We start from the raw sequence: 253185 nt of genomic DNA on the forward strand, positions 1-253185 counted from the left end.
ATGGTAACAGAGGCGGTGGCTGGGAGAGATGACCTAGCGGCAAGTGGGGTAGCTGCTGCCACCTGGGCATATGCCCTGGGGGCCAGGAGAGGGGCACCTGCAGAGCTGATGGAGGGAGCAACAGGGAGGGATGCCATGGCTGGTGGCAGGGCCTCGGTAGAGGGGGCAGTCCCTGCCATGGAGGGCCTAGCCTTTTTGGCGGGGACCTTACCCTTCTTTTTTCCTTGGCCTTTCCCACCGGCTCCCCCAAAATCGGAGGGGGCAAGGGACATGGCAACAGTGGAGTTCACCCCTGTTGTCCGCCGCTGCCCCAGTGGGGGCGGTAGCAGGTGGTTTGGCAGTGGTGGTCGAGGTGGAAGCCACAGGGGATGATGGCAGGGGGGTAAATGGAGAAGGGGCAGTGGGGACTGCCCGAGGGGTCCCACCCGCATTGTCCCCTACCATAATGAGCAGGGAGGGAGGAGAGACACCGGGGGGAGGAGGAGAAATGGGGAATAGGTCAACCACTCCTCCCCACTAGGCTGCAGGCAGGGGAGGAGGGTGCTGGAAGGGGGGGCTGGTTGGGGCAGCCTGTGAAGGCAAGGACTGGGTGTGGGGTGGGAGGATGTTCTGTCAGTGACTCAGGCTGGGATTCCGGCTCCTCTAGTTGCACTAGGGGATGGGGGTTATAATAGCATGAGGGGGGTGCAGTGATACAGGGCCAACTAAAACAGGAGGGGCACAAGCACATGGGATGGGGGCATGGGCACACAGAGCGAGGGGCTAATCAGGGCAGGAGGGACTGCGGGGGGGAGGGGAACAACCAGGCTGGAGGTAGGACAGGGAGATCAAGGGGCCAGCTTCAGAGGCTGGGGCAGGGCAGGCAAACAAACTGCAGAGGGAAAAGGGCGGGGCAGCCGAACTAAATGAAGCTGTTGAGTGGCTGGGGCAAAGTGTGGGGGAGAAGCAAAGGGCTGCATGGGAAGAGGGAGAGACTGCTGCAGGGAAGGGGGGGTGTCAGTTCAAGGTGGGGGAGCATATGTACCCACATGCACTTGCAAAAAACGTCAATGGTTGCTGGCTGCTGCTTCAGGCCCAAATGGTGGAAACAGGGCATGGCAAGCCAAGCAAGCAGCTGAGTCCTTGAGGCAGGAGCTGAGGCAGATGGTAAGTGTCCACCTGCCAAATGCCCAAGATGGGGAGAGGGATAGCTCAGTGGTTTGAGCATTGGCCTGCTAAACCCATGGTTATGAGTTCAATCCTTGAGGGGGCCACTTATGGATCTGGGGCAAAAATCAGTACTTGGTCCTGCTAGTGAAGGCAGGGGGCTGGAATTGATTACCTTTCAGGGTCCTTTCCAGCTCTATGAGGATAGGTATATATCACTGGGAGTGGTGGAGGGGGCAGCGATGGTTGTGGTGGGGGACATAGATGGACCAGGGGGCAGACTCCACACCACACCCCCTGTGTCCCCACAAACACAATCAAGACCTCCACCACTAGAGCACAGTTCAAAAGTTACTCAGTCCTTAAGGCCCCCTCCACAGTGGTCTGCATAGGCTCTGCGTGCTCCTCCAGCAGCAGATGGTCCCCTTCTTCCTCCTCCTTGAGGCTTTAGCAGCTCCAGTAGGCAGTCCGGTGACCAGGCAGGAAGGACCTCTCTCAGGTGGTGGTGGTGGTGATGTCCACAGCGGCAGTAGCAACGGCTGGGATCCCTCACTCCCCTCCTCTGGGGAGTTGGCCAGCAGCCCCCTCCCCTCCAAGGGGCTGCAGCAGGAACAGCAACAACCAAGGACGGGGGGGTGGTCCAGCAGCCAGGTAGCAGAGAAAGGGGGGTTGTCTGGCCCAGCCAGGGGAGTAGCTGGAGCAGCAACAGCGAGAGCCCAGGGTCTACCAGCAGCAGCAGCAGCCTCCTGCCTCCCTCCAAGCCAGAGGGCTATAGGAGAGTTGTCGAGGGCAGATCTATTGGCCACTGGAGAAGCAGGTGTCTGTTGCCTGACTGACCAGAGCAGGGGTGGCTACTGTGAACACCTGACTCTAATTAAGGCCCCTCTGATACTATAAAAGGGTTCACTCCGGTCAGGCAGAGGAGAAGAACTGCAGCTGAAGGGCTGGGCAATGAAGACACCCTCAAGCCACTGGAAAGGGAGCCTTAAGGTAAGGGTGAAGAAGGCATTAAGAGAGAGAAGCGGGAGAGCTGTGGGGAAATGTAGCAATTCTCACCATGAAAGGTCGGCTGCCAACAGCTGCTGCCATTAGGGTCCCTAGCCGGAACCTAGAGTAGAGGGTGGGCCTAGGTTCCCCCCAATCCGCCACTACAGAAACACCTCCTGGGAGGGGAAGACAGAAGGCTAAACTGGAATAAACCCGTAGGGATAACAGAGACTGTGGGAGTTCTCTCACCAACCTCCTTGCTGGCTTCTGATGAAAAGGGCTCAGTAGATTGTAACCCTGGCCCTATAGAGAGAAGGGCTATGTGGAGCATCGCAGTGAGACTCTGAGGCTAGCATAAACCGCCTGGACGTGCGGGACCCACGGGGACAAGGTTGGAGCTCTGCCATAACTGGTTTCAAGAGTGGGATTGTGATTGTTCACAGCCTGGTGGAACAAAGAGGTTTAAAAAAAAAGTGCACTGGGGTTTTGGGTTTTTGTTTGTACCACAATGGAGGAGGTAGTGAGAGTGCTGGTGCAAGCCCAGCAGGAGGCAACCTGGGCTCAGGCGATGGTGCAACAGGAGTCCATGAAGCTACAGCATGAAACCAACCAATTATTAATGGGCCAGGTGACCCAAGATTGAGCCCTCCTGCGGGAGGTAGTGGACCAGCTGAAAATCCTCACCACCCAGGCCCGGAGGTCCGATGGGACACGAACCCTGAGGGCCACCGGTTTGTCTGCCAAAGATGATGGCAGAGGATGACGTAGAGACATATCTCCTCTCATTCGAAAGGACTGCTCAGCGTGAGGTGTGGCCCTAAGAGCAGTGGGCCAGCATTCTCGCCCTTTTTTTGTGTGGAGAGGCCCAGAAGGCCTACTTTGATCTGCCCACTGAGGACACTGCTGACTATTCCCAGCTGAGGGCAGAGATCCTAGCACGATCAGGGGTGACGGCAGCAGTATGGGCTGAGAGGTTCCAGGAGTGGATATACCAGGAGACCAAACCTCTGAGGTCCCAACAATTCGACCTCATACTCCTCGCTTGGAAGTGGTTATGGCCTGAGGCATACAGCCCGGAGGAGATTTTGGAGACTTGTGGTCATGGACCATTACATGCGGGGACTGCTGCCAGATCTCTGCAAATGGGTAGGCCAGAACGATCCGTCCACCTACTACAAAATTATCACACTGATGAAAAGACAGATGACAGCCAGGGAATTCACCCAAGGAAGGCCCTTATGAAGCAAGCACTCAACCCCAACCCTGGAGGGTCGGGCGGCCAAACCCCCAGAGAATCCTAGGTGGAAGAAGAGGGGAGCTGAAAACCTGCCAGGAACCCAGAAGGAAGGAAAAGGCCTGAGTTGGGGGGACTCTGGGACTAAACCCCCTAATCCACGTGATAGGGGAGTGACTAGAAGCAATTATAGGTGTTACGGGTGCGGGGAGTTGGGGCACATAGTGGCCCAGTGCCCCAATGGCATAGAGCCCATGCAGTATAACCTGGGGGACGGGGCAGACCCATGCGGCCTACTCAATCTTGTAGGGGTTGCAGTCACCCCACATAAATATACAAGGCAGGTAAAGTTGGATGGGGTAGAAACCATGGCACTCGTAAACTGCCAAGGAGAGCAGCAAAATACGGACGCTGGTCTTCAGAAAAGCAGATTTTGACTCCCTCACGGAACTAATGGACAGGATCCCCTGGGAGAATAACATGAGGGGGAAAGGAGTCAAGGATCACTGGCTGTATTTTAAAGAATCCTTATTGAGGTTACAGGAACAAACCATCCTGATGTGTAGAAAGAATAGTAAATATGGCAGGCGTCCAGCTTGGCTTAACAGTTAAATCCTCGCTGATCTTAAACACAAAAAAGAAGCTTACAAGATGTGGAAGATTGGACAAATGACCAGGGAGGAGCATAAAAATACCGCTCAGGCAATTGCAAAAATATTGCAGGAGTGAAATCAGGAAGGCCAAATAACACTTGGAGTTGCAGCTAGCAAGAGATGTTAAGAGTAATAAGAAGGGTTTCTTCAGCTATGTTAACCACAAGAAAAAGGTCAGGGAAAGTGTGGGCCCCTTACTGAATGAAGGAGGCAACCTAGTGACAGAGGATGTGGAGAAAGCTAATGTACTCAATGCTTTTTTTGCCTCTTTCTTCATGAACAAGGTCATCTCCCAGACTATTGCACTGGGCAGCACAGCATGGGGAGGAGGTGACCAGCCCTCTGTGGAGAAAGAAATGGTTCAGGACTATTTAGAAAAGCTGGACAAGCACAAGTGGGGCCGGATGCGCTGCATCTGAGGATGCTAAAGGAGTTAGTGGATGTGATTGCAAAGCGATTGGCCATTATCTTTGAAAACTCATGGCGATCAGGGAAGGTCCCGGATGACTGGAAAAAGGCTAATGTAGTGCCCATCTTCAAAAAAGGGAAGAAGGAGGATCCGGAGAACTACAGGCCAGTCAGCCTCACCTCAGTCCCTGGAAAAATCATGGAGCAGGTCCTCAAGGAATCAATTCTGAAGCACTTAAAGGAGAGGAAAGTGATCAGGAACAGTCAGCATGGATTCACCAAGGGCAAATCATGCCTGACTAACCTAATTGCCTTCTATGATGAGATAACTAACTAGCTCTGTGGATGAAGGGAAAGCAGTGGACATGTTATTCCTTGGCGTTTAGTAAAGCTTTTGATACTGTCTCCCACAGTATTCTTGCCAGCAAGTTAAAGAAGTATGGGCTGGATGAATGGACTATAAGGCAAATAGAAAGCTGGCTAGATCGTCGGGCTCAACAGGTAGTGATCAATGGCTCCATGTCTAGCTGGCAGCTGGTATCAAGCGGAGTGCCCCAAGGGTCGGTCCTGGGGTTGGTTTTGTTCAATATCTTCATTAATGATCTGGAGGATGGCGTGGACTGCACTCTCAGCAAGTTTGCAGATGACACTAAACTGGGAGGAGTGGTAGATACACTAGAGGGTAGGGATAGGATACAGAGGGATCTAGACAAATTAGAAGATTGGGCCAAAAGAAATCGGATGAGGTTCAACAAGGACAAGTGCAGAGTCCTGCACTTAGGATGGAAGAATCCCATGCACTGATACAGACTATGGACCGAATGGCTAGGCAGCAGTTCTGCAGAAAATGACCTAGGGGTTACAGTGGACAAGAAGCTGGATATGAGTCAACAGTGTGCCCTTCTTGTCAAGAAAGCTAAAGGTATTTTAGGCTGTGTAAGTAGGGGCATTGCCAGCAGACCGAGGGACGTGATCATTCCCCTCTATTTGGCATTGGTGAGGCCTCATCTGGAGTACTGTGTCCAGTTTTGGGCCCCACGCTACAAGAAGGATGTGAAAAAATTGGAAGGCAGTGGAGGGCAACAAAAATGATTAGGGGGCTGGAGCACATGATTTATGAGGAGAGGCTGAGGGAACTGGGATTATTTAGTCTGCAGAAGAGAAGAATGAGGGGGGATTTGATAGCTGCTTTCAACTACCTGAAAAGGGGTGCCAAAGAGGATGGATCTAGATCAGGGGTAGGCAACCTATGGCGCGTGCGCCAAAGGCGGCACGCGAGCTGATTTTCAGTGGCACTCACACACCTGGGTCCTGGCCACCGGTCCGGGGGCTCTGCATTTTAATTTAATTTTAAATTAAGCTTCTTAAACATTTTTAAAACCTTATTTACTTTACATACAACAATAGTTTAGTTATATATTACAGACTTGTAGTAAGAGACCTTCTAAAAATGTTAAAACGTATTACTGGCATGCGAAACCTTAAATCAGAGTGAATAAATGAAGACTCGGCACACCACTTCTGAAAGGTTGCTGACCCCTGATCTAGACTGTTCTCAGTGATACCAGATGACAGAACAAGAAGTAATGGTCTCAAGTTGCAGTGGGGGAGGTTTAGGTTGGATATTAGGAAAAACTTTTTCACTCGGAGGGTGGTGAAGCACTGGAATGGGTTACCTAGGGAGGCGGTGGAATCTCCTTCCTTAGAGATTTTTAAGGTCAGGCTTGACAAAGCCCTGGCTGGGATGATTTAATTGTGGATTGGTCCTGCTTTGAGCAGGGGGTTGGACTAGATGACCTCCTGAGGTCCCTTCCAACCCTGATATTCTATGATTCTATCACCCTAATTTCGGGTAAATTAGTGAAGCATAGCCAGTTAATGCAGGCTAAGTGTACAGGGGTAACCTGTGTCAATGGGACTGTTAGTTACTACCCCATCATACCAGTGAAAACTGAAATTCAGGGAAATGTCACCAGGGTGAAATCAGGGGTAGAAGTTTAACAATGTACCAGATTAATCTGTAGATGTTAATTCCCTTTCATGTCCTAATTTCTTAATTATTCATGTGACTGTGTGCAGGTTAACCTTAAGCTTAAAGATGTAAGATACTTCTGGAAACTAATATTATCTACATTGTCTTCAGCTTAAGTATCTATGTTATAATGGAGGGCTGGCTAATTGCCTTATGTGAATGTGTGTAGCTAGTTTAACTGTATATGCATAGGAAATAGGCTTTAAAGCAATCGTCCACAGGTGATCTTCACTATCTATTCTTCCTTGGGAAAGGCCCTGCTGTGACCATTTCTATGAGGAAGCTTGTCAGCCTACTAAAAGAGCTATAAAATAGAAGCCTCAGGATTGATCCTGCCATCTCTAGTCTGCTTAAACCTTGAACAGGGAAAGTATAAGTCATAAGACAAATATTTGTTTGGAATAACCTGGAAAATGCATGGAAAGACTCTAACAGACTTTACATCTAAACTGCCTTTGGATTCTGACCTGTTGGAATGATTCCAGAGAGACTTTTACAAGCCAGCAGTTACTGTTTATTCCATCACTGCTGTGATCCTGAACAAGGAAAGTCACTTCTGTGTATATATATTGATCTTTTAATCATTTGTAACTCTCTTCTTTCTTTTATTATTAAACCTTTACTTTTAGTTACTAAAGGATTGTCATCAACATGATTACTGGGCAAGATCTGAGGCTCATATTGACCTGGGGATAAGTGTTTGGTCCTTTGGGATTGGTAAACCTCATGTATGGTAAATCAGGTTTTCAGTAACCCCTCACTATAGTAGACTTGACTGTCTGGATAGGAGCCAAGGGCTGGATTGCCTAAAGGGGACTGTGTTTGGCTTCTTGTTAATCAGTGTGTGTGGTATTACACAAGCTGTTTTTTCACTGGCTTGGTGAATCTAATTATAGAATAAACCACCAGTTTTGAGGATCATAGAATAGAATATCAGGGTTGGAAGGGACCTCAGGAGGTCATCTAGTTCAAGCCCCTGCTCAAAGCAGGACCAATTCCCAGACAGATTTTTGCTCCAGATCCCTAAACAGCCCCCTCAAGGATTCAGCTCACAATCCTGGGGTTAGCAGGCCAATGCTCAAACCACTGAGCTATCCCTCAGTCAATAGGACTGTCTGCCCTATTTCTTGGAGTCTACCATGAGTGTGATGACTCAGTGTGGCCCATCAAGGAACCACAGTCACAAGGTATTATAAGAATGTATTTAGCGTTTAGATTGTATGAAATGCTTGTAAGGCTGCATGTATCTCACTTGTAATATTGGTATTCTGTGCTATAAGAAGATATGTAAGTTTTGCTTTATAACCTTGAAAATGTTTGCTCTGAACTTGTGAACTCAGGCATGGAAATTGTCCCTCCCCTGCCCATCCAGAAGGACTATCAAAATCAGATGGACCCATCAAGGAACATCACAATACAAAGGATTAGTTAATGGTACTATCGCACCTTGGACATGCGGTGTGCAAGGAAGCTCATCCTGTGGACTTGGAAGCTGAATAAGGAAATAAAACAAAGTCACAAGGAAAATGTTCCATGTCTCATCCCTGTTTGACTCTCACAGGACCAGAGCCACCAAACTGAAGCCAGAGATCCCCAGGGGTTACCTCTTGGGTCTGCCCTGAAAGACACTTTGAATTGACACATTACTACAACAAGGACTCCTCTTTTTTTTTTTTTTTTTTTTTTTTTTTTTACTACAACTCTGTCACTTTTAGGAGTTAGATGGCAACTCATGTGTGTTTTCTTGCTTTAACCTGTAAATAGCTCTCATTTCTTTTTCCTAGTTAATAAACCTTTAGATAGTTTATTACAGAATTGGCTACAGGTGTTGTATCTGGTGTAAGATCTAGGATACCAATAATCTGGGTAAGTTACTCCTGGGGGAATTCTGCACCACTGTGCACACACAGAATTCATGTCGGTTGCAGATTTTTTTTTTTTTTTTTTTTTTTTATCTGCAGAACATACATTCTGCCCACAAAGTGCTACAGTTCTGCCTTTCACCCACCAGCCGGCTGCGTTCATTATAGCAGCCTACCAGTGGAGCCAGATTAGAAGGCACAGTGGGGCACACAGGGCTGGGGGGGGGTTACAGACTTGAGTTCAGAAGGGCTAGTGGGGGGACAGATGGGTGTGGGCTCAGGAGCTAGTGGGGTGCATTGGAAGGGGGCTCTGGGCCACATGGGGATGATGGGGGACCTCCAGGGCCACATGTGGATAGGGGGTTAGGGAGGCTCCAGGACCACATGGAGAGGGGGGGTTCCATGGCTATATGGGGATGGGGGGGTGCAGACACACACGGAAACGGGCAGATGTCCCTGACTGAATGGGAGAGGCTCAGGGTTAGCCAGGTCTGCATGGGGGAGGCTCCTCAACTCCCTAACAATCCACCCCAAAAGAAAGTGTTCTATACTACTCCCACCCACACCCAACAACCCTCCAGGTTCATTCCCAGGCTTCCTCCCTTTCTCTCAGTTCCTCCATTACCCCTGACTCCCCCAAGCCTTTGCACTGCTTCTGAGGGGTGCAGAACTACGTTTCTGTATTGTAGTTTAATATAGAACCTGTTTAATTCATTTAATATTCCCAATAAGAAATCTATTTGTCAAAAATAATTCCTGATTTTTTTTTTGTCTGTATTGTTAGACATACTTGCTGACAGATATTTTGAAATAAATTATCAAAAAAATTGAAACTGGCTTGTTTTATATTGTGTTATTTTGACAAATAAAATATACAGAATTTTAAAATATTGTGCACAGAATTTTTTGGCACAGAATTCCCCCAAGGGTAGGTAAGTGGCTGACTGGCCTCTTGGGACTGGAAGCAACCTGAATATTGTGGGATTTTGAGGGTGTGTGTGCAAGTGACCATTTTATCACTAAATCCAATTTGTCTGGGTAGAAGGGACTGTCTGTGACTCCATGACTGTTATAGTGATCTAGGAGTTCACATGGTAGTGATCCAGGACAGGGGTTCTCAATCTTTTCCTTCCGGAGGCCTCCCTCAACATGCTATAAAAACTCCACAGCCCACCTGTGCCACAACAAATGTTTTTCTGCATATGAAATCCAGGCCGGTATTAGGGGGTAGCAAGCAGGGCAATTCTTTCTGCACATCAGGATGGTTTGTTCCTGCGCTCTCACTAAGGGTTCTTTAAACTACAGCCAGCTCTCCTGGACTCCTTTCCCGCTCATATTAGCCTCCCACGGGATCCTGCCCATCAGTTCCCTGAGGGAGTCAGTCTGCTTTTCTGAAGTCCAGGGTCCATATTCTGCTGCTCTCCTTTCTTCCTTTTGTCAGGGTCCTGAACTCAACTATCTCATGGTCACTGCTGCCCAGGTTGCCACCCATTTCTACTTCCTCTACCAATTCTTCCCTGTTTGTGAGCAGCAGGTCAAGAGGAGCATGTCCCCTAGTTGGTTCCCCCAGCATTTGCACCAGGAAGTTGTCCCCAACACACTCCAAAAACATTCCCAGCTTCGAGCAAACAGAGGCTAGGGACATGATCCCTGCCCATCCTGCCTAATAGCCATTGATGAACCTATCCTCCATGAACTTGTCTAGTTCTTTTTTGAACCCTGTTATAGTCTTGGTCTTCACAACATCCTCTGGCAAGGAATTCCACAGGTTGACTTTGCATTGTGTGGAAAAAAAAATCCTTTTGTTTGTTTTAAACCTGCTGCCTATTAATTTCCTTTGATGACCTCTAGTTCTTGTGTTATGAGGAGTAAATAACACTTCCTTATTTACTCCCTCCACACTAGTCATGATTTTATAGACCTCTTTCAAATCCCCCCTTAGTCGTCTCTTTTTCCAAGCTGAAAAGTCCCAGTCTTATTAATCTCTCCTCATATGGAAGCCATTTCATACCCCTAATAATTTTGTTGCCCTTTTCTGCACCTTTTCCAATTCAAATATATCTTTTTTGAGATGGGGTGACCACATCTGCACTCAGTATTCAAGATGTGGGCGTACCATAGCTTTATATAGCGGCAATGTAATATTTTCTGTCTTATTATCTATCCCTTTCTTAATGATTCCAAATATTCTGTTTGCATTTTTGACTGCCGCTGTACATTGAGTAGATGTTTTCAGGGAACTATACACAATGACTCCAAGATCTCTGGGTGCTAACAGCTAATTTAGACCCCATCATTTTATATGTACAGTAGGGATTATGTTTTCCAATGTGCATTACTTTGCATTTATCAACACTGAATTTCATCTGCCATTTTGTTGCCCAGTCACCCCATTTTTGAGATCCTTTTGTAGCTCTCTACAGTTTGCTCTGGACTTAACTATCTTGAGTAATTTTGCCACCTGACTGTTTACCACTTTTTCCAGATCATTTATGAATATGTTGAATAGGACTTATCCCAGTACAGACTCCTGGGGACACAACAATTTACATCTCTCCTTTCTGAAACCTGACCCTTTGTTTCCTATCTTTTAGCCAGTTACCGTTCCATGAGAGGACCTTCCCTCTTATTCCATGACAGCTTACTTTGCTTAAGAGCCTTTGGTGAGGGACCTTGTCAAAGGCTTTCTGAAAATCTAAGTACACTATATTCACTGGATCTCCCTTGTCCACATGCCTGTTGACCCCATCCAAGAATTCTAGTAGATTGGTGAGGCATGATTTACCTTTACTAAAACCATGTTGACTCTTCCCCAACAAATTATGTTCACCTCTGTGTCTGAGAACTTTGTTCTTTACTATAGTTTCAACCAGTTTTCCTGGTACTGATGTAAGGTTTACCAGCCTGTAATTTTCAGGATCATCTCTGGAGCCCTTTTTAAAAATTGGCATCACATTAGCTATCCTCAAGTCACTTGGTACAGAATTCTGATTTAAATGTTAGGTTACAAACCACAGTTAGTAGTTCTGCAATTTCACATTTGAGTTCCTTCAGAACTCTTGGGTGAATACCATCTGGTCCTGGTGACTATTACTCTTTAGTTTATCAATTTGTTCCAAAACCTCCTCTAATGACACCTCAATCTGGGACAGTTCCTCAGATTTGTCATTTAAAAAGAATGGCTCAGGTTTGGGAATCTCCCTCACATCCTTAGTCGTGAAGACAGATGCAAAGAATTTATTTAGTTTCTCCACAATGGTCTTATCATCCTTGAATGCTCCTTTAGCTTCTTGATCATCCAGTGGCCCCACTGGTTGTTTAGCTGGGTTCCTGCTTCTGATGTACTTATTTTTTTTTTTTTTTGTTATTACTTTCTGAGTCTTTGGCTAGCTGGTCTTCAAATTCTTTTTTGGCCTTCCTAATTATATTTTTACACTTCAGTTGCCAGAGTTTATGCTCCTTTCTATTTTCCTCACTAGGATTTAACTTCCACTATTTAAAGGATGCCTTTTAGTCTCTCACTGCTTTTTTTACTTTATTGTACAACATTGGCACTGGCACTTTTTTGCTTCTCTTGTTCCTGTGCAAACAAACACATGGTCTGAACAGGCCATTTTCAGACATGACCTCTCCATTGAAGTTGATTTCTTCAGCATTTATAATGGATTTGACACTACTCCAATCCTGTGTTTATCCCACTTGTTAAAAAGACCGATATTGTTAATGAATATCTGATATTTTTTCTGCCACTAGCTCAAAAAAGATGTGATCCAGCTCCCATAGAAATCAATGGGAGTTTCACCATTTCCTTCAGTAGGAACAGGAGCAGACCCAGTTGGGGGAGACGGTTGGGAGATGTACAGTTAATCTCCACGCCAGATTCCAACATTGAAAAGGAGAGTGATGAGATAAGAACAGATATAGCCGGGGGGATGGGATTGGACATAAGAAGGAGAGGGGGGATGAACAGTAAGGGGTCCGTAACAAATTGCATAACTAATGGGAGACAGGCTAAACGGCATACATTAAGATGTTTATACACCAATGCGAGAAGCCTAGGTAACAAAATGGAGGAATTGGAACTCCTGGTCCGAGAAATGAAACCGGATATCGTAGGAATAACTGAAACGTGGTGGAACGGTAGCCATGATTGGAGTACAGGTATGGAAGGGTATGTGCTGTTTAGGAAGGACCGGAACAAAGGTAAAGGTGGGGGGGTGGCATTGTATGTCAATAATGAGGTAAGCTGTAAAGAAATAATAACTGATGGAATGGATAAGACGGAGTCCGTCTGGGTGATAATCACACTGGGTAAAAGAACTACTAGAGCCTCCCCTGGGATAGTGCTTGGGGTGTGCTATAGACCGCCGGGATCTACCCAGGATATGGACAAAGAACTATTTAATGTGTTTAGGGAAGTAAATACTAATAGGAACTGTGTAATTATGGGGGACTTTAACTTCCCAGATATAGATTGGGGAACAAATGCTAGTAGCAATAATAGAGCTCAGATGTTCCTAGATGTGCTTGCTGATCAATTCCTTCATCAAGTAGTAGCTGAACCGACGAGGGGGGAGGCCATTTTGGATTTGGTTTTGGTGAGTAGTGAGGACCTCGTTGAGGAAATGGTTGTAGGGGACAACCTTGGCTCGAGTGATCATGAGCTAATTCGGTTTAAACTAAATGGAAGGATTAACAGAATTAAATTGAAGACTAGGGTTTACAATTTTTAAAAGGCTAATTTTAATAAATTAAGAGGACTGGTAAGGGAAGTGGATTGGACTAACATATTTATGGATCTAAAGGCAGATGATGCCTGGGATTATTTTAAGTTAAAGTTGCAGGAGCTGTCAGAGGCCTGTATCCCGAGAAAGGGAAAACGGTTAGTAAGCAAGAGATTTAGACCGAGCTGGATGAGTGACCGTCTCAAAGGGGCAATTAAGAAAAAACAGAAAGCGTACAAAGAGTGGAAGAGGGGAGGGATCAGTAAGGAAACTTACCTTATTGAGGTCAGAGCATGTAGAGATGGAGTGAGAAAGGCCAAAAGCCGTGTAGAGTTGGACCTTGCGAGGGGAATTAAAACCAATAGTAAGAGGTTTTATAGCCATATAAATAGGAAGAAAACAAAGAAAGAAGAAGTGGGACCGCTGAAGACTATAGCTGGAGTGGAGATTAAGGATAATCTAGGCATGGCACAATATCTAAATGAATATTTTGCATCGGTCTTCAATGAGGCCAATGAAGGGCTTAGGAATATTGGCAGCGTGACAGAGGGGGATACAGGAGGGGGGATTACCATATCCGAGGTAGAAACCAAACTTGAACACCTTAACGGGACTAAGTCGGGCGGACCGGATAATCTTCATCCAAGAATATTGAAGGAACTGGCGCGAGAAATAGCAGGCCCCTTAGCGAGAATTTTTAATGAATCTTTAAACTCGGGGGTGGTACCATTGGACTGGAGAATAGCTAATGTGGTTCCTATTTTCAAGAAAGGGAAAAAAAGTGACCCGGGTAACTACAGGCCTGTCAGTTTAACATCTGTAGTGTGCAAGGTCCTGGAGAAAATTTTGAAGGAGAAAGTAGTTAAGGACCTTGAGGTCAATGGCAATTGCGACAAATTACAACATGGTTTTACCAAAGGCAGATCGTGCCAAACCAGTCTGATCTCCTTCTTTGAGAAAGTAACAGACTTATTAGATAAGGGAAATGCAGTGGACCTAATATACCTCGATTTCAGTAAAGCGTTTGATACGGTACCGCACGAGCAATTCTTGGTTAAATTGGAAAAGATGGGGATCGATATGAAAATCCAGAGGTGGATAAGGAACTGGTTAATGGGGAGACTGCAGCGGGTCATACTGAAAGGTGAACTGTCAGGTTGGAGGGAGGTCACCAGTGGAGTTCCTCAAGGTTCGGTTTTGGGTCCGATTTTATTTAATCTATTTATTACTGACCTCGGAACCAATTGTAGGAGTGGGCTGACAAAGTTTGCGGATGACACAAAGTTGGGAGGTATTGCCAATTCGGAGGAGGATCGGGATATTCTGTAGGGAGACTTGAATGACCTTGTAAATTGGAGTAACAGAAATAGGATGAAATTTAATAGTGAAAAGTGTAAGGTGATGCATTTAGGGATGACTAACAAGAATTTTAGTTACAAGCTGGGGGCGCATCGGTTGGAAGTAACAGAGGAGGAGAAAGACCTCGGAGTCCTGGTAGACCGCAGGATGACTATGAGTCGACAATGTGATGTGGCAGTGAAAAAAGCCAATGCGGTCTTGGGATGCATTAGGCGAGGTATATCTAGTAGGGATAAGGAGGTGCTGCTTCCGTTGTACAAGGCACTGGTGAGACCTCATTTGGAGTACTGTGTGCAGTTCTGGTCTCCCATGTTTAAAAAAGATGAACTCAAACTGGAACGGGTACAGAGAAGGGCCACTAGGATGATCAGAGGAACGGAAAACTGTCGTATGAAAGGAGACTCGAGGAGCTCGGTTTGTTTAGCCTAACCAAAAGAAGGCTGAGGGGGGATATGCTTGCTCTCTTTAAATATATCAGAGGGATAAATACCAGGGAGGGAGAGGAATTATTTCAGCTCAGTACTAATGTGGACACGAGAACGAATGGATATAAACTGGCCGTGGGGAAGTTTAGGCTTGAAATTAGACGAAGGTTTCTAACCGTCAGAGGGGTGAAATATTGGAACAGCCTTCCGAGGGAAACGGTGGGGGCGAAGGACCTGTCTGGCTTTAAGATTAAGCTAGATAAGTTTATGGAGGGAATGGTTTAATGGGATAACGTGATTTTAGTCAAATAAACAGCGTGCCATCGCTGGTAAATAGTATCAATGGCCAATGAGGGTCTGGCTGGAGAATCTTGCCTACATGCTCGGGGTTCTACTGATCGCCATATTTGGGGTCGGGAAGGAATTTTCCTCCAGGGTAGATTGGCAGAGGCCCTGGAGGTTTTTCGCCTTCCTCCGCAGCATGGGGCAGGGGTCGCTAGCTGGAGGATTCTCTGCTACTTGAAGTCTCTAAACCACAGGATTTGGGGACTTCAACAGCAGAGTCAAGGGAAAGGGGTTGGGACGGCTTTGTGGCCTGCATCATGCGGGAGGTCAGACTAGATGATCATAATGGTCCCTTCTGACCTTAAAGTCTATGAGTCTATGACCTATTCTCTATTAATTCTTTTGATGGGCTGTCAAACTTTTTTTTTTTTTTTTTGAGAGGGAGGACCATATTTTAACAGCAAGACTCTCCTGGACGACATGAGACCATCTTCATGATCACGTGGATTTCCTCCTCATTCACTCACATCCCTTTGGCAACTAAAGCAGTTGCTGACATGAAAAAGTAACATTATGGAAGTATTTAATGCCATTTTTAGACTTCTAAATATGAGGAGAGCCATTATCAAACGACCAGCTGGCTCTCTGAGGACCACAAGTGGTCCCAGAACAACAGTTTAAAAGCTTGTATTGTGATACTTAGAACAGTTCTGTCTAAAAAAACATGTATTTTATTTTTAATTTAGAGATGTTTGCATGAAACCTTGATGGACTGCAGAGTTTCGAAAGCTGTGCTAAGAACTCTGTAGATCCATGTCATTTTCTGCTATGTAGAATTTAGGGAAAAGTTAATCTCTGGCTCCATTTAAAATCAAGTCTGGCTATGGCGCTTTCTCTGGGTGCCCAGGACTGTGAGTCATCTTGTTCTCCCCTGCTTCCAGCAAGAGGAAGATTTGCTTGTGCTTAACTGGGTTTGTCAGCCCCCTGACAATACCAGCCTATTACCTACCCAAACAGTTTCCTCAGGTTTCTGCCAGCCCTACTTTGCCTTGCAGGTTAACAATAGGTGCACCTCAATCCCTGAACCCCCTTGCAGTGTTCCCCTGGAGTGTACAGCCCCTTTGAAAATATTTCAGGCTTGATCCCCTGACCCCAAAAAAGTGATAGCAAATTACTGTACATATAGGGTTACCATATTTCAAGATACCAAATAGAGGACACTGCATGGGGGAGAAGAAGGGTGGGGGTACAGCAACCACAACTCTCTGGCCACCAGCAGCAGTTCAGAAGTAAGGGTGGCAATACTATACCATGCCACCCTTTGGACCAAAAACAAGGTCATGTATATATGGTAACCCCATGTTAGGGTTAACTATTTATGTGCTGCAATGAAATGCAAAGGATCTAAAGGTTATCACAATATTTTTTATCTCACAACCCTCCTACAATAGTCCTGTGACCCACATTTGAGTCAGGATCCCAAGTTTGAGAAAGGCTGCACTAGACATTCACAGACGAGACCTAGTAAGCTGTTCCCAAAAGAACAGTGCACACACCAGCTTGTTTGGCTCAACTGAGAATCAGCTCCAATATAACATCACAGCCCTGAGATATAGAGTGAAAACAATCATAAGTTTATTATCAAAAGCTAAGATTTAAGAGATAGATAATAAAGATAATGATGGAAACGGAAATGGTTTTATATATATATATATATATATATAACCCTTCTGCTCCCTGAGTTGGCAGCAACAAGGGCTGGGTTCAGTATCTAGGGGTTCCATTTCGATAACGCAATGCAAAACCGGCTCGAGCCCCTACCCAGTGACCTGGGACAATTACATACCACCCCCCCGGGCGCCTCTAGGAGGCAATACTTCTCCTCTCGCAAGCATGGAGTCTGAGTGTAGCAAAAGCCTTTTAATAAAGGAGGGAAACAATGCGGCATCATGTTGGGGAAACACCACAAACAGGATTCATAATACAAACCATGAGCAAAAGACCCACCTCCAAGTAAGTTTGGCAGTGTCCTTTTCCCCTCAGGGTCTTAAGTCCAATCACCCCAAAGTCCAACAACACAAAAGTCTCTGTCCCTGGTCAGTGCCGCCCCAGAGTTCAAAAGTTTATCTGCAGACTTTTACCCTCCCAGCCTGGGTGGAAATGGGGGGGGGGGCACACAGGGTGTTAAGGGGCACCTTACATGGTCCGAGGCCGACTGCCCCACCTCTCCATGGAGTTCTGTTGCAGCCTTCACCACGAATGGCTCCGCTCTACCAGCTGCACCGCGCCGCTCCGCTCCTCCAGCCATCCCATGAACCGCTCACGCTGTCCCCGCAAACTGCTCCGCTCTGCTCTGCTTGCTGTTCCATGGGCCGCTCCAACCGTCCCACAAACTGCTTGGCTCTGCCAGCCGCTCCACTCCACCAGCCATCCCATGAACCGCTCCAGCTGCCCCCGCAAATGGCTCAGTTCCGCTCTGCTCACTGTTTCATGGGCTGCTCCAATCATCCTGCAAACTGCTCCATTCTGCCAGCTGCTTAGCAATATTTCTTCAGGCTCCCCCACGAGTTAACACAGCACTCAGTGATCGCAGCTCAGCAAATTTAGCTCTTTTAATGATTTCAGCTTGTAGTAGGGGAGTCCCAGTGCTGGTGCACCATTGCCCCAAAGTGAATTCAGCTCAGCAACCTCTAGCTAAACTTCTAATGGTAGCAAAATTAGCTTTGCTATTCAACAGGGGAGAGAGGAAGTAATGCAATTGGTATGCCAGGCCCTGAAAGGGGACCCAGACCATCAGGTACACATACCTATCCCCAACCTCTCTCAATTCACTGGGTTTTGGAACCCATGTCCCTTGTCTAGCAAGTGCTACTTAGGTGATGGTGAGACCCTCTGTCATAAAACAGTTTCGTTGTCCTTGATTCACATAATCAGGATAATAACACTTTATTCCTCCTGCCCCAATAACAGAGAAATTGGGGATCCCACAGCTGCCAAAGTGACCATTTTGGGCTGCTGTGTGCTCATGCTAGGCGGGGTGGGTGTGTCTATGCAAACAAGATCAGCCCCTAAAGTTCTTTTCCACACTCACCATAATTCACGAGATGTCAGGGTAGAGCTCATCCTGACTCCGCTTACATCTATAAAAAAATTATAATATGTTTCCTAGAATCTAAACTGAAACTTTAGCAGGCTAAAAGCCTTGTCTGAAGTAGTTTATCACACCTAAAACAATTTCCCAGTATCTCTAACCAACATGCCTGGGATCCCCCTTTAGTGAATGCAAAAGGCACTGTCCTTTCTGCTTTCTCAGTGGAGGATCTGCATTCATCACGTCACACTCCCTGTCAGTACTCAGTCCGGGCTGGGGAAGCCAATGATTCAACCAGTTGACCAAATTCGGTTATGGATCCTGGCCATGTGCCACCTGAGGCACATTGAGTATACGCCAAGTAGAAGTGAAGAATAAAAAGGTGTCCTTTTGCCTTCTTCCTATAACCCCAAAGCCCATTGTTTTGTCCCCAGGGTCAGAGTGACTCCCCCTACCCCCGATTTATTCCCTGGTGTACTGGCTCCAAGTTGCCTTCACATCCTCACAACAGGCTTCCATTGTGTTTGCTTATAATGCTTATTTTTACATGTGTACCAAGGCAGACATCCTTTGTATGGCCAAAAATACCTGCTTGTCAACCCTGCTTTGGTTCAGACTATACAACATATTGTCCAGTATATATACACATCTCCTTAAATATCATCCAGACATGTGCGGTACCTTCCCACACAGGTGCCGCAGCCACGCGGCGGAATACTGGGGACGTAGTGGCTCCACTTCTTCCCCTCCCTGCCTTCCACGCTACCAGATGTTTTTCTTTATTATGGTTCATGCAGGTTCTGGGGCAGCTGAGTAGCAGATAGCCTCCTCAGCCACCCCTGAACCTGCATGGAACATATACAAGCTCAAATTTCAGTCACGTAGGCTTTCTCAGCTATGGCAGGGAAGCAAAGGGAAGCCACGCGGGGGCAGGGACGATGACGACCATGTGTGCATTTTTTTTCAGGGGGTTGCCCCCAGCTGCCCAGCTTGAAGGCTGCATCTCTGGCTCCACTGACTCTGCAGCTGAACGCAGCCTCCTGGGTCCTAGTGCCAGTGGTGCTCCCCTTCTATGTGCTGGGAGCCTTCCTATTTTCTATCAAAGGGGTAGCCATCGAAGTGGGTATTCACCCACGAAAGCTCATGCTTCAATACATCTGTTAGTCTATAAGGTGCCATAGGACTCTTTGCTGCTTTTCCTATTTTCTGTGGAACAGTGAGTGCCTGCGGTGGGGCTTGGTAAGGGGGTGGGGGGAGGAGGCAGAGGAAGGAATGGGGTAGAATAGGGCAGGGGAGGGGAATGTGGGAGTGAGTGAAGAGGGATGGAAAAGAAAAGGTGATGGGGGAAGCGGGAGCCCAGCATGCGGTGTTCCCTTGGCAGCAGCTGGGGCTCCCCCATTAAGCAGGCCCTTCGAACCCTCATCCTGACAAGCCCTACCCCCCACACACCCAGAACCTCACCCCACTGAGCCCCAACAAGCTGCACCTGGACACCCCCCCACCAAGCCCCATCTCCCCACACCCAGACCCAGACCCCCCTGCTGAGCCCATCCACCATCAACTGGATCCCCTGCAGAGTCCAATTGCCCCTGCACCCAGAACCCCCTAACATGCACCTGTGCATCCAGATCTCCCACTGAGCTGCCCACACCCAGATTGACCCAAACAGAAATCTCTCATCCCACACCTGGATCCCCCCCCACTAAGCCCCTCCACACTTGGATCCTGCTGGGCTGAACTTGCTCAGCCACACCTGGTTTGGCTGGCACAGAGAGGCAGGGCCCCAGGGTGTTTCTGGGGCAGGCCCAGCCCCTGCACTGTGTCAGGGTCAGGTGCAGCCTCATTGCCGAGTTCCTGTACTGGGGGAGGTGGGGGCTTCAGTGATCTCCCACCTCAATGCAGCCAGTGGCCTGTGCTCCCCACTGCTAGAAATGTGAAGATCTGGGGGTTTGTTAATGGCCCCTCTGTCACAGACTTCCAGTGTGACATTGGACCCATCATTTAAGGTTTGAACTCAAGGGGAGTCTTTCCATTGATTTAAAAAGACAGCGGATAGAGGACTTAATTAGCCCATGCCTCAGTTTCTCCAGCCGAAAAACATGGATAATAATAATACTTACCTGCCTCACAGGAGTTTGTGTAAATTCATTGGTTTTGGGTAGGTGTTTTGAGGTCATTAGATGGAAAGTGCTCAGAAGTGCAATTTTGCCAAGTAGTTTTTACAATTCCAAAACCTTTATGCTTCGTTCATGCAGTAGGCACTCCTCCTGGATCACAGGAGAATTTCAATTTGGGACTTTATCAGACAACTCCATCACTATGTGATGCTGTAGCAACTTGCCAGAAGGGGGGGAACAGGGCCCCACCGGACCTGCCCCCATCATCACATTTCAAAGTAGGAGGTGGGAGGGCTAGACAAAGATGCAGGTAGGCCAGCCAGCCTTATGCTATGTGTGCAGTCAGTCAGTGTGCTTCAGGGAGGGCTGGATCACTTGTGTCAGCAGGCACCCTATGCTGTCCTGTTCTCTGGGCCAGTGCCAGCTCAGTGGGACTGGGCAGCTGAGGCTGAGCAATAAATGGCCAGGAGGAATGGATCTCCCTCCATCTGAGCCAGAGCCCTTTAGAGCATTCCTACAGGTAAGCAATGGGCCAGGGATAATTAGGTTTTTTTACTTGTTCAAATTCTGTGATGGGCAGGGGGAGCACTCATCTGGGAGCAAGGCGACAAAGAGCTTGAGCAGCGGGAGCCTGGGGGGAGAGGGGTATGGAGGGAAAGAAGGGAAGGCAGAGGGAGGAGGCACGTAGTGGCAGGGAGGAGAGGAGGCATTGTGGACCTACGTGAAAGCATTTGCCAAGAATGTTTTCATTAATCAAGAATGAAAGTCAGAGGTTTGAAGACGATCAGACACTGTCGTAGTTCCGACCATAAACAATGCCAGCTAGCGATCCAGCGGCATCATTCCCATGACCCGCTGGGCAGCTTATTTTCATGGTGGAAGGCAACGAAAATGATTAAGGGGCTGGGGCAAATGACTTATGAGGAGAGGCTGAGGGAACTGGGCTTATTTAGTTTGCAGAAGAGAAGAGTTAGGGGGGATTTGATAGCAGCCTTCAACTACCTAAAGGGGGGATTCCAAAGAGGATGGAGCTAGGCTGTTCTCAGTGGTGGCAGATGACAGAACAAGGAGCAATGGTCTCAAGTTGCATTGGGGGAAGTCTAGGTTGGATATTAGGAAAAACTATTTTATTAGGAGGGTGGTGAAGCACTGGAATGGGTTATCTAGGGAAGTGGTGGAATCTCCATCCTTAGAGGTTTTTAAGGCCCGGCTTGACAAAGCCCTGGCTGGGATGATTTAGTTGGTGTTGGTCCTGCTTTGAACTGGGGGTTGGACTAGATGACCTCCTGAGGTCTCTTCCACCTCTAATCTTCTATGATTCTATGATTCATTGGTAGGATAAGACCCAACTCTTTTCAGTGGATGGGAGATTACATTTGCCTGGTGGCCAGTTTCTCATGAGAATGGGACTGGGGATTTGGTTCCTTCACCCCTGGGGATATAGGGTCTGCTGGTCAGGTACAGATACATGGCACCACCATGCTGCCTCAGTGGGACTTTTTGCCTTATTGATTCTGTGAGTTGAGTGGGTATTATTGTTGTTAAAGTAGCAGCCAGCCTTTATTTTATTGCCAGGATTCATCTCCAGCAGCAGCAGCCGTTCCTCTTGGCAGTTCTTATTCATTGCCTGGGGTGCTTATTGCTGTTGAAACAATAAACATAGGAGGCGCTCAAACTTGTTTGTGTGAAGGAGTGAAAAAGAGGTGGCAGCTTTTGCAGTCTGATTCCAGCTATTTTCTTCCTGTCAGGGTGCAAATGCCAGCTGATGATGAGGCCTGACACCTTTTTATATTGTGTGAAAAAAGGACAGAGATTTCTCAATTAGCTTTAACTGCTGCTTGCCATTATATGTTCCCCAGGATCAATGAGAGGGGGTCTGGGCACTTGAAAAGGCCATTTTGCAGCCTGCCTGCATGTCAGGGTATATCAAAAAACCCGTAACTGACATTTTTTATTCCCAAGTTTAGTGCTTTTAATTAGGTACCTTCTGCATGTCCAGTCTTCACAAACACCATCTGGCACACAGTGGAAAACATGCTCCATATTCTTTAGAAAGAAATTGCAGAAAAGTGGAGGGTTTTTTTCAAATATCATTTGCTTGGGTTCAGGGATTTGACTGGAAGGGAATGTGCACGCAGTGAGCAGGGAGGGGGAGTGAACAGGACGGGGAGGGAGACAGTGGAGAGGGGGCGAGGCCTGGGTGGAGCAAGGGGCGGGACCGGGGCGGACCAGGGCTGGAGTATGGGCGGGCCACAGGCAGAAGAAGCGGGCTGGGGAGCTACTGCCTCCCCACGTGGAAGCTTCACCCACCTTCCATGTCCAGACATACCTCACAATGTTTATGAATATTAGTATGATATAAAGTATCAGGGGGTAGCCGTGTTAGTCTGTATCTACAGAAACAACAAAGAGTCTGGTGGCACCTTAAAGACTAACAGATTTATTTGGGCATAAGCTTTCGTGAGTAAAAACCTCACTTTTTTTATTAGATACCTCACTTGACCCTCTTTGGATAAATACTATGAAAGCAATGTGTTGGGTGTAGTGAGTTTGTCAGGCCTCTCAGGAGCTACTGTTACAGAACAATGAACTTCTTGCCAGTTGGCACTGAGGGTGTGACCAGGGTCCCAGTGGGGGCCAGCCAAGGTCACTCAATTAGGGTAAACTGCAAAGAATGGGGCAGACAAACTCCAAAGCTGGTGGATAATTCAATACTTAAATTTATCAAGCCAGCATAAAACAGCTTCTTTATTACCTCACATGTTGCCCAAAAACCAACAACACAGTTCCCTTAAAGCAACCCAGCCTCAGGCCTTCATCCAGTTACCCAAATCAAATATGATGAAGATTTCTGAAAATCATATTTCATCATATAAAAGAAAAGGTTCTACCAATCCCAAAGGATCGGACACTGAAGGACATAAATTCACACCGTGTAAAGGTCAAAGCATAGGGGTTTATTACACACAGCGCTGGCGGAGTGTCACCTGGCTTATTAGGCTCGGAGACATTGTCAATTAATTGATTACAATGGAATATATAGATTTTTCATGGGCGGGGGAAAGTGACAGGGTAGACAGTTCCACGCTCGGAGATAGGTTTTGCAGCAAGACAAGATAGCACAATAGTCAATGGTTAAAAGATTACACAATGTCTCCGCCCATGGTCTTAAGTTTAGCAAGTTAACATTTAATTAATACTTTGATAAAATGTCATTAGTATAAAATATATATGTTGAATTTTGATTTGGGGTCCATAGGAACGGAGCAACTCCTTTGATTGTCCGACAGGTACATGTCTAGGGGATAAAGCAAAGAAACAGTGAAAGCATATGGAAATAGAGATTGTCTCCTTTATGTCTTAAGGCAGGGCATCGGTCCCTTGGAAGGGAGGTGGAAGGATGCCATATTATTATAGTGACATGTGCTAATATTTCATAAACTCAAGGTTGCATTTGTGGGAAGACTGTTTTTCCTTCAGGAGAAACACAATAGGAACAGGGATCCTTTGTTCAATTTGAAACATTGGATGAAACATAATTATTCAGTTATTGCTTTAACATTTGGCATTTCTACTGACCAAGCATATCTTAGCAAAGGCAATGTCATTTTGCTTATTTTGCTTTTTCTTAGCTAATCACTATTAGCTAGGCCTCTGGTCTCTTAACCAGACTCTGGACTTCGGATCTGAGAAAGAGCTGGCAAATCCATATACCAGGTTGTTATATAACATGCACATGGATTTTAACCCTTCAGACACATTACCTCCCAGGTTATTAAATATTCCTGATCACCAGTGCCAACACTACTCCTGTCTCCTCCACCTGTGCCTGTATACAGACAACCTAACCATGGATGCCTCTACCCAGATCCTGGTGTGGATTTGCAGGGACTGTGGCCTGCATTTCCCACTCTCAGAAAGCCAGGCTGGGGGAACCATCTAGTGTGAGAGGTGCCTGCTGGTAGAATCTCTTAGGAAACAGGTGGGAGAGCTACAGGAGGAGGTGGCTAGGCTGAGGAGCATCCATACACATGAGGAATTCATTGACAGTATTCATATGGAGACTTCCAAGGCTGAGTTCGCTATCCAGCTAGAGAGGACTGCTGTCATGCCACCAGGAGAGGAGGATAAGACTCTGGTACAGGGAGTACACTGGCAGCTGGTTACTTCTGGGAGAAGGCAGTGCTCCACTCCTACTCCCAACCCACCCACCATGGTGATGGAGAACCGATATGCTGCCCTGGCAATGAGTGATGAGGAATCACCCCCAAAGGTTGAAGAGGAGAAGCGATGTACCCCCAAGGCTGGGAGGATCACAGCCACCATTCTCAGGAGGAAATGTAGGGTAGTGGTAGTTGGAGACTCTCTTCTGAGGGGGATGGAGGCATCCATCTGTCACCCTGACATGGCATCCCAGGAGATATGCTGCCTCCCCGGGGCCCGTATCCGAGAGGTTATGGAGGGATTGTCGAGGATCATCCAGCCCTCTGACTACTACCCCATGCTACTCATCCACGTGGGCACTAATGATACTGCGAGGTATGACCCTCAGCAGATCAGAAGTGACTACAGGCCTCTGGGAGTGAGGGTGAGGGAGTTGGGAGCGCAAGTGGTGTTCTCTTCAGTCCTTCCAGTCAAGGGTAGGGGCCTCGGCAGAGACAGATGCATCCTGGACATGAATGCCTGGCTACAAGGATGGTGTTGCCAAGGGGGTTTGGCTTCCTTGACCATGGGATGCTGTTACAGGAAGAAGGATTGCTAAAGAGAGATGGGGTCCACCTATCGAGGAAGGGGAAGAGCATATTTGGCTACAGACTGGCTAACCTAGTGAGGAGGACTTTAAACTAGGTTCAATGGGGGCAAGTGACCAAAGCCCACAGGTAAGTCAAAAACATGGAGACCTGGGAGAAAGGTTGGAATCTGGGGGGAGCATGGCTGTTATAGCAGAAATAAGGGAGAGACAAGACAGAACTGGATGGAGGGGGAATCAAATCAGTATCTTAGATGTCTTGCGACACGTTCAGGCCAGATGGCTACAGGAGAGTGATCGTATTGGGATCCTCACTGCTAAAGGATCTCCCCCATAAAAGGACGTGGCAGCAGCGGAGGTCACCCCGTCGCCCGCCGCTGCCAATGCCGCAGTGGTGGCAGGTGGTTTAGCAGCGGAGGTTGAGGAAGAGGCCAAGGGGACAGGCGGGGGAGGGGTGGCGGGGCCTACTTGGGGGGGCTCGCCCGCCGTGTTCCCCTCCATATTGAGCAGGGAGGGAGGGGAAAACACACTGGAGAAAAAAAGGGGGGGGCGGCTAAAGGAAAGGCAGGTCAACCACTCCTCCTCGCTAGGCTGCAGGCAGGGGAGGAGGGCACTGAAACGCAGGGAGATGTGGGAGTATCAAGGGCTTAGGGAGGACAGTCACCGACACCGGCTCCTCTAGTTACACTAGGGGAGGGAAGGTCACAATAACAGAAGGGGGTGCAGTGATTAACCAAAATGTGATGGGGGGCACAAGCGCACGGGAGGGGGCATGGGCATACGAGGGGAGAGGTCAATCAGGGCAAGGGGGGCGCAAGGGAGCAACGAGGCTGGGAATGGGGCAGAGGAACCAAGGGGCTAACCGCAGGGCTGGGGTGAGACAACGAAACCAAACTACAAAGGGAAAGGGGCGGGGCAGGCAAAAGGGGAAGGGGTCAGTCCGGGGGGGGGGGGGAGGTGCACCCACAAGCGCTTGCGAAAAGTCAATGTGCAGGCCGCCTGCCCGCCACTGCAGGCCCAAACGCTGTCAGTAAGGCGTGGCAGGCCAGGAAAGCAGCAGAGGCCCAGAGGTAGGAGCGGAGGCAGATGGGAAATGGGCTGTGGGGTTGGTGGTGGAGGGGGCAACTGTGGTGGTGGGGGTTGGGGGGGGGGGGAACACAGATGGACCAGGGGGCAGGCTCCACGCCACACCCCCTGTGTCCCCACGAACACAGTCTAGACCCCCACCACTAGAGCACAGTTCGAAAATTACTCAGTCCAAAACAGCCCCCTCCACAGTGGTCTCCAGAGTCTCATGCGCTCCCCCAGCAGCCGATGGACCATGCAGTCCTCTTCCTCCACCTCCAGGCTCTAGCAGCTCTCCAGGACACGCACAGCACCGGCGGCAGCAGCAGTAGTAGCTCCGGCAACCCTGGCAGCCAGGCAGGAAGGACCCCCACAGGTGGTAGTGCTGATGGTGAAGGTGGGGGTCTTAGCTTCTCCCTCCAAAGATGGTGGGGAGGGGGGGCTGGCCGGCAAGGCCCCCCCACCCCTGACTCAGCAGCAGTGGTAGCAGCAACAGCAGCAGCAGTCTAGGGAGGGAGCTCTAGTCAGCAGCAGCAGCAGCCCAGGGAATAAGGGAGAGCTCCAACTAGCAGGGCAGGTGGAGAGAAGAAGGAGAAGGGAGAGCTCTAGCTAGGAGGGCAGCCACAGAGGACCCTGAGCACGCTCTGTACATATTGGGTTCCGGGAAGTGGGCGGGCGCAAGCCCGCCCACTGCTAAAGGATCCCCCCCCAGCCTAAGGGGAGGATCCACAGGGCCTGGAACTCAAATAATTACGGGGGACAACTAATGTAAAAACAGGGACAGGAGTGTGGTCAAAGGGTCAAAAGAAGAGAACCAGACGGGGACACCGAGCGGGGACCCGGACAGCGCCCACTGCTCCTCAAAGGCGTCAAGGGAGCCAGTGGACGCCACCCAGAGGAACTCTGCCCGGATACGTGAACGGCCAGAGGATCGGAAACAGGCCCCACAGTCACAGGAACCTCCATCGGCCAACCTCCTCTCCCTGGTTTTATAGATGGCCTGTTTAGCCAGTGCCAAGAGGAAGTTGACCAGGAGGTCCCGCGACTTTGTGGGGCCATGGATAGGGAGTGCATAAATGAAAAGGTGAGGGGAAAAGTGTAACCAAAAACATAACATAATATCGGTGAGGAGCCGGTGTAGGGGCTGCAACCTGGCACACTCTAAGTAAACGTGAGCCAGGGTCTCCCTCACGCCGCAGAAAGGACAGGTGTCCGGGACAGGGGTAAACCGCACCAAGTACACGCCCGTGCTCACAGCCCCATGAAGGAGCTGCCAGCTGATGTCCCCGGCGGGCCTCGGGACCAGAGTGGAATAGAGGCTGGCCCACCGGGGCTTCTCACCCTCGACAGGTGGCAGGAGGTCCCGCCACTTTGTATCGGGGCGGGACACGAGGGTGAGGAAGTGAAGAGTGTGGAGCACAAGCGTGTATAGATGTTTCCTTGGTGCGGTCAGGAAACGAACCGGCTGCAAGTCGTGCAGCCGGCTCACGGAGAAGGGGCGGGGGGGGCCGGTTGGGTCCACGGGGCAAGGGTTCGATGAAAAGGTCCGGAGGGCCAGGGGTGGAGGGTGGGTGGGGCGTGCCCTCGTGCAGGATCCGGTCGAGGCAAACCCGAGCAGCGGGCGGCAAAGCGGCCCTCACCTCCTGAAGTATGCGCTGGGGAGTACAAGGCCTGGAGAGCCCCATGCGCCGAGCGAGCGTCAGGGGATCCAGCCAGTCTCCCCGGTCGTAGTCCAGGAGGTCTCCGACTCTAGTGACTTCTGCCAGGACCAACCTCTGGCGCACCGCGGGGGACTCCGCCACCTGCACACGGAGCTGGGGATTGTGTAGCAGGGGCTCCGCGAGGAGATCTGCCCCCTCGGTGGCCGTCACGGACCTGGTCGCTGAGAACAGTTTCCAGGTCCGGAGGAGGTCCTGGTAGAATACCGGCAGCCCGGAGAGGTCTCGCGGAAGACCTCTCGGATCGAGATAAAAGAGCTGCCGGTCGTATCGGAGCCCTCGGAAGCGGCGCAGGAAGGCGTGCGCCAATACGCTCCACGCCGGATTACCTGCACCATAAAGGAGCCTCTGCAGGGCCTGGAGGCGGAAGACATGGACCTGAGTGTGGAGGCACTTCAGGCCCTGCCCTCCCTCCTCCAGGGGCAGATGGAGGACCCCTGCAGAGACCCAGTGCAGTCCTGGCCAAAAGAACTCCAGAATCACCCTCCGGAGGTCGGCCAGGAAGCCCGGGGCCGGGACCAGGGTGTTGAGACGGTACCAGAGCATGGACAGGACTAGTTGATTGAGTACCAGTGCCCTCCCGCGAAGGGAGAGGCACCGGAGTAGTCCTGTCCATTTCCGGAGCCGCTCCGTCACTCTGCCCTGTAAACCTTGCCAGTTCTCCGGCGGAGACGGATGCGTGGCAGAAAGGTAAACGCCGAGATAGAGCAGCGGACCTGCGCTCCACCGGATGGCCTGAAGTGCGGGTGGGAGGGAGCTCGCCTGCCACCCGGCCCCTACCACCAGGCCAGAGCTCTTGACCCAGTTGACCCGGGCGGAGGAGGCCGCCGAGTACACCGTCTGGCAAGCCTCCACCCGTGCCAAGTCGCCCGGGTCCTGGACCACGAGGAGCACATCGTTGGCATACGCCGACAGGACCATCCGCAGCTCCGGTTCCCGAAGCACCAACCCCGTCAACCTCTTGCAGAGGAGACAGAGGAAGGGCTCGATCGCCAGAGCGTACAGCTTGCCCGAGAGGGGGCACCCCTGCCGCACTCCCCGCCCGAAGCTGACCGGCTCGGTCAGGGTCCAGTTGAGCCTGACCAGACACTCTGCGGAGGCGTACAGCACCTGGAGAAAACCCACAAACTGGGGTCCGAAGCCTAACGCCTGCAGAGTGCCCAGGAGATACCCATGGTCCACCCTGTCGAATGCCTTCTCCTGATCCAGGGACAGGAGGGCGAACGACAGACCATCCCTACACCCAAGTTCCAGAAGATCCCGGACCAGGTAGAGGTTATCAAAGATGCTACGGCCCGGGACGGTGTAGGTCTGGTCTGGGTGGATCACATCCTCCAGCACGGACCCCAGCCGCAGCGAGATGGCCTTGGCTACGATTTTGTAGTCCGTGCTGAGGAGCGAGACGGGACGCCAATTCCGTAAGTCGCGGAGGTCCCCCTTCTTCGGCAATAAGGTGAGCACGGCTCGCCTGCACGAAAGAGGGAGGACCCCGCTCCGCAAGGCCTCGGCCCAGACGGTGACTAGGTCTGGGCCGAGGACGTCCCAGAACACGTGGTAGAACTCCACGGTCAGCCCGTCCATGCCCGGAGATTTATTGGTGGGCATGCGGCGGAGGGCTTCAGAGAACTCGGCCAGAGAGAGAGGCGACTCCAGCCGGTCCCGGTCGCCCGCGCTGACCGTTGGGAGTCCGTCCCAGAGCACTCTGCAAGCGGTAGGGTCGGTCGGATCCGGGGAGAAAAGGTGTGCGTAGAAGGCCCTGGCCCTCTGGCACATCTCCACCGGATCCGTAAGGGGGGTGCCGTCCTCCGCTAGAAGGCAGGTGACGTGCTTCTTGGCCCCCCTCCTTTTCTCCAGGGCATAGAAGAAGCGGGAGCCGCGATCCATCTCCGGAAGGAGGCGGATGCGGGATCGAACAAAAGCACCCCGGGCCCGATGATCGTCGAGGGCCCGGAGCTCCTCCCACTTCTCCCGGCACGCTCCGCAAAGGGATGGATCCTCAGGGCTGGCGGCCAGACACCTCACTAGCTCCAAGACCTCCCGTTCCAACTGCTCTATCGCCGCATCCCTCCGTCGGCTGGCGCCCCGGGTGTAATCACGGCAGAAGAGCCGGGCGCGCACCTTTCCTAGGTCCCACCATCGCCGCGCCGAGGGAAAGGCACGCCGCTGCCCTCGCCAGACCAGCCAAAAGTCCCGGAAGGACGCCACGAAGCCCACATCCTCCAACAAGCTATTGTTAAAGTGCCAATAGGCCGGCCCCGGCCTCTCCCCACAGAGAGAGGCCATCACGGTGACTAAATGGTGATCGGAAAAGGGGGCCGGCTGCACGTCGGAGGAGTGGGCCCATGAGAGATGGAGACGTGACAAGTAAATGCGGTCCAACCGGGAGTGGCACGACCGATGGGCTTCCACCCGGACGTAGGTGAACGTGGAGACGTCGTCCGGGTGGTGGTCGCGCCAGACGTCCACCAGGGAATGACGTTCTACAATCTCCCGGAGGACGTCCGCGGCGGCCGGGCACTGCTCGGTCCCCGAGCGGTTCCGCTCCTCGAGGGTAGCGTTGAAGTCCCCGCCCAGGACCAGGCACTCACAAGGATCCAAGGCGGATGCCTGCTGATAGAAAGGCAGCCGCTCCGGGCCCGATGTTGGGGCATAGACGTTGACAAGATTGACCACAAGCCCCTCCATACGGACCCGGAGGTGCAGCAGGCGGCCCGGCACAACCTCGGCAACCCCCAGCACCTCGGGCCGTAGGTCGGGAGAGAACAGGGTAGCCACTCCAGCCGTACGAGCTGTGAGATGGCTAAAATAGACCCTGTCTCCCCACTCCAGCCGCCAGCTGTCTTCGGCGGCCGGATCCGTGTGGGTCTCCTGCAGGAAACCACAGAGTACCCCTCTTCCTGAAGGAAGGAGAGCACCTGGAACCTGCGGAGACCCACCCTACAGCCCCGGGTGTTCAATGTCGCAAAAGAGATAGGTGGCATGAGGAGGGCTGGGGGGGATCCTCACTGGCAGGGACGCTCGCGGCCCCCATTGGGCCGCGCAGCAAACCGTGACCCACCCCGAAGGTGAGCAAGGAGTCACGGAAGCTGCGGACCCGCTGGTAAGCTGCAGCACCCTGCTTCCCGGTCCTTTTACCCTCCCCCATGAGGGCCCTCGCGGCCCGGAGGATCTGGTGGAAATCCCCCCATCGCTGGAGAGCGAGCGGCACCTTATTGCGGGAGCCACGCACATCTTCTAAAAACTCCCGCAGCTCTTCTCACAGCATATGGGGGGGTGGGGTCACTGGCTGCAGATCATCCCCCGTTGGGGCCCCTGGCTCGGCCCCGTGGCCCACTGAGACGGGCAGGCAAGGGGCGGACCCTCGACGTGGCGCCCGATGGACCAGCGCCACACGGTCCGCCTCAGACCCCGGCTTAATGGGGGGCGGCGGCGGAGGGAGAAGAGCAGCCCCTAGTGGGTCGGGACTGGGGAACACAAAGGCCGCTCCCTGGGGGTCACCCTCTGGGAAAGAGAAAGACATCCCCAGAGGCGGCAATGGCATCGTGGGAGGTGGAGGGGACAGGGCTGGGGTCAGGAGTAGGGGTAGGGCCGGGGGCAGGAGTAGGGTCGGGAAGAGGGACAGAGGCGGGATCCTGGGCCCCAGGAGCTGGACAGCTGGAAGGTAGCTCCTCTCGGTCGGGCCCAGGGGTCTGAGGGTTAGGGAGGGGGTCCCCAGGGATGCCGGGCTCAGGCTCTACGGCAGATGGAACAGCCACGGCAGCAGGTGGTGAACAATCTGCAATGGGGCCCCCACTCGGGAAGGAACTCGGTTGCCCCACACCAACAAGGGATACCCCTGGTAACTCGAGTCCCGGCTGCGAGGCACCGGCCGTCGCCTGAAGAGGCTCGGCGGCCGTCAGCGATGTGTCACCCGCAGCCGGGCAGGGCAAGGAGTCCAGGGGTTCCTCGAAGGCAGGAGCAGCGGTCAGGGGAACAGGAGACGCAGAAGGGGGGGTTGAGGTGAGAGCGGCTAGATCAAGGCCCGCTGGCAGAGGGTCGTCCTCCCCCTGGGTGATCGGGGTCAGACCCAGGGCCTCGATCTCCTCATAGATAGAGGGCAGCTCACCTCCCACCACCCCGGGATCATCCCCGCTAACACCCGAGGCGACGCTTGCCTCGAGCATCGCAGAGGGTACAGGTGGTAAGGGGGTAGGAGGGGCCGCAACGTGGGCCTCCGCGAGGAAGGACCGCGGAGAATGGATGGCGGCATCCTCCGGTGCTGCCACAGCTTCCCCAACCGGCAACGGTAGATGTAATGCACCCGCGGGCAAAGCGGAAGGCTCAGCAGCGGAGCCCCCCCTTCCTGGTTTTCCGGGGGGCCTCCGCACCGGATGGCAGGAGTGGAGTTCGAGCCTTCCGCTTGCTCCGCTTTCCCTGTACTAGGGTCCAGCCCTCCATGGCATCGTCTGCGGGCTGGGTGACAGGGATTGGGTCGGGGGGCAGAGATGACTGCTTGAGGACCTGAGGAGGTAACAATGGGGTAGTAGGAGGGGGGGCAGAATCCCCCTGGGGAGGGCTCTCTCTCGCGCCCGGCAATACCCCCACCACACCCTCCTCTACAGGCCCCGCCACAGTGCACATAGCAGAGACGGGGCTCTCTCGCTCATCTGGGCATGGTGGGGGAGATACCCCTTGAGCCCGAGCGGGAGCAGTGGTGGTCCGAGAAGGAGGAGGGGCGGCTCCGGGTACCGGGCAACTAGGAGCGCCAGCAATGGTGGGGCTGGCACTCTGGCGGGGCTCGGGGGTCCCAGACGCTCCTCCGTGCCGGGCCAAGGGGCAGTCCCTCCGGACGTGCCCTATCGCCCGGCAGAGGTAGCACCGGGCCTCCCCCGTAGAATAGTACACCCGGCAATGGGTCCCCCGATAGGGGACCAAGAAAGACCCCTCAAGCGCCTCTCCAGCACGTGCCGCCGGCAGCAGTTGGAGCTGCACGTGCCGTCGGAACGAGAGGACGTGACGGAGGGCGGGGTCCTTGCAGCCTAGCGAGAGAGGGCAAACGATGGAAATAGGTTTCCCCAGGGTGGAAAGGGCGGGCAGCAGGGCGACATTGGGAAGGTAAGGAGGAACAGAGGTAAGGACCACACGGACACCCAGGTCTTCTAGCGGCTCCAGGGGGACGAATACGCCCCCCACCGCCAGGCCTTTCTCCACCGCCTCTTGGACGGCGGCCTCCGAGGCAAGGAAAAAGACAACCTTGCCATACATTTTGGAGGCTGCCACGATGGCCGCGGGCCCCACCACCCTCGCCAACGCCCGCACGTAGGTCTCCACGTGCGGCGAGGCGGGCACCTGGAGGCAACGGATGCCATGCCTCCTAGTCAAGGTGGGGAAGGGGCCCAGGCCACTATAGTTGGAAGCGGAGGCGGTGGATGGGCGAGATGGCATACCGGTGGCCGCTGCCACCTGGGCATACGCCCTAGGGGCTGGGGGAGGGGCACCCGCAGAGCTGGTGGAGGGAGCAGCGGGAAGGATTGTTGCGGCCGGTGGCAGGGCCGCAGCAGTGGAGGCAGCCCCTGCCATGGAGGGCCCAGTCTTTTTAGCGGGGCCCTTTCCCTTTTTCTTGCCCTGGCCTTTCCTGCCGGCTGGGGCAGCTCCCCCATAATTGGAGGGAGCTAGGGACGTGGCAGCAGCGGAGGTCACCCGTCGCCTGCCGCTGCCAATGCCGCAGTGGTGGCAGGTGGCTAGGCAGCGGAAGTTGAGGTAGAGGCTAAGGGGACAGGCGGGGGAGGGGTGGCGGGGCCTACTTGGGGGGGCTCGCCCGCCGTGTTCCCCTCCATATTAAGCAGGGAGGGAGGGAAAAACACACTGGAGAAAAAAAAGGGGGGGGGGCGGCTAAAGGAAAGGCAGGTCAACCACTCCTCCTCGCTAGGCTGCAGGCAGGGGAGGAGGGCACCGAAACGCAGGGAGATGCGGGAGTATCAAGGGCTGAGGGGGGACAGTCACCGACACCGGCTCCTCTAGCTACACTAAGGGAGGGAAGGTCACAATAACAGAAGGGGGTGCAGTGAATAACCAAAATGTGATGGGGGGCACAAGCGCACGGGAGGGGGCACAAGCGCACGGGAGGGGGCATGGGCACACGAGGGGAAAGGTCAATCAGGGCAAGGGGGGCGCAAGGGAGCAACGAGGCTGGGAATGGGGCAGAGGAACCAAAGGGCTAACCGCAGGGCTGGGGTGGGACAACGAAACCAAACTACAGAGGGAAAGGGGCGGGGCAGGCAAACAAACTGAAGCTGGGGAAGGGCAAAAGGCTACAGAGGGCAAAGGGGGTAGGCAGCAAAGGGCAAAGCTGGGGGGCCTGTTGCAAAAGGGGAAGGGGTCAGTCCAAGGGGGGGGTAGGTGCGCCCACGAGCGCTTGCGAAAAGTCAATGTGCAGGCCGCCTGCCCGCCGCTGCAGGCCCAAACGCTGTCAGTAGGGCGTGGCAGGCCAGGAAAGCAGCAGAGTCCCAGAGGCAGGAGCGGAGGCAGATGGAAAATGGGCTGTGGGGTTGGTGGTGGAGGGGGCAACGGTGGTGGGGGGGGTTTGGGAGGGGACACACACAGATGGACCGGGGGCAGGCTCCACGCCACACCCCCTGTGTCCCCACAAACACAGTCTAGACCCCCACCACTAGAGCACAGTTTGAAAATTACTCAGTCCAAAACAGCCCCCTCCACAGTGGTCTCCAGAGTCTCATGGGCTCCCCCAGCAGCAGATGGACCGCGCAGTCCTCTTCCTCCACCTCCAGGCTCCAGCAGCTCCCCAGGACACGCACAGCACCGGTGGCAGCAGCAGTAGTAGCTCCGGCAACCCTGGCAGCCAGGCAGGAAGGACCCCCACAGGTGGTAGTGCTGATGGTGAAAGTGGGGGTCTTAGCTTCTCCCTCCAAAGATGGTGGGGAGGGGGGACTGGCCGGCAAGGCCCCCCCACCCCTGACTCAGGAGCAGTGGTAGCAGCAGCAACAGCAGTCTAGGGAGGGAGCTCTAGCCAGCAGCTGCAGCAGCCCAGGGAGTAAGGGAGAGCTCCAACTAGCAAGGCAGGTGGAGAGGAGAAGGAGAAGGAGGGAGAGCTCCAGCCAAGAGAGCAGCTACAGAGGATACTGAGCACGCTCTGTAGAGGGGTGGACACCCGCTCCTGCCCTGAGGGGTTGGAAAAGCCCTGCAGATAGCTGGGGCTGGGCAAGGTAAAACCCTGGCTGACTGGGGGAAGTGGCTGCAGCTGGGCCACACCCTAATCAGAGCCCAGATGGCCAGTGTAAAGAGGCTGGGAGCCAGGAGCTCAATAGTCTCTCTCTGCACTCAAAGAGAGAAGGGCCTGGCTGCAGCAAGCTAGACACAGGGTACCTGAGTGGAGCAGGGCTGGGGAAAGGCTGAGGAGCTGGGGAGCTCCAGCCTAGATAGCCCCAGGATGTGGCCTAGTAGGAGGCCAAGGGGTACTGGGGGTTGCAGAGGGCAGCCCATGGGTAGGCCAAGGCAGCAGGTCCAAACCCAACCTTACCTGTGATGAGTAGCCTATACTGCAGTCTGCCACAGGGAGCGGGGGCTAGTTGGAGACTGGCAGTGGCCTTATTCTGAGGTGAGGTAGGGATAGTGGGTGGGGGTTCCCCGGGGAGGGGAGACCCTAGTACTGAGGGGTGTACTGCCAGGGGGCAGCACCCCAGATACAAGGGCACCGGGATCCAGGAGGGACACAGGGGGCCAGAGGACAGGTGGATCACTGGCCTGCAGGGGGTGCTCCAGGACACTGGAAGAGCTAATTCCCAGAAGAGACCAGCAGGAGGCGCTGCAGGGATGAGTCCGCTCCTCTACAATCCCCAATTAGTTAAGGCTGAAAGGGAGGAGGGAAAGGAACAGGTTCATTTGAAAATTCAATTTGGCCTAGAGATAAAGAGAAAACTGCTCTGTGTTCAAGGTCAAGAATCAACACAGTCTGCCTTGCTCTGCATGCCAGGCACCAAAAAACCCAGCTGGCTGTTAAAAATATAAACAGAGGCAAAACAAAGGCAACACAAGTTACAGGACTGAGATTACATTTGCAAAGGTTGGCCTCCCAGTGAGACCCAACAGTCTGTCTTTGCGACCCTGGAGCTGGTGTGGTTTGGGGACGCTGAAGAAACCACAGGCAGCTGGGCTGGACTGGAATACTGAGCAAAGGTCTCTGAAAGGGATGCCCCAAGAGACCCCAGGGCGAAAAACCCAAGAGTGGAAGCAAGTTGGAGATTTTTTGCAGCATTCCTCTGCACAACCTGTGCACAGGATAACCTCCCATCCACCTTTCTCTCTGTCTCTCCTACCCCCGGGCCTGGCCAGCCCGGGCAGTGTGTTTGTGAGTATGATTGTGGGGGGGGAGAAATTGCAGGTGGGTCTATCCCCGGTCGTAGCAGGACCGCTATAAGAGGAGTTGGGGAAAAGGGAAGAGATGTGTACCTGACAGCTAGAGAAAATTGAACAGTGAAAATGACAATTGGTCGTGCGTTCTGTCCAGGTGGTAAGCCTCGTGGGGGAGGACTCAGGTAGCCTTGTGAGTGAGAATGTTTAAGAACAGGACCACGAGGGGTGGGGGTTAGTTGAGAAGGCCACCCTCCTTGCTAAATTGGTAGTGGAACAAAGCCTGTGCCCGTGGAAAGGGATGGTGCAGCAAGGAAAAAAGGATCGGGCCCAGACAAGCAGGCAGGCAGAGAAGAAGAAAAAACGGAAAGCTGGTTGGAAGCCCTGAGGGGCATGGTGGCAGGACTAAGGGAAAGCAGTAAGTATAGGCATGGGGAATTTAAACCTCTGGAACAATAATTTGAATGGCAAAATCTGAGTTGATTGGGGTGTCGTTTTGGGAAAATAAGCAAGTGATTTAAGGGAAAAAAAGTAAGAAGTTAACTCTGTAGTTGCTGGAGGGAATTATCAGTTGGATTTTGTAAAAACGCTAAAAGAAAAAGAATTCTTGGTTTCTTTGCAGCCATTCTGAAGGAAAAATGGGCCCTTTTCCAAAGAAATGTCTGTAAATAAATCCAGGCAAGAGACTATTTAATTAAAATCATTTGGCTATGAACATTTTAGTTGGATTAGAAAAAACATGTGGGGTGTCTATTGGAATTTAATCACGCAAATTGTATGAAAGAAATGTCAAGGAAAAGAACATGTGTAGTGTATATTGTAAAAGGGGTGAGGAAAATGCAAATATGCACTGCTATGTAATAAAAATCTTATTAGGCTCCAAGGGGCTACAATAGGTGGTGTTTTCCCTTTTGGATTACTGTGTGTTTTTTGAAACAGGAGTTAAAGGTAACAGGCAATCAGAATTCTGGTAAAAGTTAATTGTGTCCCTTTTAAGTGAAAGTTTTAACCTGTGAATGGCTCTGGATCTAAAAGCACGCCAGGAAGCATCTGTGTGCTAATGCAAATTACCCAATTGATAAAGTAGAAGCCACTGAAACCTGGCCTGCCTATGAAACAAACACAGAAAAAATGGGGGTAATTCCTCTGTTTTGCTTGCAATCAGCAAGGGTATTTGAATAAGAAAGAAATATTTTAAACGACTGATTGCCCCATAAGGGGTAGAAATATGTTTTTGTCCTTTAGAAAATTAGAGAAAGCTAATGCCAGCTAAAGAGCAATCCAACATACCATGCATTTACTGGCACAATAGAAATTGTGTTCTGTGTTCTATGTCCTTGTGGTGTTTTGTCTTGTGACTAGAATTGTTGTGTTTAATTTTCTACAAGACATCCTAGTTCAAAACCAAATGGAAGAGTTAGAGCTAAATGCAGATACACCTCTACCTCGATATAACGCAACCCGGTATAACACAAATTCGGATATAACGCGGTAAAGCAGTGCTCAGGGTGGGGTGGGGGCTGCCCACTCTGGCGGATCAAAGCAAGTTCGATATAACATGGTTTCACCTATAATGCAGTAAGATTTTTTTGGCTCCGGAGGACAGCGTTATATAGGGGTAGAGGTATACTTGTTTTATCCAACTTAGTATCCAAACCACTTTGTATTCCATGAGGAATACTAAAGTTTTAATATACATGACAGAGGCTGCGCCAAAAGCTGAGAAATGTTCTTGGAGTGCTGCTGGGTGCACTTTACACCCTGATCACCTTTGGCGCTCCCCGGACGGCCGCCTGGTTGCGCCTCAGGTGTTCTTGCCCTATTTGCTCGTGTGCACCACTGGATGGCACTTGTGAGCAAAGGGGGATGATTGATGCAGTTAACGAGATTGGTATGCACCTAATTTTAATTTGCCTGGTAGTTGGTGTTTTCCATCTCTGTAGTCTTAGATTTATTGTTTTCCTTCCTGCTGGCCTTGCTATTTTGCAGGTATGTGCAGCTGGATTTCTTTCAAGCACATTCAAACCCCCGTCTTTCTCGGCTGCCAGCCAAGTCTCGGCTATGAGCAGTGTCCTTGGGCGGGAGCCAGCATTTTATCTTTGAACTGAGTTTGCTAGTTGCAGTGTTCAATTCATTCGTTCTCTGCTCCTTTCTTCTTCTTCTCTTCCCCCCTCGGCCTCTCGTACCTGCAAAGGAAACTTCCACTTTCCACTCACACACCTTTGACCCTCCCCAAAATGCTTTGCGATGCTTGTAATAGTGTTGGCCATGTGTAGTGCCTTTCCTGGAGACTCACTGAGGGAAGAGGGTCAGCAATATAATATATAATATTGGAATAATACTGCCAGCAACATAATAGTGGAAAAGCAGTTAAAGCTAGAAAAGCAGCACACCCCTTGGGGACCTTTTGTAAATATTCAGATTGATTTTATTCAACTGTCTAAATGTTGCAATTATGAGTATGTGTTAATATTAGTTGATGTTTTTTAAGTTGGGTTGAAGCCTTCCCCTGCAGAAGGGCAGACGCCAAGTCTATTGTGAACATTTTGCTTAAGGATTTCATTCCAAGCTTTGGCATACCTGTGAGTATCAACAGTGATCATGGTACTCATTTTTACTGGACAGATTGTAAAGGAGTTATGTGCAGCCTTGCAGATCCAACACAACCTCCACTGTCCCCAGTCTGCCGGGACAGTGAAACATCTGAATGGGATTCTGAAAAAAAAACTGGCCAAGATTTGTGCAGAAACAAACTTAAAATGGCCAAATGCCCTGCCATTAGCATTGATGAATATGAGGGCCACTCCTAATCGAAAGACTGGACTTAGCCCACATGAGATCCTGACAGGGCTCCCGATGCAACTACCGGCTGTGCCCCCACTGGCCCTTGCCCAGATGGACATTCATTTGATGGATGATACAATGCTTAATTACTGCCAGGCCCTAATGAAATGTGTCAGGTCTTTTTATACACAGGTGAAAGAAGCACCTGGATCCTGCCAAGGATCCGGAGCAACCCTGCCATTCGCTGGAACCAGGAGACTGGGTCTACATAAAGGTCCATCAACGAAAGACCGCTCTGACCCCATGCTGGAAAGGCCCTTACCAAGTCCTGTTAACTAAAATACCACTGTGAAGTGCCAAGGATTGACTGCCTGGACCCATGCTTCTTACTGCAAAAAGGCCCCTCCACCTTGAGATGACCCTCCAACTGCAGATCAGCCTGTCCCTCCTTCTGGTACTTCTTTTCCTCCTTCTGGACAGGAGGAGAAAAGGACAAGGTGAAGTGCTGGTAACCTCTCCCTTGTCCACTAACAGAACCACCATACATTCACCATCTGCTGGAGGAACCCAGTTATTACAGGGTGATGTGCTGGTAACCTATCCCCTGTATGATGCTGAACTACAACTGTTCCAGAAAGAAGAAGAAGGTATGTTCGTTCCGCTGAAACCGCCAAAGTCCAGGGATTCTTGACTACAAAAGACATTAAGAATTGGCCCTGGTGGAAGAGATGGCGTATCGTATCCTGGCAGGGAGGAACTTGTGGGAACTGCGCTTAGGACTGTGGTATTGAGTGGTGGTTTGGGTTTATTCCGGGGACTGGGCTCTGTGCTTTTGGACAAGTACCTTCAGCACGTATAGCCCTCCCTAATTGGCTTTTAGATGACACATACTAAAGGCGCCTTGCTGCCACAACCACTGCCTCCACCATTATACTCCCTACCACTACCATTACCACCCCTGTAACACATCCTAATACAGACAATACCGTATACTCTGATGAAACCCAATGACCAAGGCCTTTACACCTTAGTTATCCCTATGGGATGGTGCCAATAGTGCAGCAGCAATTTGGAATATTTACAAAGGCCAACAACATGATGAGAAATTAGAGCAACTGGAAAAGGCTGCTGGTCTTATTATTGGAGCACAGTTAACCCAGGTACAGGCTGGAGTTGGTGAATTATGTTATTTCTGCCCTTAGTTCAATGACCCAGAAGCTATTGACAGAGATGGTATTGAATATCACTGAGGCAGGAAAGGAATTGCAGTGGGATCTGGCATGTTCAGAAATTCAGGATTTTCTGAATGACCATCTCATGGCCATTCGGAGTGACCTTGAACATCAGGCTTGGCCCACTGCCCTTACTAGTGCTTCAGGAATGCCATCTGATCTGTGGCCATGGAGACATATTTGGAGATTTTCAGGGTGGAAGTGCAGATGCTCACAGTGCTCTTTCCAAGCATATGGGCCGCTTGAAGGGGTGTGGGCTCCCACATACCAAATCCTGCCAGGTCCATGCGGAGGATGCATGTGGGAGTGGATAATTCACTGTGATATTTGGGAAATTAAACTACCTGGTATGCCTAACCGATTTATAGTCAGTGCCCCTGGAATAACACCCGACATTTGGTTGGGGATAGGGAGTCAATGGACACGTTGGCCGTTAGAACCCCCACAGCTTCAGTGTATACGTAAACTGAAGCCCAGAGAAGTTGTCACTGTTTTTGACAATGTCTGTTGGGAAGGTATGGGACAAGGAACTAACCTGACAGGACACCTGCTTTTCCAAACGAATAACAGCTGTGTGTATGTTAAGGCCAGCACTTTGCAGGACATATTATTGCCTGCAGCAGTGTGAGATTAAAATATATCATTTATTTATTATCCTTTAATTGGACTGTCTGATCGATTCCAAAATTTGCTTTTACTCCTACCAGAGGTCCAGAAAATCTCTGAATTACAAGGGCAAATTCATATGCTCCAAAATATATATCAAATTGAAAAGTATGCCTTTTATGCAGCCTATAGAGTGTCTACTTCATGTACTAATTATGATGTATTGTGTTTTGTGACTAAGGCTATACAACAACCCCATAATATTATTACAATGGGAATGTTAATGCTTTTAGTATTGTTGTTTAGTTTAGGATTTTGTTGTTGTAAAGGATGTAATTAATACCTTTCATGTTCATACTAACCATTGTCATTGCATCCAACCAAAACCCATGAGGCTCAACCATTTGATCTAGAATCAGAAATACAAGGTTTGATGAACATGGAGGTTTAAGACTAATTGTGCTGGAAGCACAAAAGGGGGAAGTGTGGACATCTTAGTCTTCCAGGAAGAGCAAGAGTCAGGCTAACTCTTCTATTTAATAACACGAGACTTTAATGCAGGGCCTGGGTGAGTAGAGGAAAAAATGGTGAAAGGTTATTTTGACCTTGTGTTAGATAAGAATGGAATGCAGACTAGCAGAAAATTGCTGAGAAAAGTAAGATATCAGGAAGGAATATGTATAAACAAAATGTAGCTGTATGTAACAAAAGTTATAAATGTTTGCCCTAATTGTTTATCTGGCGGAGACCTGCCTAGCGAGGGGAATCCCTGCCCGTGAGTACTCTCCCGTGCAATTGAAATTGCTCATAATAAAGCTGCCTCTGGCTTGTTGCTTCAAACTGAGAGTGAGGACATTTGTTTTCTTCCACAAACCTTACCAGATTTCATTTGGCCCAATCCTCCAATTTGTCTAGGTCACTCTGGACCCTATCCCTACCCTCCAGCATATCTACCTCTCCCCCCAGCTTAGTGTCATCTGCAAACTTGCTGAGGGTGCAATCCATCCCATCATCCAGATCATTAAAGAAGATTTGAACAAAACCAGCCCCAGGACCGACTCCTGGGGCACTCCACTTGATACCAGCTGCCAAGTAAACATTGACCCATTGATCACTACCTGTTAAGCCCGGCTTTCTATCCACCTTCTAAGTCCATTCATCCAATCCTTACTTTTTTAACTTGCTGGCAAGAATACAGTGGGAGATGTATCAAAAGCTTTGCTAAAGTCAAGATATATTGCATCCACCGCTTTCCCCATATCCACAGAGCCAGTTATCTCATCATAGAAGGCACTCAGGTTGGTCAAGCATGACTTGCCCTTGGTGAATCCATGTTGACTGTTCCTAATCACCTTTCTCTTCTCCAAATGCTTCAAAATGGATTCCTTGAGGACCTGCTCCATGATTTTTTCCAGGGACTGAGGTGAGGCTGACCGGTCTGTAGTTCTCTTGATTCTTTCTTCCTTTTTTTTTTTTTAAAGATGGGCACTATATTTGCCTTTTTCCAATCATCTGGGACCTCCCCCAATTGTAGGGTCACCAGATGTCCCAATTTTTATAGGGACAGTCCTGATTTTTGGGTCTTTTTCTTATATAGATGTAAGCAGAGTCAGGATAAGCTCTACCCTGACATCTGGTGGTGAATTATGGCGAGTGTGGAAAAGAACTCCAGGGACTGATTTTGTTTGCATAGGCACACCCACTCGCCTGGCATGAAACCAACTGAAAGTGGTTACTTTGGCTGGTGTGGGATCCCCAGTTTCTCTATTATTGGGGCAGGAAGAATAAAGTTTTGTTACCCTGATTCTGTGAATCAAGGCCAGTGGAACTGTTGTATGACAGAAGGACTGAGTGAGTCCTTCACCACTACCTAAGTAGCACTTGCTTGACAAGGGGCATGGGTTACAAAACCCAGTGAATTGAGAAAGGATGGGGACAGGTATTTATACCTGATGGTATGGGCCCTCTTTGAGGGTTTGAAACACCAATTGTACTATCTCCTCTCTCCACTGTTGAATGTCAGAGCTAACTTTGATTCCATTAGGAGTCTAGTTACAGACTGCTGAGCTGAATTGACTTTGGGCCAATGGTGCACTAGCACTGGGGCTCCCCTACTATGAGCTGAAATTGCTAAGAGCTGAAATCACAAAAGAGCTAAAGTTATTAAGAGCTGAGATCACTGAGATCACTGAGACTGTGTTAACTAGTGGGGGAGCCTGAAGCTATATTGCTAAGCGGCTGGCGGAGCAGCTAGCAGAGTGGAGCCTCATGGGGACGGTTGGAGCGGAGCTGAGCGAGGGCGGAGCGGCTGGAGAAGCAGTGAGCAGAGCAGAGCCTTGTGGGAGCGGCCCAAGGAACAGCTGAAGTGGAGCAGAGCAGAGCTGAGCGGCTCACAGGTCGGTGAGCAGAGCGGCGCAGCTGCCAGAGCAGTTCGTGGACAGCGGGAGCGGCTCACGGGACAGCTGGTGGAGTGGAGTGGAGCGGCTCGTGGAGAAGGCTGCGGCGGAACCCCACGGAGAGACAGCCAGTCGGCCTCGGATCACGTAAGGTGCCCCTTAACACCCTGCGTGCCTCCCCCCCCCTGCTTGAACTCTGGGGCTGCACTGACCAGGGACAGAGACTTTGGGGGGTTGTTGGACTTTTGGGACTTTGGTGATTCTTAGGTTGCTGGTTTCAAGAACCAAAGGGAAAGGACACAGCCCAATTTGCTGGGGTGGGTTTTTTGCTCATGAAGCCTGTTTGTGGTGTTTTTCCAATTTAATGCTGATGTCGTTTACCTAATGTTATTAAACATTTTCTTTTACACTCAGACTCCGTGCTTGCGAGAGGGGAAGTATTGCCTCCTAGAGGCGCCCAGGGGGTGGTGTGTAATTGTCCCAGGTCACTGGGTGGGGGCTCGAGCTGGTTTTGCATTGCGTTATTGAAACGGAACCCCTAGATACAGAACCCGGCCCTTGTTGCTGCCAACTTAGATGGGCAGAAGGGTTACATAGGTTCCTATTACCCCCCCCACGTCCCAATTTTTCACACTTGCTGTCTGGTCACCCTACCCAATCACCAGGTTTCAAAGATAATGGCCAGTGGCTCTGCAATCACATCAGCCAACTCCTTCAGCACCCTCAGATGCATCAGATCTGGACCCATGGACTTGTGCATATCCAGCTTTTCTAAATAGTCCTTAACCTGCTCTTTCACCATAGAGGGCTGCTCACCTCCTCCCATACTGTGCTGCCCAGTGCAGCAGTCTGGGAGCTGACCTTGTCTGTGGAGACCAAGACAAAAAAAGCATGCAATACTTCAGCCTTTCCACATCTGTCACTAAGTTGCCTTCCCCCATTCAGTAAGGGTCCCACACTTTCCCTTTCACCTTCTTGTTGTTAACATACCTGTAGCAACCCTTCTTGTTACCCTTCATATCCCTTGCTAGCTGCAACTCCAATTGTGCTTTGACCTTCCTGATTACAGCCCTGCATGCTCAAGCAATATTTTTATACTCCTCCCTAGTCATCTGTCCAAGCTTCCTTTTTGTGTTTAAGCTCATCGAAGATTTCTCTTTTAAGCCAAGCTGGTCGCCTGCCATATTTACTATTCTTCCTGCACTTTGGGATATTTTGTTCCTGCGCCCTCAATAAGGCTTCTTTAAAATACAGCCAGTTCTCCTGGACTCCTTTCCCCCTCATATTAGCCTCCCAGGGGATCCTGCCCATCAGTTCCCTGAGGGAGTCAAAGTCTGCTTTTCTGAAGTCCAGGGTCCATATTCTGCTGCTCTCCTTTCTTCCTTTTGTCAGGATCCTGAACTTGACCATGTCATGATAACTGCTGCCCAGGTTTCCACCCACTTCTACTTCCCCTACCAATTCTTCCCTGTTTTTGAGCAGCAGGTCAAGAGGAGCACGGCCCATAGTTGGTTCCTCCAGCAGTTGCACCAGGAAGTTGTCCCCAACACTCTCCAAAACTTCCTGGATTGTCTGTGCACTGCTGTATTGCTCTCCCAGCAGATGTCAGGGTGACTGGAGTCCCCCATGAGAACCAGGGCCTGTGATCTGGAAATTTCTGTTAGTTGTCCGAAGAAAGCCTCGTCTACCTCATCCTCCTGGTCTGGTGGTCTACAGCAGATTCCTGCCCACGACATCACCCTTGTTGCTCTCACCTCTAAACTTAATCCAAAGACTCTCAACAGGCTTTTCTCCAGTTTCATACTGGAGCTCTGAGCAATCATACTGCTCTCTTACATACAGTGTAACATCTCCACCTTTTCTCTCTTGCCTGTCTTTCCTAAACAGTTTTTGTACCCATCCATGACAGTGCTCCAGTCATGTGAGTTACCCCACCAAGTCTCTGTTGTTCCAATCATATTATAGTTCCTTGACTGTGCCAGGACTTCCAATTCTTCCTGCTTGTTTCCCAAGCTTCTTGCATTCGTGTACAGGCACCTAAGATAACTAGCCGATTGCCCTACTTTCTCAGTATGAATCAGGAGGCCATCCCTGTTGCATCCTCCTTCTTGTGTTTCCTCCTGGTATCCCACCTGCCCACTTACCTCTGGGCTTAGGTCACCATCCCCCGGCGAACCTAGTTTAAAGCCCTCCTCACTAGGTTAGCAAGCCTGCCTGCAAAGATGCTCTTCCCTCTCTTAGTTAGGTGGATCCCATCTCTTCCTAGCAATTCTTCTTCCTGGAACAACATCCTATGGTCAAGGAATCCAAAGCCCTCTCTCCGACACCACCTGCATAACCATGCATTTACCTCCACAATTCGATGATCCCTACCTGGGCCTTTTCCTTCAACAGGGAGGATGGATGAGAACTCCTTCTGATCCCTTCTCTCAGATGATTCTTCCAAACCACTCTCCGCCGTAGTACTTGTGCAGAGATCCTGAAAACGGTTTCTTACCTCTATCTGCATTGGGTTCTCCCCTTTCTTCTTTTGGAGGTCACATGCTGCCAATTTTCTTCCCCTTTTGCACTGCCCTCTCTGAGTCTTCAACATGCTGTGCCTGCAGTACAAAACGCTGACTTCTATCCAGAAAGTCTTCATTTTCTCTGATGCAATGCAGGGTTGATACTTGGGTCTCTAGTCCTTTAACCTTCTCCTCCAATATGGCGACCAGCTTGCACTTCGTACAGATGAAGTTGCTTCTATCTGGGGAGAAAGACAAACATGGCACATTCTGTGCAGGTCCCAACAGCTGATTGCTCACTATCCATAATATCTTCCTTCCAAGAGCCTCTGCATATGTTGTATTTTCTGCTCACAGAAGCCTGAAAGGCAAAAAGCAACTCTGTGGGAACTCCCCCCAAGCAAACTCCCTCTGTTCGCCACTCACTCTGTTTGCCACTGGCTGCCTTTTTATAAGGCTGCTGGCTCGAAGCAGTTGGCCTGGCTCAAAGCCTTCCCTCCAAACAACCACTCAAGGCCCACCTGGAACAAAGCACTCCCAATTCACACTTTTCAAACAACCACATGGTCAAACAGTCCCTGCAATAGCTCCAGTCAAACAAATTGTCACAGCAGACAGACACTCGGATATTCACCAGCTCACAACACAGCCCCCCCAATGCAGCACTCACCATAGCTCCTCTCAGAGCTCTGTTTGCCTGTCTTCTGTTCGCCACTCACTCAGTTTGCAACTGGCTGCTTTTTGGCTCCCCAGGGTGCAGTCTGGTAGCCATTGGAACCACTGTGCCCCCTAATAATTCAGCTGGGTTGGCCTCTCTCACACTGCTCTGCTGATGATGCCAGCCAGCTTCTCCAGGCCCTGTTATCACCCAATACAACAGCAGGTGGCACCACACACACAAAAGAGTCACCTGAGTGCTTTACCTAAACCATTCATGGACAAACATCAGGCACGAGCCAATTTCCCAGCCCCCAAGCGTTGCACCCCTACTGGAGTATAAACCCAGAATTAGACCATCTTGCACTGCACAGGGGTCTGTTTGGTGCAAACTCATTACATTTAGTTCGCTTCCCCCTTGATGTGGGGAAGATATGCAACAAGCCTGAGTTAACCAAGCTGAGATTTTCCCAAACACTACTTTCAAAAACACACTGGTTAAGATAAAACAAGTTTATTAACTACAGAATGATCGATTTTAAGTAATTATAAGTGATAGCAAACAGATCAAAGCAGATTACCCAGCAAATAAACAAAAATGCAAACTAAGACTAATATACTAGATAGATGGGATATGAATTAGCAATCTTTCATCCTGACTTATGATACAAGCAGGCTTGCAGATTCTTGAGGCACAGGCTGCCTTTGCTGGGTTCCCCTTCCCCATTCCAAATTCTTAGTCTTCCAGAGGTTCTTCCGGGTATTAAATTGTGGGGGAGTGAAGACAAATCATGATGTCACTCCCCATCTTCTATAGGTGTGCCGGGTTGGACCCCCCCCCTTCTGGGATGACACCTGATGTACTGGGATTCCATTGAGCCTGCCTGCTCCCCTAGCCTGCGCTCCCTCTCTCTGTTTTGCTGAATTAGGCTATCCGGCCTCTGGCAGCACACACATACAGGTAGGGATGCATCAGCTGTAGAATCACACAGAGTCACAGTATTACTCTAAATTCTTTATTTTTAAGGCAGAACTCTTTAACTCCTTATTGCACAGTGTAGTGAGTCGGTGTGGCTCCCCTCCTGCCCAGAAGAGGGAGCCCCCGTGCAGGCACCGGAGTGGGTGGAGCCAGCGCCGCCTGTTCCCGCCCCCCGGAAGTCAAGGGGTGGGACAGGAAGTATAAAGGCTGGCCGCCAGAGCTCAGTCAGCAGCCAGCCACCACAGGGAGCAGACGTGTGGCCGGGAGACCTCCGAGGCCCGACGCCAGGGCCCTAACTGGCCAGAGCTACCCCGGGCCCGCTACGAGGAGGAGCCGCCGGAGCCCGTCCGCTCCCGTTGCTGGGAGGAACCCTGGGAACCCCCCCACACAAACCCTGAAGGCGAGATCGCACCAGAACCCCTCCGCCCCTGCTGTTACCCGGAGGAGCCGCCAGAGTGCAACTGGCCGGATTTCCCGACGGAGCTGCCGGACCTGCCACCAAGCCCTGGCCAAGAGGAGCCCATGCAGCTGGACTGGCCCGAGCCTGGTGCGACGAACGAGGTAGGCCCTGAGGGGGAACCTGGAAGTAGCCCGGGGATAGCCGACCCTGGTCAGGCTGCAGACGAATGTGAGCCAATGTCAGTGTGTTGCGGTCTGGATACCCCACTGACCAGCAGCGGCAGTAACCGCTGCTAGGGCCCCGGGCTGGAACGCAGTGGAGTGGGTGGGCCTGCGTTCCCCCCTGCCACCCCTGCTCACGGGTGGCAGGCTTCCCCCTCACCCAATGCTCTGCTGTAGGAGCCTAGGCGTACCTTGACTGTTTCCTTGCTCAGCCCCTGCAACCAAGGGCCTGAGCTATCCCTGTGTGTGCCCCGCCCTGATCCAGGGCCTGGGCTCCTTACCTGTTTGCTTGCTCCGCCCCTGCACCAGAGGGCCGGAGCCTGGAACTAACTGCTGTCGGCTCAGTCCCTGCACCAGAGGGCCTGAGCCCTGAGCTAGCTGTCGGCTTTGCTCCGCCCCTGCACCAGAGGGCTGGAGCTTCTGGACTAACGGACTGCTTGTTCCCACAGTAGTGAGTCGGTGTGGCTCCCCTCCTGCCCGGAAGGGTCGAGCCCCGGCAAGGACCTATTACACACAGTTACAGGACATTACCAAATATTCTATGAGAGAGGGACCTCGCTAAAGGAGCTTAGTCTGAAAAAGGAAGAGTCCATTTTCTTAGGTCTGTGCCTTGGTTTCCCCACTCTGCAGCAACTACTCAACAAGTACCACGTGATTAGGGTCACATGCTGCCCACATTCTCCACCAATTAGTTACCAGATTTGCCTGCTACTTTGGGGTATGTTCATTTATTAGGGTTACTCTTCTGGGGGAGGGTTTTTTTCTGTAATTCTATCAATGTACTCCTTGTATCACTTATGTTCTTATACGGAGCTCTACTTCTCCCTTCTGCATGTTCCCTACCAATGGAGCTATACTCGAGGACCTACGTTCCCCAGGGCTGGGTTCTTCCAGCCCTAGAATCAGACGAACACACACACACATATTAACAGAGCATGTCTGAAAGGACCAGGTTAATCAGCACTCCCAAGCTGACCCCTTATATGTCCCTGGACTCAATAGGCTGGGTCGAGCAGCACTTCCAAGCTGCCACCCTCATATGCCCCAGGTTCAGCACGTCCCTATCCCCACTTTCACATTACAATTGTTCTGGTAGTAACCCACAGGATTTTTAGGTGCTGCAGGGATCTTTCGCTCTGCAGCAACGCACCTCATACCTAAGCTAATGAGGAAGTATACTGTCAAGTATACTGCTGCCTAGTTGGATGACGTGGTGATATACAGCCGCTGCTGGAAGGACCACCTGAACCACGTGGCAGCTGTCCTGAGGACCCTAAGGGGGGAAGGTTTCACCGTGAACTCCAAGAAGTGCTGGATTGGGTGGCAAAAGACAACCTATCTCGGTTACACCTTGGGGCAAAGCACGTTACACCCCCTAATCAGGAAGGTGCAAGGTCTCCAAAACCACCTGACCCTGATCACTAAGAAGCAGGACCGACAGTTCCTGAGGCTGGTGGGATACTACCGGTACTTCGTATCTGACTTTGCCACCATTGCTGCCCCCTTAACTGGCCTGTTCACCAAAGACCAGCCACAGAGCATCCGGTGGTCCCCCGACTGTGAGAAGGCATTCCCCACATTGAAAGACCACCTCTGCCAAGAACCGGTGTGATATAGCCAGGCACAGATGACTATATCTACATCATTTTCCAAACAGATGCCTCAGCAGTGGGCCAGAGTTCTGTTCTCTCCCAAGACGTCAATGGGGAGGAACACCCAGTCCTCTTTATTAGCCAGAAGCTATTCCCGAGATAACAAAACTACTTGGTAATTGAAAAAGATGCCCTAGCCATTAGGTGGGCAGTAGAGGCCCTTCAATATTACCTCCTCAGTAAGCCCTTTGTAGTGGTAACCAACCACACACCCCTGAAATGGCTCCAACAAACGAAGCACATCAATGCCTGGCCGATGCAATGGTATCTGGCCTTACAGCCATTCGCCTTCACCGTACAACATCAAGCCGGTAAGGAGCATGCCAACGTGGACGCATTGTCATGACTGGGGGAAGGAGACCTGACCAGTCCCAGAGACCGGGAGCTGTGCTTGAGGGGCTGTAGCAAAGGGGTGTGACGTCCCTCAGAACCAGACAGTGAGTGACAGCCAGACACCACCTGGTGGGCTGAACCAGGAAAACCTCGGCCGCCACTGGAAGCAGAAGGGCGGGACGGGAATAGGAAGTATAAGGCAGCCGTGCAGCTCAGGTGAGCAGGAGCCGCAGAGGGAGCCAGACACCCCCAGCCCGCTGCTGGAGCCAGATCACAGAAGACTTCTGCTGTCCTAAGGACACATTCAAGATACCAGAACTGCCAGACACTCCCAATGCTAAGGAGCTGCTGGGATTACCACTGGCAGTGTACCCCTGAGAGATGACGGACAACCCCAGGGTTCAGCTACAGCCTGAGGGGAGGGGAGGAAGTGGCCTGGGGGGAACCGACTACTGTCTGGCTACGTTGCTGGCTGACTCTAGGTCAGTGTGTTGCGACTGGATCCCCACTGACCCAGTGGCAGACCACTCTGCCAGTGTTAGGGCCCTGGGCTAGGACGTAGTAGAGTCAGGTGGGCCCATTTCCCCCTGGGGTGGCAGCCTCCCTACCAGAAGACTTGGTCTAGTCTACCATCCAATGAACTAGGACCGTAGACTGTTTGCTTGGTGCTCACCCCTTGCCTGAGCCCTAGACTGTTTGCTTAGTGCTCAACCCCTACCAGAGCCCTAGATCATTGGCTTGGGGCTCAGCTCCGGCGTAAGCCCTAGACTCTTTGTGTGGTGCTGCACCCTGGCTGAGGGCCTGGGCCTCTGAACTATTTTCATCCACACTGCCTGAAGGTTAAAGCCCCTGAGCCCCTGAACTATTCATGGCTCTACTCTGCCTACAGGGTTGGAGCCAGAGACTGCTAACTTCTCCCTTGCTTAGACTGTTTTAGGAGTGTGTCAACAAAGGGGCATGGCCTCCCTCAGAGACTGACAGCAAGGGACAGCCATATCCGCCTATGCTCCTACACTATACTTGGTCCTGCCTCAATGCAGGGGGATAGTCTACATCAGCGGTCTCCAACCTTTTTACGCCCAAGATCACTTTTTGAATTAAGGGCAATTCAGGATCTGCCCCTTCCCTGAGGCCCTGCCCCTTCCCCAAAGCTCTCCACTGATCACTCCACCCCCCCCCCGTCACTCGTTCTCCCCCACCCTCACTCACTTTCACCGGGCTGGGGCAGGGGGCTGGGGTTCAGGAGGGGGTACGGGCTCTGGGCTGGGGCCAAGGGGTTTGCAGTGTGGGAGGAGGCTCTGGGCTGAGCCTGGGGCAGGGGGTTGGGGTGCAGGAGGAGGTAAGGGGTGCAAGCTCTGGCATGGTGTTTGGGTGCAGGAGGGGGCTCCCGGCTGGGACAGAGTATTGGGGTGCAGGCTTTGGGAAGGGCATCAGGGCTGGGGCGGGGGGGTTGGGTGCACAAGGGGTTTGGGGTGCTGGCTCTGGGAGGGGGCTTAGGGCTGTGGGTTGGGGTGTGGCCTCCTGCTGGGTGGCACTTACCATGGGCAGTTCCCAGTCGGTGGTGAGCAAGGCTAAGGCAGGCTCCCTGCCTGCTCTGTCCCCACACCACTCCTTGAAGGGGCCAACACACCTCTGCAGCCCCTGGGAGGGGAACAGGGGGCATGTGGCTCTGCGTGCTGCGCCTCTCTGCAAGCACCACCCTCAAAGCTCCCATTGGCCACAGTTCCCAGCCAATGGGAGTTGCGGGGTCAGTGCTTGAAGGCAGGAGCAGCGCACAGAGACCCCTGTCCTCCCCCCCCACCCAGGGCCGTGGGGCCATGCTGGCTGCTTCTGGGAGCAGCATGGGGCCGTGAAAGGCAGGGGGCCTGCCTTACTGGCAGACCTGCTACACCGCCAGAGATTGCGATCGACTGGGAGAGTCCCCAGGATTGACCAGTCGATCACAATCGATGGGTTGGTGACCACTGGTCTACATGACCTCTCAATGTCCCTTCCAGTCCTACATTTCTATGATTCTCTGATAATATTTAACATCTTCCTCTAGGTTTGAAGAAATGCAAACTCTACATGGGGATGAATGTGAAAGCCACACAGAAGCTCCATCTGGTATCTCATATAAGAGAGACTGAAGAGAACATATCACACAAGTGCCCATAGGCTTGCTATAGGATTCCAGAACCACTTTGTACTCATCTGAAAACTCTTTACAAGCTAGGAGGCAGGGCCAACCCTAGGCATACACAGAATATGCAGCTGCGTAGGGCACCATGAAATTTGGGGCACCAAATTGCCCCAAATTTCATGGTGCCCTAGGCAGCTGGGCTGCACCCACTGCAAGGGGCCGGGCTGTCCCTAGGGGCTGTGAGGCCCAGGACAACTTCCTCCGCCTCGCCTCTTAGTGTTCCCCCCTGCTCCGCACCCGGCCTGCCCCCATTCTACCTCTTCCCCCCCAAGCCTCTTCCCCCAGCAATGGACCCCGCAATGGACCCAGAAGGATTAGCAGGGGGCCTATGCCGGCAGTAGGGGTCGGGCCCGACCCCACACTCACTGTCAACAGTGGGAAGTGGAGCAACCTGGCCCCAGCCTGCTCTACTCCACCAGCTCCCAGCTGCAACACTCTGCTTCCCGTTGCCAGTGAGTGCGGGGGGTGGTCCTTCCCTCTCCCCCAAGCAACACAGTTGAGGCCGGGGTGGGGAAAGCAGAGCAGGCTGGGGCCAGATTGCTCCACTTCCCGCTACCGGAGAGTGCGGGGGGAGGTCTTTTCCCCAACCCCTCCCTCCCCAAGTGATATGGCTGGGGCGGGGGGAGCGGAGCGGGCTGGGGTTGGGTCACTCTGCTTCCTGCTGCTGGTGCCAGGCCCCCTGCTAATCCCCTGGACCCAATGTGGGGCCCCCCCCCAAAAGCATCCCCCCACAGCTCCTGCCTCTGCAGTTCTGCAATCCTTGAGCATGAGCACCCGCCCCCACCCATGGGAGGGGGAAGCAGGTACTCTGGCTGCGTAGGGCACCATAATTTATAGGGATGGGGCTGCTAGGAGGGCTCAACTTTTTTGAAAACTACTGAACTCTCCTATGAGTCTCCAGGATCGGTATGCTTTATGGAGACATTGCTGTTGATGTAACCTGTAACCTGAGATGATACTCTAGGCTAGGGAACCATGGATGAGGTATTCTTGGTTGAAGGCCTTGGCTGTGAAACTCCTCCCCCACTCCCAAAGATCAGGAGAGTCCATCTGTCTACCTTCAGGGCACAATACAGGACCCAGCTATATGCACAAACCTGTCTTCCATGATGAATGGCCATTGCCATTTCTCATGGAATTAATAATAATCCCCCCCCAAATCTTAAATAATATCACTTGAAGAACATAAAGGTGGATTCTGGGTGTAATTTATGTAAAATATGATTTTCTTAAAAATCTTGGTATCTAGTTACTACCGTGAGGGCATATTAGAAATGCACAGCTAGTGCTTCTACCAGGATTAGCTATCACATGGATTTCTAACTGGAAATTTTCTGGATTTCTAGAAGTTCATATTATAGAGCAATGGTTTTCAAGCTTTTTTCTGGTGACCCAGTTGAAGCAAATTGTTGATGCCCACGACCCAACGGAGCTGGGGATGAGGGGTTTGAGGTGTGGAAGGGGCTCAGGGGGGCTGGGACAGAGGGTTGAGATGCAGGGTGAGGGCTGCAGGGTGGGGCCGGGAATGAGGGATTCAGGGTGTGGGAGGGGGCCCTTGCAGGGTGTTGGGGTGCGGGGGGGGGCATCAGGGCTCTGGGCTGGGAGTGCAGGCTTTGGCCCAGGGATGAGGGGTTTGGGGTGCAGGAAGGGGCTCTGGGTTTGGGGGGGGGCTCAGGGTTGGGGCAGGGGATTGGGGCATGGGGTTGGGGCACGGGCTTACCTCAGGCGGCTCCTGGTCGGAGGCGCAGTGGGGGTGCTAAGGCAGGTTTCCTGCCTGTCCTGGCACCACAGACCATACTGAGCCCCAGAAGCAGGTCCAGCTCCTAGGCGGAAGCACACAAGCAGCTCCGTGCGGCTCTTGCCCACAGGCACCGCCCCCTTCAGTGCAGAGACAGTGCTCGGGGTGGGGGCAGCACATGGAGCCCCGTGCCCCCCCCCCGCCTAGGAGCCAGACCTGCTCAGAACAGGTAGGGACTAGCCTGCCTTAGCCGGGCAGCGCTGTCAATGGGACCTTTAATGACCCAGTTGGCGGTGCTGACCAAAGCCGTCATGACCCTGTGCCTTACATTCCATGACCCAGTACTGGTTCACGACCTGCAGTTTGAAAACTGTTGTTATAGAGCGCAGTTCCTCTGGCTCTGGCTCTTTCGTGCCTTGGCATGTGTTCAAACTCTCCACATTTACCTATAACATGTTGAGTACCCATAGCAGGATCACTGCTCCCCACATGGACGCGCTGCTCCATCCTGTGCCTGTTTGCTCACCTCAGATCATGTAAGAGCAGAGGAATATCTGGCCACTAAACATGTCAAATAATAGTAAAGTGGTCTTGTTGGTGGTTACAGCATGACAAATCTGTTATCTATGGGGATTTGGCAAAACATGGTCCTCAAATTAACCCTTTCCTTTGCTGAAGATCCCAATTTAATGATTAAGTCCTATTGTATGCATCTGTGAACTGCCTGTTTATGTCTTGAACATTAGTGTTGCTAATTGCGGCTATTACACTCCATTGTTATTTCACCCAATTAGCTCAAGAAATTCCTGTTCTTAAAGTGACTTGGCCTTCCCAGGGTTTGCTATTGTGCAAACACATGCAACATGCACTAGTGAAAGCTGCTGTTATTTGTAGTAAGGTAGTCAGTAATCTATGTGCTTAATACCTTTTAATGATAATTTTCATTACTCAGATATAATGCATTCCAACTCCTATATATTTCATCACATCACAATAAAGATTTTTTAAATCCCTTATCAGTTTTATGCTTTTAATTGAAAGATGTATTTAATTATTTATTTATTTGCTGAGCATAAAAGACAATGGGATGGATAGGGCCAAATTACTCTTTTGGACACAAGATGCTAATTGTCTAAAGACAACAGATCATTCAAGAGCAAGGGAGACTGAGTAGCAGATGCATGAATATACAAAAGTGCCTACTGTTAAGGCCACAGCTTTAAGTGTTTAAATTCAAACCACATTCCCATGTGAGATTTAAATTTATAGAAAGAACATACACAAAAGAGTTTTAGTGTTTTATGTAAATTTCATCTGACTTCTCAGGATATTCACGATCACAGCATATTTGAGCCCAGGGAAGGAGCAACTTGTTTTCCCCACTATGTGAGGCTAAATGTTAAAGTTTTTGTTTGTTTGTTTTGCTTGTTGTTGTTTTTTTGTTTTTGTACTCTGCAATAGTAAATAGAGGAGCCTATCATATCTAGGCTCTGGTTTTAAGATTGTGAGCTTAATTCTTGGCTTGCAATTCTATTTTTGTTTCAGAGTAACAGCCGTGTTAGTCTGTATCTGCAAAAAGAAGAACAGGAGTACTTGTGGCACCTTAGAGACTAACAAATTTATTAGAGCATAAGCTTTCGTGGACTACAGCCCACTTCTTCGGATGCATATAGAATGGAACATATATTGAGGAGATATATATATACACATACAGAGAGCATAAACAGGTGGGAGTTGTCTTACCAACTCTGAGAGGCCAATTAATTAGGAGAAAAAAAAACTTTTGAAGTGATAATCAAGCTAGCCCAGTACAGACAGTTTGATAATAAGTGTGAGAGTACTTACAAGGGGAGATAGAGTCAATGTTTGTAATGGCTCAGCCATTCCCAGTCCTTATTCAAACCGGAGTTGATTGTGTCTAGTTTGCATATCAATTCTAGCTCAGCAGTCTCCCTTTGGAGTCTGTTTTTGAAGTTTTTCTGTTGTAATATAGCCACCTACAAGATCTCTATCAAGCATTCTTAAAACTACAATACCCACCTGCTGAAGTGAAAAAACAGATTGACAGAGCCAGACGAGTACCCAGAAGTCACCTCCTACAAGACAGGCCCAACAAAGAAAATAACAGAACACCACTAGCTGTCACCTTCAGCCCCCAACTAAAACCTCTCCAGCGCATCGTCAGAGATCTACAACCTATCCTGAAAGATGATCCTTTACTCTCACAGATCTTGGGAGACAGACCTGTCCTCGCTTACAGACAACCCCCCAACCTAAAGCAAATACTCACCAGCAACCACACATCACTGAACAAAACCACTAACCCAGGAACCTATCCTTGTAACAAACCCCGATGCCAACTCTGTCCACATATCTATTCAAGTGACATCATCATAGGACCTAATCACATCAGCCATACCATCAGGGGCTCGTTCACCTGCACATCTACCAATGTGATATATGCCATCATGTGCCAGCAATGCCCCTCTGCCATGTACATTGGCCAAACCGGACAGTCTCTACGCAAAAGAATTAATGGACACAAATCTGACATCAGGAATCAAAATACTCAAAAACCAGTGGGAGAACACTTTAACCTGTCTGGTCATTCAGTGACAGACCTGCGGGTGGCTATATTACAACAGAAAAACTTCAAAAACAGACTCCAAAGGGAGACTGCTGAGCTAGAATTGATATGCAAACTAGACACAATCAACTCCGGTTTGAATAAGGACTGGGAATGGCTGAGCCATTACAAACATTGACTCTGTCTCCCCTTGTAAGTACTCTCACACTTATTATCAAACTGTCTGTACTGGGCTAGCTTGATTATCACTTCAAAAGTTTTTTTCTCTTAATTAATTGGCCTCTCAGAGTTGGTAAGACAACTCCCACCTGTTTATGCTCTCTGTATGTGTATATATATATCTCCTCAATATATGTTCCATTCTATATGCATCCGAAGAAGTGGGCTGTAGTCCACGAAAGCTTATGCTCTAATAAATTTGTTAGTCTCTAAGGTGCCACAAGTACTCCTGTTCTTCTATTTTTGTTGGATCCTTGCCTCGAACTGATCTTAAATGTGGGGAGGAAGAGGAGGAACCAAGCTAAAAATAAAGTGAAACTAAATGCTGTTTATCGCTATCGCGTAGATAACACTTTCCTAGATGCCTTAGCTGTAGCTTACTTTCAGACAGACATGACTAGCATTCTTTGATTTCACAGGCAAAAATTATAATTTGCATCTTATACTGTGTTCATAATACTCTGATTTGCTTCTAACTGTACTGCTCAAGACAGTCACAACATCAGCAATAGAAATGGGCTCCATTTTCCAATACATAACAGACAAAGAACAGCATTTCACAGCACAGGTGTAAGATGCAGATCAAATTACTCCTTTGAGCTACTAAATGTTACTGGATGGGTGCCCACTGCTGACATGACATCGCAGAATTATATAACTACTGTGATATCAGATGCTGTGTAGCATATATATAGTCTAAGTATGCTAGTCACATCTGTCTGCAAATAAGCTACAGCTAAGGCATCTAGGAAAGTGTTATCTACTTCATATCTATATCTATAGGTTATATAGGTATAGATATATATCCATTATGTTTATCTATCTATCTATATACATATACATATATATATGTTAAAGGTATAAAAACAACAAGGAGTCTGGTGGCACCTTAAAGACTAACAGATTTATTTGGGCATAAGCTTTTGTGGGTAAAAACCTCACTTCTTCAGATGCATAGAGTGAAAGTTACAGATGCAGGCATTATAGACTGACACATGGAGAGAAGGGAGTTACTTCGCAAGTGGAGAACCAGTGTTGACAGGGCCAATTCAATCAGGGTGGATGTAGTCCAGTCCCAATAATAGATGAGGAGGTGTCAATTCCAGGAGAGGAAAAGCTGCTTCTGTAATGAGCCAGCCACTCCCAGTCCCTATTCAAGCTCAGATTAATGGTGTTAAATTTGCAAATGAATTTTAGTTCTGCTGTTTCTCTTTGAAGTCTGTTTCTGAAGTTGTTTTGTTCAATGATAGTGACTTTTAAATCTGTAATAGAATGACCAGGGAGATTGAAGTGTTCACTTACTGGCTTTTGTATGTTACCATTCCTGATGTCCGATTTGTGTCCATTTATTCTTTTGCGGAGGGACTGTCCCGTTTGGCTAATGTACATGGCAGAGGGGCACTGCTGGCACATGATGGCATATATAACATTCGTAGATGTGCAGGTGAATGAGCCCGTGATGGTGTGGCTGATGTGGTTGGGTCCTCTGATGGTGTCACCAGAGTAGATATGGGAATAGAGTAGGCAACGAGGTTTGCTACAGGGATTGGTTCCTGGGTTGGTGTTTCTGTGGTGTGGTGTGTAGTTGCTGGTGAGTATTTGCTTCAGGTTGGGGGGTTGTCTGTAAGCGAGGACTGGCCTGCCTCCCAAGGTCTGTGAGAGTGAGGGATCATTTTCCAGGATAGGTTGTAGATCGTGGATAATGCGCTGGAGAGGTTTTAGCTGGGGGCTGTATGTGATGGCCAGTGGTGTTCTATTATTGACCTTGTTGGGCCTGTCCTGTAGTAGGTGACTTCTGGGTACCCGTCTTGCTCTGTCAATCTGTTTCCTCACTTCCCCAGGTGGGTATTTGTAGTTTTAAGAATGCTTGATAAAGATCTTGTAGGTGTTTTGTCTCTGTCTGAGGGGTTGGAGCAAATTCGGTTGTATCTTAGGGCTTGGCTGTAGACAATGGATCGTGTGATGTGTCTTGGATGGAAGCTGGAGGCATGTAGGTACATATAGCGGTCAGTAGGTTTCCGGTATAGGGTGGTATTTATGTGACCATCACTTATTTGCACTGTAATGTCCAGGAAGTGGATCTCTTTTGTGGACTGGTCCAGGCTGAGGTTGATGGTGGGGTGGAAATTGTTGAAGTCCAGGTGGAATTCTTCAAGGGCCTCCTTTCCATGGGTTCATATGATGAAGATGTCAATGTAGCGCAAGTAGAGGAGGGGCACTAGGGGACGAGAGCTGAGGAAGCGTTGTTCTAAGTCAGCCATAAAAATGTTGGCATACTGTGGGGCCTTGCGGGTACCCATAGCAGTGCCACTGACTTGAAGGTATAAGTTGTCCCCAAATATGAAGTGGTTGTGGGTGAGGACAAAGTCACAAAGCTCAGCCACCAGGCATGCTGTGGCCTCATCAGGGATACTGTTCCTGACAGCTTGTTGTCCATCCTCATGTGGAATATTGGCGTAAAGTGCTTCTACATCCATGGTGGCCAGGACGTTGTTTTCAGGAAGAACACCAATGCATTGTAGTTTCCTCAGGAAGTTGGTGGTGTCTCGAAGATAGCTGGGAGTGCTGGTAGCGTAGGGTCTGAGGAAAGAGTCAAAATAACCAGATAATCCTGCTGTAAGAGTGCCAATGCCTGAGATGATGGGGCGTCCAGGGTTTCCGGGTTTATGGATTTTGGGTAGCAGATAGAATACCCCTGGTCAGGGTTCTGGGGGTGTGTCCATGTAGATTTGTTCCCGTACTGTAGCCGGGAATTTCTTGAGCAGATGGTATAGTTTCTTTTGGTATTCCTCAGTGGGATCAGTGGGTAGTGGCCTGTAGAATGTGGTCTTGGAGAGTTGCCTGGCAGCCTCCTGTTCATAATCCAACCTGTTCATTATGACTACAGCACATCCTTTGTCAGCCCCTTTGATGATAATGTCAGAGCTGTTTCTGAGGCTGTGGATGGCATTGCGTTGTATGTGCATGTATATATTGTGATAGACCCAGGACAGTTGGGTACAACAAAGTAGTAGAAGGCAGATATACTGGCCACTGGATTAGCAGTTTTTGTTCCCTGACTGACCAGAGCAGGGGCTGCTCTAGACTAATGAGAACACCTGACTCCAATTAACCTGCAAAGAGTCAGGTGAGGCTATTAAGGTAATGTGAACACCTGACTCTAGTTAAGGCCCTTTTGATACTACAAAAGGGCTCACTCCAGTCAGGCTGGGGAGAGCCAAGGAGCCAGAGGAGAGGAAGTGCAGCTGAAGGGCTGGTTAATGAAGACACCCTCAAACCATCAGTAAAGGAGCCCTAAAGTAAGGGTGAAGAAGGGAGAAGCAGGAGAGCTGTGGGGAAGTCGCCCAGGGAAATGTAGCAACTCTGGCAGTGAAAGGTTGGCTGCCAACAGCTGCTACCATTAGGGCCGGGCCGGAACCCAGAGTAGAGGGTGGGCCCGGGTTCCCCCCAACCTGCCACTACAGAAACACCTCCTGGGAAGGGAAGACAGGCCCCTGTCAGGACAGGAGGCTAAACTGTTCTGAAATAAGCCTTAGAGATAACAGAGACTGTGGGAGTTTTCTCAGCAACCTCCTTGCTGGCTTATGATGAAAAGAGCTCAGTAGACTGTAACCCCGGCCCTAGAGAGAAAAGGGCTACGTGGAGGGTTGCAGTGAGCCACTGAGGCTAGCATATACCGCCTAGAAGTGCGGGACCCACGGGGACAAGGTCAGAGCTCTGCCACAACTGGTGTTGGGGTGGGATCATGATTGTTCACAGCGTGGCGAAACAAAGAGGTTTTTTATTAAAAACAAAACAAAACAAAACCAAAAAAAAGTGCACTGGGGTTTTTGGTTCAGGGTTTTTGTTTGTACCACAATGGAGGAGGTGGTGAGAGCGTTGGTGCAAGCCACAGTGGCCCAGCAGGGGGCAACCCGGGCTCAGGCAATGGCACAACAGGAGTCCATGAGGTTACAGCAGGAAACCAACCAATTATTACTGAGCCAGGTGACCCAAGATCAAGACCTCCTGTGCGAGTTTGTGGACCAGCTGAAGATCCTCACCACCCAGGCCCGGGGATCCGATGGGACGCGAACCCTGAGGGCCACCGGTTGTCTGCAGCAGAGGATGATGTAGAGGCGTATTTCCTCTCATTTGAAAGGCCTGCTCAGCATGAGGCATGGCCCCAGGAGCAGTGGACCAGCATTCTCGCCCCTTTTTTGTGTGGAGAGGCCCAGGCGGCCTACTTTGATCTTCCCACCGAGGATGCTGCTGACTATTCCTGGCTGAGGGCAGAGATCCTAGCACGATCAGGGGTGACAGCAGTGGTACGGGCCCAGAGATTCCAGGATTGGAAATACAGGGAGAAGAAACCTCTGAGGTCCCAACTATTCAACCTCATACACTTCGCTCGGAAGTAGTTACGGCCCAAGGCATGCAGCCAGAGGAGATTTTAGAGACCTTGGTCATGGACCATTACATGCAGGGACTGTCGCCAGATCTCCGCAAATGGGTATGCCGGAATGATCCGTCCACCTACGATGAAATGATCCCATTGGTGGAAAGACGTCTGACAGCCAGGGAATTAACCCAACTACCCAAGGAAGGCCCCTCACGAATCAAACACTCGACCCCCGACCATGGAGGGTCGGGCGGCCAAACCCCCGGGAAGTCCTAGGTGGAAGAAGAGGGAGGCCGAAAACCAGTTGGGAACCCAGAAGGAAGGGGAAGGCCTGAATGGGGGGAACCCTGGGACTGAACCCCCTAACCCATGTGATAGGGGAGTGACTTGTAGCAATTATAGGTGTTATAGGTGCGGGGAGTTGAGGCACATAGCTGCCCAGTGCCCCAATGTCATAGAGCCAATGCAGTGTAACCTGGGGGATGGGGCAGACCCATGCAGCCTACTCAATCTTGTAGGGGTCGCAGTCACCCCTCATAAATATACAAGGCAGGTAAAGGTGAATGGGGTTGAAACCATGGCACTCGTAGACTCAGGGAGTGCTATCACCCTAATTTTGGGTAAATTAGTGAAGCGCAGCCAGTTAATGCAGGCTAACCGTATGGGGGTAACCTGTGTCCATGGGACTGTTAGTTACTACCCCATCATACCAGTGAAAATTGAAATTCAGGGAAATGTCACCAGGGTGAAAGCAGGGGTAGTCCCAAACCTCCCACACCCCGTGCTCATAGGTAGAGATATCCCCGGGTTTGGAAACTTGCTCCCACTGGAGGGACTGGAGGAAGGGGAGCTCCCCAGACTTCAGGAGGCTTCCGCGGCGGAATGTCACCTCCCATATTTTGTGGAAATGTCTCAGGAACTATTCCCTGTCCCGGGGAAAGGCAGGGAGACCAAAAGAGAAAGAAGGGTGGCAAAGGCTTTGGGTACCTGAATCCTGATACAAGGACAGAGGGCCGCCTGTGTAGGCAGACATACACGAGCAACTGAAAGGGAGGGCCCCGAGATGGAGGAGGGGTCAGAGACCAGTTCCAACCCCAACCTCACAGAGCCGGCCGAGAAGGCAGAGACAGATCCCTCAGAGTTTGGGCTGATAAGCCCCGGGAGAGAGACTTTTGGACGACCCGAGGTATGATAACGCCAGGAAGGAGGTGGCTGAGATAGATGGGGTACCTATAGAATGAAAGGCCTGGGGGCCAGGGCTTTATTTTGTGATCAAGATGAACCTCCTATACCAGGTCGTGCAAATGCAGGAGCAAGAGGAGCTCCTAGTACCCCAGAAACACCAGAAGGCAATATTAAGCCTCGCTCACAGTCACCTTTTTGGAGGGCACCTGGGAGTGGAGAAAACCCAGGCGCGAATCTTACACAGGTTCTTCTGGCCGGGGGTACATGAAGATGTCCGGCGGTACTGTGCCTCCTGCCCTGAATGTCAACTGCACAGCCCTCATCCACATCTAAGAGCTCCTTTGGTACCCCTGCCAATTATCGAAGTTCCGTTCGAGCGGATTGCTATGGATCTTGTGGGGCCGTTAGAGAAAAGGACCCAAGGCCACCAGTATGTGCTTGCCATCCTAGACTATGCAACCAGGTACCCAGAAGTTGTCCCCTTATGAAACACAGCCTCCAAGAGCATTGCCAAAGAATTAGTGGCAATCTTTGCCCGGGTAGGGCTACCAAAAGAAATCCTCACAGACCAGGGAACACCATTCATGTCCAAGTTGATGAAGGACCTGTGTTCCCTGCTCCATGTCCAGACCCTGCAGACCTCAGTTTACCATCCACAAACTGATGGTCTGGTGGAAAGATTTAACTGGACCCTCAAGGCCATGATAAGAAAGGTGGTAAGCAAGGATGGGAAAGTTTGGGACAACCTACTCCCGTACCTCATGTTTGCCATCCGTGAGGTCCCCCAAGCTTCCACAGGATTCTCCCCTTTTGAGCTGCTGTATGGACGCAACCCCCGAGGCATCCTGGACATAGCCAAGGAAATTTGGGAGGAGGAACCCAGTGAGGGGAAGAATGTAATAGAGCATGTGCTACGGATGAGGGACCGGATAGCCCAGGTCACTCCCATAGTGAGGGAGCACCTAGAGAAGGCCCAAGAGGCCCAGAGAACCTACTACAACCGTCAAGCCAAGGTTCGTCAGTTTCAACCCGGTGACCGAGTAATGGTACTGGTACCCACAGCCGAAAGTAAGCTGCTGGCCCAGTGGCAAGGGCCCTACGAAATAGTCGAACCCGTAGGGAAAGTAAATTATAAGGTGCGACAACTGGGACGTCGAAAACTAGAGCAGATATACCACGTCAACCTCCTGAAACCCTAGCATGCCTGAGAGGCGTGCATAGCGGTTCGAGAAGACCTGCACCCAGGGAACAAAAACCCTGAACAAGTGAGGGTGTCTCCCGATCTAATGACAGCTCAGAAGAAAGAGGTAACTGAGATTATTGCCCAATATCACGATGTATTCTCGACAAAGCTGGGTCGCACAACCGGGACATATCACCACATTGTCATGAACCCTGGGGCCAAAGTAACTATGAGGCCCTACCAGGTGCCAGCAGCCAAAAGGGAGGAAATAAAAGCGGAAGACAGGAAAATGCTGGAGATGGGGATCATTGAAGAATCTCACAGTCAGTGGTCTAGCCCAATAGTGTTGGTGCCCAAACCTGATGGCACCACGAGGTTCTGCAACTATTTCCATCAACTAAATGAGATATCCCAGTTTGATGCCTATCCTATACCTCGCATAGACGAACTAGTGGACCATCTGGGGAATGCCCGGTACTTGACAACCCTAGACTTGACAAAGGGGTACTGGCAGATTCCCCTAGCCGAAGATGCAAAGGAAAAGATGGCATTTTCTACATCAGAGGGTCTCTTCCAATATACGGTCCTCCCTTTTGGACTACATGGGGTCTCAGCTACCTTTCAGCACCTCATGGACAAGTTATTACGTCCCCATGCCAGTTATGCTGCGGCCTACTTGGATGATGTGGTGATTCATACCCAGACTGGGAAACCGACTTGAAGAAAGTGGGGGCGGTCCTTGATACCTTCAGACGAGCAGGCCTTACGGCGAGCCCTGTTAAGTGTGCTGTGGGGTTCACGGAGGCCAAATATCTTGGCTACGTGGTAGGAAAAGGTCTGGTAAAACCCCAGCTGAATAAGTTAGAGGCCATCCAAAATTGGCCACGGCCGAGTCGAAGAAGCAGGTCTGAGCATTCCTAGGGGTGGTGGGGTATTACCGACGTTTCATCCCCCATTTTGCCACAAGGGCGAGACCCCTAAGGGACTTAGTGAAGGCCTGTGGTCCTGATCCAGTCAGATCCAGTCCTGGTCTGAGCGGCAGGGTAAGGGGGCCAGGGGGTCGGAGAAGGGGCAGGGAGGTTCTGGAGCGGGCAGTCAAGAGACAGGGAGCGGGGGGGGGTCGGGAGTTCAGGGGGGGCTTTCTGGGGGAGGTGGATAAGGTTTTAGGCAGTCAGGGTACAGGTAGGGGGTAGGGTCCGGGGGGGGCAGTTAGGGTGGGGGGGTCTCAGGAGGGGGCAGTTAGGGGACAAGGAACAGGGAGTCTTAGGTAGGGGGTGGGGTTCTGGAGGGCAGTTAGGAGCAGGGGTCCCAGGAGGGGGCAGTCAGGGGACAAGGAGTGAGGGGGGGGTTGGGAGTTGTGGGGGGGCTGTCAGGGGGCAGGAGTGGGAAGAGGGATCGGAGCAGTCAATGGGACAGGGAGCAGAGGGGTTTAGATGGGTCGGGAGTTCTGGGGGGGGCTGTCAGGGGGTGGGGAGTGGTTGGATGGGGCGTGGGAGTCCCAGGGGTCTGTCTAGGGGTGTGGATAAGGGTTGGGGCAGTCAAGGGACAGGTAGGGGGTAGGGTCCTAGGGGGCCAGTTAGGATGGGGGGAGGGTCTCAGGAGGGGGCGGTCAGGGGACAAGAGGCAGGGAGGCTTAGGTAGGGGGTGGAGTTCTGGGGGGCAGTCAGGGGACGGGGTCCCAGGAGGGGTCAGTCAGGGGACAAGGAGCGGGGGGAGGGTTGGGGGTTCTGAGGGGGGCGGGAAGTGGGAGGGGCAGGGGCAGGGCTAGGGCAGGATGGGGGCGGGGCTAGGGCAGGGCTCCTCCCATCCTCTTTTTTGCTTGCTGAAATATGGTAACCCTAGTTTCTGCCACCCTAGGCGGCGGAAGGTCTCGCCCCGAAATGCTGCCCCCCACAGAGGTCCCACTGCCGAAATACCGCCATGGTCGCCGGCCCCCAAATTGTAGCGCCCTAGGCAACCACCTAGGTCACCTAATGGGTTGCACTGGCCCTGCCTGGAAGTTCTTTATTGGATCAGCAATCAGGTTGCTGGCTGTTTGCAGGGAACATTAACAAGATAACAGCCTTCATGTGGTGTTTCTGTTACATATTGTTGATTAACACAGCAAATGTCATCAAAAGGCTACTGGACATCAATTTGTCACTCTCCCGGTATGATTAGCAACACAAAATTTAAGAGTCCCTGTCTGGGACAGCACCAGAGAACCATAGGACCAGCTCTATGCATGTATCAACTCAATGTGGAAGGTCTCAGTCTGTTGCATGCTAACTGTAACTATCTTTCAAGAGTTCTCAAGGTGAATAACATTGACATTATTGCTCTAAAAGAAACATATGCTGCAGATGATAACACTACTTAGGATTTTACAGTGAGCTCATTAGCACATGGTAGTTAACTCACTGTAAAAGAACATCTTTTTTGGCAATGAAGACAACTCTTCTGTCTCTCTCTAGGACCTCACTTCAGGTCTCACACTGCTTAACAAACTCTGTGCCCCTTTTCCTCCCAGACCCAGCACAGTTTACCTGGGTCTGTTCACCAAGATCAGGTGGCCCTGAGTGTCTATCCATCTTTTGTGCAGCTACCATGCAACACAAAAGAACCTCAACTCCAACTACCCAAGAAGAGAGCTCTAACCCACCCAATACCATTAATGACTCTCAGATCAGTTACTGGTTGGTATTTTAATCCCTTCTATGGGGAGAGTCATCTCGGGCAATCCATAACAATAGTTACATGCAACAAAAGGAGATGGCAGGATCTTAAGTGGCTCTTTTGTTGTGGTTGTGAAGGATGCAGGTCATAGGGTTAACATCATCAGCACACCGCCCAGGTAAGATGGCTCGTATCTACCAGAGGATATTTCTAAAAATGGAGCTTGATTCTGATCTCTCACCGGCCTTACACTGTTTTATCACTATTGAATTCAATGGAATTACTCCTGATTTACACTACTGTGAGAGGAAAAGCAGGCCCTTTGTTATCTAGGGATTAACCCTAATTCTGAAATTTGAATTGATGGCAGGAATGGGGGGTAGTAATTTAGGGTCAAATCCTTAGAGGATATAAATTATCACAGTTGCGTTGACTTCAGTGAAAGTATGCCAGTTTATACTAGGTGAGGATCTAGCTCATAGCTTCTAATCATAGGTTGGTATCCTCCTCATCTCCTCATTGCTCCTCGTCGCTTCATTATGAAAGGGAGAAATTGTATTTGTTTTTGTTGTTTTTTTAAAAACAAGCATCAAACCCAAACTCCCAAAACAAAAATTTGGGCCAAAGGCCTGTCCAGACAAAACAGGTGGCTGCACATATCACCCCTCCAATGCTCAATAGTCTCTAGGACTTTGGGGGTCAGAATGCACAAACTGAGCTCTGCACAGTTAACTGCAATGTAGCCTGGTGTGAAATGAAGTAGTTATTGAATAGCCACTCCATGTGGCAGGTTCCCTAAATCTTAAGGCTGCTGCTCTGGGGGCAAGATGCTAGCTGATTGGGCCAGCTAATGGCAAGGAAAACTTATACTGACTGATCTCTTAGACATGGCCAAGTTGTTCCCTCCAAACTTACTTTCTGTAAGACTTGGAGGCCAGATTTCTTGACTGTTTCTGTATCCAGGAGAAATAACACATTGGAACAGAAGTTGTCTAAGAACCAAAGGTCTTTTTAAAGTAAGCCCTCCTCTTCTAGGCATTCTTGTATGGGAACAAGGGAGGTATTGGTTATATTTCAAATGGGATAAAGTTTGAAAATGTATGCTGAACTTCTCTGAATTGCCCATCACATGCTAAACCCTCAGCCAGTGTAAACTGGCATAGCACTATCGAAGTCAATGGAGCTACATTGATTTACACCAGCTCAGGATTTGGCATAGCACCTCCTAATTACTCCTAACACAAAGCTAGGTACCATGAGCTATTACAGCACTATGAGCCAAACCCTGCAGCCGTTTCAGGAATGGCTAAGAACTTCATGACTCAAAAATAAAATCCTTAAGACAACTCCATGGCTTCATTAAATCCATTGCATTATACACCATGGATGAATTTGGCCCATTTCTTTTATAGCTGCCTGCCTCCACACCAAACAGACTGATACAAATCCCAATGTTTAATTAAATATTGAAATGTTGTTACTCCAATTAGCTCTTTTTCCCTGAAGTAACTGTATTAAAAAAAATCAATTTTGCCATAATTCTTCTTGCTCTTCTTTCAGCAGGGGCTCTCATCAAACCCCTTTCTTGTGTTTTATTATACAAATGTCATTACAGAAGGTGATACTGGATTTTTAACTACAAAAATATCACTTAATACACAAACTGTGTGATGAATATCAAGAATGCATTAGATTAGTTGTTTGCTCTGCTTGATTTGTGTGGCATAACTAATATGATAACATCTTAGCAAATTACATTAATTATGACTTTGCTTTGTGTTATAGTAACAGTAATAAAAGCTATTTTATCATGTCAAAGCTGCAGTTTCTCATGTTCTGTAGTTTTCAATGTTCAAACCAATTATGCATATCAATAAAAAACAAACTGTTTTGCTTATTTCAGTCATTATTGAAAAAACATGTTAAATATACTTTCTACAAAGCCATTAACTGACAGTTTAGTAAATACAGTAAGGATTTGTTCAAAGGAAACCTTGCAAATTTCTTGAAATATGGACTAGCTAGTCACTACAATGGTGATGTTTATAACTATGTCATAGGCAAATATTTTACTACAGATACAGACTAACATGGCTACCCCTCTGATATTTGCAAATACTTTTGTTTTCCATGTTAGAGGTTCAGTCCTACTCTGTTATACCAGTGAAAATCAAGAGTCTCTCCATTGATCTCAAATGAGTTTCTCCAGGTTCACACTTCTGTGAGAACAGGATTTGACTCAATAGGTGTGAAAACATATTTAAACCCAAATCCTCTCCCATGCTGCACTGTTGTATAAAGAAGGTAAGAAACAAGAGGTGTAGAGAGCCTTTTTCTTATCCTACACAATCAGGGACTGAATTTCAGCAGAACATTCATGAAAGTGATGGTAGAGAGGGTCACTGCTTTAATGCCCAATGGCATGTTCTGGTGTTTTAGGTTGTGCCTAGACCCACAGTGCTGTCAGCAGAAAGTGCTGGCCAGAGACACATACTGCTCCTCTTCAGAGTGCATTTTCACTCAGCCAACCCCAGGTAATCCAGCTGTCACTAGCAGGATTTCTGTAGCAGAGAGGATGCATTATCCAATATCTGTCTGGTCTTGCTGGGGACCACCAGCATCAGCTCTTAATCTGTAAAATATGCTCATTGATAGGATGGATCTTAATAAACCCTACTCTGGGTATTACAGAGAAATGCAAGTACTTTTTCTTAGTAGCTTTAGGTCTGTGGTTTTTTTAGCTCTTCATTTACAAAAAATATGCAGAAGCCACTACCAAATAGGATAGATTTCCTTTGAGCCTTTTTACAATTAGTGTATACCATTGTATAAGAAGACATTGTATATGTGGTGTACTGTTAATACAGGAGTCGGCAACCTTTCAGAAGTGGTGTGCCGAGTCTTCATTTATTCACTCTGATTTAAGGTTTCGAGTGCCAGTAATACATTTTAACATTTTTAGACGGTCTCTTTCTATAAGTCTATAAATATAACTAAACTATTGTTGTATGTAAAGTAAATAAGGTTTTTAAAATGTTTAAGAAGCGTCATTTAAAATTAAATTAAAATGCAGAGCCCACCAGACCAGTGGCCAGGACCGAGGCAGTGTGAGTGCCACTGAAAGTCAGCTTGCATGCCGCCTTCAGCACACATGCCATAGGTTGCCTACTCCTGTGTTAATAACTTAAAATACTTTGCACTTATATAGAATTATTTCACCTGAGGAACTCAAACTTGACTTTAATGGAGTTATTGTGGCTTTACATTAGTACAGCTGAGAATGTGGAATCCTGCGGTTCAAAAGGGATATTATTTTAACTATAATTAAGGGTTGCACCTTGTTTTACTTACAAAACTTAATGAAACATTGTCACGTGTTGTCATTCAAGGTGCTATAGGGCTGCTGCTGGACTTCATTGTACTGTGTAAAGTTTTAGAATGCTTCTCCACATTTAAAACTTTCATGGGGAAAGTCCTAAGAGTCCTGTCTCTCTTGTAATAGTTAATTGTTAAGCACTGACAGCAGGGTTAATGCTGTACAAAAATGAGAGAAGTCAAGATGAAATTCAGAGGTGACATAAATAGGACTATGAGTTATACATTGATCAGAAAACTGGTGCAACTGGCAAAGACGTGACTTGTATCCACTTGGCATTCTGTGGGTGTACAAAATGAGTCTGACTTTCACCAATGGCCAAATTATGTTCTCCCTGATCTCAATGGCAAAACTCACATTGGGTTCAGTGTTAACAACATTTGGCCCCAACTCTCTATTCTGTAGAGAGCAAATTTAGCTTCTGGAATTATTGGATGCAATTCGCACTGATGTATGGAGATGTCTAACTTTGATTTTTCTCTGTAAACTCCTCCCCCTTTATTTTATTTTTTCATTTAAAATGATACTGACAATTTATTTTAGGAAGGCTCTGGGATGATGATGATGCACAATACTATGGGAACCATTTTATTGACACTAAATCTGAATTTGGTACTATGTGCCTAGGTTGGAAACATTTCTGCTTGCTCCCAGTTCATATAGAAAAATGTGTTCTTTTATCAGAAAGCTTGTTCTAAATATTTATACAGTATGCAGTACACAATATACAAACTAACAAGTAAACACATGCAAGAAATTAATTAAGGAACTTTGGAGACAAATTTACTGCCGGCATAAACATGAACCATTCACTCCATTGACTTCAATGGCATTATATTACGCCAGCAGGGAATTTGTCCATCTGCCTTTTGTTCAGAACTGCTGCTTGCTCTGGTTGCTGGCAGCTTGTTCTTAGTACAAAAGCTCAGTCTCTTTTCTCAGTGTTCAGACAGTAGATGGGGTGTGAGACCCAGAATATATGAAGGCCATGTCTATAGTATAGACTTCTGCTGGCATACCTATATTGATCATGGGTATGAAGAGATGTGATCTCTGACCAATGTAGTTGTGCTGGCAGATGCCCATAGTGTAGACACAGTAATACTGGCAAAACTGCACTTTGACTAGTCAATCTTGTTTCATTCACAAATGTCACAGTATGGACAGTTTGTATGATGGCCCCAGAAGGAGCAGGAGGAGGACTGTGGGACTCTTCGCCTAAAGTGTTGGTGCAGGGGAGCCTATGGGAAGTATAATGCATAGGCCTAGACAGAGGGCTGTGGGATCCCTAAATCAAAGGGAAACAAGGGTTGGATTTGTGTGGCTAAAAACTAACTAATATTCTGTAAGAGACTTAATAAATTAAACTCCTTACAGGGGGAATCTCAGTTTAAAATATTCTGGCTTGGGAGTGACATTAGTGTCAAAACTGTATGCTAATTTTGAGTGCACAAAGTGAGATGTCGATTGCCTGATTTTTTCAGAGACATTTAGCATTATAGGGTCCTTTATATATTCAAAGCACAGTTCCCATTGACTTCTGTTGTAGCTTTGAGTGCTCAGCACTTTGCAAAGCAAACCTGGTGTCTCAAATTGGGGTCCCTAGAAAATGAAAGTGCCTTGCATGGTGTCAAGTATCAGGGGGTAGCCGTGTTAGTCTGTATCTACAAAAACAACAAGGAGTCTGGTGGCACCTTAAAGAAGTGAGGTTTTTACTCACGAAAGCTTATGCCCAAATAAATCTGTTAGTCTTTAAGGTGCCACCAGACTCCTTGTTGTTTTTGTAGAAAATGAAAAATCACACAACCAGTATCTACCTGTGAAAAGTCGAGTTAGTAGTTTTTCCAGCATCACGTAGGAACCCTTTTGCAGAGACAGGTTAGAATCAGTTTCCCAGTTTTCCCACAAGACTGATCTATAAGTCCCCGCCTTGTTCATGAAACACCTTCCAACTTCTTCAGGAAGTGACTCATGAGTCCTACAGAGAATAGCCTCCTTTGCTACACAACCCTGATTCATTCCATGCACAGGCCTATCCTGTGCAATGAATGAGGCAGAGGGTCCTATGGAAAAACTAGTATGTGATGATGTATCATACTATATTTAGAGTGTCTGATTTTCAGTTTTAACTGATAAAACACCCCCAATACAAAAAAGAAATATGTGTCTAGCCAATAAACATAGGAAAAACATGAGAAAGATACTTTACTTGTATCTAAGGGCTTGTTTACACACAACAGCAATGAAGACTACAGGGATATGATTTTCTAAAGCACACTAATGTATTGTGCATTAACTGGTCCATGTAGACCTTGGTGGTGTGCACTAAAGTTCCCTAATTTGGTTTAATGTGCTACAGTGCACTACTGAACATGACAAAGAGATTACTTATTATGGTAGAATAGCCTATAACGGGTAACTGTAACTCATCACAGCATATATAAAGAGAGAACTCCAGAACCCCCTGATTTTTTGACATTTACATAAAACTAAAAAATAGCTAAAAATAAACCCTGAAAAACAAATGTAATACCCCAAAACAGAAGCCCTAATAATTATACATATGCACAAGGTGGCTGAATTACAGATACATGGGCAACATTAATTCTGGCATGTCCTAATTTTTAAGTGCTTGACTTTGCAACCTTAACATTATTTTAATTTAGGTTTTTTGTATGTAATATGATATATATTAGTCTGTCTTTATTAATAACCTAGTGTGATGGGTATACAAACTAAGCACAAGAAGCGGTTAAGGAGCAGCTATGGACTCAGGCAGCCCTGCACTGCCAAACCTGTGAAGCTTGCCATACCTGGATGAAATGCCTTAGAAGAAAGAAGCCCAGCTGAAAGGGCAGTTCTAGGAGGTGGACAGACCTCTCATTTGCTGCTCCCAAGGTGCTTTAGGAATCCTGCAAATGCAGAGCAATATTCAGAGGGCCTGATGCAACTCTTTATTTATGTTGCTTGTACTTTTCTTTCCTTTGCCACGTTGGGACCAGAGAGCTGGTCCAGAACAGAGCCCTCCTGACACCGCATGCTCCCTGAGGAGAAGGTGAACTGACATAAGAGTAGCTGAGGAAGAAGTAAGAGGGCTGAGGCAGATGTTAATTGCTTGCAAAAAGGTCCCTGGACTGGAGCCCATGTTAGAGGGAGGGATTTGGTTCTTCTACTGCCTCACTGAGAAGGCTAGCATGAAGACACCAGACACAAAGGCCAGAAGGAATATCAGGCCTTGATTCAGGCTGATGACCTGACATACAGTCATGGGACTACTGTTGATTTGAATGCTGGTCCACCCTGGAAAGGGTGGGACGGAACGTGACTTGGCTGGAGGGCTAAGTCACAAGACAAAGGAGTGAGAAAGTGGGAATTCCTGTAATTTTTTAATGAAGCTTCAGTTTCCTCTATGTGCTGCAGTGTTACCTAGGGGGTTAAAAGGGTTGTTTGTTCTCTGCAGATGATCAGAAACTCAGGTGTGAATGGCTCCTAGTTGTCTGGGGCCTTAAGTCCCACATAAGTGGAGCTCTTGAGAAGACAATGGGAAATCCAATTGCCTGGACATGGACACCTAGCAACAAATAACCCAGAGAGAAATGGATTTCCCTACCTCTCAGTAGGGGGGCTCCCCATCTCCCCAACTCAGGAACAAAGGACTGGGGAGTGTGAGGTGGAAGTTAACTGTTGGCTATGGGAAGCAGTCGGGAGCAGGGCCGGATTAACTTTTTGTGGGCCCAGCGCCAAACATATCTGTGGGCCCCCCGGGGGAATGAAGGGACCAGGGGCAAGAGCACAGCAGACAGGGTGGATTTGATTTAAATCATGATTTAAATCACTAGTCAGGAAGACTCTATTTTATCATGGTTTTCTATATAAAAGTGCATTCTTGTTGGTTGTCAATACATATTCTTCACAACTCAGAGATAGATGTAGATTTCATTTTTAGAAGGTACACAATATACATTTTTAAGCAGTGATTTATTTTGAAAACTTTTCAGATGAGTTTTACAGCTATATCAGAAAATGAATGATTGTTTGGTTATTTCATTTACCAAAGATAATTGAAGCAGATATGTATGAACTCACTGGGAGGTGAACTACCTCCAGTTCAACAGGTTAATCATTAATATTTGGAGGATTTTCTTGCCAGGCCGTATGAGGAGGAGAACATCACCAGACAGACATTTAAATTGTTTTATTTAACTAAAACAACAACACTAAGTATTCTGGATTTTTTTCTTCAACAGCAAACATAACATTTTAACAAAAAAGCATATGTCCCTAGCTTCTCACATTTATCTCCAGACTTCTTCTCCTGGTCCCGATCTATTCCACCCCCAACAATCTTCTATTCATTGAACTTTTTGAAACTTTTCACTTTTAGAGAGAGGTAAGGAGTGCTGGGCAAATCCTTGCATGCTGACTAATGAGAAGTAAGTGGGTAGTTATAGATCAAGAACTTTATACCAACTTTGCAATCTGGCTTACACAATTCTGTGTTAGCATAATAAAAAATTTATTAGAAAAAATGGAAAATTGTAAAGAGCCTGATGAAACTGTGACACTGTATGGAATCTGGGGGACACTTTATGATATTATGGATACCAATATTGTAAAATTGCAATGCGTCATGCCAGATAGGCTGTGTGAGGTATCAGCAAAAATTTTATAATTTGCCAAGTCTGATAATCTTGTTTATATGTGTGTATCACCTTTGTATTATAAGTTATAGATATGTATGGTATATCTGTATTTCCAAACTTGTGCTGTGTCTCTGGGTGACATCCCCCAGACAGAATGGCATCAGCCCTAGGTCTGCTTGATGGCCCATCAAGGTACATCAACTGTACAATGAACCCATTGTACAGGGACTACACTTTATGACTCAGCTTCTTGTCTTCATTCCTGCTTCTTATCTCTGGAGTTTCTACAAACAATGCTCTGAACAAAGGACTAATGACCCATCCAAGCTGTGGAGGTGTTCCAGAGGGACTTTCAAGCCAGCAAACTGACCAATACTGCTAGGAACTAGATGGACTTTGAATTCTTTGTATGTATGTGATTGTTTTACCATTTAACATCTCTCTTCTTGTTTTTTCTTTATAATAAAGCTTTAGTTTTAGACACTAAAGGACTGGCTGGCAGCGTGGTATTTTAGGTAAGATCCAAAACCATACTGACCTGGTAACGTGGTTGACTCTTTGGCGGTCAGAAGAACATTTTGAATATGTGAGCAGAGTTCTTTAAATAACTTCTCCGTGTACTGGACCTAGGTGCTGATTGGGAGCCAGAGAACTGGAATGCAGTAAAGGGGGTTGTGTGATTTCTTTTTTGCTCTGATAACCAGTATTGGGGGTCAGCAGCATGGTTTGTGACTGGTTGGGGAGTTTAACTTTAGTGTTCCCTAGCAGTCTTAGGGGAGTATGTGCTCTCCCTTTTGCAGCCTGCCCTGATCTTGGCATTTCCAGTGAGGGCTGCTCTAGGCACACTGGGTCACAGAAGCAATTAAAGATTATCAAATCAGAGAAATATGCCAGCTGTATATCAAAGGCTTCAGTGGGACAGCAGGCATTGCAATAAAAGTCAGTAATGGAACAACCAATACCATGATTGTAATGACCACAGGAAGTAAAATTAATTAATCAAAGTTAGAATGTAATGACATTAAGCAAAGTAGTAAATAATTTGACTGTTTCTCCCAAACAGTATTCCATGTTTGGGAGAAAAAACATGTGGACAATGTAGAGGGCAGAAAGGTAGGGGAGGGAGGGAATTCTCTGAAGTGTTTTGAGAATTTGCCCCAATGAACTAGAACTGCCCACTGGAGGTAAGAAGGACACGGGGGAGGTAATGCTTATCAGAGCTGATCACCATAGAATCATAGATTAGGGTTAGAAAAGACCTCAGGAGGCCAACTAGTCCAACTCCTGCTCAAAGCAGGACCAACCCCAACTAAATCATTCCAGCCAGGGTTTTGTCAAGCTGGGCCTTAAAAACCTCTAAGGATGGAGATTCCACCACCTCCCTAAGTAACCCATTCCAGTGCTTCCCCGACCCCCTAGTGAAATAGTGTTTCCTAATATCCAACCTAGACCTCCCCCACTGCAACTTAAGACCATTGCTCCTTGTTCTGTCATCTGCCAGCACTGAGAACAGCCGAGCTCCATCCTCTTCGGAATCCCCATTCAGGTAGTTGAAGGCTGCTATCAAATGCCCCCCAGTCTTCTCTTCTGAAGACTAAACAAGCCCAGTTCCCTCAGCCTTTCCTTGTAAGTCACGTGGCCCAGTACCCTGCTCATTTTTGTTGCCCTCCACTGGACTCTCTCCAATTTGTCCACATCCTTTCTGTAGTGGGGGACCCAAAACTGGACGCTATACTCCAGATGTGGCCTCACCAGCACTGAATAGAGGGGAATAATCACTTCCCTCGATCTGCTGGCAATGCTCGTACTAATACAGCCCAATATGCTGTTAGCCTTCTTGGCAACAAGGGCACTCTACTGACTCTCATCCAGCTTCTCATGCACTGTAATTCCCAGGTCCTTTTCTGCAGAACTGCTGCTTAGCCAATCAGTCCCCAACCTGGCTGCATGGGATTCTTCTGTCCTACGTGCAGGACTCTGCACTTTTCCTTGCTGAACTCATCAGATTTCTTTTGGCCCAATCCTCCAATTTGTCTAGGTCACCCTACCTCTACCGTCCAGCATATCCACCTCTCCCCCCAGCTTAGTGTCATCTGCAAACTTGCTGAGGGTTCAATCCATGCCTTCTTCCAGATAATTAAAGAAGATGTTGAACAAAATCGGCCCCAGGACCGACCCTAAAACTGTAATCTGGGCTAAATCCTGGTCTTCAAATGTGACCCAAATAACTTCCCATTAAGACTGCAGAGCAGCAGTGGAGCTTGTCATAGGGCTGAAGTAATCCCTGTGACTGCTGAACCCTGCCCCAATGGGACAGTGGAATGAATGGCTGGTTAGTCTATTAGAAAGCAACAGAGCATAAGGTTTCGTGGGTGAATACCCACTTCGTCAGACGCATGTAATGGAAATTTCCATTCACCCACGAAACCTTATGCTCCAATACATCTGTTAGCCTTAAAGGTGCCACAGGACTCTGTTGCTTTTTACAGATCCAGACTAACACGGCTACCCCTCTGATACTTAGTCTATTAGGTTACAGATTCATTGACTCCATCTCTGCTCCTCCTCCCTTCCTCCAACTTCCCATGCACAGTTATGTTCCACACCTAACTTGTACATTGTCTATCAGCAGCTTCTATGAGTGGTTCCAGCAACCAGAAATAGCCGAGATGTAGGAAAACCCTGGGCATTTATCCTCTCCTCTGTGAACATCCTTGGAATGCTCCTTACATCAGGGACTGCTGCATGGGATGGTATAGGACTGTCAGCATTGGCCTTATGCCTGCCAGGGACTCTCCCTATATTAGAGTTACTCCCAGAGCAGCACCTATTGATATTTTACAGCTCCTTTATGCTGGCAGAGCTGGTGTAAAGAAGCAATGGGGCACCATTGAATCAGGTCCTTTGGGCCTAATAAGTTTCTCTTTATGGTCAGTCTTTACCCTATTGTTGATATGGATCCTTCACACAGCAACAGAACATGCTTGTTTTTAAAATAGGAAAATATGATTATCAAACCACAAATACGGACAAGGAACTTAGTAGTGCTTTAAATTTATAACTAATTTTAAAAACTGACTAGAAATTTTTGACAGTTTAAGATCATAAATAAATGTAATTTTAATTAAAATGATCTATGAGGTTCAGCTAATTGCATTCTACAACTGTCATTCAAGTACAGTATGTGTATATTTCTGCAATACAAAAGTGACTCATACAGTCAAAGTTCATGCTAGTTTAGCTATACAGGTCAGCTACTTTTGAAAATTCAAAAACGTTAAATAGGATGCAAGGAATATCAATACAATAAGTCTAACACAATGGAATTGACTCTAATGCACATCTGTATGTTTGTAAAATTCCAGTCAGTCAGTTTCACACAAGTGTGTGTGTGGCTTTTATTGCATATAGTGGGTTATTTTCCTTTGCCCTTATCACTTTTCCCTATGAATCTCATGTTAATCTGGGGGAGTTGTACTCTCTTCCAAAATCTCTAACATTGGCCATAATATAATCTTTGAATGGCAAATTCATATTTTACTTTCCTTTTGGTGCCACACTGATTTCCAGCAGCTTCCAGTCTGGACTGCTATGGCATTTGCTTTTGGGAAACAGTGAAAAACAATGAATACAGCTACAACTGACCTGAGAATCAGAAACATTTGGAGTAATAAAAAGATTCATAACAGAGTTTTGCAGTTGCAAACCAGCCTAACAGCTAACTGGCTTCATTCTCATAAACAGGTATCACTAGCTTCCTTTGGAATAGACAGTGGGCGTTTAGGAACACTGATATTATTGTCCTCCCTTCTTAGACAAAGCATAAACAGAAACTGGAAAACAAATGAATATTTTAAAGTCTGATAGAATTGAACATATTATGAAATCTACATTTATGATGACTCAGAGATCATATGATAAACACTTAACAAGAGGAACTCTTTCCTTTCCAACCTAATTTCTTTATGTAATTCTTTTTCAAAGAGATAAGCACACCCTTTGTTTCCCTTCATTCTGAGCCTTGTCCTGAGAGAGAGTGACTGGTGATAAATCTAAGTCTTTTTCTCCATTCAGCTTTTTTCAAGTTAGCTTATTCTCCTTTTCAATACTTTAAAAATCAATTAGGTTAGGACAAAAAAAATCATTTGATTCCTGGATACTGAAAAATTAAATGGAAATATTTCTGATATATTTAACAAAATATCCCCCCCCCCCCCCATAGACAAAATAAATTACCAACTAAAGATCTCCACATATGTAGGTCACCATCCTGAGGTAAGGTTGCAAATCCCATTCACATGAGGTAATATTGTTCGTTTGCCTTAAATTTACCAACCTCTTGAACTAATGTATTTCAAGGTAAACACATTTCAGATGCACAGCCAATAAATAGCTCTGCAAGATCTGAAGGTTACAACATAATCAATGAATTTCAGCAGCATGCGTTTTCTTGGATCTTGCCATTTTTCAAACAGACTAGCAATTTTCTCAGAACTGTGCAGCTTTAATCGGGTAACATATGTATATCACCTTCAAGAAGAATCGCCAGAGAAAGATTGTACTCATGTAGTAAGTACTTTGGAGCACTGGCTATCTTTTCGTTAGATGTGTGTTCAGTGAATAACAATCTTGATTGGAGCCTCCAGGTGCTACCACAATACAAGTTGTTATTATATTAGTGATCTCATAGGGTAGATGCATCAAGACTTTGAATGGTGCATAGACAGGAGTGCATTATTTCCATCATCTCCAGGAAGTGTAGTTATTTGCTCCCATGACTTCACTCACAAGCCTTTCATCCCTTATTCCTCAAATCAGAGGGCTTTGTGGCCATGCCCTCTGCCTTCTTGCAATGTGTGTTACATGTAGGTCTCGGATTCTCGGCATGATTTGCATCAGCTGACTAAATGGCTCTCTGGCAGGTTATTTGGTTTGGCTTCCTTTGCCATGACTTGCATGAAAGGGAACTCATGGCTCTAAATACAAGAATATATCAACATCCAACAATAATGAGTTTTAATTGTATTTGAAAGATTTTTTTCTAAATTGATAAATAAATTCATTACTGTTTAATTGCAAGTCGTATTTTAAAGTAATTTAACTAATACAGTATTGTTAGTCATTGCTGGTCATTATTTATAAACACTGTAATTAAAATGAGTACAAAGATCTACTCAACAGCCTGTCTAAATGCTTTCATAATTGGACTGAGAAGAATGTGCAGTTAATAGTTATACAACATAATGTTAGTGCAGGATCCCCAAATAATCTAACAAATCTGTGGGCAAGGCCCTGTGATTCTGCCTGAATCCAAGCTTTGCTTAGGGAAAGGAAAAATAAAATAAAAGCAAGGACCATATCCAGGGCTGGCTCTAGGCACCAGCAAAACAAGCAGGTGCTTGGGGCGGCACATTTGCAGGGGGCAGCATCCTTTTTTTTTTTTTTTTTTTTTTAAACTCACTTCCTTCCCTCTCACAACCCTGCAGAAGTGGAGCCAGGGAGCTGCTGGGGATCCAGCAGGGGAGCTGAGAACCCCTGGGACCCTGGGAGCTGTAGTTCCTTGCCTAGCTCCCTGCCTATAGAGCCAGCCTTGGAGCAGGGAAAGAACTACATTTCCCAGCAATCCCTTGGCAGCTATCAACAGGAAAGGGAGGGGTAGGGAGTGAGGTAGCTGAACCATGCTGCAGCTTGCCATGAGTCGAAAGGGATGGCACTGTGAATGGAAAACAAGTGTGCCCAAGGAGTAGAAGGCTTTGCCCCAGATATCCCCTTCAGAAGACTTTCCCAGACTGGATTAGGGATACTGGTGTGACCTCACCTTGCAGCCCCCAAAGAAGGAATTGGGTGGACTAAATGGACAGTGCCCCTCTCTATCTGAAGCCTAGCAAGGGAGGTACTTGGATCCCACTAGAATTTAAAATGAAAAGTAAGGGAGGGGAGGCTCTGGACCTGGGCAGCTTTAGATATAGTACCAGGCACTTAGGAGGATTTCCACTTCTGAGCCATGGAAGCAGAAATTGATTTTCCTTTCCAGATATAGCTAATATTCAGGAAGCGAATCTAGCACCTGCCTTCCAGATTTGAAACCCTCAAAATTCAGGAGTGCTCAAGCTCAATTCAGGCAGCTGTTACTTCATTTCTCCCAAATCAAATATACTGATCCACTGTAACTTGCTGTAGAAAAGGTAGGATAAAATTGAGCAAGAAATGCTTCCCAGTGGTTATTAGGACTGGAATTGCTATTTTCAACAGTCATTGCCTTTTTTTTGTTTTGCTTTATTTGTTTAAAAGGAAGACAGTGCTATTGCATTGGCAAATTCCCCGTAGAAAGAAAGAGTGGAACAAAAAAAGAATAATAAAGGCACCTCAACTTTTCCTCATTTATGTAGGACAGTCTTATAATATGCATCCAGTTATCCTCCAATCACACAAGCTGAAAATTGTTCCACTTTACTGCAGTTCTGTAACCATATGGGAACCAATCCTGTCTGTATTCTGTGCACATCCAAAATTCCTGCTGAATGACCTGCCCTGGGAGCGAGTTACCAGTGACCCAGGGCTGGGACAGCAGAAGGGTGCAGGTTGGGGGGGGGGAGAGCCCAGGGCTGGGGCAGCAGGGAGGTGGGGGCACTGGTAGGGGGGGGAAGGGTGGAGCCCAGCGCTGGGGCAGCAGGGGGTGTGGATGGGAGAACCCAGGGCTGGGACAGCAGGGGAGTGCAGGGGGGCAGCCAAACATTTTTTTTGCTTGGGGCAGCAAAAAACCTAGAGCCGGCCCTGACCATATCTCCACCTCATTTAATTTGGCAGAGCTTCCTTGACTCCAACAGAGTGACATTGATTTACACTGGTTGAGGATTTGGCTCTAAGTTTCTACCCCAAACATGAATTGGACATTAAACCATTACGCAGGGGGCTGGGGGGGGGGGGAGAGATACTGTGTTGCTTATATTAATCATGATCTAGCTCTTCACTAAACAGCTCACTAAAAAAAGTTACCTGACACTTCCACAGCTTTTCAAGTCTGATGCACCAAGCATCTCAGGGCCTGTCTACACTATAGCAACTATATGAGCATAGCTACTTCCACCATAATCTACCCCTTAAATACTCCTTTTGAGTAAGTGTCACTTTGTTTGCCAGGTTTCCACCTAAAACCTTGAACTGGAAACAACATCCCCATATGTAATTGTAACGGGGCTGACTCACCCCTGCAGTGCTTCCTGCTGGTCATCCATGGGAATTAGCTCATCCCAGTTCCAGAGTGCCCTCTGCAGGCCAGTGATCCGCCTTACTGCTTGGCCCCCGTGTCCCTCCCTGGACTCCAGTGCCCTGTTAACTGGGGTGCTGCCCCATGGCAGTAACCCCTTTCTCTCAGGGTCTCCCCTCCCAGGGGAACCCCCACCCACTAACTCCACCTCAGTGTAAGGCTACTGCCTGTCCCATCTAGCCCCACTCCCTGGGGCAGACTGCAGTATACACCACTCATCACAGGCAAGGTTGGGTTTGGACCTGCTGCCTTTGCTAGGGTTACCATTCGTCCGGATTTACCCGGACATGTCCTCATTTTTGTGCTAAAAATAGCGTCCGGGGGGAATTTGTAAATCACTCAAAATGTCCGGGATTTCCCCCCTCCCCCAGCAGAGCAGAGCGAGCGGCTGGGAGGGCTGCAGGAAAGTCACGGGCTGGACTCCGGAGCAGCTGTAGAGGAGCTCCGCCCTGCATTCTGAGCCGGCAGCTCTCCCCTGCAGCCCGGCTCCGGCAGCACTGTGCAGGGCCAGGGACCGGGTTTTGTGTTGCGCTGGGGAGTGCAGCCACGTGTCCGGCTCGCACAGAGCCCAACACCCTGTTCTGAGCAGCAGGGTAAGGGGGCCAGGGGGCAGGAAGGTTCTGGAGGGAGCAGTCAAGAAACGGGGGGGGGGTCGGGAGTTTGGGGGAGGGGCTTTTTGGGGGGAGTGGAGAAAGTTTTGGGCAGTCAGGGTACAGGTAGGGGGTGGAGTCCTGGGGGGCAGTTAGGAGCAGGGGTCCCAGGAGGGGGCAGTCAGGGGACAAGGAGCAGGGGGGTGGGGGGTTGGGAGTTCTGGGGGGGGCTGTCAGGGAGCAGGAGTGGGGAGAGGGATCGGAGCAGTCAGGGGACAGGGAGCAGAGGGGTTTAGATGGGTTGGGAGTTCTGGGGGGGGGGCTGTCAGGGGGTGGGGAGTGGTTGGATGGGGCGTGGGAGTCCCAGGGGTCTGTCTGGGGGTGTGGATAAGGGTTGGGGCAGTCAGGGGACAAGAGGCAGGGAGGCTTAGATAGGGGGTGGAGTCCTGCAGGGCAGTTAGGGGCAGGAGTCCCAGGAGGGGGCAGTCAGGGGACAAGGAACGGGGGGAGGGTTGGAGATTCTGGGGGGGGGTGGGAAGTGGGAGGGGCAGGGGCAGGTCTAGGGCGGGGCTCCTCCCATCCTCTTTTTTGCTTGCTGAAATATGGTAACCCTACCTTTGCCTTTCCCTGGGCTGCCCTCTGCAACCCCCAGTACCTATTAGCCCAATGCTAGGCTGCAGCCTGGGGCTTTCCAGGCTGGAGTTCCCCAGCCCTGCTCCACTCAGGTACCCTGCCTCTAGCTCTCTGCAGCCAGGCCCTTCTCCCTTTTCAGGCAGAGGGAGACTATTTGGCCTCTGGCTCACAGCCTTTTTATACAGGCCAGCTGTGGCCTGATTGGGCTTCCCCAATCAACCCAGCTTTTAGAGCTCCAGCCCTCCCAGGAAGGAGCGGGTGTCCATACCGCTACAGTAATACACAGCCATTTCCCCCCAAACCTGTAGAACTCTCTGTCCCTTATAAGCCTCTTGGGCTTTTTTTTTTTTTTTTTAGGGTCTATAAACTTCCACTTACATCTGAAAACATCCTCAGTTGGTAGTCATCTGCTATTCATGCTTAGCTACCATGGTGATAGGTACCGTAGAAAAAAATAAAATGAATTGATTTGGCTCCCTGCCTAGGTCTGCATGGATGAGCTTTCTACACCGGACTTCTGTCTTCTGAGGGGTTCCAAGTGAAAGCATATTCCTCCACTAAGTAGCAGCAGCAGCAGCAGGTTCCTTAAAAGCTCTACCATGTCCTTCTGCTGCTGTTAGTGTACAATGGCCACTTTACCTCAATCTAAGAATGTAAACATCTCAGACTTCAGCTCCTGAGTGGCAGTGTTGCTTAAGGGTTACATTGACAGATTGTGAGTCAGGACTCCTCCTCATTCTGCCAGTGACTCAATGCGGAATTTTAGGTGAGTTTCTTATGGCCTTATTTTCAGAGGCGACGAGCACCCACGCTTTCCATTGTAATTATTCTCAATCTTTCTCTGATTCAGTTTACCTACCTGTAAAATGGGTATAATAAAATGATGATCAACTTTCTCAAAGGGATATTGTAAATCTTAAATATTTGCCAAGCACTATGAAATAGTTGGATTAAAAGTAGTCTAAAGATACTATGGTCTGGATCCAAAGCCCAGTGAAGTCATTGGCAGTCTTTCAGTTGACTTCATTGGTCTGTGGCTCCCATCCTATGTTTTTAACAACTTTAAAGCATCGAGTTATATTTGATATAAACAGAATCAAATATTGTTTCCATTCAGTATAGCAATGAACCTTTTGAAATGCAATAAAAATATTATTTAAAAAGAACCCTAATTCCATTTAAACCAAAGAATGTGTCTATTTTTCTAGATCAGAAAATTAAGTACAACCATCAGCTTTCAAGTAGCTCAACATTTTTAAAGACAAACATAAAATGAAGCAGCAATGAAATAATTTTAAGTGCTGTGGAATATACTAATATAACAAATTAAAGAATGATTGCTTAAAAAAATAAATACTCTGCTTACAATAACAAAGAAATTCACTGTAATGCAAAATGAAAATAACAGAAAGCAAGTAGAACATGCCATTAATGGAGTCCTTCATTATCTAGTATAGCCTTTAATAGAGGAACTTGCATGTGCCATTGCTGTTATCTTACCATAAGCAGTATGCACACACTGTAAAAATCAGTGTCTTCATTTTCTGCTTGAAAAGATCATTGTAAAAAAAAAGTGCCAGGGAGTATCATGCTGATTTATTGGCAATTAAATCTGCAGGATTTCTGCACTCCCTTCAAAACAAAGTATCTCTGGGTAATTCAGCCTGGTAGATTACAGAGTGAGCTATCTACTAAACTACACAAATCTTTCTGTTTGTGCCAACAGAAACAATTGACTTGGTTTTATTTAGAAAATGACTGCCATTTTCTGTTAGGATACTTGTATCTCCCACAGTTTTAGGGAGATGAGAAAGTTATTTCTTTATTCAGTGTAACAATACAAATTCTTACCAAATAGTAAAATTGTATTTTTACTCAGTCCATTGTTCATTGTGGAATCTCTGCAGATAAACTTCCTTTGGATTAAGTGTACATAGACAACAGTGCTAAGCACGAAGACCGGATAAATTTCTAAAGCAGATATTGTATGCTTCAGTCCCTTTTACATTTATCCATTCCTGATAAATATTTTGGTGAGACACTACCAAACTAGGATTCTTAGGCCTGGGGAACACTTAATAGTTTTGCTGGAGTAGGTTGGAATATGGGTATGAAAAAAAAATCACACTGACATAACTCTGTCAGCAAAAGTGTACTGTAGACATAGTTATACAAACAAAATAGTCTTTTTGGGTACATCTTATGTTCATGGAATTGGTATATAAACTATACCAGCAAAAGCACTTTTTGCTAGGATAGCTGCATGTCTGCTAAAGTTGTTTTCCGATACTGGGGGCATGTCTACACTGGCAGAGTTACAGCGCCTGCAGTTACAGCGCCGCTCAGAGAGCGCTGAAGGGAAACAGCTGTTGTGTGTTCACATTGTCAGCTGCCTGCGCAATAGCATGTTCACACTTGTGGCACTTGCAGTGGTATTCGGAGTGGTGCACTCTGGGCAGCCATTTCACAGAGCATCTCTTTCTCTTCTGCCGCTAAGCCTTGTGGGAAGGCAGAGGAGGTCACGGGGCATCCTGGGTCCTGTCCCAATATCCCGTGATGGATTGCTCTGCATCCCAGAAATCCCTGTGCTTCCATCTGCATTTGGCACCATCTTTCAATGGTTTGTGTACTGTGTGCTCTGCCTCTTTGGTTTGCAGGAATGTATCCCGCACTGTTGACCAATATGCTGCTCGCGCTGACTAACACGTCACAGGTGGCAGTGGAGTTATTTCTTAAACTACAAAGGCAAGAGGAGTGTGACATTGATCTCACCACTCATAGTAGCTACAACACGAGATTGCTTGTGGCATTCACGGAGGTGCTGACCACAGTGGAATGCCGCTTTTGGGCTCAGGAAACAAGCACTGAGTGGTGGGATCACATCGTCATGCACATCTGGGATGATGAGCAGTGGCTGCAGAACTTTCAGATGAGGAAAGCCCAGAGGTGAAAGTAAGCCAGTACTGTCCGGTACGGCATACCGGCAAGAGCCAGTACGCCGTGCCAGACCACACCGGCTTCCATGGTGGGGATTTAAAGGGCTCTGGGCTCCCCGCTGGGGAGCCCAGAGCCCTTTAAATCCCGCCTGCAGCTCCAGTGGCCAGGCTGGGGCTGGGATTTAAAAGGCTTGGAGCTCCCCGCTGCTGCAGGGAGCCCGAGCCCTTTAAATCCCGGCCCCAGCCCGGCAAGGCTCGGGGCTCCCCACAGCCCTTTAGTTTGCCCCTGAGCCCCGGGGGCTCCCAGCCACCTCTACAGCTGGGAGCCCCGGGTTGATTTAAAGACCCTGGGCTCCCAGCCACAGCCGGTGCCCCAGGGCCTTTAAATCTTGAGAGGCCCCGCCTCTTTCAGTTGAGGCCACGTCTATTCCGGATGAGGCCACGCCCCCCCTCAGGACTCCGGCAGTACCGGTAAGTCTTGTAAGTTACTTTCATCCCTGAGAAAGCCACATTCATGGGACAGTGTGATGAGCTCGCCCCAGCACTGCAGCGCAAGGACACAAGAATGAGAGCTGCCCTGTTGTTGGAGAAGCGTGTGGTGATTGTACTGTGGAAGCTGGCTACTCCAGACTGCTACTGATCAGTCACTAACCAATTCGGAGTGGGAAAGTTGACCATTGGACTTATGTTGATGGAAGTGTGCAGGGCCATTAATCACATCCTGCTCTGAAAGACTGTGACTCTGGGCAACATGCAAGACATTGTGGACGGCTTTGCACAAATGCGCTTCCCTAACTGCGGAGGGGCGATAGATGGCACGCATATTCCAATTCTGGCACCAGACCACCTAGCCACCAAGTACATTAATCGCAAGGGGTATTTCTCGATGGTTCTCCAGGTGCTTGTGTATCACTGTGGACATTTCACAGACATTAACACAGGCTGGTCTGGAAAGGTGCATGATGCATGCATCTTTCGGAACACTGGCCTGTTCAGGAAGCTGCAAGCTGGGACTTTCTTCCTGGACCAGAAGATCACCGCAGGGGAAGTTGAAATGCCCATTGTGATCCTGGGAGACCCCACCTACCCCTTAATGCTGTGGCTTATGAAGTCATACACAGGGCAACTTGACAGCAGTAAAGAGCTGTTCAACAAAAGTCTGAGCAAGTGCAGAATGACTGTTGAGTGTGCTTTTGTCCATTTAAAAGCCCGCTGGCAATGCCTCTGTGGGAAGCTGGACCTGGCCAATGACAATATTCCTATGCTTATAGCCATGTGCTGTACACTCCATAATATTTGTGAAGGGAAGGGTGAAAGCTTCACTCAGGGCTGGACCATAGAGGCTTAGCGCCTGGAGGCTGAGTTTGAACAGCCAGAGACCAGGGCTGTTAGAGGGGCACAGCGCGGGGCAATAAGGAACAGGGATGCCTTGAGGCAGCAATTTGAAGCTGAAAGCCACTAATATTTGTTGCTATGCTCAGGATTTCAGTGTTTGTAATGCTAGGAGGTGATGCACATGATGCAAGAAGGGGCCTTAACATTATTGTATGTTGCTTTGCATTGCTCATTTTGCTTTCAATTAATAGAATAAAAATTGCTTTCAAACCAACACAATTCTTTTATTAAAAGACAACAACTGGAGGAGAGAGTCAAACAAAAAATACATCAGCAGGGAGAGGGATGGGAGAAGGGAAGGTCCCAGGAGGAGGAGAGGTCCCAGGACGGCTAAAGATTTGTGTAGGTCCAGGGATCATATCCAACCTTCTCCTTTGGAGTACAATGCAGCGGGTACTGTACTTCAGCAAGGCCAAACTGCAGAGGGGTGGATGTTGAATGCAGTGGGTAGTGGGAGTCCACAGTCCTGAACTGTGAGGAGGGAGGAGTGGAATGCTGTAGCAGAGACTGGAGCCAGGAGGTTGATAAGAGTGTGTTGGTGGTGTCTGGGGTGCTCCTGGAAAAGAGTTTTGCAGCAGTGGCTGCAGGGGAGGGTGGGCGCAGAGCTGCTCAGATTGAAGAGCTAGTATTGCCTGGAGCGTGTCCACTTGGTGCTCCATAATGTTTAAGAGCCATGCCGTGGCTTCATTCTGGTGTGCTGCATTCTCCTTTCGGTTCCTCTTCTTGCTGTCCTGCCACTCCTTCAATTCCTGTTTCTTGGCGGCGGAGTGCATTGTAACCTCACGCAGAAAGTCCTCCTTAGTTCTTGTCATAACTATAAAGGGAAGGGTAATAGCTGTCCTGTGTACAGTACTATAAATCCCTCCTGGCCAGAGACTCCAAAATCCTTTTCCCTGTAAAGGGTTAAGAAGCTCAGGTAACCTGGCTGGCATCTGACCTAAAGGACCAATAAGGGGACAAGATACTTTCAAATCTTGGGGGGGGAAGGCTTTTGTTTGTGTTCTTTGTTTGGGAGTGTGTTCGTTCTCGGGGACTGAGAGGGACCAGACATCAATCCAGGTTCTCCACATCTTTCTAAGCAAGTCTCTCCTATTTCAAACTTGTAAGTAAATAGCCAGGCAAGGCGTGTTAGTTTTCCTTTGTTTTCTCAACTTGTAAATGTACCTTTTACTAGAGTGTTTCTCTTTGTTTGCTGTACTTTGAACCTGAGACTAGAGGGGAGTCCTCTGAGCTCTTTAAGTTTGATTACCCTGTAAGGTTGATTTCCATACTGATTTTACAGAGATGATTTTTACCTTTTTCTTTAATTAAAAACCTTCTTTTTAAGAACCTGATTGATTTTTTCCTTGTTTTAGATCCAAAGGGGTTTTGGATCTTGATTCACCAGGAGTTGGTGGGAGGAAGGAGGGGAATGGTTAATTTCCCCTTGTTTTAAATCCAAGGGGTTGGATTTGTTTTCACCAGGGATTTGGTGAAGGTTTTTCAAGGTTTCCCAGGGAGGGAATCCATTGAAAATGGTGGCAGCCGAACCAGAGCTAAGCTGGTAATTAAGCTTAGAAGTTTTTATGCAGGCCCCTACATTTGTACCCTAAAGTTCAAAGTGGGGATCTCAGTCCTGACATGGTGAATAGCGGTGGGATCATTTTAAACCCAAAAGCCAGTGAGATTTTTTTTTCCTTCTAGCTGCTTGGAAAGCCGAGCTGGAAGTAGATAGATGCATATCTTATCTCTCCTTGCCTGAAGGCAGAGGTGTTAAGTTTTTTTTTTACAGGTCCTTTGTTAAGAGAAGGGTTCAATTAGCAAATGACTGGTAAAAGGTATTTACAAGCTGAATTGTTTTTTTTTTTCTTTTTACATCCTCGGGAGTAGCTAGTTAGAAAGTTTCTGTTAACTCAGCAGCAGCCAGAGCTGAGAGCTTCCCAGTTTCAGTCAACTGCAAAGGGGGTGACCCAGTATAAGAAAACAGGAAAATGACTACCAAAGAAGAAAAAGCCAAAGAGGAGGCCCACAAGAGAGAGATAGAGCTGAGAGACAGAGAGGAGAAAGCCAAAGAGGGGGCCCACAAGAGAGAGATGGAGCTAAAAGAAAGAGAAGAAAAAGCCAAAAAGGAGGCCCATGAAAGAGAGATGGAGCTGGAAAAAGCCAAAGAGGAGGCTCACAAGAGAACTATGGATCTGAAAGAGAAAGAGATGGAGGAGAGAGAAAAAGAAAGGAAACATGAACTGGAACTAGCAAAGGTTAAGCAAGCTTTCACCCCCATCCCTGTTCCTGAGCCGTCCACCAGGGCCCCGTCTGTGTTACCAGAGACCCAGACAAAGGTGGTGGAACAGGATCCCCTGCCAACGACTGCAACAGCCGTAGTGGATCCAATCCCAGAGACCCAGCCAAAGCCAGTCCCAGAACCGGAACTGGCAACGCAACCAGCACCAGAACCATTGCCAGCCCTGAGTCCAGCGCTTGCTAACCCGTCTACAACTCCAACGCCAGAGGGCACCAGCGAGCCTGAACTGGCAGAAGCAGCAGATAACCCTACCCAAGAGGCTCAGCGAGAGCCTGAGTTACCACATAGTGCACCAGCGGACAGCGGTTCACAGTCAATGGAAACAGCCCCAGCACCTGCATCGCTTCCAGAGGGACCAAGCCCCAGTCCACAGTCCAAGGAGGAACTGATGTCTCCAGCATCAAGGGAACAGTTCCAGGCCGAGCAGGAAGCAGATGACAGCCTTCAGAAAGCTTGGGCGGCGGCGCGGAGCACCCCACCGCCTCTCAGCTCTTCTAACCGATCCCGGTTTGTTGTAGAACAAGGACTTTTATACAAGGAGACTCTTTCTGGTGGGCACCAGGAAGACTGGCATCCTCAAAGGCAGTTGGTAGTTCCCACTAAGTATCGGGTAAAGCTCTTGAGTTTAGCCCATGATCATCCCAGTGGCCATTCTGGGGTGAACAGAACCAAAGACCGGTTGGGGAAGTCCTTCCACTGGGAGGGAATGGGCAAGGACGTTGCTAATTATGTCCGGTCTTGTGAGGTGTGCCAACGAGTGGGAAAACCCCAAGACCAGGTTAAAGCCCCTCTCCAGCCACTACCCATAATTGAGGTCCCATTTCAGCGCGTAGCTGTGGATATTCTGGGTCCTTTCCCAAAGAAGACACCCAGAGGAAAGCAGTACGTACTGACTTTCATGGATTTTGCTACCCGATGGCCGGAAGCAGTACCCTTAAGCAACACCAGGGCTAAAAGTGTGTGCCAGGCATTAACAGACATTTTTGCCAGGGTAGGTTGGCCCTCCGACATCCTTACAGATTCGGGAACTAACTTCCTGGCAGGAACCATGGAAAACCTGTGGGAAGCTCATGGGGTGAATCACTTGGTTGCCACCCCTTACCACCATGAAACCAATGGCCTGGTGGAGAGGTTTAATGGAACTTTGGGGGCCATGATACGTAAATTTGTAAATGAACACTCCAATGATTGGGACCTAGTGTTGCAGCAGTTGCTTTTTGCCTACAGGGCTGTACCACATCCCAGTTTAGGGTTTTCACCATTTGAACTTGTGTATGGCCGTGAGGTTAAGGGGCCATTACAGTTGGTGAAGCAGCAATGGGAGGGGTTTACGCCTTCTCCAGGAACAAACATTCTAGACTTTGTAAGCAACCTACAAAACACCCTCCGACATTCTTTGGCCCTTGCTAAAGAAAACCTAAAGGATGCTCAGGAAGAGCAAAAGGCCTGGTATGATAAACATTCCAGAGAACTGTCCTTCAAAGTAGGAGACCAAGTCATGGTCTTAAAGGCAATCCAGGCCCATAAAATGGAAGCGTCGTGGGAAGGACCATTCACGGTCCAGGAGCGCCTAGGAGCTGTTAACTATCTCATAACCTCCCCCACCTCCAACATAAAGCCTAAGGTATACCATGTTAATTCTCTTAAGCCCTTTTATTCCAGAGAATTAAACGTTTGCCAGTTTACAGCCCAGGAAACAGATGACGCGGAGTGGCCTGAAGGTGTCTACTACGAAGGAAAAAAGAATGGTGGCGTGGAAGAGGTGAACCTCTCCACGACCCTTGGATGTCTGCAGCGACAGCAGATCAAGGAGCTGTGCACAAGCTTTGCACCAATTTTCTCAGCCACTCCAGGATGGACCGAACGGGCATACCACTCCATTGACACAGGTAATGCTCACCCTATTAGAACCCCACCCTACCGGGAGTCACCTCATGCCAAAACTGCTATACAAAGGGAGATCCAGGACATGCTACAGATGGGTATAATCCGCCCCTCTAAGAGTGCATGGGCATCTCCAGTGGTTCTAGTTCCCAAACCAGATGGGGAAATACGCTTTTGCGTGGACTACCGTAAGCTAAATGCTGTAACTCGTCCTGACAATTATCCAATGCCACGCACAGATGAGCTATTGGAGAAATTGGGACATGCCCAATTCATCTCTACTTTAGACTTAACCAAGGGGTACTGGCAAGTACCACTAGATGAACCCGCTAAGGAAAGGTCAGCCTTCGTCACCCAGGCAGGGGTGTATGAATTCAATGTACTCCCTTTTGGGTTGCGAAATGCACCCGCCACCTTCCAAAGACTTGTAGATGGTCTCCTAGCGGGATTGGGAGAATCTGCAGTTGCCTACCTCGATGATGTGGCCATTTTTTCTGATTCATGGGCAGAGCACATGGAGCACCTGGAAAAAGTTTTCGAGCGCATCCAGCAGGCAGGACTAACTGTTAAGGCTAAAAAGTGTCAAATAGGCCAAAACAGAGTGACTTACCTGGGGCACCAGGTGGGTCAAGGAACTATAAATCCCATACAGGCCAAAGTGGATGCTATCCAAAAGTGGCCGGTTCCAAAGTCTAAGAAACAGGTCCAATCCTTCTTAGGCTTGGCTGGATATTATAGGCGATTTGTACCCCACTACAGCCAAATCGCCGCCCCGCTGACAGACCTAACCAGAAAGAAACAGCCAAATGCAGTTCAGTGGACTAATGAGTGTCAAAAGGCCTTTAACCAGCTTAAGGCAACACTCATGTCTGACCCTGTGCTAAGGGCCCCAGACTTTGACAAACCGTTCCAAGTAACCGCAGATGCGTCCGAGCGAGGCGTGGGAGCAGTTTTAATGCAGGAAGGACCGGATCAAGAATTCCATCCTGTCGTATTTCTCAGTAAGAAACTGTCTGAGAGGGAAAGCCATTGGTCAATCAGCGAAAAGAAATGCTATGCCATTGTGTATGCGCTGGAAAAGCTACGCCCATATGTTTGGGGACGGCGTTTCCAACTACAAACAGACCATGCTGCGCTACAGTGGCTTCATACCGCCAAGGGAAATAACAAAAAACTTCTTCGGTGGAGTTTAGCTCTCCAAGATTTTGATTTTGAAATACAACACATTTCGGGAGCTTCTAACAAAGTGGCTGATGCACTCTCCCGGGAAAGTTTCCCAGAGTTAACTGGTTAACAATTGTTTTTGGAATGAAACATATTGTTAGTTTTTATACAATCAGTAGTATGTCTAAAGGTACATGTGTCTTATTAACTCTGTTTTCTCCTAGAACTCCAGGAAGAAATCACAGCCAGTGTGGAACCAAACATCCAACACTATCTGTGATTTGGGGGGCGTGTCATAACTATAAAGGGAAGGGTAATAGCTGTCCTGTGTACAGTACTATAAATCCCTCCTGGCCAGAGACTCCAAAATCCTTTTCCCTGTAAAGGGTTAAGAAGCTCAGGTAACCTGGCTGGCATCTGACCTAAAGGACCAATAAGGGGACAAGATACTTTCAAATCTTGGGGGGGGAAGGCTTTTGTTTGTGTTCTTTGTTTGGGAGTGTGTTCGTTCTCGGGGACTGAGAGGGACCAGACATCAATCCAGGTTCTCCACATCTTTCTAAGCAAGTCTCTCCTATTTCAAACTTGTAAGTAAATAGCCAGGCAAGGCGTGTTAGTTTTCCTTTGTTTTCTCAACTTGTAAATGTACCTTTTACTAGAGTGTTTCTCTTTGTTTGCTGTACTTTGAACCTGAGACTAGAGGGGAGTCCTCTGAGCTCTTTAAGTTTGATTACCCTGTAAGGTTGATTTCCATACTGATTTTACAGAGATGATTTTTACCTTTTTCTTTAATTAAAAACCTTCTTTTTAAGAACCTGATTGATTTTTTCCTTGTGTGGAAGCAGAGAAAAGAACTGACAGAAGGGAACTGCAATGCATGATGGTTGTTAGCAAGAGTCAGGCTTCGTAGAAGGGAACTGCAATGCATGATGGTTGTTAGCAAGAGTCAGGCTTCGTTAGCAAGAGACAGTCTTTGTTAGCAAGAGTCAAGCTAGCTGTGACCCTGATAACCCTGATAACGCGAGATTTGTAGAAGCGAGGATTGTGTGAGGATTGTGTGAGGATTGTGTGAGACGGGTGAGAAAGAGCTGTGTAAGAAGTCATTGTGACCTCAGTATAGATAAGGTGTAGAAGACCTTGTGTAGATAAGGTATAGAAACTAATTGTATGTAGGCAAGAGTCAAAACAAGTAAGGAAATGAGATATCAAGATGGCCTATGTATAAACAAAATGCAGCTGTCCCTCATTATTTCTGTAATGAAAGGTATAAATGCTTGCTGTAATTAGTTACCAGAGAGAGACCTGCTTGCTCTCTCCTCTGCACATGTGAGAGTTAATAAAGCGTCTGACTTGCTGCACCTAAACAAAAACAGTGAGAACTCAGTTTTTCTCCGACAATTTGGGGGCTCGTCCGGGATGGCAACGCCCACTGAGGCAACGGCAGCTGCTACGGATCGTTCCCCTTCGAACCCCATGGCGCCACAATAGAGGTAAGAGACCTTTTGAAATCTCTATTGGGGTGTCGGAGGAGGACTGTCCGTGGGGCCGTCTGCCCCTGTTGGGCTCACGCCATCCGAACTTATTGACTGTGCAGCAAGGTCAGATGCTGAGCGGCGTAATAGGGGAATTGTTTGCCGCCCCCTGTAAGCATATGCTAGGTGCATAGGGTTTGCACCTGTATTGAGGAGTTGTTACTGCCTCAAGAGGGGTTTTTACCGCCTCAAGTGATGCATCAAGGTACTTGGGAATAGTACCTGGAGGTACTCAGGAGTAGTACCTGGTATAGGCCTTGGTATGTTGGTGTGTGTAGTCTGTGTGTGTGTGTGTGTGTGTGTGTGTGTGTGTGTGTGTGTGTACACAGTGTGAATTGAGTGTTACCGGAAGACGCCCAGAGTACTCTGCGAAGTCTTTTGGCTCGTGACCAGAACTACTCTAACGCAAGCCCGGTAACTAGAGGATCTTTAGGAGATCCGACCCATGTAAGTTGACTCGGCCTGGCATCGTCCGGCGAGGAGGCTACCTGGGTCTAGGAGTGTGTGCACCCATCTTCCCTTCCCTTTTCCTCTCCGTGTGAGCCACTGACAGTCTGACCATCTCACTGGATGCAACAGAGTAAGCGGCGCTTTCTCTCTGAGATTAGCCGACGCTCTTTGCTGAAGGGAGGTGTAGGGGGTCATGGCTATCCTCGTTAGTCACTCCTGTGTGAATACCCTGTAGGGAGAGATCCTTAGTTTATGAGCCGCTAGCGCGGACAGGGCATCCTTCCCCCTTTGAGTGTGTGATTGGAAAATGGGTGGGGGACAGTCTAAGTCTTCCCTCTCACCCCCTAAGGGTACCCCAGCTTATTTCATGTACGTACATTATGGCCCGAAAACCTGCAGGTATTTAGATAGTTGGAATCTTTACACGCGTGCTAATCCATCTAAACAATGTCCACTAGAAGGTACCTTTGATTTAGACAAACTTAAATACCTTAAAGAAACTCTGGCTTCACCAAAAGCCTCTGATACACAGTGGGAGCAATTTGTCTGTTGGTGGGAGGAAGCAACAAAGAGACTCCACGAGTCTCGAGTGCGGAGTCTAAAGGACTCCCAGGAAAAGTTAAAAGCTCAAGTGCAACATTTACAGCTTAAATGCAAGGCATCCAGCTGTCTTCCCCCTAGAGCGATTCCTTCTGCTCCTGTGTATCCTAATCCCGTTCAAGCAATTCCTTCTGCTCCCCTTTATCCCCAATTAGTTAGATCTGACAGTGAGGAGGAAACTGCTGAGGATATTTTAGATTTCTTCAGTAACATTCAGCAGCAGCAGCAGCCCGTGCTGCCTCCTCCCCCTGCACAGCATGGGTCTGCTAACGAATCTCACCCGGCAGTGCCAGTTTCACCACTGCATGTATCAGCTGCATACATTGTTCTCTCTTCCCCTGGGAGAGAAGCCTCCTCTTCACCACAAAGAGGTGATTCTGAGCCTCCCAGTAGCTCCCCTGATTCTAATCCCTCTGAGGAAAGTACCCGTTATCTTACTAGAAGTATGGCACATGCACTCCAGGTTCCTTTAAGAGGCCTGGAACTATTTCTCAAATGCGTACTTTTCTTGGCATGACTGGGTACTGTAGACAATGGATTTTAGGCTATGCAACAATGATTAAACCCTTACAGGATCTGACTAAGTCAGGTACCCCTGAGCCTCTTCCTTGGTCTCCAGAGGCTGAACAAGCTTTTGTTGCTATCAAGCAAAGTCTGTCCAGTGCACCAGCCCTGGGACTTCCTGATTATGCTAAACCATTCACTCTTTTCTGTCATGAGCGTAATGGGTTTGCTTTGGCTGTATTAACGCAAAGGCACGGAGACAAACACCGTCCCGTTGCTTATTACAGTACTGCCCTAGACGCTGTGGCAGCTGGATTTCCCCCTTGCCTGCGTGCTGTAGCTGCAGCAGCTCTTGCTGTTCAGGTATCTGAATCTATTGTCTTAGGATCTCCTTTGATTGTTGCTGTTCCTCATGCTGTGGCTGCTCTCTTGTTAAAATCTAAGACACAGCATCTATCCACTTCTCGTCTTACAAAATATGAGCTTGTCTTGTTGTCTTCATCTCATATTACTTTGGCTCGTTGCCCTGTTCTAAATCCTGCCTCCTTGTTGCCTGGGCCCGAAGATGGAGACCCACATGACTGTGTGTCTGTGACATCGGTTCTCTCTAGTCCAAGAGATGATTTACTAGATGTGCCTTTGCAAAATCCTGATCTTATTTACTTTGTAGATGGTTCGTGCTTGCGAGATTCTAAGGGCAAATTGGTTGCTGGTTATGCTGTGTGTGCTGCACATGCTGTTATTGAAAGTGCTTTCCTTCCTTCTGTGTTTTCTGCTCAAGTGGCCGAACTTGTGGCTTTAACTCGAGCCTGCATTCTCGCTCAGGATCAAGCAGTTACAATCTATACAGACTCTCGTTATGCTTTTGGAGTGGTACATGATTATGGGTTGCTCTGGAAGTATAGAGGTTTTCTTACATCCACTGGTTCTCCTATTAAGAACAGTCTGTATGTCTCTGCTCTTTTAGATGCTCTTTTATTGCCCAAAGCTATAGCTGTCGTGAAATGTACAGCTCACCAGACCCCTCATGATGAAGTTACCCGTGGAAATGCTTTGGCAGACTCTGCAGCCAAAGCAGCGGCCCTTTCTGCACCTCAGGCTGAATATACTTGTGCTTTGATTGAACAGCCTCCACTAGCCTCCCTTGAGGATCTGGCCAAGATCCAGGAAGCTGCACCGGCAGCTGAGAAACGTTTTTGGAGTGCTAATGGCTGTATTCTACACCCTGATCATCTTTGGCGTGCCCCAGCTGGTCGCCTGGTTGCACCGAAGATGCTAATGCCCTATCTTGCTCGTGTATACCACGGAATGGCTCACGTGAGCAAAGGGGGGATGGTTGCTGCAGTTAACCGAGATTGGTGTGCGTTCGGGTTCCCAGTCATTGCACATCACTACTGTCAACAATGTGTGATTTGTCAGCAGCATAACATTGGTAAAGCTGTTAAAGTTAGGCAGGCAGCTCACCCTCCCCCTTGGGGACCTTTTGTAAATATTCAGATTGATTTTATTCAACTGTCTAAATGTTGTGGCTATGAATATGTATTGGTTTTGGTGGATGTATTTTCAAATTGGGTTGAAGCTTTTCCCTGCAGGAGAGCAGATGCCAGGACTGTTGTGAAACTTCTGCTTAAAGATTTTGTACCACGATTTGGCATCCCTGTGAGTATCAACAGTGACCGTGGAACTCATTTTACTGGACAGATTGTAAAGGAGTTATGTGCAGCTTTGCAGACTCAACACAACCTTCACTGTCCCCACCATCCGCAGTCTGCTGGGACAGTGGAACGCCAGAATGGAATTCTGAAAAATAAACTGGCCAAGATTTGTGCTGAAACAAACTTGAAGTGGCCAGATGCCCTTCCTCTGGCACTAATGAGTATGAGGGCCACTCCCAATCGAAAGACTGGACTCAGCCCTCATGAGATTCTGACAGGGCGCCCGATGAGACTACCAACTGCGCCCCCACTGACCCTAGCTCAGATGGACATTCATTTAATGGATGACACAATGCTTAAGTATTGTCAGGCACTAATGAAATGTGTTAAGTCTTTCTATACACAGGTGAAAGAAGCACTACCCAAGGATCCTGTGCAGCCCTGCCACTCGCTGGAACCAGGAGACTGGGTCTACATAAAGGTCCATCAGCGAAAGACTGCCTTGGCTCCACGCTGGAAAGGCCCTTTCCAAGTCCTGTTAACCACTAACACTGCTGTGAAGTGCCAAGGACTGCCCACCTGGACCCGTGCTTCGCACTGCAAAAAGACCCCTCCGCCTGGAGAGGATTCTCCAGCTGCTGATCAGCCTATTTCTCCTGCTAACTCTGCTGTGCCTCCTGGACAGCAGGGAAAGAGGACAAGGTGAAGTGCTAGTAACCTCTCCCTTGTCCACTGACAGATCTACTGTGCCTTTGAATTCTTTTACAGGAATCACACCAGTACAGGGTGAAGTGCTAGTAACCTCTCCCCGGTATTATGGTGAATCACAACTGCTTTTGAAGAAGAAAAGAAGAAACACTCGCTCTGCTGAAACCACCAAAGTCCAGAACTTTCTAACTACAAAAGACATTAAGAACTGGCCCTGGTGGAAGAAACGAAGTATTGTTTATTGGCAAGGAGGGAACTGTGGGGAACATTCCTGGGAATGTGGGGTCCAGTGGTGGGGTGGATTCTTTCCAGGATCAGGGCTTTGTGCTTATGGACAGGTACCTTCAGGATGCACTACCCTCCCTAATTGGCTTTCAGATGATAAATATCAAAAACGCCTTGCCACTACAAAGACTACACCTACCACTAGTCCCTTGACCCTTGCCACCACCACTGTAACTTATCCAGATACAAACAGTACTACACATTCCAATGAAACTCATTGGCCAAGACATTCACATCTCAGTGATTTACTGAAATTTTGCTCAGAGAAATTATTCTTTAAAGTTCAAGACAATGTATATGAGCAAACAATTGAATGGAGAACAAATGGATCAGTAGAGATAAAAATACATGATATCACTACTAGTGAACCCCAAGAATTAATAACTGCAATTGATGGGTTCTATAGTGAAGTAGATATGATGATTGTTCCTGGAATTTGTACTGTGTTAAATGAAAGAGGCCCTTATTGTTATTTGATCACCCAATTAGTGAACAATCGAACAAGCACTCAAAGAGTTTGTTCTGCCACTGGAAATTTTACCTGCATAGAAATGATTCCAGTGACTGATAATGTGACTTGTACCTTACTGCAATACACTCCATCTTATACCATTAATGTTAATGCCTCCCGGAAATACATAAAGGTGTTTGACCAACAGATGTGGTATAGTACTACACCAAAGAGAGATGTAGTAGGATATCGATGGACTGTGATTAACACCACACTGGGAACTGTTAAATTTTCATTGCCCTTATCCAGTTTCCAGATTACCTCTACATACCCGAACTGTTCACAAGGGGCTGCCATTAGATTAGCACAACAGAGGGCTTGGGTTATTTCTTCTAGAAAGAGAAGAGACTTGACCGGATCCCTGTGGGATGGGGCCAATAGTGCAGCAGCAGTTTGGAATATTTTTAAGAATCAGGAACATGATGAGAAATTGGGCCAACTAGAGAAGGCCATAGGCCTTGTTTCTGGAGCACAACTAACCCAGGTACAGGCTGGAGTTGGTGAGTTACATGTTATCTCCGCCCTTAGTTCTATGACCCAGAAGTTACTGACAGAGATGGTATTGAATATCACTGAGGCTGGGAAGGCATTGCAGTGGGATCTAGCATGCTCAGAGATTCAGGATTTCTTGAATGACCAGCTAATGGCCATTCGGAATGATCTAGAGCACCAGGCTTGGCCCACTGCCCTTACAGACACGTCAGGAGTGCCATCTGACCTGTGGCCATGGAGACATACTTGGAAACTTTCTGGGTGGAAGTGTGGACGTTCTCAGTGCTCCTTCCAAGCATATGGACCGGTACAGGGGGTGTGGGCTCCCACATACCGTATCCTGCCAGGTCCATGGGGAGGATGCATATGGGATTGGGTAATTCATCGAGACATCTGGGAAATCAGACCACCTGGTATGCCCAATCGATTTTTAGTTAGTGCTCCTAGGATTACACCTGACATTTGGATGGGGTTAGGTAACCTGTGGATATTCTGGCCATTAGAACCCCCACAGCTTCAGTGTACACGTAAACTGAAGCCAGGAGAAGTTGTCACTGTCTATGACTACATTTGCTGGGAGGGTAGGGGACAAGGAACTACCCTGACAGGACACTTACTCTTCCAAGCTAATGATAGCTGTGTGTATGTTAATGACACCATATCACAAGACATACATTTTAATCTCACTACCACTGCAGGCAATCATATCATTTACTGGCCTGCAGATAGAGTTTTTCAAGTAGCCCTTAGGTTCCAGATACCCTTTAATTGGACTAGTTTACTATCTGATAGATTTCAAAATTTGCTTTCATTGTTACCTGAGATTCAGAAAATCTCTGAGGTACAAGGGCAAATTCACATGCTTCAAAATGTATATCAAGTAGAAAAGTATGCCTTTCACACTGCTTATAGAGTATCTACCTTATGTACTAAATATGATGTATTGTGCTTTATGACAAAGGCTGTACAACAACCCCATTATAGTATTGCTATGGGAATGTTATTGCTTGTATTGTTATTAGTTAGTTTAGGATTATGTTATTGTTGTTGTAAAAGACGTAATAATAGTAATACCTTTCATGTTCATGCTAATCATGCATTATCATTGCATCCAATCAAAACCCCTAAGGTTGAAGCATCTAATTTAGAATCTGAAGTCCAGGACTTGATGCAAATAGAGATTTGAGAATGTTTGTTGTACTAGAAGTACAAAAGGGGGGGGTTGTGGAAGCAGAGAAAAGAACTGACAGAAGGGAACTGCAATGCATGATGGTTGTTAGCAAGAGTCAGGCTTCGTAGAAGGGAACTGCAATGCATGATGGTTGTTAGCAAGAGTCAGGCTTCGTTAGCAAGAGACAGTCTTTGTTAGCAAGAGTCAAGCTAGCTGTGACCCTGATAACCCTGATAACGCGAGATTTGTAGAAGCGAGGATTGTGTGAGGATTGTGTGAGGATTGTGTGAGACGGGTGAGAAAGAGCTGTGTAAGAAGTCATTGTGACCTCAGTATAGATAAGGTGTAGAAGACCTTGTGTAGATAAGGTATAGAAACTAATTGTATGTAGGCAAGAGTCAAAACAAGTAAGGAAATGAGATATCAAGATGGCCTATGTATAAACAAAATGCAGCTGTCCCTCATTATTTCTGTAATGAAAGGTATAAATGCTTGCTGTAATTAGTTACCAGAGAGAGACCTGCTTGCTCTCTCCTCTGCACATGTGAGAGTTAATAAAGCGTCTGACTTGCTGCACCTAAACAAAAACAGTGAGAACTCAGTTTTTCTCCGACACTTGTTTTAGATCCAAAGGGGTTTTGGATCTTGATTCACCAGGAGTTGGTGGGAGGAAGGAGGGGAATGGTTAATTTCCCCTTGTTTTAAATCCAAGGGGTTGGATTTGTTTTCACCAGGGATTTGGTGAAGGTTTTTCAAGGTTTCCCAGGGAGGGAATCCATTGAAAATGGTGGCAGCCGAACCAGAGCTAAGCTGGTAATTAAGCTTAGCAGTTTTTATGCAGGCCCCTACATTTGTACCCTAAAGTTCAAAGTGGGGATCTCAGTCCTGACAGTTCTTTTTGGCCACTTTCTAATTCTGCGCAGCCGTTCCACTGCCGATAACAAAAAGGGAGGCTGGGCTTCCAAGGTCATCTCTGTGAAGTTTAAATGCAACATTTTACAGAAGCAGTATTGTTTGCAACACAGATAACACTGATTCAGTGCTTTAAAACACAGCCAGTACTCACACACCTGTCACTAACTGACTGACCCCAGGCAAGCACACATGAGCCACAAAACCCCCAAAATGGTGAGTAGTCGCAGGGGCAGGATAAATCACTCTTCCCAGACCCTGCTCTACACTGGGCATGAGGCTCTTGGGGACAGCCAGCACTGTCCCCACACTTTTCACAGGATGCCAGGGCTGGTGCAAGGATATCTTGTGCTCTAGGCAAAACTTGCACCTTGTGACGCCCTTTCCCAGTCCCTCCCCCTGGAGCATCGCTTATTATAAACTTTCAAAAATGAATACAGTGGAGTCACATCTTACGCGGGGGTTAGGTTCTAAGGTCAGCGCATAAGAGGAAAATCGCGTATAGTGAAAATTACCATAAAGTACAGTATACACAGTATACACTAGCACAGGGGTCCTCAACCTATGGCACGCGTGCCAAAGGTGGCATGTGACCCAATTTTTTTTAATGGCAGGCTGTGGGTCCCGGCTGCCACTGAGCCTGCTGCTGGTCTGGGCTTCCATCCGCCGGCTCCTGCCAGACGGGGTCCTGGCTGCCGGCCCCTCTCAGCCCACTCAGCCTGCTGCCAGCCGGGTTCCCTAGCAGTGGGCTGTGCGGGGCCGGCGGCTGGGATCTCAGCCCGCTGCCAGCCGGGGTCCCAGCCGGTGGCTCCGCTCAGCCTCATGCTGGCCTGGGTGAACAGAACCCAAGGCCGGCAGCAGGCTCAACAACGCCGGCGGCCAGGATCCCGGCTGCCAGGAACCGGTGGATGGAACCCCAGACCAGCAGCGGGCCATTCACCCAGGCTGTCCACCCAGGCTGGCAGGAGGTTGAGTGGGGCTGGCGGCTGAGACCCCGGCTGGCAAGGGGCCGGCAGCCAGAACCCGAGACCATCAGTGGTCTGAGCTGCTCAGCCCACTGCTGGTCTGTGGTTCTGTCTGCCGGCCCCGCTCAGCCTCCTGCAGGCCTGGGTGAACGGAACCCCAGGCCAGCAGGAGGCTGAGCAGGGCTGGTGGCCGGGACCCCGACTGGCAAGGGGCCAGCAGCTGAAACCCCAGACAGACTGGCAGCGGGCTGAGCGGGGCGGCGGCTGGGACCTCAGCCCACTGCCAGCTGGGGTCGCAGCCGCCGGCTCCGCTCAGCCTCCTGTCGAGCTGGGTGAACGGAACCCCAGGCCGGCGGACAGAACCCTGGGTGAACGGAACCCCAGACCATTCACCCTGATTCGCAGGAGGCTGAGTGGAGCCGCTGGCTGGGACCCCAGCTGGCAGCGGGCTGAGTGGGGCCGGCGGCTGGGACCCTGGCTGGCAGCGGGATGAGCAGGCTGAGCGGGGCCGGCAGCTGGGACCCCAGCTGTCAGGAGCTGGCGGACGGAACCCCAGACCAGCAGTGGGCTGGCGGCCCGCTCAGCTTGCTGCCAGCTGAGTGAATGGAACCCCAGGCCAGCAACGGGCTCAGCAGTGGCCGGGACCCGCAGCCTGCCATTAAAAAAAAATTGGCTCATGTGCCACCTTTGGCACGCGTGCCGTAGGTTGAGGACCCCTGTTCTAGTGTATACATTGTATACTGTGTGTACTGTACTTTATGGTAATTTTCACTATACGCGATTTTCCTCTTATGTGCTAACCTTAGAACCTAACCCCCGCATAAGATGTGACTCCACTGTAGTAAAAAAAAATTTTGGGCACTGCTTTTTGGTGCCCCCAAATCTCGGCGCCCTAGGCAGCCGCCTCGTTCGCTTAGTGGTTACAACGGCCCTGGATGTGATCATTATGGAAGATATCTCGCTGCTGAGGGGGAGCAGGGAATCAAGGGACTGTCTTCTCCAAGCCTGCGGCTTCCGCCCTGGCCCCTATGCAGCTCACCTGTGTGCAGCAATGGTCATTTCCCCCCTCCTTGTGACGGTGCAGTGGCGCTGGAAAGTTACCGTTAATGGGGCAAGAAACAAAGCAGCTCTGCTGAAGGACCTGCGGAAGCGGATTGCCCAGTATCTCTACAAGAGTTTCCTGGAGATCTCTGAGGGAGATTCCTGTGAAGTGAGGGAGTCAATCAACAGCCTATTCCGCTGCTCAGACTAGGTATGCAGTGAGAGACGAGCCTGCTTTTTGAAACCTTCCTGCCCTCTTACCCCCAACAACTCACCTCAGCGATTCTGAAAATCAGATCCACTTACCAGGGGCCTCCTCTCCTGTTTGTGCCTCACCAATCTCTGACAGCTGTGACTGGCTAGGCTCCTCCGGGGTAGAAAAGTGCTTCTGGCTGCATGCATCTCTGACATCCAAGTCATCCTCTGCCTCTTGGTCCCCTTCCCCCTCCACATCCTCATCCAAGATTGCCTAGGGTTACCATATTTCAGCAAGCAAAAAAGAGGACGGGAGGAGCCCCGCCCTAGCCCTGCCCCTGCCCCTCCCACTTCCCACTTCCCGCCCCCCCAGAACCCCCAACCCTCCCCCCGTTCCTTGTCCCCTGACTGCCCCCTCCTGGGACCCCTGCCCCTAACTGCCCCCCAGGACTCCACCCCCTATCTAAGCCTCCCTGCCTCTTGTCCCCTGACTGCCCCAACCCTTATCCACACCCCCACCCCCAGACAGACCCCTGGGACTCCCACAACCCATCCAACCACTCCCCACCCCCTGACAACCCCCCCCAGAACTCCCAACCCATCTAAACCCCTCTGCTCCCTGTCCCCTGACTGCTCCGATCCCTCTCCCCACTCCTGCCCCCTGACAGCTCCCCCCCAGAACTCCCAGCCCCCCACCCCCCCGCTCCTTGTTCCCTGACTGCCCCCTCCTGGGACCCCTGCTCCTAACTGCCCTCCAGAACCCCACCCCCTACCTAAGACTCCCTGTTCCTTGTCCCCTAACTGCCCCCTCCTAAGACCCCCCCCAACTGCCCCCTAGGACCCTACCCCCTACCTGTACCCTGACTGCCCAAAACTTTCTCCACTCCCCCCCAAAAAGCCCCCCCCTGAACTCCCGACCCCCCCGTTTCTTGACTGCCCCCTCCAGAACCTCCCTGCCCCTTCTCCTGCCCCCTGGCCCCCTTACCCTGCTGCTCAGAACATGGTGTTGGGCTCTGTGCGAGCCGGACACGTGGCTGCGCTCCCCAGCACAACACACAACCCGGTCCCTGGCCCTGCACAGTGCTGCCGGACTGGGACACTGGGCTGCAGGGGAGGAGGAGCTCCTCTACAGCTGCTCCGGAGTCCAGCCCGTGACTTTCCTGCAGCCCTCCCAGCCGCTCGCTCTGCTCTGCCGGGGAGGGGGGAAATCCCGGACATTTTGAGTGATTTACAAATTCCCCCCGGACGCTATTTTTAGCACAAAAAGGAGGACATGTCCGGGTAAATCCGGACGAATGGTAACCCTAAGATTGCCTCCTCCTGGCTTGGTCCACTCTCGACTGGCACGCGAGCCAATGAAGTATCCACAGGAGCCTTCGCAGTGGAGGTGGGGTCGCCGCCACGTATTGCATCCAGCTCTTTGTAGAACCGGCAGCTTGTGGGTGCAGCACCAGAGGGGCGGTTTGTCTCCCGCACCTTGTGGTAGGCGTTCCACAGCTCTTTCACTTTGACCCAGCACTGCAATGTGCCTGGGTCATGGCCCCTTCTGTCATGCATTGTGAAATCTGTCCATAGGTATCATAATTCCTATGGATGGAGCGCAGCTGGGACTGGACAGCCTCCTCTCCCCAAATGCTGATGAGGTCCAGCAGCTCGGCATTGCTCCAAGCAGGGGATTGCCTGGTGCATGGAGCAGGCATGGCCACCTGGAAAGATGCACTGAGACCATTGCACGCATCACCGAGCAAACAGGAAGGGGACTTCCAAATTTACGGGGTGGGGATGTCAGTTGGTCACCTCAGGGCAGGGCAGTAGAGTTCAAACCGATGACCAGAGAGGTGAGAACAGGCATTGTGGGACACCTCCCGGAGGCCAATTGCAGCGTTGTAATCGCCACGGTCTACAATCATCTACACTGGCACTGCAGCGCTGTAGCACCGGCGCAGAAAGCTGTACACCGCTCGTTGGGATGTTTTTTTTAAAGCGCTTCAACTGCGCAGTTTCTGTGCACTAAGTGGCTCAGCAGTGTGTACACCTCGGGAGTTACAGCGCAGAAAGCTGCTTTACTGCGCAGAAACTTGCCAGTGTAGACAGGGCCTGGCAAACTCTTTCTAAAAGCTATCTACACACTTCTAAATGTCTTTTAGTGTAGGGACCTAAAATTAGCATAGTACTTTAGTCTGTGTTTTAGATCACAGATATCCAATATGTGGTGACATTGAGAGCTACAGGCAACTAAACAACACAGGACAGTTTCCCATTCAGTGTAGTGAGTTCAGTTCTATGTTTGAGAGGAAACCAAGATTTTAATGTAATTGATAACACTGCTCTGCTACCGATCCAAGCTCCCTAGTAGTGTGGCCAGGATGACCCTGTCTGACCCTTGGATCAACCCTTAAGGCATATTCCATGGAATGATGGTAGCCTCTTGAAAAGGTAATGTAGCCTAAGGCATAGGAGTTGTGCTGGGGTCAAGGCTAAGTGTGGGAGGGAGCAAGTTGTGGGCAGAAGGGAAGTCTCCATAGAGATGAGAGCTTCAGATTCTGTGCTGCACCTCTTGTGAGAAGCAGCATGGAATCTGCCAACAGAGGATTAAGGTGAAAACTGCCCTGGGAACAGCATTCAAATTGTTGAATGCAAAGCTTAGTGCATGCTTCTCTCAGACGAATGGAGAAGTTGTAACAAAGTGGCATTTTGTGGGACACTACTGAGAGTATCAATTCAGGACAAATTGCTTACAGCAGGGCAGTTACAGCCCTAGGCTGGGGTTCCTTCACTACTGAGGCACACCAAACTAGTCAAACAGAGAGGACTTCGGTTTTACTCCACTGGCTAACGAGAAGTCATACAAGCAATTCCCTCAGACACTCCGGTTTCCCAGCGCCACTCCTTATGGGGATGAAGGGTTATGACAACCAATACCCCAGTAAAAGAGAAAAAGGTTCTCCTGATCCCAAAGGACCAAACCCCAGCCCCAGATCAATATACCAGTTAGATCTTACCCACAAATCACGCTGTTGCCAGTCCTTTAGAATCTAAACTCTAAAGGTTTATTCATAAAAAGAAAGAAATATAGATGAGAGCTAAAAATGGTTAAATGGAATCAATTACATACAGTAATGGCAAAGTTCTTGGTTTGGGCTTGTAGCAGTGATGGAATAAACTGCAAGTTCAAATCAAGTCTCTGGAGTACATCTACAGCTTGGATGAGTCATTCAGTCCTTTGTTCAGAACTTCAGTTTGTAGCAAAGTTCCTCCAGAGGTAAAAAGCAGGACTGAAGACAAAATGAAGAAGATGCAGCTGCCTTTTATAGTCTCTTGCTATGCAGCCTGTGCTTCCTTTGTTCCAAACACAAGCTGCCCAGAACATGGCTTGAAAGACTTAGAGTCCTCTCTGTAGGCATGCCCCTGCATAAGGTGTATCTGCCTTCTCTCAATGGATCAGTTATATAGCTGATGGTCTTTAATTGGCCATCAAGCAGGCCGGGCAGTGCTGACGCCAAACTGTCTGGGGTGTCACCCAGAAGCATAGCCCAAGTTTGAAATACAGACAGTATAGAGCCAATACTTATAACTTTAAATACAAAAATGATACATGCATACATAGCATAGTCATAACCAGCAAATCATAATCTTTTCATAGATACCTTACTAGACCTCCTTTGTACAAGATTTGGTGCCCCATAGGACCCTGATTGCAACAATGATCTATACAATTACAGTTCATGTCAATAATGTCACAGAAGTGTAAATTGAATATTTATTGTGGGGCATGGTCACAAAAATGCAGGTATTGTACAGAAAATTCTGAGTAAAAATATAAATTGTAAGTGTACAGGAGGAAGGACGTAAGCATAGATATGAGGATGAGCACAGGAATGGAGATTATCAGGCAAGAAACTTTTCAGGGCAAAGACGGTGTGTCAGTATGTGTTTGGACAGCACCTAGCACAATGGGGACCTGATCTCTCAGCTGCAGACTTTGTGCACAGAGGGGGCAAAAGCCTGTATATCAATGTATGTATTGGTGCACCAGATACAGATAGAAACTAGCACAGAAAGTGCATGTATATCATTACTGGAGATGGGACAGAGCAAATTAAACAGCAGGATAGTTGAAGCAGAAAATTAGTCCTAGAAGAGATACACTGCAAACTCTTCCTTTTGGATTTGTCTGTGGCAATGAAAAAGATCAGACACATGCCACGTACATAGCAGTAGAGAGCAAATCAGCAAATATACAGAGACACAAATTGCAAACAGAGCATTACCTTTGGCAACTAGATAGGCAGACACATTGACTTGGAGAATGAGTTCACTTTTAAGTTGTCACTTTTCAAAGCACTTAGCAATGAACAGAATTACAAATCTAAGGTGCCACTTGCAGTAAAGATCCCTAAGAAAGCAGGTGTCCAAACACCTTGTGGTTGGTGGATAAGCATTTTTCTGAGTATAAATAGGGATGCCCAGTACTGCCTTTCTTCTCCTTGGCACAAGAGTGCCGGTTGAGCACAATCGTCAGAATATGCAATGGGCATACCAATTTGTTTATAGCCTGCTTTTTGGTGCCGTGGGATAGCAAGGGTCTGTGTAACCAAGCTGTTTCTGTGTCTTAACCTGAATTATTTACTTTTCTTAAACATTTTCAGATGGTATAGTTATGACAAGGGTGTGAAGAAAGTTATTATTGTGATGAAAACCTGATCATGATACGAAGTAAAAAGTTTAAATATTCAAATCATTACAGATATCCTCCCAGGTCCTTTCTAATTTCACCCCTTCACCATCAAATTATCCCCCTATTGCTACAAGTGATTCGGTTCCTGCAATGATAGCAATAGCATAGACAGTGCACTCATCACTGGTGGTTTTACCACCAAAGGGGTGATTAAAAACACAGGCACCACAGGACAACACTAGTGTTCCCATCATTGGTATTAGTGATGGAACTGAATTAGTGGTAGCACTGAAGTGGAATTTTGGGTCAAAAAGGCAAGTGTGGACAGAACCTCAGTGATTAAGAGCAGAGCTGGTTAGAAAAAAGTAAGTATATTTTGTGACAATTTTCAAAAGAAATTAAAATGTTTTGTTTCAATTGACATTTTCTGTAATTTTTTTGTTTCAATGAAAAATTTAAAAATGTAATGGAATTTATATTTAAATTGCTTTAGTGGGGGGAAAACACTTTAAAAAAACCTCTCTTCTATCTTTTTCCAGTGGGAAAAAAGTAGAATGTGAAAGAAGTTTTTTTCCTACTGAAATCAAATATTTATTAAAAAGGTTTAAATGGAAAATTTGTGAATAGCTAAAGTTAAAAGGTCAGAACTGAAATGTATTCAAGCAACAAGTAGGTGAGAACTGTTCAGATAGCTGGTGGTCCAGACTGGAGCCCTAACTGAAACTGAATTCAAATGGATATTGAATTTGTAATTGGATTCAAATGGGTTTCCTTTAGTGTTGCAGAGTGGCTGAACAAAAGGGTGGTCAACACATCCTGATTCAAATGGCCAAACAATACTCATTATTGAGAACAAAAGACCTGTGATAGAGAAGGTGTGGCTTTGGGCTGATTGGAAGACCTTTTATCACAACATAGTCATGTGTCAAGCATGTTTATGCACCACCATGCCTTCCTTTATGCTATGAAACTCTGGGCAGCCATCCCATAGTGCCTCGGCAGGAGGAGAGTGCCTGGAGGACATGCACACAGAACGGCATTAGCGTGATGTGGGAATTTTTCTAATGCTCTCTATATTGCCACAGTTGCTACCAGCAGAAGAGCTCAAGCTTTAGCTCCTTGGTCTAAAGGCAAGGGCAACAGAGTGTTTTTTGAGGGAGTTCTCAGCTTTGGAACTACTCCTTCCTTGATCTGATATAGTCCAGGTTTGTTGGCATGCTTGGGTTAAAGCCTATTTACTTGAGCCTTGGGGGAAGGCAGGGTTTGATGGTGACCAATATTTTTGGGCAGGGGAAGGGCAAAGTGTTGTTGCATTTGCCAGTGAGTTAGCTGCTAGTTTTAGTTTTGATTAATTGTTTTTGGTGTCAAAGGTGCCTAGAGTGTTAGTTATTTTTAATAAAATATTAATTTATTAATACATTTAATTATAATTATTTATTATTTAAGTGCACTTCCCTTACCCACCTAGGGGAGGAGAAGCCACGGAAAAGTTGACTGAAGCAGCAAACCAGGGAAAAACGAATCATAATGTATTTAGCAAGTGATAATCAGGGCCAAGCCTAGGCATGAGGAAAATAGGATACTGAAAGTCTGGACCTTCAGTCTGTTGCAAACTCTGCAGCTCACAAGTCAACCCTATTTATGAATCTGGTTCTGCTCCATGAGTGTGGGGAAGAAATCTCTGTGTGCTGCTGCCATGTGGGAAAAAACCTCAGTGCTGCTAGATCTGACCTCTCTTCCCAGAAGGGATGTCCTGTGGATCATTAAGACTGGCCCCGAATCATCCAAATCACAGAAAAAAATACATACAGTAGAACCTCAGGAATGGAGGTTATATGTAACTTTGAAATGTTTGTAACTCTGAACAAAATGTTATGGTTATTCTTTCAAAAGTTTGCAACTGAACATTGACTTAGTACAGTTTTGAAACTTTTCTATGCAGAAGAAAAATGCTGCTTTCCCTTTAATTTTTTAGTAGTTTATGTTTAACACAGTACTGTACTGTATTTGCTTTTTTTTTTTTTTTTTATGGTCTCTGCTGCTGCCTGATTGCGTATTTCTGGTTCCAAATGATGTGTGTGATTGACTGATCAGTTCGTAACTCTGAGGTTCTACTGTAGAGGAACTATTTCCTGACTAGTAAATTATTTAAAAAAAACAGTAACAACTAATGAGGAATGAGAGAATTTCCTGGTATTCCGCCCTACAACTACATTACTGTCCTTTGCTCAGATAAGTGACAGCAATGCATCAGAGGCCAAGTGTCCCTCCGCAATAAGGGAAACTTTAGGGAGGGGATGGGACACCTTCCTAACAAGGAGTGGGGGGATCGGAAATGCAAAATCTCTCCCTATTCCTCACAACTAGATCCCAGATCCTATTATGATGTTGTAAAACTGCAAGTGTACACAGCACTGTAAACCATGCTAAACAAATAACAAAGTTCCTGCCCTAAAGAGCTTAAAGTTAAAGGCATGAGTGAGCACAAAGCAGTACAACACAAAACAAACACATGTGGTCTTTACAGCTGGAAACCTTATTATCTCTCAAGAGGGATAAAAAATAAGTAAAGCAGATTTCATCTCTTTGGAAATGGAGCATTTCACTCTGCCAAAAATGTGTACTTCACAAAACAAAACAAACCACAAGTAACTAAGTTGCTAGCCTATAGTTGGGTGTCTGGGGAACGTGGGACTGCCGAGGTGCTGGGGGATAGAGGAGAAGCAGGACTTAAAGTGGGTGTAATTTTCTGGATTTGCTGCTGTCCTAGTCCTTTACAGGAAAATCCTATAATCCTTTATATAAAATTATATATTTTCTGTGGATTTTCCAGACCATATTAAGAATAAAGATTTATATCACTATTATAGAATTTTATAGGATGGCCCAGAAAGCCTAAGAGAAATGGTGTATTCTACCAGCTTTTGAGAGTAACTTCTATAGGACCCTATTACATTTCTATAAGAACACTGTTGGTTTTATCCCTTTTAAATTCTACAGGACTTTTCCAAAAAGGGGTATCTCTGTGATTGTCCCTGTTTGGTCAGGCCACACACATTGTGCTGAAGGACGGCTGCCTGTGTGTTCCCCAAATCAGTTCCAGGGCCCACGCTGGTTTCACACTGTAGGGCAGGGGTCGGCAACGTTTGGCACGCGGCTCGCCAGGCCCTGGCGGGCCGGGCCAGTTTATTTACCTACTGACGCGGCAGGTTCGGCCAATCGCGGCCCACACTGTGCCGCGGTTCGCCGTCCCGGGCCAATGGGAGCAGCGGGAAGCCGCGACCAGCACATCGCTCGCCCGCGCCGCTTCTCGACGCCCCCATTGGACTGGGACGGCGAACCGCGGCCAGTGGGAGCCGTGATTGGCTGAACCTGCCGCGTCAGCAGGTTAATAAACTAGCCTGGCCCGGCCCGCCAGGGTGCTTACCCTGGTGAGCCGCGTGCCAAATGTTGCCGACCCCTGCTGTAGGGCAACCTTTCAACGCAAGGTCATGGTGCTGCCACACCATCTCTCAATGGATGGGTTTGAGTGACACTACAAAACGTTGCAGCTTTGGTACAAAGGCAGTCTCAGTTCAATATAAATGGAGGGAGGGAGATGGGGGAGCACAGTCCTTATGACCATAGTCTAAGCCTCAGGCAGAAGGTCAGGAGCTGCGGAAATGTCTGTAGTGACTGACCCCAGGAGCCTCCTTCCTCCCCCATAGAACAACGGAACCCCTAGTCAGAGACACACACTGAACTTGGCAGGGAAGGGAAGTCACCCCCTTCCCCTTTGCAATGAACTATTCACAAGCTATTCTCCATCCCCCTCCCCCCCTCCACAGCAATGGACTCGTCTCCTGTATATGACTGCAGGAGGGGAGGGGGCCAGCCCACTTGGACAGGGGGAGGAGAAGGCTGTGTGGTAAGTATAGGAAGGGGAGGAGGGGTTAGTGGCTTCGGTGCCGTGTTGCTATGGGGAGACCGAGAGACTAGAGGGTGGTGTTGCTGCTGCGCAGGGAGAGAGGGAGCAACAGCTGCTGCTGATCCCTGACACATCCCCCTACGGGCCTGCTGCCATATTGTGTCCACTCTCCCCCAGCCGCACAGCTTCATGACTACTGTGAGTATGGACCCCATTATTAACTGTGATGGTGGTGGGGGAGATTTTTCCTCCAACCCTCCCAGCAGAGAGATTCCCAGCCTATATTTGCGTGTGTTTTATTTTAGAATATCTGAACCTACAAAGAACATACATGTGGTTAAAGGATGAGCGTTTCCTGCTCTGAGGTGGCAGCACTGGGGCGGGGGGATCACTGCCGCCTCTCAGAAGTGGGATGTATAAAGTGGGTTTGTTAATTGGGGCTGGAATGAAATTGTGATTCAAAATAACAAACGTGGGCTGGGGGAGGAGGTTTAACAGGGGCAGGTGGGTTGTGGATTGGAGTTTGTCCCGCTCACCCGGCCGCACAGGGGACAGCCTGTCTTTGGTTAAAATTGCTTTAATAAATATGGAGGGAGAGGAAGCAGTTTGTTCAGGGGGCTGGTGCCTCTGGAGAGCTCGGGTGTGACTCGTGAGGGGAGGGAGCCTTGTTTTGGTTTCGCAGTCAGGTCTGGGAAGAGGCTGGGGGGCCGCGTGTGTGTGATGAGAGGGAGAAGGGCTGCTCGGCGGCGGGCGTGAGTGGGCACACATGGATAACGCGCAGAGAGGGAGAGAGTAAATAATGGAAGAGGCGAGGAAGCTTATGCTGACGACTTGGGGCTGCCTTGGTCGGTGTTCCGCATGGGTCGCTTCCAGAGAGTCTGGGTAAGGGCCGGAGCCCCCAAGCCCACCCTAAGAGAAAGCATGTGCCGAGATCGCCCTCCGGGTTCGCAGCCCCCCCAGCACTGAGGACGCTTGCCAGGAGTGCAGATCTGAAGTCAGCGATGAGTGACTCCCGCGCAGCCCCCGCAGTACAATCATCCCTCCAGAGAAGGGAGACTTGCCGTAAAATTACCCCCCCACCACCCACCGCGCAAGGGAGGGATGCTCTCCTCCCTGTTGGAGAGTGAGGTTGACAGCTGGGCTGAGTCCTGCAACTCTGTTACTGCTGTTGGACTGGCTCTTCCTTCCCCATATGCCCCTGTTTTCCCGTGGGAGGAAGGGGGAGGCTCTCTAAGGAGCATGTGGCCGGGAGAAGGTGGTGCGCCAAGAATAGCACCCACCGCAGTTCCTTGTAGGTGCCTGTCCTGCCTGAGCCAGCCCGGTGAGGAGAGGAGGTGTTAGTCCTCTTGCCCTTAAAAACATAACCTTCCCCAGCTGCAGGAAGGGCCTCTGTCCGCTCCACTCGGCTCCATTAGCAAAGGCAGCAGCTGATGCGTGCAAGGTGAGTTTCACACACCACCACCCCCGGATCATGTGCGTTTAGTTCATTGATCTCCCCCATTTTGATTGGGATTGTGACAGACACGTGGCCCGCTGAGCCCACCCCAGCAAGTCATAGGCATTTCTGGGAGTTTGTGTGTCTGTAACAACCGCGACAAAGAGCCAGCCTCTCACCGGTCCTCATGAGCTCCAGAGAGAGGGAGATCGTCCCCCAGTCTGCTGCTGCCACCGCTGCCCAGCTACTTCTGCGCGGCAGTTTAGCCGTCGTTCTCGGTGTCTTCTCCTTTCTCGTGTGCTCTTGGGTGAAGTACTTGGCTCACTGTTGAGATCTCTGCAGTGTTAGTTGTTCTTATGAGACATTAGTTTATATGGAGTGGGCTTCCTTCTGCCCAACCCCCCTTTTCCACTAGGAAATTTTTTCCTGGATGTGATGTTCTCAAACTTTTGAGATACCTAAAAACTTATTTCTTTTTGTCAGGAGTTTCAGATGTTTCTCTTAATCTGTGTTTAGGTATATAAAGGGGCTTTAAAAGCAGTATTGTGTATGTGTATATATATGTACACAAATGGTGTGCATGCATTTGTGTGTGTTTATGGTAATAATATTTGCATTGGTTGTTGTAATGAAAATGTTAGCCACAGTTTCTTAAATTAACCCAGAAAAGTGACGGACAGTTGATCAGATTGTCATGTTCTTTTGTGTTTTGTACCCCATTGGATATACTTTGGGGCACATTATGAATAATACAGTATAGTAAGATGGATTTCAGTTTTTCTTAATTCTCAGTTTTTCAACAGAAATAAATTAACACTGTTTATATTAAATTAAGGGTTGTACTAAAAACAAAATGAAAAAATATAACACCATTTTACTGCACTGTGATGTATCCTGCTTTTTGAGCATGGGGAAATCTTCTGGCAGAAGTGGGTTAGTTAAGGCAATGGTACAGCTATGTTTAAAAAAAAAAAGTATAGAGGAGAGGGAACCAGAAGAAAGAATTCAGTAGTCCTGTACTGAGGAGGACATTGATAGGAGAGTTCAAAAATAAATTAATAAATTGGAGAGTGAGGAGAACACGCCCTCAGCATCCCATCTGAGCCATAACATTGGTTGTAGATTGTGAGTCAGAAATTTTACACTGAATGATTTTGATGGTGTAGGAAAAAATGTAACATCGCAATTGTGATCTTTGTTCAAACATAAATGCTCTTAGTAACTAAATTATATGATGATGGAAAGTTCTGTTTTGCTCCTAAAACTATATATGCAAACTTAAGAGGGTATGGATTTTTTTTATAGCCAGTAGTGAGTAGGAAACTTTTCCTTGGTGTCTGGTTGTAGGTTACTTACAAATTTCTGCAAAACTGAAATCTAATTAACAGCTAGAAGTGCTAAATTATATTCTATTTTATGGCTATGAAGACAACCTGATTATGAACTGGTACAATGCTATGTAATTGAATCAATAGACAGACAGCATGAAAGAATGGCTTGAGAGGTGTGAACTTACCCTGAGAAGAACAGGGGTAGTTAACTTGCATTCTCTGGGCCTGAATATATATATACTCTACCCTTATTCTGCGACCTGCTGGGGATACTAGTTGGTGGCTCCTCCATGGAGCTGAAATCATGGGTGTTTGCCTGGTGCAGTTCACAAATTCCCCCAACACCTGTCCCTTTTGGGGCAAGAGAGAGACCTTGGCACACATCCGTGTAGGGTTCATCAGATTGTAGCCCCTCCTTTGCATCATCCAGAACCTCTTACTGAAGTTCTGGCTGCACTTTTCCCCGCATCTCCTGATCTGGGCACACTCTGTCTGTGGCCTCCACAATCATGGGACATCCTCGTCAACCTTCTCTTGGCACTGGCCAAGGTGACTATCCATCGCTCCAGAAGTAGGAAGCTAGGCGGTGTGTTCTGTGACTTTGGGCCTATTCCTGGTCCCTTATCTGAGCATACTTCTGGGCAGAATTCCTCTGGGCAAAGTCCACTGACTCCCTAGACACCTTTGAGTAGTGGGAACTGTTGGGGGATTCTCTACTCAGTGTCCCCTCTCTGGATCCCTGATTTTCAACCTCACTCCCCCTCCCATTTTTTTTTTAATCTGTTGTCCCCAGTAATCAATTGTAGCCTGGGCTTAACTAATGGTGTGAGCCTTTAGTTATGGGCTGACATAGAACTGCCTGTCCCAATAATTCAAATAGTACTGCAGCTCCCACTGGTGCCACTACTTGTGCAACCCTAGTGGTAGCACTAGGGGGAAATTCCTTACCCACATGCTCCCTGCAAAAAAAAAAAAAAAGTCTTTAGTGCAAGCACAGTTATTGAACCCATCCACACTAGTAATGCAGTTATATTGGGGGACTTGGTTACAAAACATCTATCCCAAATGTAGCTAAAGCATGGTTCGGTCTAAACCAACCATGCTTTGATGTGTCAGAGGACAGATACACAGCATCAAGGCCGGCTTTAGCAAGTGTGGGGCCCAATTCCTGGGGCGGCACTTCGGATTGCTGGCTGGGGAAGGGGGGGCCCCGGGGCTTGCCGCGCTCTGGCTGGCGCTCCGGCTGGGGCCGCTGGGCTGTGGGGCTGCCGCGCTCCGGCTGGGGCCGCGGGGTTGTGGGGCTGCCACGCTCTGGCCGGGGTCGCGGGGCTGCAGGGCTGCCGTGCTCCGGCCAGCGGTCCGCTGGGGTCGCGGGGCTGCGGGGCTGCTGCGGTCCGGCCGGAGCTCCAGCCGGGAGAGTGGGGCTGGCCACGCTCCGCCAGAGCTCCAGCCGGGGTCAAACTTAAAAACAGCTTAAAAACATTGAGAGCTAAGTTTTATAGGACTTTCAAAAACTCTCTCTCCTACTTTCAAGAAAGAAGCATGATTTATTAAACTCCTATTGCTTCAGAGTATCAGCCACTGTTAACACATCTGAAGGTCCATAAAAAGATACAAGTGAAAGTAGACAAATGAGAGCCATTGCACTGAGCTCTGCTTCTCAGTGAAATAGTATTCCAAACAAACAAAAAAAAGAAACCTAGGAGTTCAAGAAAGTGGGTGATACACAAGTAGTCAGCTGGGGAAAAGCAATGTCATGCATGAAATGATTACAAGTAGATAGTCTTTAAATCATTTCCCCTTGTGGGACCCAATTATCTGCAATTGGAGATGCTTTTATCCTGCAGATGGGAGAATGGAGCCCTTAATAATTATCAGTAAGTCCCAAAAGAAGCTTGCAGAAATATATACATATACAAAGTATTAATTTATTTTAAACAGTTTATCTTCACCCCAAACCCAAAAGGAAAGAGACCGAGGTTTCATTGCACACAGATGAGAGGAAAAAATGTTGGAAAAGCTTTCAGAATTCTTCTCCCACTTTCTCTTGACTTGTACTCTCTCTCTCTCTCTCTGTCTCCCCAGGGATTTTAAGTTCCTTCCACACAGACAATTAAACCATGCTAGCTGAACCAGTTTTAAATATGGTTTGCATAACATATGTAGACAGTGGGCCTGATTCTCCGCTGCCTTGCATCGGGATGGATTTGAGTTAAATCATGATTTAAATCACTAGTCAGGAAGACTCGATTTAATCATGGATTTCTACATAAAAGTGCATTCTTGTTGGTTGTTATAACCTTAATACATATTCTTCACAACTAAGGCCTGGTCTACAAGGGGGAGGTGGGAGGGAGGGATCGATCTAAGTTACGCAACTTCAGATAGCTGAAGTCGACGTACTTAGATTGACTTACCGTGGTGTCTTCACCGCGGTGAGTCGACTGCTGCCGCTCCCCCATCGACTCCGCCTGCGCCTCTCGCGGCAGGCGAGACGGAGGAGTGCTTGGGGATCGATTTATTGTGATAAATCGACCCCCGCTGGATCGATCACTGCCCGCCAATCCGGTGGGTAGTGTAGACATACCCTCAGAGATAGATGTAGGTTTCATTTTTAGAAGGTACACACTATACATTTTTAAAGTGATTTATTTTGAAAACTTTTCAGTTTAGTTTTACAGCTATATCAGAAAATGAATGATTGTTTGGTTATTTCATTTACCAAAAGTAATTGAAGCAAATAGTTCATCTCCCAATGACTTCATCAATAGCTCCAATTCAACAGGTTAATCATTAACATTTGGAGGATTTTCTTGCCATGCTGTATTAGGAGGAGAACATCACCAGACAGACATTTACATTGTTTTATTTAACTAAAACAACATTATGAATTCTGGATTTTTTTCTTCAACGGCAAACATAATATTTTAACAAAACAAGCATATGAATTTTTGAATTTAGTTAAATATACAAGTTTTTCAAAATCAGGTTTGTTTTTGTTAATATTGTTTTTAACTAAAATAGTTTAATGGAATTAAAAAAAAACAAAAATAAAAATTAAATCAACTATGTCAGCCAGGTCAACATGAGAAACTTAAAATATTGGCTTCTTTCTACACCGTCAGAAGAAGCTACTGCTGTTAATAGTGAGATTATCATTTCAACAGTCTCTGAATCCAAGTGCTTAAGTCACTTCCATCAGTTCACTGGTGTGACTTTCTTAAAACATCATCAGCAAACATATTTCTTGAATGGTTCTTATTCCTAAACGGGGTCTCTTTTAGGCCTGCTGCCATTATAGGTTTTCCCTTCTAGTGAGAGAATGGTATGGTAGATCTCAAATCAATGAAGGCTACACTCAGAAAGACCTCAAGACTTCTGGAATATGCTGCTCAAACAGTTTCACTTTTGTTTCTACTCCCTGTCCCTTCCTTCTCACCTTTATTTCTAGGCTTGTCCAGATCTATTCCACCCCGAACAATTGTCTATTCACGGAACTTTTTGAAACTTTGCACTTTTAGAGAGAGGTAAGGGATTGACTCTGTGTACACAAATTTGCAGAAGGACAATAGGTTTGAGGTCTGTTATTTCTCACCTCTGTATATTATTTATTTATTTAAAAACATTTTTGCTGTTAACAAAAAAGCATGTTATTTCTGGAGACACAAATCCACAGTTTGAGAACTGCAAAACTAAGCATCTCTGATGGTATCTTCTAGACTGAGCACTGAGTCCCATTGGGTAGATAGAAAGATTAACCTAAATGATCTATACAGAAGCCCCTGGAACCCCATAAAATTGGGTCCCTAATCCATGAACTATTGAAACTCATTTACAAAACTGTTCTTAAACATTACATGGATATATTGTCTCATACTATAGAATTAGAATTTATAATCCCTATTCCATGAGGAGATATCTTTGAGCTATAACTTCTGTGAGCTGAGGGGTAAAAACATTACCTACTATCTGTTCTTATCAGTTTAATATCTTAATTAAAACTATTTTATCAAAAAATCCGATTTAAATAAAAAAAATCATTGATTTTTATCCACCCTGCCTTGCATCCTGTCTAATCATTTCACACTTGTGAAGAATGGATGTTTAAATGCTATTGAATCAGAATGACAGGGCTTGATTCTCTTTCATGTACGCAAGTGCAAATCAAGAATAACGCCATTGGAGTTACACTGTGTTAATCAGAGGAGAATCAAGTTTGTAGTATCTGGCCAGGTTAGCGTGGACCTTTGTCAAATATATATGATCTTAACATCATTTCTGTTTTTGTTTAATAGTTTAATCTGACTTAAAAACCACACTTAGTCATAAAGAGGAAACTCCTGTGTGCCTGAACTAGTTTGTAACACTGTTTGGCCAATATGGATGGGGACAAATGTTGTTTTTTAAAGTGTTCAAGACTAAGCCCTGATTCCCTTTTGACTTGCTCTTTATCAAGTACGCTAGTGCAAAAAGAGTGTAAAATGCTACCATTAGAATAATGGCATTTTACACTCACTTTGCACTGCTGTAAATTACTATACAAGGTGCAGGGCAACAGAGAATTGGGCCATGGTCTCTGGCTTTGGTAGGGAACTGCAGTGGTATTGGCAACACACAGCACTAGTGTAGAAGAGATTTCTGCAGCTGAAACAGTTTTTAACATGGTGATGTTTAGACTTACCCTGGGTAGGTTTAAGTGACAGTGTGGCTGTTGCCATGGGCAGCTGTGCCAGACTAGGGTGCTCAGACTTGGTCTATATTAGAAAAGTTGCACTGGTTTAACTAAATAAATTTTAAATCAACCTAGCTCAATCAGTGCAAATCCCTAATAATACAGAGGCAGTGAAATTAAACTGATTTAAGCAAGGGTTAGCTTGCAATTTACAGACACAAGATAAACTGATTTAAACCATTTTAACTTCTACTTATGTGTATCTACATCAGGGGTTTACAGTCTAACTAGATCAATATATTTACACTGGGTGCAGCTTTTCTAATATAGAAATGCTCATTGTCTTGCTACTACTGGTTGAGCAAGGAGGGGAATTTTCACAAAAAATCCCTGGTGTACTAGTCTCTATTCTTTCACCATCCAGCTGTAATATTTAAAAACATTGACATATATTTGCTTGGCTGAACATGCACGGGTGTACTAGTAGGGATTATTCTATTGCTTTGATTGCTCATCTCTAGTGAGAGCATTTAGAAATCTCTGATAAGACCTGTGTATGTGATGGGTGAAAGAAGGACAGGAGACTACTTTCTTGCTGCACAGCGTACTTGGAGTGTGGGAGTTCTGACATAATATCCTGACTCTACCTTTTCCCACTCTTACACAAATGAGAGGCTTTTGTTTGTTTGCCTTTTATTTTTATTAGATTTGAGCTTCCTAGAAACGTCTCAATTCCCCTCCCCCTTTTTTATACAATTCTAAACTTAGCCCTAAAATTACACCTCACCGTTTCAAAACACTTTATAAACACAGAGCCTGACTCATGGTAGATGCTGAGCATCCTCAGCTCCCACTGGAACTATTGGGAGTGAAGGATACTGAGCACAGTTGACTTATTGGCAAGGCTGTAAGAATGTTTTTTGATTTGTTTGTTTTTGGTTCAAAAGTTGCAACGACTGTTTGTTGAAATTGTGGTTTTGGTGCGGTCGGTTCAACCTGGCTCATGGGGTTGTAACACAACTTAAATTTGTCCTGGCTGTGCCTCCATCATGATAGGCAGGTATATGTAGAGGTGCCCTCAAAGCAGAGGTGTAGGATGGGGAGCCCCTCAGAACAGAGGGATGAGGGGTGCAGGTATGTGTGGGGAGGTGCAGGACCTAAACTCTTGTTTTGTAAATCCAAGAGGGGTTGTGGTATACAGGCCTTTCATCCCCCAAAATAAAGATTATCAGCTTTATGGATGCAGCAGTGTGTATTACTTGCTTACATAATTTATATTAGCTTTTAGCATCAGTCTAAGTTTCATCCATTTTATTTCATTTGGCTGCACAGGTTTGAGACAGTTGTTAATCCATGTGGTAGTATGTATATGTTAGTATAAAATGATATTGTAATTAACTGTCCTGTATTTCCATTTTTGAGTTAGCACTTGGTGAGCATATTAACATAGATAGATCTGCTTTGTGTTCTCCCTGCTTGACAGTTAATAAAATTGTGTTGTGTAACTTCCTGTGCAGAAATTGTATTGTGCTTTTTGACTTATTGAATCATATAGCATATCTGCCAGTCTTTACAGTTTATATGCAGATATGCACTTGTATAAATTCTATCCCTAGCCAGGCTTCACAAATTATGAATTTTTATTTTTGAATGGTCACACAAAGCTTCCCTGTATCAAGAGAAAGATCCACAAGGAAAGCAAGAAGCATCTAAGTGGCTTTTTTTCATTTAGAAGTGGATATTTACATATTATTTATATCCCTATATTACAATACATCCACTTCCCATCATATTTTCAATTTTGCATTGTGGATGTAATCATACTGTCTAACACAGTACAATATATGTCAGGGGTTTTCAACCTTTTTCTTTCTGAGGCCCACCCAACATGGTATAAAAACTCTATGGCCCACCTGTGCCACAACAACTGTTTTTCTCCATATAAAAGCCAGGGCCGGCGTTAAGGGGTAGCAAGCAGGGCAGTTGCCCATGGAGCCAAGGCATAGCAAACTAAGTTTCTTAGGCTTCAGCCCCAGGTGTTGGGGCTCGGGGCCCTGGGATGCAGTCCTGTACAGCGGGGCTTTGACTTTCTGCCCTAAGCTTTTATGAGTTTAATGCTGGCCCTGAAACCAGCTTGTGGCCCCCCAGGGGGCCCCGGACCGCTGGTTGAGAACCACTGATAAATCAGACACTTCTCATCACATATGTCTTTATCACATTAGGTAAAACTGTATAGTGGTATTCCAGGGTATGCACAAAGTATAATTTAAGTCAAGTGAGATAGAATTGGCATGTGGTAGGGTAGTACACTACCACTCACTACAAAAAAAAATGCTGCCTGGTGTCCAATGGTGTCCTTATGATCTTTGGAAAAAACAAGGCATACTTGTGGCACCTTAGAGACTAACAAATTTATTTGGGCATAAGCTTTCGTGGGCTAAAACCCACTACATCAGATGCATGGAGTGGAAAATACAATAGGAAGATATATATATATATATACAGAGTACATGAAAAGATGGGGTTTGCCTTACCAATTCTAATGAGACAATTCAATTAAAGTGGGCTATTATCAGCAGAAGGAAAAATCACTTTTGTAGTGGTAATCAGGGTGGCCCATTTCAAACAGTTGACAAGTAGGTGTGAGTAACAGTAGGGGGAACAATTAGCATGAGGAAATAGTTTTTAGTTTGTGTAACGACCCATCCATTCCCAGTCTTTATTCAGGCCTAATTTGATGGTGTCCAGTTTGTAAATTAGTTCCAGTTCTGCAGTTTCTCATTGGAGTCTGTTTTTGAAGTTTTTTTGTTGAAGAATTGCCACTTTTAAGTCTGTAATTGAGTGTCCAGGGAAATTGAAGTGTTCTCCGACTGGTTTTTTAATGTTATAATTCTTGACGTCTGATTTGTGTCCGTTTATTCTTTTTTTCTCTACGCAAAAGAATAAATGGACGTCAAGTTATTTTTTGTCAAGGTCCAAATTTCTTGGTCAAGGTCCAGAATGCAGAGAAAATAATACTAAAACCAATAATGATGATAATAAGTAAATAAAAAGATTTCAGGGTCTGTTCAAAACTGTCAGTCAGTCCGGATTTGGCCTGCGGTCCGCCTATTGACTACCTCTGCCTTATTAGCTGAACTGTCTTAACATGATTTTAATTTGGGTCCATGAGGGGCCTAAGGATTCTTAATTCCTATGATTAGCCTTTTCAGCAGGCTTTGACAACTGTTATCCTATTTTAAGTGATGTTGAACTTGGTTTGCCCACGTTAGCGTGACAGGTCAACACAGTTCAAAATGCCTTTCAGCAGCATCGACTATGGTTTGACTTTAAATTGGAACTACTGTGTAATCCATTAACAGTGTTGCTTCTGGTTATATCAAGAGTTGCTCCTTGATCCTTGTACTGTCAGATATCTATGCTCACACATCACTTTCTGTGATTCTACCATTGCATTTGATGCTGCCTTGCTACTGTGTTCTTGCTGTGGTGGACCCTAAAGTGTATAACTTGATCCGTCCTCCCAAAAAACATAATCTTTTGTACCTTCTCACTGTAGCTCCTCTAAGCTTTGTTTTTTCAAAATTATTTTTTGCGCATTCCCTATATTTACTACCTAACTTTAGTTTCCTATTTAAAATGTGGGCCCCTCATTTGTTGTTGTGATTGCAGTTTAGCAGGATGGTATTTTATTATGTTTGTTTTGTATGCTGTTATACAGCAGCCAAAGTGATTTTAGGATACTTTCTACAGAAAAATCAGTGATTTAAAACCCACACCTAGTGGGATTAGAGTGCAGCAGCAGCTGATGGGGGCAAGCAAGCCTGTTGCCAAACAGCATTGATAGCCTCTACCACAGACACAATCTCTGGGTCAGTTTGGCCAAAAATAGTCAGAATGGTTATAGGCAACTTTTCATTACATCTCTACTCTGATATAACACGAATTCGGATATAACGCGGTAAAGTAGCGCTCTGGGGGACGGGGCTGCTTTACTTCGTTATATCTGAATTAGTGTTACTGCAAGTGGTTCCTCTGCGGCACGCTCGTGGGAGGAGGCAGAGACGGAGTGGAGGTGAGCTCGGGCAGGGGGGCCACAGCAAGTAAGGGGGGAGGCGCAGAGGAACCGCTCCCTGCCCCAGCTCACCTCCGCTCCAACTCCTCCTTCTCCCACGAGCACGCTGCTCAGCTCCGCTTCTCCTCCCTCCCAGGCTTGCCACGCCAAACAGCTGATTTGCGTGGCAAGCCTGGGAGGGGGGAGAGGCGGAGCTGCGGTGCGCTCATGGAAGGCGGCGGAGCAGAAGTGAGCTGGGGCGGGGGGGGGGCGGGGACCTGGGGAGGGCCGCAGCAAGTAATGGGCGGGCGCAGAGGAACCGCTCCCTGCTCCAGCTCATCTCCACCTCCTCCTCTGAGTGTGCCGCCGCCGCTCCGCTTCTCTCTCTCTTCCCCCCCTTCCAGGCTTGCCGGGCCAAACAGCTGATTGGCCCGGCAAGCCTGGAAGGGAGGAAGAAGCGGAGCGGCGGTGGCGCATTCAGGGAGGAGGCGGAGGCAGAGCGGCGGTGAGCTGGGGTGGGGAGCGGTTCCTTTCCCTACCCCAATATAGCACAGTCTCATCTATAACACGGTGAGATTTTTTGGCTCCTGAGGACCGCGTTATATCAGGGTAGAGGTGTATTTTCAGAGTTATTTAATCCAAATACAAACTATATTCTTCTCTTCTGCTTTGGTACCTTTTAACCATGTTGTATGAGAAGTATAGATATCATTTTGTATTTACATAGTTTAGCTTGATTAATGCAAGTGCTTTTCTCTTTGCTTTGAGAATACTGTATTTACTATATCTAGCTTTCATTCTAAGTCGAGATAGCGTAACTATCTAAGGCTTCGTCTCCCATTTTACCCAGATTGTAGTGGCACCGGTGGAACTGTTTCCTCTAATAAATAAATTGGTTTATTATTTTACTAAGTTTTGTTTACACTGACTGGCATAGCTATTCTGGAGTAGTTTTCCTTATGTGGAGACACTGTTCTGGAATAATTATTCCACTCCCAAAGTTGAGTAATTATTCTGGAATTAAATCACTTTTATTTTAGATGTCCACATGGAGGAGTTATTCCAGAATAGCTATTCTGGTCAACTTCTTGCATGTAGGCAAGGCCTAAGCAAAATTACAATCTGAAATCAAGAAAACTTAAATTATTAGCTGCATGAACATTCTATTGGTGTTAAGCAAAACAAAACAAAAAAAGGTGATTTTTTTCTCTAACATCAGCACCATTTCACTTTAATCATGGTTCTCTAGGTCTGTTGACCTACATTTATATATTTCTGATGTGTACTTTGTTATTTTGTATGCATGCGACACAGAGGCCCATTGGTGATTCAGTACTATGTCAGCAACTCTTGTGGGGCTTGACTTATTCATCACACCTAAATACTATTGCCATAATCTGTATCCAACAGGTGTGATGTAAGATATTATCAGAAAACTAATTCATCAATATTCTTCTGGTATGTATGTATGGGGTGTGTACAATGCTATGCATATGTGCTAAAATTACATTCTCAAAATGTGTTTGGCATGCAATGTATGAGCACAGTCTGCCTTTGACAAAGCAATGTGTATTTGTTTGGCTGACCAATCTGGTAGTTAGGCAGTGGCAATGAAGGCACATTTACAAGGTAAGCAAAGCTGTCAGCCTAGCAAGTGGGGGAGGTTGCTTCTTAGCTATAAAAAAGGGGGCCTGAACCTCAAATAAGTAACTGATTGTACACATAAATGTACATCAAGTAAGGTCTTTTATGAAAGCTGATGACACACGGGTGATCAACATCATTGTAAAATGCATGTGTAAACACTATGTGAGGAATTATGAATATTCAGTGATAGGCATTAAAGCAAAGGTTGTCAATTATTTTTTTTGCCAAAGTCCAGATTTCCTCATCGAGGTATACTCAAGGTCCAGACTCCAGAGAAAATAATAAAACAATAACAATAATAAATAAATAAAAAGATTTTGGGTCCATTCAAAAGCATCTGGCAGTCTGGATTTGGCCTGTGGTCCACCTATTGACTACCCTGCCTTAAAGTCTGTGACTGAAGGGTATTTAAATCAGGCACATCAGAGGGCATTAGTAAACAGGTTTTCTCTCAGACACGAGGGAAGATAGCTGTCTACCTGTCTCCAGTGAAATTAAGCAAGGAGTGACCTGAAACAATGGAAGTTCTATTTACATATGAATCAGCAGGGAGATGGGATGTTCACAGGAAGGAAAGAACAGCATGAGATTACCTTGAATCTGGGGACAAAACAGTGAGTTTTGGAAATAATATAATGAGAGAGAAGATGCTATCTTGGCATCCATCACTTGAGGGACTGAAGAGGTCAGAGCTCTTGAGATTGCAGACAGATGAATTCTTCAGCCAAGGTGGTTGAAATCTCCGGAAATTGATTATAGATGAGAAACCTGCTTAGGCAAAGATTGTAACTGTCTGAAATTAAATTTTAGTCTTAGAAGTGTATTCCTTCTTTTGTTTGTTCATAACAAGGGACATAATGGTTAGTTGGCTGGCTGTTGGTGTCCAGGCTGAGAGTCACAGCAGCAGAGCATTCAAGGCACCCGAGGTTACAGGGCAGGCAGTGCCATAATGATTTACTGGTCTAGATTGCACCCCCAGAACATGACAAGGGCTACATTACCATTGTGTGCCATAGAAAGCAATCTGTGGTAGAGCAAAGTTTTAGACAGATAAACAGTGTTATTGACACTTACATTGGTAGTAATACTGTGTGCTAGGAAAAATACTAGCTTGAATCAAAACATGTCTAAGGATGTACCAATACTAGTGATATAAGTGCTGTTGCCAATGTTTTTAGCTGTTTTCTATTTATGCAACTTTCAAAGTGTAGTCTGAAACTGAATGAAGTATAAAATTTAGTTCAAAGAATTTGTAAAAGAGAAATCCAAACATATATCCTGTCTTGGAACTAGAGGTGTTTGGAATGCTGTGATAAAAATGTAATTACAGGAAGACCACAAAGGATAGGAAGAAAAATTATCCATGAGTAGCAAAAAGAACAGGAGTACTTGTGACACCTTAGAGACAGAAGCCTGGTCTACACTACGAGTTTAGGTCAACTTTAGCAGCGTTAAATCGAATTAAGCCTGGGCACGTTCACACGACGAAGCCCTTTCTTTCAACTTAAAGGGCCCTTTAAACCGGTTTCTTTACACCACCTCCGACGAGGGAATTAGCGATAAAATTGGCCTTTGCGGGTCGGAATTGGGGTAGTGTGGACGGAATTCGACGTTATTGGCCTCCGGGAGGTATCCCACAGTGCTTCATTGTGACCGCTCTGGACAGCACTCTCAACTCAGATGCACTGACCAGGTAGACAGGAAAAGTCCCGCAAACGTTTGAATTTCATTTCCTGTTTGCACAGTGTGGAGAGCACAGGTGACCACGCAGAGCTCATCAGCACAGGTAACCGTGATGGAGTCCCAGGATCGCAAAAGAGCTCCAGCATGGACCGAACGGGAGGTAAGGGATCCGCTCGCCATATGGGGAGATGAATCAGTGCTAGCTGAACTCCGTAGCAGTAAAAGAAATGGCAAAGTATTAGAAAAGGTCTCCAAGGCCATGAAGGACAGAGGCCATAACAGGGACGCACCGCAGTGCCGTGTGAAAATTAAGGAGATACGGCAAGCCTACCACAACGCCAGAGAAGCAAACAGAAGGTCCGGGGCAGAGCCGCAAACTTGCTGCTTCTACGCAGAGCTGCATGCCATTCTAGGGGGTGCAGCCACCACTACCCCAACCGTGTGCTATGACTCCCTCACTGGAGAAACACACAGGGAAGAGGGTTCGGGGAATGAGGAAGATGAGGATGGAGGTAATGTAGGCAGCTCACAGCAGCAAGGAAGCGGAGAAACCGGTTTCCCCAACAGCCAGGATATGTTTGTCACCCTGGACCTGGAACCAGTAACCCCGGAACTCCCCCAAGACCCTGAGGGCACACAGGGGACCTCTGGTGAGTGTACCTTTGTAAATATTACACATGGTTTAAAAGCAAGCGTGTTTAATGATTTAATTTGCCCTGGCAATTGCGGCCAGTACAGCTACTGGAAAAGTCTGTTAACGTGTATGGGAATGGAGCGGAAATCCTCCAGGGACATCTCCAGAAAGCTCTCCTTCATGTACTCCCAAAGCCTTTGCAAAAGGTTTCTGGGGAGGGCTGCCTTATCCCGTCCGCCATGGTAGGACACTTTACCACGCCAGGCCAGTAGCACGTAGTCTGGAATCATTGCATAACAAAGCATGGCAGTGTATGGTCCTGGTGTTTGCTGGCATGCAGACAACATCCATTCCTTATCGCTCTTTGTTATCCTGAGGAGAGTGATATCATTCACGGTCACCTGGTTGAAATGGGGTGATTTTATTAAGGGGACATTCAGAGGTGCCCATTCCTGCTCTGCTGAACAGAAATGTTCCCCGCTGTTAGCCACGCGGTGGGGGGAGGGGTGAAGTGATCCTCCCAGAGAATTGGGTGTGGTGGGGGGGGAGAGGGGTTAGTTGGGTTTGTGCTGCATGTTAACCCGGAAACCGCAGCCCCTCCTTTTACATTGCAAACCCATTTTAAATGGCCAACCCAATTCATCCTTGGTATGGGAAATGAGGGCGCTGCTGTTTGAAACCATTCCCACATGTTAGGAAGGTTAAAAAAGCCAAAGACTGTGGCTTACCATGGCTGCCTGCAAGCCGAAATCTGTTGCCTGGCACTGCGTGAGTGATCTCTCACACGAAACCGGCAGGCCCTCACTATAAGAGGAAAAATGCGACCTTGTAACGAAAGAGTGTATCCATTGTTCTCTAAAATGTGTCTTTTTTTAACCACCTCTCCCTTCTCCTCCACCAGCTGCAAATGTTTCTCCTTCACAGAGGCTAGTGAACATTAGAAAGAGAAAACGGAGGACGCGGGACGATATGTTCATGGAGCTCCAGGTGTCCTCCCACGCTGATAGAGCACAGCAGAATGTGTGGAGGCAGTCAATGTCAGACATCAGGAAAGCACAATATGAACGAGAGGAGAGGTGGCGTGCTGAATTGCGTGATGAACAGAGCAGGTTGCGGGCTGAAGATGATAGGTGGCGTCAGCTTGCAGACAGAAGGCAAGAGTCGATGCTCCGGCTGCTGGAGCATCAAACTGATATGCTCCAGCGTATGGTTGAGATGCAGGAAAGGCAGCAGGAGCAGAGACTGCCACTACAGCCCCTGTGTAACCAACAGCCCTCCTCCCCAAGTTCCATAGCCTCCTCACCCAGACACCCAAGAACACGGTGGGGGGGGCCCTCCGGCCACCCAGTCACTCCACCCCAGATGATTGCCCGAGCATCAGAAGGCTGGCCTTCAATAAGAGTTAAAGTTTTAAACTGCAGTGTGTCCTTTTCCTTCCCTCCTCCCCCACCCATCCCGGGCTACCTTGGCAATTATCCCCCTAGTTGTGTGATGAATTAATAAAGAATGCATGAATGTGAAATAACAATGACTTTATTGCCTCTGCAAGCTGTGCTCGAAGTGGGGAGGGAAGGGTGGGGTGGTTGGTTTACAGGGAAGTAGAATGAACCGGGTGGCGGGGGGGCGCGGAGGGTTCATCAAGGAGAAACAAACATAAGTTTCATACCATAGCCTGGCCAGTCACAAAACTTGTTTTCAAAGCTTCTCTGATGCGCACCGTGCCCTGCTGTGCTCCTCTAACCGCCCTGGTGTCTGGCTGCGCGTAATCAGTGGCCAGGCGATTTGCCTCAACCTCCCACCCCGCCATAAATGTCTCCCCCTTACTCTCACAGATATTGTGGAGCGCACAGCAAGCAGTAATAACAATGGGGATATTCTTTTCGCTGAGGTCTGAGTGAGTCAGTAAGCTGCGCCAGCACGCTTTTAAACGTCCAAATGCACATTCCACCACCATTCGGCACTTGCTCAGCCTGTAGTTGAACAGGTTCTGACTCCTGTCCAGGCTGCCTGTGTACGGCTTCATGAGCCATGGCATTAAGCGGTAGGCTGGGTCCCCAAGGATCACGATAGGCATTTCAACATCCCCAACGGTTACTTTCTGGTCCGGGAAGAAAGTCCCTTCCTCCAGCTTTCGAAACAGAGCAGAGTGCCTGAAGACACGAGCATCATGTACCTTTCCCGGCCATCCCGCGTTGATGTTGGTGAAACGTCCCTTGTGATCCACCAGGGCTTGCAGCAGCATTGAAAAGTACCCCTTGCGGTTTATGTATTCGGTGGCTTGGTGCTCCGGTGCCAAAATAGGGATATGGGTTCCGTCTATGGCCCCACCACAGTTTGGGAATCCCATTTCAGCAAAACCATCCACTTTGGCCTGCACGTTGCCCAGAGTCACTACCCTTGATATCACCAGGTCTTTCATTGCCCTGGCAACTTGGATCACAGCAGCCCCCACAGTAGATTTGCCCACTCCAAATTGATTCCCGACTGACCGGTAGCTGTCTGGCGTTGCAAGCTTCCACAGGGCTATTGCCACTCGCTTCTCAACTGTGAGGGCCGCTCTCATCCTGGTATTCTGGCGCTTCAGGGCAGGGGAAAGCAAGTCACAGAGTTCAATGAAAGTGCCCTTACGCATGCGAAAGTTTCGCAGCCACTGGGAATAGTCCCACAACTGCAGCACGATGTGGTCCCACCAGTCTGTGCTTGTTTCCCGTGCCCAGACTCGGCGTTCCACGGCATGAACCTGCCCCAGTAACACCATGATTTGCACATTGCTGGGGCCTGTGCCTTGTGCGAGGTCTATGTCCATGTCAATTTCCTCATCACTCTCGTCGCCGCGCTGCAATCGCCTCCTCGGCTGGTCCGGGTTTCGCTTTGGCATGTCCTGGCTCTGCATATACTCCAGGACAATGCGCGTGGTGTTCATAGTGCTCATAATTGCTGCGGTGATCTGAGCGGGCTCCATGATCCCAGTGCTAGCTATGGCGCCTGGTCTGAAAAAAGGCGCGAAACTAGTATCTGACGGACCAGGGGAAGGAGGGAGGGACGGAGAGCCAAGTGACGACATGGCGTACAGGTACAGGGAATTAAAATCAAGAAAGGTGGCTGTGCATCAGGGAGAAACACAAACAACTGTCACACAGAATGGTCACCCCAAAGATTAAACTGAAAACCCTGGGTTTAGCAGGCCATTGATTTCACGGAGGGAGGGGAAGCAAATGAATACAGAACAAATCTATTTTTTACATCTTAAGCTGGCAGCCGACGGTGCAGCATGACTGATAGCCACTGCAGTACGACAACAATGGATATCAATCGTAATATGCCATCTTCTACCAAAAGGCAAGGGGCTGCTGCTGTGTAGCAATGCAGCCCCACGTCTGCCAGCACCCAGATCGCCCTCGGCCTCTTCTGGGTGCTTAGCAGACAATACTGGGCGATTGGCACAAAATAATATACTACGACTGATAGCCATCATCATCGAGACAGTTGCATGTCTGCCCAGGTGCCCATGATTGACCGCCACTGCAGTACGACGACGATGGTTACCAGTCATAATATACCATCTTCTACCAAAAGGCAAGGGGCTGGTGCAATGCAGCCCTACGGCTGCCAGCCCCACGGCTACCAGTTATGCTGCACCGTCTACCGCCAAAAGGCAGTTAGCTGCTGCTGCTGTGTAGCAATCCAGTACCACGTCTGCCGGCACCCAGATGACATATGGTGACGGTGAGCTGATCTGAGCGGGCTCCATGCTTGCCGTGGTATGTTGTCTGCACAGATAACCCAGGTAAAAAGACGCAAATCTATTGTCTGCCGGTGCTCTGATGGAGGGGGAAGGGCCTGACGACATGTACCCAGAACACCCCGCGACACTGTTTTGCATCATTCAGTTATTGGGATCTCAACCCACAATTCCAATGGGCGGCGGAGACTGCGGGAACTGTGGGATAGCTACCCATAGTGCAATGCTCCGGAAGTCGACGCTAGCCTCGGTCGACTAGAGCACTTAGAGCATTTTATGTGGGGACACACACAATCAGCTGTATTCAACCGATTTCTATAAAACCGGCTTCTATAAATTCGACCTAATTTCGTAGTGTAGACATACCCTAACAAATTTATTTAAGCATAAGCTTTCGTGGGCTACAGCCCACTTCATCGGATGTATAGAATGGAACACACAGAAAGAAGATATATAAAGATATATAAATCTAGATATATTTATTTCTTCTTTCTGTGTGTTCCACAAATGCTTATGCTCAAATAAATTCGTTAGTCTCTAAGGTGCCACAAGTACTCCTGTTCTTTTTGCGGATACAGACTAACATGGCTGCTACTCTGAAACCATGAGTAGCAGTAATTTGAAAATGGAAATCTGTACAAGCTTTGTGACTTCAGTAAGCTATATTTGTAATACTGTAGTTTTTTCTGATATTGTTAACATGCTACTTAAAAAAAGTATTCTCACTGCAAGGTCATTTCAGATAAAATTAGAGCTTCATGTTTTCAGATAAGGTTCAAGTGGAGTTCTGATATCTTTATGTTTAAAAAGACTTACAAGCTATAAGCAAAAGAGATAGTATTACATTTTGTAACATTGGGCAATTGTTATTGCTACACTTCAGCTGAAATATCAACAAAAGAATATTCAGTATTGTTTTGAGGCTATCCTGGAGAACTGTGTATGACAGGGATATCTTGGAAATGAAATTAACACTATTTTTCAGTGCAATGCGCTCAGGTGGCACAGTTACATAACTATATCTATGATTCCCATATTTTAGTTTTTATTCATTTACCATGGGACATGTGTAATTTAAGAAAAGTGACTACTGTAGTATCTTTTCAAATGTCCTTTTCTATGTTACAAAAACCTCAAAATTATGTTTTTATAGTAATTTAGTTTTAATTGCTTGCTGTTTATGGTGTTTGCTTACTCTTTGCCTTTTTAGTTTCACTGTTCAATCTGATAGTCCATGTCACTTTTCATTCCAATCAGTTACATTTTCAGGTTCTAATGCACATGGAGCCTGATCCAAAACTAATTGACGTCTGTGGGAAAACTCCTGTTGACTTCATTCGGTTTTGAAGAAGGCTATGGGCAGTTTTAAAATAAATGCCCCTGATCCTGCAATTTGTGTGTTGCTTCACTATGATGCTGACCCGCACATAAAAAATGACAGGATTGGGCCAGTGTTTGCAGCTGAAATGTTGTCAGGGAATGTTTATTTAAAATACCAGTTTCATGGACACTATTGTTTTGTCTTTTAAATCATGAAAACATTTATATTTTGTTTTGATTTTGTAAAAATAAACTTACAAAACCTAAATCTTGGGCTAAATTTGAGCTGCCTGTGTCCCTGTAAGGTCTGATGCAGAATTTTGTAATCATTTCATGCATCCCTCCTGATACTGGTTCTCTTTCAATTTTGTGCTCAGTTTCAATTTTACATCAAGGAGTGGAAGAAGACTGGGAAGAGACATTAAAAATGATAAAAAATTGAAAATATTGTAGTGAATAACTGAAAACCTTTATTTTATATAACATCCAGTAAAATATGGGAAGAAAGAGTTCCTCCCCATATACGTGAGTCAGAAATGAATATTGCAGAGGTTTTGCCCAATAATCGGGAGACATTCACCTTGCCTGACTTCTAAAACATATTACAAACTGATTTTAATAAATTGTATCTCCATCTTTAAAGTACCTGGTATGCCTTTTTATTTAAAAAGAAAATATCTATTTTGTTTCTGTATGCTGTCCAATGAGAACAATTATTTGGACCTTTTGTTTTTTGTAATGTGTTTTGCTGAAGAGTGCAGCTGCATACATTTTTCATTTGGAGACAACGGATCAGTCACATGCTGGGGTGCCTAAATCTATTACCAAGAGGTAGTTTTATCCCTAGGAGACCATAATGCCTTAGTTGTCTTGGATACATGACATCATATAACACTGTAATCAAATCTGCAGTGCATTTGGGATTTAAATCTGAGCTCAATCTTAACAGCAGCTCTTGTGAGATGCACAATACATTGTGTAGACAAAGGAAAAGGGGAGGGGAGAAGGAAATCAAATTAATTAAATAAATAATTAACACCACCACCCCAGTGTCAGGCTCTTGAAATACTTTGGTCAGATGAATGCATTGTTTTAACTTTTCCAGCTTTTAAAAATAATGTTTTACATAGCTATGCAGAGAGATTTTTTGACAGAACTGTCTATTTGTAATGAAAGAAGATATTAATTGAGTTTGTCCTCTGCTATTTGCATGTATTTCCAAGTATAGGGCTTGTGAGTAGTTTTATTTATCCCTACAAGGGATGGTCTACACACAATTTTTGTACTGCTTTAAGGACAGCTATTTGAAACCAGGATAGTTAAAGCAGTTACAGCCTTTTGTGTGAACAAGTTATACCAATAAATTTAGGGGAATAAGCAATAATAGCATAAAGATGTCTTATACTGGTGTAATTGCTTCTATGCTAAAGATTATACTGATTTATTAAGGTAAAAACATAAAATAAAAAATCACATCCCCCTCACCAAAAAACTGCATAGACCATGCCTAGGAATAGTGGTGTAAGTTAGGCTTCATGGACTCTTCAGCTATAAATGAGTCCAGGGCATGGTTAAAATGCTGCTGTCCTCTGACACAGTTACAACATGGTTCAAATTCTAGCCTATATGGGACTGAACTATATCCTCATGAGGCTAAAGCCTTGGATGATATACAGTAGAATTTTTAACTTTCAGGGGACAGCTGTATTGTAAACAAGTCTCTTGACTCATTTATATTAGTAGTATACACGAGGCCTTACTCGCATCAGTAGTTCCATAGGAACAAGTGGGTATACTCACATGAGTAAAGGTTTCCCTATCCTTGGGTGTAAATATTCTTTTTTATATTAAAAAGGATAGCAAAGAGAGAGACAAGTTACAGCTCTGTCAAGAAAATGTGTCAACACAAATCTGTAAGTTTTTTGTTTTGTTTTAAATCCTACAAATGTTAGGCCTTGTCTACACTGCAGAGTTTTGTCGGCAAAACTTTTGTCAATGATCAAAAAGTGCTGAAAGAAAATGGGTATTGTGTGTTCACACTATGCTCCCTCTGTCGGCACAGCGCATCCACACTTGGGACATTAGCATCGTCAGTGACAGCAGTGCACTGTGAGTAGCTATCCCACAGTTCAGCTTCCCATCTACTGCTACTAGGTCTTGTGCAGTCGTTCTCAAACTTTTGTACTGGTGACTTCTTTCACACAGCAAGCCTTTGAGTGTGACCCCCCCCCCCTATAAATTAAAAACACCTTTTAATATATTTAACACCATTATAAATGCTGGAGGCAAAGCATGGCTTGGGGTAGAGACTGACAGCTCGCGACCCCCCATGCAATAACCTCGCAATCCCCTGAGGGGTCCCGACCCCCAGTTAGAGAACCCCTGGTCTTGTGGGAAGGTGGAGTGGTTTGTAGCACATCATGGGTCCGGGTTTAATGTCCCATGATGTATTGCTTTCCGTTCCAGCATTCCATGTGCTTCCATCTTTGCGGCATTTTTCAATGGCCCTTGTTTACTGTTTGCCCTGCCATCTCTGTGAAAGGATGGATCCCACACTGCTGTCCAATGCTCTGCTAGCTGTCAGTAACACATTACAAATGGCCGTGCAGTTCATCGTGAAGTTCCTAACTTAACAGTATTCACGGTTGCCTGACATGCTGTCTGACATGGATAGGAGTAACATTCAATTACTTTTGGCATTCATGGAACAGCTGCAAATGGTGGACCATCACTTTTGGGCTCAGGAAACTAGCACTGAGTGGTGGGATGGTGTCGTTGTGCAGGTCTGGGACGATGAGCAGTGGTTACAGAATTTTCTGATGAGGAAAGCCACCTTCCTGGAAGTGTGTGCGGAGCTTGTCCCTTCCCTGTGGCACAAGAATACTCAAATGAGAGCTGCTGTTCTCGGTGTAGATGTGCGTGGTGATTGCAGTGTGGGAGCTGGCAAATTCAGACTGCTACTGGTCGGTTGCGCATCAGTTTGGAGTCGGGAAGTCGACTGTTGGGGCTGCGTTAACACAAGTGTGCAGAGCCATTACTTGCATTCTGCTATGAAGGACTGTGACTCTTCGCAATGTGCGTGAAATAGTGGATGGCTTTGCAGAAATGGGCTTCTCTGACTGTGGAGAGGCGATAGATGGCACACTTATTTAAATTTTGGCACTGGACCATCTTGCGAAAGAGTACATCAATAGGAAGAGGTACTTCTCCATGGTGTTGCAGGCACTTGTGGATAACCGCAAGCGTTTCAGTGACATCAATGCGGGGTGGTTCGGAAAGGTGCATGATGCACATATCTTCAGGAACACCAACCTGTACAGAAAGCTGCAAGCAGGGACTATTTTTCCAGACCAGAAGATTACAGTGGGGGATGTTGAAATGCCCATAGTTATCCTGGGCATACCCCTTAATGCCATGGCTCATGTAGCTTACACGGGAAACCTGGACAGCAGTAAGGAGCGCTTCTACAACAGGCTGAGTAGGTGCAGGATGACCGTGGAATGTGCGTTTGGCAGATTAAAGGCATGCTGGTGTTGCCTTTATGGCAGGGTAGACCTCAATGAGGATAATATTCCCATGGTTTTAGCCGTGTGCTGTACATTGCACGATATTTGTGAAGGTAAGTGTGAAAAGTTTGCTCAGGGGTGGACTGCTGAGGCAGACCGCCTGGCTGCAGATTTTGAGCAACCAGATACCAGGGCTATTAGAGGGGCACAACGGGAGGCAATTTGAATCAGGGAGGCTTTGAGGCAACACTTTGAAAAAGAGAACCGGTAATGTATATTACTATGATCGGGACTGCAATGCTTAATGAAATCAAGTTTTGCTAGGAGGCATTTGTGATTTTTGTGGCCTAGGATTCCATGTAAGCAAATTACTGAACTGCTTGTGTATGTGTTGTTGCCACCAGCTATCACAATTTGCAGGACACAAATAAAGATTTACTTTTATTGCACAGAAAACAACACCATCTCTCTCTTTCTCACACTCTCTCTCTCTCTCTCTCTCTTGATTGGAGAGGAGGGTAGCTGGGGAGTAACTCTAGCTGTCATTTGAAAAAGTGTCCATTGGGGTGGAGTGAACAGGAAAGCGAGAAGTCCCGGAAAGCGAAAAGGAATGCAAGGGAGGGCATGGGAAAGAGTTCTAAATGCGCTGAAGGGGAGGGCTCATCTGCTTAGTCTGGAGTGCTATGATTGACTTCAGCATCTTAGTTTGCTCCTCTATAACTTTAGTCATCCTCTCAGTAGCGTCCTTAATGAAGGCCTCATTTTCTTTTCTGTCCTGCCTTTCGGTTTCCCTCCACTGCACACACTCCCTCTTTTCTGCATCTGAATATTGCAGCAGCTCCTGGAACATACCCTCCCCTTGTTCCATCTCAGGTGCTTTCTTATATGTCAGAGGCGCTCCGCTGGTGTGTAGGGGGTGCCTCTGAAGGCCACATCTGCAGAATCACAAGGAACAACACAGAAGCATGACTGATAAGTACACACACAGCATTGAAACATTATAGTAAAATATGCCTCTAGTAACATACCAATCACTTTCTCACTGACTCTTGACAAGCACACATGTTGGCGAAACCCCAAGCATGGTAAATTTATCCCAGGGCGTGAGGCATTCTACATGAGGAGAAAGGCAATATGAACAAGTTGTGGTGCAGTCAACTTGCGACAATATTCTAAATTTTCCCACCCTTTTCCATAGGCAGGGATCATTGTAGCAGATACCTCACTCCTGAAGGAAGCAAGGGTGCATCTACTGCATGCTGGTGGCTTCGGACCCAGTCCCTATACTGCTTGCCTGTGTGCTGCTTTGGTCCCTGCACAAGTGATTGCAGAATGGCGTGAGAAAGTTTCGTTCAATGAGGGAAGGAACAAATTAGCTCTGCCAAAGAATCTTTGGCAGAGGATTGCTGAATACCTCCAGGAAAAAGTTTCCTAGAGATCTCTCTGGAGGATTCCCATGAAATCTTGGTATGCATCAACACCCTGTTCTGCCATACTAGTTAGCTGCACAGGGAAATGTCCAGCACACAGAAACACAGCCAGCCATGTACATTTCTATGTCCTTAGCTCACCTCTGCACTACACAAAGCAAAACCACTTACCAGGGTCTCCTCTCCTGCTTCTTGCTCACTGGAGTGCGACTGCCGTGACTGGCTAGACACCTCTGGAGTGGAGAACAGCTACTGACTGGGCACACCACCAGGCAACCCCGCAGTGGGCTCCACATAGTCATCTACCTCCACCTCTTTATCAGTGACTTCGTCGTCTGGGTTAGGTCCACTTTCTGCCAACTCCAGCCCTGCCAAAGTATCTATGGGGCTCTTGGTGGTGGAGGTGGGGTTACTGCTGAGGATAGATCTAACTCCTTATAGAAATGGCATGTCTTCAGCGCTGCACTGGAGCAGCGATTTGTCTCCCTTGCCTTCTGGTATGCGTACCTCAGCTCCTTGATCTTTACTCTGCACTGCACCATGTCCCGGTCATAACCCTTTTCGCACAAACATCGAAAAACCTGCCTGAAATTCCTATGGCTGGAGCGCAGCTGGGACTGCACAGCCTCCTCTCCCCAAATACCAAGCAGACCTAGCAGCTCTGTAGTGGTGCAAGTGGGAGAGCGTCTGCTGGGTGGAGCCACCACTGTCAGCTGAGAAGATGCGATGTGAGTTCTCCACGGCAAGCAAACAGGAAGTGGAATTTCAATAATTCCCAGTGCTTTAAAGGGAAGAAGGGTGATGGTTGTTTACCTGGCTGCAGGGCAGTGGAGTTGGAACTGCTGACAAGAGTAGTCAGGAGAGGCATTGTGGGACACCTTCAGAAGGCCTATTAAAGTGATAAAATCAAGCATGGTGTCTACACTGGCACTCTGTCAAAAAAAAAATTTGTGGAAAAAGTCCTATGTCTTTCGTCAAGATGGTTTCGTATTGTCGCCAAAAGTGGCATTGCAGTGTGTACACCTCCGTTGTTTTGCCACCAACAGCTGCCTTTTGCCACCAAAACTTTGCAGTGTAGACAAGGCCTTAAGAAAGTGTTAACCGTAACTTCTTTATAGTTGTATGACCTGATTTGCCATAGTCTTGCACCTCATGTTGTAGCCATTTACAGCTGGCTGTACAAAGTGCGTGATTTTTGGTGAAGTTTATATATCCATTTTAAGCAAGAGTAAATTACTAAACAAAGTATAAGGCTAATAGTTTAGATGGGACTTTATGTATGACCATAGTATGATTGAATTCGTTACTTGTATGAATATGCGTGCAGACTGGGTTGTTGTTTCATAAAAGTCAAGCGTGTGCATTAAACAAAGAAAATAATTGATTTAAAGTAACAAAGTTGTGTTTTCATGGATATTTCTTGAAGAAAATTACTTTTTATGTTGCAGGAAATATAGCAGTATTGGATATACCTGTAATTTGATGAAAGGTAACTTTATAGTGGGGATAAACACTACAGTAATCCACTCTGAAAATAGCAAACACTATATTGAATGCACCTGTATCTCACTGAACCCACATGTAAAAAAACTAAAAAAACCCAAACAATGACAACAAAAAACACCCTTAAAACTGGTTTTTTTGGAAATCTTGGTTTGTATATAAAAGTTTAAAAAAACAAAATGCCCTTATCTTCTGTATTTAATTGTCGTTCTGTTTATTTTTCTTCAGTGTGTGAAAAACAGAAATGAAAAATCATATTGTATCACTTTTAAAATAGAAGCCATTCAATAAGTGGTTCATAGTTTCTGTATGTGAAGTCTTCCATACAGGAAATACTATCTATTATTTTTGTTAATATAAAGATCAGAAGAAAACCTGGCTATCTTCCCCTGGAAAAAAATCAAGTTTAGTGTATAAATTAAAACAAACAGTGAAAATCCACAACATTAAACACCCCCGTCACCTCGATTAATTATAATTTGTAAGTCCAAGAAACCATCTGAAACCCTCTTCCCGTCTATCACTTGTGTGAGGCCCAAAAGGTATCAGAAATGGCACACTTCTGCCAGCCATGCTTGGGGAATGCTGCATTCCTTGTGTGTGGAATAGCCAAATTTCCTGGCAGGTCTGTCAACAGAAGTGTTGCGGGAGGGGCTTTTAGCCAGAAATCCATTGCTCAAAAAATAAAGTACTCAGCCCGACACCCCTGTCCCTTAATAGCAGCTGCTCATTAGATATGCACAAGGTACTCTAATTTGGAACTGAGGGTTGCATTGCTCAGCCTCACTTGTTTTACTTTAAGCACAAGGTTTGATCACTTGGGCTGTGCACTCATTACCAGAATTTCACCTCTAGTATGTAATGTGATCTTACATTAGTTAATAGCTGTTTCTGCTGAACCTGTAATTACAGGATGACACCAGATAGGTTTCTTCAGTTATAGCAGTATTAGACAAGAGACATTGACTATCCTCCCCTATCTTATATACTTTATAAACCCTACCATTACCAGAATGTGTCTGTGCAACCTTAAAGTCGACTCCTTGTACTTATGTAATATGATACTGGTCTTAATTACATGATCACTTACTACTTATTCATCAGGACCTTGCGTTATTGGTACTTAGGTTGGACAGTTGTCCTGTTGACTTTAGTGACTTGTTTAGCCACCAAAACCGTAGAGAGTACGACCCTGGCGCTTCAGAGCATAAACCACATCCATAGCCATTACAGTCTTTCGCTTGGCATGTTCAGTGTAAGTGACAGCATCACTGATCACATTCTCCCAGAACACTGTCATAACTATAAAGGGAAGGGTAACAGCCCTCCTGTGTACAATACTATAAAATCCCTCCTGGCCAGAGACTCCAAAATCCTTTTACCTGTAAAGGGTTAAGAAGCTCAGGTAACCTGGCTGACACCTGACCCAAAGGACCAATAAGGGGACAAGATACTTTCAAATCTTGGGGGGAAGGTTTTTGTTTGTGCTCTTTGTTTTGGGGGTTGTTCGCTCTTGGGACTGAGGGGGACCAGACATCAATCCATGCTCTCCAAATCTTTCTGAACAAGTCTCTCATATTTCCAACTTGTAAGTAAACAGTCAGGCAAGGTGTGTTAGTTTTTATCTTTGTTTTCTCAACTTGTAAATGTACCTTTTTGCTAGAGTGTTTATCTTTGTTTGCTGTAACTTTGAACCTAAGGCTAGAGGGGGTTCCTCTGGGCTCTTTAAGTTTGATTACCCTGTAAAGTTAGTTTCCATTCTGATTTTACAGAGATGATTTTTACCTTTTTCTTTAATTAAAAGCCTTCTTTTTAAGAACCTGATTGATTTTTCCTTGTTTTTAGATCCAAGGGGGTTGGATCTTGATCCACCAGGAGTTGGTGGGAGAAAGGAGGGGGGATGGTTAATTTCTCCTTGTTTTAAGATCCAAGGGTTTTGGATCTGTATTCACCAGGAAATTGGTGAAGAATCTCTCAAGGCTACCCAGGGAAGGGAATTAGCACATTGGGAGTGGTGGCAGCGGACCAGATCTAAGCTGGTAGTTAAGGTTAGAAGTTTTCATGCAGGCCCCCACATTTGTACCCTAAAGTTCAGAGTGGGGAAGGAGCCTTGACAAACACCTTCAGCACTCCACAGGTCTCTTTGTAGATCAACCCCGAAATACGCTTCACACACCCGCTTCGAGCCAAGCGACGAATAGCTGACTTGGTTATACCCTGGATGTTATCCTGAAGCACTTTACAATGGCGCTTGGCACCTCCCTTTCCCAAGCCTTCACCACCCTTACCGCGACCAGACATGGTGAAATCACACTCACAGTTGTCAGTGGGAGCCCCAGCCGCCCTGGGCTGTCAGCAGGAGCGTGATTATATTGTGTTATTTTGAAAAATAAAATATACAGAATTTTGCAGGATTTTAAAATATTGTGTGCAGAATTCCCCCAGGAGAAGTAATTGTAACCTTGTCTAAAACAGGATGCTTTTCCTAAACATTTTCTACTGGTGCTATGACCAGTTCAGCTCTGATGGAAGCATTAGTGTGAACAAAGTATTGCTGACCACCTGTTAAGCTGTCTACACTAGTCCCTCCACTAGTGGAGCTGAAGCACTGATGGCAACAGTTTAGCAAAAAATCCTAATGCAGAAACGGCTACAGTGTATGTAAAACCGGTCTTGTAGTGATGTTCCAACTAGCAGTATTCTACCGTTTGCAATCATTTTCTCTTCTTGAACGGTCATTTCCTTTAGTGCAGCATTCCTAGTAAGAAAACACTCCTCTTCCCCCGCCAAAACCCCAACTTCATTAATTTGCAGCTCAGATTACTGTAAATCATGTATACATGTATACAAAATACATTAGAACAGAAACATATTTTAAGTGTTAAAAATCTTGGAAATGACCAATTAGGGTAATCTACTAAATATTCTGTTACCTTTCAGTTTATATGTTCAGTTACTAGCTGAGCAGTGCCCATATTGAAAGAGTTAATAAGTATGTCTTTTGGTTGTTGGGAGAGTGTATGGTGGATGACTTGTCAGCATATCATTAACTGAATGTATGAACAGTAGAATGATTATGTAAATTAATTTGATTGGTCTCTTCTGTTCTTTCAAATTGTCACATGATATGCAAACCCTGTCCTCCTTTGGGGGTGGGTTGGGGTTGTGATACCACCACAGTTAGTCTACCAGTCTGTCCCCAGGCTGAAAGCAGCATGGCCCAGGGGTCGGAGTCAATATGGCGGCCTTCGGGTACAGGGCTGGGCGGCCTAATGGCCAGAGTCAACACAGCTGCCCTTATGTTCAGGGCTGCGTGGCCTAGTGGCTAGATTCAGGGAAGTGGGCTGTCACCTAGGGGTGGGTGGTGGCTGGGGTAGGAGGACCAGGACCCTCCCTCTCCACTGGGTCCCAGCCCAGGGCCCTCTTGGAGACAGGTGTGGTTGCCACCCAGTCAGCAGGGAATCCTACTGCAACATGCTGACCTTGCTCGGGTGGGAGATACCACTCTCTCCGCCCTGCCTCCCTGGGCCACTTCCTACCATGTTTCCTGAGGTAGCAGTCCATACATTGTTGGTATCCCTGGGTTCCCTGGCAGAGGTAGCACCCTGGAAGTCTGACTCCCGGCAGTTGACTGAAGGTAGCAGGTCTCCAATCTGGCCCCAGGGTTCTCTGGCTCCCACAGTCAGTGGCTGTAACGGCTCCTGGCCTGGAGCCTCCATCAAGCATCTTCTCTCTTGGGTGGTCAGCCTAGAATGAGCTGGGCTGCTCCCTTTTATTATAAGGCAGCAGATGGAGCATTACCAGCATGGTCTGAGGGGCGGAAATTCTGCCACCCACAGTGTGGGGTTAACTCTCCCTTGCCCAGTACACACCCCGTCACACAGATGCATACCGTAGATTGTGCCAGGAGCTATACAGCCCCTAGCTTGGTAAGTACAGCAGGGGTGAAGATGGTGTCATGTCAGCTGTACAGCAGCAGTAATTCCTACAGGTTATATGGCCTTATGTGTTTTGGGGGATGAAGAGCAAAAAAGGGGAGACAGGAAAGTTCATTTTAATGAGCTTCCTTGAGTATCCTCACAATTCATCACAGCTAATCTCTGTTTAGAGAAATGGTGGGCTCTGTGGCATTGCAAGCCTTTCCTGTAGAAAGGAAGTATCAGCTGCCTTTCGGGGCTTTTGCTACAGCAGGCCATAATGTGCTGTATAATGTGCTGAATTAAGCCCTAGAATATTCCTTTTTGAGAAGAAGAAAAATAATTACAAACCATTGTTACTTAAAGAACGTCAGTTATTTGGACTTGAGAACGGAACTCCAGGAACACCAATTATCTACAGGAAATCATCAAACCTCTCAGCTAAAGAAACCTGTCCTTTCTGTCTTAGGTGTCTGTGGTGACGACGCAGGAAAGGAAACAGAACGCCAGGTCTGTGGTAGCTAGAGAGCTTTACAAGCCTCTTGCAAAAAGCCTCCCAGGAAAACTTTTCCTGGGGTTTTTATTTCTCTCCTTACTTTGTTTACAACTCTTCTTAGTGGTTACATTCTTGCGCATAGAAGAGCCAGGCAGTATACATGCACATAAGATAACGAACCCATCTCTTGAGCGCGTGAACACCAGCTGCGAGGGTACAATCAAATCAGCCAAATAAGTTTCCCAAACACAAACGCTGGATTGAAGGTCACTCCTGCCTCGTAGCCATGGGAGCAGTTTGCCGCGCCTGTGGACTGGCGATTCGGGAGCTATGCATCTCTACATCTCCCCCTGTTTTATTTTATAAATGCGGTGTTTAAACAAAACACTCTCGCAGGGTAGCATACACAATGCCACTAGATTGGGTATACATTAAACAAAGCAGCAAAGTAAAACGTCAAACATCAAAACTAGGACCCCATACTATAAAAGGGTCTTCATCCACTCTAAGGGTGGCTATAACTAAATATAATCCTACCAAGGAAGAAAAACGTCTTGGCGGATGACTTAAGCATAGCATTTCAGCATATCAATTTGCTATTGCATACAAAACTATTATCAGCAAGCTTAAAACAGCACATTTCTTTCACTGTCTCACACCCCAGATGTTGCTGGGTGGTTTACAGACAGGAACAAGGCAGGTACTTAACAGACCTTGCATTTCCGGGGCAACGGCCAGGCAGAAATCAGATTGATTTAATACTTCTGCCAGGTGGACCCAGGTGTTAAACTGCAGCCGCTGCTCCATCTGGGGTTCGCCTTGGCAGCTAGGGGCCAACAGGAAACTCCCCAATACACACAAAATAAGGAGTGAATTAGCATTAAGGCAAGCTAACAATGTCACAAGGTAATTTTCTGCGGTAGGTTCTAGCTGCTGCTGCACTCGCAGCTGCTCAGCCTGCAGTGAAAGGGCTTTAACCTGTCCCCAGGTTATGCGCTGCGGGGGCCCCCGCGGGGGGCGCTGGCGAGGACGCTCGGGATCCTGCAGATGTAGGTTGAACTGTGGAATGGGGTTCGATAGTCCCTGGTGCCAGGCCATCGCCGTGCCACGGGCGGACGTTACGCGCCGGGACCCACAACGGACCTGTAGGAAGAGAAACGGCAGCATGCCCTCGTCCCCACGTTATAAGGGGCACTGGGCCATGCCACTGAGGGTCTGGGGCCTTGCGATATTTAACAAAGGGGCGGGGCAAGGCCTGGTAGCTGCGAAAATGACATTCTGCTGCAGAGTAGTTGTCAGTCAAATTCAAATGATTCAGGGTAAAAAGCACTGCAGCCAGCCATTCCTGGCGGGGAGGAAGGCCTACGGGAATCCCCCCTTTCTGTTTTTGGCGGACCAGGGCTTGTTTGAGCGCACGATTGGCTCGTTCCACAATGGCCTGGCCTGTGGGGTTATACGGGATACCAAACGTGTGGACAATGTCCCACGTGGTACAGAAGGAGGCAAAGGCCGAGCTACAGTAGGCGGGGCCGTTGTCGGTCTTAAGATGGGATGGGTGACCCATGATTGCCATAGCGCGAATCATGTGATTAATAACATGACGAGAGGCCTCACCCTTCTGGGGGGTGACCCACACATAATGGGAAAAGGTATCTACACACACGTGAAGATACTGCCAGGGGGCAAAGGGAGGGAAATGTGTAACATCCATTTGCCAGAGCTGGTTGGCCGAGGTTCCACGAGGGTTAACCCCTACCTCCGGGCTATTGGAGAGAGAAGCGCAAAGGTCACACTGGCGAACAATGGCCTGCGCCTGATACAATGGGAGAGTGAACTGCTTGGCAAGGGCCTTGGCGGATTGATGAAAAAAGGCGTGGCTTTCGATTGGGGAGGAAAAAATTGAGGCCACCGATTTGACCGCCTGGTCGGCCACCGTGTTGCCTTCTGTTAATAGGCCCGGTAGTGTGGTGTGACTGCGAATGTGTGCCACAAACAGTGGGCTAGAGCGGGAGGAAAGGAGCTGTTGCAGGGTAAGAAAAAGGGCCAACAAATTGTCATCACAGGAGGGCGACACATAGGAACCTGGAAGAGACTTAAGAACATTAGTAACATAAAGACTGTCAGTAATCAAATTAAAAGGGTCATCCTGGAAGCATCGGCAGGCCAGGATGACAGCAGCCAACTCTGCGCGCTGTGGGGAGCGCTGAGGCAGGGTAAAGCGGACTTGCCAAGTGCCTTGCACCTGCCAGCTGACCGCACCTCGTGTTGGGCCGCCGTCCGTAAAAAGGGTAAGTGCATCCTTAATGGGGACGGTTGACAAGGACGGCCGGAGGTGAAGGCAACGTTGTTGTAGGAATGAAAGACGGGGGTCAGGGGGAATGTGATATTTAACTTCCCCAACATAGTCAGCAAGAGACAATTGGAGGGTGGCACTGCAAGAGACAGTGCGTTCCCAGTCTTTAGCCGGGATGGGGACAATAATGGCAACGGGGTCCCAACCCAAGAGGGTACGGGACCGTTCTCGCACTTTAAAAATCAGCTCTGCGGCCTGTTGAGGGAGTGTCTGAATAGTATGCGGAGGGGAGTGGGTCAAATAAATCCATTCAATTAAACGAAGACGCGCTGCCGCCCCCTCCTGGGCGAGGACAGCTGTCGGTTGTGAGAGTGTGGGAAGCAAAATGGCAAAAAGGGGCTGTTCCCTTTCTCGGCGGTCGACCCACACCTGGGCCAGGGTCTGGTTAATGAGGGTGACCGCTTGGCGCTGTTCCTGGGAAACGGGAATGATATCTCCGGGGAGACGGCCCTGCCGAAGGCCAGAAAAAAGAGGGGACAGCATGGAGGTAGTCAGAGGGCAAAAAGGACGAATCCAATTAAGGGACCCCAATAACTGTTGAAGCTGTACAAACGTAAGAGGGTTGGGCAATACCAACTCGGGACAAACTGGACGGGCATATGACTGGAGCATGCGGTGACCAAGATACAAAAAGGGTGGCTGACGCTGGATCTTGTCCGGTGCCACAACCAGGCCACACGCCGCAAGCTGGTGGCGCAGTTCGTCCAGCCAGTCATCAGGGAGGACGGGGTGAGCCACCAGGATGTCATCCATGTAGTGGTAAATTAAGGCATCTGGGTGTGCTGCGCGGAAGGGCCGTAGGGCCTGCGCAACAAAATGCTGACACAAGGTGGGGCTATTCAACATGCCTTGAGGGAGCACATTCCACTGATAGCGTGGAGTGGGCTGGGAGTGATTCAAAACCGGAACAGTGAAGGCAAAGTGCACCCGGTCCTCAGGGTGCAAGGGGATGGTAAAAAAACAATCCTTTAAATCTATTACAAATAACCGGTAATCACAGGGAATAAGGTTGGGATTAGGGGTACCACACTGCAGGGGACCCATAGGCTGTATAATTTTGTTAATGGCGCGAAGGTCCTGCAGGAGGCGCCACTTGCCAGATTTCTTTTTAATCACAAACACGGGGGTATTAAAGGGGCTAGTGGACTCCTCCAAACGTCCTGCCTTCAGCTGGTCATTAACCAAGTGCTGGAGGGCCTCCAGCTTTTCTAAAGGAAGCGGCCACTGCGCAACCCATACGGGTTCGTCAGTGAGCCAACGGAGGGGGAGGGCCGTATGCCTAATCATTGATATGGATGGTGGCAGTGAACTGTGTCAATAAATCACGGCCCCACAGGTTGAGGTGGACGGGGAGAATGATAGGCCGGATACGGGCGCGGCGGATGCCTTGGGGCGCCCTAACCTCCAACCATCGGGCACTTCGTTGTGAGTCCTGTGCCCCGCCCACACCCCAAACTGCCGGAGCCTGCTCTGTGGGCCAATGGGCGGGCCACTGCGCAGCGGCAATGACGGTAATGTCTGCCCCAGAGTCGATAACACCCTCGAACGGCTGATCGTTGAGGCAGTAAATGCGTTTGGGTTGTGGTGCTCCAATGTCTTTAACAACTGCTGCCACTTGTGGGTGAATAGTGCGCTGGTCGGTGGACCCGAAGCCTCCGGTTCGGGGAACGTTTCTTCCCCCTGCCGGAAGGGAGTAGGGCACAAGTATGAGTTGCGCCCAGGCATCTCCCTGAAACAGCCGTTTCGGGAGATGACTCCACAGTTGAACATGGATAATTCCACCATAGTCCGAATCCACCACCCCAGGCACCACAAACAGGCCCTGCTTGCTGGCGGACGAGCGGGGTAGGACAAGGCCCACCATGCCCTCCGGCAGCGGGCCCTGAATCTGGGACGGCATGAGGAGGACCTCCCCGGGGAGAGTGATATCCATATTTTCCTGATTAACAAGGTCAATCCCCGCACTGCCCCTTGTGGCGGCGGGGGCGTCGTGCACGGAGAGGGGCGCGGCCTTGGGTCTCGGGCTGGTCGCAGGCCCGCCTACTAGTTTCCCGGGGGGTTGTCTCGGTTAGCAGCCAAGACCCGGCTGTCACCCCCGGCCAAGCGACACTGCGCAGCCCAATGGTAGCCCTTTTTGCATTTCGGACACAGCGTGCGGGGCCTCTGGTCTGTCCGGGGCTTGGGTTTGTTTTTACACATGCCCCCCGCAGGGGCCCGACACTCCCGCCAAAAATGTCCGGGCTTCTGGCAGTTAAAGCAGTTCCCCTGAGGCTTCTGCCCCTTGTGCAGGGCAGCTGCCAGCAGGGCCATCTGATGGGTCTGAGTGCCTACGTCAGCACACGCCTGCAGCAATTCTGCCAGGGTATACCCGGGGCGCCCGACCACTGCCTGCATGGCACGGCGGCAGTCTGCATTGGCATTTTCGTAAGCCAATTTTATCATTAGTTCAGTCTGGGCTTGCGGGTTATCAATCTGCCTCTGGACTGCCTCTTGGAGGCGGTCAATAAACTGGTGGAATGGTTCGGTGGCACCCTGCCGAGTAACCGCAAAGGACTTAGAGGACTCGCCTGCAGCGGGGACCCTGCGGAACGCGCGACGGACACACTGGCCAATGATGGGAAAAGCTACCCGGGGCGTGCCCGCCGCCTGCTCGGGGATGCTCGAAAACTGCCCTGTGCCATATAACTGCTCAGCAAGATAAGCCCCCCCACCTTGCGCTGCTGCTGCAAGCGCCTCTCGCTGGTACTCGCTATCCCACACAACGTATTGCGCGGGAGACAGCACCATGCGACACATGTCTTTCCAATCTTGGGGGAGCAAGAAGTAACCGTTTGACACACCTTCCAAGATCCCCAGGGTGAAAGTGGACCGCACCCCGGTCTCACGAACTGCCTTGCGGAGCTCGCGCAGAACTGAGTAGGGGAGAGCCTCCCAGTCCACTATCTGCCCCCCATTTCCATTATCCCGCCAAGAGACGGGAAACGCCTCGAACCCACACTTGGATTCCTCATCGGTCAAGAGACCGGCCTCACGCGCTTGCCGCACCGCCGCGGCGACAGCGCCCCCCTGCCCGACCGGTAGGCAGGGGGGCGCCGCCACGGGCGGCGGCGCAGGGAGGGTCAGCTGTGGGCAGGAGGGGGGTGGCCCATCACCTGGGGGCAAAAGGGGGACCGGCTTGGGGCTGTTGGGGCCGATCCCCTCCAGTGCCTCCTTACAACGCTGCCAGAGCAGCAGGCACTGAACTGGGGCACGGGGTTTACTATACAAGGTGATCCCAATCTGTATCCAATCAAAAAGCTGCAATGACCCGCAGTCTGGATACCAGGGGCACTGGCGATCTATTTCCCTTAGGAGGTCCTCAATATGAGCGACCGGGACAGCGACACATGATCGCTGTCGTATAATCTCTTGTAACTCTCTTGCGTGCTCCTTCTGGGCACTGGAAAGTTTCCCCCCCATACTCACGAATAAGGGGCGGCAAACAGCCGCGGGCGCGCTCGGCGTATCCAGCCGGTGAGTAGAGGGGTATCACGTCGGGGTCACCAGCTGTGGTGACGACGCAGGAAAGGAAACAGAACGCCAGGTCTGTGGTAGCTAGAGAGCTTTACAAGCCTCTTGCAAAAAGCCTCCCAGGAAAACTTTTCCTGGGGTTTTTATTTCTCTCCTTACTTTGTTTACAACTCTTCTTAGTGGTTACATTCTTGCGCATAGAAGAGCCAGGCAGTATACATGCACATAAGATAACGAACCCATCTCTTGAGCGCGTGAACACCAGCTGCGAGGGTACAATCAAATCAGCCAAATAAGTTTCCCAAACACAAACGCTGGATCGAAGGTCACTCCTGCCTCGTAGCCATGGGAGCAGTTTGCCGCGCCTGTGGACTGGCGATTCGGGAGCTATGCATCTCTACAGGTGTCATTTCAATCCTGTCTACCTTACATTAGTGTGCTCAGAGTTATTACAAAAAGAACAGGAGTACTTGTGGCACCTTAGAGACTAACAAATTTATTAGAGCATAAGCTTTCGTGGACTACAGCCCACTTCCTGTTCTTTTTGCGGATACAGACTAACACGACTGCTACTCTGAAAAGAGTTATTACAGTGGAGTTCAAATATAATTATATTTAAAATAACTTTTTATATACCATGCTTCTTATAATTTGCCCAGTATTTAAATAATCCTTGATGCAGAATTTAATTAAAGCCCTTGCGGAGTACAGCCTCGAAAAGTGGCAGGGTTATAGGGCTGTGACTTTATTGGGCCATAATAGGTGAGGTTACAAGTATTCTTCACAGTTCCTGAAAAATAAGAATGTTTGCAGTTATATTTTATTTTAAATGTTTAGGATAGTTCCTTATACATTTTAATGACATTTGGCGAATACTTGATAACACATAAACCAATAACTCTTTAACACCATACAAATATTACTTGATTATAAGAGCCAGTTTAGCTAAATTAACATTTTCCTTCAATTCCTGTCTTTGAAAAGGCTGCACGAGAGTCCATGCTAAATTCACACTAGTAAACTGAGATCACTGATTCCCTTTCTCTAAAACGGATAACCGCAACCTAAATTTGAATGTTGCTTTTTTGTCTGCTGTTTAAATGGGTTGATCAGTAAGTGACCATAATACATAGCTGAGCAGTGTAAACTAGTGCACAATTGGGTGGAAAGGAATGGAACAAGGAAATGAAAATTGCTTATCATAAGGAAAATTGTAAAACCCACATATCATTAGTTTTGGGGGTTTTGTTTTTTAAAGAACTAGGTTAGAATTAATAGTGTTAAGTTTTAAGGAAACATGGAAAAACTGAATAGTAGATCTATAAGTTTTTATTTTTCTCAAGTATGTTTAAATCTGTCCTCAGCAATGCACTGATTATCAACATAAATCTGCCATGAGATTTGCGGGCTTTTTGATTGGGAAGAATTATTTAGTTTTTCAGTAAAGTTATTTTTGACCAGCTGTACCAAGTAAGGTGGCATGATTTTTGAATGACTGAGTTAGTTAACAATCCCAGTCACTGCACATAAATAGAAAATGAAATACTGGTTTCCAGCTGTAGCAATGGTAACTTTAGATGTGTTGTTTGTTGTTGTTTTTAATCCAGAGGTCAAATTAATTTATTTTTGCTACTATGCACACTCCTAAAAGGTTTATGCACATTTTAAAGATTCCACTACATGTTTTCTAGGTCCCGAACAGTAAGCTCTTGAATGTACAGTGTTCAGCAAAAATTAGTCAGTAGCTCCAGTCATGTTCTTAAATGGCAGTAGTTAAAGTGAAGCATTTCTGACTGAAATACTAATTTATGAATATTTAAATGGCTTACAGTCAAACTGTCAGGCTAGTTCAACAGTCTATAGGAGGGGTGGGCAAACTTTTTGGCCTGAGGGCCACATTGGGTTTTGTAAATTGTATGGAGGGCCAGTTAGGGAAGGGGGTCGTGGCGCCCCCCCTCCGCCCTGGGACTCCTGCCCCATCCAATCCCCCCTGTTCCTTGACGGCCCCCCTGGGACTCCTGCTCCATCCACACCCCCCCGCTCCCTGTCCCCGGACCCCGCCACCCCATCCAACCCCTCCTCTCATTCCTGATGGCTCCCCCGGGACCCCTGCCCCATCCAACCATCCCTTCTCCCTGTCCCCTGACTGCCCCCAGAACCCCTGCCCTTCACTGCCCCCCACCCCCTCATCCAACCCTCTTCTCCTTCCTGACTGCCCCCTCCCGCAGGAGGCTGGACGTGGCCCGCGGGCCGTAGTTTGGTCACCTCGGTCTATAGTTAGTGCTCTGAATTGTCAGTGGACATCGCAGGCTATGTCTACACCACAAGCTATACAGCTGCAGTGCTGCTGTAGCTCCATAATTTAGATGCTTGCTTCAGTGACAGAAAACTGTAGCACATTTTTCCTTTGCTGTAGCAAATCTACCCCCTTGAAGCAGCCTCTAGGTTGATGGAAGAATTCTTCTATTGATCTAGTGGTATCTATACTGAGGGTCAGGTCAGTTTAGCTATGTTTCTCAGGGGTGTGAATTTTTCACAACCCAGAGTGACATAGGGGCATGTCTACATTAAGAAATTAGGTCGAAATTATTTAAGCTGCCATTTAGCCTCCGATTTTACAAAGTCAATGCTGCATGTCCCCACTATGCACAATCCGTTGGCTGAGCGCATCCTCAGTACCCTGGCTAGCATCGACTCAGCTATCCCACAGTTCCTGCTGCTGATTGGAATTCTGAGTTAGGCTCCCATTGCCTAATGGAGCAAAAACATTTTCGCAGGTTGTTTTGGGTACACATCATCAGCATCCCATGATGCACTTGCCTCCTCCCTCCCTCTGGCCCTGAAAGCAACGGCAAACAATCATTTTCGTGCCTAAGCCTGGGTTACTCGTGCAGACGCCATAGCACGGCAAGTATGGACCCCGCTCAGCTGTACACTGTTGTGAGCATCGCATACACGTCGTCCTGCGGTATTTGCAGAGCCTAGCCAGGAGCCGCCGCGCAGAAGAATGTGATGCCACACTAATAGCCATGCTGGAAGCCATGGAATGGAGCAATTCGCACATGCTGGCAGTGGCAGCTGGGCTTGATGACACAGTGGAACGCCGTTTCTGGGCCCGGGAAACAAGCACAGACTGGTGGGACTGCATAGTTATGCAGGTATGGGATGAGGAGCAGTGGCTGCATAACTTTCGAATGCGTAAGGCCACTTTCGTGGAACTTTGCAAATTGCTTTCTTGAGCCCTGAAGCACAAAAATACCAAAATGAGACCCTCTCTGACAGTTGAGAAGCGAGTGGCAATAGCCCCGTGGAAGCTTGCAACTCCAGATTATTTGGGAATCAGTTTGGAGTGTGTAAATCTACTGTGGGGGCTGCTGTGATCCAAGTAGCCAGGGTAATCAATTCACTTCTGCTAAGAAGGGTAGTGACTCTGGGAAATGTGCAGGACATAGTGGATGACTTGCCGCAATGGGGTTCCCTAACTGTGGTGGGGCGATAGACAGAACGCACATCCCTAACTTGGCACCAGAGTACATAAACCGCAAGGGGTACTTCTCAATGGTGTTACAAGCGCTTGTGGATTACCAGGGCCATTTCACCGACATCAGCGTGGGATGGTCAGGAAAGGTAACGTGCGCATCTTTAGGAATTCCGGTCTCTTCAGCAATCTGCAAGAAGGAACTTTCTTCCCAGACCAGAAAATTACTGTTGGTGATGTTGAAATGCCAATAGTTATCCTTGAAGACCCAGCCTACCCCTTGCTCCCGTGGCTCATGAAGCCGTATGCAGGCAGCCCGGACAGCAGTAAGGAGCAGTTCAACCATAGGCTGAGCAAGTGCAGAATGGTGGTAGAATGTGCCTTTGGATGTTTAAAGGGGTGCTGGCGCAGTTTACTCACTGGGTTAGACCTCAGCGAAAGCAATATTCCCATTGTTGCTGCTGCTTGCTGTGTGCTCCATAGTATCTGTGAAAGTAAGAGGGAAAAGTTTCTGGTGGGGTGGGGGGTTGAGGCAGATTGCCTGGCAGCCCATTTTGAGCATCCAGACACCAGGGCAATAAGAAGAGCACATTGAGGCACATTGTATCTCCGAGAGGCTTTGAAAACCAGTTTAATGAATGATCTAATGCTGATGTGACAGTTCTGTGTGTTGTTCCTTACCAAGCTGCCCCCTTTTTTTGCATGTACTGCCCTGTAAACTAAACCCCCACCAATCACAGTGTGCACAGTGAATAAAGAGCCTCTTGTCCTCAATTCATACATTTTTATTATGCTAACAAACACTGAACAGAAACAGCAATGAATAGCAAAGATAACCCAGGTTTAAGGGCCTGATAACACAGGGGAGGAGGGGCAAGGACACGTAGCTTACTACAATTGCACTGTCGAGCAATCAAAGCTGTGGGAATGAGAGCTTTCTGCTCCATGAACCGTCCCTTGGAGTTGAGTTCAAGGGATAATGGAGCTTTCCCCCCTGCATTCTAGAATGTCTGGGAAAGGAGGAAATGGAACTTGGTGAGGAGGGCAGCTGGTTCATCATTGGGTGCAGCAGGACTCTAAGGTCTAGCTGCCTTTCCTGCACCTCAACCAGACGCCTCAACATGTCTGTTTGCTCCCCCCTAAGCCGCAACATCTCCTCTTGCATGTTACGCTCTTGTCCCCTGCATGCTTTCCTGCCCTCTTGGTCGGTGTGCATGCTCTCCGACAGTGTAAGCCTCCATGCATTCAGCTGGGCTCTGTCAGTCTTGGAGGAACACATCAAATCACAGAACATGTCTTCCCTTGTCCACTTTTTTTGCCTTCTAATCTGGGACAGCCTTTGTGCTGGTGTGGAAGAAGCACACACAGACAACGTTGCAGCTGCAAAGAAAAACATACATTGTTGAAAACACTAGGTTAACTCTTGCAATGAATGAAACGCCTCCCAGCAGTAAATACATTCCCTGAGGTACATGGCCACATTTTGTCTTCTAAAAGAAGCACCTACCAGTAAGGTACAACACACGGCAGAGCCATGGGCAGCAGATTTCGGTTTGCAGACAGGCATGGTAAGCACACAAGAAAGGATAGGTGCTGTGTGGGCACATCTGGGGACATTTTTTGTTGGGGAAACTCTTGGCACATAAACAGGCTTTTCCGGGGAGCACTCTTTGCGTGGCTGGACCGGTCACCACTGTATCCCAATTGTTTACCTCCAATTAAACATTAACCACAATTGCATTTAACCCCTGTAGTGTAATTACAAGTGTGCACTCAGCAGAGATGCCTTCCCCACCATCATAGTCCCGCAACAGTAGGTCCTGGGTGGGGATTAGCTCCAGAGTTAGGAAAAGGTCCTGACTGTCGGGGAGAATGGATCCTCCACATGCCTGCTGTGCATTCTCCTCCTCCTCCTCCTATTCCTCATCAACAATGTCCTCCTCGTTGTTGCCCATGGCTGCCTGGGCCCCCTCGGAGGTGTCCATGGAGAGTGTTGAGGTACTGGTGGGGTCCCCGCCTAGAATCGCAAGCAGCTGCTCATAGAAGCGGTATGTCTGTGTCTCAGAACCAGATCGACTATTCGCCTCCCTTGTTTTCTGGTACGCTTGCCTGAGGTTTTTTATTTTCACACGGCATTGCTGTGTGTTCCTGGTGTAGCCTTTGTTCCCCATGCCCTGTGCGATTTTGGCATAGATGTCAGTGTTTCTTTTGCTAGTTCGAAGCTCTGCCTGCACAGACTCTTCTCCCCACACAACAATCAGATCCAGTGTTTCCTGTATACTCCATGCTGGAGCGCGTTTGCGGCCCTGGGCAGGCATGGTCAGCTGTGGTGGTGAGCTCTCCACGCTGATTAACAGGAAATGAAATTAAAAAGTTCCTGAGGCTTTTCTTATGTACCTGGCTGAAGTGCAGTGGAGTTGAAAGCGCTGTTCAGAGCGGTCACATTGGAGCACTCCTGGAGGCCAAACCCGTCGAATTACACAGCTTTGTGTCTACACTACCCCTAATTCGACCCTGGAAGCTCGACTCTAGCGCTAGTCCTCTTGCCGAGGTGGAGTACAGGCGTCGCAAATGTTGATCTAACGCTGTAGTGCAGACCAGGCCTAGGTCAGCTAAGTTTTAGGTATAGACCAGGCCTATGTTTGATTCAGTCTCTTGTACCTTGTGCTGGAAGTGTTGCAGCAGGAAGTAGATTTAGTCTGTAGAAAAGCCTGGGTGTGAGACTAACAGTGGAGACTGAACCAGTGGGGTAAAGCCACTTTAGTTACCAGTGTTGCAGTGTGTCCATACTGTAAGGATGTTTTAGTTGCAGTTTTGGCACATGCCCATACTTACACTGTACTACTGCCCTTTGAGTATCTATGATACAGCAAAACCAGCACAGTTTCCTGAAGCAGTGACTTCTGGGAGATCTTGAAAGCCTTCTTTTGACCTTTTCTCCCACAATTGCCCTGAGTTCCAACTCCCAGAATTCTCTCAGTACTGGTGCCATTTCCTAGCCCCCTTCTCAAAGTAGAGGCTGGGGTGAATTCACTGTTCTTGCCCTTTAGAGAGAGGGTTTCTGTTGGAACTTTTGGAAAGCTGTTACAAAGCTACTTAAGAAAAAAGCTCAAATTTCTAGAATTTACTATGAAACTACTTTGAAAGTTTCTAGTTTCCAATATTTTCAAAAGGGAAATCTGACTCTCTGTCCTAATTTGGGTTGTATTGGGTCTCTGCTGGGAAGTATTTTTACAATGCAAAGAGAGCTTCAGTTGCTGAGTTGGAGATCCTGAAATAGTGACAGCTATTTCTTAAACTCCTTTGAAAATTCCTTTTTCATTTCACATAATTTTGGATTGGGAATCCTGGGAACTTGATCCATTTCCCAGCTCAGTCACAGTCAGTCCCCTAAAGGGATGCCCTTGCGGTTCATAGATGTACAGAGAATTACAAAGACAAAATATATTTTGAGTAACTTGTCCTGTAAGTTCCAAACACCATATTCCAGCCTTTGAGTTTGTCAGCAAGAAGACTTCTCCAGTGATATTATAAAATAGATCAGTCAAGGTTCCCAGTTATTAACAATTCATAGCAAGCCTTCTGCTTTTCCTCTAAATGTCTAACTTACAATTGAATCCCTTTGTAAACTAAGTAAGATAGCATCCTAACTGAAGTAAAACCAGAGAAACTAAATATCTTTGTATTCAATTCAATAGTACTTGTTGGCATGACAAGCTATGCAAGCATTGCAACGTATAGAAACCTTGGATCCGTCAAAGGTATTGGTGATACACTAAGGATCTGCTGAGGATCCAATATGGGGATATATTGTCTGTGACCCTTTGACGTTATAGTCTGTTCCTTATTTGGTGGCAGGTTGCTGTATAATGTAATGGTATATCTACTTTATTTTTCTTTTCTGTTAGGGTCACACACAATTTTTATTCACTGTTTTTTTAATGGAGAGTCTTTTATAATTTCTGATAATCGGAGGAAATGACTTTCTTAAACTCTCCAATATTTTGGACATTGGAATGGAAAATATGTCCTCTTCAGTTTCTCCTCTGTTGCATTGGCTACACAGACCTTCATTTCTTTTCACGCTTCATTTTGTCTTCCATTTTCAATCGCTAGTGGAATAATTCTATATTTGGTAAAAGTCTGCCTTAGTTTTTCACATTTAACTGGTGAGATTGGGTTGTGTAGCATTCTGTTCTGTTTTCAGTAGGGCTGCCAAGCGATTAAAAAAAAATTAATTGTGCTGTTAATAATAGAAGACCATTTATTTAAATATTTTTGGATGTTTTCTACATTTTCAAATATATTGATTTCAGTTACAACACAGAATACAAAGTGTACTGTGCTCACTTTATATTTTTCATTACAAATATTTGCATTGTTGCAATGTCCTGGTGAAATCGCTCGCCGTGCTCGTCGCTCACTGCTCCGCAGTTCGGTGGAAAAAAATCTAGATGAGAGTGCAAAAAATGTATCTTTAGTGACATGTTGCAACCAAGGCTTTTGTATGCCTTGAGGAGGTTTTCCACCAACAACCTGTAGTTGTCTGCCTTGTTGTTTCTGAGAAAATTTATTGCCACTAAGTGGAAGGCTTTCCATGCCATCTTTTCCGTGCCACGCAGTGCATGGTCAAATGCATCATCTCGAAGTTCACGAATCTGAGGACCAACAAAGACACCTTCCTTTATCTTAGCTTGACTTAACCTTGGAAATTTTCCACGGAGGTACTTGAAAGCTGCTTGTGTTTTGTCAATGGCCTTGACAAAGTTCTTCATCAGACCCAGCTTGATGTGTAAGGGTGGTAACAAAATCTTCCTTGATTCAACAAGTGGTGGATGCTGAATACTTTTCCTCCCAGGCTCCAATGACTGTCAGAGTGGCCAATCTTTCGTGATGTAGTTGGAATCTCTTGCATGACTATCCCATTCGCAGAGAAAACAGCAGTACTTTGTGTATCCAGTCTGCAGACCAAGCAAGAGAACAACAACCTTCAAATCGCCACAAAGCTGCCACTGATGTTGGTCATAGTTTATGCACCTCAAAAGTTGTTTCATGTTGTCATAGGTTTCCTTCATATGGACTGCATGACCAACTGGAATTGATGGCAAAACATTGCCATTATGCAGTAAAACAGCTTTAAGACTCGTCTTCAATGAATCAATGAACAGTCTCCACTCATCTGGATCATGAACGATGTTGAGGGCTGCCATCACACCATCAATGTTGTTGCAGGCTACAAGATCACCTTCCATGAAAAAGAATGGGACAAGATCCTTTTGACCGTCACAGAACATGGAAACCCTAACATCACCTGCCAGGAGATTCCACTGCTGTAGTCTGGAGCCCAACAGCTCTGCCTTACTCTTGGGTAGTTCCAAATCCCTGACAAGGCCATTCAGTTCACCTTGTGTTATGAGGTGTGGTTCAGAGGAGGAGGATGGGAGAAAATGTGAGAGTCCTGTGACATTGATGGTTCAGGACCAGAAGTTTCATCCTCTTCCTCTTCCTCGTCTGACTCAAGTGAGAATGATTCTGGTGCATCAGGAACCGGCAGTCCTTCTCTGTGGGGTACTGGGCATATAGCTGATGGAATGTTTGGATAATGCACAGTCCACTTTTTCTTCTTTGACACACCTTTCCCAACTGGAGGCACCATGCAGAAGTAACAATTGCTGGTATGATCTGTTGGCTCTCTCCAAATCATTGGCACTGCAAAAGGCATAGATTTCCTTTTCCTGTTCAACCACTGGCGTTCAACAATTTGAAGCATCATTTTCGTTCTCAGTGACCCAGAATTAGTAAAGTTTGACTACACTTATTTCAGAAGCATTTTGGCTGTAGAGCAGTGTTATTAAACCCAGTGTATGTAATTTCTAACTGGGGGAGGAGGGGCAAGAAGTCATGCACATCTCTCTTCACATTGAGGAAGAGGGCGGATTTTTATGATCTTGCGCTGTGCAGATTTTCTATATGGTGCAAGACAGTATTAGTTTGGGGTTATCGCCCCAAAGAGGTGTGCATGTGAGTGCTGGGAGAGTCCTCTCACATAGAGCTGATTTCAGTCTGTGTCTGCAGCGGTGTGTGGCTCTACCTACATTTGTATGCTGCAAGGGACCAGAGAGCCTAATTCAGCAAAGAAGGGAGTGGGAACCCAGGCTGCTTGAGCAGGAGATGCTCAGTGAAATCCCAGTATATCAGGTGGCATCCCAGAAAGGGGGGTCCAACCCGTCACACCAGCGTCGCAGAATATTTACTGCCAGATGCGCTAAAGATTTGTATGTCCCTTCATGCTTCAGCCACCATTCCAGAAGACATGCGTCCATGCTGATGATGGGTTCTGCTTGATAACGATCCAAAGAGTGCAGACTGACACACGTTCATTTTCATCATCTGAGTCAGATGCCACCAGGAGAAGGTTGATTTTCCTTTTTGGTGGTTCAGGTTCTGTAGTTTCCACATCAGAGTGTTGCTCTTCTAAGACTTCTGAAAGTATGCTCCACACCTCATCCTACTGAGATTTTGGAAGGCACTTCAAATTCTTAAACCTTGGGTGGAGTGCTGTCTGTATCTTTAGAAATCTCACATTGGTACCTTCTTTGCGTTTTGTCAAATCTGCAGTGAAAGTGTTCTTAAAACGAACAACATATGCTGGGTCATCTTCGAGACTGCTATAACATGAAATATATGACAGAATATGGGTAAAACAGAGCGGGAGACATACGGTTTTCCCCCAAGGAGTTCAGTCGAAATTTAATTAACACATTATTTTTTTAATGAGCATCATCATCATGGAAGCATGTCCTCTGGAATGGTGGCCGAAGTATGAAGAGGCATACGAATGTTTAGCATATCTGGCACGTACTACCTTGGAATGCTGGCTACAAAAGTGCCATGCGAATGCCTGTTCTCACTTTCAGGTGACATTGTAAATAAGAAACGAGCAGCATTATCTCCCGTAAATGTTGTTTTAGCGATTGGCTGACCAAAAAGTAGGACTGAGTGGACTTGTAGGCGCTAAAGTTTTGCATTTGTTTTATTTTTGAGTGAAGTTATGTAGCAAAAAAATAATAATGTACATTTGTAAATTGCACTTTCACGATCGAGATTGCACTACAGTACTTCTATGTGGTGAATTGAAAATTACTATTTATTTTGATCATCATTTTGACAGTGCTAATATTGTAATAAAAGTAATATAAAGTGAGCACTGTACATTTTGTAATTGAAATGAATATATTTGAAAATGTAGAAAAACAACAAATATTTAAAATAAATTTCAATTGATATTCTATTGTTTAACAGTGCAATTAAAGCTGTGATTAATCACGATTAATTTTTTTGAGTTAATCACGTGAGTTAACTGCGACTAATCGATAGCCCTGTTCTTGCATGTGACTTGTAGTTTCATGCAGTAGATCTTTTAGGTCTAGTGGCTTGAGCATCATTCAGTTTTGAATAAGGTTGTCGGTCAAGTTAGTGTTGATGCCTGGGAGTAATGGCATATAGGAGTAGTTGCACTTTTCATTTGGATTTAAGTTTTGTTCCTCTAGTGCTTTGCAGTGAAAGAAGTGCATGCTACTTTAATTGAGATGGTACCAAAAGTTTAATATTATCTTGACTTCAATTAGAAGAGGGTGTGAGAGGTTCCCCCTGAGGTGCCACCTGGAACTGGGGTCTGAGTCCCCCTGACTCCCCAGCCTAGACTCCCTTTACACTGTACTGCTATGACCATCCTGCACTTTCATCAGCACACATACAGGTAGGGACACACCCAGCTGCAGTTACATGCAGACGCTGTAACCAGCCCTGCATGGGAAGGCTCTAGCTAGAGAACTTCACAGTTACTCAGGCACACCCCCCCTCTGGAGTGTAAACCCCAAATTATACTGTCTGGCACTGCACAGGGAACTGTACAGCATAAGCTCATGAAATTTACCTCCTTCCTCAATGTGGAGAGGAATATACAACAGCTTTATGCCCCCAGTTATGACTCCCACACACTAGTTTTAGACAAAGCAAAAACAAGGTCATTAAAAGATAGATATTAAGTAATTATAAGGGATAGCAAATAGATCAAAGCAGATTACCTATTAAATAAACAAATCACACAAACTATGCTTAATATACTACATAGATTGGATATAAATAGCAAATTCTCACCCTAAGTGATGGTACAAGCAGGCTGCAGATTCTTAAGGGGCAAGCTGCACTTGCTTACAGCTTAGACATCCCAGGTGTTCCATTCACAGGCTAAAAATCTCTTTAGCTTGGGTCCAGCACTTCCCCCATTTCAGTCTTTGTTCCTCAGGTGTTTCCAGGAGCCTCTTTGGGTGTGGAGTCAGTGAAGAACCAAGATGATGTCATTCCCTTGCCTTATATAGCTTTTTTTTTCAGTCAGTCAGTGGAAAAATACTGATATCCAAAGGTGGAGTCCGGCGCCAGGTGACCTGGTCACATGTCCCTGTAGTGTCAAAGCAGCCATCACTCTGAGGCAGTTTGTAGTGTCCTCAGGGAGGGCCCCTCCTTGCCCCCCCAGGAGATAAGCTTCTTCTAAGGCCTATTGTTTTCTCCTAATGGCTCATTAACCTGATTGGGCCGTTCCCAGCCAGCCATCCAGACCGAGAGCCTTTTGCCTTGTGGGCAAGTGTAAACACATTTGAAATACAGATACATAGTCAATATTTCTAACTTCAGATACAAAAATGATACATGCATACAAATAGGATAATCATATTCAGTAAATCATAACCTTTTCAATGATATCTCACAAGCTATCTTGCATAAAATACATTATAATATGCCATAATCATATCATAATAATATCTCTATGAGGAATATGGAGTGTAGTGTCACAGAAGGGAATTTTCTTGTTAGTTTTCCTCAGTAGTTTGTGCTTCTGAAATTCCTATTGCATGCAGTATAATTGGAGCATGGTAAGTATAGGGCTTTCCTTGGGGTTTTACCCCAATTGAGATATCTGGTTATTATGGTTGGGCTCTAGAGTTGGAATGTATGGTGGACCTATGTACTTCCACTCAAAACATACTGCAGGTTTTCTCCACAGATAGTCATGTATGGCCATGTGACATAAACATTTCCACCCTGCTTCTCTAAAATAAGGGCAATCAAGTGGCTATGCTTGTCCTTGAGGCAACATGCTAATTTCTTTGTTGATAGGAATTCTCATGTCTCATCACTAAGGCTAAGTTTTTATCACAGATCTTTTTAGTAAAAGTTACGGATAGGTCACGGGCAATAATAAAAAATTCACGGAAGTGTGACCTGTCCGTAACTTTTACTAAAAATACCCAAGACAAAATGGGTAGGCTGGGCAGCTGGAGTGGGGGCTGGGAGCTCCAGGGTCCCCCTGTTGTTGCTGGGAGCTGCCGGGGTCCCCCTGCCACCCGCAGCAGCCTGGAACTCCAGGGGTCCCTCTTGCTGCCTGCGGTGGCTGGGAGCTCCATGGATCCCCCCGCCGCCCGCAGTGCATGGGAGCATTGGGGATCCGCCCTGCCACACGGAGCAGCCATGAGCAGCGGGTATTCCCCCTGCGGTGGGGAGCAGCACAGCCATGAGCAGTGGGGATTCCCCTGCTGTGGGGTCCCCCTTCCTGCTGGGAGCGGCGGATCCCCCCTGCCGCCTGTGATTGCCGGGAGCGGCGGGGGAGCTCCCCATTCCAACTGCAGTGGCCAGGAGCTGCGGGGGCTACCTTGCAGCTTTCTGCCTCCGTACGCAGCTCCCAGCCAGCCAGCGCTGGCTGAAGTCATGGAGGTCCCTTGCCGCCTGCGGAGGCAGAAAGAATATGGCAGAAAGAATATGGAGTGTAATGTCACACATGACCTCCGTGACTAAATCGCAGCCTTTCTCATCACAGTTTGTATAAGGGCATCCTACCAGTTTCTACTTATCCTCTGATTAACCAAACAATATGTGAGCAGGGCCGGATTAACTTTTTGTGGGCCCGGCGCCAAACATATTTATGGGCCCCCCTGGGGAATAATTGTAAAAGGGGCCGGGGGCAGGAGCTAGGGTTGGTCTCTGGAGCAAGGGAGGGGTCAGGGGTAAACTGCAAGCGCAGCAGGGCTGGGGAGGGGGTAAACAGGATCCCCCCGCCCCTGTCCACATAGAGTGGGTACCTACCTTGTTCTAGCTCATTCTCTTTGTCTCTCTCTGCACTGAGCTGCCCCTCCTCCCGCAGCAGCAGGGCAGGTTCTTTTCCAGCCCTCGGGGGTGGGTGTTGGGATTGGGAGGAGCGGAGCCTAATGTGGTTACTCCTATAACCGGACATTTAGTTTCCAGTCAGCACTGCTAACTCAGGTCCCGTTTTCTACTGGAGTTTCCAGTCTAAAACTGGATACCCAGCAACAGGAATGTCAGAAAAGCTGAGGGGGGGAGGAGGGGCAAGCAATCATTTTTAAAAGTAAGAGGGCTAAGCCTTATGGGGGGGCAAGTGGTTGCGAGGGCTAGAGAGTGGAGAGGAGCTAGTGGGCAGGGCCATGTCTGCTGTACTGCCCAGGTAGGTTGGAGACTATGGGGATCAGCTGACACAGTATCCAGGGCTGGTGCAAGGATATTTTGCACCCTAGGCGAAACTTTCAACTTGCGCCTCCTCCTCCCCACCCCCCGGGAGAATCGCTTATTATAAATTTTCAAAAATGAATACAGTGGAGTCACATCTTACGCGGGGGTTAGGTTCTAAGATCAGCGTGTAAGAGGAAAATTACGTATAGTGAAAATTACCATAAAGTACAGTAGACACTAGAACAGGGGTCCTAAACCTACGGCACGCATGCCAAAGGTGGTATGCAAGCTGATTTTTTTTTTTTAATGGCAGCCTGCGGGTCCCGGCCACCGCTGAGCCTGCTGCTGGCCTGGTGTTCCATTCACTCAGCTGCCAACTGGGGTCCCAGCTGGCGACTCCGCTCAGTCTCCTGCGGTTTACCCAGGCCAGCAGGAAGCTGAGCAGGGCCGGTGGCCAAGACCCTGGCTGGCAAGGGGCCAGCAGCTGGAACCTCAGATCGTCAGCGAGCTGAGCAGGGCTGGCGGCCGGGACCCCAGACTGGCAGCAGGCTGAACTGCTCAGCCTGTTGCCGGTCTGGGGTTCCGTCCACTGGCTCCTGCTCAGCCCGCTGCCAGCCGGGGTCCTGGCTGCTGGATCTGTTCAGCCTCCAGGTGGCTGGGACCCCGACTGGCAAGGGGCTGGCAGCCGGAACCCCGGGCTGGCAGCCGGAACCCCAGACCGGCAGCAGGCTGAGCGGGGCTGGCGGCTGGGACCCCGGCTGGCAGGAGCTGGCCCACTGCTGGCCCTGCTCAGCCCGCTGCCAGCTGAGTGAACAGAACCCCAGGTCGGCAGCAGGCTCAGCGGCAGGTGGGACCCGCAGCCTGCCATTAAAAAAAAAATCAGCTTGCATGCCACCTTTGGCATGCGTGCCGTAGGTTGAGGACCCCTGTTTTAGTGTATACTGTACTTTATGGTAATTTTCACTATACTCAATTTTCCTCTGATACGGTGACTTTAGAACCTAACCCCCATGTAAGATGGGACTCCACTGTAGTTTAAAAAATTTTTTTGGGGCACTGCTTTTTGGCACCCCCAAATCTTGGCGCCCTAAGCAGTCGCCTAGTTTGCCTAGTGGTTACACCGGCCCTGACAGTATCCCCAGCCCATGTGACATGACAACCAGTGGCGGATTTAGAGTTAATGGGGCCCCCCAGCCCTGTGCTCAGCTTCATTTTGGGGGCTCCTCCTTGGGACCCAGTCAAGAAAAAAACATTCTCTCTTATCTCCCCCTGCCCCCATTTTTCATTCTTTTTTTCTTCTTCCTCCTCCCGTAAGTAATAGCAAGTCAATTAAAATAAAGTGAGGTACCTCGATTGTTCATGTAGTTTAACTTATTTTTCCACAGATCACTTGAAAATCACAGATGGTCTCGACAGACCACTTAATGATCTTTCCAAATATTGTAAAAGAATGTTCGGGTGAGGGGTCTAGCAAGGAGTTAGGGTGAGGGAGGGGGCTCAGGGTTGGGGTGTGGAGTGCTTACCTGGGGCAGCTCCTGTTTGGTTCTCAGGATGGGGGTGGGGATGGGGGGGAGATGCAGGGGCTGGGTGGCATGAGGGGGGGGATACAGGGGTCATGGCTGAGGAGGTGTAGGGGGTGCAGGGATCAGGGCTGGGGGCTGGGAGGGTGAGGGGGGGTGCAGGGGTCAGGGAAGGTGGCTAGGGAGGTGTGGGGGGGTGCTGAGGAGGTGTGAGGGGAGTGCAGGGTCAGGGGGCTGAGGGGGTGGGCTGGGGTCGTGGGGGTGCTCACTCAGGGGGTATGCCCCAATTCCAGCCCCTTCCCCAAGGCCTCCTCCCCGCCTCTTCTTCTCCTCCTCCCCCCCCACCCCCCTGGAGCAGCATGCTGCGGTTCCCTCCTCCCCCCTCCTGCCGGCTAGAAGCTGATCCAGCTGATTGGCCGGGGGGGGGGGAGGAGGGGGAAAGGGGGGGGGCAGGAGCTAGGCTGCCGGCAGAGGCTGCCATCGAGCCGCAGCAGCCCGCAGTGTCAAGCTCTGACCCCACAGGAGAGAGTGGGGGCATGGAGGAGAGCGTGCCAGGCCCCCTTTTGACCGTGGGCACGGCGCCATTGGCGCCATTATAAATCCAGTATTGTATGTAAGAATCTGATATGACTATTCCTTGGCTGACATTTATGCCAGTTTCCTAGGATCACTTCTATCCTTTATGATCCTGCATCTGCTTGTGAAACATTGATGGGTACAATAATCTTTCTGACAGGGTCTGGAAAACGTCATGTGGAAGCGTGGGTTCATGGTGTGATGACATTTTGACACATAATCAGTTGTTGATGCAATATGAATCACGCTGAATTTGTCTCATTGCACAAACTGTAAGAAATGGCTGTGCTAGGAGTAAATTTTAGTCTCCATAACGATTAAATCCATGGCATCTTTGAGATTTTCAATAAAGCTATGTTGTCTACTGTGAAAGTCAGGCTGTATGACTGCAAGAGGGTGCTATATTAGCCCCAGAATGTTAAAGCCCCTCTTCCCTACTAACTGAGAAGGGTTTACCACAGGTCATTGCAGAGGGAGAAGTGCTAAGTCTGGCGAGAGGAAGGAGGTGCCTTGCCACACTACACTTTAAATGCTACAGTGGCACAGCTGCAGCACTTCAGTGTAAACACTTACTACAGAGACGGGTGGGGTTCTTCCATCGCTGTAGGTAATCCACCTCCACAGAAGGCGGTAGCTTGATTGACAGAATTCTTCCATTGACCTAGCGCTGTCTACACCAGGGGTTAGGTCAGCTTAATTACATCTCTCAGAGCAAGGGTGGGGAGCGGGGTTGGGGGCTTGCTGGCCAGATTAAAAGGCCTGATGGGTTGAACGTGCGGCTCCCAGAAGCAGTGGTATGTTCCTCCTCTGGTTCCTACATGTAGGGGCAGCAGGGGGCTCCACACGCTGCCACCACCCCGAGTGCCGGCTCTGCAGCTTCCATTGGCTGGGAACTGCGCCCAATGGGAGCGGCAGGGGCGCCACTTGTGGACGGGGCAGTGCACAGAGCCACCTGGCTGGCGCCACACCTCTGCATAGGAGCCAGCGGTGGGATATGCTGCTGCTTCCGGGAGCTGCTTGAGGTAAGCACTGCCTGGAGCTTGCACCCCATACCTCCTCCTCTGCCCCAACCCCCTGCCCCAGCCCTGATCCCCCTCCCGCCCGCTGAACCTCTCGGTCCCAGCCTGGAGCCCCCTCCTGCACCCCAAGCCCCTCATCCCCAGCACCACCCCAGAGCCCACACCCCCAGCTGGAGCTCTCACCCACTCCCACCTGCACCCCAACCCCTCTGCTCTAGCCCGGAGCCCCCTCCCGCACTCCAAATCCTTCTGCCCCAGCCCAGAGCCCCTTCCCCTTTTCCAAACCCCTCTGATCTGCCCGCAGCCCCCTCCTGCACCCCAAACCCCAATTTCATGAGCATTCGTGGCCCGCCATGGCTATTTGTCTATTGGTTTTGGTGACGTGTATACACTTTCCCACTAGGAATTAGACTAAGTATTTATATACACTATAAAATTTTACCAAGTTTGTAAACAGGTTTTCTCTTGGTTATCTTGATGCATGGTTCATTTCCAGACACACAGTTCCTAATTGCAGGTGTACAATATTACAACCCCACTGTTGAACAGGGATGTAGCAAGATTGTTGAGCTGGAACCACATTCTAATATGACTTTGGAGATGGGAGTAGATCTGTGTAACAGAGCTGGCCAGTCCTGCTAGTTCCTAGATTCTCTTTGGGGTAGTAAATCCCAGGTGGATTGCATGATGTGTTACAAGGAGCACTCTGGTCATTCTATCACACTGTCCCCACTTTGCTATTGCATTGAATTCCCTGATATGAGGGGAGGAAAGTTTCCTTTTCACTGGAATTCTTGAAAATTCTGGCATCATGGAATTTGCCAGTCCAGCCTATGTTAACTCATTTAAACAATATTGGTATGCTCAATGCCAGATATTCACAGAATAGAAAGATTTGAGGTTGTAGAACACAGTGCTGTTATGTAGGGGGCAGAGAACAACCAAATAGGCACTGCACTATTAGTGGAATCTGGATTAGTACAACATTTCCAGAACCCTATGTACCATGTGGTTCAGAATGATCTTGAAAATCATTTACAATCCTATCGCCTGGTTCTAGCATCTGAGGCGATATGGGATAGCTGACGAGATTTTCCTAAAATACACTGCTGCAAACACTTTTTGAATCTTGGTCATGTGGACAGGCAAACACCATGGGAGTATGGTTGTGCTAAAGTGTATTAACTGAAACCATGTCTGATGGGTGCATCAAAACACCGATTCACTGGACATGATCCCATCTGTAGTGTAGAGTGGCCCTAAGATCACAACTTCATCTTATAGATAGGGCTCTTTGCAAATTAAGTCCTAAGGGGGGGAATAAAAACATTTATAAGGAAGGTTAATTTGTAATATAATAATGTAAACAGTTAATGGGAGAACTGAACATATTAGAGACCACTTATTCAGTGCTTTTCTCATTTTGTTGTGCAGAGCCACTTTACAGAAGGTGATCTCAATATAGCCACTCCTGTTGTATCTAGTAAGGTATAGCAATTTCCAAATAGTTAGCATAAGTTCAGTAATGAGGACCCAGTCACAAACCAGTGGTAGTTTAACACCTGGTTGAGACAATTTCACAAAGGTTCAGATGGTCCCAGGCTTTGGATAGCTATACCCCAACACATTTATAAATGTATTATACTTAAGGCCGCATGTCTGTCACGGAAGTCATGACTTATGCAGCTGCCGATGTGGCTGGCTCTGGGGCTGCCCAAGCAGATCAGGCAGCTCCTGGGCCAGCTGCACCGGCTGCACCGGCTGCTGCTGGGGCAGTTTGGGAGTAGAAGGGGGCTCAGGACTGGGGCAGGGGATTGGGGTGCGGGGTGACACTTACCTTGGGGGGAGAGGGGGAGAGACTCCTCGGAAGTGGCCGGCATGTCCCTGCAGCTCCTAGGTGGAGGGGCCGGGGGCCTCTGTGTGCTGCCTCCGCCAAGAGGTGCCGCCCCCCGCAGCTTTCATTGGCTACAGTTCCCCACCAATGGGAGCTACGGAGCCGGAGATTGTGGCAGGGGCAGCGTGCGGAGCCCCCCTGGCCTTCCCTCCCCCTAGCAGCTGTAGGGACACAGCACAGCCGCTGCCCGCCCCCCCCAGCACCAGTGGGGGTCCCAGGCTGTGCGTTGCTGCCCGCGGCACCCCCCAGACCACCCCTCCAGAGCACCTGCAGACCCCCAGCCCAAGTTTTAGTTACAGGTCTATACTACAAGTCATGGACAGGTCATGGACTGTAAGGTGGATAGAAAGCTGGCTAGATCGTCGGGCTCAATGGGTAGTGATCAATGGCTCTATGTCTAGTTGACAGCCAATATCAAGCGGAGTGCCCCAAGGGTTGGTCCTGGGGCCGGTTTTGTTCAATATTTTCGTTAATGATCTGGTGGATGTTGTGGACTCCACTCTCAGCAAGTTTGCAGATGACACTAAACTGGGAGGAGTGGTACATGTGCTGGAGGGTAGGGATAGGATACAGAGGGACCTAGGCAAATTAGAGGATTGGGCCAAAAGAAACCTGATGAGGTTCAACAAGGACAAGTGCAGAGTCCTGCACTTAGGATGGAAGAATCCCGTGCACTGCTACAGACTAGGGACCGAATGGCTAGGAAGCAGTTCTGCAGAAAAGGACCTAGGGGTTACAGTGGATGAGAAGTTGGATATGAGTCAACAGTGTGCCCTTGTTGCCAAGAAGGCTAATGGCATTTTGGGCTGTATAAGTAGGGGCATTGCCAGCAGATCGAGGGATGTGATCATTCCCTTCTATTTGACATTGGTGAGGCCTCATCTGGAGTACTGTGTCCAGTTTTAAGTCCCACATTACAAGAACGATGTGGAAAAATTGGAAAGAGTCCAGTGGAGGGCAACAAAAATGATTAGGGGGCTGGAGCACATGATTTATGAAGAGAGGCTGAGGGAACTGGGATTGTTTAGTCTGCAGAAGAGAAGAATGAGGGGGGGATTTGATAGCTGCTTTCAACTATCTGAAAGGGGGTTCCAAAGAGGATGGATCTAGACTGTTCTCAGTGGTTCCAGACGACAGAACAAGGAGTAATGGTCTCAAGTTGCAGTGGGGAAGGTTTAGGTTGGATATTAGGAAAAACTTTTTCATTAGGAGAGTGGTGAAGCACTGGAATGGGTTACCTAGGGAGGTGGTGGAATCTCCTTCCTTAGAGGTTTTTAAGTTCAGGCTTGACAAAGTCCTGGCTGGGATAATTTAATTGGGAATTGGTCCTGCTTTGAGCAGGGGGTTGGACTAGATGATCTCCTGAGGTCCCTTCCAACCCTGATATTCTATGATTCTGTGAATTTTTGTTTATTGCCTGTGATCTGTCCATGATTTTTACCAAAAATACCCATGACTAAAATGTAGCCTTAATTATAGTGACTGAGCAGGATAGAGGAGATACAATACTGAATTTCCTTTCATTTTGTTGGCTTAGTGGCTGCAGTTGGATAAGATTTTTAAGACTTACATTGATTTATAATTGTTTTCTTTGTTATAGACAAGTAAAATTAAATGGGTCCAGTAACTGGAATGACTCCAGATAAGAAAGCTGAAGCACCTGGAGCAGAAAAGGCTGCAGGATTAAGACAGATTTACAGAATGGGAAGCTTGCCTGAAGCAGTTGATGCTGCTAGGCCGAAGGCCACGTTAGTGGACAGCGAATCAGCAGATGATGAGCTCACAAATTTGAACTGGCTTCATGAAAGTACTAATCTTCTAACATACTTCAGTCTTGGAAGTGAGGGTCTTCCAATTGTTAGTCCTATATATGACATTGAGGGTGATAACGTGCCATCTTTCTCACCATCCTGCTACCAGAATCTGGAAAAAAAATCAGCCACTTCCAAACCTCCTTATTCCTTTAGCCTTCTCATTTACATGGCTATTGAACATTCTCCTAATAAAAGTTTGCCAGTCAAAGAAATCTACAGCTGGATTCTGGAACGCTTCCCATACTTTGCCACAGCACCCACAGGGTGGAAGAACTCTGTTCGACACAATCTTTCCTTGAATAAATGTTTCCGAAAGGTGGAGAGAAGCCATGGCAAGGTGAGATGTATGGAAAAAATGTTTTTAACTGATATAAAGTGTATTGGGAAATGAAAAAGGCTGTTTTGTTTGTTTTTAAGGAATTTTTTGGGGGGTGTATCGTACTAATATTAGATATACTGGTATGTTGAAATAATATTTTACATTTATAGCATTTTTTTGGCAACTCCAAATGCAACTTGGAAATGCCACTTGTGATAAGGTGCATATATTTTATTTCATACAGTATTTTTATTTAGCAATGTCATAAGCAGAGCTGGCAGTGACAGCTGTAGTTAAAGTTGCCTAGCACTTTCCTTAGAAGGCCCTGTGTTCAGTTGCCTATAACTTTTGCCTTACAAGTTTGGGCTGAAATTTCAGGCTCAGGGTATTTGTTTGTTTTTAAATTTCAACAAAAATAGCTCAGTTGTTTCTGAAAACTAGGTTTGGGGAAAAAAAATGCTTTGCCTATGTCAGATAATTCTTGAAATTCTCATGCTTTCAGGCTTTGGAATCTTTAAACTGGCGAGGGGGCTCCCTTGGTGCTGGAACAATGTGTTTTGCTGTCTTTGTGAAAATCCACCCAGACATAGCTGAGTTATAAGCCCCTGGGGAAAAAAATCACTTGTTTGCACGTGCTTAGTTGGGGATTATTAGAGTATGACAGCTAAAATCTGTAAAGATTCTGTTTATAGTGAGCCTGGTCCATCCTAGGAGCTAGGCAGGAGTTTCCTGCAATTGATGCTCCCAGGAATGAGGGACTACTGTGGTAACAGGCACCAGTACTGAGAGCAGGAATATTGGTTCTTTTATCTTCTCCATGCTCTTCCTGCTAACATTCCAACAGCGTGGAGGAAACTGAAGAAGCAGCCTATCTGATATAGAGGGGTGAGGAGCAGAGAGAGGAACCAGAGGCAGGCTGGGAAAAGAGGACAGAACCCAGCAGGAGGAATAACAGTGTCAAGTTAGCAGGCACAAGAGCCAAGGGTTTAGGAGCAAAGCCTACAGGAACAGAATGGGACAAGACACAAGAGTCTGTGACTACTAGACTGCATGCCCTCCAGAACCTGGAAATAGAACCTAGGATTTCTTATTCTCAACATTCTTCTGCTATCTAGCAAATAGCTGTGAACCTCAAGGTAATGTGTGTATTACATCCTTGCATGCATCTGACGAAGTGGGTATTCATCCATGAAAGTTTATGCTCCAATACTTCTGTTAGTCTATAAGGTGCCACAGGACTCTTTGTCGCTTTTTACAGATCCAGACTAATATGGCTACCCCTCTGATACTTGACATCCTTGTCTATTGCTCCCATTCTACTCCATTAGTTCTAGCGGTAGAGGTCTGTGCTGTGGACCTAAATATCTGAATCCTATTGATAAACTAGGTGGTTAGTATGGCTTCACATGATGGAATTTCTGGAGTCAGAGGTCCCATGGGGAAAAAAAGGGAGCTAAATTAAGGTTGCCTAGTCAATCTTAATTCTGGCATTTCTTAGTTTGTCAGTGCTTGACTTTGCAACCTTATCATTATTTTAACATAGCTTTCTTTGTATGTAATTATATGATTTACTAACATTCATTTTCAGATAAAACATCTTTTGCTCAAGTTAGTTTGCTGTGTTCTTTGTTCTATGCTTTTATTTCTCTTAAGTTTCATTTATTTCAATATTTGCATCATTCTCCCCTTGTTCAAGTGGAACACTAAGAAATATTTCAGGTTGCTTTAGGAAAAGTGCTTTATCTCCTCTTGAAAAAGAAGTATAGGCACTCGGATCCCCTGCACTCAGTTTCAGTGAAGTCTTAAATCACAAAGTGAAAATTAGTAAAGATTCAATATTTTCTTACTGTTAATACTAATAGAAACCCTCCCCCCCATAATTGAAGATGCTGTCATTTTAATAAAAAAATTAAAAATCCCTAAATGAACACATTTTCTCTATAGAAGGCAAATCAAAACATAATTGCCATTTACACTAGGAATAGTGTCAAATAATCTAATGCACAGTACAGTCAGTAAGGGTCCACTTTTCTTTATTTTTTGAAGAAAGGCAGTAGGAGAGTAGGCATTATTCAGAAAAATGTCTTTCCTGAGCCATGTGACCAGTGATTTTGTTCCACAGGGAGGCAGCTCTTGACTAGAGAATTATCCTCTATTTACTAGACCCGGGGTTCTCAAACTTCATTGCACCCCGACCCCCTTCTGACAACAACAATTACTACATGACCCCAGGAGGGGAGACCGAAGCCTGAGCCCGCCTGAGCCCCGCTGTCCCAGGTTGGGGGGGCCAAAGCCTGAGCACACCGCCCTGGGTGGGGGGGCCAAAGCCGAAGCCCAAGGGTTTCAGCCTCAGGCAGGGGACCTGTAATCTGAGCTCTGCTGCCCAGGGCTGAAGCCCTCAGGCTTCAGCTTTGGCCTTGGGCGGTTGGGGCTCGTGCTTTGGCTTTGGCCCTGGGCCCCAGCAAGTCTAAGTCAGTCCTGGCAACCCCATTAAAACGGGGTCACAACCCACTTTGGGGTCCCAACTCAAAGTTTGAGAACCGCTGTACTAGACAACAATAGTCTGTCACAGAATTCACAATGTTGAAATCCACTTTGTGACTAACTATCTGGCATGATTGACAATCTCTGCTTGGAACAGACCTGTATTTGAATAAGTAGTGATTCTTCAGACAAGTACTGAAGTATGTTGAAGGAGCTGTATTGCATGAAGAAGCTAGAATATCATCTGCTCCCACTATGCCTGACTTTAATTAAAGTAGGCCTTCACTTTCACAAGCACCAAATTTGCATTTAAAAGACACAATTAAAAAATTCATTGATTCATTCCTACCATGCTGTGCTGTGATATTACAATCACCACCAAGTGCTACGAGAGAGCTTAGACTTGGACTGTATGTATGGAGTCAAGTTAGTGTTAAACTGTACACAAGTGTTTGTATTTACTACGGTAGACTGTACCTAGCTGAATGTTATATACCTACATGCACACACAGCCTCCAGGCTCCCATAATTCAGTAGTGATGTGATGTCACCAAATGGCATACGAAGGGAGATTGCTCGGGGAGCCAGCCGGTTGTGGCAGAGAAGGATGTCATGCATTTCAAAAGAAGAAAAAATAATCAAGTCAATCTACTGTTTGCTTCTTAGGCTAGTCATTGGAAGCATTAAGAACATACGTTTAAGATTATTGTCCTGTTATATTTTAAACACGTACATGTCAATTTTAGTCAGAGCAATCAACATGGAAGGGGAAGCTTATGTCTAATCTCTCGTCAGGGGATCTAAGATGAAGGCCTACAGGTCATGCTAACTAAATGTTGACATATTACGAATGGAACTAGAGGTGACTGACAAAATAGTAAGGTACTTGGGATTCTGGGCTCTTCTTCTTTCTTCTTTGGTTTCTGTCCATCAGCTCAGCAAAGTTGATGGGGCTAAATTAAGTCCTCCCACCACTTTCTGTCCTGTACCAGCTTCACGGCTTCATTCATCTTTAAATCTTTTTCTGTGTCATTCTTCACCATTTCTATTCAGTGCATCCTCGCTCTTCCTCTATTTCTAGTTCCTTGTACTTTGGTATGTATTGCCATGCCATGGTATCCTTTCCAGGACCGTTCCTGACACGTGTCCAAACCATCTCAGTAATCTTTCTTGAATCTTCTGTAACAGCGTTATTTCTTGCCCTATCCATTTCCTTATCACTTTGTTTTTTACTTTGTGCTGTCTTGAAACTTACAGTATTCTCCTCAGCTAGATCATTTGTGCAATTCATCAGCTTACATTCATCAGCTTACCTCGCATTTCAGCGTTCTGACCCATATGGCAGTATCAGCATGACAGTTGTCTCATAGACACTTATCTTTGTCTTTATCAAAATGTCTTTAGTCTTACAGATCTTACAGAATTTTCTAAACGCAGGAACAGTTAGTCTGATTCTTCTTTTAATATCCTCGTCACAATTCTGATTCTTTGATACTAGTCCTCTAAGGCACACAATTTTTTCCACTTGTTCTAGTTCTTTGTCTCCGACTTTGATTTTTACCTCTTACTCTTGTCTTCCAGTTGCCATAGTTTTTGTCTTCTCTGTTGATCTTCAGTCCAGATTTTCTGCTATCCCAGTCTACTGTGTCAGTTATTCTCTGTACCTACTACTTGGTCAGTGCTATCAGTTCTATATCATCTGCAAATCGAAGATTGACCTTCCACATACCATGACTCCATATTTCATCTCTCAGTGCTACAGCCATTGCTGCTTGCAGTACCATGTTGAACAAATCTGGTGATAGTGTTCATCATTGTCTCACTCCTGTGGTCAACCTGAACCATTCCATTAGCTTTACTTTCATCACACTCATTGACTTTCTCTAGATATTTTTTATCAGCTTGATCATTTTCTCAAGGATGTCCTACTTTCTCAAGACTTAGAATGTGGAGAAAAGGGTTATGGCATCAAAAGCCTTTTTACAGCAACTCTGGCATCTATAATATGTTTAGTTGTGTTCGGTGTACTACTGTGATATCTGTCTTCACCTTAGTCTAAATACAGCCTGTTCCTCTGCAAGCGCGGCGTACAAATACCTCTTAGAGTATCTCTACACTGCAATGTAAGCCCATGCTTGAGGCCTGGCTCAAGGCTAACCTCCCTTGCAGCTACACTGCAATTGTGCTAACCAGGGCTCAGACCCAGGTTCCCAGGACCCTGCAGGGCTGGAGAGTCCAAGCCATGTTGCTTTGCAGTGTAGACACAGCCCTGCTTGACTCAGATCTTGGGAGTCATCCGGAAGTATCCCGCAATTCCATGAGACAACTTCCTTTGTCCTCTCTATCCCAACAATCACTATTGGAAATGGAAGCCACACCCCCTTTGCAAACGGCAGCACTTCAGGTCAACATTAACTCATTCTGTTCTGATCACCAATCTGCAAGCACACGATCAGAAATCCTCTTGGGTTTGCAATGGAGAGAGAAACGATCAAGTCCTTTGCAAAGCGATCTGCTTCTTGGTAATGTGCAGGGTGGGCAGTAAAGTTTTCCCACAGTGCACCACAGTCCTAGTGCTAGAGTGACCACATTTTTGGGAGTGGCACTAGGAAAACGGATATGGTTACTTTGACTCAGGTCTGAGCACTGCAGTGTGGATACCAGAGCCCTACGTTCAAGCATGGGTCAGAAAATTCTTAACCTTTAGTTAAAATACAATGTAGATGCTCAAGCCTGTATTTCCTTAACATGGGTGAGCTGACTACAGTCCCATTAACCCTGGGCTTATATTGTAGTGTAGACATACCTTTATTCTCTCCTGCAGTATCTTGGTGAATGCTTTTCCTGGAACTCTCAATAAGTTGATTCCTTACTAGTTCTTGGACTCGCTCATTATCACCTTTTTTATAGATCGATACTATTATCATTTTCCCCATGTTTGGCACTTGTGCTTGCTTGTAAATCTTGTTGAATAGCTTGTGCATCGCCCTTATCGTGTATTCCTCACCTGCTTGCAACAGCTCTGCATTATGTTGTCACTTCCCGGCACCTTTTCCTTTTTCAAACTTCCTGTTGAGATCTTTACTACTACTACTACTACTACTACTAAGAATTCCAGTATGTGCTCTCCCTCATTTATAGTGGGAAACTTTTCCAGGAAACTTTGCCAAACCGGACAGTCCCTCTGCAAAAGAATAAATGGACACAAATCAGACATCAGGAATGGTAGAAATAGAAATTAGAAATAGAAATTAATGGAGATATCCTATCTCCTAGAACTGGAAGGGACCTTGAAAGGTCATCGAGTCCAGCCCCCTGCCTTCACTAGCAGGACCAAGTACTGATTTTGCCCCAGATCCCCAAGTGGCCCCCTCAAGGATTGAACTCACAACCCTGGGTTTAGCAGGCCAATGCTCAAACCACTGAGCTATCCCTCCCCCCCAGTAAGCGAACACTTCAATCTCCCTGGTCATTCTATTACAGATTTAAAAGTCACTATCATTGAACAAAAAAACTTCAGAAACAGACTTCAAAGAGAAACAGCAGAACAAATTTGCAAATGAATTTTAAACACCATTAATCTGGGCTTGAATAGGGACTGGGAGTGGCTGGCTCATTACAGAAGCAGCTTTTCCTCTCCTGGAATTGACACCTCCTCATCTATTATTGGGACTGGACTACATCCACCCTGATTGAATTGGCCCTGTCAGCACTGGTTCTCCACTTGCGAAGTAACTCCCTGCTCTCCATGTGTCAGTATATAATGCCTGCATTTGTAACTTTCACTCTATGCATCTGAAGAAGTGAGGTTTTTACCCACGAAAGCTTATGCCCAAATAAATCTGTTAGTCTTTTAGGTGCCACCAGACTCCTTGTTGTTTTTGTAGATACAGACTAACACGGCTACCCCCTGATACTTTTTCCAGGACAGTTTCATCTACAGTTTTATGCACGTTGCACAGCTCTTCAAAGTATTCTTTGCATCGTTTATTCTGTTCTTGTTCATCCTCAATTTTTTGCCCCGCTTATCTTTCACTGCTGACACCTTCCACTTGTGTCCCACTCAGTTCTCTTATCTTGCAATACAACTGCAGTGTCATGTTTCTCTTTACATAGTCTTCTGCTTCTTAGCGTTGTTCAATTATCTAGTAATTTCTCTCTCGGTTTTCTGTTTTATCTCTCTGGTCAACCTATTGCATTCAGCTTTTAGACTTGGGTCTTCCTTTTTATTTTCCTTCAGCTTCCTATGCTTGTCACTCCACTGCAACTCAACTCCATCCATTATACACCTAGTTTTCATCATTTAGGCCTTATAGCCCAACACTTGTTGAACTGCTCTCTTTTACCCTATTCCACATCTCTTCAAGGTTCATTTTCCGCATGGCTGCTTTGTATTTTTTCCCTCATATCTGGCTCTTTCAGTTTGTCCACACCATAGATCTTCATTCTTAGCACTTTTTCAGTTGGTCTCAGCGTCAACCTCATTGATGCCAACAACATATGATCTGATCTGATAACGGCAGCAAATGATCTATACAACACACTCGATTTCCATCTGCTATTCACATGTACAAAATCTATCATGTTCTTTGTTTGCCCATCAGGTGATATCCAAGTCCACTTTCTCTGCAGCTTTCTTGTTGGAAAAAGTGTGTTTATCATCACCAGGTTGTTACTTTGGCTACTAAATTTCTGCCTTTCTCAACTTTCATTTTCTTGACCAAGTCAAAATTTGCCTGTCATTCAGAAATTCCAATTTGATCCTACTTTCTCATTAAAATCTCCCATAACCAACAACACGTTTTGTTTTGAAACCTGTTATATTGTTTTCTGTAGCTGTAAAATTAGTTAGTTTCTTTCTTGCGCGCTGCTGAGGTCAATGCATATACTTGTACTAGTATGGCTGCACTGGATTTGATTCTGAATATTGCCTTCAGCATATGGAGAATTTGCAGGTTAAATGCCATAAGATCCTGGCTTTCTTTGGCTTTAGCACAATGCAATTCCATCCTATGTCTACCATCTTCTTTTCCTGAATTCAATATCCTTTGTTAATCATGGTAGAATTCTCCTTTGCCTTTCCATCTCATTTTGCAATCACTGATGATTTCCCACTCCTATCTTTTCAACTTGTTACCATAAGAGCTCCAGCTTTGTATAATGTTCTTACATTCCATATTCCAATAAAGGCTAAGAGCGTTTGAGTTCATCACATAATTCCATATTCTGCGTACTGTTTTTTTTTTATTATTGCATACTCTTTACCCCTGCTTTGGTTTCTGCAGTGAATGCAGACTTAGTTTGTCTGAATGATTACTGAGCTGGCATGCTTTTGTTTTCTTTTCCATTTTTCTTTCAGTTTCTATGGTCCAGTATTCATTAGGTGTTTGTCCACAACTCCTTGTTTTTTTGTGGTTGACCAGTGTATTGTAATCTGTCTTCAATGCTGCTCTAAAGCTATTCACTAGCATGCTCCAGTACCGTTTCTGCCAATGTTATATTTTGGAAGTTATATTACCATCTTTGTTGTAGGAAACAACATGCATTTGGAAGGCCATATACACCCTTTCACTAGTGATCACCACTAGCTGATCTCACTAGGTTTAGTATGCCAGCGGAGGTAAGATTCTGGGATGTGGTACTGCAGGGCACATAAGAATGGCCACACTGGGTCAGACCAAAGGTCCATCTAGCCCAGTATCCTGTCTTCCAACAGTGGCCAATGCCAGGTACCCCAGAGGGAATGAACAGAACAGGTAATCATCAGGTGATCCATCCCCTGTTGCCCATTCCCAGCTTCTGGCAAACAGAGGCTAGGGACACCATCCCTGCCCATCCTGGCTAATAGCCAGCTAATATCGTCCATGAATTTATCTAGTTTTTTTTTTAAACCCTGTTATAGTCTTGGCTTTCACAACATCCTCTGGCAAGGAGTTCCACAGGTTGACTGTGCGTTGGGTGAAAAAATATTTCCTTTTGTTTGTTTTAAACCTGCTGCCTATTAATTTCATTTGGTGATGCTTAGTTCTTGTGTTATGAGAAGGAGTAAATAACACTTCCTTATTTACTTTCTCCACATTAGTCATGATTTTATAGACCTCTATCATATCCCCCCTTAGTCGTCTTTTTTCCAAGCTGAAAAGTCCCAGTCTTATTAATCTCTCCTCATATGGCAGATGCTCCATACCCCTAATAATTTTTGTTGCCCTTTTCTGAACCTTTTCCAATTCCAGTATATCTTTTTTGAGATGGGGTGCCCATATTTACATGCAATATTCAAGATGTGGGCATGGATTTATATAGAGGCAATATGATATTTTCTGTCTTATTAGCTATCTCTTTCATAGTGATTCCCAACATTCTGTTCACCTTTTTGATTGCCGCTGCACATTGAGTTGAGTCATTGTGGATAGTTCTCTGAAAACATCCAAGATCTCTTTCTTGAGTGCTAACAGCTAATTTAGACCCCATCATTTTATACATATAGTTGGGATTATGTTTTCCATTGTGCATTACTTTGCATTTATCAACACTGAATTTCATCTGCCATTTTGTTGCCCAGTCACCCAATTTTGTGAGATCCTTTTGTAGCTCTTAGTTAAGTCCAAAGCAGACTGCAATCTTGAATAGTTTTGTATCATCTGCAAATTTTGCCACCTGACTGTTTAATTCTTTTTCCAGATCATTTATGAATATGTTGAATAGGACTGGGCCCAGTACAGACCCCTGGGGGACACCACTATTTACCTCTCTCCATTCTGAAAACGGACCATTTATTCCTACATGTTGTTTCCTCTTTTAACCAGTTACCAATCCATGAGACAACCTTCCCTCTTATCCCATGACTGCTTACTTTACTTATTAGTCTTTGGTGGGGGACTTTGTCGAAGGCTTTCTGAAAATCTAAACGCACTATATCCACTGGATTCCCCCTTGTCCACATGCTCAAAGAATTCTAGTAGATTGATGAGGCATGATTTCCCTTTACAAAAACCATGTTGACTATTCCCCAACAAATTATGTTCATCTATGCGTCTGACAATTTTATTCTTTACTATAGTTTCAACCAATTTGCCCAGTACTGAAGTCAGGCTTACCGGCCTGTAATTGCCAGGATCACTTCTTGAGCCCTTTTTAAAAATTGGCGTCACATTAACTATCCTCCAAGTCATTTGGTACAGAAGCTGATTTAAATGATAGGTTGCAGACTACAGTTAGTAGTCCTGCAATTTCACATTTCAGTTCCTTCAGAACACTTGGGTGAATACCATATGGTCCTGGTGACTATTACTATTTAGTTTATCAATTTGTTCCAAAACATCCTCTAATGACATCTGAGCATTTCACAGTGACTATCACCATTCTGGTCAGGTGGTCGGTTATCTATCCCTACTGCTATATTATTATTAGAGCATGGAATTACTATCCATAGAGATTCTCTGGTACGGTTCGGTTCATTTTAAGATTTTTACTTCATTTGATTCTATGCTTTCTTTCATATATAGTGCCACTCCCCCACCAGCATGACCTGTTCTGACCTTCCGATATATTTTGTACCCTGGTATTACTGTGTCCCATAGATTATCCTCATTCACCAAGTTTCTATGATGCTTGTTATATCAATATCCTCATTTAATACGAGGCACTCTAGTTCACCCATCTTATTATTTAGACTTCTAGCATTGGTAAGGAAGCACTTTCAAAACTTGTCACTTTTTATCTGTCTGCCACTACATTGAATTGTAATTGAATAAGACTTCTTTTCATTTGACTGTTTCTCATCAGATCCTCCCTGTATTTTATCATCTTCCAGACTCTCCTCTTTCCTAGGATATAGACAATCTCATTTAGTAGATCCTCCCCTAAGGGATGGCTCTGTCCGAACCACATGCTCCTCTGCAACTGTCGGCTTTCCCCCAGCCCTTAGTTTAAGAACTGCTCTACAACCTTTTTAATTTTTAGGTGCCAGCTGTCTGGTTCCATTTTGGTTTAGGTGGAGCCCATCCTTCCTGTATAGGCTCCCCTTTTCCCAAAAGTTTTCCCAGTTCCTAATAAATCTAAGCCCCTCCTCCCTACACCATTGTCTCATCCACGCGTTGAGACCCTGCAGTTCTGCCTGTCTAACTGGTCCTGTGCATGGAACTGGAAGCATTTCAGAGAATGCTACCCTGGAGGTCCTGGTCTTCAATCTCTTACCTAGCAGCCTAAACTTGGCCTCCAGGACCTGTTTCCTATCCCCCCCCCCCTACGTCATTGGTACCTATATGTACCATGACCACTGGCTCCTCCCCAGCACGACACATAAGTCTATCTAGATATCTTGAGAGATCCACAACCTTCGCACCAGGCAGGCAAGTCACCATGCAGTTCTCCTGGTCATCTCAAACCTAGCTATCTGTGTTTCTAAAGATCGAATTGCCCATTACTAATACCTGTCTCTTCCTAATAACTTGAGTTCCCTCCCCCGGAGAGGTATCCTCAGTGCGAGAGGATACCACAACATCATCTGGAAGGAGGGTCCCAACTATGGGATTATTTCCCTCTACTCCATTTGGATGTTCTCCTTCCCTGAGACTTTCATCCTCCTCAACAGGACAGAGGCTGTCAGACAGGGCGGTGGGACCATTCTGCTGTGTCCCAGAAAGTCTCATCTATGTATCTCTCTGTCTCCCTTAGCTCCTCCAGCTCAGCCACCCTGGTCTCCAAAGCCCATGCACAGTCTCTGAGGGCCAGGAGCTCCTTGCACTGAATACACACATATGCCACCTGCTCATAGGGCAGGTAATCATACATGCTACATTGGGTGCAATAAACTGGATATCCTCTATTCTGTTGCTGGACTTCTGCCTGCATTATCTTTTTACTCCTGAAGTTAGTTCCTTTGTTGAGGTTTTGTTTTTATCAGGGTTTTGTGTGTGGCTTAAGTTTAAGGAATGTAACGTGTATCTAGCCCCCCACGCCCCCTGTAAACTCCCTTGCAAAACTCCTCTGTTCGCTAGCTCCTCTGGTGGCTTAGGAGCAGGCTTTTTAAAGCCCTGGTTTTCCTGAGTAGTCACGGACCCTGGTTTAGGCTGATGCATGCTAAAGGGCTTAGGGATCAAAGCCTCGTTAAGAAGCTCTCAGTCTTGCTTAGCAGGCTGTTAGACTCAGCACCCACACGGTCAGCACATGGTCCCCCAAACGAACAGATTCAGTCCAGCAGCAAGCATACCACACCACCACCCCTTTCCTCCCCTTCCACAGATAGACAGACAGACAGACAGAGACAGACGACGAACTTACCCAAAGGGTCATGTAATTGCTCCTCCTTCACGTGGAGAAGTCCCTCGCAAAACTCCCGTTAGCCGCAGCTACTTGGAGCCACTAATGAGAGTTGAGAGAGTCACCGTAACCAACTGCAAGCAAACCATCACTTGAGGGTATGGTTGTCTAATATGCAGAGGTATTATGTTTTGAACTCACCCGATACATACCTTGTGTCCCTTTTGTCTAGTGTGTGGGTTTTCTCCTTTAAACAAAGATGTCGCCAATCTGGAAAATCTCTCACTTCAGTAGTCACCAATCACACCTTGAATATCTTGCATATTGGCAGCAGGAACTACAGATGGTCTGATTCTTTTCTCTCCCTAGTGCAAATCAGGAGTAATTCCATTGAGTCAATGGAGTTATACTTGTGTAAAACTGATGTGAGAAGAGAATTAGAATTGTTATCACTAGTTGTGACCTGTCTAGTTGGAAAGATGAGATAAAATTCAGAAAAGATCTTTAGTAGTCTCCAGAGTAGTGAAAGCATTTAAAAGAACAGAACAGGATTTTCAAAAGCATCCACTTTCCAACAATTATTCAACGGTAAGCATTAAAACTACAGCTGAGAGGGGAAATGATTTTCCTGTCCCACAAATATTGAGACATCAAAAATCTTTCCCATCACAAATCAGGACAAAAGTCAATCTTGAAATTTTTCACAAACTACTGATGAAAAAAAAATCCTGATCAGGCCAAGCAATATGTTTTATTTCCATAATTTCAAAATGTTTTGTTTTCAGTCATTTTAAGTCTTTCTGAATGTAAATTAAGTACATTTTTGAAATGAAAAGTCATGGTACCTCCCAAAAATGAAACATTTTGTTTTGAAAATGTCAAAACAGAGCATTTTGACAATCTCAAAACTTTTTTGATCGGGAGATTTTATGAAACCAGCTGTTTCCTGCAAACAGTTTCAGTTTTGACAAAATGACATTGATGGATGGAAAAAATGTTTTGAGTGGGAAAGTTCCTGACCAGCTCTAATTAAAACCCTTATTTTCTGTCAGCTTTATGCTGGGATCATACTGTGAGGGGTTGGGGGAGAAACTATAGTGGTACTCTTCCAAGCTCCTCCCACCAAATAAGCTCCACCAATGAGAATCAGTAGACTGTGCAGATGTTCAAAATATGATCACGCACACTGGGCTCCTCCATCTCATTGTTCTTTTCATAGGCTATTTAGAATTGGCTTTCCCCATGGGACGTTTCATTCCAGGCTATCCCATGGTAAGGCCACTACTACTTGAGCTTGGCTCCATTTGGGAGACGTCACATGTCTTGTGGATTCTGCTAGGCACTTTGGGCTTGGCTCCTTCTTGACTGGTGGGGTGGTGAAAAGTGGTATCTCCTAAGCCAACTCACTGGTGGTGCCAAAATGAGGTGTCACACACAGTATATTGTGCAGATCTTCAGAATAGAATCCTCCCTCTCCTTTCGTATGTGCTTTGATGAACAGTGAAATAGTTAATACTGTAAATGTTAACATTATTATAACTAGGTCTCTGAGTTAGGACCCCGGAGATGTTTCAGATACTGCAAATGCAAGCAGATACCATGGCATCAATTACAATCGGTTCATATTTTCAAGGCTATTTCAGCAACCAGAATAGAGATCCTTTTTTTAAAAAAAATGGAAGGCTTACATTCTGCAGAATAAGAAGGTAGCATGAAAGAGGTGCTGGTATGCCATACCAGTGTGTACCCTCAAAATTTGAGCCCTGCCTTTATGTCCCAAAATCTTCACAATGGGTTCTTCCTTTTGTATATGCTTGGAGACAGACCAGACTTATAACACTGGACTTAGCTATATGATCACTTTCGGAACCATTATTCTTTCCAACAAGGTTCTAACTGCAATGCTGTGATTTTTACAGAATTTATGTTCTTCTAAAGGAGCAAGAAGCTGCTTTTTCTTGTTTTTGTTGTCTGACACCTTTCATTTCCTGCCTCCCACTCTTCACAAAATGTTGCACTTCCACAAACTCCCTGCAGCCCAGTATAGAGAACAAAGTCTGTATTATCTGCTGAGATCCTTAGCAGGCTCATGAGACCTCTGGCACATGGAGGAAGGCACAAAATTGCCCAAAATTGGTAATGGAGCATCTGAATTAGACATCTGGCTTCTATTGGTGTTCTCTCAGCAGTGGTTCAAAGAGCAGTGACCCTACTGTTATCACTTACTCAACCAGGAGTGAAGAGAAAGCAGCACACCAGCTTCTCTCTAAGGGCAAGTGATTTATCAGGACTCAAGGGCACCTGTATTCCTTCCTTACTAGCCAGAAGGAATTTCTCTTCCTCCTTCTGCCTCAAACATCATGTGGTGTATATACACCTCTACCTCGATATAACACGAATTCAGATATAACGCAATAAAGCAGCGCTCCGGGGGTGGGTGGGGGGGGGGAGGGCTGCGCACTCCAGCGGATCAAAGCAAGTTTGATATAACGTGGTTTCACCTAAAACACGGGAAGATTTTTTGGCTCCCGAGAACAGCGTTATATCGAGGTAGAGGTGTATTTGTTTTTCTAGTTACAAACTGGAAATATGCCTTCATTCATGTTTTCTAATTTAGGTGTCACTATCCCAGCAGCCTGTTCAAACAGTTCTTCATCACCCAAAGCCTCCTGGAATTTTAACAAAGTTCCTCCCTCCTTCACCCCCCAACACCCTCTCCCTCAGCCCCCAGTTAACAGTAGGAAGCATTTCTTTAAAGAGTGGAAAGACTCTCCTTCCACCTCTAAACCCAAACTGAATGAGCCTAAATCTATTTCTAAAAGGTGTTCCTCTAAAAGAAAATGTCTATGAACAAACTTTCTTTGGAGTCCACTTTCTCAACATGCAAAAAGTCCAGTAAGGATCTCTGGACAAAGAAGTAAAAGCTAATCCTGAGCTCAGATTCTGCATTTCACTCACATGGAGCTCCAGATCTTGATATCTGTTCTTCCCAGATTCATTGTCTGATCACCTACCATATATAAACACAGGTACCCAAGATATCCAAAGGCACAGAAAGAACAGATAATCTTCATTTATCTTCATCCCAGGAGGAAGGTGAGCTGTGCCTATCAGAACCAGGGGAAGAGGAGGAAGAGATGGAAAACAGGTTATTTTCTCCACATCTGTGTGGAATTGTTGTCAAAGGCATTCTCCTCTGTCTAGGGTGATGACTTCTCTGTCAAGAATCTTTCAAAGATACAGGATTAATTGTGTGAATTGGTTTGCCATAGTAATTTGTTTGAATTCCTTCTCTTCAGTTCCACTTATTCCCAAACCCTAAAAGTTTAATTATCAAACCAAACCACCCACAAGCTTAAGGAATGGCGGGGGTAATCATAACTTCCCTGCATGGAAAGGCTAGTTTACACAACTAAACCAGATATTGATATCCACACCAATCAAGCTCCCAGCCTTCTCTGCTGGGGCCTGGTCTGGAACATTTGGATTCTCTTGTATTCGTGGGGACAACAAAGCATCCTGCCCCTCTGGCTTCCAAGCAGAAATGATGGTCCCTAGCATTTAAAGAAAATAAACAGAAATCAACTGACTGAAAAGAGAAATGTGATTCATAAGGATAATGTCAGATATTACTCCAAAGAAAATAGCTGCGGGCCGAAACCCCCCGGCCGTGCTGAAACACGCCCCCCCCCCCCCAGCGTCACCCAGCCCCGCCGAACCCCGTCCCCCCTCCTCCCCCCAGTGCCGCCCAGCCCCCGTGTAAGCAAGCAGGACTCACCCCGGCGGTGCCTCCTGCTGGTCTTCTTGGGAATTAGCTCATCCAGCCGTTGGAGCGACCTCTGCAGGCCGGTGTCCCACTGCTGCTGGCTCTGTCCCCCTCCTGGACCCCGGTGCCCTTTGATCTGGGGTGCTGCCCCCTGGCAATACCCCCACACTCTGGCTCTTGGTCTCCTCTCTCTGGGGAACCCCCAATCCTCTAATCCCCACTTCACCTCAGTATAAGGCTACTGCCAGTCACTAACTAGCCCCCGTGCCCTGGGGTAGACTGCAGTATATCAGCCACTCATCACAGGCAAGGTTGGGTTTGGACCTGCTGCCTCCCTCTATAGCTGGGCTGCCCCTCTGCAGCCCTGGTACTGGTCTTAGGCCCTTAGCTAGGTCCGCAGCTTGGGGGTTTTCCAGGCTGGAGTTCCCCAGCTCCTCTAGCCTTCCCCAGCCCTGCTCCACTCCCAGTACCCTGCTCAACTCCCTAGCAGCCAGACCCTTCTCTCTCTACAAGCAGAGAGAGACTTCCTCTGGGCCTCTGGCTCACAGCCTTTTTATACAGGCCAGCCGGGGCCTGATTGTGGCATGGCCCAGCTGCAGCGGCTTCCCCAATCAGCTCAGCTTTTCCCCTGCCACAGCCCTCCCCCAAGGCTGTTTTAAGCCCTTCAGGGCAGGAGCGGGGTAACCACCCTGCTACACCCCCCGAAACACATTCCCCACCCCAGCGCCGCCCGCACCGCGGAAACAAACCCTCCTTCCCCAGTGCCGCCCCGCCGAAACAGCTGTGGGCCAAAAAGGAAGGGTTTTTTGGGGGGGGTAGGGGGGAGAGGGTGTGAAGAATTTTTCAATTAAAGCAAACAATTTTTTAAATTATTTTAATTTTTTTTATGAATCATGGAAAAATGAAAAACACCTGTTCCGTTGAAAGAAAACATTTGTACTTTTCATAATTGTCTTGCAAATTTAATGAGAGATATTACATCTCTTTTCGGCAACAAGCTTGTCGTATTCGGGGGTCATATTTGAAGTGGATATTTTCATAATGTCTTCCAAATGGTCGTCAGTCAGAGAAGAACGTTGCTTGTTTTTATTCATGTTCATGATGGAAAATGTTTGTTCACATATGTAAGTGCTTCCAAAAATGCTGAACGTTTTCAGTGCAACTTCAATAAGATTCTTGTATTTTTCATCGTCCAGACTTTTGTAGAAGTCCCACAGGCTGCTTTCTCTGTGCTTATTTCGGTAAACTGCCGAACATTGAAGTTCAGTAATCTCCAACTGCAAATCTTGTGGCACTTCCTCTGGATCCACAGAAAAGGGATCTTCAGTCAGCTTCAACTGGATGTCATCATCTTTAGACAAAGTAAGTCTTCTGTCAAATTCTTCAATCAAAAGATTGATGTGCTTTGCGTATTTTTCTCCTAACTCAGCGTGTTTGTGCTGAGGGATACACTGTGCACAAGTGGGAAAGTGACACATTTCACCTTTTGACAGCTGACTTCTGAAAAGTTTCAATTTCATTTTAAAAGCTTTCACTGCTGCACACATTTGAAATATAAGTTGATTTTTTCCCTGAAGTTGAATGTTGAGATCATTCAGGTGTGCTGTAATGTCACAAAAGAAAAAGAGATCTTGATTCCAGGACTCATTTTCAAGCTCCGGGAATTTTATTGGCCCATTTTCTAGGAATTTTGCTATTTCCTCTTTCAAAGCAACGCAACGCTGGAGCACTCTTCCTCAACTCAACCACCCCACTTCTGTATGGTAGATTAAGTTGCTGCACTCAGCGTCTTCCCCTTCAAGAAAGGCTCGAAATGTCCTATGTTTTAGTCCTCTAGAACGGATGAGGTTTACAATGGAAACTACCACTAACATTACATGCTCAAATTTTAAGACTTTGCTACACAAAACCTGCTGATGTATAATGCAGTGATGTTTGGTTATTTGTCTCCCGATAAATTCTTCAAGAAGAGTAACTGCTCCAACATTTTTTCCACACATAGCCGGAGCACCATCAGTACAAATGGCCACCAAGTTTGTGAAATCTACTCCCAACTTATCATTCATGCACTTTATCACTTCACTGGAGATTTCTTTTCCAGTTGTGCGACCCATGATGGAGCCCATGCCAACAAGTTCTTCAGTAATTTCAAAGTTTTTATCAATACCTCTAATAAAAATAAGAAGTTGGGCGGTGTCTTTTAAATCGGTGCTTTCATCCATAGCTAGGGAGTAAAAGCAGAATTCACTGACTCTCTGCTTTAACTGATTACTTAGGTTAGTAGAAATGTCAGCTATTCTTCTCTGTACAGTCATGCGTGATAGACTGACATTCTCAAATATTCCCCTCTTTTCTGGACATAACTCAGATACAGCAATCAACATGCACTTTTTTAAAAACTCGCCTTCTGTGAAGCATTTCCCAGCAGCAGCAATTTCCTTAGAAATTTGAAAGCTTACTTTAGTAACTGTATCGTTCTCAGTGCTCACTTTCTTGAAAATTTGCTGTTCTCCACTAAGGTTTTTCACTAAACTGGCTGCTTTAATTATTTTTTCATTTGGGTTCAATTTGGCGAGATTGGGATGTTTAGTTTCAAAGTGCCGCCGAAGGTTGTATTCTTTCGGAACGGCTAACGTTTCACGACATACAAGGCACAGTATTTTGTCTTTGGAAACAATACATAAGTATTTATTTGTCCATTCAGTGTTGAAAACTCTGTGCTCTGATTTTATTTTCTCTTTTTCTTTTCACTCATGGTAACCATTATGAAGCTCAAGATTTTGTTGAATAAATTCACACACAAGGGAAACGCTCGGTCACACACAAAGAGAAGAAATATCTCCCGGCGCGTGGCACACTAGCAAGGCACTGACTGTGTGGAAGCCTGTAGAGGGGGAAAGAAACGGCGCGCATAGGGTAACCAGATCACAGCAGTAAAATAGGACCCGCCCCCTTCCTGCTCGGCCCATCATTACACCCCTCTTTGACCCCCAGGGGTCACTATATTACTGCACGCAGCAGTACCAAAATTTAAAATACTGAAAATGGTATTTTCCTTCCAGCCACCGACTTGCTGCTCCCCTCCTCGCCTCCCCCCAAGTATAAAGCCTCGCCGCCACTACCTGCCCACCCACCCACTCGGTTCATCATCCCCCCATGAAATAAGGGGAGGGGAAAAGGAGGACAGTTTGAAGGGATTTTCTGGGGGTATGAACTAAGCCAGGCAGGGGGAAGGGGAGCAGTGTGAAGGGATTGGATGTGACTGTCCCACACACAAACACAGGGGCCGCAGGGAGCCCTGGGGGTGGGGGCGTGTGATAGGGGCTGGGGAGGGATAAGGTCCCTGGACCAGGGAAGGGGGCAGCAGTCAGGGCAGGGCAGGTGCAAAACACACACACACACAGGGCCGGCTTTAGGAAGTGTGGGGTCCAATTCGAACATTTTTGGCAGGGCCCCAGCAAGGATGACTAGAAGAAAAAAAAACGTAAAAAAAGCCTTTCCTTTCTTCCATGTATTATTTACTTTCCATAACTATATAAATAATAAACTGATATATTATGTACATTGTGTTATATATGCTGTTGATCGGTTATTAATGAGCTCCATTTCACATGTGTGGGTCTCTGCCACTCCCTGGGAGTGTCCTAGGGTGACCAGATGTCCCGATTTTATAGGGACAGTCCCAGTTTTTGAGTCTTTTTCTTATATAGACTCCTATTACCCCCCACCCCTGTTCTGGTTTTTCACACTTGCTGTCTGGTCACCCTAGTGGTGTGCACATGTGTGGGTCCCAGCTGCTCCCTGCCCCCCTCATTGAAGCAGGTGTGCAGGGCACCAGTGGACATGGGGCTGGATGGAGGCAGGGCAGGGGCTGACTGGAGGTAGGGTCTGGCTGCAGGCAGGGCAAGGGGTGTGGGGCTGGCTGGAGATAGGGGGGTATGGGGCGGGCTGGCTGGCTTCAGGCAGGGCCGCAGGGGGGTGCGGCAGGGGTTGGCTGGGCTGGAGACAGAGGAGTGCGGGACTGGCTGGCTTCAGGTAGGGGGGTGCGGCAGGGGTTTGCTGGCGACAGGGCAGGGGGTGCGAGGCTGGGGTAGGCAGGGGTGTGTGGGGCTGGCTGGCTTCGGGCAGGGCCGCAGGTGGGTGCGGCAGAGGCTGGCTGTGGACAGGGGGGGCGGCAGGGGCTGGCTGCGGGCAGGGCAGGGGGTGCGGGGCTGGCTGGAGACGGGCTGGTGCGGGCAGGGCAGGGGGTGCGGGGCTGGAAGCAGGGCAGGGGGTGGAGCAGGGGCTGGCTGCAGGCAGGGGGTGTGGGGCTGGCTGGAGACAGGGGCTGGCTGCGGGCAGGGCAGGGGGTGCGGGGCTGGGGCATTTGTGGGGCTGGCTGGCTGCGGGCAGGGCAGGAGGTGCGAGGTGGTGTGGGCAGGGGGTGCAGTAGAGGCAGCTGGAGCCCCGGCCCTTTAAATAGCCCCTGAGCCCCCTGCTATCCCAGGGCTCTGGGGGCTATTTAAAGGGCCTGGGGCTTTGGAGCCCCAGGCCCTTTAAATAGCCCCCTTGGGAAGTCGGGGCTTGGGCGTGGGGCCCAATTCAGGGGACTTAGTTGAATCGGCCTAAAGCCGACCCTGCACACACACACACACACACACACTCTCACTCTCACTCTCACTCTCTCTGTCTCCCTCCTCCCCCCCCGGGTTTTTCCGGCTGCCCACAGACAGTTCAAACCCCACCTCATCACTACGGAGGCCGCCCTGGGAGCAACCAGCGCAGTAGCCACCCAACCCCCAACCAAAGAGGGGGTTTGGGGGGTCTCGGCCCAGTCCCCCCTAGCTGCGGCTCGAGCCCAGGCCGGGCGCCCCTCCCCTCGCTCGCACTTACTGGCTCTGCCTCGTGCCCAGCGCTTCCCGCCTCAGCAGGCCCCAGAAGTGATGCACCCGCTGTACGCCAGGCGGGGGGAGCGGGAGATGGAGACACGTGCACGCGTGTGCGTGCTTCTGGCCATTCGGGCGGTTGGACCGCGGTGCACGGGGGCCCCCAGCAGCCGCGCTTCTGACCGTCCGCGCGGTCGGAGCGCAGCACGTGCATGTGGAGCTGTGAGGTTGCCCCACCCCAGGCAGGGGACAAAGCTGGCAGCCGTGCTTCTAACCGGCCGGGGCTGTGAGGTTGCTGCTCTTCCCTCCCCTGCCCCCCCCAGCAGAGGGCGAACCTGGCAGCTGTGCTTCTGACTGGCCGGCTGGAGCGCTGCGTGCACGTGCGGGACTGTGAGGTCAGCCTCCCTCTCCCTCTTCCCCTCCCCCCGGCAGGGGGCGAACCTGGCAGCTGCGCTTCTCGCCGGCCGGAGCGCGGTACGCGCGGGCGGGGCTGTGAGGTCGGCTCAGCCCCCGGGCAGGGGGTGAAGCCGGCAGGTCCCCCCGCCACTTGCTCGCGGGCCGCACAGTGAGCCCCCACGTCCGCATGTTGTGCAGGCCTGTAAGTAGCATAATCCAAATTAAACTGTTAGAGGTTTACATTGGTTTCAGAGTAGTTTTCACATTATGTCATCCCATCTGTCTCCGTATTGACCTGGTTTTTCTGTTAATGCTATTTATTGTTCTCGGTACAATCACTTATATTTGGAAAGTGGGAGTCTTCACAAGATTTTGTTGCTAATTTATCTATGAAGTTTTCTATGTAGACAAAGTAGTTTGGTGTACTCCACCATTTTTCTTACTTAATATGGCATCTAATTTTTATCTCAACATGGAAGGAGCCTTATTAATTTTCTGTCATGAGTACTTACAGAAGAAGAGGATCATGTGTCATGTAGATGTCAGGGAGGTTTCCAAATTCTATCTGTAGGTTTTTGTTTTGTTTTTCCATCCCTTTTTTGTAATGGCGTGTCTACAAGGGAAGTTAGTGCAGAATAGCAAGGGTTTGTATTTAAAGTGCAATAGCTATTCTGCATTAAATCACTGTGTGGACATTCTTATTCAGTATTAAGAGTGTCTTTCTGTGCTTAGCATTAACTAGGGCTGTTGATTAATCACAGTTAACGCACGCGATTAACTAAAAAAATTAATTGTGATTAAAAAATTAATATTGATTAATCGCACAATAAAATACCTATTGTTACATTGGTTAAATATTTTTGGATGTTTTTCTATGTTTTCAAATATATTGATTTCAATTACAACACAAAATACAAAATGTACAGTGCTCACTTTATATTTATTTTTTATTACAAATATTTGTGCTATTAAAAAAAACAAAATAAATAGTATTTCATCTCATACAAGTACTGTAGCACAGTCTCTTTATCGTTAAAGTGCAATGTACAAATGTAGATTTTTTTTTTGTTACATAACTGCACTCAAAAACAAAACAATGTAATACTTTAGAGCCTACAAGTCCACTCAGTCCGACTTCTTGTTCAGCCAATCAAGTTTGTTTATATTTGCAGGAGATAATTCTGCCCGTTTCTTGTTTACAATGTCACCTGAAAGTGAGAACAGGCGTTCGCCTGGCATTGTTGTAACTGGCGTCGCAAGATATTTACATGCCAGATGCACTAAAGATTCATATGTCCCTTCATGCTTCAACCACCGTTCGAGAGGACATGCATCCATACTGATGACTAGTTCTGCTTGATAATGATCCAAAGCAGTGTGGACTGACAGATGTTCATTTTCATCATCTGAGTCAGATGCCACCAGCAGAAGTTTGATTTTCTTTTTTGGTGGTTTGGGTTCTGTAGTTTCAGCATCAGAGTGTTGCTCTTCTAAAACTTCTGAAAACATGCTCCACAACTCATCCCTCTTAGATTTTGGAAGGCACTTCAGATTCTTAAACCTTGGGTCAAGTGCTGCAGCTATCTTTAGAAATTTGATATTGGAACCTTCTTTGTGTGTTTTGTCAAATCTGCAGTGAAAGTGTTCTTAAATCAAATAACATATGCTGGGTCGTCATCCGAGACTACCATAACACAAATATATGGCAGAATGTGGATAAAACCATGGAGCAGGAGACACACAACTCTCCTCCAAGGACTTCAGTCACAAATTTAATTAATGCATTTTTTTTAAACGAGCAGCATCAGCATGGAAGCATATCCTCTGGAATGGTGGTCAAAGCATGAAGCATATGAATGTTTAGCATATCTGGGCACATAAATACCTTGCAATGCCGGATACAAAAGTGCCATGCGAATGCCTGTTCTCACTTTCAAGTGACATTGTAAATAAGAAGCGGGCAGCATTATCTCCCGTAAATGTAAACAAACTTGTTTGTCTTAGCGATTGGCTGAACGAGAAGTCAGACTGAATGGACTTGTAGGCTCTAAAGTTTTATATTGTTTTATTTTTGAATGCAGTTATTTTTTGTACACAATTCTACATTTGTAAGTTCAACTTTCATGACAAAGAGATTGCACTACAGTACTTGTATTAGGTGAAGTGAAAAATACTATTTCTTTTGTTTCTTACAGTGCAAATATTTGTAATCAAAAATAAATATAAAGTGAGTACTCTACATTTTGTATTTTGTGTTGTAACTGAAATCAATATATTTGAAAATGTAGAAAACATCTGAAATATTTAAATAAATCATATTCTATTATTGTTTAATAGCGCGATTAATCGCGATTAATTTTTTTAATTGCTTGACAGCCCTTAGTGTGGAATAAGAGTATCCACACTGGGAGCTTAGTGCAGCTGTTCAGCAGTAGTGAATGCTCATTAGCTATTCTGGATTTTTCCCTGTTTAGACAAACCCAAATTTAGGATGCTCAGGTGAGGAGATTTTTAAAGCCTTATAAATAAGTCTGGCTCACATGTTGGAGGAATATAAATGTAAGAATTTATTTATTCTGTGTCCTATTCAGATTAGGTCACTGGGTAGACTGGTGTTCTAATGTTCAACTAGATACAACGCGATCCGATATAACACGAATTTGGATATAACGCGGTAAAGCAGTGCTCCGGGGAAGAGGGGGCTGCACACTCCGGTGGATCAAAGCAAGTTCAATATAACGTGGTTTCACCTATAATGCGGTAAGATGCTTTGGCTCCCGAGGACAGAGTTATATCGAGGTAGAGGTGTACTGCCTACCACTTCCCAGCAATGGAAACATTTTCTGGGATTTGATAGTAAAATCTAGTGGAGTCATAATGTGCCTTTTCTGTGGCTGATAGTTCATGCTGTGGGGATAGGTTAGCAGTCCTATTGCATCTGATTTGGTGACTCATAAATATATGTATGTACATGAATAAACAGAAGAAGTTGGGCAGGTATTTCTGCTTTTCATTGCTCATGTTCTGCCCTGGCAGCCATCCAGATCACTCTTTGAGAAACATTGCCTGCTCCAGGATAGCACTGCAAAGTATACTGTGGGATAGTTGTAATTATTTTGACCACTAAAAATTGTATGTTATGCTTTTCTCAATCTTTGAAATTGGAAGAATTGATATTGAAAGTTGTGCAGCTAGGGGACAGTTAAGTGTCTGCAGTATGGTTTCAAATAACAGCCTGGTTTGTGTTGCCATGGCAGCATTTCCTTTCACTTGGTGTGCTCATGAGCTGTTAGTAAAGTGAGACAAGGCTATTTTCTTGCTGATCTGGAGGAGTGTGTGCATTCTGATGTCTGCAAAGAAAAAACATCTCCTTCCTCTGCCTTTATTAACTCACCGCTGAAATCTTGTGTGTTTTTAGTGCATTCATGGTGATATAATCTAAATTAATTGAAGTATATTGGAATGAAACTAACTACTTTTGAGTTGCTTTTATAAACCAGATTTGCAGTGTTAGGAGGAACTACTCAAGGCTGTGGAAAGAGGATGTACGTATTTCAAATCTGCTCTACTAAAATATATTAAACTTTTTTGTTTGGGTTTATTTTGATGATTTTACATAAAGAGTTGTCTGTCCAAGTTGAGCTGCGCAGATGGATTTCTGAGCTGAAATATATTTGGCTTAATTTAATTACAGTTGATAGTCTTTTTTCAGTTTGCAGTTGTGGCTGTGGGCTTGATGCTCCTCTCATGCCAGTGGAGTGGGGAAGCTAAAGCTGGCAAAGAATGAGGAGGATGCTGTAACAGATCGCTGGGCAAGGGATTCCTCCACACCTGTCAGGCAGCAGGCCTGAGAGGGAGACTTTTACACAGAAGCCTCAGTAGGGGAGGGCTGTGAAAGTCTTGAAGAAGGCCAGAAGACAAGGGCGAGACAGGGTAGCTGGGAGGTGTGTGTGATGGGTTGGATCACAGAACCCCCCTTAGGAGCTGCCACCCGATGTGCCAAGACTACCTCTGCTCCTGCTTTCCCTGCCAGCTCACTACCCCAGCACCCTGTCTTGCTGAGCCAGACACACCCGGCTGCTCCAAGAAAGACCCAGGGTCTGAATTACTTGCCCCAAAGCTGCAGGCTTTACTGAAAACAGCTAACAGAAGTGTCCTTGTCTTTAACACCCAGATGCCCAACTCCCAATGGGATCTAAACCCAAATAAATCTGTTTTACCTTGTATAAAGCTTATGCAGGGTAAACTCATAAATTGTTTGCCCTCTATAACACTGATAGAGAGATACGCACAGCTGTTTGCTCCCCCAGGTATTAATACATACTCTGAGTTAATTAATAAGTAAAAAGTGATTAAATATAGAAAGTAGGATTTAAGTGGTTCTAAGTAGTAACAGACAGAACAAAGTAAGTCATCAAGCAAAATAAACTAAAACACGCAAATCTATGTCTAATCAAACTGAATATAGATAAGATCCTCACCAGTTCCAGAATGCTCCCTTTTATAGGGCATGTCTACACTACGAAATTAGTTCGAATTTATAGAAGCCGGTTTTATAGAAATCGGTTGTATACAGCCGATTGTGTGTCCCCCCACATAAAATGCTCTAAGTGCTCTAGTCGGCGGACTGCATCCACAGTACCGAGGCTAGCGTCGACTTCCGGAGCATTGCACTATGGGTAGCTATCCCACAGCTATCCCACAGTTCCCGCAGTCTCCGCCGCCCATTGGAATTCTGGGTTGAGATCCCAATGCCCGGATGATGCAAAACAGTGTCGCGGGAGGTTCTGGGTACATGTCGTCAGGCCCCTCCCCCTCCGTCACAGCAACGGCAGACAATAGATTTGCGCCTTTTTACCTGGGTTACCTGTGCAGACAACATACCATGGCAAGCATGGAGCCCGCTCAGCTCACCATCACCATATGTCATCTGGGTGCCGGCAGACGTGGCACTGCATTGCTACACAGCAGCAGCAGCTAACTGCCTTTTGGCGGTAGACGGTGCAGTAGACTGGTAGCCTTCATCGGCGATCTGGGTGCTGGCAGCTGCGGGGCTGGCAGCCGTAGGGCTGCATTGCACCAGCCCCTTGCCTTTTGGCAGTAGATGGTGTATTACGACTGGTAACCGTCCTATTACAAGTTGGATCATCGCACATTAGCAGAATCTTCCCTGAGCAGCAGATTGTGCAATAGGCCTGAAGGCCATCGTAATACACTAACTGCCAAGCGCCCAGTATTTGCTGCCAAGCACCCAGAAAGATGCCGAGGGCTATCAGTCACGCTGCACCGTCGTCTTAAGATGTAAAAAATAGATTTGCTCTGTATTCATTTGCTTCCCCCTCCCTCCGTCAAATCAACGGCCTGCTAAACCCAGGATTTTCAGTTTAATCTTTGGGGGGACCATTCTGTGTGACAGTTGTTTGTGTTTCTCCCTGATGCACAGCCACCATTCTTGATTTTAATTCCCTGTACCTGTACGCCATGTCGTCACTCGGCCCGCCCTCCCTCCTTCCCCTGGTCCATCAGATACTAGTTTCGCGCCTTTTTTCAGACCAGGCGCCATAGCTAGCACTGGGATCATGGAGCCCGCTCAGATCACCGCGGCAATTATGAGCACTATGAACACCACGCGCATTGTCCTGGAGTATATGCAGAGCCAGGACATGCCAAGGCGAAACTCAGACCAGCCGAGGAGGCGATTGCAGCGCGGCGAAGAGAGTGATGAGGAAATTGACATGGACATAGACCTCTCACAAGGCACAGGCCCCAGCAATGTGGAAATCATTGTGTCACTGGGGCAGGTTCATGCCGTGGAACGCTGATTCTGGGCCCAGGAAACAAGCACAGACTGGTGGGACCGCATCGTGCTGCAGGTGTGGAATGATTCTCAGTGGCTGCGAAACTTTCACATGCGTAAGGGCACTTTCATGGAACTTTGTGACTTGCTTTCCCCTGCCCTGAAACGCCAGAATACCAGGATGAGAGCAGCTCTCACAGTTGAGAAGCGAGTGGCGATAGCCCTGTGGAAGCTTGCAACGCCAGACAGCTACCGGTCAGTCGGGAATCAATTTGGAATGGGCAAATCTACTGTGGGGGCTGCTGTGATCCAAGTTGCCAGGGCAATGAAAGACCTGGTGATATCAAGGGTAGTGACTCTGGGCAACGTGCAGGCAATAGTGGATGGTTTTGCTGAAATGGGATTCCCAAACTGTGGTGGGGCCATAGACGGAACCCATATCCCTATCTTGGCACCGGAGCACCAACTACATAAATTGCAAGGGGTACTTTTCAATGCTGCTGCAAGCCCTGGTGGATCACAAGGGACGTTTCACCAACATCAACGTGGGATGGCCGGGAAAGGTACATGATGCTCGCGTCTTCAGGAACTCTGGTCTGTTTCGAAAGCTGGAGGAAGGGACTTTCTTCCCGGACCAGAAAGTAACCGTTGGGGATGTTGAAATGCCTATCGTGATCCTTGGGGACCCAGCCTACCCCTTAATGCCATGGCTCATGAAGCCGTACACAGGCAGCCTGGACAGTAGTCAGGACCTGTTGAACTATAGGCTGAGCAAGTGCCGAATGGTGGTGGAATGTGCATTTGGACGTTTAAAAGCGCGCTGGCGCAGCTTACTGACTCGCTCAGACCTCAGCGAAAAGAATATCCCCATTGTTATTGCTGCTTGCTGTGCGCTCCACAATATCTCTGAGAGTAAGGGAGAGACATTTATGGCGGAGTGGGAGGTTGAGGCAACTCGCCTGGCCGCTGATTACGCGCAGCCAGACACCAGGGCGGTTAGAGGAGCACAGCAGGGCGCGGTGCGCATCAGAGAAGCTTTGAAAACGAGTTTTGTGACTGGCCAGGCTACTGTGTGAAACTTCTGTTTGTTTCTCCTTGATGAACCCTCCAACCCCCCCCCCCCTCCGACCCGGTTCACTCTACTTCCATGTAAACCAACCACCCCACGCTCCCCTCCCCACTTCGAGCACCGCTTGCAGAGGCAATAAAGTCATTGTTTTTTCACATTCATGCATTGTTTATTAATTCCTCACAGAAGTAGGGGGATAATTGCCAAGGTAGCCTGGGATGGGTGGGGGAGGAGGGATGGAAAAGGACACACTGCATTTTAAAACTTTAACTCTTATTGAAGGCCAGCCTTCTGATGCTTGGGCGATCATCTGGGGTGGAGTGACTGGGTGGCCGGAGGCCCCCCCACCGTGTTCTTGGGCGTCTGGGTGAGGAGGCTATGGAACTTGGGGAGGAGGGCTGTTGGTTAAACAGGGGCTGTAGCGGCGGTCTCTGCTCCTGCTGCCTTTCCTGCAGCTCAACCATACGCTGGAGCATATCAGTTTGATGCTCCAGCAGACGGAGCATTGACTCTTGCCGTCTGTCTGCAAGCTGACGCCACCTATCATCTTCAGCCTGCTACTTGCTCTTTTCATCCCACCATTCAGCCCGCCACCTCTCCTCTCGTTCATATTGTGCTTTTCTCATGTCTGACATTGACTGCCTCCACGCATTCTGCTGTGCTCTATCAGAGTGGGAGGACATCTGGAGCTCCGTGAACATACCGTCCCGCGTCCTCCGTTTTCTCTTTCTAATGTTCACTAGCCTCTGCGAAGGAGAAACATTTGCGGATGGTGGAGGAGAAGGGAGAGGTGGTTAAAAAAGACACATTTTGGAGAACAATGGGTACACTCTTTCATTACAAGGTCGCATTTTTCCTCTGCCTGCCGGTTTGGTATGAGAGATCATTCATGCAGTGCCCCAGGCAACATATTTCGGCTTGCAGGCAGCCATGGTAAGGCACGGTCTTTTGGCTTTTTTAACCTTCTTAACATGCGGGAAAGGTTTCAAACAGCAGCGCATTTCCCATGTCAAGGATGAATTGGGTTGGCCATTTAAAATGGGTTTTCAATGTAAAAGGAGGGGCTGCGGTTTCCGGGTTAACATGCGGCACAAACCCAAGTAAACCACCCCCCCACACACACACCCGATTCTCTGGGATGATCACTTCACCCCTCCCCCCACCGCGTGGTTAACAGCGGGGAACATTTCTTTTCAGAAGAGCAGGAACGGGCACCTCTGAATGTCCCCTTAATAAAATCACCCCATTTCAACCAGGTGACCGTGAATGATATCACTCTCCTGAGGATAACAAAGAGAGATAAGGAATGGATATTGTCTGCATGCCAGCAAACACCGGGACCATACGCTGCCATGCTTTGTTATGCAATGATTCCAGACTACGTGCTACTGGCCTGGCGTGGTAAAGTGTCCTACCATGGCGGACGGGATAAGGCAGCCCTCCCCAGAAACCTTTTGCAAAGGCTTTGGGAGTACATGAAGGAGAGTTTTCTGGAGATGTCCCTGGAGGATTTCTGCTCCATCCCCATACACGTTAACAGACTTTTCCAGTGGCTGTACTGGCCGCGATTGCCAGGGCAAATTAATCATTAATCAATAAACACGCTTGCTTTTAAACCATGTGTAATATTTACAAAGGTACACTCACCAGAGGTCCCTTGTGTGCCCTCAGGGTCTGGGAGCACGCCTTGGGTGAGTTCAGGGGTTACCGGTTCCAGGTCCAGGGTGATAAACATATCCTGGCTGTTGGGGAAACCGGTTTCTCCACTTCCTTGTTGTGAGCTATCTTCACTGTCTTCATCATCATCTTCCTTGTACCCCGAACCCGCTTCCCTGTTGCGTGATTCTCCATTGATGGAGTCAAAGCACACGGTTGGGGTAGTGGTGGCTGCACCCCCTAGAATGGCATGCAGCTCCGCGTAGAAGCGGCAAGTTTGCGGCTCTGCCCCGGACCTTCCATTTGCTTCTCTGGCTTTGTGGTAGGCTTGCCGTAGCTCCTTAACTTTCACGCGGCACTGCTGTGTGTCCCTGTTATGGCCCCGGTCATTCATGGCCTTGGAGACCTTTTCTAATACTTTGCCATTTCTTTTACTGCTACGGAGTTCAGCTAGCACTGATTCATCTCCCCATATGGCGAGCAGATCCCGTACCTCCCGTTCAGTCCATGCTGGAGCTCTTTTGCGATCCTGGGACTCCATCACGGTTACCTGTGCTGATGAGCTCTGCGTGGTCACCTGTGCTCTCCACGCTGGGCAAACAGGAAATGAAATTCAAACGTTCGCAGGTCTTTTCCTGTCTACCTGGTCAGTGCATCTGAGTTGAGAGTGCTGTCCAGAGCGGTCACAATGAAGCACTGTGGGATAGCTCCCGGAGGCCAATAACGTCGAATTCCGTCCACACTACCCCAATTCCGACCCGCAAAGGCCGATTTTATCGCTAATCCCCTCGTCGAAGGTGGTGTAAAGAAACCGGTTTAAAGGGCCCTTTAAGTTGAAAGAAAGGGCTTCGTTGTGTGGACGTGTCCACGCTTAATTCGATTTAACGCTGCTAAAGTCGACCTAAACCCGTAGTGTAGACCAGGCCACAGACTAATCTCCTTTTAACCTGGGTCCAGCAATCACTCACACCCTTTGCACACTGTCCTTTGTTCCAGTTTCTTTCAAGCATCCTTGGGGGTGGAGAGGCTCTCTCTTTAGGCAGCTGAAGACCAAATGGAGGAGTCTCCCAGGGGTTTAAATAGACTTTCTCTTGTGGGTGGAGACCCCCTCCTCACTCCTATTCAAAGTCCAGCTCCAAGATGGAGTTTAGGAGTCACGTGGGCAAGTCACATGTCCATGCATGACTCACAGTTTTTACAGGTAGCATCCATTGTTTACATACTACCTTGAATGTCCTCAAGTAGACTTCTTATGTGGATTGGAGCATTCCAAGATCCATTGTCCTTTAAGTGTTTCTTGATTAGGTACTTAATTTCAACATTCCTTTCTCCAGGAACTGACCAAATGCTCTACTAAGGTTCTTTAGAAATCAAGCCAGTACACAGCCATCATTCATAACATTCTTAACTTCTAATACAAAAATGATACATGCATACAAATAGGATTAATACATTCAGTAGATCATAACCTTTACGGAGATATGTTACATGGCATATGTAGCATAAAACACATTCTAAACATATTTCCATAAAGTCTTATGGGAGGTACCGTCACAGTCTGGTTCCCAACCTGAGTAGACTTGAGCTAACATGCTGAGTAGACTTGAGCTAGCTGCTAGTACTGTAACATCCACCAGTGTGGATTTTATTAAATATAGAAAGTAGGATTTAAGTGGTTCTAAGTAGTAACAGACAGAACAAAGTAAGATCCACCAGTGTGGATGTTACGGTACTAGCAGCAGCTCAGGCTAGCCACAGGAGTAAAAGTCTTCTTGTCTCCCGTGAGTCTGAGCCTCGGGAGTTAGTCCCAGCCAGTGCTATAGCATCTATACTGCTACCTCGGCTGGGAATCACACCTCCCAGGTGCAGTGCAAACATACCTTATGGCAGGGGTTCTCACAACAAATTTTTTGGTGGCCTCAGAGTGTGGTGATCAACTCTTATGGGTGGCCGCACTGACACTTTTTTCCTAAAATACTTAATTAACTTTAGAAAAAGCAATTAAATATCCACAGATTCACATCCAAATCATTGTAATTTATATTTGTAGAGTTTTTTGGCAGACTAATGCTGTCTCCTCCTTTGCCCCCCATCTAGGTCTTAATGGGTCCTGGAGCTTGCTGTGAAAAGTGATATTTATATATTTGTTAATATCACAGCACACTTAGTAGCTACCAGGATAGGGTTACCATTCGTCTGGATTCCCCTGGACATGTCCGGCTTTTTGAGCTAAAAATAGCGTCCGGGGGGAATTTGTAAATGTCCGGACTACCCCCCCCCCCGCCCCGCCCCCATGCAGAGCGCACGCGGCTAATAGGGCAGCCGGCCGGATGGTGCACTTACATGAGGCTCCGACAGCCAGAGAGAGCCCCTCCTCCGCTTCCCCTGCAGCAGAGATCACTCCCTCCCTCCCTGCATTCGCAGATTGCCTTCGGCAGTCTGGAGCTCCTCCCCCGCTCCCGCTCCACTGCTGCCCAGCGTGCCGGGATGAACGGCTCAGGCTGTTCCTGAGCAAGTTCACAGAGACATTAGGCGAAGGCCAACAACAAGGGGGCCAGGGGGTCGGAGAAGGGGCAGGGAGGTTTTGGATGGGGCAGTCAAGAGACGGGGGGGGAGTTCGGAGTTCGAGGGGGGTGGCTTTCTGCGGGGGGGTGTGGATAAGGTTTTGGGCAGGTAGGGGGTAGGGTCTTTGGGGGCAGTTGGGGGGGTCTTAGGAGGGGGCAGTTAGGGGACAAGGAACAGGGAGGCTTAGGTAGGGGGTGAGGTCCTGGAGGGCAGTTAGGAGCAGGGGTCCCAGGAGGGGGCGGTCAGGGGACAAGTAGCGGGGGGGGGGGTTGGGAGTTCTGGGGGCGGGGCTGTCAGGGGGCAGGAGTGGGGAGAGGGATCGGAGCAGTCAGGGGACAGGGAGCAGAGGGGTTTAGATGGGTCGGGAGTTCTGGGGGGGGCTGTCAGGGGGTGGAGAGTGGTTGGATGGGGCGTGGGAGTCCCAAGGGTTTGTCTGGGGGTGGGGGTGTGGATAAGGGTTGGGGCAGTCAGGGTACAGGTAGGGGGTAGGATCCTAGGGGGCCAGTTAGGATGGGGGGAGGGTCTCAGGAGGGCGCAGTCAGGGGACAAGAGGCAGGGAGGCTTAGGTAGGGGGTGGAGTCCTGGGGGGCAGTTAGGGGCAGGGGTCCCAGGAGGGGGCAGTCAGGGGACAAGGAACGGGGGGAGGGTTGGGGGTTCTGAGGGTGTGTGTGGGGGCGGGGCTATGGCAGGATGGGGCGGGGCTCCTCCCGTCCTCTTTTTTGCTTGCTGAAATATGGTAACCCTACACCAGGAAGGCTATGGAAAGTGATGTGATATTAGCAAACATACAAATATCCAGCGCCCACCACCGCATGGCTGGAATTGGGGGTAAAAGGCCGACTGAAACTCCAGAGCCAGGGGTTGGCACCCAAAGCCCTGTGGTTGGAGCTCACTGCTGTGCGGCCAGGCTGGGGATTGGTGCCTGTGGCCAGCGCCTGCCACTGTGTGGCCGGAGCCAGTGCTTGCTGCCATACAGCTGGAACCAGGGGCCGAAGGCTGAAGCCCCGCAGTTGGAGGCCAGGGCTGCGTGGCCAGAGCCAGAGGTGTTAGTAGCCACTGCCCTGAAGTCCCGCAGATGGAGCCTGCCGCCCAACCCCCCTCCCACCAACGTAGGTCAAGAACTCACCTTGCTCCTGCAGCATTGTGCCCCACCTCTCTCCAGTGGCAGTGCAGGGCAGCGCATCTAGGAGCAACAACGAGGGATGGAGAAGGGCCGATGCTTCTCCATCACCGCCCATGAGGCTGTCATGGCCACATTAAAAGCCCTTGGTGGCCACATTTGAGAAATATTGCCTTAGGGCCAGTGAGACTGACTGGGGTGCATTGTTTTGAATCATTGTTAAACAAAAAGTCTCAGAAGAGAATTGGAACTGTGCAGTTATTTGGAGCATGATTTCACAATCAGATTGCAATTGTGCTTCAGCCACAGAAGACAAAAAGCAGTAGTAACTTACAGCTGTGAATTCACAGGAGAAAAGGCCCTTTTGATGAGACATTCTATTCTAACGTCTTGTCTATATGGGAGGTTACTCCAGAATAGTTATTTCTGATTAATTCCACATGTGGACACTCTTATTCCGGAATAAGAGCATCCACACATGGAGTTAATCAGAAATAGTTAATCAATTTAAAATTTACACCCTGCTATATCCCAGATTAATTTTTATGTGTAGACAAGCCATAAGAAACACTGTTTTATCAATGCTTTGGACAAGAAAAAGTACTCCCGGGTGTGATATTGCCACCAACCCAAGAGTCTCAATACTGTCCTGAAATATGCAGACTGGCCTGGGAGATTTTTGCTATTATAAAAAATCCAAACATTGGCAATTTAAAAAGCCTTCCATTTAGTTTACTTTACTCTGCTGCTATTTCGAGTTGAATTATAAAAGTTACAAATGTCACTGTTTTTTAAAATTTTTTTGCACACATGCATTTTCTTTTTTAGATTGCCCATTCTTATTTACTCCAGATCTTAAAATGAATCAGCAATTCATTTGTTTGTTTACACTGACAATTAAATTTTCCATTTTGGTAGATGTGAAATAAAAGTTATGATCACATTTCAATAAGCATAGCTATAGTCGCAGCTGAGGTGGAAAGTCACACACATCCTCCTCCCGCAGTGGAGTGTGATCATCACAGCCTAATTAAGACCTAAGACCTTTTAAGGTTTATCTTGACTAGGAAAAGTGTTCAAGTTTAGATAGGATTTAGGTAACACCACATGCTAGCTAAGTCTGACCTAAATTCCATCCTTTTTCCTAGTATAGTTACACCTTTAGCTTAAGTTTTATCTAGTTTGTGTTGCAGCCTAGGCAGGAGGAAATAACTGTAGACGTATCTTGGTGGTATTGGTTAATGCTGAATGCTACTATATACAGTCCTCGGGTTTTAAAGAAGTTTTTTTTTGCGCTGTGAAATTAATGTGTGTGTCTTTAGAAGGCCAAGTTCTGATTTCCTTGACCTGGATTCTAAAAGCTGGAGTGGATCAAGTGATCAGTAAAGTAAGGATCAGCTTCCTTCCTATTGGTGACATTGTATACAGTTCTTTCAACTGGGTCTTTCACATCTGTACCCCAAAGAGGCAGTGCCAGATTGAAATTCACATCAATTCCCACTAAGTTTTCACTGAGTGGTGAATCTGAGCACAGTAGTTACTTATTGCTCCACAGGCAGTGCCATAAAGAAGCTGATTTATTGCTGTGTTTAGCACAATTGAAGCGCAGGTAAAATTTTATCCTATTCAGAATAGGAATACCCTATGTAGAAATTGAATGATAAATAGGATGAGTTTTCAGTGCTCCATGAGGGAAGGAGTGAGAGCCCTCAAGGAAGGAAGAGGAAGCCAAGCGGGTGGGTCCTTTGAGGAGTAGACTAGAATGGAATGAGCCCACAAGCCAACCCAGGAGCAATTCTCAAGAATGAGCCCCAGAAGAAAGCTGGGAAAAAGAAGAGGCTCTCAGCAGCAGCTAGCACAGTTGTTGCACAAAGCCAATTTTCAAATAAGATAATGGCACAATATCAGGGTGGATTTGATTTAAATCATGATTTAAATCACTAGTCAGGAAGACTTGATTTAATCATGGATTTCTACATAAAACTGCATTCTTGTTGGCTGTTATAACCTTAATACATATTCTTCACAACTCAGAGATAGATGTAGGTTTCATTTTTAGAAGGTACACACTATACATTTTTTAGGTGATTTATTTTGAAAACTTTTCAGATTAGTTTTACAGCTTTCTCAGAAAATGAATGATTGGTTATTTCATTTACCAAAGGTAATTGAAGCAGATATTTATGAAGTCATTGGAAGGTGAATTTTCTCCAATTCAACAGGTTAATCATTAACATTTGGAGGATTTTCTTGCCATGCTGTATTAGGAGGAGAACATCACCAGACAGACATTTAAATTGTTAATTAACTAAAACAACAACATTTTGTATTCTGGATTTTTTTCTTAAACAGCAAACATATAATATTTTAACAAAACAAGCATATGAATTTTTGAATTTAGTTAAACATTCAAGTTTTTTAAAATCAGGTTTGTTTTTGTTAAAATTGTTTTTAACTAAAATGGTTAAATTAAATATATATATTTTTAAAAACAAAAATTAAATTGACTATGTCAGCCAGGTCAACATGAGAAACTTTATATTGGCTTCTGCAGCTAATTCAGTCATCTTCACCTTCATTTTCCTGTTTGCTCATAATCTGGAAAAGAAAAACAAGCTTTCCTGCTTTTTCGGGTCCCAAACGATTTCTCAATTTGAAATGAATTAGTCCAAAGGAAGAAAATATTCTTTCTATGCTGGCAGAAGAAGCTACTGCTGTTAAAAGGGAGATTATCACTTCAACAGTCTCTGAATCCAAGTGCTTAACTGACTTCCACCAGTTCACTGGTGTGCCTTTCTTTGAAACATCATCAGCAAACATATGGTATATTTCTTGAATGGTTCACTTTTAGCTCTGAAGTTTATTATAGTTGGCATTATGGAGGGATGATGACTATCCAGCAAACTCCTCTTCGGCAGTTAAGGTTTGACCCTGGTATTGAGTCTGTTTGCAAGAAAACGAGCTGGAGATAGTGCTTGTCCCATTCGTTTTTTTAAATACTTGTAATTTAACTCTGTCATTGCATATTTCTCTTTTTAAGATCCCACTCAGTTCTTTCCAAATTTCAACAGCATCAGCAATAAAACCGCTATTTCTCTGCATTTTGTTCAAGGCTACAGAAATAGGCTTCAGGGTACTCAGCATGTGTTCAACATTTCTCTTAAGCCCAATGGTGAGAACTTTGGCTGTGACAGTGCCATCTATTTTTTCACGATTTTGTTCACAAACTGTCATCAGATTAGGCCAGTTCTTGATATAGTGCTCAAAACAGTCCATTACTGAGTTCCATCGCACGTCTTGTGGGAGAGTTAGCTTGGGTCCTCCCACTTTTTTCAAAGCAGCTGCTGCAAAGTGGTTGTTACGGAAGGATTTTGCAATTTCAACAACTTTAGCCTTATTTCTGGAACACTGAAGTCTTTAGCTAGGAGGTGCATCGAATGAGCACTGCAACCATATGTTATTAGCTTGGGACTCTCCTCACTCTCTTCTAAACAATTTCTTCTCATCTTGGATACATTTGCAGCATTGTCTGTGACCAAGCTGTGTACTAGACGTTTGAATTTTTTCCCCACAGTTTGTTATAACTTTTACTGCTACTTCTTGTAAGTATTCTGCTGTGTGTGCATTTCCTGATGTATCAATTGTTTCTGTAAGGAAGACATTCCTTTCTTCTGTTGTCACACAAGCAGATACAACAGGATCATTGTGGACATTGCCCCACCCATCAAGACTCAGGTTAACTATTTTATCCTCTAGACCTTTTGCACATTGCTCAATTTCTCTTTCATACACTTTATCCAGCAATTTGCCTGCGACATCTGCTCTGTTGGGTGGACTGTATCCTGGTCTTAATGACTGAACCATGTTAATGAAGTGTGGGTTCTCAATCATACGGAAAGGAAAGTTTGTTGCATAAACAACCCAGGCAATTTTTTCATCAATTACCTCTTTTTGTAATCAGCTGGTTCTTATCACAAACTTATCTATGGTTGTTTCTGGATGATGGAGATTTTTTTTCTCTTTTTGCTACAGGTGATCTACTGTGGCTATGTGACATACATGATGTGACTGAAACACTATCATTGGCAGATAACTCTGAAACTATAAACATGTGCTATGTATTTATACCTGCCTCTGTATTTTCCACTCCATGCATCTGATGAAGTGGGTTTTAGCCCACAAAAGCTTATGCCCAAATAAATTTGTTGGTCTCTAAGCTGCCACAAGGACTCCTTGTTGTTTTTTCTGAAACTATAGAAAATGCTGGTGATATTGAAGGTGGATCGTCTTCAGAATCCTGTATGTTGAGGATGGATTCTCCTAAACAAAATAAGTCAATGCAATTATTTAATTATTACCATACTGCTCATTTAGTATTACATTCACTGACACTCAATACTACTTTAAAGGTGAAATTGTAAAAGGAAGATCTGCCTATTTCAGCTATTTATTTCTATTTATTTTTTATCAGAACTGCATCTAAAATGATAGTACCATAGAGTAACAACTATATTTTTTGCGCAAACATGAGAATTCAAGAATTGTCCAGGAGGAAGACAGGCAGTCCTTAAGAAAGAAGTATGAAATAAAAAAGTTTACCAACCTGAAGATCCTGCATGTTCAGACATGTTCCTTTCATCATCTTCAACGCCGCTTCCTCCTGAGAAAGAACACTTCTCATAATGTTGTTTCATTCAGGCAACCAGGCCTTGCATTTCTTTGTTGCACTGTTTGCATTTTGCACGTATGCCTGTCTTACCCACAGGTAGAGGAACTTCCTTAAAATATTCCCAAACTGGGTCTCTTTTACGGCCTGCTGTCATTACAAGTTTTCCCTTCTAGTGAGAGAATGGTATGTGTGATGGGGCAAGGCCAGATGGCTATAGGAAAGTAGTGAGAAACAGGTATGTTAGCCCCAGGCTAAACAAATCCCTGTTACCATGGTAACCAAATGGCAGTTGCTCCAAGTTAATCAAGACACCTGGGGCCAATTAAGATCCTTCCAGAAAGCAGTGGAGACAGCTAGGTTGATTGGGACACCTGAAGCCAATCAGGGGCTGGCTGAAACTAGTTAAAAGCCTCCCAGTTAGTCAGGGAGGTGTGCATGTCAGGAGCTGTGGGAGGAAGTTGTGCTGTTGGAGACATTGAGCAGTACACGCCATATCAGGCACAAGGAAGGAGGCCCTGAGGTAAGAGTGAAGTGGAGCTTGAGGAAGTGGGGACTGCTGTGGGGAAGTAGCCCAGGGAATTGTATGTGTCCTGTTTCTAGAAGATCAGCTACCATAGCTGTTACTATTAGGGTCCCTAGGCTGGGACCTGGAGTAGAGGGTGGGCCTGGGCTCCCTCCTTTGTTCCCCTGATTAATCACTGAGACTGCGAGACCACAGAGACTGTGCAAGGGAGGATAGCTTCTCCTCACCTCCCTTGCTGGCTTATGATGAAAATGGCTCAGTAGGCTGTGACCCCTGCCTCTAGAGAGAGAAGGGCTATGTGGAGGGTCACAGTGAACCTCTGAGGCTAGCGAAATCCACCAGGAAATGTGGGGCCCACGGAGACAAGGACAGAGCTTTGTCACATATGGTAGATCTCAAGGTTTCTGGAATATGCTGCTCAAACAGTTTCACTTTTGTTTCTACTGCCTGTCTCTCCCTTCTCACATTTATCTCCAGACTTCTTCTCCTTGTCCAGATCTATTCTGCCCCCAACAATCTTCTATTCATTGAACTTTTTGAAACTTTGCACTTTTAGAGAGAGGTAAGGGATTGACTCTGTGTTCACAAATTTGCAGCGGGACAATAGGATTGAGGTCTGTTATTTCTCACCCCTCTATCTATCTATCTATCTATCATCTATCTATCTATTTTACTTAAAAACTTTTTTGCTGTTAATGCAAATCCAGTTTGAGAACTGCAAAACTAAGCATCTCTGATGGTATCTTCTAGACTGAGCACTGAGTCTCATTGGGTAGACAGAAAGATTAACCTAAATAATCCATGCAGAAGCCCCTGGAACCCCATAAGATTGGGTCCCTACTCCATGAACTATTGGAACTAATTTTCAAAACTTTTATTAAATATTACATGAATATATTGTTTCAGACTATAGAATTTCATACTATAGAATATATTGTTTCATACTATATAGTAATCCCTAATCCATGATGAAATATCTTTGAGCTATAATATATCTTAAATAAAACTATCTTTAGATAGGTTTTTTTCCCTCAAAAAGCATTTTATCAAAAAAATCCCTTTTTTTTTTTTTTTTTTTTTTTTTAATTTTTAAAAAATAATTGATTTTTATCCACCCTGAGTAATATACTCTTATTAAGAGGGTGGGTTCAGCCAGTTAGGGTAATCAGAGCTGTGGTGGGGTTAACTAGCTAATAGTCTATTTAAATAAAAATATCTAAAGAAAAAAAGTTGGTGTATTTCTTATAGTTTTCACACTAAGCTTTGTTGCAGGGTAAAGAATAGTATCCAGTAAAAAAGGAATTTTACAGAAAGCAACATTCAGCAGCATCTGTTCGTAGGGCATTTCAATAACTACTAAATACTCTGTTTTATTTCTGAATTTTTTCCCTAATTCATAGTGCAAGCTCTTTTTATAACAAAATATTTCATCTTATGAAAAAAGCCCAATAACTTAGATCCCTCCGTGAGTGGATGCTACACTGGTGCTTTCTAAGCCTTGACCATATTTAATTGTCAGGAAACATCAGTTCATAAAAGCATAGGAATGGATCCTCAGCTGGTGTAAATAGTTATAGGCCCACTGAAGTCAGTAGGTATTTGACAATTTACAACTGCTGAGGCTTTATCCCGTGAAGTTTGAAACTTCATTCTGAAACATTTTCCACATGTATTGACCAGATTACTTTTATTTTCTCTTCTGTCCTAAAATATAGAACTGCTCTAATGCAAATATTTAATAACCAACATGTGAGAATGGCTGTCTGGTATTATGCATTTTCTGTTCTTCTTTTTATAAATTAACACAGAATCATTTATATTTGTGTTTTTTTTATTTTTTTTTTTGCTTGATCCACCTTCCATCATCCGTATGCATTAGTGGCTTTTGTAAGATTCTGCCAGATTTCTCAACAGCAAAACTTGGCACTGCTACCCTCCTAGCTGTGACATTATAGCTTAGTGAGAGATAAAGCAACCCTATCCCAGTATCTGATTTGTCTTTTCTGTATTACAAGAAGCAACTAGCCTGACTAATAGCTTTCCCCTATATGCAGTGAGTGGGTAAAGAAGCTTTTGGAGAAGTAGAGCATGTTCTCTCGTGCTTAGTTTTTTGATATGTCAATTTGAATAACCTGGCATGTGTAGCAAAATAGTGATAACATTGCTGGGCTTATGGGTACTGCCAAGTAGGATACACTAAATTGTCAGGGTTTCAGGTTTTGGAAACATGGGACCACAATAATTCACTTAGTTGGTTACCAGACATGATGCTTTGTCACTAAACTATAAGCCACAGGGAGTCATTGGCCTTATCTGGACTAGGAAAAATGGTATTTTTTCCATCAAATTCAATCGAGCTAGTTTAACGCAATTGAATTAACATCAGTATAGGCTCAGTGTGATGGGTTGTTTAAAAAAACAAACAAACAAACAAAAAAAAAAACCCTGGCTAGGAAAGGGTTAACGAGCTGCTGTGGGCTCAGTCATCCCGACCATGCTATAGGTATCCGGTTTGGAGGAAGAGGTTAAAAGGGTAGAGTCCAGCTCATTTGGGAACTGGCTGGAAGGAAGAGCAGACCTCCAGGTCTCGCTTTGTGAGAAGCCTTCTGGGGTCAGGAACTGCTTGAGATTGCTGCCAGCCAGTCTCTCTCTGAGGGAAGATAGGCTTGATGGAGGACTTTTTTATTTTGATTTGCTACCACTGCCTTCCTTGCCATTGCTGGGAAAGACTGCTGTAGGTGTTGCGCCTCCCTCCCTCCCACCCCGGAAAGGGGTGACAGCCTAATAAAACACTTTTGTCTTGTACACCTGACTGGGAACCCAGCAGTGGTTGCCCACGAGCTTAAGAGCCACTCTGTTGCACAAGGTTGAACCCCTTTAGTAATTTTAGATGGTTGAGTTATAGTCTAATTTGATCTGCTAAAATCTAAACTGTGCTTACATTGGTGTTAAATGGGGGGTTCATTCAACCTAAGGTCATTTGACTGAAAAAAGTATTTTCCCCAAGTCTTGACAAGGCCATGGATTTCAGTGTACTGTAGAAGAAACTGGCTGTTCACGTTTTTGATTTATTGTAAAATACTATTCCAACCAGAAAGCAAAGATGGGGGAAGATGAGACCACAATGTCAGAGTATTACTCAAGAGTCCTAAGAGATACAAGGGCCTTCTGAACTGAAACATTAATGCAGAAACAGTCATTCAGATAAAAAGAGGAATTGGGCCTGGGGTCAGTCGGACAGTGTTTGTGTTTCTGACTTCCTGGAATTCTTAATTTCCAGCCAGACTCTGCGGGGGTTGCAGTGGTTGCAGCAGCTAGTCTAACTTAACCCTTGCTGCTTTCACTTCATTTAAGGACATGTCTACACTTAAAGTTAATAGCTTCATTGGGCAGGGGTGTGAAAAACCCCACCACTGCAAGTGACATGGCTATGTCGACAAAACCCCCAGTGTACACACAGCTATGTGGATGGAAGAGTATTTCTGTCAACATAGCTAACATCGTTCAGGAAGGTAGTGTTCCTACATCAGCAGAAAAACTTTTTCTGTAGGTATCAGCTGTGTCTACACTAAGTGCTCTGCAAGCTTAGGCTATGGGACATAGACATAACCTGAGAATAAACTATTCTGATTTAAACACCTTTTATATTGGTGTAACTACAGCCCTTATAATTAGGGGATTGTACTTTTTTAAACTGTTTCTAACCCAGTCTAGCAGTACAAAAGCTGTGTGTAGACCAGCCCTTACATTCATGCACGCTCCTGGGATGCTGACTTCCCTTGCACCTAGTCAACCCCAAAATGATTTTCTTTTGAAGGTTAGAAGAAAACTGAAGTTTTTCTCAGTTATGCTGCTGTTAATTCACACATTCGTTTTTAGAATTCGTTCTCCCTTTTCTCATGTGATGCAAAAACAGTCATGTTTGATTTAACTTCCAACATGCTATGCATTTAGTCCTCAGTACAGACATTTGACTTGGATGGATTTGAAAAGACTGGCTAAAACGAAAAAAGTTACTCTAAACCTCCCAGTCCTTTTTAGATGCTTATCTTGCAATTTTTGCTAATATGACTCTACTAATATGTACATTTTCTCATGCCAGCCTCTGCTGACACACTACCTGGGCTCATTTCACACAACTCCCTACATTCCTAGAGTGCAGGGGAGAGAGGAGGGAATCCCAACTTTGGGATCCTATTTCTGTGGGCAGAAAGGGGGCGCATATTGCTGCCCCTCAAAAGGCTGAACAGACTTTCTTCAAACTTACAAAAATATTTAGCATGGACTGAAATCAAAGTTTACAAGTTCTAGCTGAGAAAATGGTGAGGGAAAATGGGTTTAGAATGGAAATACCGTAGCCTATAGTCAGTGTTGATACAATGGATGTTTAATATTAGTATTGTAACAATGGACTCCTCTATGGCTTGTTTACTAATTTCTCCTAAATCTTCTGATTCACACTACTATGTTTCCCCCTCTCCAGGTGAATGGAAAAGGTTCATTATGGTGTGTTGATCCGGAATATAAGCCAAATCTTATACAAGCACTGAAAAAGCAACCTTTTCCCTCAGCACTTGCATTTTATACCCCACCGGCATCACCACCGAGGTAGGCAAATTTTCCGTTACAAGTATAGCATTAAGTTATGGTAACATATCCCGAAGAACACAACAGCCTCGACAATCTATAACACAAAAGAAGTCGTTATTTGAAAGAAAAAAATGGGGTGACCAGTCATTTCCCACAAACTCTGTTTTTCCTGACATGGGAGTGGAGAGGAATGGAGGTAGAGGGCTGGAAGAAAGACAAAATACTGCATGGAAGGGTGGATAATAGATTGAAAATGACTGGTGGAGAGAAGGAGCTGAATGGGGCTCAGGGAGGGAAGTGGGCAGAATGGACAAGGAAGTGAGAATCTAGCGAGTCTAGATTCTCAGGCTGATACATCAGGACACCTGTCTCATGAGAAGCATTTGATATCTGTGGGGAAGGAGGGAAAGTGTATGAAGCAAGTGGGCAGGAAGGAGGGCTCCCTCTCCAGAAAAACTGGGACACCTTTAAAAAATGGGGGTGGAGAAAACAGTTTTTAACTCTGTGTATTCTGTTCTCCCCTAAACTCCACTCATAGCTATGTTTTCTATCCCATTCCTGCAAGCCCAGCATCTTTTTTGGGGGGAGGGGGGGAGAGCAAGGGGCAGGAGTTAAGGGGTTGAGAGGAAGGCTGGGGGCATTGTTTTTTTGCCTCCTGCTCAGCACTAACTTTTATTTTTTGCTCCACTTCCTCTATGCCCTTTGTTAATCTCCTGGGCTTTCATTTGGGTTGGTTGGTTTGTTTTTACTGCTTGTCTTCTGCTGGTTCCTCTTCCCTTTATATGCACCCTGTTCTCTCTCTATTCTCACTTTCTCCCTGTTCTTTCTTCCCAATGTGACTCTACCAGGGACATAGCTAGGAGCAGCACAAAGAGGAGCTACTGCTATTAGCAAGTCTTTGGGCTGCCTTTCAGCTATTTTCAGGTTTGTTGGGAGCGGATATCCCTTCTTTTCTCACTTACAACTTGATGTGGGGTGAGTAGCTGTCTGAACCTCTGTGGGTAGCAGTACTAAACAGTGCTTTGGAGAACAGGCAATCCTGGGTGACTAGATATCCTGGGTTTTGTGTAAGTGGGACAAAATCCCAGTTTCAGTGGAACTAACCACTACTAGCCTGGAATGTCTGGGCACCTTTAAACTTAAAGAAAAGGTGCTAGAAAAAAATAGTGACTTATTGAAAACACTTATTTGCTGACATATCTACAAAGCAGGGGCGGGCAAACTTTTTGGCCTGAGGGCTGCAGCAGGTTTCGGAAATTGAATGGAGGGCCGGTTAAGGGAGTCTATGCCTCCCCAAACAGCCAGGAGTGGCCTGGCCCCTGCCCCTATCCCCCTGCTTCTTGCCCCCTCACAGCCCCCCCAGACTCCTGCCCCCTCCACCACCTTCTCCCTGTCCCCTGGCTGCCCCCAGAACCCCTGCCCCGACTGCCACCCCATCCAACCCCCCCTCCTTCCTGACTGTCCCTCTGAGACCCCTACCCCCATTCAACCCTGTTCCCTGCCCTCTGACTGCCCCACCCCCATCCACACCCCTCCCCCGACCACCACCCTGAACTCCCTTGCCCTCTATCCACCACCACCACCCCGCTCCCTGCCCCCTTACTGCGCTGCACCAACCAGAGCACCAGGACAGGCAGCCGTGCCGCCTGGCTGCAGCCAGCTGCGCTGCCCCAGGAGCTCGCAGCCCTGCCGCCCAGAGCATTGTGCCGGTGGCGCAGTGAGCTGTGACTGCAGGATCAGGGGAATAGCAGAGGAGGGGCCAGGGGCTAGCATCCTGGGCCAGGGGCCAGGCAGGAGGGTACTGCAAGCTGGATGTGGCTCGTGGGCCATAGTTTGCCCACCTCTGCTACAAAGGAATACTCCATAAATAAACTATTTCCATTCATGTTGGAGGATTTCTTTTGTATGTTCATACTATTTTAAAAAGTAAACTACTTTAACTTTTTAAACTGGAAAAATAAATTATATTAAAGTGTGTAACCTAAGCTGAGGATGGTAGATGGTTCAATTCTAATCAATAAAGAGATATTTCAATATTACTTTCTGGTAGAACTTATAATTGCTAGGTCTACTACAAAACTCAACTTGGCATTTTACTTTTAAGTGAAACTGCTACATTGACCCTTGGATTTGACACCCTAATGCAAGCGTTTAAATACATAGTAGTGAATAAAAAGCTTTGCACAGCTTGGTGGCTTACACTTGGGTTTTGTATTCTCTTATTTACAAAAGTGGTCTCTAACCATCTAGCTATGCTAAGCCATATGTGATCATTCTTCTGTTTGAAAGAGCCCAGCAGAAGAATTTGAAGCTATTGTAAGGCACTTCGGGATATTCTGAACTTGTTAAAAATAATCAATTTTAAAATCTATTTTAAAATGTCTAAATGCAAAGCACTTTTTTATAATATAGCTGCATTTATTTAGAAAGAAATCACTATTGGAATAAAAACATTAATAAAAATCACTGAAGAAAATTTAAGTACTATTAAATATTCAGAACTAAAAGTGTCATAATATGGTTTGTGGCCTTTTCAGGCTTCTTGTTGTCGAAACAATGGCAACTGAAACGACAGTCATTAGATTCTAGAAGGTGATGTGTTTTACAAGAGCTAGTATTTTTGCATAATGGACATGAGCTTCTCTGTAGATAAAATTTGAAGTGAAGGCTCGGTCCTAAAAACCTTTGTTCACGAGGTGTGTGGTGTTTGTGTTTGGTTTTTTTTTTGTCTTGTTTGCAGAGTCAAACCCTAAATTCATAAGGACCTGATCCTGCAGACACTGAAGTAGGAGTAACTTCATTCATATGAATAGTCCTCATTGACAACCGCGGGGACCACATAAGTGAGAAACTTTACTCCAAATGCATAAGTATTTGCAGGATCAGGTCCTAAATTTGTAGCACTTTCGTTGTTTGTAGTTTTTCTTTTTCTTTGAAGCCAGGCATTAGTCTCACACTAATTATGTTAGTATTGCACATAATGTGAAATACTGGCCCTATTGAAATCAATGGCAAAATTCTCATTGACTTCAATAGGTCCAGGATTTCACTGCAGGCTTTATTATTGCATATCATTTTTTTTTTTCCTACTAACTAAATGTTTGATATATTTCCTTCTGTCTTTTAAAGATGTTTTTCTTTTTAAATGCCCCTTTTAAAAAAAAAAAAAAATTACATTTCTAGGCCTCTGACCTATGCAGGAAAGGGTTACATTCATCCTTCTCTTTTTTGTTTCTTAGCCTAAGTTTGGCTATGTCTACATTACAAATTTAAGTCAACTTAAGTTATGTCAACCTACAGCCACCGCTGTAATTAAACCACCTTGCATGTCCTCACTACGCTCCATGTGTTGGCAGAGCACATCCACAGTAGCAGCTCTTGCATCAACACAGAGAGCTGTGCACTGTGCGTAATTAGCCCTCTGTGCAACTGGCGCAGGATGTTTTGGGAAGGGTTTGTAATGCCTCATGGGGGCAGGTTTAGTGTCACATGATGCAGGTTTCTCAATCCCATCATTCCATGGGTATCCTACTAAATTGCCAGCTGCTTTTCAAATGCCCTGGTAACCTGCAAGCTAACCATCTCTGTTAGAAAGCATGGATCCTGCATTGCTCTTCAATATTGTGCTGTGTGTTACGAACATAAGGCTATAAGAGGAGTTCAGTGGGGGCTATTTGGCTGGGGGAGGCTGTAGAGGAACATTTTAACACTGAGCCAGAGTAATGTGTTCCTGTAGTGTGCTGAGCCTGGCATTGTTTGTTTGCACCACGCTATAAACCTTGTATGATTGCTGTGTGTGCCCAACTCTTATAATGCATGTGCACCGATTGCTATTGTCTTGAATGTTAGCACCGACCACCATGTGATGGAGAATAATAAAGAGAAATTCCGTTTCCAAAAGTAGATTTTCATTCCACACCCATGCAAACATACCTATGTAATACTGAGGTAAACTTCATACATGCAGGGGAAAGTATCTTTAAAGGGGATGGAAGAGGGAATTCATAAGCACATACCCCAAGGAGGCTCTCACAGCTGGGTATATGTGCAGCTGTAATGTTTAATCTCCCATGGGGTAGAATGCCTTGGGTATTGCTGTGGCCCCAGAAGATACATGGAATTGGCAGGTAGGGATGAGGGGAAGGGGAGTGTAGGGAGGTCCTTGTGATACTCTCTCCCAGCCTCCCTACAGTGATTTCTCCCCACAGACCCAGGAAATCCTCCACCTTCTGTGTACTCCAGGCAGCAGCATGTTTGCTGCATGGAGCTGGCTTGCTCATCTGGGCAGTCGCCCTGCAAATCCATGGATATCCGTTTTATATCATTTTTGTGGATCACGGATCGGATGTGGATACAAATTTTGTATCTGAGCAGGGCTCTAGCTATGTGAGCTCTCCACACTGAGCAAACAGGAAGAGCAATTTCAAAACTCCATGGGGCCTTAAAAGGGGAGGAGCACATATCTGTGTACCTGGCTGCAGGGCAGTGGAGTTCAAAACAGTGATCAGAGCAGTCACCGTGGGCATTGTGGGATACCTGCTGGGGGCCACTTAGGGTGACGTAAGCAATGCAGTATCTACACTGACACTGCGTCATTCTAACCAGGTTGCCCTAAGTTCTCGTCGGCGTAGCAGGAAAGTTAAAGCAGCAGGAGGAGTATTGCAGTGTGTACACCTCTATAGTTAGGTCAATGTAAGTTGCCTAATGTTGGCTTCTCTTTGTAGTGTAGAGAAGCCCTTGAATCTTAATCCAATAGTTCTTAGAGCTGTGGTTTAAGGCATAAGTAAATATTACTCTAAAGTTTTATTGTGAACAGAGAAATTCAGACATTTAGCTTCAGCTGTTATTTCAGCAGTAGTGCAGCAAGGAAACAGTTTCTAAATAATAACAATTAATAAACATGTATATGGTATTAGTGAGACCAGTACTCAAATAATGAGTACTGTTCTGGTATCAGCATTTTAAAAAGATGTGGAAAAATTGGAGAGGGTGGAGAAAATGTCTTGCAGTGAGACTTTTAGAGTTTACAATCTATTTAGTGTATCAAAAAGAAGATTCAGAGGTGACTTGATTGCACTGTATAAGGACCTTCACATGGAGAAAATACCAGGTACTAAAGGGCTCTTTAAACTAGCAGAGAAAGAGATAACAAGAACCAATGTCTGGAAGCTGAAACCAAACATATTCAAATAAGAAATTAGGCACATTTTTAGTGTGTGACTAACCATTGTTGAAAACTAACAAGGGAAGTGGTGGATTCTCCATCACTCGATGTCTTCAAATCCAGATTAGATGCCTTCTGGAAGTTATGTTTTAATCAAACACACATTGTTATGCTCAGTACAGGGGTATCTTAGTGAAATTTAATGGCCTCTGGTATCCAGCAGTTCAGACAAAAAGATCAAATCATCCCTTCTGGCCTTTATGAATCTAAATGCTACTTTTATTAGTGAACAAAATATATATATAAAAATGATGCCAAACAGAATGCTATAATCCCCCCACCCCAAAAGTTTTATCCTATCCTATGAAGAGAGAGAAAATGATGGTTACTGTGCCAGAGGAAGCCCCAGATTTCATCAAGAGGGTTTGTATTTGTAGTCAGTAATATTTTAGCATGGTCTTAGAGCTATTGTTCACTTATAGTCCCAAAAAATATAATTGTTGCTTTTTTAAAATTTGGTCAGCTTCTGATCTACAGGACCTGTTTTTAGACATAAATCTTTGGTACAGTAAATGATTGGTATAATTGATGTACTTTGTTTATGTGAAACCTGTTAAGCAAGTTGAGTATAGTGAGTATAGCCAGTTTCAAGATGTGCATTTTGCCTTTGGGTTATGGTGATCACCTAGACCCTGATCCTGCAAACACTTGAGCATGTGCATAACTTCCCTTGTGTGATTAGTTCCACTGAAGTCAAATTATGTGTGGACAAAGTGTTTGCAGGATCTGAGCCCATGTGAAAGGACAGGTTGCTATGTTTCTTGCACACTTGCCACTTCATCACTTTATGTGAAGGACTGCAAATCAAACAATGTTGTGTAGGTCCCTTATTTTCCTTCTGATAACAGTTGTGATTTTTCTTTCTTTGAATAAATTCTCCTTGTTCATCCTCTCCCGCACCACAGCAACCTATCCAGACAAAAATTGAAATAGCTGTGTTTGTTTATAGAGCTAAACTGTTACGTTTTCTTGGGTGGTGAATGTGACAATTTTCAGTGCTAATAAAAATGAGACTGATATCAGTAACTACTGCCAAATATACTGCAGGCTAGCAACGTACCAGTTTCGTTACACACATCAATTAATGCACTTTTGTCCCTGATCTGCTGCACCATTGCTAATTTAGTTATGAAATCCTGTTCAGCAGAGACTGTTAACTATGCCAAAGTGAAATTGTGATTATATGATGAGGATGAATCCACAGTGATAATGGGACTAATAACAAAAATACCATGGGCAGTGGTGGATTACTGCACAGGCCTAGGGGCCCAAGCAAATTTGGGGCCCCTGGAAAAATCTACCCCCACCACGACTCCGGGGCTGGAGGAGCTCTCGCTTCCCGCCATGGCCCTTGGGCTGGAGGAGCTTCTCTGGTCTCGGAGCTGCAGCGGGGTGTGGTGATGGAAAGGAGTGAGTGGGATCATGGGGGAAGTGGTGGAATGGGGCGGGGCCATGGGCAGAACAGGGGGCAGGGCCGCAGGGAAAGGGTGGAATGGGTTGGGGCTATGGGGAAGGGGTGGAACAGGGGTAGGGCTGCAGGTGGAAGGGGTGGGGCAGGGCCACAGTTCTGGTGCCAGGTTCCTCTCACTTGCTCTGGTCCAGGGCCCCAGGAGACTTTAATCCACCTCTGATCACGGGCATCGCACACAAACAGGTGATTCCAGAGCTGTAAGGACGTGCGCAGCCAAAGGAATAAGACAGTCACCTAATAAATAAAAACATTTGTCAGCCGAAGGATTCCGTTGAAATTAAGCTCAATTCAAAGAAATAAATACAGTTTTAAAACACAAATCTCAGGCAAAACCTGTAAAATGGAAAAAACCCTAGAGAATTAATAAAATTAAACATAAACTCATCTAAACATTATGGCCAAGACTTCCCAAACTGGATGCCTAAAGTAAGGTCAAGTTTCAGAGTAACAGCTGTAGTCCACGAAAGCTTATGCTCTAATAAATTTGTTAGTCTCTAAGGTGCCACAAGTACTCCTGTTCTTTTTTTTAAAGTAAGGTCCTAAATCTGTAGTTAACTATCTAAAAGTTGACCTGATTTTTAAAAGTGCTAAGCAACCAGCAGTTCCCATTGATCTCATTAGGATTTGTGGGTGCTCAGTACTTCTGAAAATAAGGTTCTTCTTCCAGTGAGTGCTCATGTGCATTCCACAATAGGTGTGTATGTTCGCCACGTGCACCGGTGCTGGAAGTTTTTTCCATAGCAGTACTTGTAGGGCAGCGTCCCTAGCAACCCCTGGAGTGCCACCACTACGGTGTGGTATAAGGGATGCTGCGTGTTTCCCCCCAGTTCCTTCTTGCCACCAGTGAAGGTACTTCGGAACTGCTCTGCTCCAGCTCTGCTATAGCTTTCCCTGCTCAGACTTCGTTTATTTTGTAGTTAGTTAGTACTTGTAGTTTTAATAATAATAATAATAATAATAAAAAAAAAAAAGGGTAGTATAGTTAGAATAGATATGTACGCCTGGGTCGGGGCATGCCTTGGGCTTTAAGTCGTGCAACACTTGTAAAAGGCCTATGCCCGTGAGTGATCGGCACCCTGATTGTTTACGCTATCTGGTGGAAACCCACCCCAGCGACCGCTGCAAAATTTGCAGATCTGTTTAAGCCTCGGACCAAGAAGGAGAGGGACATATGGCTCTGAGCCCTATTGATGGAGTCGGCCCTGACCCCGTCACCGCTGCACTGCTCCAAGTCAGCACTGAGCACTGCGGCATCGGTGCGCGGCGACCCAACAGTGCCTTCCACCAGTCGGCACTGCTCCCCATCCACGGGACACTCTAAAAAGACGAAGAAGAGGTCTTCTCCATTAAGGCACCAGGGCAAGGCTGGGGACGAGACTAGACCCGTGTTGGGCAGCTCTTTGATCCCCATCGACTTCGCGGCCTCTGACTCAGGTCAAGCCGAGTAGCCCAGCCCACTCTGAGCCAACCTCCCCGGACGCCAGTGGCCACATTCAGGTGCCCTCCATGCCGGAGGCCCTGCAGGTGGCTCGAGACGTAATGTCTCTACCAGTACCGGTTGCACTGACACCAGCAGTTCCCTGGTCCAGAGGCAAGCCGGCGCTCGGATCTCCACAGTCTCCGCCTGGACGGTACCACTCACGGTCGAGGGAAGGTTCCCGACGCTGCTCTCCACACAGTGACCATCCCGCTCGCAGCCCACAGGTTGGCTGGCTGGGTGCCGAGCAGCAGGGTGTCCAGGCTGCACTCTGCCTTGAGGGAGCACAGACCTCGTGATCAGAGCGTGCCCTGCCGGGACAAGGACAGACGGCACTGGGGGTCTCTGACTCCGAGAAGCTATCGTAGCCCCAACGTCGCTCTCAGTCCTTGTCCCGGTCACTCCCGCAGCCCCAGGCGTAGATCGTCGGCAGCCAGCTGTCGCGGATCCACCCGTCGGAGCTGTTCGTGGAGCAGCCATTACAGACAGTACTCCCGGTCCTCCACGCCGGGATCATGAGCTCGAGCTTGGCACTGCTTGCGACACTGTCACTTATCCCCATCCCGGGATAGCGGTAGATCATATGCCAGCCCAGCCTCCAGACAGTCAGTGAGCCAGGTGGGTCAGGCGGGGCAGTCTGCTCCGACAGTGCCACAGCAGGTGCAGTGGCACTGAGCTCCCTGGCCAGCACCCTGGTACCAATGGGCCCCGTGGGCCCCGACACAGCGCCCGGTTGTGGCTCGCGCAGTGGCCGGAGCCTCAAAAAGACCATTGGCCTCCTCAGCCACCCATGAAGGGGGTCAGTGGAGTGCTTCTCCTTGGTGCGGCGCTCAGAAGGGGACCAAGTGTTGGGACCTGCGGCTCTGGTGGGGACGTAGTGTACCACACCCCCATTCTCATCCTCCCCCGATGACGCAATCATGGCACCTCATCCTCCTGTCCCTCAGGAGGACACAAAGCCCACCAAGAACTTTTGAAAAGGGTGGCATTAAGCCTCAACCTACAAGCTGAGGTGGTGGAGGAACTCTCGGACTCCCTCTTTGATGTCCTCTTGACTACAGCGCCAGCCAGGGTGGCTCTCCCACTCCACGAAGGGGTGGGAAAGATCTCGAATGCCCAGTGGCAGACCCCGGCTTCCTTACCCCCCCATCTCTAAGAAGGCAGAACAAAAATATTTTGTGCCTGTTAAGGGGCATGAGTATCTATATACCCACCCCATCCCCAACTCTCTAGTGGTTGAGGCGGTCAACCATAAGGAGTGTCCGGGCCAACCTGCTCCTACCCCAACGAATAAGGACTTGAGGAGACTAGACTTGTTCGGTAGAAAGATTTATTCTTCCTTGAGCTTCCAACTGAGGGTGGTGAACCACCAAGCCCTGCTGGACAGGTATGACTTTAACTTGTGGGGCTCAATGCCAAAGTTTGTGGACTCTTTCCAGGAGTGTGATAAGAAGGAGTTTAAGGATCTGGTTGAGGAGGGCACAGCTGCTGCCAGAGCAGCCCTTCAGGCAGCCTCGGACACTGCGGACACGGGTGCAAGATCTATGGCCTCTGCAGTGTCCATAAGAAGAGCGCTGTGGCTCCTGTTATCTGGGTTGTCCAGCGAGGCACAGAGCTCCTTGCAGGACCTCCCATTCGATGGCAAGGCCCTGTTCGCAGAACAAACAGACTTGAAGTTACACGGTCTCAAGGACTCCCGCACAACATTAAAGACTCTTGGTCTCTATGTCCCAGCCCCAGCCAGGACCAAGTTCAAGCCGCAGCAAGCCCCCAGTCAGGCCACCCACTCCAGATACGAGCCCCCTTCTAAAAAATCAAGGGACTATAAAAAGTGCTCACAGTGGCAGTCTTGGCCTGCACCCCAGCCTGGGCCCTCCAAGGGCAGGCAGGTAAGCGCCAGTTTTGATGACACCCGGGGATGACTTACCAGTTTGTACCAGAGATCCACCCGACCTTCCCTTCTCCAACTGTCTATGTACTTTCCTCCCAGAGTGGTCGCTGCTGACCTCGGACCAATGGGTCCTCAACACAATCTCCCTGGGCTATACCCTCCAGTTTCTCTCTACCCCCACCCACCACCCTCCCTCTGCGTCCCTCTTCAGGGACCCCTCTCATGCAAGCTTACTTGAGCAAGAGGTGGGGCGGCTCCTTCACTTAGGGGCAGTGGAGGTGGTGCCGGCAGAGTTCAGATACAAGGGGTTCTACTCCCACTATTTCCTTATGCCGAAGGCAAAAGGGGGCTCAGACCCATCCTGAACCTGCAAGGCCTGAACCAGTACATGGTAAAGCTCAAGTTTCCATGGTCTCTCTGGCCTCCATCATCCCCTCCCTGGATCCCAGAGACTGGTACGCCACCCTTGATCTCTAGGACGCGTACTTCCACATTCATATATTCGAGGGCCACAGGCATTTCCTCCACTTCACATTAGGACAGGAACACTTCACCGTCCTCCTGTTTGGCCTCTCAATGGCACCCAGAGTCTAGATGTGAGACGGGCTCTGGCTTTTTACCTGGAACATACAAAACCGTTCAGGAAGTCTTCGCAACTGTTCATCTCCACGGCCGAGCCCATGAAAGGTCGGCTGATCTCCACTCAGTGGCTCTCCAACTGGATCACTTCGTGTGTCCGTACTTGTTACGACCTGGTGGGAGTTCCCCCTCTACCAATTGTGAGGGCGCACTCGACTAGGGTGCAAGCCTCGTTGGCTGCCTTTCTGGCTCACATCCCTATTCAGGACATTTATAGGGCCGCCACATGGTTGTCAGACCACACGTTCACCTTGCATTATGCGATCGTCTCCCAAACTAGGGAGGACGCCGGGTTCGGTAGGGCGGTGCTCCGTCCTGAGTGTCTGTGAACTCCTACCCATCTCCAACAGATATAACTTGGAATCACCTATTGTGAAATGCACATGAGCAATCACTTGAAGAAGAAAAGACAGTTATCTTTTCCGTAACTGGTGTTCTTCGAGATGTGTTGCTCATGTCCATTGCACATCCTGCCCTCCTTCCCCGCTGTCAGAGTTGTCTGGCAAGAAGGAACTGAGGATGGGGGGAGTGCGCAGAGCCCCTTGTACCGTGCCATAGCGGCGCCACTCCAAGGGTTGCTAGGAGTGCTCCCCTATGGGTACTCCTAAAGGAAAAACTTCCGGCACCGGTGCACGGGGCGAGCACGCACACCTATTGTGGAATGGACATGATTAGCAACATATTGCTAATCAAATTTCTTTTGTATACATTTTTAATGAAATTTAACATACTACAAGGGCTGGTTGAATATCAAAAATATTTTCTGAATATACTACTTGGTTAATTTCACTTGTTTGTATTGAATAATGTATTCACAGAATAGTATATGGCCAGCTTTAGAGCTGGTCAGATAATACAAAAAAGTATCTGTTGATTTTATTTGACAAATACTTGTGAAATTTGTCAATTAATGTATGAGTCAAGTCCTGCTTAAGCAGTCCTGCTTACTACATATCTTTCTTTCTTTCTATTCCTCCTTTTCTTCCTTGTTTTTTCTCTCATTTTTGTCTTTTCTGTAATATTACCGTGTATCACTTCCTGCATTGTCTTCAGTGTCTCAGAGACCAATATAAAAGATGGGGGTGGAGGAGCACACAGTCTCCAAAGGCAACATCTAGGAGACAAGCCAACTTCCCCTCACCTGTCCCTGAACCCCGTTTCGGGGCTTAAGAGTCTGATTACATTTGAAGGCCCTCTCCTCTGCTCCCCATTTCCTTTGGAAAAAGAAGTCTCTCTGTTCCTTCCTTCCACTGTAGTCTTCTGGCTATTAGTGTGTCTGGGGGCTGGTCTACACTGGGGGGGGGGGAATCGATCTAAGGTACGCAACTTCAGCTACGCTATTTGCATAGCTGAAGTCAAAGTATCTTAGTTCGACTTACCTGACCATCCTCATGGCGGCAAGTCGACCGCCGCGGCTCCCCCGTTGATTCCGCTTACTCCTGCCGAGGTGGAGTACAGGCGTCGATTCGGGGATCGATTTATTGCATCTAAATGAGACGCAATAGATCGATTACTACCTGCCGATCCGGCAGGTAGTGTAGACGTGGCCTGGGAGTGCTTTACTTTGCCCCACTTCCAAGCCTCCTGGCTGCGGGGAAGGGAAGAGGCACGTATCTGTGTTGCTTTACTGCTCCCTTAGCCTCAGGTTTTGAATCCTCCTCTCCAGTAAAAGGTTCCATTGCCTGCTTCTACTTCTGTTCAGAGCTTTCTCTAGCAACTGCAGAGTGAGATTGACTTAATTTGTCATTGACCACTACATTTTGGTTAGCAGCAATGAAACTGACAGGACTCTTGACAGTCTTCATTTAGCTACAGCCTGGCAAAATCCTTAGCAACAGTAGAGGCACCTGAGTTCTGGACATCACTGCACTGATTTACACTTAGGTCATATTTAGAAAGTTTCTTCACAACCATAAAGGCTAGAGCTTTTTAAAAAATTTTAATGAACACTTAGAATCTGCACAAGTTGATGGCTGGCCAAGCAAAGTTTCCTAATCACCCCAAAGTGAATGGGCTTTTTTGAGTCCTGATTATAAATCTATATAGTTCTGTAATCAGACTGGCTTGCTTACTATTTAGCTACCAAAAGTAGTAGAAATTGTGGGGCTTCCTTGGCTTACCTCTCCTATTTTAATGACTTTTTTTTCTTTTAACTTTTTGTGGTATAAAAATTTCTTCACTTCATCTAGTCACAGTATATTACATTTAGTACTATTTATGGTTTTAGTAAAATTTTTTTTCTTTTCAGTAGGTCATCCTGTCCTCATTACTTAACCTCAGTACTTAAGCAGAATCATGACCGGTCTCTAAAAGGTAATTATGGCATTAATATTCTGTATGTTTTGCCCTCCCACAATGCTATTCAGAATAAATTGCAGTCTGAAATGTGAAGATGGACTTTTGTCAAAGTGTACAAAGACTCTTTCAGAAAAGTCAGTTAATAGTGCTCTTTAGTTGTCCTAGTGTGTCTTTGGTTTAAACTGATTTTGTTCTTTTAGTAAATCCACCACGAGCTTTTTTTTAAAAAAAGTTTAGACTTTGGTGTAATTACACCAATGTGTGCAATGTCATAGAATGATATGGGCATATGCTGCACTTCTGTGAAACAAGGATGTCATGGTGTAAGTAAATCCAGAGTAGCCTGGTTAACACTGCCATTCCACCTCATAAATGCTCTGTGCAGGACATCCTGCTTTATGGCTAGTCTTATGGCCATATCCTGCAAAGCTATGTGTATTAAAATCCGCGTGTCTGTTCTCTTTGTTTTCTATTCCCTATGACAGTGGGAGAAAAATTCTTCTGAGTCTGGTTATTTATGTTGTAAGGAACAGGAGTATCTGAAGATTTATGCCTAAAGTCATAATGATTAACGTGATAGCCAGAAGAGCCCTATGATTGCACCATGGGCCAGCACATCTCTCTGCAATGTCAAAAAATGTTAGCTTTTACCTTTCAGAGGAGAAAAACTGCATTTGGATCAATCCTGGATCAATCCCACAAGGCAGAGGTGCAGGATTACAATTTCCTATGGTCTACTCATGAGATCCATAAAATACTATGGGATCCAGATGTGAGTCTCGCAGTTATGCAAAGGAGAAAATATAGCATGTCTGTCTTTCACCATCCTGGTGCTGAGAAGGGGTTCCACTCTTTGAGAAGCCAATCCTCCTTCATGGCCTTCTGTGCTCCAACAGCCAGTAAGGGCAGAGGATGGTTTATAATAAAAACATTTGATGGTCCCCCTGGCAGTCCGCAGAGTACAGGGCTCTGTTAATGACGTGACAGATGATAAAGATTCTCTTCTCGAGACGCGCCATTTATCTCTGCACCACTCCTTAACACGGGCTGTCCTTCTTTCAAAGGGCCCTTCCCTTCTCCTTTATTTTATTTTCAAGGGAAATTTCATTTGCCTTCAGATGAAACAAATTCTAACAAGAAGCTGATTTTTCTGTCTGCCTTTACTGTGCAATATCTGGGGGAAGGGGGTTGTTGCCCCCCACCCTTCTTTAAAGGGAGGATTGTGCATCAGTCTTCATTGACAAGTGGGTGTCAACCATGGTGAACATGTGTGACACTACATTTTCAAGCCAGCCTCAAGGGCATAGGAGGATACCATCCCTTTTATTCAAGAAAAAGTTTACTCCACTGTCTTGTTCTTTGTTTCCATTGGTACCATAGAACCTGTCACCAGATCAGATAGGTTTTGATGTATTTATTGGCTCTAGATAGAGCTGTAGACATCCTAATATGTAACACTCTCCCATATTCAGGTTATAGTTCTGTTTTCCCAACCGAATTAGTAATAAAATAAATATTAGATCACATAACCTTCCTTACAGTTAATGGCTCTTATAATATAGATACACCTTTAAATCATCCCCCAAAAAGGGTAATGGAGAGAGATTGGAAGGGCCTGAATCAGCACACTGTTAAGGATTAACAATATGTTTAGCTGCTGTTAGGGCTCAACAGTGTAATACAATATTTTTCATTTCCCATGAGGACATAAAAAAATGTTGCCTCACAACCCTTGTTTAACCATACTTATTTTTGTAGAGCAGATAGCACCTATAAGACACTTCAAAATGTAGTCATCCTTCTGTGTGATTTATGGCTGTTGTGAGAACTTCACTCACTGGTGGCTCGAAGGCTGAAAAGATATAAGCTGTACTGCTACTGAAAGCTAATGGAAATTCATTTTAAGTTGTGTATTTGGATCTGAAAATTCTCTGTTCAAGTCCTAGCTGAGTCCCGAATCTTCCTGTTGATATACTCAGTTATTGATCTGAACCACACTGTCTTGACTCTAATACATCTTAATGTGTGTCCACCTGACACAGTATGTACGCCAAGTATGCAGTGCACTTCAATAGCCCTGTCGTTTATAGAAGACTCTCTTTGATGCTGAAGTGAAGTATTTTATCATCCCTAAAATACATTATGATTTGTTCTGCAGTGGTAGCTCTCATCCTCAGTATATAACATATTAATTTTTGGTCATACAACAGTCATGTATGTTTGGGATTCTTTGCCACGTGGACAAAAAAGAAATATCACTTAACTATAAGTGCATATTATGCCTTTCTAGTAGCCATTTCCTCATCCCAGCTGGTTCTATCTAATCTGTCCATCTAGGTTTTGATGAGTGCAGTATAACACGGGTTTGGGATCTTGCAGTAGCCCTATCCTGTAGACTTTCTGATGTTCAACCAAGAAAAATTAGCCATTAGGGCAATCCAGCTTTCACATTCAAAGGTAGTGTTATTGTTATATGTAAATGGTACTTCTTTCACCTTAGTTTATCTCCATCTAAGGCCAAGCATAATTTTGGCACTTCATTTCTCCCTAAATAGGAAAAGCGGCCTCCGATTTCAAAACATCGTATTCTATACAGTCGTTCCAGAAATATACTAAAACCACCATATACCGAGTACCTGAACTAGGATTCCTACAGAGCCTGTTGTATATGGTTGAATATACAACCGATCAATAAAAAGGCATATTCCACCAGAGGTTTAGTGTCCTGAGCAAGAAGGAAATGTGTCTGTAGAGGATCTCTGCTGATAGCTGTTTTGGAGGGGGAAGGGGTGTCAGGTGACTTATCCTGGATCTTGAACTGACTGGCTGCCAAAAAATGTTTTGTTTTTTTTTTTTTTTTTTTGCCATATAGGAATAACCTTATGCGCGCTTCTCAAATTCCAGTATGAGGCACAACTGACTTAATAGAACCTAAGCAGGAATTTAGTGATGTAGCAGACAGGCAGATTAAATAATCAATTTCTTCAGCTGTATGTGGGGCTTTAGGCAAATGAAATGGGAGGTTAGTTTTAATTTTCAGCCACAGACCACCAGAAAAGTTAGTCAGGACTTTTGAGGATTGTTCAGCAGGCAGCATTAAATTTCATTCATCCAAACCAGGTTTTTGGTTGTCCCATGATGCTGGTCTTAGGATGTTTCCTGGCCTGTTTACTGAACAGCTGGTGAGTAGGGTTACCATACGTCCGGTTTTTCCCGGACATGTCCGGCTTTTCGGCACTCAAACCCCCGTCCGGGGGGAATTGCCAAAAAGCCGAACATGTCCGGGAAAATACCGGCCAGGCACTTCCCCTCCCGCGGCGGCTCTGCTCCTCCCCTGACTCTTCAGCTCTGTTTAAGAGCCGAGCTGCCCGAGCGCTATGGGCTTCGGGCAGCCCCCTTGCCTCCGGCCCCTGCGCCGCCGGAGCCCGGGAGGGGAAGTGCCCGGCTGGGGGCGCAGGGTCCGGAGGCAAGGGGGCTGCCCGAAGCCTAAGCGCTACCGGCTTCACGGTTTGCCGGGCAGCCTCCAGACCTTGCGCCCCCTCCCAGGCGCTTCCCCTCCCGGGCTCCAGCTGCGCTGGGGAAGTGCCGGCCGGGGGCGCAGGGTCTGGGGGCTGCCCGGCAAACCGTGAAGCCAGTAGCGCTCGGGCAGCCCTTTCCGCGTGGCTGGGAGTGGGAGGGAGGAGGGGGCGGGGAAGGGGCGGAGTTGGGGTGGGGGTGGGAAATGGGCGAGGCCAGGACCCTGTGGAGGGTCCTCTTTTTTTTTATTTGTTAAGTATGGTAACCCTACTGGTGAGCCTTTTCTGCACACTTTCCCTAGGGAATAAAGGATAGACATGTTTGTTCTAAGTATCCCAAGGGTTGCTGTAGAATAGAATTCTGTATCTCACTCTCTTTTTTTTTAAATGACTGTGCTGATGTGCCCCATACAAGTTTGGGATTGCTAGTAAGAGACGATGAGTAACTGTTGATGGGGAGATGATGTATTTTGGGTCAGGGGAGGAGGGGAATGTGACCCCGTGTCAAATGCATCACCTCTGATTTTAGTCATTCCAGTTGATACACCAAAGGTATCAAGAATTCGTATCAGTTCTAATTGAATTTCTGCATATCATACAACAGTTGAGAAAATCCTCTCTGTTAAGAGGCAAGCCATTAGTGTTCCCTGGGTCTTAGGAGGCAGCTGTTGTTGAGACTGAAGACTTCTTTTAGTGTGTTCTTTAGCCAGGGTGCTGGGGAAGCATAAATTTGGGAAAGTATATTCCAGCAAGAGGGAGGAAGCCAAAATACATTAGTGGTGATCTGAAGAGCTGTTTACAAGGCAAAAGAAAGAACTGCAACTCATGAGTTCTGTGTTGGGGTACTGAGACGCAGAAATCATGCTTGCAGGTAGTTCTGTCTTGAATTAATGTTTATAACTCCTTGACATTTAACAAAATGGTGTTTATATACCACTTATATGCTAAAAGAAAATGTCTGTGGCAGCAAGTGATAATTCTGAACATTTCACTTCCTGATCAAGATATTGGAGCAAAATAATGGTTAACAACTTTTTTTGTCAGTTGGTTACATAAGATCTGTAAATTCAGTGGTGGTGTTGCTGCCAACCATCATTTTGGAAAGGAAAAGAATAAAAATCTCATGAGCAGTAGGGCAGACTGTAAAGGATTTTGTTTTAGCATTTTCCCATTTTAACAGTGAAAAATGTATATATTCTATAGTTAGCACTGAAAACAGAAGCTCAGTCTCCCCCCTTCCTGAAATAGTATTAAGCTGGCTTTTCACGGCCTTCTGTGAAGTGAATTCTAAGAAAAGCTTTGTAAATGCATAGACATCCTAGTAATTATCCAAATTGCTATACATGATCCCAAATGTGACTTTGTTCTTCCTAAAAATTAAGCTGATTTCATCACTGGTCAAGGAGAAATTTGACCCAATGTGATTGTTTATTTTCCTCTTGAAATGTAAATATATAGCTCCCATGTCTAAGGATGATAGCTATTCATTTAATAATAATAATAATAATAATTAATAATTAATTAGTATTGCCGTTAGGAAAAACAAAGAGCCATATGAGCTGCTGTGTACCACCAGTTTAAACTTCAACAGATGCTTAACAGGGGAAAACTCTGAATAGCCAGCTTCTCTTCTCTTCCCCAACCCTGTTCAGCAGGATTGCAGGGTGCTGGTAGCCTGTTCTCCCCCATAAAGGTTCCTTTCCCAGGCATTGCCCCCGATTCAGTCCACCACTCCCCATACATGCTTACTCCCACTATGCATTTTCCCTCTGTGAGACAACCACGCTACTTCATAGGGGGTTCCCACCTTTGGAACACCTTGTTCCCTCATACCATAAACAGGTGCTTTCCTTTTGTCTGACCCGTGCACCATACGTGAGAAATGTGGGTCTGATTCTGTTATGCTGCTGAAAAAAGATCAGGGAGAGAATGTCTGTAAGGCCCATTTATTGCTTTCCTCTGCTTAAAATACATTTAAGATGCCCTGAAATAGCCTAGAATAGGACAGACAGAAACCTTTTCCACTAAATATTTGCAAGGCATATTTTTGGACAAGTGTGGTGTAAATAAAGAGCAAGATGAGAAAATAGACATAATTTAGTTTGATTTTTATTTTTAGATGGAGTAGTCCTGAGTAGGTGGATCACCATCAGGAAAAGGTGTGCTCAGTAGCTCTAGTGAGAACATAACAATAGCTCTTTCATTGTGAGCAGAGAGCTAATTGCTAACCCAGCTGATTCTGATTCCAATTAGTAACTTTAGTTGTTTTACAGTACTGTCCAGTGTTGTTGTTGGGCTCTTCAAGAAACTGATGATTTCATCCTGCTGTATAGAATTTCTACAGCTACATGTGTAATTTTGAGTAAAAGTAATGCTGTTTATCTAATTATTTTTAGGTCTTCAATTGCCCCTTTATTATTTATACTTTCATGCTCCCTAGATTGAAGAGTTCTATAACTTTTTCCTTTTGTTTCTCTGCTTGGCTGTTGTTCCGTTTGACATGTGGGTAATGTGATGGATATTGCAAGGAAAGCTCTTTGTATTGCACTAATATAAAGATGCTATTCATCCATGTTGAATCTCAGTGCTGTATTTAACTAATGCACCAATTCTACAAACTATATGTTTGTAGAATAAGTTCCAAGGCTGCTTAAGGCAGATCTCTGTTGTGGCAGATGGCTAATCTTTTTCTTTGTATTGTTATGAATAGCAAATATTAATAGATAAATATAACATTGCAGCCTGATCATACATATACAAAACTGCCTAATGTGAGGCTACTCTTCCTTGACTTCAGCTCTGGTAATGTACATTAGAAATGTACATTATAATGTTCATATCACCACTAAAATACACTGTGATTTGTTCTGCAAAGTTAGTTCTAATCAAGTCACATTCACTCATGCTCATAAGCTAATTTTTAAGCATACAGCAGTCATGCCTGTTTGGGATTCTTTGACACATGATTCCAATTTATTGTGTGTCCAACTATAAATGCATATTGTTGTTACTTTTTAGCAGGATTCCTTGTTCTCCACCCTACCCCAAAATGAAACTTAACTTTTTGCTTCCTCTCTTTTACAGATTCTGATATTGATGCTGCTACTGCAATGATGCTGTTAAATACTTCCATTGAACAAGGGATTTTAGACTGTAAGCATAAACAGTTTTATGCATTGTTTTTTCCTTAACTGAAAGCTAAAAAAATTATAGCTGAAAATTTCAGAAGTGAGGTATGCTCTAGCTCAGTGTTTCTCAACCTTTTTAATAGCAGTGACTGGCTTGCTGCCTTCCTACACTGTATCAGGGAGATCTCAGGGACTGGTGCCAGTCCACGGACCCGTTGTTGAGAAACTCTGTGGCTAGCTTATAAATGGTTTGGAGGCAGTAGGGTGGCCATCCTGCATATTCAGCCTCTTCTGCCAACATTCCCCAGTTTTACAGGGACCCCATTTCTGCTTTCTCCCGTTAGTCTGGTTGCCTTCTGCCACTCCGTAGTTGGAGACACTATACTTCTAGCCCGCGTCTCTACCACTACTATTCGTATTCAGGATTTGCTGAATATCAAGATCTTCTAGTATTCAGTGTTCATTAAATGATGGATCCATCACACCTTATGTAAACTAAATACTCAGTTTAAAAATCTTACCTTTGCACATCAGTCTGACAGACTGGGATGGCAGATTTTAGTTTGAGCTATTTTGCTTACTTATACATCTTTGCTTTCAATAGGTGAGAAGGCCCAACCTCTCAAGATGCCCAAGAAGAGGAGTTATGGCAGTGCATTTAATCATCACAGTTCCATAAACCTGCAAGAAAATCATTCTGCAGCCACTAATATTGATCCAAAGGAGGATCACAATTACAGTGCTAGCAGCATGACTTCACAATGTTGTGCATCTAGGTCCAGCATGTCTTCCTTGTCCTCTGTTGATGAGGTGTATGAATTTATCTCCAAGACCAGCCATGCAGGAAGCGATGGCAGTGAAGGTTTTCATAGTGAAGTGGATACGGACATTGACTATGAAGACGACCCTCTTGGAGACAGTGGCTATGCATCACAATCTTGTGTAGATACCTCTGACAAAAGTCAGCCTAGCAAGAAAGCTCTCAAGGAGTTATGTCAAGAAATTGATGAGGAGCTGAAAGAAGCAGCTGGGTCTCTGCTCCACCTGGCTGGAATCAGCACATGCTTGGGTTCCCTAATAAGTACTGCAAAGACCCAAAGTCAAAAGCAGAGGAAAAAATAGTAATGCTTGTTAGTGTGAATATATACATATATATTTTTTTTTTAAGTGTGGCAATACTCTTCTACTTTTACCCTTCACAAGGAAGATCAAAGCCATAAGAGGACTTGTTTTTTTTATTTTTTTGATGCTAATTATAGTTTGGCCTTTTATTTTCAAATCATTGCTTAGAAAATGTTTTATTTAATCTTTTCAGATTAGGAGAGATGCATGACATGTGAAAATCTAACTGTATACTTTTTGATGACCAGTGATTGAATATTTGACCATTTACAGGGGGATGCATAGGTTCAGATGCATGTGTGAAATTTACCCCTGAGCAGGCCTACTCCACATAGTGAATTTCACCCTATGTGAGGGGACACAATTTCCCCGTCTCCCTCCCCAAGACACAAATGACTTTCACTGGTATAGCAAACAGTAAGAAGCTGCCACTGTACATGTGCCACGTACCATTTTCACCAACTATTGAATACACATTAGCTGTTAGCTAAAGGTTTTTGCTGTTTTTGTTTTGTTTTTCATGTGTAAAAAATACTTGTTAAAAACACAAAGTTCATGCTGTCTGAGTCCACAAATGAAGTGGAGATTCTAGATGGCTAAATGTAAATGACTGCTGGAAAGAACTTTGGGTCATGTTTAAGAAAAGCATAATATAATAGTTTCCTTTAAGATTAGGAAAACTGAGTTAATTACATTAATTTCTAACTACACTTTGTGCGTTTTAATATCGGCTACCGCAACTTTGGTCTAAGTCTACTGATTACTGTGCTGCTGCTTCATGCTATATGTACCATTTTAGCTTCCTTTGAACTACAGTGTATGTCCAATAGCATGGCATTCTTAGGGCATACACTGTGACTCATGGTAGTCTCTTCATATTTGGGGGTGAAGCTCCTTAAAATTCATCACCTTTGCAATAATAATCTTTATAACCCAAACATCTTGCGGACAAGAATGTTATAGTAATCGAGTGTAATGGATTTTTTTAAAAAGCTCAATTTGACTGCTTAACTCTTAATGTAGATGGTGGCGATTTTTTTAATATTTTGTGAAAAATGGGTACACAGACATGTTAGAATAAGTTTAACAGTACTGTAAGTATAAGAATGCTTTAAGTATGTTTCAGCATAATATAAAACTTAAGAGGTCATTTTGCCTGTGTTTGAGAGGCAGTGTGATGTGCCATGAATCTGCTTAGCTCATACGTTAAGCTGCTGCTTTCAATAAGTGTTGGGCAAGATGGCTTAGAATTAGAATCAAATACTGTATGCCCATATATGAAACCGTGTCCAGTGTTTGGTTGTTCAGAACAATGCTGGATTCAACAAAAAGAAATGAAGCTAAACTGTTACTAATGGGATAATGTTTTTCTGGCCACTTGGATACAAAGCTCTTAGAGTTCGGTGTTTTCTTATTTGTCAGTTTCTCCATGTATCCTGCCCATATAATTATCCCTTCCAGTTTAAGTATTCATACAGCCATGCTGCTGAAGGCCTACTGTTCTAAGGTTCTGCTCCAGTGCTTGTTGAAGATAATGGAGATACTCCCATTGACTTAATGGGCTTTGGATCAGGCCCCAAGATATTCAAGCATCTACATAGCGTTTCTTTGGTATTTAAATCCAGTGGCTTTAAGAGGGCTCCATTTTTAGTTTTAAGCATAAAAGTAAAAAGGAAAAAAAGAAATCTGTCTCTCTGGCACTGTGACTGTGCACACACACACACCCGTCCACCTATACTGAGGAAAAAATGGTATACAAATGTGCTCCATTTTGCATCATATTTGCATCTTTCTTAGATATCTCGAGCAGTGAATTAGCTGACCATATCTGTTATTGAACAGATAATGGGTGAAATTAATTCTCTCACAATTGAAAAACAAACAAATGAAAAAAAAACCATTAATTTTAATTACAAACATGGGATTTCTTAATACTGAGATGTACATGTTGATGCTTGACATTTCTTTCACTAGTGTTTGCCAATATACTTTTTAATAGTGATACAAAACATGTTCAGTATAGCAATGTAAAAGTAATTTATTATTATAGCAATATAAAAATAATGATTCAACTATGGAGAAGCATCATTAATATCACTTTAAAATTCATTTAAGTTTTGTATATCTCAATTTTTTTAAATTCAGCACTATGGAATAAGTGTTGTATTAAGCTCCAGATAAAGTCAATCACAGCCTTTCTGTTAACCTTAAAGGAAAGAAGGTGGATCACTCCCTAAATTTTCCAGTATTTGAATTTGTATTCATACTCATTTTCTTGCAGTTTGCCTTGGCAAGAATGTTAACCTGTTCAAATCTTATCCTTCATTTCCCAACAGAATCAATGTTTTCAAAATAAAGATTCCATACTAAATGGGGCCTGATTGTACCACTTTTACACTGGAATCAGTTGTGCTACTCAGTATGAGTGAGGGTGTCAGAATTGGGAGATAGATTTATAATGCATTTTAGTCTCCATATACAAAGACAGAGCACTAAAATCATTCTGTAATTAACAAAGTTAAGGGTGCAATTTGCACCTTTCACATAAAACCTAAATGAATGAGAGAGATGGGGAATTGGAATCCTCCTTTCTGAGCAAGCGGTAGTAGGGCACAGGACACTTGTACAACTGCTTTGCACCCATTGCTACAGTCAGTGCTGCACTCCCCACCAAGTGTAAAGGCAGATGGCTCTTTACTTTACTCACCCACTGACCGCATTCCTGCATGTCCCTGTATTAATCTCAGTGCTCTGTTCCAGCAGACAGAAGGGCTGTGGTGTCCTCCAGCAATCTCTTGCTTCTCAGATCTCAACACCTCCCGCTGCAGAGGATGTGAATGTCATCCTATTCTGTTGTGGATTACCCTTCTTTTATATTCACCTGAGATAGTTTCATATCCTTTCACTTACACACCTTGGGGTCTGAGTTAGACCATGGTGTATATAGTATAAATTGAAGGGTGTTCTAACTGCTTTTTCAGTGACATTCTATAAAGAGTTCATACCAAATGGCATATTTTAGCAGCTGTTGAAAGTGTTAATGTCACTTGCAATTCTTAATTAAAATGAAGAAGTGTGAGACCTGTTTACCAGGGAGGCTATCCTATTAAATACTGATGTGAATACTATAAAAAGCTGAATCAGTCTTTCAAATTCCAGTACTAAATTATTGCTTCTGTGAAAATCACAGCAAATGTTTTAAAATCCAACTTTAAAAATGGAAGTTGCAAGTCATTCAACTTCTTTGTTAGGCTAAAAAGTGAAAGCTTTGGTTAAAGCAAAGCATTCATACATGTTAATAATGGTGTAGTCAAAATATTTATTGAAAGAAAAAGTAGAGTATTTTAAATGTTGCACCTGCCATTATTTTAAAGCACATTCTTCACATCTGCCAGTGCCATTATCAAGACTGTTTTATAAATGTACATTTCTTCAAACTAAGTGCATAATTTAAAGTATTATGTTGCCATCATATAGTGATATAAGACATTTTATAATTGCCAATTCATTGTAACTATTTATTTAAAAGTGAAATTGTAAGAATGCTTTCTGATCAAAGCAACTGGAGTTGTTTTTAAAATACTCCCTTTAGCTTGTTTTCTAATGTAGCATAAGAAATGTCTTGGGTTTATTTAGAATAATTCTGCCAGTAGATGACCAATCCTAACCCACCCCCACAGCCCTAGTTCAGTCCTTTACCCATTTTAAAGACAATTTACAGAAGTTTAGTTTTTTGTATTCTAACCTCTGTTAATTAAAATGTTTATAAAGTTTATTTTTACCAAAGAGATGCAATTCAATATAAAACATTGCAGAATAAACTTTGTTTTATAACATTTATGACTGTTCATTTTCTGCACATTTTTCATGCATGTGATTGAAGGGGCTTATATACAAATAAACAGCATTAAGAATGGGAAGCAGCCCAGTATTATCTATTTTTCCACAGAGATACAGGGCCTGCTCTCATGAGGGGCTGAGTGCCCTTGACTCCCATTCAAGTCACTGCCTCACAGGATTGGCCCATTTAAAAAAAAATCTTTGTAATTCAGTCTAGGTCTCTGTTTAATTATGAAAGTCACTCTCATAAGTTGTACCACAAGTGAACTCTGTCAAAACATCCACTGTCTGTCTAACTCTTCCTTGATAATTGGACCACTTCTGAACTATAGATGAAAATGACATGACGCTAACATCTTGAGCCCCACCCCCTCTATTTTTTTCTAAGTTCATAAAATGGAAGAATCCACTCCTGGGGAGAAATCCTGGCCCAGTTGAAGATGATGAGAATATTGCTATTTGACTTTGAGACCAGAATTTCACCCCTAAATTCTGGAATTTAAGACTATTTTGAGGTCACTGGTCACTGCAATTTCTGAGTATCACTTCATCCCTTTCCCTTCTCTACTGCTATGCCTTGCTCATGAGGTGTATGTTTTGCTTTTATACACAAGGTATTTGTTTCAAATATTTACTTAATTTTAAAAATATTTGCAGATAGTAGCAATCAGATGATCCACACAATTATGAAATAATGGAATATCCCCAGTTGGCTAAACTAGTTACCCACAGAGCTGCCATTGAGTGCTTGGAAGATACATTATTGCTTAATAAAACAATGCAGTTTCTCCAAGGGTCATTGAATTGTATCCCCCTCTGGGTTTGTGATTTTTGTTTTGTACTTTTCCAGTTTTATCTAATTTTTCTTTCAATATGATGATGTTCAAACTCTGGCATGCCCTGCTTTTCATGGGGCCTTGTGCAAAGCAATATGCAGTAGCTCACTCCTTTTTCTCCTTCCTGCTGCCCCAAACCACATACTCCTTTGGACTCCGACTCCTTACTAAAATTAAACATGGACTCTTATTCTGCCTGACAGCAGGGGTGTGTTTTGTAAATAGGGTGGGGTGCAGGGTGGGGTCCAAAGAGTTGCCTGCACCCATAACCAAGCTTCTCAAATATGCATTCAACCCTGTTGATCCATGCCCTGTTCCCTCTCCCTAATTGAATGTCTTACTGCATGTTCCATCTTTATCCTAAGACAGTGCTTCATACCACAAGATGAACTCAAAGTTGCTAATGTATTAACGTAACTTACTCTATTTTAATATTTCCCCCTTTAATCTACAAGAGACTAGCTTGCTTTTTTATTAGAATTGTTTTATTTTTGAACTATGCTAATAAATGTGAAATTTCCATTAAGCAAATCAACTAGAAACTTGGGTTACATCATGTAAAGAAATTGGTCTTAGAAACTATAGTAGGATGGGATCTTAGCTTAAGAGTGAACTGCTTCAGCACCATCATGGAAGTCTTGAATCTAAGGGCATGTCTACACTTAACTCCAGAGCGATCAATCCAGCGGGGGTCGACCGCCAAGCGCTCTCCCGTTGACTTCGGTACACCACTGGAGCAAGAAGCATAAGGGGAGTTGACGGGAAGCATCAGCAGTTGACCTACCGCAATGAAGACACCGCGGTAAGTAGCTCTAAGTACGTCGACTTCAGCTATGCTATTTTCGTAGCTGAAGTTGCGTAACTTAGACCAACTTAGCTCGCCCCCCCAGTGTAGACCAGGCCTCAATGTTATAATTAAAAGCCTAATGAGATACTCTGAGTTATGAGGGTCTGGTCCCATCATGGATTCCATCGACATCCTAAACCTCAGGAGAGCCAGAACTTAATGATGGATTTTTTTTCCTGTTGCAGACAGTGGTTTATCTGTTTTCTATTTTTCCCCCTGTATGTAACTTATTAAATCTCACAAATGAAATTAAAGCTCTACTGTCTTAGAAATGTTTTATTCTGATATTTGAAAGGTGTGATATGCAATAAATGTGAGTCTTAATTTAATCTAGTAAACCAAGAGAGATGTTCAGACTCTAAATCACAAATTACACACTATCCCAATGCCAATAATGCTTGTTGAGCTGTAGTGTTAGTTGTTATCTGACAGCTGACAAGAGTACTCCTTATATTGTCTAAGTAGCTTAGGTGGAAACAACAATTATATATGAAGTTTTAGTGGTGCGTGTCTAATTGTCATTCAGTGGTATTGTAGAAAAGAACCTTAACTTCACTCTTAAATTTTCTGTGGTCTTTTTCCTTGGGTTTAGCTGTGGATTATGCTCAAGTCTAAATAGTCATAACTTTTTAACCATTATACAAGGTGTGATTTTGAATATTTATCATGAAAAGGGAACACTTAGATGATTTATTAGTTTCTTAACACAATGGATCCAAACCTGGAATCTAGTACTTTGAGTAGTGTTCCTAGGGTGCTCCAATGTAGGTTTTTCTGCACCTCTAAGCAGAGATTTTAGGTAGCAGTATCTGTTTGGCCCACATGTGCTCTCCCTCCTTTGTGGTCTGCCTTGAGGCTATATAGCACTGCATGGGCATACTGTCCCCAGTTCCTTCTCTACCACCTTTGGTCTTGAATGGTGTGAGCAGTTGTCCCTTATCTGCATCATTAGTAAAAGTAGTAGTTATTTGCAGTCTTTTAGTTTAATAATTAGAATTTTCGTTTCCCCTATTGGGAATAAAAATAAAGTAAAAATAACTTTTCGTATATGTTTCCTGCCCTTTCAGGGAGGGGGGAGAATCACCCCCACAGGGATGCTAGCTAGTCTAGACTTTGTTTTCTCCATTTAAAAAAAAAGAAAAAGAGACAAAAAAGAAGAGCGGACTTTTATTTTGCATTGCTCGCTTTTGGAGGTTGATAGCCTCACCAGGGGCATGCCTAGCTCCCCCAGTTTCATGAGGTGCCTCTCCTGCAAGAAAGCAATTCCGGTAGCAGACATGTACTCTCGCTGTGTCCGATGCCTGGGAGAGAGAGACATCCCACAAGAGTGCACCCTCTGCCAGCAGCTGAAGACAAAGAACAGGAGCTGAAGTTAAAACTCCTTCTGATGGAGAGTGCATTTCAGCCACAGCTGACAATGGTACTGAACTTTCTCCAGGATGCACATCATCCCCAGATCCTTCTATTTCTAAAGGCGCAGAATCACGAAAAAAATCTGCAGATTCCCCATAAAGGCTCAAGAAAAAGGTCCCCAAACCACCAGAGTCTTTGGCCAGTCAGAGGGTTCCCCGGCGCACTCAGCCACCTCGATAGCAACGGCACCGGTGGCTCCGCAGTGCAGTACCCAGAAGCATCGGGATCCGTCCACTATAAGCTCTGCCACAACGCCTAAGGACACCAGGGACTCAGGCTCCAAGGCAGCGGTGCCACCTCCTAGAGAAAAAGATAAAGACTGCACCGCCTCAGAAAGACCAGCACTGGTGAAATCATCAGTACCGGAGCGTTCATCATATAAGCAACTGGCAGTCCCACTGAACACTGACACTCCTCCACGGTACTGAGTGAGTCCGATGGTGCTGCAAGAGTTCTGGGACCTGGTGATCGAAATCCCAGTTACTCGGTACCAGGGCCCCAGTACGAAGCAGATCCCTAAGCCCGGAATCACCCATGGCACCGGGTTATTTACTACAAACACCTTGGTCAGCTCTACCTTTACATATTGATATGTCTGACAGTCACCAGGAGGATATTTCCCTGGTTTCTCACCGTGGTCTGCCATCACAGTACCAGGGACCCCCACAGCTCCACCCTCATGCCAACCCTCAATCTAGGAACAGGCCTGCTTGGGTACCCTCACCGCCCATGTCCTTCCCTCCCCAGTGGCCATATTGGGATCCTGGGTGATGTACAGATCACACATTTTATGGGCATCCAGTGTCTCTCAGAGTCAACCAGACATTCTCCTACAGCTTCACTGTCTAGAGCCCCTGAACCGGAAGAGGAGGAAACTTTTGAAGGAGAAAAAGAAAGGCTCAAAAGGGAGGCTACCCTCCACCAAACTTCTTCTCATTGTCACCAGATGAGGATTTAATACCTCCCCCACCCCATTATTAGCTGATGATTTTTAAAACTTTCAAGATCTTACTAAGAGGGTGGTGGATGAGCTGCAAATTCCCCTACAAGAGGTAATAGACACACATCACAAGCTGGTGATATTCTCCAAATTGCCTCCTCATCCAAAATCGCCCTCCCAATAACAAGTTGCTTCTAGTTCCTGCCAAAATCATCTGGCAGATACCAGCCTCCATCACACCAACCTGCAAGAGAGCCAACAAAAATACTACATCCCTCCCAATGAGGCAGAACTGTTGTTTCAACACCGTCAACCCAACTCAATCGTAGTAGATGCAGTTAATGCATGTGGCAAGCGACTCCATGCCAAGTTGATGCCGTCTGACGGAGATTGGAGAAGGCTAGATCTCTTTGGAAGGGAGGCATCTTCGTCAGCAACATTGCAATTCAGGGTCACAAATTACTAAGCCAAATATGATTTTATTAATTATGGGAAACTCCGTGCTTTCACTGAACATTTACCAGAGGTGCAAAAAGAGCAGTTTCAGTCTACTGTCAGGGCCAGTTAGTGGCCAGAACTGCACTACTGATGGCATTGGATGCAGCAGATACAGTGGCCCGCTCTGTCTCCATGGCAGTGGTAATGAGGCGGGCTTCCTGGCTACACTTTTCCAAGTTACCTAAAGAGGTACAGACAATGGTTGAGGTTCTCACATTGGAAGGGCCCAAGCTCTTTGCTGATAAGACCGATGCCTCTCTCCACACCCTGAAGGATTCCTGAGCCACAATAGCTCCCTGTGGGAGAAAAAAGAAAATATGGCTCTCAACCACAGCACAGGTCACGACCTCCTCAGTACACACTGTCACAGTGCTACTATAAGCTGCAGCATAAGAGGTCTAGGGTACAAAAGTGAAAGCAGTCAGCATCCCAATTTGTGATCTGTCCTAAGCACATGCCTGACTAACCTAATTGCCTTCTATGAGGAGATAACTGGGTCTGTGGATGAGGGGAAAGCAGTGGATGTGTTATTCCTTGACTTTAGCAAAGCTTTTCATAAGGTCTCCCACAGTATACTTGCCGGCAAATTAAAGAAGTATGGGCTGGATGAATGGACAATAAGGTGGATAGAAAGCTGGCTAGATCATCGGGCTCAATGGGTAGTGATCAATGGCTCCATGTCTAGTTGGCAGCCGGTATCAAGCGGAGTGCCCCAAGGGTCGGTCCTGGGGCCGGTTTTGTTCAATATCTTCATTAATGATCTGGAAGATGGTGTGGACTGCACTCTCAGCAAGTTTGCAGATGACACTAAACTAGGAGGAGTGGTACATATGCTGGAGGATAGGAATAGGATACAGAGGGACCTAGACAAATTAGAGGATTGGGCCAAAAGAAACCTGATGAGGTTCAACAAGGACAAGTGCAGAGTCCTGCACTTAGGACGGAAGAATCCCATGCACTGTTACAGACTAGGGACCGAATGGCTAGGTAGCAGTGCTGCAGAAAAGGACCTAGGGGTTACAGTGGACGAGAAGCTGGATATGAGTCGACAGTGTGCCCTTGTTGCCAAGAAGGCTAACGGCATTTTGGGCTGTATAAGTAGGGGCATTGCCAGCAGATCAAGGGATGTGATCATTCCTCTCTATTCGACATTGGTGAGGCCTCATCTGGAGTACTGTGTCCTGTTTTAGGCCCCACGCTACAAGACGGATGTGGAAAAGTTGGAAAGAGTCCAGTGGAGGGCAACAAAAATGATTAGGGGGCTGGAGCACATGACTTATGAGGAGAGGCTGAAGGAACTGGGATTGTTTAGTCTGCAGAAGAGAAGAATGAGGGGGGATTTGTTAGCTGCTTTCAACTACCTGAAAGGGGGTTCCAAAGAGGATGGATCTAGACTGTTCTCAGTGGTACCAGAGGAGAGAACAAGGAGTAATGGTCTCAAGTTGCAGTGGGGGAGCTTTAGATTGGATATTTGGAAAAACTTTTTCACTAGGAGGGTGGTGAAGCACTGGAATGGGTTACCTAGGGAGGTGGTGGAATCTCCTTCCTTAGAGGTTTTTAAGTTCAGGCTTGACAAAGCCCTGGCTGGGATGATTTAGTTGGGGAGTGGTCCTGCTTTGCCCAGGGGGTTGGACTAGATGACCTCCTGAGGTCCCTTCTAACCCTGGTATTCTATGATTCTATGAGATTGGTTTTTGGACCTAAACCTACAAGATGCCTACTTCCACATCTCAATATGACTGTCACACAGGAGATTCCTAGGATTTACCTTTGGGCAGGACCATTATCAGTACAGGGTGCTCATATTTGGCTTCTCGTCCACACCCAGGGTATTCTCCAAGGTTCTCTGCAGCATAGCAACACACATGAAAACATTGGGCATTATCTACCCAAACCTAGATGACTGCCTCCACAAGGCCCCCACATTCCAGGACACCATATTGACCACCCTATGACCAGGCGCACGTTTGTGCAATTGGGCCTACAGCTCAGTACCCAGAAATCAACACTCACTATGGTACAGAGACTGGAGTTCATTGGAGCCGAACTCGACCCAAAGCAAGCAAGAGCACTCCTCCCGCTTCACAGATTTATCATCTTCATGAGTCTACAGACAGTCCAGGACAGTCCACAAACATTGGCCAGGGCCTGCCTACAGCTGCTCAGCATATGGCAGCATCCACCTCTGTCACCTCACACACCCAGTTGTTCATTAGGTGTCTACAGATGTGGCTCAGATCTGTCTATTCCCTGAACAAGGACAGGCTAAGCAAACCGCTATCAATACCTTCCACTGTAAAGAACTCTCTGATCTGGTGGAAAGACCCATCCAATGTCTGAGCATGTATTCCATTCATGCTGAGCCTAATGATAGATGCCTCCCTGTAAGCAGTGCGGGACTCACCCCTGTGGCGCCTCCTGCTGGTCTCTGTCGGGAATTAGTTTGTCCAGCTTCCGGCGCACCCTCTGCAGGCCGGTGATCCGCCTTACCGCTGGCCCCCGTGTCCCTCCCAGGACCCCGATGCCCCTTGCTCTGGGGTGCTGTCCCTCTGGCAGTAACCCCTCAGTCTCGGGGTCTCCCCACCCAGGGAACCCCCATCCCCACTTCGCCTCAGTCTTGGCTACTGCCAGTCATCACTTAGCCCCCGTTCACTGGGGCAGACTGCAGTGTATCAGCCATTCATCACAGGCAAAGGGGTTTGGACCTGCTGCCTCTGCCTACCCGTGGGCTGCCCCTTTGCAACCCCAGTACCCAGTTGGCCTTTCCCTAGGCCTGCAGCCTGGGGGGTTTCCAGGCCGGAGCTCCTCTTGCCTTCCCCCAGCCCTGCTCCACCTTAGGTACCCAGGTACGCTCCTAGCAGCCAGGCCCTTCTCCTTCTAAAGGCAGAGAGAGAGTGTTTGCTTCAGCTCCAGGCTCAAGCCTTTATAGGGCCAGCTGGACCCTGACTGGGGCGTAGCCCCAGCTGAGCCTGCTTCCCACTCAGCCTGGGCTGTTCCCCCTGCCACAGCCCTCTCAAAGGGCTGTTTTAAGCCCTTCCGGGCAGGAATGGGTGACCACCCTACAACACTCCCTAATAGGCTGGGTAGCTCATCTACAAGACGTCAAGGTTCAGGGCAAGTGGTCTCCCCCAGAAGCAGCCCTCCATATCAATCTGTTGGAGTTAAGAGCTGTCAGGAACACCTGTGCACACTTTCTCCTATTCATCAAGAACACAAAGATCATGATGGACAAAATAACCTTTATGTTTTACATCAATCATCAGGGGAGCACCAGATCTGCCTCCCTCTGCACAGAAGCACTAAAACTTTGGAATTACTGCATCCAACAAAACATGCTCATCTCAGCTGTCTACCTACCTGGGATACAGAATGTGACACACAGTCTGTCAGAACTTTTCTCATGACCACAAATGGGAACTGAACTCAGAGGTGCTTTGCGACATATTCTCCCCGACTATAGATCTCTTTGCTACGTACCAGAACAAGAAATGTTCTTGCTGTTGCTCCAGAGCAGGCCTGGGGAAACAGTCCCTGGGGAATGCACTTACTTCCCATGTGATAGGGACCTTTAATACACCTTTCCCCTGTTTCCTCTACTATCCAAAGTCATGTCAAAAATATGAGACAAAGCGAGAGTTATTCTGATTGCCCCCTCCTGGCCAAGGCAAGTTTGGTTTCCTTACCTGGCACAGATGGCACTAAGTCTATGGTTCCTCTTCAGCCCCATTCCTCACCTTCTCGCTTCACCCTAACATGCAGGTCCTCCACCTCCAGGCTTGGCTCCTTCTTGGTTCCAAGGCTTAGAGGAAGAATGCTTTGACGAGGTGAAAGATGTGTTGCTACACAGCCAAAAATTGACCATTCAGCATATTTACCTGAAGAAATGGAAGCAATTCCAAATTTGGTGTCATTCTAACCACATAAACCCAACATTGTCCTCTCTCCCTCTCATTTTAGCCTTAAAAAGTCAAAAGCTCTGAGCTCTCTTAAGGTACATCTTGCAGCTATAATGGCCTTTCATTGTCCTGTAGTTGGATACTTGGTGTTTACTCACCCACTGACGCATGGATACCTTAAGGTCATTGAAAATCTCTTCTTGCATGTGAGAAGACCCACTCTAACATGAGATGTTAATCTAGTTCTCAGAGCCTTGACTAGACTGCCCTTTGAGCCCAGGGTGACTTGCTCTCTCTTTCACCTGTCCACGAAGACTGCATTTTTGATTGCCATCACTTCAGCTAGATGCGTAGGAGAAATAGCAGCCTTGATGGCACACCCGCCATTCGTGGTCTTTTAAAAAGACAAAGTAACACTGAGGCCACATCCCAAGTTTCTCCCTAAAGTAGCCTCCATCTTTCATATGAATCAACAAATCACCGTCTTTTCCCCAAAACCACATCATGACAAAAGGGAAGCAATTCTGTATCTGCTAGACATTAGAAGAGTGCTTGCAAGTCCTGTCCAAGTAAACTTTAGGAAGTCTCCTAAACTCTTTCTTTCATTTGAGGAAAGATCTAAAGGTTCCGCAACATCTGCTCAAAGATTATCCAAATGGGTCTCTGGTTGCATTAATCACTGTTACCAGGGGCGCAGCCTGTTGCTTCCATCTGCAGTCTGTACACACTCCACGAAGTCAATTTCTACCTCAATCACATTCCTTAAAGAAGTCCCTATCTCCAAAACTTGCAGAACAGTGAGTTGGGCCTCTGCCCATACTTTTGCAGAACACTAGGTGATCACCAGAGACTTGGCCTCTGATGCCATCTTAGGCTCCACAGTACTCTCTATAATAACAGACTGTACTCCAAAACTCCAGCCCCCATGGGTGATACTGCTGTGAGTCACCTACAGTGAAGAACCCATAGTGACACTACTCAAAGAAGAAGAGGATGTTACTCACCTTGTGCAGTAACAATGGTTCTTCAACATGTGTGTCCCTATGGGTGCTCCGTGACCTGCCCTTCTACCCTCTACTTCGTAGTTCTCAATATGGGACTGTGCGGTAGAGAAGGAACTGAGAGCAGTGTGCTCACATAGCACTAGATAGCCTTGAGGCAGACCAGGAGAGAGGGAGAGCGCATGTGTGAGCTGTATGGACCCTGTTACATAAAATCTCCAATTAAAGGCACAGGGGCGCAGATACAGCTACAGTGGAGCACCCATAGGGACACACATCTCAAAGAACTATTTTATTGCACAAGGTAACTTCCTCATATTGTTTTAGACCTCAATCCTGCAAACACTTACAAATATGCTTAATTTTAAGGACATGAGTAATCTGAGCTCACTCATTCAATGGGACTGCTTCCATGCTTAGAGTTAAGCATATGCATAAATATTTGCATGATCTGGCACTTATACTCTAGTACTGTGACAAAAGATCAAATAAGCAACATACTAGGTTAAATCACATACATAGAACTAATGTATCCATTCATAAAAAACTGATACCAAGTAAATATATTTTGGGAAAACACTAAGGGCCAGAGTTTTAAAGGTATTTAGGCACTTAGCTGCTTTTTAAAATCCAACTAGGTGCTTATCTATACCTTTGTGTGTGTAAATACCTTTAAAATCTCACCCTAAGTGCTTTGCATAATTTTTAAAGAAATTAAATTAAAGCTTCAATTTGTGTTTCTTATTAGTAAAAGATGTCAATGGGCTCCTAATAGCTTTACATCTTCAAATCTGCACCAACAGTGTTATTTCCAACAGCAATAGGTTTCAACTATCTGGATTGTGTATCTCCATCTATGGATCTTCTGACTGCTAGTCAGAAAGTTGCAGCCTCCAAACACATTGGAAATCCACCTCAAAGAGTAAGAAATATACCTTTTATTGGCTATGTTATGGGTAAACTGAAAAGATTAAAAATACCCCTTGAGTTATTAAGGATGGCTGTGGAAGAGTTGCAAGATGACCCACTCTTTCAAAGGTTTTGCCCCAGCCTCCTCTCTTAGTGTTAGCTCTTTCCAAAAGCAGGCAATGCTTGGGGGCTGCTTTAAATTTAAAAAAAAAAAAAAAAAAAAGAAGGAAGAGAAAAGATTATTTCCCTATACCTACAAATAGAACAATCTTGGCATTGATTTCTGTTACATAAAGTGCTGCCTTAAAAAAAATCAGGCTTCTATTGTGCAGCATGACGTCACCTCGACCCAATCATAACCTGTTATCTCTGAACATAATGTTAACTCCCCAGAGAAGTATCCAGTGAGTGACAGCAACATCCTATGCAGCAGTTGCTGGGCAACAAGATTCAGCTTTCAGCAAGATCTAATTCATTTAACGCATTTAACCCTAGAACTGTCAGGGCAAATTATTTCTGATGTGGTTGTTAATTTCTGCAGCTTGATTCTTTTAGAGGGTGTCCTAAGAATTTCATCTGTAGAAATAAACTCCAATTCTGGTAGAATTGCTCTTCAATTAATAATGAAGAGACTAGCAGGGGGTGCAGAATATGTATAAAATGGAGATTGGTAGGCCTTTAACAAAACATGGTGGGGCTACAAAGCAGGGTGAGGCTAGAGGCACATGACTGGTTTCAATTTCCTGAAAGGAGGTCGGGGGCAGTGGAGGCAGCTTAGCTTTCACAAGTTTGGGAATCACTGACTTCTGCAACTGTTACAATTTTTGTTGGTGTTTCAGGATCTCAATTGGCTTCTCTGCACCACAACCCAAGCATTCTAGTGGAATAATGAAACTGTTCAATGAAGATGAGTCCTAAGTGCTGGACAAAAAATACTTTCACATGAGCTGTGAAATCAGATACAAATCACTATGGGCAGCTTCATGATCAGAATTGAATGCATAAGTCATTTGTTCATCTTGTCTTTCCCTGGTAATTTCTTTACACACAGACACAACTCACCCAGTCACATACGTATCAACTCCCTATATAAATGAATCAAGATATTTCTCCTACAGGCTGGGAAGAAAGGAAGGAGCAAAGTATTTACAAAGTGTGAATGTATGTGTGCATCATACTTATATTTTTAAAAGCACTTGGTTTGATTTTATAAAAACAGAATGATCAGATTGAGAAAGACATAAAAGATTTGTTATAGATTCATCATGAGAGAGCACATATCCTGCTGTTCAAACTTGCTGTTGCTAAGATAACAGAAACAAAACATAAGTTTAGGGTGTTTGCTGCATCTGAGGATGTGGCTTGTGCATTTTCTTATCATAGTCTGATCACCAAAGATGGTATGTTTCCAATCATTTCTGGAATTTTTCTAGTTCTTAGAAAACCTTTTGTTGTAAAATACTCTTAATGGTGTAAATGAGGACAGTGAAGCTTGTTTTTCCACAGCAGGAAAAACCTGCCAAATGATTCAGTGTAATTTTCATTTATGTCTATACCTGTGTCTATACACTCACTATACATGTCTATCTATGTGTCCTAATTAATTTGCTATGGGGGAAGTATTTTTTTGTTTTTTGGGGGGAATCGGGGAGGAATATGGAGATGGATGTGAAACATGTCAATCCAATTATCTTTAAATTGGTAACCAAAACTATTCAAATACAATATTTGCCTTAAAATTTAGCATCTATTAAAGTTAGGTTATCTTATCTTTTTTTATTCAGATTTTTGTCCCCTTCCCCCATCCTGGGATTTATTTTGAGCCTTACTTCTATCCTTGGATTTTTATTCCCCTTTACTATTAGTAGTCATTATTTGTATTAGTCTTTTTCCCATTGTCTGTCCTTTGCTTTCCATTCCCCAGAATTAGTCTTGATAAGTGAAACTGATGTGAGTCTAGTAAATTTCACTTTCCCACACAGGACTTATAGGTCCAGCAATGATAGAGTAAAACTGTCAGTTTCCCTCTGGTGTTGCTGTTCTTAGCAGTTCTGCTGCCAAAGCATTCTACAAGGAGTATCAGCACCAGCCCAATCATTTCCTGCTGTATTGACCCATGGCAAAATACCCAGATCTAACCCCATACCGAATTTAATCCTGTGCACGTAGTTTTTCAACTGCATGCAGTATTATCCCAAACATGTTGAGTTTAACTCTACCGTGGCTTCAATTTAGTGGTGCAAATTATGATTCATATACATAGTGTGAGACTCTACACCCCCAGGGAGCACCCTGTGACCCCCATATTCATCATTTGTATATAACTGACATTGCATATAAACCATCATGGGAAAGGTTATGATCTGCTGAAACCCACTGTTTCATCTAAATATGTATATAATTAATGCATATGAAGTTATGAGAATTGTGTTGTATAGTCGTCACTAAACTATGCTATGGGTTTGGGAAACGCCCAGATACTAGCTCCCCCAAAGACAATAACAAGGGAGGTAACCAATGCCTGGGTGGGTGTCGAACAACCATCAACAGCTATTGTCCAGCAATGGAGTTACAATTCAATCACTCACTTGCACAAGGCCACACCAGGGGAATTGCTCAACTTTGCCTGGTGACTCAGCAATGCTCACCAGACATGCCTGGACTTGTGTTCTCCAAGCACATGGACTAGGGGTAAAAACAGAACACAGTGGCCCTATGCTTTTGCCTTTTCTTCCACCCCCACCTGCAAGCAATAAGGACACTTAGAAGACTGATGATTTTAACAGAGGAGACTGGCCCAGGTTTAAGAGACAAACATGTATATTAAGGACTGTAAGATCCAGTGAGGTGAGAACATTGCTTGACCTAAATACTGTCTAGTGTGATAAGGGCTAAGGTTTAGACTGTGTGATTATATTTTATTTTAATAACCATTCTGACTTTTTGCCTATCACTTATAATCTATCTTTTGTAATCAATAAACTTGTTTTACTGTTTATCTTTACTAGTCAGTTTGCCTGATGTGCCTAATAAATCTGCTCATGTTACAAAGGCTGGTGTATGTCCACTTTCCATTGATGAAGTGGTGAACTAATTAATAAACTTGCATTGCTCAAGAAAGGGTCTTGAACAGTGCAAGCTGGGATTTGGGGGGATTTGGCTGGTGCCTTTCTCTGTGTCATTTCATGAGTGGCTCTGGGAACATTCATGCAATCTAGCTGTGTGTGAGGCTCCACATGCAGTTGTGCTGAGTGATGACAGCACCTGGAGAGGTTTTCTGCTTATCACTAGCAAAGCATTGTGAGAGACAGCCAAGTCTGGAGAGTTAAGGGGGCACAGTGGTCCCACAGTCCCAGGCTGCACCCCAGGGATACCGTCACACATAGAATCTGAAGTTCTTCTGATTGCAGGATTGGGGCCATAGGTTATTATACAATGAATTAGTAAAGCTAATAAAGCACGTTAGGGCCCACCTGCATTAAAGGCCTATACGATTAAGCTCATTACACCCTTGACATCTTCTGACATGAGAATAATGGAGAGGCAATGTAGTATAATGTAATCGATTGAGTATGGTACTGAGAGTATTAATACTCCTGACTATTAATCCCAGCTCTGACATTGACCTGTTGTGGACCTTGGGAAAATATCTTAATTGCTCTATGATTCATTTCTCTATCTATACAATTGCAATAATAGACTTAAATCTACTCGTAAAGGTGTAACAGTGTAGCCAATGTTTGTACACTGTTTTGAAAATATAAAATGTTATGTTTTATTATTAGGGCTGTCAAGTGATTAAAAAATGATTCATGATTAATCATGCGATAAAAAAATTAATTGCAATTAATCGTGCAATTAATCACACTGTTAAACAATAATAGAATACCATTTATTTAAATATTTTTGGATGTTTTCTACATTTTCAAATATATTGATTTCAATTAGAACACAGAATACAAAGCGTACAGCACTCATTTTATATTTGTTTTATTACAAATATTTGCACTGTAAAAACCAAAAGAAATAGTATTTTTCAATTCACCTAATACAAGTTCTGTAGTTAAGACAGCATTATCTCCTGTAAATGGAAACAAACTTGTTTGTCTTAGTGATTGGCTGAACAAGAAGTAGGACTGAGTGGACTGGTAGGCTCTAAAGTTTTACATTGTTTTGTTTTTGAGTACAGTTATGTAGCAAAAAAAATCGACATGTGTAAATTGCACTTTCACGATAGAGATTGCACTACAGTACATGTATGAGCTGAACTGAAAAATACTATTTCTTTTTTAATCATTTTTACAGTGCAACTATTTGTAATAATAATGATAATATAAAATGAGCACTGTACACTTTATATTCTGTGTTAGTAATTGAAATCAATATATTTGAAAATGTAGAAAAATATCCAAAAATATTTAATAAATTTCAATTGGTATTCTATTGTTTAACAGTGCGATTAAAACTGTGATTAATCACAATTAATATTTTTGAGTTAATCGACAGCCCTAATTATTATTATTAATTATGTTATAGGAAAACTTCCACATATATGCAACTGACATCATAGGCTAGCAGGTTGCTCAGGGAAAGCAGTGCCGAAACCTAAATCTAAGCTTTGTGAAAGCACAACCACCTCAATGAGAAAGTAGTTTTCCATAATTATTAACTTGCATTATCTACTTTGTCTCAAATCTAGAGACCTGAGTGTAGTAAAATGAGCTCACCCACGATCTTTGTAAATAGCTACTGTTGCTACCAACAGGTTGAACCAATCACCTAGTAAAGTGCTTGTATATTTTCTCCTCCTGTTCTGAAAATCAAATTGCCAGACGTGGGTAAAAGGCTCCCTCTAGTGTGTTAATGCTAAAAGCAGATTGTACAATTTATAGGACAAAATGCATGTTTAAATTAGACTTTTTTCATTTTTATGCCTTGCTGTAGACTTTGACTAAGGTTTTACATAATAAATTAATTTTATTGATGCAAAAATTCCAATGAGACTTAATGGAATACACAGTGTGACGTTGCACTCCATATGCTTTATGAAAATATGCTTGGAATGTGAATATAATGTAACTGGAATATGCTTTATGCAAAAGGTCTCTTATAAGGTATCATTACAAAGCTTATAATTTACTGAGTGTGTTCATCCTATTTGTATGTATGTATAATTCTTGTACACCCCTACCCCGATATAACGTGGTGCTCAGGAGCCAAAAAATCTCACCGTG

General features: G+C 46.4%; 2 protein-coding genes across 6 annotated transcripts; one reads left to right on the forward strand and one right to left on the reverse strand.

The window, feature by feature from the left end:
- Positions 1-111986: 111986 nt before the first annotated feature.
- Positions 111987-237607, forward strand: FOXN2 (forkhead box N2). 5 transcript variants are annotated; one of them, XM_054023850.1, is made up of 7 exons: positions 112023-112069; positions 126756-126853; positions 169713-170263; positions 212900-213024; positions 225957-226021; positions 232606-232674; positions 233254-237607. In XM_054023850.1, exons 3-7 carry the CDS (start codon positions 169727-169729, stop codon positions 233769-233771), a joined length of 1314 nt encoding a protein of 437 aa, XP_053879825.1. In that variant the 5' UTR covers positions 112023-112069; positions 126756-126853; positions 169713-169726; the 3' UTR covers positions 233772-237607. The 5 variants fall into 5 exon arrangements, 4 of the variants coding, with proteins under 4 accessions (XP_053879824.1, XP_053879827.1, XP_053879825.1 ...); XM_054023849.1 differs by lacking the exon at positions 126756-126853 and having other exon boundaries at positions 111987-112069; XM_054023852.1 differs by lacking the exon at positions 126756-126853 and having other exon boundaries at positions 111987-112069; positions 225960-226021.
- Positions 139843-141129, reverse strand: LOC128834772 (histone H4-like). Its single transcript, XM_054023853.1, has 2 exons — positions 140938-141129; positions 139843-140110 (listed from the first exon to the last, which is right to left on the reverse strand). Exons 1-2 carry the CDS (start codon positions 141127-141129, stop codon positions 139991-139993), a joined length of 312 nt encoding a protein of 103 aa, XP_053879828.1. The 3' UTR covers positions 139843-139990.
- Positions 237608-253185: the final 15578 nt, after the last annotated feature.

Source organism: Malaclemys terrapin, chromosome 3, assembly GCF_027887155.1.
Source record: "Malaclemys terrapin pileata isolate rMalTer1 chromosome 3, rMalTer1.hap1, whole genome shotgun sequence".
NCBI lineage: Eukaryota > Metazoa > Chordata > Testudines > Emydidae > Malaclemys > Malaclemys terrapin.

Bases quoted from the DNA above. Each gene is read 5' to 3' on its own strand.
- LOC128834772 (XM_054023853.1), bottom strand. From the start codon at position 141,129: ATGTCTGGTCGCGGTAAGGGTGGTGAAGGCTTGGGAAAGGGAGGTGCC. The intron at 140,111-140,937 runs GCTCCTTCCCCA...GTGTTCTGGGAG, and splicing joins TGCTGAAGGTGTTTGTCAAG to AATGTGATCAGTGATGCTGT.
- FOXN2 (XM_054023849.1), top strand. From the start codon at position 169,727: ATGGGTCCAGTAACTGGAATGACTCCAGATAAGAAAGCTGAAGCACCT. The intron at 170,264-212,899 runs GTGAGATGTATG...CCCCCTCTCCAG, and splicing joins TGGAGAGAAGCCATGGCAAG to GTGAATGGAAAAGGTTCATT. The intron at 226,022-232,605 runs GTAATTATGGCA...TCTCTTTTACAG, and splicing joins TCATGACCGGTCTCTAAAAG to ATTCTGATATTGATGCTGCT.